General features: G+C 48.8%; 2 protein-coding genes and 8 long non-coding RNA genes across 11 annotated transcripts; 3 read left to right on the top strand and 7 right to left on the bottom strand.

Moving 5' to 3' along the window:
* The first annotated feature begins 11,366 nt into the window (after nucleotides 1-11,366).
* Nucleotides 11,367-12,201, top strand: LOC149912264 (uncharacterized). Of its 2 annotated transcripts, XR_016462248.1 has the most exons (4): nucleotides 11,367-11,560; nucleotides 11,685-11,820; nucleotides 11,907-11,974; nucleotides 12,105-12,201. It is a non-coding gene; the product is annotated as an uncharacterized LOC149912264 (long non-coding RNA). The 2 variants fall into 2 exon arrangements; XR_016462247.1 differs by having other exon boundaries at nucleotides 11,685-11,974.
* Nucleotides 12,202-12,918: 717 nt separating this feature from the next.
* Nucleotides 12,919-13,850, top strand: LOC149912263 (uncharacterized). Its single transcript, XR_016462305.1, has 4 exons — nucleotides 12,919-13,209; nucleotides 13,329-13,436; nucleotides 13,555-13,622; nucleotides 13,742-13,850. It is a non-coding gene; the product is annotated as an uncharacterized LOC149912263 (long non-coding RNA).
* Nucleotides 13,851-21,544: 7,694 nt separating this feature from the next.
* Nucleotides 21,545-22,864, bottom strand: LOC149912262 (uncharacterized). The gene is made up of 3 exons (XR_016461441.1): nucleotides 22,692-22,864; nucleotides 21,934-22,079; nucleotides 21,545-21,745 (listed from the first exon to the last, which is right to left on the bottom strand). It is a non-coding gene; the product is annotated as an uncharacterized LOC149912262 (long non-coding RNA).
* Nucleotides 22,865-35,970: 13,106 nt separating this feature from the next.
* LOC149912261 (uncharacterized) lies at nucleotides 35,971-37,810 on the top strand. Its single transcript, XR_016461830.1, has 3 exons — nucleotides 35,971-36,439; nucleotides 36,564-37,260; nucleotides 37,379-37,810. It is a non-coding gene; the product is annotated as an uncharacterized LOC149912261 (long non-coding RNA).
* Nucleotides 37,811-48,893: 11,083 nt separating this feature from the next.
* On the bottom strand, nucleotides 48,894-50,211 carry LOC149912260 (uncharacterized). The gene is made up of 3 exons (XR_016461442.1): nucleotides 50,041-50,211; nucleotides 49,283-49,428; nucleotides 48,894-49,094 (listed from the first exon to the last, which is right to left on the bottom strand). It is a non-coding gene; the product is annotated as an uncharacterized LOC149912260 (long non-coding RNA).
* A 160-nt stretch (nucleotides 50,212-50,371) lies between these two features.
* LOC149912256 (rho GTPase-activating protein 32-like) lies at nucleotides 50,372-168,253 on the bottom strand. The gene is made up of 6 exons (XM_090130731.1): nucleotides 168,179-168,253; nucleotides 167,405-167,527; nucleotides 167,146-167,223; nucleotides 53,181-53,262; nucleotides 52,607-52,701; nucleotides 50,372-50,380 (listed from the first exon to the last, which is right to left on the bottom strand). Exons 1-6 carry the CDS (start codon nucleotides 168,230-168,232, stop codon nucleotides 50,372-50,374), a joined length of 441 nt encoding a protein of 146 aa, XP_089986857.1. The 5' UTR covers nucleotides 168,233-168,253.
* On the bottom strand, nucleotides 59,953-85,635 carry LOC149912259 (rho GTPase-activating protein 32-like). The gene is made up of 5 exons (XM_090130742.1): nucleotides 85,620-85,635; nucleotides 82,840-83,044; nucleotides 82,519-82,664; nucleotides 82,020-82,336; nucleotides 59,953-59,964 (listed from the first exon to the last, which is right to left on the bottom strand). Exons 1-5 carry the CDS (start codon nucleotides 85,633-85,635, stop codon nucleotides 59,953-59,955), a joined length of 696 nt encoding a protein of 231 aa, XP_089986868.1.
* On the bottom strand, nucleotides 85,691-86,427 carry LOC149912258 (uncharacterized). The gene is made up of 3 exons (XR_016462288.1): nucleotides 86,377-86,427; nucleotides 86,121-86,198; nucleotides 85,691-85,843 (listed from the first exon to the last, which is right to left on the bottom strand). It is a non-coding gene; the product is annotated as an uncharacterized LOC149912258 (long non-coding RNA).
* Nucleotides 163,223-163,953, bottom strand: LOC149912257 (uncharacterized). Its single transcript, XR_016461512.1, has 3 exons — nucleotides 163,855-163,953; nucleotides 163,534-163,679; nucleotides 163,223-163,351 (listed from the first exon to the last, which is right to left on the bottom strand). It is a non-coding gene; the product is annotated as an uncharacterized LOC149912257 (long non-coding RNA).
* Nucleotides 168,254-196,319: 28,066 nt separating the features above from the next.
* On the bottom strand, nucleotides 196,320-197,250 carry LOC149912255 (uncharacterized). Its single transcript, XR_016462327.1, has 3 exons — nucleotides 197,025-197,250; nucleotides 196,704-196,849; nucleotides 196,320-196,521 (listed from the first exon to the last, which is right to left on the bottom strand). It is a non-coding gene; the product is annotated as an uncharacterized LOC149912255 (long non-coding RNA).
* Nucleotides 197,251-253,918: the final 56,668 nt, after the last annotated feature.

Raw genomic sequence — 253,918 nt, 5'->3', positions numbered from 1 at the left:
TGTCTCCCACCTGCAAGAGATTGCAACATCAATCCCAGCTTCAGCACGGCTGGGAGGAAAGCACAGCTCAAATGACTGCATTCTTCTGCACTGCCAAACATTGCCGAGCGTGAGAGCACTTGCACCAGCGCAGCTGTGAAGGCATTTGCCACTGTAAAATAGAGCATGGAACGCCTTGAACTGCTTACCTCAAAGGAGAGTTCATCCGCTGCCTGGGCAATGTGTCTCTTAATAGCATGGGCAGCAGCAATAGCTGGAATGTTCACAGGTGCCACCTCATGGTCCAGCAGGGGCTTCCCCTTGTTCTCAGTCTGAAACAGAGAGCACAGGCCACGGTGAGGAGCTGGGAACCAACGAGGAGGATTTCAAGGTGAGGAGCACATCTGCAGAGAAAGCTGCAGGAAATGCACTCGGTCCTTATCGTGGGCACTTCAGAAGGAACTGCAAGTCTAATAACGGCTGTTTCTCTCCCTGGTGTGCAGCAGGCACACGCCAGGCAATGCAAAGATGCATCTCTCCCCACCCAGACTAATCAGCAATGGCACTGACGCAGACAGGTGGCCTTGTCCATTTTGCCCCCTCCTTTCCTATGCTCTTTGTGCAGGAAGGCTGACTGTTTAAGATGCTAGGAGACCGTGAAGAGGGAAACCAAAGCTACGGCTGCAGTTACAAGGTGCAAACAGTGCCATTGCAAGCACCAAGCAGCTCTCTTGAGCAGTCCAACCAACAGCGAGGCCAAACAGAGCAGAGAATGATTGTTGTTTCTGCAGCCATTTCAAGGGAAAAGTCAGTAGAGGACAAACCCCACAGCCGAGATGGCTCTGGTACTTTTAAAAACTTGCCACGCTTGCACTACTGTCTTGCCACAGAGGAGCTCTCTTGGAATGCAGGAGAGCACATCTGCGGCTCACTCTGCTGGCTGCAGTCAGGGAACAAAGACCAATCAGAGCTTCATACTCTACCTCTGTCCATGCCAGGTCAGGCCCACAGCTGATCTCGCTGCACGCCACAGCCATCAGCGTAGGTGTGACAAGCTGGAACTGAAAAGAAACACACTTTTATTTTCTCTGTTCACATCTCTGCTGTGCTCCCTACAGCTGTCGGGCACACTCACACAGCCCAAGCACGCCTGCTGGTGTCCCTGGTGATGCTGTGCAGCTCTGCACAAGCTGGGGCTGGGACTCTTTGCCTAAGGGATTGCTTTCCATAAAACCAGCTGGTCACAGCACCACAGACAGCATCCTTCTGAGGGCTGAGCTGCAGAGCACGTGGAGAAAACCCACACGTGACCAGCGTCCCATCAAAGCTGGATGAGGCTGTGTTACTAAACACGGGGCGTCACGGGCTGCTAAAGCATGTGGGGGGACAAACCATGGCAGGTACCTGGCAAGAGATCAGAACGAGGGAGAGAAATCTCACGAATCCGCAGCCGTTCCTTGTCACTTTGCTCTGATCTTCCACGAGCAAAAGCTGCAGCAGGGAAGCAGGCAGAGGGTGGAGAGAGGAGAGAGAAAGAGCAGGTCAGTTGGCTTCCACGGTTTAGCAAAGACTACGAGGGAAAAAACAAAATCTGCCCTCCCTCAACTTAAAAACTTAAGTTTTCAACTTAAAACCATTTCCCCTTGTCCTGCAGTTATCTACCCTTTCAAAGAGTTGATTCCCCTCCTCTTTTTAGGCTCCCTTTAGGTACTGAAGGCTGCCATGAGGTCACCCCACAGCCTTCTTTTCTCCAGGCTGAACAAGCCCAGCTCCCTCAGCCTGTCTTTGCAGGGGAGGTGCTCCAGTCCCCTGATCATCTCTGTGGCTCGCCTCTGGACCCTCTCCAACTGCTCCCTGTCTTTCTGGACACTGTACTGCAGCTGGGGCCTCACAAGAGCAGAGCAGGGGGGGACGATCACCTCCCTGTCCCTCATGGCCACCCCTCTGCTGATGGAGATAATGTGATCCTATGAGCTCCGCCAGCCAGCAGTTCTCAGCACTCACTGTCCCCCCGTCTCTCCCACACTGTCTCAGCTTACCTACAAGGTGCTGCACAGGACGGTGTGAAGACAAAGGGACGCAGTCGGTGCACAAGTGCAACAAGCGAGCTGCTCAGTCAGAGCTCCAGCGCTCCAATGAAGGGACGCAGCACGCACTGCTCCTCCCCTCATTCTAGCCCTTATGACATCACTGAGGGCCACCAGGCTGCTCCACCACGACGGACAGGGTGGGGAGGCAAGACCAGTCACAAGGGCAGAAGATTCCAACAGCCCAGCCCAACGTTCTGGAATCAGGGGCTGCTTGGAATTCTACCCCAGCCAAATCCTGGAGAAGCTGGCACGGGGTCGTCATGACCAAAGCGCAGCACCTGGCGCTTGCTCTTGTTGAGCCTCGCACAACTGGCCTCAGTGCATCCCTCTGGAGGGCCTTCCTGCCCTCAGCCAGATGGACGCTTCCTCCCAGCAGCGTACCTTGCAGTGCTGGGCCCATGTCAAATCCACACTAGAGTGGGTTTTGTTACATTCAAGGGCATGTTGCAGCACCCATCTATTTCACCTGGAAGGAAATAAAGCAGGAGATGGGAGAAACACAGAACTGCTGCCAGACTGCTTTATCCCTTTCTTAGCCCAACTTCCCTTGCCTCATCCCCTACCCCAACTCCTGGATGATGCCCACGGGCTGATAGTTGGATCTCAAGTCCATAGGACTCCTTTCACAGGGCTCCATCAAAAAGGCTGTCACACTTGTTCCGTACACTCACACTGACCCAGCAGTGGTATCACAGTCACTTAACACACACACAACAACCAAACCCCGAGCATGCACATCCCTTCCTGCGTGACTGCAGCCCACAGCTCCCCTTCACACCTCCGTGGATCTCTGGTGTTTTACACGGATGCAGCCTCGCTGCAGCTCCGTGGCTGTCACACAAGGCCTGCAGGACCTCTTTCTCTCCAAACCCCGTCTGCAGGCATTGGTTCACGAGGTTCACCTCCTGCCCTCCTGAGCAAAAACAAGCACTAAGAACAAGAGCAAAGCACACTGGACTCGACCTGGCTGGATCCCCAACCCTCAGTCCTGTCAGTCGTACCCTGGTGTGGAGACTCATCCCCAAAGCCTGGCTGGACATCAGCACAGGCATCCTTCTTCAAACGCCCCATCCAAGCAGCAAGAGATCAAAGCGTTGGCACAGCTGAAACAGAAATGCTGTGTGAGTTTCCTGTTAGCACTGAGCAGGAACAAATCTACCGCTGAGCAGCAGGATGTGAGACAAGCAGCAGAAGACACCCAACCTGCAGAACCAGCTCGTTTGGGGTCGGTCCAGATGTTTGTCTGCTCCCTTCCCTGGCCCAGGCCAAGCTTGTGAGCTGCTCCTCCTTGGTGCAATGGGAAATGGGGCAGATGCCATGTGGTGGCTATGCACAGCATGCCTTGGACTTGCTTTTCCTATCTCCATCTGCCATTAGCAAACAGCATCTCCAGCCTCCAGAGATCACTGAGTCCAACCCCTGCACAACAGTGAAAAAAAAGATATGATAAGGGGTACTTAAAGCACAGCATCTGTAATCAGATCAGACTCCTGCACTGTGAAGACTTCCATGAGTATTCCTGCAGAGTGCATCACTTAGTCTCTCTTTAGCCTTGTGTTCATGGTTTTCCTGTAAGAGCTTGTCTAAACACTGCCTGTAATTGTGGTTATGCTAGAAGCATTTGGATTTCTTGATCCTCAGTGTGATTTCAGTAACAAATCCAGATGCTTTTTTGTTAAGGGCAGCTTTCAATTTCTCAACTGAAATTTCAATATTGCATTAGGTGTTGACAACCACGGGGCTGCAGTACAGAGAATTACAGGGAGATTAATTTCTCCATCTCCATTCTCCTAGACATTTATGATTACAGTGATGTAGTTATATACAAAGTTGCAAGATACCAAAGCTAGAATAACCTCTTGGTGCAGCAGGATGTCTGGAGCCCAAGTGCAGAGTCTCAGTGTTGCAAAGCCTTGAAGAGGTGCACCGTATGTGCTGGGGCTGATGACACAGACACTGGAGCAAGGCCAGTGTGATGTTAGAAACTTGACCAGCAGCTGATCTGTTGTCAGCCATTTCTGGACACAAACGGGATCTGGTCGACTTAGGACATGACCTTTGGGCTGGAGAGCAACTCCCCGAGGAATCACACAGCCACTGGAGACCGTTGGCAAGAACCCCATACCAAAACAGCTCATCTGCAATCAGTTTTTAATCTGTGCAGCAGTGATTGGAACAGGCGCACGCTCTCTGCAATTGCAGGAATGTTCACAGGTGGAATGTACATCACCTGTGTGCTCCAGCTCTTCTGTGTGCATGCTAGGAGCAGTGATCCCCCTGCACCCAGGGCTGCAATAAAGTCCTGTTGGGTTGCTAACCTGCCAACCAGCAGCCCAGGCTGCCCAGAGCCACATCCAGCCTGGCCTTGGATGCCTGCAGGGATGGGGCATCCACAGCCTCCCTGGGCAACCTGTTCCAGTGCCTCACCACCCTCTGGCTGAAAAACTTCCTCTTCACATCCAACCTAAACCTCAACACCCCCCGTCTCAGTTTAAAGCCATTCCCCAGTTGTCCCATCACTGTCCACCCTCCAAAACAAAACACCTCGGCTGTTCAACACTGAAAGAGCAAAATAACCCACAGCTCTTACTTCCACTGTATGCAGTTAATTCCAAACTTAAGGTCACAGGTTAATTACTCATGTGATCCTTCCTGACAGAAGAACTACTCGTAGTGATGTGTAGGAGTAAGGAACAGTTTGAAAAGGTCATGGACATATTAGAACTTGCAGCATTTATCTTAATAGATGCCTACATTGCACAGCATTTTGTAAAACACACGTTACAAGTACTGTGCATTGGATTACACTATATCAAACTCTAAGTAACAATACAGGTTGCTTTTAAATCTACACTTACATGTTTTCTTCTAAGTCCTTGATAAAATTCCTTACTACCTTCAGTTTTACAGCCAAAGCAGTGTTTGAGCTGGTAATGTACTCTTGAACAGCACTGTTGCCTTTAGCATTTGTATGTTTAGATCTGAAAAGAGAACTTGGTCATTATTTCATGATGAGAGAATCTTATATGACAAAACAGAATTACAAAAATCTGACAATACTGTAAAATGCCAGCGTAAGAATGTGGCTTTCATTTTTTTTTTTTCTTCTTTTTCTCTCTTTCTTTTTTTTTTTTTTTTTTTTTTTTGAAATGGTGAGTGTACCATTAATTCAAGACAAGAATTTTGTTTGTAAGTCGATCTTTATAACTGTTCTTGGCATCATTCTGTAGGATGAACTAGATACATGGAATTTGGCACTGGCTCCCCAGGGCAGTGGTTTGGCACTGAGCTGACAAAGGCCAAAGAGCATTTGCACAATGCTCTCAGACACAGGGCTTGACCCATAGGAGGTCCGGTGTGGAACCAGGAGGTGGAATACATGACCCTCGAGGTCCCTTCCAAATAAAGATATTCCATGATCCTCTAATACTTATATTCCCAAGTCCTGTACACAGTGTTCAGGTGCTTAATTGAAAGGTTCCATGAAACAGTGAGGTATCTGTGTCCCTTTACCACTCAGTTATTCAATTTGCCACATGGATCTTTTATCCAGTCACATTAAAAAAACACTCAAAGTATTTCCTTCAGTCTTCCATTCTGATAGAGCTTTCTGGAGCAAATAAAGAGTTGCAACTCAGAATGTCCACACCTCCCTTCCTGCACCCTGCATACTTTTTTCATTGCACTGTGATTACGTACCATTCTATTGTCACCCTCATTCTGTCATTATCTAGGCTGTTTACTGCCATTAAATTTTCCAGCAACAGATACCCACAAGTACAGCCAGCCTGGAAATATTTTGATTACTTATCTTTGTCCTGATGTCCTTGTAGGAGGTGGGACATTTCTCCATCTCAGCAGCAGAGGGCAGGAGGGGTCCAAGGTGAGGGCACACTCTCCTCTGTTTTTCTGGCACTCAAAAACAAACAGAACATGAAAACCAGATGTGTTTCCCTGCCCATGGCAAACACCAGCGTTTCCATCCTTACAGTCCTTCCTGACATCAGAACTAATTGAAACAGCATCCCACTCACCTTTGCCATGTCTGGCAGAGGTTGCAGCTCTTTCTATTGCATCCCTCTAGCTTTCAAGTCAAGAGCTCCTGTGTCACACAAAGAAAAGCAATCTCTTACCTGCTGTGCCATGCTCATGGCAGCAGCAATGCAGATGCCAGCAGCTGATGCCCACAAGGACAGCCAGCCTGCACTTATTTTCATTACATATCTTTGTCCTGATGTCCTTCTAGAAGCTGGGACATTTCACCATCTCAGCAGAAGAGGGCAGCAGGGGTGCAAGTTGCAGGCACACTCTCCTCTTTTTCTGGCACACAAAAAGAAGATGAAAACCAGATGTGTTTCCCTGCCCATGGCAAACACCAGCCTTTCCATCCTTACAGTCCTTCCTGACATCAGCAGAGATATTTTGCTTTCTTGTGCCACTTCATCCCTTTAGCATCTGGCATTCTAACAAAAAAGTACTTACAAGGAATTTTAATATTTTCATGTTAAATGTCAGAATTAGAACCTTAGATTTACCAAATATTTAAAACGTTCAACCCAGTGAGAAGTGAATTGATGTTGTATTTAGCATTCAGATAAGAACTTGTAAAGGAAGTAAAAAGTGCTGCTTTCATAAACTATAGTCTCATTGTCAAGCCTTGCACTGTCTCAGCAGATTATTACAGAATGTTCATTCAAGCAGGAATTCAGAGATGCGTCTGAATTGATAACAACAACGAGTAATTAAGAAAGCCTGACTGCAGTCTGCTTGAGGATTCCAGTCTGAAGTGTGTTCCACCTGATGACAACTGGGAATGTCTTTCTCTCACCATGAGAACCATTGCACCTCTGACTAAACACATAGCTAATCACCACTGAAAACTAACTACATGTTGATTAACATTCAGAGAGATTGTGCAGGTGTCCTTTTAGGAACTGGCCTACAGTATGCTAAGAGGGATGGATGTGGGGACATTAGGATAACGTGCCCTCTGCCTTTTAAGACAGCCCCAGCAGAGCAGGTCAGCAGGCTGAAGAGCTGCGTGGGTCACCAGGGCTCAGAGACTTCACTCGGCCATCTGAAAGTGGAGGGCCTTCAGCCCAAGCTGCCCTTTTCCATGCAGACAAGGAGGCCAAGAGAAGGTGGATCGGCACGGTTCTGGTGCAGACAGGGGCTGCAGTGTGAGCAGGCCTACACAGACAAGGCTGTGCCCACACAGAGTGACAGCAGCTTTCGCTGTGAGCAGATTCCCAGGGGGCCTGAGCCATGGCAGTTCTTGATGGCAGCATGTTCCAATCAGCCCTGGAAGTCTTCTCTGGACGTCTGTCGCATTCTGGAATCCACACTGAGGACGCAGTCGCTGTGTCAGAGCAGCTGGCAGAGTCACGGGGAACCGTGACGTAGTTGGCCCAGGGAGCAACAACAAGGCCTGCACTGCTCAGCCAGCCCAGGCCAAAGGGGAGCACGAGAGAGAGCAGAGGAGAGAGGGGGGGAAAGAGGGCCAGGAAGGAAAGGCCTGTGCCTGAATGGACGTGTAGCAGCAGCTGCTGACAGCAAACTCGGTGATGGCAGGGGCACAGCAGAGCAGTGCAATGCTGGCAGCTTCCTGTGTCTTTCACACAGGCACTGCAGACATGGCCAGCACTGGGAGATCAGCAGAACTGCTGCACACCTCTGCCAGCCCAGGCCAGAGGAGTGCAGAACAGTGAGCTGCTGCTGAGGGGAGAGAGGATGGCCTGAGAGCTGACCTGAGAGGCAGGGCTGGCTGTGTTACAGCAGCCTCTGTGTCCTCCTCCTGTGTCTGTGAGGGCCAGAGGGCCAGAAGAGAACATGCCCAGACAACGAAGCCCTGCTGTCCTCTGCTGCTCAGCTGGAGAGATGTTCCGCCTTCCTGAAGGACGCTGATCCAAAGGGAAGGAATCAAAGGAAGTCCAGGCTGGCTGTCCTTGTGGGCATCAGCTGCTGGCAGCTGCCTCTGTGCTGCCATGGGCAGGGCACAGCACACACAGTGTTTGCAGTTCCCTGTGTGACACTGGCCCTGGTGACCTGACAGCCATAGGGAGACAAGAGAAAGAGCTGCCTCCCTCTGCCAGATGAGGCAAAGGTGAGAATCCCAGAATCACAGCATGGCCCGGGTTGGAAAGGAGCTCAAGGTTCATGAATCTCCAACCCTTGGCTCTCCAAGGGTGCACAGGGGGCTTTGTTCTCCCTGTGGTGCAGCTTCAGTGCCAACTCACAGCTGAGCTGGTTGGCACACTGTGACAGCCTGCCGCTCTGAAGCTCTTGGGGCAGTGCTCAGTTCTTTCTGAAGTACTCTGCAAAATGCTGCTTCTCCTTCACCAAGTCTGTTTCCAGACAGACGTCTTTTTCTCCTCTGTACACACAAACAGTATCTTGTAACTCCCTGGCACAGTGCTCAGAAGTGATACTTCTGGAAGCACGTCAGAGAAAAGTGGCCTTGTCCCAGTGGACTTTCAGAGCAGATGAGAACAAGTCTTGGTTGACGGCTTTCTTCTGCTTCTGGAACTGCACAGGCAGGTTGTGTGTTGTCATACTTTATGCCAGAGTGCCAAACTGAAGCAGTTTCTGCAACTTCTTTTTTTCATACTTGTCACTCTTTGCTATTTCTGAGACCTTAACTTAGTCATTTTTAATGCGCTCTCATCTAAACTACTGTGTCCTCCAGTGTCAGTGTTGTATGAATCAGGACTGTGGGATTTCATCAGTGAAAGGATTCTGCTCTAATGACTGTCATTCTAAAGCTGATATTGTTTCTACCGCATCAGGCTTGCAGGAAGCATCTTTGATCAACAGAGAAATCAGAAAAATTGCTTTTCCTATTGCAGTTTCCTTTTAACTAGTGATGAAAGCTGTCAGTTTATTTTTGGCACCAGAAATCCTGGGATGCAACCAGGTTAGATAAGAAGTGAAACTGAGTCAACAGTAAAGGAACATAGATGAGATAGCATCACACAGCTGTGGAAAAGATGTTCCAGCTCTGTGTCTACCTACACCTTCAGGAGATGAAAAGTACTGGCTTACTGAGGTGTCCTGGGTTGCAGGTTCTGTTAGTCTCCATTTTTGGAAGAGCTGCTTGCAATAAATACCTTGTAAGGTGAATGAGCTTGATAGAAGTAGGGTGTGAAAGAGATGGATTTGCTGTTTCCCTGAAGGTGCAGGAGAATTGCTGTGCCTACAGTCAGTAAACAAGGCAGAAATCACTGTGTTCCTCAGAATGAAAAGCAAAAGAATAAAAATCTTTTTGGGAGTGACAGCACGCCTGAATGAAGCACAAATCTAAACATTTAAAATAAGGGTTAGTGTCAAAGGGACTTGCAGTATTTCTCATGAAGAAATATTTGATGCTTCTTTATGAAAGTCATCATAACAAAAGTGTACTGATGTCTTTGCTGAGGATTTCCTTGGTTCCAGGCTGAAGGTGTGCGCAGGCATGAGCAGGCAGTGCTGAGCTGCAGGTGAGTGCCTGTGTCCCACAGCAGGAAACCCGTGGATGTCTTCAGGGGTTTGAAATAAGCAGAGCTGAGAAACCTGTAGGCTTTCACTGAAATTGTCCTCTGCTTTATTTGTAATCTTAGTTTCACCAGTGCTTTCCAATATTATTTTCGTATGAATGCAGATACATGGGATAGGATTTAAAGTTTTTATGGTGCTGCTGTATAATTTTCTGTGGTCATCATAAGCCAATAAAAAAAATAAATGGTAATCAGGCAATCTATTAACAACCTGTGGCACGTGTCAAAACAATGAAATTCCTTGCAGGAAGACAATATTGCTATATAATAATGTGGCTATCCAAAACTGTTAATTATACTTGAGGAGCTGGAGATAATCGTGAAGTGGGGGGCTTTGATCTTAGCCAAGAATAATAAAACTTATTATCATTCCTAAATTGGCAGCTGCTATCAAAAGCCTGTGTCTTATTTCCCTTTTAGTAACACTGGCTAAATCAGAGAAAGTGATAAAAGCATTTCATGATTGCAGCTTAGGGATTAATTCCCACTTGAGAAGAAGTAATCTATGTCCAAAAATGTCTGTAAATACTTTTTCTATATTATTTTGCCAGATGAATTGATATTTGAGATGAATGGCAAAAACATTTTGCGCACATAGATAAGCAATGCAAATTTGCAGGATTGTTTTAGAGAAAAAAGCTCCGGTTATCTGATCGTTTCCATGCAGAAATAAGATTTACAGAAAAATTCTCATTATTATTATTCATGCATGATTAAGTTCAAAAAAGAGATGTGGGGGATGTTGTTTCAATTCCAGGTAATTGTAGGAAGGACTGTCAGGATGGAAAGGCTAGTGTCTGCCATGGGCAAAGAAACACTTCTGGTTTTCATGTTCCCTTTGTCTTTGAGTGCAAGAGGCCATGAGGAGAGTGTGCCCTAAACTTGCACCCTTTTTGACCATTGCAGCAGAGATGGAGAAGTGTTCAACCTTCTAGAAGGACATCAGGACAAAGTTATGTAATGAAAATAAGTCCAGGTTGGCTGTCCTTGTGGGCATCAGCTGCTGACATCTGCATAGTTGTTGCTATGGGAATGGCAGAACAGCAGGAATGTTGCATTTCCTTGTGAGACACAAGCACTGGTGAATTCAAAGCTAGACGGGTATATAAGAAAGAGAATCACCTCCCTGCCAGATTAGGCAAAGGTGAGTGGGATGTTCTTTCAAATAGTGCTGATGGCAGGAAGGACTGTAAGGATGGAAAGGCTGGTGTTTGCCATGGGCAGGGAAACACATCTGGTTTTCATTTTCTCTTTGAGTGCCAGAAAAAGAGGAGAGTGTGCCCTCACCTTGGATCCCTCCTGCCCTCTTCTGCTGAGGTGGGGAAATGTTCCAGCTTCTAGAAGGACATCAGGACAAAGATATGTAATGAAAATAAGTCCAGGCTGGCTGTCCTTGTGGGCATCAGCTGCTGGCATCTGCATTGCTGCTGGCATGAGCATGGCACAGCAGGTAACAGATTGCTTTTCCTTGTGTGACACAGGAGCTCTTGACTTGACAGCTAGAGGGATGTAATAGAAAGTGCTGCAACCTCTGCCAGACATGGCAAAGGTGAGTGGGATGTTGTTTCCATTGCTGCTGATGTCAGGAGGACTGTAAGGATGGAAAGGCTGGTGTTTGCCATGGGCAGGGAAACACATCTGGTTTTCATTTTGTCTTAATCATTCAGTGCTAGATACGAGGGGAGAGTGTGCCGTCAGCTTGGATCTCTCCTGCCCTCTGCTGCTGAGATGGAGAAGTGTTCCAGCTTGTAAAGGACATCAGGACAAAGATATGTAATGAAAATAAGTCCAGGCTGGCTGTCCTTGTGGGCATCAGCTGCTGGCATCTGCATTGCTGCTGGCATGAGCATGGCACAGCAGGTAACAGATTGCTTTTCCTTGTGTGACACAGGAGCTCTTGAGTTGAAAGCTAGAGGGATGCAATAGCAAGAGCTGCAACCTCTGCCAGACATGGCAAAGGTGAGTGGGATGTTGTTTCCATTGCTGCTGATGTCAGGAAGGACTTAAGGATGGAAAGGCTGGTGTTTGCCATGGGCAGGGAAACACATCTGGTTTTCATCTTCTCTTTCTCTTCGTGTTCCAGATATAAAAAGGGGAGAGTGTGCCCTCACCTTGGAACTTTCCTGCCCTCTGCTGCTCAAAGGGAGAAATGTCCAAGCTTCTAGAAGGACATCAGAACAAAGATATATATTGAAAATAAGTCCAGGCTGGCTGTCCATGTAAGCGTCAGCTGCTGGCATCTGCATTGCTGCTGCAATGAGCATTGCACAGCAGGTAAAAGATTGCTTTTCCTTGTGTGACACAGGACCTCTTGACTTCAAAGCAAGAGGGACGCAATAGGAAGAGCTGCAACCTCTGACAGTCATGGCAAAGGTGAATGGGATGTTGTTTCCATTGCTACTGATGTCAGGAAGGACCGTAAGGATGGAAAGTATAATGTTTGCCCTGGGCAGGGAAACACATCTGGTTTTCATCTTCTTTTTGTTTTTGTGTGCCAAAAAAGAGGAGAGTGTGCCCTAACCTTGCACCCCTCCTGCCCTCTTCTGCTGAGATGGAGAAATGTTCCAGCTTCTAGAAGGACATCAGGACAAAGATATGTAATGAAAGTAAGTCCAGGCTGGCTGTCCTTGTGGGCATAAGCTGCTGGCATCTGCATTGCTGCTGGCATGAGCGTGGCACAGCAGTTAAAAGATTGTTTTTCCTTGTGTGACACAGGAGCTCTTGAGTTGAAAGCTAGAGGAATGCAATAGAAAGAGCTGCAAACACTGCCAGACATGGCAAAGATGAGTGGGATGTTGTTTCAATTAGTGCTGATGTCAGGAAGGACTGTAAGGATGGAATGTCTGGTGTTTGCCATGGGCAGGGAAACACATCTGGTTTTCATTTTCTCTTTCTTTTTGACAGCCAGATAAACAGGGGAGAGTGTGCCCTCACCTTGGAACGCTCCTGCCCTCTGCTGCTCATAGGGAGAAATGTTCCAGCTTCTAGAAAGACATCAGGACAAAGATATGTAATGAAAATAAGTCCAGGCTGGCTGTCCTTGTGGACATCAGCTGCTGGCATCTGCATTGCTGCTGCCATGAGCATGGCAAAGCAGGTAAAAGATTGCTTTTCCTTGAGTGACACAGTTTCTGTTGACTTGAAAGCTAGAGTGTTGCAATAGAAAGAGCTGCAACCTCAGCCAGACATGGCAGGGGTGAGTGGGATTTTGTTTCAATTAGTGCTGATGTCAGGAGGACTGTAAGGATGGAAAGGCTGGTGTTTGCCATGGGCAGGGAAACACATCTGGTTTTCATTTTGTCTTAATCTTTCAGTGCTAGATAAATAGAGGAGTGTGTGCCTGCAACTTGGACCCCTCCTGCCCTCTTCTGCTGAGATGGAGAAATTTTCCAGCTTCTAGAAGGACATCAGGACAAAGATATGTAATGAAAATAAGTCCAGGCTGGCTGTCCTTGTGGGCATCAGCTGCTGGCATCTGCATTGCTGCTGCCATGAGCATGGCACAGCAGGTAAAAGATTGCTTTTCCTTGTGTGACACAGGACCTCTTGACTTGAAAGCAAGAGGGATGCAATAGAAAGAGCTGCAACCTCTGCCAGACATGGCAGAGGTGAGTGGGATGTTGTTTCAATTAGTGCTGATGTCAGGAAGGACTGTAAGGATGGAAAGTCTGGTGTTTGCCATGGGCAGGGAAACACATCTGGTTTTCATTTTCTCTTTCTCTTTCAGTGCCAGATAAACTGGGGAGAGTGTGCCCTCACCTTGGACCCATCCTGCCGTCTGCTGCTCATAGGGAGAAATGTCCAAGCTACTACATGGACATCAGTACAAACATATGTAATGAAAATAAGTCCAGGCTGGCTGTCCTTGTGGGCATCAGCTGCTGGCATCTGCATTGCTGCTGCCATGAGCATGGCACAGCAGGTAAAAGATTGCTTTTCCTTGTGTGACACAGGACCTCTTGACTTGAAAGCAAGAGGGATGCAATAGAAAGAGCTGCAACCTCTGCCAGACATGGCAGAGGTGAGTGGGATGTTGTTTCAATTAGTGCTGATGTCAGGAAGGACTGTAAGGATGGAAAGTCTGGTGTTTGCCATGGGCAGGGAAACACATCTGGTTTTCATTTTCTCTTTCTCTTTCAGTGCCAGATAAACTGGGGAGAGTGTGCCCTCACCTTGGACCCATCCTGCCGTCTGCTGCTCATAGGGAGAAATGTCCAAGCTACTACATGGACATCAGTACAAACATATGTAATGAAAATAAGTCCAGGCTGGCTGTACTTGTGGGCATCAGCTGCTGGCATCTGTATTACTGCTGGAATGAGCGAGGCACAGCAGGTAAAAGATTGCTTTTCCTTGTGTGACACAGGAGCTCCTGACTTGAAAGCAAGAGGGATGCAATAGAAAAAGCTGCAACCTCTGCCAGACATGGCAAAGGTGAGTGGGATGTTGTTTCAATTAGTGCTGATGTCAGGAAGGACTGTAAGGATGGAAAGGCTGGTGTTTGCCATGGGCTGGGAAACACATCTGGTTTTCATCTTCCCTTTGTGTGCCAGAAAAAAAGGACAGTGTGCCTGCAACTTGGACCCCTCCTGCCCTCTGCTGCTCATAGGGAGAAATGTGCCAGCTTGTAGAAGGACATCAGGACAAAGATATGTAATGAAAATAAGTCCAGGCTGGCTGTCCTTGTGGGCATCAGCTGCTGGCATCTGCATTACTGCTGCCATGAGCATGGCACAGCAGGTAAAAGGTTGCTTATCTTTGTGTGACAAGGGAGCTCTTGACTTGAAAGCTGGAGGGATGCAATAGAAAGAGCTGCAACCTCTGACAGACATGGCAAAGGTGAGTGGGATGTTGTTTCAGTTGCTGCTGATGTCAGGAAGGACTGTAAGGATGGAAAGGCTGGTGTTTGCCATGGGCAGGGAAACACATCTGGTTTTCATTTTCTCTTTCTCTTTGAGTGCCAGATAAACAGGGGAGAGTGTGCCCTCACCTTGGACCCATCCTGCCCTCTGCTGCTCAGAGGGAGTATGGCCAAGCTTGTAGAAGGACATCAGGACAAAGATATGTAATGAAAATAAGTCCAGGCTGGCTGTCCTTGTGGGCATCAGCTGCTGGCATCTGCATTGCTGCTGCCATGAGCATCGCACAGCAGGTAAAAGGTTGCTTTTCTTTGTGTGACACAGGAGCTCTTGACTTGAAAGCTGGAGGGATGCAATAGAAAGAGCTGCAACCTCTGCCAGACATGGCAAAGGTGAGTGGGATGTTCTTTCAATTAGTGCTGATGTCAGGAAGACTGTACGGATGGAAAGGCTGGTGTTTGCCCTGGGCTGGGAAACACATCTTGTTTTCATTTTCTCTTTCTCTTTGAGTGCCAGATAATCAGGGGAGAGTGTGCCCTCACCTTGGACCCATCCTGCCATCTTCTGCTGAGGTGGAGAAATGTTCCAGCTTCTAGAAGGACATCAGGACAAAGATATGTAATGAAAATAAGTCCAGGCTGGCTGTCCCTGTGGGCATCAGCTGCAGGCATCTGCACTGCTGCTGCCATGAGCATGGCACAGCAGGTAAAAGGTTGCTTTTCCTTGTGTGACACAGGAGCTCTTGACTTGAAAGCTAGAGGGATGCAATAGAAAGAGCTGCAACCTCTGCCAGACATGGCAAAGGTGAGTGGGATGTTGTTTCAATTAGTGCTGATGTCAGGAAGACTGTAAGGATGGAAAGGCTGGTGTTTCCAATGGGCTGGGAAACACATCTTGTTTTCATTTTCTCTTTCTCTTTGAGTGCCAGATAAACAGTGGAGAGTGTGCCCTCACCTTGGACCCCTCCTGCCCTCTTCTGCTGAGATGGAGAAATGTTCCAGCTTGTAGAAGGACATCAGGACAAAGATATGTAATGAAAATAAGTCCAGGCTGGCTGTCCTTGTGGGCATCAGCTGCTGGCAACTGCATTGCTGCTGCCATGAGCATGGCACAGCTGGTAAAAGATTGTTTTTCCTTGTGTGACACAGGAGCTCTTGAGTTGAAAGCTAGAGGGATGCAATAGAAAGAGCTGCAACCTCTGCCAGACATGGCAAAGGTGAGTGGGATGTTGTTTCAATTAGTGCTGATGTCAGGAAGACTTTAAGGATGGAAAGGCTGGTGTTTGCCATGGGCTGGGAAACACATCTTGTTTTCATTTTCTCTTTCTCTTTGAATGCCAGATAAACAGGGGAGAGTGTGCCCTCACCTTGGACCCCTCCTGCCCTCTGCTGCTGAGATGGAGAAGTGTTCCAGCTTGTAAAGGACATCAGGACAAAGATATGTAATGAAAATAAGTCCAGGCTGGCTGTCCTTGTGGGCATCAGCTGCTGGCAACTGCATTGCTGCTGCCATGAGCATGGCACAGCAGGTAAGAGATTGCTTTTCCTTGTGTGACACAGGAGCTCTTGACTTGAAAGCAAGAGGGATGCAATAGAAAGAGCTGCAACCTCTGCCAGACATGGCAAAGTTGAGTGGGATGTTGTTTCAATTAGTGCTGATGTCAGGAGGACTGTAAGGATGGAAAGGCTGGTGTTTGCCATGGGCAGGGAAACACATCTGGTTTTCATTTTCTCTTTGTGTTCCAGAAAAAGAGGAGAGTGTGCCTGCAACTTGGACCCCTTCTGCCCTCTTCTGCTGAGATGGTGAAATGTGCCAGCTTCTAGAAGGACATCAGGACAAAGATATGTAATGAAAATAAGTCCAGGCTGGCTTTCCTTGTGGGCATCAGCTGCTGGCATCTGCATTGCTGCTGCCATGAGCATGGCAATGCTAGTAAAAGATTGCTTTTCCTTGTGTCACAGGAGCTCTTGACTTGAAAGCTAGAGGAATGCAATAGAAAGAGCTGGAACCTCTGCCAGACATGGCAAAGGTGAGTGGGATGTTGTTTCAGTTGCTGCTGATGTCAGGAAGGACTGTAAGTATGGAAAGGCTGGTGTTTGCCATGGGCAAGGAAACACATCTGGTTTTCATGTTCTCTTTTTTTGCCAGAAAAAGAGCAGAGTGTGCCCTCACCTTGGACCCCTACTGCCCTCTTCTGCTGAGATGCTGAAATGTTCCAGTTTCTAGAAGGACATCAGGACAGAGATATGTAATGGAAATAAGTCCAGGCTGGCTGTCCTTGTGGGCATCAGCTGCTGGCATCTGCATTGCTGCTGCCATGAGCATGGCACAGCAGGTAAAAGATTGCTTTTCCTTGTGGGACAGCTGTTAAGCCATTCTGATTCACCCTTTGCATCCACAGCATACAGTTTTTTTCCCACACTGCTCTTTCTATCCAGCAGTGTGCATATGTGCAGTGGTACAGAGGTTGTGGCCCTGCCTGTGGCAGGGAGTTGGAGATTCCTGATCCTTGAGGTCCCTTCCAACCCGGGCCATTCTGTGTGTGTGTGTGTGACTGGCTAAACACCAATTGTTGCTAGCTCAGCAGGTATACTGCTAATTATTGAACGTCTGACAGCTGCTTATCAACACTTGGCCACTATTTCTGGACACCTGCTCATCCCTGAAGAGAGAGAAATTTGGAAGGAGGACAGAGGGGAGTCTCCTGATGCCTGCCTGTTGCATCCCAACCTGCCCACAGAGTGAGTCAGTTCGGCCTTGTGTGGAGGCCCTGGCTTCTTTGGAGTCTGTTTTTCTTTTGCTGAGCTTCTCCTATCCAAACAGAATGGCCTTACAACATGCTTTCTGGTCCTTAATGCTATACCCATGCAATTTGTAACTATTACAGTTCTGTAAGTGAGAATTGATCACATGATTGAACAACTGTATTTCTCAAATATGTTTGAAATAACTTTTTTTTACTAATACTAATAAAGTCGTTCTACTTTTTCAAACTGTTTCTAAGGGCAAATTACAAAACAAATTGTGCTGTACTGCTTCTGACCAGTCCCACATTTGATAGCCAGTGCAGAAACATTCCATCCTACAGCATTAGCTAGTTCAGAGGTACCAGACGTGTATCTGGATGTGGCTGTTGTGCATAACTGGGGCTGAGGGATCAGAAATGACAGCTCCACTCTTGGAGACCACAGAACTAAAATGGAAAGATAAAATAGTTGCAGGGCAATTGTTCTCTGTGCCTGAAGCAGGGACCGATTTATGGGGGAGAGATTTAACAGTTAAATGAGGATTACAGCTGCAAGTCTGTGAAACAGATATCAGGTGTCAATGAATGTGTTAACAGCTGTGATGAGAAGAAATGAATCCAAAGGTGTGGGCAGGGGAAGGAAATCGGGGTGGACTCACAATTTTCCCTTACAAAGAACTGCCCAAGGAGGGAGTGGAGCTGTGAAACAGCAACAATATCCCATAGCCTTAGAAGGGAGAGTGGGTCTAAAAGCTGTAACACAGACAGTGCTTAAGGATGGTCTTCTGGAACCTTGTCTGTGGCCTTATAACACCCCAATCCTGTCGGCACGGAAGGCAGACGGCACGTATCGGCTGGTGCAAGATGTAAGGAAATGACTGAACCCGTTCTCAAAAGACAGCCTGCGGTTCCTAACCCCTATACCCTAATGAGTCAGATCCCACACGGACAGCAGTGGTTTGGTGTGAGAGACCTCAAAGATGCTTTCCGGACAGCCTTTGGACTCAGGGAGAAATGGCTGCGTTTGTATGAGGACACATTGTAATCCTATCGTGATTCGTGATGATACTGTAGATACTGGAACTCGTGCTAATCCTTGTCTTGGCAGCATTTGAAGCAAGCAACTGGTGCTGCTGTCATGCAGAAAGCTCCCTTCCAACCACTCAGCAAGCATTTGGATGAGACAGCTTCCTGCTGGGAGCCCTCCGACATCACTGCTGCCTCCTCCAGAACCATACCTGCAGATGCTTCAGAGCTCTTCAGCATGGACTTCCTTCCTCCCATCAGCAGCTGCTCCTGCACTGACCTTCATTCACACTGGGATACCATCTGCTTCCAGCAGGAGCTGACCTGCGAGACAGAGAAAGGAAGCGTGGGATGAGCACCAATGCAGAAGCACAAGGCTGTGTCACCACCACGTCTTGCAGCCTTGGGAAGTCAGCTGCAACTGCAGCCTTGGTCAGAATTACAACGGGCACCGTAAATTAAGTGTGACCTCTGAAGTTGTTGCCATGATCAGAAATAGACGCTGAAATCGCTCACATAACTGTCGGTGGTTCCCTCCAAATTCTTTTGCTTTGGGGAACAGATGGACTCGGAATGGAAGGACACGAGAAAAATGACATCTGTTTGAGCTCAGCAGACTTGAGAGGTGGGCCTGGGTGAACCTCATGAGGTTCAGCACAGCCAAGTGCAAGGTTTGGCATTTGGGCCGGAGGAATCCCAGGCATTCTTTTGTCATCGTGGTGGTTTCCAATAGACCCCAACCATGAGACATCAGGTCGCCATGTGGGCTCCTGGGTGACACTGCCATTTCCCAGCCATTGCAGCCTAGGGGCAAATAAAGTAAAATACTTCAGAAAGATCTCACACTGATTGCATATTTTACTGTTCTTTTACACAAAACAGAAGGGCAGGGCAGCAGATGCATGCAGCTGCATCAACACCCAGGCTGCTAAAGGAATGGAAAGACAGAAACATCAAATATCAATGCCTTATTCTAATGCAAGGAGGGAAGCTTTTTTCAGTGTTACTTTTTATAATTTAAAATAAGCAGTTGGCACTCTTACAGGAAAATCCTAGGCCCCAAGTTCTGGCAGTGTGGCAATCTGGACTCAGCTGTGAATGATCCAAACAGTCTGTTCCAGATTTTAACATCCCTTCTATGCATTCACAAGTTTTCTCTCTTCTCTTCCCCTTACAGCCGTTAGATGCCAGCAAAACATCCCACAAACACTCCTTACCTCTGTGCACACAGGCACCCATCCAACCAGAGCCATCAGTCATTCCCAGCCATGCGCTCTTCCTCCAATCATGGTCAGCATCACACGGCCGTCACGCAGCTCACTTGACTCAGTTTTTCTCTTCTTTCTGGAGGTGTCCTTGCTTCTCAGCCTTACCTTCTCGTGATGTTTATCTCGCTCTGCAGCTCCTGCTCTGAATAGGCTTTCTTGGATTCCCGCATGACAGGCACAAAATGCAGCCACAGCCCCTGCCACCAAGGTCAGCTCTTCAGCACACATTACCTGAGGAGCACTTGGCAACTCCTGCAACCTGAGCAGTGCCAGGAAGACTGTTTCACTTCTGCTTCTCCTGGCTCAGAAATTCATTTTCCTACCTAGAAAATGGAAAAAGAAAAGAAAGAAAAAAAATCCTGACATAAAGCAGACACAATTGATACCATGGAATTCTGGAAGGCAAGGGATTTGCCCTCTGTGATGAGAAGTTGAGTGCAAAGAACTCAGAAGAGCCATGAGCAGGTTGTGAACTTGTGGGTAAAATCAGGAAGTGCAGCAGTGCAGGGCTTCTGGAGGTGAGGGTCTGCTACAGCCGCCTGGAAAGAGAGCCTGTTGGTGGGAGCTGCTTACTGCAGCCAGCAGAAGCATCGCACTCACTGACTCTCATCCTGATGGGGGATTCCAGTCAGTCTGGGAAATCAGCATGGCTGGCTGCAAGCAATCTGACAGACTCCTGGAGTGCAGTGAGAATCACTCTGTGGTGCAGGCATTGGGCACAGCAAGCAGAAGGGAAGCATTGCTGGACATGGTGCACACCAGGGGTTACGACAGGAGGCGGTCAGGGCTGCAGTGACCATGCCCTCCTTGAGCTTGTGATCTCAAGGAATGTGGGCCTGGCAGGAAGCAAAGGCAGGAGCCTGAACTTCAGGAGAGCCAGCTGCAGGCTGTTCCAGGAATTCTTGGACGAGATCCTCTGGACAACTGTTTGTAGGGGCAAAGGGATGGAAAAGAGCTGGTCACTTTTTCAGGAAAACTTGCTCAGGTTGCACGCTGAGATGCAGGAGAGGAAGGGGAGGTGGTGCCAGCACAGCTCTGCACGATGCTCTGCCACACTGGGCAGCTTGATCATGGCTCAGCAGTGGGATCCGACGTGGAGAAGGGGAGAAGGAAATCAAGGATGGGAGGGAACCATCAGACACAGTCGGTGAGTGTCTGTGAAGTCTTGCAGACCCAGAGATTCCCAGGTTGTTTCTGCTTTCGTAGCATTTGTGTGCTGCAGGGTGAGCAAATTCTTCTGCTGCTTGATTCTTCTGCAGGAGCCGCCTAAAAGGGAAATGGCCACTGAGCTGCAGACCAAGCAGTACTGCCTGACGTTGGCCAGGGGGAGCTTCTCCTGCCGCAGTGTGATGATGACAGGTCTGGAGATGATCTGCAGGGCCAGTTCGTAGATGGGAGCCAGGAAAGGACATGATGGGAGGAGGGAGGTGTTAAGCAACATCCAAGGCATGGAAATGCATCAGAAAGCCCTGAAAAGCATCACAAAGCCACAGCCAGGAAGCTTGGGAGTATCATGAGCAGCATCCAGGATGCGAGAGATTATTTGCTACCATGCCAAATGGTAGCAGAGCTCCCCCTGCAGACATCCCAAAGCCAGACAAAACAGGAACAAACCCGGAGCTGTGCTGCACGCACCCCACAGCCACAGCATTGCAAGCTGGGGTGCCTTGCTGTGTGCTGCATTCATCCCAGTCCGTGTGAATGAAGACTCTGGAGGCAGTCAAGGCGTTGATTGAGCACGAGTGTGCTTTTATTATTAAATAAAGGACAGGAGGGTGTGAGAGGTCCACGGTGAAGATGGGACTCATCCTGTCTTGTCATGGAGAGAGTGGCTCAGAGCTCTCAGTGCTGCTGTCCGGTGCCTGGGACTGGAGGCCTGATTGAAAGTCCCCCTGCAAGAGGCTCTGCTCCTCCTCACTGACACTGACCTGCTCCTGCATGGAGGTGCTGCTGTCGGGGCACTCACACTGTGCTTCAGATGGGCTGCACTGCAGAGACTCCTGGTTACAATCCAGGCTGGTGACTGTGGTGTCTGGCAGGCCCAGGTCAGCAACTTCAGCAGAGCCAGGTGTAATCAGAGCATGCACTTCGATGAGCTCCTTCTCTCCATTAATGTTGTTAGATGGAAGGCTGCTATTAGAACTGCAGCAATTTGTGCTTCCTATGAGCTCTCCACTGATGGAAGCACAGAGAGCATCCTCGCTACTTGCCCTGGATCTTGTGGGTTGGCAAGGGCTCGATTCACCTAGAAAGGATACACAGGGGTTAGTGTCAAACTTTCACAAGCTGAATTACGACAGTGGTTCTTGATCAGGGGTGAACTGAAGATGTTAGGAAGGGGCTGGAATGCTAGAAGGAGATAGAAGTGCAGAGCAAGCTTGAATTCTATGTTCCTGAAAAGCAGGGATTTGGAAGCTGCATTTGCACCCTTACCTGCCAGGACTACCACTGCTGTTTCTGAGGGCTGCCTGGCATTGCGCTGCAGTTGGCGTTTGCTCCCAGAGGATGGCTTTCTGAGGCTAAAGCAGCAACACCAACTGCTAGCTGGTGATTCCTCAGTCTTTCTGGGTGGATTTTGCCTGGAGAGAGAAAACAGCCAACGCTGTGAGTCGTGTGTGGTGCAGGGTGAGGGAAGAGCTGCACTGAGCTCTTGGCAGCAGTTGCTTGTTCCTGGGACTGCCTGGTTTCTGCAGAAACACAGCTTAGAAACTCGCTCTGTTTCCAACAGTTGAGGATGGCTCCGTTCTACAGCTCAGCCCTGAAGTCTTGCTGGCTAAATTCCCCTCAACTCTGTCAAGCAAGATGCAGAGCATGTGAGCAAAGGCTCCACAGCTGTACAGCACAGCATCTGAGGGATGGCTTTGATGGAGCTGGCAGGCATAACTGCTTTCTGAGGAACCGTGCAGCCATAAAGGAAGTTCAGAAGCAGAAGCATCTCAGACTCTTTCATTAGCACCTCATCGGCCTCATCTCACTGCCATGTTTAATTTCTAGTGCCAGCAAGTCTGACCAACTGCTCTGCTTAGAGGAGAACTGCAATTGGTTTCAGGTACGTGGCCCTGACATCTAAAAAACCCACCAGTAGCATAACTTAGTTTCAGCAAGTTTTGGCACTAGAAATCATGGAGAGAAAAACAGAAAAACCCACCCAAACAATGATGCTAGGTGCTGGAAAAGAAAGTCCTCTTTACCTGTCAGATGGAAAGTCGATGACGGTGTGGAATTTGCCCTGCCCAGCTGCAGGGCTTTCTTCCACCTCAATGTCCCTGCTGCTCTCTGTCACAACAGGGGGATAGCTGCTGTGGCCTCGCCTCTGTGCCTGTGCCTCCTCCAGGCTTAGCAGCTTTGTGGCAGCAGAAGAGACCCCCACAGACTTGGGCCCTGGGAGAGAATTGTGCCCTGTCAGGGAAAACCACAGGTAAGAGCGAGGATCAGAAAGCAGCAGCACAGCCACTACAGTTCTGGGGGAGGTGCTGTATTTTTCTCAGGCTTGCTTATCCGAGTTACTGGAAGAAGAGGAGCTCAAAATAACTATGTGGGCAGTGGTGTGTTTATGGCAAAGGACACGGTCATCATTAAGAGCAGCTTACTGTATCAAAATAGGCAAGGAAAAACCCAAGGAAATGGTGGCAGGAATTGAGAAAACTTCGCTGCCACACTTGCATCAAGCTTCTCCTGTGTGCAAACCATAATAATGTCAGTTTCCTCCTTGTGAAGTTTGTGCTTGGACATTCTCAGCATCCAGCAACAGGATGCCAAATTCTAATGGAAGCCCAGAGGTCTGCTGTCCTCTTGATGGTAAAAGAGTATCTCAAAGGTACTGGAGAAGGCCTGCATTTGATCAAGGTGTCAGGTCATGATCAAGCTAATGGAGGAAGACACTCACCTGCTGCATCTGCGATGTCTGCTCTGGATTTGGAGCCGAAGAGGACGTCTGTGTGGTTGATGATAAATTCCACCACATCTGACTGTGTCTGCAGCTCCATGCAGGCAGCTCTTCCGCTGGCGCAGGCAGACTCGTTCTGCTGTGATCTGTAGAAAAGGCAGATTTTAGAAGTCATTTCTCCAAGACCGTTTCCCCGAGTCTGAATTGTTGCAGCCAAAAGCTGTCAGCTGAGGCTCTGGAGACTTCCGCAGTGGGCAATCAGTGATGCCACTGCAGAAATTCCCCTGGATGATCAAGGACACGTCAGTCCCATCTCAACAAGACTGCAGTAATTGTCACCTAGACATTGTGCCCGTGGGGTTGGAGAATAGCCCAGGCTCCTGCGCTTCTGTCAGCCACAGATTTTACAGGAGAAGAGCACATTTGATGGAGAAAAAGAGAGGACTGCTTTTCTTAACTGGAGAACAGAGGAAGCGTTGAAACAGAACCAGAAGTTTACCTTAAGAGGTTTGGAGCCCACACAATGGCTAGGTTCTTGGCATGCATGTTTGTGGTGGTAGAGCTCGCAGCCAGACACGCCAAGTGTCTCATCAGGAACTCCAGTGTCCTGGAAAACAAGAGAGGCAAACGTTCAGCACCAACGAGCATGCCGTGCTGCAATTCAGAAAGCAAACCTCCATTCATGCTACTTCTTGTGATTGCTACTGTCACCGAAGATGAAGTAGATCCAACTTGACTGAGTGCCACGCTGCAGCACCAAGCCCCAGCACAGCACAGCCGCAGCCATCAGCTGCACCAAGCGTGCCCCCGTGCCCAGGAACTGACCCCATAAAGTAAGCCCATGGAGCCTTCAACCCTTCAGCATACACAGGCATCGTGTTGCCGGCGTGAGACAGAGCCTGGAACCGCATCGTTGCCCTCTGCAATGCAGCAGGGCTGAGCTCAGCAGGCTGAGGGCAGCACTGACCTGTAGTGAGGAGCGGGCAGCTGCTGGATGACGTCCTGCATTCTGAGCAGCCGCTCCTCCTCTGTAGCGGCACCAACAGCATCCTGGAGTAGTGCAGAAAGGGAGCGAGACACCAATCAGGCTAGTACACCACTGCGAGTAAACCTCGTGGGGCTGACAGCAAAAGGGCCTCAGAGCTGGGGCACTGCTGCAGCCATCTGCCAAGAGGCCCAGGAAGAGGGAAATGAAAGACGTGGCCTTGTGCTTACCGAGAACTTGCCGTACAGCTGGTGGGTGAGCAGAGGGTTCGGGAGCTCCCTGAAGTACATCTTGCAGAGGGAGCTCACGCTGTGAATGTCACGGACGGTGAGCTCAGGAATCTGCTCCGACTCAAATTCCTGCCTGGAGAGAGGGACGCAAACCCGGTTGAGCGAGAGGAAGGCAAGCCCAAAGCCACACCAGATGCACTCAGGCTGTGTCAGTCGCAGCACTCTTACCGCAGTCTCTGGATGTTGGACGCGACGCCGGACAGGCGGTATATCCCCTGCACCACGCCGTGCTGCTCAATGAACTCAGCGCAGCTCTGGAGGACCTGGGGGACTGAAGAACACGTGCCAGCCGTCAGTGGAGCTCCTGATTCAATCGTGCTGCAGGCTGTGCTTCACATCCCATCCACTAAGCCCAGCCAGGCTTGGCTGAAGCAAATACAGATGTGCTTGTCTCTTAGGAGCATCCGCCTCACTTTATCCTTCAGCCATCAACTCCCATTACACGTGTCTCCACGGCTATCAGCCTGCCCCCTGCTAGATATGAGCTCCCTTTCATCTTCTTTAGATGCCCAGCAGAGGAAGATCTCAGGAATGGGCAGCTCCTTACCATCACGACCGGAGTGGAGAAGATGCTCTCCCAGGTCACCGCCAAACACCCTTTCCTTCTCCACCTCCCGCTCGGTCGGTTTCTTTGGGCGGGCCTTCACCAAGGAACGAAGGAAGGTGAGGATCTTGCTGCGTTTCTTGGGCACTGCACAACAAAAGGAAGAAACCAGGTCATTTCAGGTCTGGCTCCGTTGGACGAGGCCGAGCACAGCACATTCTACAGAGCACGTCAGAACGGGAAGAACGTTACCAACCAGTACATACAAAAAGGGATTTTCCCCATCTCTGGAGGAGCCCAAGGCCAGGTTGGATGGGGCCCTGGGCAGCCTGGTCTAATCTGACATTAAATGTGGGGGCTGGGAGACCATCCTGAGGCGGGAGGGTTGGAGCATGATGATCCCTGAGGTCCCTTCCATTCCAAGCCATTCTATGAAGATTCTATAGTTTTGCCAAGTCCAATCATAAAATCAGGAGGATTGGGCCAAATCTCTGACCCATGGTGTGCATGAAGAATCATCAACCCAGAGGACAATGTGGGATGGATAAAGGAGGTATTAAACATGGAACCACCCCAAAAAAGACTTCACTTTGCTTTCCCACACCATCAAATGTAACATCCCTACCTGGCTTTGGCACAGAATTGATGAGTGCCTCAGGAATGATCTTATTAATGAGTTCCACACACTCCCCTGGGAAAAATCCAACCTGTAACAAGAAGAGAGGCCAACTATTGCATGCAGCACTTCTCAGGTCTGAACTGTTAAACCAAAAGCCACATAACATTTCCCTCGGAACGTGCTTGCCTGACGTTCCATAAGACTATCCAGCAGAAAATGGCCATAGTTCACAGCATAAAGGTAATAATTTTTCAACATTTGCAGCCAAAGGCAAGGTCCTCTGACACCGACACAGGGAAACTGTTTATGTCCATTAGGCATCCTGTGCAGGCAGAGCAGCTCTAAGCTGAGATTCCTGCCTCTACTGAAGTTGCACTCTCCAGTCTGAAGCTTGTGCCTACCTGGAAGCCGAGCTTGCCTCTCCACCAGGGGGTCAGCTCCTTTGGTGGCATGTCGATGACACAGATGATGTCTCCCACCTGCAAGAGATTGCAACGTCAATCCCAGCTTCAGCACGGCTGGGAGGAAAGCACAGCTCAAATGACTGCATACTTCTGCACTGCCAAACATCGCCGAGCATGAGAGCACTTGCACCAGTGCAGCTCTGAAGGCATTTGCCATTGTAAAATTGAGCAACAAGGAACGCCTTGAACTGCTTACCTCAAAGGAGAGTTCATCCGCTGCCTGGGCAACGTATCTCTTAATAGCATGGGCAGCAGCAATAGCTGGAACATTCACAGGTGCCACCTCATGGTCCAGCAGGGGCTTCCCCTTGTTCTCAGCCTGAAACAGAGAGCACAGGCCACGGTGAGGAGCTGGGAACCAACAAGGAGGACTTCAAGGTGAGGAGCACATCTGCAGAGAAAGCTGCAGGAAATGCACTCGGTCCTTATCATGGGCACTTGAGAAGGAACTGCAAGTCTAATAACGGCTGTTTCTCTCCCTGGTGTGTAGCAGGCACACGCCAGGCAATGCAAAGATGCATCTCTCCCCACCCAGACTAATCAGCAATGGCACTGACGCAGACAGGTGGCCTTGTCCATTTTGCCCCCTCCTTTCCTGCGCTCTTTGTGCAGGAAGGCTGACTGTTTCAGATGCTAGGAGACCATGAAGAGGGAAACCAAAGCTACGGCTGCAGTTACAAGGTGCAAACAGTGCCATTGCAAGCACCAAGCAGCTCTCTTGAGCAGTCCAACCAACAGCGAGGCCAAACAGAGCAGAGAATGATTGTTGTTTCTGCAGCCATTTCAAGGGAAAAGTCAGTAGAGGACAAACACAACAGCCGAGATGGCTCTGGTACTTTTATAAACTTGCCACTCTTGCACTACTGTCTTGCCACAGAGGAGCTCTCTTGGAAAGCAGGAGAGCACATCTGCGGCTCACTCTGCTGGCTGCAGTCAGGGAACAAAGACCAATCAGAGCTTCATACTCTACCTCTGTCCATGCCAGGTCAGGCCCACAGCTGATCTCGCTGCACGCCACAGCCATCAGCGTAGGTGTGACAAGCTGGAACTGAAAAGAAACACACTTTTATTTTCTCTGTTCACATCTCTGCTGTGCTCCCTACAGCTGTCGGGCACACTCACACAGCCCAAGCACGCCTGCTGGTGTCCCTGGTGATGCTGTGCAGCTCTGCACAAGCTGGGGCTGGGACTCTTTGCCTAAGGGATTGGTTTCCTGTAGACCAGCTGGTCACAGCACCACAGACAGCATCCTTCTGAGGGCTGAGCTGCAGAGCACGTGGAGAAAACCCACACGTGACCAGCGTCCCATCAAAGCTGGATGAGGCTGTGTTACTAAACACGGGGCGTCACGGGCTGCTAAAGCATGTGGGGGGACAAACCATGGCAGGTACCTGGCAAGAGATCAGAACGAGGGAGAGAAATCTCACGAATCCGCAGCCGTTCCTTGTCACTTTGCTCTGATCTTCCACGAGCAAAAGCTGCAGCAGGGTAGCAGGCAGAGGGTGGAGAGAGGAGAGAGAAAGAGCAGGTCAGTTTGCTTCCACGGTTTAGCAAAGACTACGAGGGAAAAACCAAAATCTGCCCTCCCTCAACTTAAAAACTTAAGTTTTCAAAGAGGTGATTGCCCTCCTCTTTTTAGGCTCCCTTTAGGTACTGAAGGCTGCCATGAGGTCACCCCACAGCCTTCATTTCTCCAGGCTGAACAAGCCCAGCTCCCTCAGCCTGTCTTTGCAGGGGAGGTGCTCCTGTCCCCTGATCATCCCTGTGGCTCGCCTCTGGACCCTCTCCAACAGCTCCCTGTCTTTCTGGACACTGTACTGCAGCTGGGGCCTCACAAGAGCAGAGCAGGCGGGGACGATCACCTCCCTGTCCCTGCTGACCACCCCTCTGCTGATGGAGATAATGTGATCCTATGAGCTCCGCCAGCCAGCAGTTCTCAGCACTCACTGTCCCCCCGTCTCTCCCACACTGTCTCAGCTTACCTACAAGGTGCTGCACAGGACGGTGTGAAGACAAAGGGACGCAGTCGGTGCACAAGTGCAACAAGCGAGCTGCTCAGTCAGAGCTCCAGCGCTCCAATGAAGGGACGCAGCACGCACTGCTCCTCCCCTCATTCTAGCCCTTATGACATCACTGAGGGCCACCAGGCTGCTCCACCACGACGGACAGGGTGGGGAGGCAAGACCAGTCACAAGGGCAGAAGATTCCAACAGCCCAGCCCAACGTTCTGGAATCAGGGGCTGCTTGGAATTCTACCCCAGCCAAATCCTGGAGAAGCTGGCACGGGGTCGTCATGACCAAAGCGCAGCACCTGGCGCTTGCTCTTGTTGAGCCTCGCACAACTGGCCTCAGTGCATCCCTCTGGAGGGCCTTCCTGCCCTCAGCCAGATGGACGCTTCCTCCCAGCAGCGTACCTTGCAGTGCTGGGCCCATGTCAAATCCACACTAGAGTGGGTTACATTCAAGGGCATGTTGCAGCACCCATCTATTTCACCTGGAAGGAAATAAAGCAGGAGATGGGAGAAACACAGAACTACTGCCAGACTGCTTTATCCCTTTCTCAGCCCAACTTCCCTTGCCTCATCCCCTACCCCAACTCCTGGATGATGCCCACGGGCTGACAGTTGGATCTCAAATCCATAGGAATCCTTTCACAGGACTCCATCAAAAAGGCTGTCACACTTGTTCCGTACACTCACACTGACCCAGCAGTGGTATCACAGTCACTTAACACACACACAACAACCAAACCCCGAGCATGCACATCCATTCCTGCGTGACTGCAGCCCACAGCTCCCCTTCACACCTCCGTGGATCTCTGGTGTTTTACACGGATGCAGCCTCGCTGCAGCTCCGTGGCTGTCACACAAGGCCTGCAGGACCTCTTTCTCTGCAAACCCCGTCTGCAGGCATTGGTTCACGAGGTTCACCTCCTGCCCTCCTGAGCAAAAACAAGCACTAAGAACAAGAGCAAAGCACACTGGACTCGACCTGGCTGGATCCCCAACCCTCAGTCCTGTCAGACGGACCCTGGTGTGGAGACTCATCCCCAAAGCCTGGCTGGACATCAGCACAGGCATCCTTCTTCAAACGCCCCATCCAAGCAGCAAGGGATCAAAGCGTTGGCACAGCTGAAACAGAAATGCTGTGTGAGTTTCCTGTTAGCACTGAGCAGGAACAAATCTACCGCTGAGCAGCAGGATGTGAGACAAGCAGCAGAAGACACCCAACCTGCAGAACCAGCTCGTTTGGGGTCGGTCCAGATGTTTGTCTGCTCCCTTCCCTGGCCCAGGCCAAGCTTGTGAGCTGCTCCTCCTTTGTGCAGGGGGAAATGGGGCAGATGCCATGTGGTGGCTATGCACAGCATGCCTTGGACTTGCTTTTCCTCTCTCCATCTGCCATTAGCAAACAGCATCTCCAGCCTCCAGAGATCACTGAGTCCAACCCCTGCACAACAGTGAAAAAAAAGATATGATAAGGGGTACTTAAAGCACAGCATCTGTAATCAGATCAGACTCCTGCACTGTGAATACTTCCATGAGTATTCCTGCAGAGTGCATCACTTAGTCTCTCTCTAGCCTTGTGTTCATGGTTTTCCTGTAAGAGCTTGTCTAAACACTGCCTGTAATCGTGGTTATGCTAGAAGCATTTGGATTTATTGATCCTCAGTGTGATTTCAATAACAAATGCAGATGTTTTTTGTTAGGGACAGCTTTCAATTTCTCAACTGAAATTTCAATACTGCATTGGGTGTTGAAACCACGGGGCTGCAGTACAGAGAATTACAGGAAGATGAATTTCTCCATCTCCACGCTCCTAGACATTTATGATTACAGTGATGTAGTTATATACAAAGTTGCAAGATACCAAAGCTAGAATAACCTCTTGGTGCAGCAGGATGTCTGGAGCCCAAGTGCAGAGTCTCAGTGTTGCAAAGCCTTGAAGAGGTGCACCGTATGTGCTGGGGCTGATGACACAGACACTGGAGCAAGGCCAGTGTGATGTTAGAAACTTGACCAGCAGCTGATCTGTTGTCAGCCATTTCTGGACACAAACGGGATCTGGTCGACTTAGGACATGACCTTTGGGCTGGAGAGCAACTCCCCGAGGAATCACACAGCCACTGCAGACCGTTGGCAAGAACCCCATACCAAAACAGCTCATCTGCAATCAGTTTTTGATCTGTGCAGCAGTGATTGGAACAGGCGCACGCTCTCTGCAATTGCAGGAATGTTCACAAGTGGAATGTACATCACCTGTGTGCTCCAGCTCTTCTGTGTGCATGCTAGGAGCAGTGATCCCCCTTCACCCAGGGCTGCAATAAAGTCATGCTGGCTTTCTAACCTGCCAACCAGCAGCCCAGGCTGCCCAGAGCCACATCCAGCCTGGCCTTGGCTGCCTGCAGGGATGGGGCATCCACAGCCTCCCTGGGCAACCTGTTCCAGTGCCTCACCACCCTCTGGCTGAAAAACTTCCTCCTCACATCCAACCTAAACCTCAACACCCCCCGTCTCAGTTTAAAGCCATTCCCCACTTGTCCCATCACTGTCCACCCTCCAAAACAAAACACCTCGGCTGTTCAACACTGAAAGAGCAAAATAACCCACAGCTCTTACTTCCACTGTATGCATTTAATTCCAAACTTAAGGTCACAGGTTAATTACTCAGGTGATCCTTCCTGACAGAAGAACTACTCGTAGTGATGTGTAGGAGTAAGGAACAGTTTGAAAAGGTCATGGACATATTAGAACTTGCAGCATTTATCTTAACAGATGCCTACATTGCAAAGCATTTTGTAAAACACACGTTACAAGTACTGTGCATTGGATTACACTATATCTAACTCTAAGTAACAATACAGGTTGCTTTTAAATCTACACTTACATGTTTTCTTCTAACTCCTTGATAAAATTCCTTACTACCTTCAGTTTTACAGCCAAAGCAGTGTTTGAGGTGGTAATGTACTCTTGAACAGCACTGCTGCCTTTAACATTTGTATGTTTAGATCTGAAAAGAGAATTTGGTCATTATTTCATGATGAGAGAATCTTATATGACAAAACAGAATTACAAAAATCTGACAATACTGTAAAATGCCAGCGTAAGAATGTGGCTTTGATTTTTCTTTTTCTTTTTTTTTCTTCTTTTTTTTCTTTTAGTTCTTTTTTTTTTTTTTTTTTTTTTTTAAATGGTGAGTGTACCATTAATTCAAGACAAGAATTTTGTTTGTAAGTCGATCTCTATAACTGCTCTTGGCATCATTCTGTAGGATGAACTAGATACATGGAATTTGGCACTGGCTCCCCAGGGCAGTGGTTTGGCACTGAGCTGACAAAGGCCAAAGAGCATTTGCACAATGCTCTCAGACACAGGGCTTGACCCATAGGAGGTCCGGTGTGGAACCAGGAGGTGGAATACATGATCCTCGAGGTCCCTTCCAAATAAAGATATTCCATCATCCTCCAATACTTATATTCCCAAGTCCTGTACGCAGTGCTCAGGTGCTTAATTGAAAAGTTCCATGAAACAGTGAGGTATCTATGTCCCTTTACCACTCAGTTATTCAATTTGCCACATGGATCTTTCATCCAGTCACATTAAAAAAACACTCAAAGTATTTCCTTCGGTCTTCTATTCTGACAGAGCTTTCTGGAGCAAATAGAGTTGCAACTCAGAACGTCCACACCTCCCTTCCTGCACCCTGCATACTTTTTTCATTCCACTGTGATTACGTACCATTCTATTGTCACCCTCATTCTCTCATTATCTAGGCAGTTTACTGCCATTAAATTTTCCAGCAACAGATGCCCTCAAGTACAATTCCAGTCTGAAGTGTGTTCCACCTGATGACAACTGGGAATGTCTTTCTCTCACCATTAGAACCATTGCACCTCTGACTAAACACATAGCTAATCACCACTGAAAACCTAGATGCAATTTCTGCAGTGCACAGACCAACTACATGTTGATTAACATTCAGAGAGATTGTGCAGGTGTCCTTTTAGGAACTGGCCATCAGTATGCTAAGAGGGATGGATGTGGGGACATTAGGATAACGTGCCCTCTGCCTTTTAAGACAGCCCCAGCAGAGCAGGTCAGCAGGCTAAAGAGCTGCGTGGGTCACCAGGGCTCAGAGACTTCACTCGGCCATCGGAAAGTTGAGGGACTTCAGCCCAAGCTGCCCTTTTCCATGCAGGCAAGGAGGCCAAGAGAAGGTGGATCGGCACGGTTCTGGTGCAGACAGGGGCTGCAGTGTGAGCAGGCCTACACAGACAAGGCTGTGCCCACACAGAGTGACAGCAGCTTTCGCTGTGAGCAGATTCCCAGGGGGCCTGAGCCATGGCAGTTCTTGATGGCAGCATGTTCCAATCAGCCCTGGAAGTCTTCTCTGGACGTCTGTCGCATTCTGGAATCCACACTGAGGACGCAGTCGCTGTGTCAGAGCAGCTGGCAGAGTCACGGGGAACCGTGACGTAGTTGGCCCAGGGAGCAACAACAAGGCCTGCACTGCTCAGCCAGCCCAGGCCAAAGGGGAGCACGAGAGAGAGCAGAGGAGAGAGGGGGGGAAAGAGGGCCAGGAAGGAAAGGCCTGTGCCTGAATGGACGTGTAGCAGCAGCTGCTGACAGCAAACTCGGTGATGGCAGGGGCACAGCAGAGCAGTGCAATGCTGGCAGCTTCCTGTGTCTTTCACACAGGCACTGCAGACATGGCCAGCACTGGGAGATCAGCAGAACTGCTGCACACCTCTGCCAGCCCAGGCCAGAGGAGTGCAGAACAGTGAGCTGCTGCTGAGGGGAGAGAGGATGGCCTGAGAGCTGACCTGAGAGGCAGGGCTGGCTGTGTTACAGCAGCCTCTGTGTCCTCCTCCTGTGTCTGTGAGGGCCAGAGGGCCAGAAGAGAACATGCCCAGACAACGAAGCCCTGCTGTCCTCTGCTGCTCAGCTGGAGAGTCCTGAAGGACGCTGATCCAAAGGGAAGGAATCAAAGGAAGTCCAGGCTGGCTGTCCTTGTGGGCATCAGCTGCTGGCAGCTGCCTCTGTGCTGCCATGGGCAGGGCACAGCACACACAGTGTTTGCAGTTCCCTGTGTGACACTGGCCCTGGTGACCTGACAGCCATAGGGAGACAAGAGAAAGAGCTGCCTCCCTCTGCCAGATGAGGCAAAGGTGAGAATCCCAGAATCACAGCATGGCCCGGGTTGGAAAGGAGCTCAAGGTTCATGAATCTCCAACCCTTGGCTCTCCAAGGGTGCACAGGGGGCTTTGTTCTCCCTGTGGTGCAGCTTCAGTGCCAACTCACAGCTGAGCTGGTTGGCACACTGTGACAGCCTGCCGCTCTGAAGCTCTTGGGGCAGTGCTCAGTTCTTTCTGAAGTACTCTGGAAAATGCTGCTTCTCCTTCACCAAGTCTGTTTCCAGACAGACGTCTTTTTCTCCTCTGTACACACAAACAGTATCTTGTAACTCCCTGGCACAGTGCTCAGAAGTGATACTTCTGGAAGCACGTCAGAGAAAAGTGGCCTTGTCCCAGTGGACTTTCAGAGCAGATGAGAACAAGTCTTGGTTGACGGCTTTCTTCTGCTTCTGGAACTGCACAGGCAGGTTGTGTGTTGTCATACTTTATGCCAGAGTGCCAAACTGAAGCAGTTTCTGCAACTTCTTTTTTTCATACTTGTCACTCTTTGCTATTGCTGAGACCTTAACTTAGTCATTTTTAATGCACTTTCATCTAAACTACTGTATCCTCCAGGGTCAGTGTTGTATGAATCAGGACTGTGGGATTTCATCAGTGAAAGGATTCTGCTCTAATGACTGTCATTCTAAAGCTGATATTGTTTCTACCGCATCAGGCTTGCATGAAGCATCTTTGATCAACAGAGAAATCAGAAAAATTGCTTTTCCTATTGCAGTTTCCTTTTAACTAGCGATGAAAGCTGTCAGTTTATTTTTGGCACCAGAAATCCTGGGATGCAACCAGGTTAGATAAGAAGTGACACTGAGTCAACAGTAAGGGAACACAGATGAGATAGCATCACACAGCTCTGGAAAAGATGTTCCAGCTCTGTGTCTACCTACACCTTCAGGAGATGAAAAGTACTGGCTTACTGAGGTGTCCTGGGTTGCAGGCTCTGTTAATCTCCATTTTTGGAAGAGCTGCTTGCAATAAATACCTTGTAAGGTGAATGAGCTTGATAGAAGTAGGGTGTGAAAGAGATGGATTTGCTGTTTCCCTGAAGGTGCAGGAGTATTGCTGTGCCTACAGTCAGTAAACAAGGCAGAAATCACTGTGTTCCTCAGAATGAAAAGCAAAAGAATAAAAATCTTTTTGGGAGTGACAGCACGCCTGAATGAAGCACAAATCTAAACATTTAAAATAAGGGCTAGTGTCAAAGGGACTTGCAGTATTTCTCGTGAAGAAATATTTGATGCTTCTTTATGAAAGTCGTCATAACAAAAGTGTACTGATGTCTTTGCTGAGGATTTCCTTGGTTCCAGCCTGAATGTGAGCGCAGGCATGAGCAGGCAGTGCTGAGCTGCAGGTGAGTGCCTGTGTCCCACAGCAGGAAACCCGTGGGTGTCTTCAGGGGGTTGAAATGGGCAGAGCTGTGAAACCTGCAGGCTTTCACTGAAATTGTCCTCTGCTTTATTTTGTAATCTTAGTTTCACCAATGCTTTCCAATATTATTTTCGTATGAGTGCAGATACATGGGATAGGATTTAAAGTTTTTATGGTGCTGCTGTATAATTTTCTGTGGTCATCATAAGCCAATAAAAAAAATAAATGGTAATCAGGCAATCTATTAACAACCTGTGGCACGTGTCAAAACAATGAAATTCCTTGCAGGAAGACAATATTGCTGTATAATAATGTGGCTATCCAAAACTGTTAATTATACTTGATGAGCTGGAGATAATCCTGAAATGCGGGACTTTGATCTTAGCCAAGAATAATAAAAGTTATTATCGTAGTTAAATTGGCAGCTGCTATCAAAAGCCTGTGTCTTATTTCCCTTTTAGTTACACTGGCTAAATCAGAGAAAATGATAAAAGAATTTCATGATTGCAGCTTAGGGAATCTTTCCCACATGACCAGAAGTAATCTATGTCCAAAAATGTCTGTAAATATATTTTCTATATTATTTTGCTATATGAATTGATATTTGAGATGAAAGGACAAAACATTTTGCGTACATAGATAAGCAATGCAAATTTCCTGGATTGTTTTAGAGAAAAAAGCTCCGGTTATCAGATTGTTTCCATGCAGAAATAAGATTTACAGAAAAATTCTCATTATTCTCATTCATGAATGAATAAGTTCAAAAAAGAGATGTGGGGGATGTTGTTTCAATTCCAGGTGATTGTAGGAAGGACTGTCAGGATGGAAAGGCTAGTGTCTGCCATAGGCAGGGAAACATATCTGGTTTTCATTTTCTCTTTCCCTTTGAGTGCCAGATAAACAGGGGAGAGTGTGCCCTCATCTTAGAACTCTCCTGCCCTCTGCTGCTCAGAGGGAGAAATGTTCCAGCTTGTAGAAGGACATCAGGACAAAGATACGTAATGAAAATAAGTCCAGGCTGGCTGTCCTTGTGGGCATCAGCTGCTGGCATCTGCACAGTTGTTGTTATGGGAATGGCAGAACAGGTGGAATCTTGCATATCCTTGTGTGACACAAGCACTGGTGAATTCAAAGCCAGAGGGGTATAATAGAAAGAGCATCATTTCCACGCCAGATTAGGCAAAGGTGAGTAGGATGTTGTTTCAGTTGCTGCTGATGTAAGGAGGACTTTAAGGATGGAAAGGCTGGTGTTTGCCCTGGGCAGGGAAACACATCTGGTTTTCATTTTCTCTTTCTCTTTGAGTGCCAGATAAACAGGGGAGAGTGTGCCCTCACCTTGGACCCCTCCTGCCCTCTGCTGCTCAGAGGGAGAAATGTTCCAGCTTGTAGAAGGACATCAGGACAAAGATATGTAATGAAAATAAGTCCAGGCTGGCTGTCCTTGTGGGCATCAGCTGCTGGCATCTGCATTGTTGCTGCCATGAGCATGGCAAAGCAGGTAAAAGATTGCTTTTCCTTATGTGACACAGGAGCTCTTGCCTTGACAGCTAGAGGGATGCAATAGAAAGAGCTGCAACCACTGCCAGACATGGCAAAGGTGAGAAGGATGTTGTTTCAATTAGTGCTGATGTCAGGAGGACTGTAAGTATGGAAAGGCTGGTGTTTGCCATGGGCAGGGAAACACATCTGGTTTTCATCTTCTCTTTCTCTTTGTGTGCCAGAAAAAGAGGAGAGTGTGCACTCACCTTGGACCCCTCCTGCCCTCTTCTGCTGAGATGGTGATATGTTCCAGCAAGTAGAAGGACATCAGGACAAAGATATGTAATGAATATAAGTCCAGGCTGGCTGTCCTTGTGGGCATCAGCTGCTGGCATCTGCATTGCTGCTGCCATGAGCATGGCACAGCAGGTAACAGATTGCTTTTCCTTGTGTGACACAGGAGCTCTTGACTTGAAAGCTAGAGGGATGCAATAGAAAGAGCTGCAACCTCTGCCAGACATGGCAAAGGTGAGTGGGATGTTGTTTCAATTAGTGCTGATGTCAGGAAGGACTGTAAGGATGGAAAGTCTAGTGTTTGCCCTGGACAGGGAAACACATCTGGTTTTCATCTTCTCTTTCTCTTTGTGTGCCAGAAAAAGAGGAGAGTGTGCCCTCACCTTGGACCCCTCCTGCCCTCTTCTGCTGAGATGGAGAAATGTTCCAGCTTGTAGAAGGACATCAGGACAAAGATATGTAATGAAAATAAGTCCAGGCTGGCTGTCCTTGTGGGCATCAGCTGTTGGCATCTGCATTGCTGCTGCCATGAGCATGGCAAAGCAGGTAAAAGATTGCTTTTCCTTGTGTGACACAGGAGCTCTTGCCTTGACAGCTAGAGGGATGCAATAGAAAGAGCTGCAACCACTGCCAGACATGGCAAAGGTGAGTTGGATGTTGTTTCAATTAGTGCTGATGTCAGGAGGACTGTAAGTATGGAAAGGCTGGTGTTTGCCCTGGGCAGGGAAACAAATCTGGTTTTCATTTTCTCTTTCTCTTTGAGTGCCCGATAAACAGGGGAGAGTGTGCCCTCACCTTGGACCCCTCCTGCCCTCTGCTGCTCAGAGGGAGAAATGTTCCAGCTTCTAGAAGGACATCAGGACAAAGATATGTAATGAAAATAAGTCGAGGCTGGCTGTCCTTGTGGGCATCAGCTGCTGGCATCTGCATTGCTGCTGCCATGAGCATGGCACAGCAGGTAAAAGATTGCTTTTCCTTGTGTGACACAGGAGCTCTTGACTTGAAAGCTAGAGGGATGCAATAGAACGAGCTGCAACCTCTGCCAGACATGGCAAAGGTGAGTGGGATGTTGTTTCCATTGCTGCTGATGTCAGGAAGGACTGTAAGTAAGGAAAGTCTAGTGTTTGCCCTGGGCAGGGAAACACATCTGGTTTTCATCTTCTCTTTCTCTTTGTGTGCTAGAAAAAGAGGAGAGTGTGCCCTCACCTTGGACCCCTCCTGCACTTTGCTGCTCAGAGGGAGAAATGTTCCAGCTTCTAGAAGGACATCAGGACAGAGATATGTAATGAAAAGAAGTCCAGGCTGGCTGTCCTTGTAGGCATCAGCTGCTGGCATCTGCATTGCTGCTGCCATGAGCATGGCACAGCAGGTAAAAGATTGCTTTTCCTTGTGTGACACAGGAGCTCTTGACTTGACAGCTAGAGGGATGCAATAGAAAGAGCTCCAACCTCTGCCAGACATGGCAAAGGTGAGTGGGATGTTGTTTCCATTGCTGCTGATGTCAGGAAGGACTGTAAGGATGGAAAGGCTGGTGTTTGCCATGGGCAGGGAAACACATCTGGTTTTCATCTTCTTTCTCTTTGTGTGCCAGATAAACAGGGGAGAGTGTGCCCTCACCTTGGACCCCTCCTGCCCTCTTCTGCTGAGATGGAGAAATGTTCCAGCTTGTAGAAGGACATCAGGACAAAGATATGTAATGAAAAGAAGTCCAGACTGGCTGTCCTTGTGGGCATCAGCTGCTGGCATCTGCATAGTTGTTGTTATGGGAATGGCAGAACAAGTGGAATCTTGCATATCCTTGTGTGACACAAGCACTGGTGAATTCAAAGCCAGAGGGGTATAATAGAAAGAGCATCACCTCCATGCCAGATTAGGCAAAGGTGAGTGGGATGTTGTTGCAGTTGCTGCTGATGTCAGGAAGGACTGTAAGTAAGGAAAGGCTGGTGTTTGCCCTGGGCAGGGAAACACATCTGGTTTTCATTTTCTCTTTCTCTTTGTGTGCCAGATAAACAGGGGAGAGTGTGCCCTCACCTTGGACCCCTCCTGCCCTCTTCTGCTGAGATGGGGAAATGTTCCAGCTTCTAGAAGGACATCAGGACAAAGATCTGTAATGAAAATAAGTCCAGGCTGGCTGTCCTTGTGGGCATCAGCTGCTGGCATCTGCATTGCTGCTGCCATGAGCATGGCACAGCAGGTAAAAGATTGCTTTTCCTTGTGTGACACATGAGCTCTTGACTTGACAGCTAGAGGGATGCAATAGAAAGAGCTGCAACCTCTGCCAGACATGGCAAACTTGACAGGGATGTTGTTTCAATTAGTGCTGATGTCAGGAAGACTTTAAGGATGGAAAGGCTGGTGTTTGCCATGGGCAGGGAAACACATCTGGTTTTCATTTTCTCTTTCTCTTTGAGTGCCAGATAAACAGGGGAGAGTGTGCCCTCACCTTGGACCCATCCTGCCCTCTTCTGCTGAGATGGTGATATGTTCCAGCTTGTAGAAGGACATCAGGACAAAGATATGTAATGAATATAAGTCCAGGCTGGCTGTCCTTGTGGGCATCAGCTGCTGGCATCTGCATTGCTGCTGCCATGAGCATGGCAAAGCAGGTAAAAGATTGCTTTTCCTTGTGTGACACAGGAGCTCTTGACTTGAAATCTAGAGGGATGCAATAGAAAGAGCTGCAACCTCTGCCAGACATGGCAAAGGTGAGTGGGGTGTTGTTTCAGTTGCTGCTGATGACAGGAAGGACTGTAAGGATGGAAAGTCTAGTGTTTGCCCTGGGCAGGGAAACACATCTGGTTTTCATCTTCTTTCTCTTTGTGTGCCAGATAAATAGGGGAGAGTGTGCCCTCACCTTGGACCCCTCCTGCCCTCTGCTGCTCAGAGGGAGAAATGTTCCAGCTTGTAGAAGGACATCAGGACAAAGATATGTAATGAAAATAAGTCCAGGCTGGCTGTCCTTGTGGGCATCAGCTGCTGGCATCTGCATTGTTGCTGCCATGAGCATGGCAAAGCAGGTAAAAGATTGCTTTTCCTTATGTGACACAGGAGCTCTTGCCTTGACAGCTAGAGGGATGCAATAGAAAGAGCTGCAACCACTGGCAGACATGGCAAAGGTGAGAAGGATGTTGTTTCAATTAGTGCTGATGTCAGGAGGACTGTAAGTATGGAAAGGCTGGTGTTTGCCATGGGCAGGGAAACACATCTGGTTTTCATCTTCTCTTTCTCTTTGAGTGCCCGATAAACAGGGGAGAGTGTGCCCTCACCTTGGACCCCTCCTGCCCTCTGCTGCTCAGAGGGAGAAATGTTCCAGCTTCTAGAAGGACATCAGGACAAAGATATGTAATGAAAATAAGTCGAGGCTGGCTGTCCTTGTGGGCATCAGCTGCTGGCATCTGCATTGCTGCTGCCATGAGCATGGCACAGCAGGTAAAAGATTGCTTTTCCTTGTGTGACACAGGAGCTCTTGACTTGAAAGCTAGAGGGATGCAATAGAACGAGCTGCAACCTCTGCCAGACATGGCAAAGGTGAGTTGGGTGTTGTTTCCATTGCTGCTGATGTCAGGAAGGACTGTAAGTAAGGAAAGTCTAGTGTTTGCCCTGGGCAGGGAAACACATCTGGTTTTCATCTTCTCTTTCTCTTTGTGTGCTAGAAAAAGAGGAGAGTGTGCCCTCACCTTGGACCCCTCCTGCACTTTGCTGCTCAGAGGGAGAAATGTTCCAGCTTCTAGAAGGACATCAGGACAGAGATATGTAATGAAAAGAAGTCCAGGCTGGCTGTCCTTGTAGGCATCAGCTGCTGGCATCTGCATTGCTGCTGCCATGAGCATGGCACAGCAGGTAAAAGATTGCTTTTCCTTGTGTGACACAGGAGCTCTTGACTTGACAGCTAGAGGGATGCAATAGAAAGAGCTCCAACCTCTGCCAGACATGGCAAAGGTGAGTGGGATGTTGTTTCCATTGCTGCTGATGTCAGGAAGGACTGTAAGGATGGAAAGGCTGGTGTTTGCCATGGGCAGGGAAACACATCTGGTTTTCATCTTCTTTCTCTTTGTGTGCCAGATAAACAGGGGAGAGTGTGCCCTCACCTTGGACCCCTCCTGCCCTCTTCTGCTGAGATGGAGAAATGTTCCAGCTTGTAGAAGGACATCAGGACAAAGATATGTAATGAAAAGAAGTCCAGACTGGCTGTCCTTGTGGGCATCAGCTGCTGGCATCTGCATAGTTGTTGTTATGGGAATGGCAGAACAAGTGGAATCTTGCATATCCTTGTGTGACACAAGCACTGGTGAATTCAAAGCCAGAGGGGTATAATAGAAAGAGCATCACCTCCATGCCAGATTAGGCAAAGGTGAGTGGGATGTTGTTGCAGTTGCTGCTGATGTCAGGAAGGACTGTAAGTAAGGAAAGGCTGGTGTTTGCCCTGGGCAGGGAAACACATTTGGTTTTCATTTTCTCTTTCTCTTTGTGTGCCAGATAAACAGGGGAGAGTGTGCCCTCACCTTGGACCCCTCCTGCCCTCTTCTGCTGAGATGGGGAAATGTTCCAGCTTCTAGAAGGACATCAGGACAAAGATCTGTAATGAAAATAAGTCCAGGCTGGCTGTCCTTGTGGGCATCAGCTGCTGGCATCTGCATTGCTGCTGCCATGAGCATGGCACAGCAGGTAAAAGATTGCTTTTCCTTGTGTGACACATGAGCTCTTGACTTGACAGCTAGAGGGATGCAATAGAAAGAGCTGCAACCTCTGCCAGACATGGCAAACTTGAGAGGGATGTTGTTTCAATTAGTGCTGATGTCAGGAAGACTTTAAGGATGGAAAGGCTGGTGTTTGCCATGGGCAGGGAAACACATCTGGTTTTCATTTTCTCTTTCTCTTTGAGTGCCAGATAAACAGGGGAGAGTGTGCCCTCACCTTGGACCCATCCTGCCCTCTTCTGCTGAGATGGTGATATGTTCCAGCTTGTAGAAGGACATCAGGACAAAGATATGTAATGAATATAAGTCCAGGCTGGCTGTCCTTGTGGGCATCAGCTGCTGGCATCTGCATTGCTGCTGCCATGAGCATGGCAAAGCAGGTAAAAGATTGCTTTTCCTTGTGTGACACAGGAGCTCTTGACTTGAAATCTAGAGGGATGCAATAGAAAGAGCTGCAACCTCTGCCAGACATGGCAAAGGTGAGTGGGGTGTTGTTTCAGTTGCTGCTGATGACAGGAAGGACTGTAAGGATGGAAAGTCTAGTGTTTGCCCTGGGCAGGGAAACACATCTGGTTTTCATCTTCTTTCTCTTTGTGTGCCAGATAAATAGGGGAGAGTGTGCCCTCACCTTGGACCCCTCCTGCCCTCTTCTGCTGAGATGGAGAAATGTTCCAGCTTGTAGAAGGACATCAGGACAAAGATATGTAATGAAAATAAGTCCAGGCTAGCTGTCCTTGTGGGCATCAGCTGCTGGCATCTGCATTGCTGCTGCCATGAGCATGGCAAAGCAGGTAAAAGATTGCTTTTCCTTGTGTGACACAGGAGCTCTTCACTTGAAAGCTAGAGGGATGCAATAGAAAGAGCTGCAACCTCTGCCAGACATGGCAAAGGTGAGTGGGATGTTGTTTCAATTTGTGCTGATGTCAGGAAGGACTGTAAGGATGGAAAGTCTAGTGTTTGCCATGGGCAGGGAAACACATCTGGTTTTCATTTTCTCTTTCTCTTTGAGTGCCAGATAAACAGGGTAGAGTGTGCCCTCACCTTGCAACTCTCCTACCCTCTGCTGCTGAGAGGGAGAAATGTCCCAGCTTCTGGAAGGACATCAGGACAAAGATATGTAATGAAAATAAGTCCAGGCTGGCTGTCCTTGTGGGCATCAGCTGCTGGCATCTGCATTGCTGCTGACATGAGCATGGCACAGCAGGTAACAGTTTGCTTTTCCTTGTGTGACACAGGAGCTCTTGACAGCTAGAGGGATGCAATAGAAAGAGCTGCAACCTCTGCCAGACATGGCAAAGGTGAGTGGGATGTTGTTTCAATTAGTGCTGATGTCAGGAAGGACTGTAAGGATGGAAAGGCTGGTGTTTGCCATGGACAGGGAAACACATCTGGTTTTCATTTTCTCTTTCTCTTTGAGTGCCAGATAAACAGGGGAGAGTGTGCCCTCACCTTGGACCCATCCTGCCCTGTTCTGCTGAGGTGGAGAAATGTTCCAGCTTGTAAAAGGACATCAGGACAAAGATATGTAATGAAAATATGTCCAGGCTGGCTGTCCTTGTGGGCATCAGCTGCTGGCATCTGGACTTCTGTGCCATGAGCATGGCAAAGCAGGTAAAAGATTGCGTTTCCTTGTGTGACACAGCAGCTCTTGACTTCAAAGCTAGAGGGATGCAATAGAAAGAGCTGCAACCTCTGCCAGACATGGCAAAGGTGAGTGGGATGTTGTTTCAATTAGTGCTGATGTCAGGAGGACTGTAAGGATGGAAAGTCTGGTGTTTGCCATGGGCAGGGAAACACATCTGTTTTTCATCTTCTGTTTGAGTGCCAGAGAAAGAGCAGAGTGTGCCCTAACCTTGGACCCATCCTGCCCTCTGCTACTCAGAGGGAGAAATGTCCAAGCTTCTAGAAGGACATCAGGAGAAAGATATGTAATGAAAATAATCCAGGCTGGCTGCCCTTGTGGGCATCAGCTGCTGGCATCTGCATTGCTGCTGCCATGAGCATGGCACAGCAGGTAAAAGATTGCTTTTCCTTGTGTGACACTGGAGCTCTTGACTTGACAGCTAGAGGGATGCAATAGAAAGAGCTGCAACCTCTGCCAGACATGGCAAAGGTGAGTGGGATGTTGTTTCAATTAGTGCTGATGTAAGGAAGGACTGGAAGGATGGAAAGGCTGGTGTTTGCCATGGGCAGGGAAACACAGCTGGTTTTCATTTTCTCTTTCTCTTCGAGTGCCAGATAAAGAGCAGAGTGTGCCCTCACCTTGGACCCCTCCTGCCCTCTTCTGCTGAGATGGAGAAATGTTCCAGCTTCTAGAAGGACATCAGGACAAGGATATGTAATGAAAATAAGTCCAGGCTGGCTGTCCTTGTGGGCATCAGCTGCAGGGATCTGCATTGCTGCTGCCATGAGCATGGCACAGCAGGTAAAAAATTTCTTTTCCTTGCGTGACACAGGAGCTCTTGACTTGACAGCTAGAGGGATGCAATAGAAAGAGCTGCAACCTCTGCCAGACATGGCAAAGATGAGTGGGATGTTGTTTCAATTGCTGCTGATGGCAGGAAGGACTGTAAGGATGGAAAGGCTGGTGTTTGCCATGGGCAGGGAAACAATGCTGGTTTTCATCTTCTCTTTCTCTTTGAGTGCCAGAAAAATAGAGGAGAGTGTGCGTGCTTTCTACCCCTCTTGCCCTCTTCTGCTGAGATGGAGAAATGTCCCAGGTTCTACAAGGACATCAGGACAAAGATATGTAGTGAAAATAAGTCCAGGCTGGCTGTCCTTGTGGGCATCAGCTGCTGGCTTCTGCATTGGTGTTGCCATGAGCATGTCACAGCAGGTAAGGGATTGCTTTTCCTTGTGGGACAGCTGTTAAGCCATTCTGATTCACCCTTTGCATCCACAGCATACAGTTTTATCCCACACTGCTGTTTCTATCCAGCAGTATGCATATGTGCAGTGCTACAGATGTTGGTGGTCCTGCCTGTGGCAGGGGGTTGGAGATTCCTGATCCTTGAGGTCCCTTCCAACCCGGGCCATTCTGTGTGTGTGTGACTGGCTAAACACCAATTGTTGCTAGCTCAGCAGGTATACTGCTAATTATTGAACGCCTGACAGCTGCTTATCAACACTTGGCCACTATTTCTGGACACCTGCTCATCCCTGAAGAGAGAGAAGTTTGGAAGGAGGACAGAGGGGAGTCTCTTGATGCCTGCCTGTTGCATCCCAACCTGCCCACAGAGTGAGTCAGTTCGGCCTTGTGTGGAGGCCCTGGCTTCTTTGGAGTCTGTTTTTCTTTTGCTGAGCTTCTCCTATCCAAACAGAATGGCCTTACAACATGCTTTCTGGTCCTTAATACTAAACCCATGCAATTTGTAACTATTACAGTTCTGTAAGTGAGAATTGATCACATGATTGAACAACTGTATTTCTAAAATATGTTATGAAATAACTTCTTTTTACTAATACTAATAAAGTCTTTCTACTTTTTCAAACTGTTTCTAAGGGCAAATTACAAAACACATCGTGCTGTACTGCTTCAGAGCAATCCCACATTTGATAGCCAGTGCAGAAACAACATTCCATCCTGCAGCATTAGCTAGTTCAGAGGTACCAGACGTGTATCTGGATGTGGCTGTTGTGCATAACTGGGGCTGAGGGATCAGAAATGACAGCTCCACTCTTGGAGACCACTGAACTAAAATGGAAAGATAAAATAGTTGCAGGGCAATTGTTCTGTGTGCCTGAAGCAGGGACCGATTTATGGGGGAGAGATTTAACAGTTAAATGAGGATTACAGCTGCAAGTCTGTGAAACAGGTATCAGGTGTCAATGAATGTGTTATCAGCTGTGATGAAGAAGAAATGAATCCAAAGGTGTGGGCAGGGGAAGGAAATCGGGGTGGACTCACAATTTTCCCTTACAAAGAACTGCCCAAGGAGGGAGTGGAGCTGTGAAACAGCAACAATATCCCATAGCCTTAGAAGGGAGAGTGGGTCTAAAAGCTGTAACACAGACAGTGGTTAAGGATGGTCTTCTGGAACCTTGTCTGTGGCCTTATAACACCCCAATCCTGTCGGCACGGAAGGCAGACGGCACGTATCGGCTGGTGCAAGATGTAAGGAAATGACTGAACCCGTTCTCAAAAGACAGCCTGTGGTTCCTAACCCCTATACCCTAATGAGTCAGATCCCACACGGACAGCAGTGGTTTGGTGTGAGAGACCTCACAGATGCTTTCCGGACAGCCTCTGGACTCCGCGAGAAATGACTGCGTTTGTATGAGGACACATTGTAATCCTATCGTGATTCGTGATGATACTGTAGATACTGGAACTCCTGCTAATCCTTGTCTTTGCAGCATGTGAAGCAAGCAGCTGGTGCTGCTGTCATGCAGAAAGCTCCCTTCCAACCACTCAGCAAGCATTTGGATGAGACAGCTTCCTGCTGGGAGCCCTCCGACATCACTGCTGCCTCCTCCAGAACCATACCTGCAGATGCTTCAGAGCTCTTCAGCATGGACTTCCTTCCTCCCATCAGCAGCTGCTCCTGCACTGACCTTCATTCACACTGGGATACCATCTGCTTCCAGCAGGAGCTGACCTGCGAGACAGAGAAAGGAAACGTGGGATGAGCACCAATGCAGAAGCACAAGGCTGTGTCACCACCACGTCTTGCAGCCTTGGGAAGTCAGCTGCAACTGCAGCCTTGGTCAGAATTACAACGGGCACCGTAAATTAAGTGTGACCTCTGAAGTTGTTGCCATGATCAGAAATAGACGCTGAAATCGCTCACATAACTGTCGGTGGTTCCCTCCAAATTCTTTTGCTTTGGGGAACAGATGGACTCGGAATGGAAGGACACGAGAAAAATGACATCTGTTTGAGCTCAGCAGACTTGAGAGGTGGGCCTGGGTGAACCTGATGAGGTTCAGCACAGCCAAGTGCAAGGTTTGGCATTTGGGCCGGAGGAATCCCAGGCATTCTTTTGTCATCGTGGTGGTTTCCAATAGACCCCAACAATGAGACATCAGGTCGCCGTGTGGGCTCCTGGGTGACACTGCCATTTCCCAGCCATTGCAGCCTAGGGGCAAATAAAGTAAAATACTTCAGAAAGATCTCACACTGATTGCATATTTTACTGTTCTTTTACACAAAACAGAAGGGGAGGGCAGCAGATGCATGCAGCTGCATCAACAGCCAGGCTGCTAAAGGAATGGAAAGACAGAAACATCAAATATCAATGCCTTATTCTAATGCAAGGAGGGATGCTTTTTTCAGTATTACTTTTTATCATTTAAAATAAGCAGTTGGCACTCTAAGGAAAATCCTAGGCCCCAAGTTCTGGCAGTGTGGCAATCTGGACTCAGCTGTGAATGATCCAAACAGTCTGTTCCAGATTTTAACATCCCTTATATGCATTCACAAGTTTTCTCTCTTGACTTCCCCTTACAGCCGTTAGATGCCAGCAAAACATCCCACAAACACTCCTTACCTCTGTGCACACAGGCACCCATCCAACCAGAGCCATCAGTCATTCCCAGCCATGCGCTCTTCCTCCAATCATGGTCAGCATCACACGGCCGTCACGCAGCTCACTTGACTCAGTTTTTCTCTTCTTTCTGGAGGTGTCCTTGCTTCTCAGCCTTACCTTCTCGTGATGTTTATCTCGCTCTGCAGCTCCTGCTCTGAATAGGCTTTCTTGGATTCCCGCATGACAGGCACAAAATGCAGCCACAGCCCCTGCCACCAAGGTCAGCTCTTCAGCACACATTACCTGAGGAGCACTTGGCAACTCCTGCAACCTGAGCAGTGCCAGGAAGACTGTTTCACTTCTGCTTCTCCTGGCTCAGAAATTCATTTTCCTACCTAGAAAATGGGAAAAGAAAGAAAAAAAATCCTGACATAAAGCAGACACAATTGATACTACGGAATTCTGGAAGGCAAGGGATTTGCCCTCTGTGATGAGAAGTTGAGTGCAAAGAACTAAGAAGAGCCATGACCAGGTTGTGAACTTGTGGGTAAAATCAGGAACTGCAGCAGTGCAGGGCTTCTGGAGGTGAGGGTCTGCTACAGCCGCCTGGAAAGAGAGCCTGTTGGTGGGAGCTGCTTACTGCAGCCAGCAGAAGCATCGCACTCACTGACTCTCATCCTGATGGGGGATTCCAGTCAGTCTGGGAAATCAGCATGGCTGGCTGCAAGCAATCTGACAGACTCCTGGAGTGCAGTGAGAATCACTCTGTGGTGCAGGCATTGGGCACAGCAAGCAGAAGGGAAGCATTGCTGGACATGGTGCACACCAGGGGTTACGACAGGAGGCGGTCAGGGCTGCAGTGACCATGCCCTCCTTGAGCTTGTGATCTCAAGGAATGTGGGCCTGGCAGGAAGCAAAGGCAGGAGCCTGAACTTCAGGAGAGCCAGCTGCAGGCTGTTCCAGGAATTCTTGGACGAGATCCTCTGGACAACTGTTTGTAGGGGCAAAGGGATGGAAAAGAGCTGGTCACTTTCTCAGAAAAAAACTTGCTCAGGTTGCACGCTGAGATGCAGGAGAGGAAGGGGAGGAGGTGCCAGCACAGCTCTGCACGATGCTCTGCCACACTGGGCAGCTTGATCATGGCTCAGCAGTGGGATCCGACGTGGAGAAGGGGAGAAGGAAATCAAGGATGGGAGGGAACCATCAGACACAGTCGGTGAGTGTCTGTGAAGTCTTGCAGACCCAGAGATTCCCAGGTTGTTTCTGCTTTCGTAGCATTTGTGTGCTGCAGGGTGAGCAAATTCTTCTGCTGCTTGATTCTTCTGCAGGAGCCGCCTAAAAGGGAAATGGCCACTGAGCTGCAGACCAAGCAGTACTGCCTGACGTTGGCCAGGGGGAGCTTCTCCTGCCGCAGTGTGATGATGACAGGTCTGGAGATGATCTGCAGGGCCAGTTCGTAGATGGGAGCCAGGAAAGGACATGATGGGAGGAGGGAGGTGTTAAGCAACATCCAAGGCATGGAAATGCATCAGAAAGCCCTGAAAAGCATCACAAAGCCACAGCCAGGAAGCTTGGGAGTATCATGAGCAGCATCCAGGATGCGAGAGATTATTTGCTACCATGCCAAATGGTAGCAGAGCTCCCCCTGCAGACATCCCAAAGCCAGACAAAACAGGAACAAACCCGGAGCTGTGCTGCACGCACCCCACAGCCACAGCATTGCAAGCTGGGGTGCCTTGCTGTGTGCTGCATTCATCCCAGTCCGTGTGAATGAAGACTCTGGAGGCAGTCAAGGCGTTGATTGAGCACGAGTGTGCTTTTATTATTAAATAAAGGACAGGAGGGTGTGAGAGGTCCACGGTGAAGATGGGACTCATCCTGTCTTGTCATGGAGAGAGTGGCTCAGAGCTCTCAGTGCTGCTGTCCGGTGCCTGGGACTGGAGGCCTGATTGAAAGTCCCCCTGCAAGAGGCTCTGCTCCTCCTCACTGACACTGACCTGCTCCTGCATGGAGGTGCTGCTGTCGGGGCACTCACACTGTGCTTCAGATGGGCTGCACTGCAGAGACTCCTGGTTACAATCCAGGCTGGTGACTGTGGTGTCTGGCAGGCCCAGGTCAGCAACTTCAGCAGAGCCAGGTGTAATCAGAGCATGCACTTCGATGAGCTCCTTCTCTCCATTAATGTTGTTAGATGGAAGGCTGCTATTAGAACTGCAGCAATTTGTGCTTCCTATGAGCTCTCCACTGATGGAAGCACAGAGAGCATCCTCGCTACTTGCCCTGGATCTTGTGGGTTGGCAAGGGCTCGATTCACCTAGAAAGGATACACAGGGGTTAGTGTCAAACTTTCACAAGCTGAATTACGACAGTGGTTCTTGATCAGGGGTGAACTGAAGATGTTAGGAAGGGGCTGGAATGCTAGAAGGAGATAGAAGTGCAGAGCAAGCTTGAATTGTATGTTCCTGAAAAGCAGGGATTTGGAAGCTGCATTTGCACCCTTACCTGCCAGGACTACCACTGCTGTTTCTGAGGGCTGCCTGGCATTGCGCTGCAGTTGGCGTTTGCTCCCAGAGGATGGCTTTCTGAGGCTAAAGCAGCAACACCAACTGCTAGCTGGTGATTCCTCAGTCTTTCTGGGTGGATTTTGCCTGGAGAGAGAAAACAGCCAACGCTGTGAGTCGTGTGTGGTGCAGGGTGAGGGAAGAGCTGCACTGAGCTCTTGGCAGCAGTTGCTTGTTCCTGGGACTGCCTGGTTTCTGCAGAAACACAGCTTAGAAACTCGCTCTGTTTCCAACAGTTGAGGATGGCTCCGTTCTACAGCTCAGCCCTGAAGTCTTGCTGGCTAAATTCCCCTCAACTCTGTCAAGCAAGATGCAGAGCATGTGAGCAAAGGCTCCACAGCTGTACAGCACAGCATCTGAGGGATGGCTTTGATGGAGCTGGCAGGCATAACTGCTTTCTGAGGAACCGTGCAGCCATAAAGGAAGTTCAGAAGCAGAAGCATCTCAGACTCTTTCATTAGCACCTCATCGGCCTCATCTCACTGCCATGTTTAATTTCTAGTGCCAGCAAGTCTGACCAACTGCTCTGCTTAGAGGAGAACTGCAATTGGTTTCAGGTACGTGGCCCTGACATCTAAAAAACCCACCAGTAGCATAACTTAGTTTCAGCAAGTTTTGGCACTAGAAATCATGGAGAGAAAAACAGAAAAACCCACCCAAACAATGATGCTAGGTGCTGGAAAAGAAAGTCCTCTTTACCTGTCAGATGGAAAGTCGATGACGGTGTGGAATTTGCCCTGCCCAGCTGCAGGGCTTTCTTCCACCTCAATGTCCCTGCTGCTCTCTGTCACAACAGGGGGATAGCTGCTGTGGCCTCGCCTCTGTGCCTGTGCCTCCTCCAGGCTTAGCAGCTTTGTGGCAGCAGAAGAGACCCCCACAGACTTGGGCCCTGGGAGAGAATTGTGCCCTGTCAGGGAAAACCACAGGTAAGAGCGAGGATCAGAAAGCAGCAGCACAGCCACTACAGTTCTGGGGGAGGTGCTGTATTTTTCTCAGGCTTGCTTATCCGAGTTACTGGAAGAAGAGGAGCTCAAAATAACTATGTGGGCAGTGGTGTGTTTATGGCAAAGGACACGGTCATCATTAAGAGCAGCTTACTGTATCAAAATAGGCAAGGAAAAACCCAAGGAAATGGTGGCAGGAATTGAGAAAACTTCGCTGCCACACTTGCATCAAGCTTCTCCTGTGTGCAAACCATAATAATGTCAGTTTCCTCCTTGTGAAGTTTGTGCTTGGACATTCTCAGCATCCAGCAACAGGATGCCAAATTCTAATGGAAGCCCAGAGGTCTGCTGTCCTCTTGATGGTAAAAGAGTATCTCAAAGGTACTGGAGAAGGCCTGCATTTGATCAAGGTGTCAGGTCATGATCAAGCTAATGGAGGAAGAAACTCACCTGCTGCATCTGCGATGTCTGCTCTGGATTTGGAGCCGAAGAGGACGTCTGTGTGGTTGATGATAAATTCCACCACATCTGACTGTGTCTGCAGCTCCATGCAGGCAGCTCTTCCGCTGGCGCAGGCAGACTCGTTCTGCTGTGATCTGTAGAAAAGGCAGATTTTAGAAGTCATTTCTCCAAGACCGTTTCCCCGAGTCTGAATTGTTGCAGCCAAAAGCTGTCAGCTGAGGCTCTGGAGACTTCCGCAGTGGGCAATCAGTGATGCCACTGCAGAAATTCCCCTGGATGATCAAGGACACGTCAGTCCCATCTCAACAAGACTGCAGTAATTGTCACCTAGACATTGTGCCCGTGGGGTTGGAGAATAGCCCAGGCTCCTGCGCTTCTGTCAGCCACAGATTTTACAGGAGAAGAGCACATTTGATGGAGAAAAAGAGAGGACTGCTTTTCTTAACTGGAGAACAGAGGAAGCGTTGAAACAGAACCAGAAGTTTACCTTAAGAGGTTTGGAGCCCACACAATGGCTAGGTTCTTGGCATGCATGTTTGTGGTGGTAGAGCTCGCAGCCAGACACGCCAAGTGTCTCATCAGGAACTCCAGTGTCCTGGAAAACAAGAGAGGCAAACGTTCAGCACCAACGAGCATGCCGTGCTGCAATTCAGAAAGCAAACCTCCATTCATGCTACTTCTTGTGATTGCTACTGTCACCGAAGATGAAGTAGATCCAACTTGACTGAGTGCCACGCTGCAGCACCAAGCCCCAGCACAGCACAGCCGCAGCCATCAGCTGCACCAAGCGTGCCCCCGTGCCCAGGAACTGACCCCATAAAGTAAGCCCATGGAGCCTTCAACCCTTCAGCATACACAGGCATCGTGTTGCCGGCGTGAGACAGAGCCTGGAACCGCATCGTTGCCCTCTGCAATGCAGCAGGGCTGAGCTCAGCAGGCTGAGGGCAGCACTGACCTGTAGTGAGGAGCGGGCAGCTGCTGGATGACGTCCTGCATTCTGAGCAGCCGCTCCTCCTCTGTAGCGGCACCAACAGCATCCTGGAGTAGTGCAGAAAGGGAGCGAGACACCAATCAGGCTAGTACACCACTGCGAGTAAACCTCGTGGGGCTGACAGCAAAAGGGCCTCCGAGCTGGGGCACTGCTGCAGCCATCTGCCAAGAGGCCCAGGAAGAGGGAAATGAAAGACGTGGCCTTGTGCTTACCGAGAACTTGCCGTACAGCTGGTGGGTGAGCAGAGGGTTCGGGAGCTCCCTGAAGTACATCTTGCAGAGGGAGCTCACGCTGTGAATGTCACGGACGGTGAGCTCAGGAATCTGCTCCGACTCAAATTCCTGCCTGGAGAGAGGGACGCAAACCCGGTTGAGCGAGAGGAAGGCAAGCCCAAAGCCACACCAGATGCACTCAGGCTGTGTCAGTCGCAGCACTCTTACCGCAGTCTCTGGATGTTGGACGCGACGCCGGACAGGCGGTATATCCCCTGCACCACGCCGTGCTGCTCAATGAACTCAGCGCAGCTCTGGAGGACCTGGGGGACTGAAGAACACGTGCCAGCCGTCAGTGGAGCTCCTGATTCAATCGTGCTGCAGGCTGTGCTTCACATCCCATCCACTAAGCCCAGCCAGGCTTGGCTGAAGCAAATACAGATGTGCTTGTCTCTTAGGAGCATCCGCCTCACTTTATCCTTCAGCCATCAACTCCCATTACACGTGTCTCCACGGCTATCAGCCTGCCCCCTGCTAGATATGAGCTCCCTTTCATCTTCTTCAGATGCCCAGCAGAGGAAGATCTCAGGAATGGGCTGCTCCTTACCATCACGACCGGAGTGGAGAAGATGCTCTCCCAGGTCACCGCCAAACACCCTTTCCTTCTCCACCTCCCGCTCGGTCGGTTTCTTTGGGCGGGCCTTCACCAAGGAACGAAGGAAGGTGAGGATCTTGCTGCGTTTCTTGGGCACTGCACAACAAAAGGAAGAAACCAGGTCATTTCAGGTCTGGCTCCGTTGGACGAGGCCGAGCACAGCACATTCTACAGAGCACGTCAGAACGGGAAGAACGTTACCAACCAGTACATACAAAAAGGGATTTTCCCCATCTCTGGAGGAGCCCAAGGCCAGGTTGGATGGGGCCCTGGGCAGCCTGATCTAGTCTCACATTAAATGTGGGGGCTGGCAGCACAGCCTGATGCAAGGAAGTGGAAGCTTGAGGATCCTTAAGGACCCTACCATCCCAAGCCATTCTATGAAGATTCTATAGTTTCCCCAAGTCCAATCATAAACACAGGAGGATTGGGCCAAATCTCTGCCCCATGGTGTGCATGAAGAATCATCAACCCAGAGGACAATGTGGGATGGATAAAGGAGGTACTAAACATGGAACGCACCCCCAAAAAGACTTCATTTTGCTTCCCCACACCATCAAATGTAACATCCCTACCTGGCTTTGGCACTGAGTTGATGAGTGCCTCAGGAAGGTTCTTATTAATCAGTTCCACACACTCCCCTGGGAAAAATCCAACCTGTAACAAGAAGAGAAGCCAACTATTGCATGCAGCACTTCTCAGGTCTGAACTGTTAAACCAAAAGCCACATAACATTTCCCTCGGAACGTGCTTGCCTGACGTTCCATAAGACTATCCAGCAGAAAATGGCCATAGTTCAAAGCATAAAGGTAACAATTTTTCAACATTTGCAGCCAACGGCAAGGTCCCCTGACACCGACACAGGGAAACTGTTTACGTCCATTAGGCATCCTGTGCATGCAGAGCAGCTCTAAGCTAAGATTCCTGCCTTTACTGCAGTTGCACTCTCCAGTCTGAAGCTTGTGCCTACCTGGAAGCCGAGCTTGCCTCTCCACCAGGGGGTCAGCTCCTTTGGTGGCATGTCGATGACACACACGATGTCTCCCACCTGCAAGAGATTGCAACGTCAATCCCAGCTTCAGCACGGCTGGGAGGAAAGCACAGCTCAAATGTCTGCATTCTTCTGCACTGCCAAACATCGCCGAGCCTGAGAGCACTTGCACCAGTGCAGCTCTGAAGGCATTTGCCATTGTAAAATTGAACAACAAGGAACGCCTTGAACTGCTTACCTCAAAGGAGAGTTCATCTGCTGCCTGGGCAACGTATCTCTTAATAGCATGGGCAGCAGCAATAGCTGGAACATTCACAGGTGCCACCTCATGGTCTAGCAGGGGCTTCCCCTTGTTCTCAGCCTGAAACAGAGAGCACAGGCCACGGTGAGGAGCTGGGAACCAACAAGGAGGACTTCAAGGTGAGGAGCACATCTGCAGAGAAAGCTGCAGGAAATGCACTCGGTCCTTATCATGGGCACTTCAGAAGGAACTGCAAGTCTAATAACGGCTGTTTCTCTCCCTGGTGTGCAGCAGGCACACGCCAGCAAAGATGCATCTCTCCCCATCCAGACTAATCAGCAATGGCACTGACACAGACAGGTGGCCTTGTGCATTTTGCCCCCACCTTTCCTGCGCTGTTTGTGCAGGAAGGCTGACTGTTTAAGATGCTAGGAGACCGTGAAGAGGGAAACCAAAGCTACGGCTGCAGTTACAAGGTGCAAACAGTGCCATTGCAAGCACCAAGCAGCTCTCTTGAGCAGTCCAACCAACAGCGAGGCCAAACAGAGCAGAGAATGATTGTTGTTTCTGCAGCCATTTCAAGGGAAAAGTCAGTAGAGGACAAACACAACAGCCGAGATGGCTCTGGTACTTTTATAAACTTGCCACGCTTGCACTACTGTCTTGCCACAGAGGAGCTCTCTTGGAATGCAGGAGAGCACATCTGCGGCTCACTCTGCTGGCTGCAGTCAGGGAACAAAGACCAATCAGAGCTTCATACTCTACCTCTGTCCATGCCAGGTCACGCCCACAGCTGATCTCGCTGCACGCCACAGCCATCAGCGTAGGTGTGACAAGCTGGAACTGAAAAGAAACACACTTTTATTTTCTCTGTTCACATCTCTGCTGTGCTCCCTACAGCTGTCGGGCACACTCACACAGCCCAAGCACGCCTGCTGGTGTCCCTGGTGATGCTGTGCAGCTCTGCACAAGCTGGGGCTGGGACTCTTTGCCTAAGGGATTGCTTTCCATAAAACCAGCTGGTCACAGCACCACAGACAGCATCCTTCTGAGGGCTGAGCTGCAGAGCACGTGGAGAAAACCCACACGTGACCAGCGTCCCATCAAAGCTGGATGAGGCTGTGTTACTAAACACGGGGCGTCACGGGCTGCTAAAGCATGTGGGGGGACAAACCATGGCAGGTACCTGGCAAGAGATCAGAACGAGGAAGAGAAATCTCACGAATCCGCAGCCGTTCCTTGTCACTTTGCTCTGATCTTCCACGAGCAAAAGCTGCAGCAGGGAAGCAGGCAGAGGGTGGAGAGAGGAGAGAGAAAGAGCAGGTCAGTTTGCTTGCACGGTTTAGCAAAGACTACGAGGGAAAAACCAAAATCTGCCCTCCCTCAACTTAAAAACTTAAGTTTTCAACTTAAAACCATTTCCCCTTGTCCTGCAGTTATCTACCCTTTCAAAGAGTTGATTCCCCTCCTCTTTTTAGGCTCCCTTTAGGTACTGAAGGCTGCCATGAGGTCACCCCACAGCCTTCATTTCTCCAGGCTGAACAAGCCCAGCTCCCTCAGCCTGTCTTTGCAGGGGAGGTGCTCCTGTCCCCTGACCATCTCTGTGGCTCGCCTCTGGACCCTCTCCAACAGCTCCCTGTCTTTCTGGACACTGTACTGCAGATGGGGCCTCACAAGAGCAGAGCAGGGGGGGACGATCACCTCCCTGTCCCTCATGGCCACCCCTCTGCTGATGGAGATAATGTGATCCTATGAGCTCCGCCAGCCAGCAGTTCTCAGCACTCACTGTCCCCCCGTCTCTCCCACACTGTCTCAGCTTACCTACAAGGTGCTGCACAGGACGGTGTGAAGACAAAGGTACGCAGTCGGTGCACAAGTGCAACAAGCGAGCTGCTCAGTCAGAGCTCCAGCGCTCCAATGAAGGGACGCAGCACGCACTGCTCCTCCCCTCATTCTAGCCCTTATGACATCACTGAGGGCCACCAGGCTGCTCCACCACGACGGACAGGGTGGGGAGGCAAGACCAGTCACAAGGGCAGAAGATTCCAACAGCCCAGCCCAACGTTCTGGAATCAGGGGCTGCTTGGAATTCTACCCCAGCCAAATCCTGGAGAAGCTGGCACGGGGTCGTCATGACCAAAGCGCAGGACCTGGCGCTTGCTCTTGTTGAGCCTCGCACAACTGGCCTCAGTGCATCCCTCTGGAGGGCCTTCCTGCCCTCAGCCAGATGGACGCTTCCTCCCAGCAGCGTACCTTGCAGTGCTGGGCCCATGTCAAATCCACACTAGAGTGGGTTTTGTTACATTCAAGGGCATGTTGCAGCACCCATCTATTTCACCTGGAAGGAAATAAAGCAGGAGATGGGAGAAACACAGAACTACTGCCAGACTGCTTTATCCCTTTCTCAGCCCAACTTCCCTTGCCTCATCCCCTACCCCAACTCCTGGATGATGCCCACGGGCTGACAGTTGGATCTCAAATCCATAGGAATCCTTTCACAGGACTCCATCAAAAAGGCTGTCACACTTGTTCCGTACACTCACACTGACCCAGCAGTGGTATCACAGTCACTTAACACACACACAACAACCAAACCCCGAGCATGCACATCCATTCCTGCGTGACTGCAGCCCACAGCTCCCCTTCACACCTCCGTGGATCTCTGGTGTTTTACACGGATGCAGCCTCGCTGCAGCTCCGTGGCTGTCACACAAGGCCTGCAGGACCTCTTTCTCTGCAAACCCCGTCTGCAGGCATTGGTTCACGAGGTTCACCTCCTGCCCTCCTGAGCAAAAACAAGCACTAAGAACAAGAGCAAAGCACACTGGACTCGACCTGGCTGGATCCCCAACCCTCAGTCCTGTCAGACGGACCCTGGTGTGGAGACTCATCCCCAAAGCCTGGCTGGACATCAGCACAGGCATCCTTCTTCAAACGCCCCATCCAAGCAGCAAGGGATCAAAGCGTTGGCACAGCTGAAACAGAAATGCTGTGTGAGTTTCCTGTTAGCACTGAGCAGGAACAAATCTACCGCTGAGCAGCAGGATGTGAGACAAGCAGCAGAAGACACCCAACCTGCAGAACCAGCTCGTTTGGGGTCGGTCCAGATGTTTGTCTGCTCCCTTCCCTGGCCCAGGCCAAGCTTGTGAGCTGCTCCTCCTTTGTGCAGGGGGAAATGGGGCAGATGCCATGTGGTGGCTATGCACAGCATGCCTTGGACTTGCTTTTCCTCTCTCCATCTGCCATTAGCAAACAGCATCTCCAGCCTCCAGAGATCACTGAGTCCAACCCCTGCACAACAGTGAAAAAAAAGATATGATAAGGGGTACTTAAAGCACAGCATCTGTAATCAGATCAGACTCCTGCACTGTGAATACTTCCATGAGTATTCCTGCAGAGTGCATCACTTAGTCTCTCTCTAGCCTTGTGTTCATGGTTTTCCTGTAAGAGCTTGTCTAAACACTGCCTGTAATCGTGGTTATGCTAGAAGCATTTGGATTTATTGATCCTCAGTGTGATTTCAATAACAAATGCAGATGTTTTTTGTTAGGGACAGCTTTCAATTTCTCAACTGAAATTTCAATACTGCATTGGGTGTTGAAACCACGGGGCTGCAGTACAGAGAATTACAGGAAGATTAATTTCTCCATCTCCATGCTCCTAGACATTTATGATTACAGTGATGTAGTTATATACAAAGTTGCAAGATACCAAAGCTAGAATAACCTCTTGGTGCAGCAGGATGTCTGGAGCCCAAGTGCAGAGTCTCAGTGTTGCAAAGCCTTGAAGAGGTGCACCGTATGTGCTGGGGCTGATGACACAGACACTGGAGCAAGGCCAGTGTGCTGTTAGAAACTTGACCAGCAGCTGATCTGTTGTCAGCCATTTCTGGACACAAACGGGATCTGGTCGACTTAGGACATGACCTTTGGGCTGGAGAGCAACTCCCCGAGGAATCACACAGCCACTGCAGACCGTTGGCAAGAACCCCATACCAAAACAGCTCATCTGCAATCAGTTTTTAATCTGTGCAGCAGTGATTGGAACAGGCGCACGCTCTCTGCAATTGCAGGAATGTTCACAGGTGGAATGTACATCACCTGTGTGCTCCAGCTCTTCTGTGTGCATGCTAGGAGCAGTGATCCCCCTGCACCCAGGGCTGCAATAAAGTCATGTTGGGTTTCTAACCTGCCAACCAGCAGCCCAGGCTGCCCAGAGCCACATCCAGCCTGGCCTTGGATGCCTGCAGGGATGGGGCATCCACAGCCTCCCTGGGCAACCTGTTCCAGTGCCTCACCACCCTCTGGCTGAAAAACTTCCTCCTCACATCCAACCTCAACCTCAACACCCCCCATCTCAGTTTAAAGCCATTCCCCACTTGTCCCATCACTGTCCACCCTCCAAAACAAAACACCTCGGCTGTTCAACACTGAAAGAGCAAAATAACCCACAGCTCTTACTTCCACTGTATGCATTTAATTCCAAACTTAAGGTCACAGGTTAATTACTCATGTGATCCTTCCTGACAGAAGAACTACTCGTAGTGATGTGTAGGAGTAAGGAACAGTTTGAAAAGGTCATGGACATATTAGAACTTGCAGCATTTATCTTAATAGATGCCTACATTGCACAGCATTTTGTAAAACACACGTTACAAGTACTGTGCATTGGATTACACTATATCAAACTCTAAGTAACAATACAGGTTGCTTTTAAATCTACACTTACATGTTTTCTTCTAACTCCTTGATAACATTCCTTACTACCTTCAGTTTTACAGCCAAAGCAGTGTTTGAGCTGGTAATGTACTCTTGAACAGCACTGTTGCCTTTAGCATTTGTATGTTTAGATCTGAAAAGAGAACTTGGTCATTATTTCATGATGAGAGAATCTTATATGACAAAACAGAATTACAAAAATCTGACAATACTGTAAAATGCCAGCATAAGAATGTGGCTTTGATTTTTTTTTTTTTCTTCTTTTTCTCTCTTTCTTTTTTTTTTTTTTTTTTTTTTGAAATGGTGAGTGTACCATTAATTCAAGACAAGAATTTTGTTTGTAAGTCGATCTCTATAACTGTTCTTGGCATCATTCTGTAGGATGAACTAGATACATGGAATTTGGCACTGGCTCCCCAGGGCAGTGGTTTGGCACTGAGCTGACAAAGGCCAAAGAGCATTTGCACAATGCTCTCAGACACAGGGCTTGACCCATAGGAGGTCCGGTGTGGAACCAGGAGGTGGAATACATGATCCTCGAGGTCCCTTCCAAATACAGATATTCCATGATCCTCTAATACTTATATTCCCAAGTCCTGTACACAGTGCTCAGGTGCTTAATTGAAAGGTTCCATGAAACAGTGAGGTATCTATGTCCCTTTACCACCCAGCTATTCAATTTGCCACGTGGATCTTTTATCCAGTCACATTAAAGAAACACTCAAAGTATTTCCTTCAGTCTTCCATTCTGATAGAGCCTTCTGGAGCAAATAAAGAGTTGCAACTCAGAATGTCCACACCTCCCTTCCTGCACCCTGCATACTTTTTTCATTGCACTGTGATTACGTACCATTCTATTGTCACCCTCATTCTGTCATTATCTAGGCAGTTTACTGCCATTAAATTTTCCAGCAACAGATACCCACAAGTACAGCCAGCCTGGAAATATTTTGATTACTTACCTTTGTCCTGATGTCCTTGTAGGAGGTGGGACATTTCTCCATCTCAGCAGCAGAGGGCAGGAGGGGTCCAAGGTGAGGGCACACTCTCCTCTATTTTTCTGGCACTCAAAGACAAAGGGAACAAGAAAACCAGATGTGTTTCCCTGCCCATGGCAAACACCAGCCTTTCCATCCTTACAGTCCTTCCTGCCATCAGCAGAGATATTTTGCTTTCTTGTGCCACTTCATCCCTTTAGCATCTGGCATTCTAACAAAAAAGTACTTACAAGGAATTTTAATATTTTCATATTAAATGTCAGAATTAGAACCATTATGTTTACCAAATATTTAAAACGTTCAACCCAGTGAGAAGTGAATTGATGTTGTATTTAGCATTCAGATAAGAACTTGTAAAGTAAGTAAACACAGCTGCTTTAATAAACTACAGTCTCATTGTCAAGCCTTGCACTGTCTCAGCAGATTATTACAGAATGTTCATTCAAGCAGGAATTAAGAGATGCGTCTGAATTGATAACAACAACGAGTAATTAAGAAAGCTTGACTGCAGTCTGCTTGAGGATTCCAGTCTGAAGTGTGTTCCACCTGATGACAACTGGGAATGTCTTTCTCTCACCATTAGAACCATTGCACCTCTGACTAAACACATAGCTAATCACCACTGAAAACCTAGATGCAATTTCTGCAGTGCACAGACCAACTACATGTTGATTAACATTCAGAGAGATTGTGCAGGTGTCCTTTTAGGAACTGGCCATCAGTATGCTAAGAGGGATGGATGTGGGGACATTAGGATAACGTGCCCTCTGCCTTTTAAGACAGCCCCAGCAGAGCAGGTCAGCAGGCTAAAGAGCTGCGTGGGTCACCAGGGCTCAGAGACTTCACTCGGCCATCGGAAAGTTGAGGGACTTCAGCCCAAGCTGCCCTTTTCCATGCAGGCAAGGAGGCCAAGAGAAGGTGGATCGGCACGGTTCTGGTGCAGACAGGGGCTGCAGTGTGAGCAGGCCTACACAGACAAGGCTGTGCCCACACAGAGTGACAGCAGCTTTCGCTGTGAGCAGATTCCCAGGGGGCCTGAGCCATGGCAGTTCTTGATGGCAGCATGTTCCAATCAGCCCTGGAAGTCTTCTCTGGACGTCTGTCGCATTCTGGAATCCACACTGAGGACGCAGTCGCTGTGTCAGAGCAGCTGGCAGAGTCACGGGGAACCGTGACGTAGTTGGCCCAGGGAGCAACAACAAGGCCTGCACTGCTCAGCCAGCCCAGGCCAAAGGGGAGCACGAGAGAGAGCAGAGGAGAGAGGGGGGGAAAGAGGGCCAGGAAGGAAAGGCCTGTGCCTGAATGGACGTGTAGCAGCAGCTGCTGACAGCAAACTCGGTGATGGCAGGGGCACAGCAGAGCAGTGCAATGCTGGCAGCTTCCTGTGTCTTTCACACAGGCACTGCAGACATGGCCAGCACTGGGAGATCAGCAGAACTGCTGCACACCTCTGCCAGCCCAGGCCAGAGGAGTGCAGAACAGTGAGCTGCTGCTGAGGGGAGAGAGGATGGCCTGAGAGCTGACCTGAGAGGCAGGGCTGGCTGTGTTACAGCAGCCTCTGTGTCCTCCTCCTGTGTCTGTGAGGGCCAGAGGGCCAGAAGAGAACATGCCCAGACAACGAAGCCCTGCTGTCCTCTGCTGCTCAGCTGGAGAGATGTTCCGCCTTCCTGAAGGACGCTGATCCAAAGGGAAGGAATCAAAGGAAGTCCAGGCTGGCTGTCCTTGTGGGCATCAGCTGCTGGCAGCTGCCTCTGTGCTGCCATGGGCAGGGCACAGCACACACAGTGTTTGCAGTTCCCTGTGTGACACTGGCCCTGGTGACCTGACAGCCATAGGGAGACAAGAGAAAGAGCTGCCTCCCTCTGCCAGATGAGGCAAAGGTGAGAATCCCAGAATCACAGCATGGCCCGGGTTGGAAAGGAGCTCAAGGTTCATGAATCTCCAACCCTTGGCTCTCCAAGGGTGCACAGGGGGCTTTGTTCTCCCTGTGGTGCAGCTTCAGTGCCAACTCACAGCTGAGCTGGTTGGCACACTGTGACAGCCTGCCGCTCTGAAGCTCTTGGGGCAGTGCTCAGTTCTTTCTGAAGTACTCTGCAAAATGCTGCTTCTCCTTCACCAAGTCTGTTTCCAGACAGACGTCTTTTTCTCCTCTGTACACACAAACAGTATCTTGTAACTCCCTGGCACAGTGCTCAGAAGTGATACTTCTGGAAGCACGTCAGAGAAAAGTGGCCTTGTCCCAGTGGACTTTCAGAGCAGATGAGAACAAGTCTTGGTTGACGGCTTTCTTCTGCTCCTGGAACTGCACAGGCAGGTTGTGTGTTGTCATACTTTATGCCAGAGTGCCAAACTGAAGCAGTTTCTGCAACTTCTTTTTTTCATACTTGTCACTCTTTGCTATTTCTGAGACCTTAACTTAGTCATTTTTAATGCGCTCTCATCTAAACTACTGTGTCCTCCAGTGTCAGTGTTGTATGAATCAGGACTGTGGGATTTCATCAGTGAAAGGATTCTGCTCTAATGACTGTCATTCTAAAGCTGATATTGTTTCTACCGCATCAGGCTTGCAGGAAGCATCTTTGATCAACAGAGAAATCAGAAAAATTGCTTTTCCTATTGCAGTTTCCTTTTAACTAGTGATGAAAGCTGTCAGTTTATTTTTGGCACCAGAAATCCTGGGATGCAACCAGGTTAGATAAGAAGTGACACTGAGTCAACAGTAAGGGAACACAGATGAGATAGCATCACACAGCTCTGGAAAAGATGTTCCAGCTCTGTGTCTACCTACACCTTCAGGAGATGAAAAGTACTGGCTTACTGAGGTGTCCTGGGTTGCAGGTTCTGTTAATCTCCATTTTTGGAAGAGCTGCTTGCAATAAATATCTGCAGGCTTTCACTGAAATTGTCCTCTGCTTTATTTTGTAATCTTAGTTTCACCAATGCTTTCCAATATTATTTTCGTATGAGTGCAGATACATGGGATAGGATTTAAAGTTTTTATGGTGCTGCTGTATAATTTTCTGTAGTCATCATAAGCCAATAAAAAAAATAAATGGTAATCAGGCAATCTATTAACAACCTGTGGCACGTGTCAAAACAATGAAATTTCTTGCAGGAAGACAATATTGCTATACAATAATGTGGCAATCCAAAACTGTTAATTATACTTGATGAGCTGGAGATAATCCTGAAATGGGGGACTATGATCTTAGCCAAGAATAATAAAACTTATTATCGTTCTTAAATTGGCAGCTGCTATCAAAAGCCTGTGTCTTATTTCCCTTTTGGTAACACTGGCTAAATCAGAGAAAGTGATAAAAGAATTTCATGATTGCAGCTTAGGGATTCCTTCCCACTTGACCAGAAGTAATCTGTCCAAAAATGTCTGTAAATACTTTTTCTATATTCTATGGCCAGATGCACTGATATTTGAGATGAATGGCAAAAACATTTTGCGTACATAGATAAGCAATGCAAATTTGCTGGATTGTTTTAGAGAAAAAAGCTCTGGTTATCTGATCGTTTCCATGCAGAAATAAGATTTACAGAAAAATTCTCATTATTATTATTCATGCATGAATAAGTTCAAAAAAGAGATGTGGGGGATGTTGTTTCAATTCCAAGTGATTGTAGGAAGGACTGTCAGGATGGAAAGGCTAGTGTCTGCCATGGGCAAAGAAACACATCTGGTTTTCATGTTCCCTTTGTCTATGAGTGCAAGAGGCCATGAGGAGAGTGTGCCCTAAACTTGGACCCTTTTTGAACATTGCAGCAGAGATGGAGAAGTGTTCAACCTTCTAGAAGGACTTCAGGACAAAGATATGTAATGAAAATAAGTCCAGGCTGGCTGTCCTTGTGGGCATCAGCTGCTGGCATATGCATAGTTGTTGCTATGGGAATGGCAGAACAGCTGGAATGTTGCATTTCCTTGTGTGACACAAGCACTGGTGAATTCAAAGCCAGAGGGGTATAATAGAAAGAGCATCACCTCCCTGCCAGATTAGGCAAAGGTGAGTGGGATGTTGTTTCAATTAGTGCTGATGTCAGGAAGGACTGTAAGGATGGAAAGGCTGGTGTTTGCCATGGGCAGGGAAACACATCTGGTTTTCATTTTCTCTTTCTCTTTGAGTGCCAGATAAACAGGGGAGAGTGTGCCCTCACCTTGGTACTCTCCTGCCCTCTTCTGCTGAGATGGAAAAATTTCCAAGCTTCTAGAAGGACATCAGGACAAAGATATGTAATGAAAATAAGTCCAGGCTGGCTGTCCTTGTGGGCATCAGCTGCTGGCATCTGCATTGCTGCTGCCATGAGCATGGCACAGCAGGTAAAAGATTGCTTTTCCTTGTGTGACACAGGAGCTCTGTAGTTGAAAGCTAGAGGGATGCAAAAGAAAGAGCTGCAACCTCTGCCAGACATGGCAAAGGTGAGTGGGATGTTGTTTCAATTAGTGCTGATGTCAGGAAGGACTGTAAGGATGGAAAGGCTGGTGTTTGGCATGGGCAGGGAAACATATCTGGTTTTCATCTTCTCTTTCTCTTTGTGTGCCAGAAAAATAGGAGAGTGTGCCGGCAACTTGGACCCCTCCTGCCCTCTTCTGCTGAGGTGGAGAAATGTTCCAGCTTCTAGAAGGACATCAGGACAAAGATATGTAATGAAAATAAGTCCAGGCTGGCTGTCCTTGTGGGCATCAGCTGCTGGCATCTGCATTGCTGCTGGCATGAGCATGGCACAGCAGGTAAAAGATTGCTTTTCCTTGTGTGACACAGGAGCTCTTGACTTGAAAGCAAGAGGGATGCAATAGAAAGAGCTGCAACCTCTGCCAGACATGGCAAAGGTGAGTGGGATGTTGTTTCCATTGCTGCTGATGTCAGGATGGACTGTATGGATTGAAAGTCTGGTGTTTGCCATGGGCAGGGAAACACATCTGGTTTTCATCTTCTCTTTGTGTTCCAGAAAAAGAGGAGAGTGTGCCTGCAACTTGGACCCCTCCTGCCCTCCTCGGCTGAGATGGTGAAATGTTCCAGCTTGTAGAAGGACATCAGGACAAAGATATGTAATGAAAATAAGTCCAGGCTGGCTGTCCTTGTGGGCATCAGCTGCTGGCATCTGCATTGCTGCTGGCATGAGCATGGCACAGCAGGTAAAAGATTGCTTTTCCTTGTGTGACACAGGAGCTCTGTAGTTCAAAGCTTGAGGGATGCAAAAGAAAGAGCTGCAACCTCTGCCAGACATGGTAAAGTTGAGTGGGATGTTGTTTCAATTAGTGCTGATGTCAGGAAGGACTGTAAGGATGGAAAGGCTGGTGTTTGGCATGGGCAGGGAAACACATCTGGTTTTCATTTTCTCTTTCTCTTTGAGTGCCAGATAAACAGGGGAGAGTGTGCCCTCACCTTGGTACTCTCCTGCCCTCTTCTGCTCAGAGGGAGAAATTTCCCAGCTTCTAGAAGGACATCAGGACAAAGATATGTAATGAAAATAAGTCCAGGCTGGCTGTCCTTGTGGGCATCAGCTGCTGGCATCTGCATTGCTGCTGCCATGAGCATGGCACATCAGGTAAAAGATTGCTTTTCCTTGTGTGACACAGGAGGTCTTGACTTGAAAGCTAGAGGGATGCAATAGAAAGAGCTGCAACCTCTGCCAGACATGGCAAAGGTGAGTGGGATGTTGTTTCCATTAGTGCTGATGTCAGGAAGGACTGTAAGGATGGAAAGGCTGGTGTTTGCCATGGGCAGGGAAACACAGCTGGTTTTCATTTTCTCTTTCTCTTTGAGTGCCAGATAAACAGGGGAGAGTGTGCCCTCACCTTGGTACTCTCCTGCCCTCTTCTGCTCAGAGGGAGAAATTTCCCAGCTTCTAGAAGGACATCAGGACAAAGATATGTAATGAAATTAAGTCCAGGCTGGCTGTCCTTGTGGGCATCAGCTGCTGGCATCTGCATTGCTGCTGGCATGAGCATGGCACAGCAGATAAAAGATTGCTTTTCCATGAGTGACACAGGAGCTCTTCACTTGACAGCTGGAGGGATGCAATAGAAAGAGCTGCAACCTCTGCCAGACATGGCAAAGGTGAGTGGGATGTTGTTTCAATTAGTGCTGCTGATGTCATGATGGACTGTAACAATGGAAAGGCTGGTGTTTGGCATGGGCAGGGAAACACATCTGGTTTTAATCTTCTCTTTGTGTTCCAGAAAAAGAGGAGAGTGTGCCTGCAACTTGGACCCCTCCTGCCCTCCTCGGCTGAGATGTTGAAATGTTCCAGCTTCTAGAAGGACATCAGGACAAAGATATGTAATGAAAATAAGTCCAGGCTGGCTGTCCTTGTGGGCATCAGCTGCTGGCATCTGCATTGCTGCTGCCATGAGCATGGCACATCAGGTAAAAGATTGCTTTTCCTTGTGTGAAACAGGAGCTCTGTAGTTGAAAGCTAGAGGGATGCAAAAGTAAGAGCTGCAACCTCTGCCAGACATGGCAAAGGTGAGTGGGATGTTGTTTCAATTAGTGCTGATGTCAGGAAGGACTGTAAGGATGGAAAGGCTGGTGTTTGCCATGGGCAGGGAAACACATCTGGTTTTAATCTTCTCTTTGTGTTCCAGAAAAAGAGGAGAGTGTGCCTGCTACTTGGACCCCTCCTGCCCTCTTCTGCTGAGATGGAGAAATGTTCCAGCTTCTAGAAGGACATCAGAACAAAGATGTGTAATGAAAATAAGTCCAGGCTGGCTGTCCTTGTGGGCATCAGCTGCTGGCATCTGCATTGCTGCTGCCATGAGCATGGCACAGCAGGTAAAAGATTGCTTTTCCTTGTGTGACACAGGAGCTCTTGTCTTGAAAGCTAGAGGGATGCAGTAGAAAGAGCTGCAACCTCTGCCAGACGTGGCAAAGGTGAGTGGGATGTTGTTTCAATTATTCCTGAAGTCAGGAAGACTGTAAGGATGGAAAGTCTGGTGTTTGCCATGGGCTGGGAAACACATCTTATTTTCATTTTCTATTTCTCTTTGAGTGCCAGATAAAGAGCAGTGTGCTCTCACCTTGGACCCATCCAGCTCTCTGCTGCTCAGAGGGAGAAATATCCAAGCTTCTAGAAGGACATCAGGACAAAGATATGTAATGAAAATAAGTCCAGGCTGGCTGTCCTTGTGGGCATCAGCTGCTGGCATCTGGACCTCTGCTGCCATGAGCATGGCAAAGCAGGTAAAAGATTGCGTTTCCTTGTGTGACACAGGAGCTCTTGACTTGAAAGCTAGAGGGATGCAATAGAAAGAGCTGCAACCTCTGCCAGACATGGCAAAGGTGAGTGGGATGTTGTTTCAATTAGTGCTGATGTCAGGAAGGACTGTAAAGATGGAAAGTCTGGTGTTTGCCATGGGCAGGGAAACACATCTGGTTTTCATTTTCTCTTTCTCTTTGAGGGCCATATAAAGAGCAGAGTGTGCCCTCACCTTGGACCCATCCTGCCCTCTGCAGCTCAGAGGGAGAAATGTCCAAGCTTCTAGAAGGAAATCAGGACAAAGATATGTAATGAAAATAAGTCCAGGCTGGCTGTCATTGTGGGCATCAGCTGCTGGCATCTGGACCTCTGCTGCCATGAGCATGGCACAGCAGGTAAAAGATTGCTTTTCCTTGTGTGACACAGGAGCTCTTGACTTGAAAGCTAGAGGGATGCAATAGAAAGAGCTGCAACCTCTGCCAGACATGGCAAAGGTGAGTGGGATGTTGTTTCAGTTAGTGCTGATGTCAGGAAGGACTGTAAGGATGGAAAGGCTGGTGTTTGCCATGGGCAGGGAAAGACATCTGGTTATCATCTTCTCTTTGACTTTGTGTGCCAGATAAAGAGCAAGGTGTGCCCTCACCTTGGACCCCTCCTGCCCTCTTCTGCTGAGATGGAGAAATGTTCCAGCTTCTAGAAGGACATCAGGACAAAGATGTGTAATGAAAAAAAGTCCAGGCTGGCTGTCCTTGTGGGCATCAGCTGCTGGCATCTGGACTTCTTCTGCCATGAGCATGGCACAGCAGGTAAAAGATTGCGTTTCCTTGAGTGACACAGGAGCTCTTGATTGAAAGCTAGAGGGATGCAATAGAAAGAGCTGAAACCTCTGCCAGACATGGCAAAGGTGAGTGGGATGTTGTTTCAATAAGTGCTGATGTCAGGAGGACTTTAAGGATGGAAAGGCTGGTGTTTGCCATGGGCTGGGAAACATATCTGGTTTTCATCTTCTCTTTCTCTTTGTGTGCCAGAAAAATAGGAGAGTGTGCCGGCAACTTGGACCCCTCCTGCCCTCTTCTGCTGAGGTGGAGAAATGTTCCAGCTTCTAGAAGGACATCAGGACAAAGATATGTAATGAAAATAAGTCCAGGCTGGCTGTCCTTGTGGGCATCAGCTGCTGGCATCTGCATTGCTGCTGGCATGAGCATGGCACAGCAGGTAAAAGATTGCTTTTCCTTGTGTGACACAGGAGCTCTTGACTTGACAGCTAGAGGGATGCAATAGAAAGAGCTGCAACCTCTGCCAGACATGGCAAAGGTGAGTGGGATGTTGTTTCAGTTGCTGCTGATGTCAGGATGGACTGTATGGATTGAAAGTCTGGTGTTTGCCATGGGCAGGGAAACACATCTGGTTTTCATCTTCTCTTTGTGTTCCAGAAAAAGAGGAGAGTGTGCCTGCAACTTGGACCCCTCCTGCCCTCCTCGGCTGAGATGGTGAAATGTTCCAGCTTGTAGAAGGACATCAGGACAAAGATATGTAATGAAAATAAGTCCAGGCTGGCTGTCCTTGTGGGCATCAGCTGCTGGCATCTGCATTGCTGCTGGCATGAGCATGGCACAGCAGGTAAAAGATTGCTTTTCCTTGTGTGACACAGGAGCTCTGTAGTTCAAAGCTAGAGGGATGCAAAAGAAAGAGCTGCAACCTCTGCCAGACATGGTAAAGTTGAGAGGGATGTTGTTTCAATTAGTGCTGATGTCAGGAAGGACTGTAAGGATGGAAAGGCTGGTGTTTGCCATGGGCAGGGAAACACATCTGGTTTTCATTTTCTCTTTCTCTTTGAGTGCCAGATAAACAGGGGAGAGTGTGCCCTCACCTTGGTACTCTCCTGCCCTCTTCTGCTCAGAGGGAGAAATTTCCAAGCTTCTAGAAGGACATCAGGACAAAGATATGTAATGAAAATAAGTCCAGGCTGGCTGTCCTTGTGGGCATCAGCTGCTGGCATCTGCATTGCTGCTGCCATGAGCATGGCACATCAGGTAAAAGATTGCTTTTCCTTGTGTGACACAGGAGCTCTTGACTTGAAAGCTAGAGGGATGCAATAGAAAGAGCTGCAACCTCTGCCAGACATGGCAAAGGTGAGTGGGATGTTGTTTCCATTAGTGCTGATGTCAGGAAGGACTGTAAGGATGGAAAGGCTGGTGTTTGCCATGGGCAGGGAAACACAGCTGGTTTTCATTTTCTCTTTCTCTTTGAGTGCCAGATAAACAGGGGAGAGTGTGCCCTCACCTTGGTACTCTCCTGCCCTCTTCTGCTCAGAGGGAGAAATTTCCCAGCTTCTAGAAGGACATCAGGACAAAGATATGTAATGAAAATAAGTCCAGGCTGGCTGTCCTTGTGGGCATCAGCTGCTGGCATCTGCATTGCTGCTGGCATGAGCATGGCACAGCAGGTAAAAGATTGCTTTTCCTTGTGTGACACAGGAGCTCTTGACTTGAAAGCTAGAGGGATGCAATAGAAAGAGCTGCAACCTCTGCCAGACATGGCAAAGGTGAGTGGGATGTTGTTTCAGTTGCTGCTGATGTCAGGAAGGACTGTAAGGATGGAAAGTCTCGTGTTTGCCATGGGCAGGGAAACACATCTGGTTTTCATTTTCTCTTTGTGTGCCAGAAAAAGAGCAGAGTGTGCCCTCACCTTGGACCCCTCCTGCCCTCTTCTGCTGAGGTGGAGAAACGTTCCAGCATCTAGAAGGACATCAGGACAAAAATATGTAATGAAAATAAGTCCAGGCTGGCTGTCCTTGTGGGCATCAGCTGCTGGCATCTGCATTGCTGCTGGCATGAGCATGGCACAGCAGATAAAAGATTGCTTTTCCATGAGTGACACAGGAGCTCTTCACTTGACAGCTGGAGGGATGCAATAGAAAGAGCTGCAACCTCTGCCAGACATGGCAAAGGTGAGTGGGATGTTGTTTCAATTAGTGCTGCTGATGTCATGATGGACTGTAACAATGGAAAGGCTGGTGTTTGGCATGGGCAGGGAAACACATCTGGTTTTAATCTTCTCTTTGTGTTCCAGAAAAAGAGGAGAGTGTGCCTGCAACTTGGACCCCTCCTGCCCTCCTCGGCTGAGATGTTGAAATGTTCCAGCTTCTAGAAGGACATCAGGACAAAGATATGTAATGAAAATAAGTCCAGGCTGGCTGTCCTTGTGGGCATCAGCTGCTGGCATCTGCATTGCTGCTGCCATGAGCATGGCACATCAGGTAAAAGATTGCTTTTCCTTGTGTGAAACAGGAGCTCTGTAGTTGAAAGCTAGAGGGATGCAATAGAAAGAGCTGCAACCTCTGCCAGACATGGCAAAGGTGAGTGGGATGTTGTTTCAATTAGTGCTGATGTCAGGAAGGACTGTAAGGATGGAAAGGCTGGTGTTTGGCATGGGCAGGGAAACACATCTGGTTTTAATCTTCTCTTTGTGTTCCAGAAAAAGAGGAGAGTGTGCCTGCTACTTGGACCCATCCTGCCCTCTTCTGCTGAGATGGAGAAATGTTCCAGCTTCTAGAAGGACATCAGAACAAAGATGTGTAATGAAAATAAGTCCAGGCTGGCTGTCCTTGTGGGCATCAGCTGCTGGCATCTGCATTGCTGCTGCCATAAGCATGGCACAGCAGGTAAAAAATTGCTTTTCCTTGTGTGACACAGGAGCTCTTGTCTTGAAAGCTAGAGGGATGCAGTAGAAAGAGCTGCAACCTCTGCCAGACGTGGCAAAGGTGAGTGGGATGTTGTTTCAATTATTCCTGAAGTCAGGAAGACTGTAAGGATGGAAAGTCTGGTGTTTGCCATGGGCTGGGAAACACATCTTATTTTCATTTTCTATTTCTCTTTGAGTGCCAGATAAAGAGCAGTGTGCTCTCACCTTGGACCCATCCAGCTCTCTGCTGCTCAGAGGGAGAAATATCCAAGCTTCTAGAAGGACATCAGGACAAAGATATGTAATGAAAATAAGTCCAGGCTGGCTGTCCTTGTGGGCATCAGCTGCTGGCATCTGGACCTCTGCTGCCATGAGCATGGCACAGCAGGTAAAAGATTGCGTTTCCTTGTGTGACACAGGAGCTCTTGACTTGAAAGCTAGAGGGATGCAATAGAAAGAGCTGCAACCTCTGCCAGACATGGCAAAGGTGAGTGGGATGTTGTTTCAATTAGTGCTGATGTCAGGAAGGACTGTAAGGATGGAAAGTCTGGTGTTTGCCATGGGCAGGGAAACACATCTGGTTTTCATTTTCTCTTTCTCTTTGAGGGCCATATAAAGAGCAGAGTGTGCCCTCACCTTGGACCCATCCTGCCCTCTGCTGCTCAGAGGGAGAAATGTCCAAGCTTCTAGAAGGAAATCAGGACAAAGATATGTAATGAAAATAAGTCCAGGCTGGCTGTCATTGTGGGCATCAGCTGCTGGCATCTGGACCTCTGCTGCCATGAGCATGGCACAGCAGGTAAAAGATTGCTTTTCCTTGTGTGACACAGGAGCTCTTGACTTGAAAGCTAGAGGGATGCAATAGAAAGAGCTGCAACCTCTGCCAGACATGGCAAAGGTGAGTGGTATGTTGTTTCCATTGCTGCTGATGTCAGGAAGGACTGTAAGGATGGAAGGGCTGGTGTTTGCCATGGGCTGGGAAACACATCTTGTTTTCATTTTCTCTTTCTTTTTGATTGCCAGATAAACATGGGATAGATTGCCCTCACCTTGGAACTCTCCTTCCCTCTGCTGCTGAGAGGGAGAAATGTTCCAGCTTGTAGAAGGACATCAGGACAAGGATATGTGATGAAAATAAGTCCAGGCTGGCTGTCCTTGTGGGCATCAGCTGCTGGCATCTGCATTGCTGCTGCCATGAGCATGGCACAGCAGGTAAAAGATTGCTTTTCCTTGTGTGACAGGAGCTCTTGACTTGAAAGCTAGAGGGATGCAATAGAAAGAGCTGCAACCTCTGCCAGACATGGCAAAGGTGAGTGGGATGTTGTTTCAGTTAGTGCTGATGTCAGGAAGGACTGTAAGGATGGAAAGGCTGGTGTTTGCCATGGGCTGGGAAACACATCTGGTTTTCATTTTCCCTTTGTATTCCAGAAAAAGAAGAGAGTGTGCCCTCACCTTGGACCCCTCCTGCCCTCTTCTGCTGAGATGGAAAAATGTTCCAGCTTCTAGAAGGACATCAGGACAAAGATATGTAATGTAAATAAGTCCAGGCTGGCTGTCCGTGTGGGCATCAGCTGCTGGCATCTGCATTGCTGCTGCCATGAGCATGGCAAAGCAGGTAAATGTTGCTTTTCCTTGTGTGACACAGTAGCTCTTGACTTGAAAGCTAGAGGGATGCAATAGAAAGAGCTGCAACCTCTGCCAGACATGGCAAAGGTGAGTGGTATGTTGTTTCCATTGCTGCTGATGTCAGGAAGGACTGTAAGGATGGAAAGGCTGGTGTTTGCCATGGGCTGGGAAACACATCTTGTTTTCATTTTCTCTTTCTTTTTGATTGCCAGATAAACATGGGATAGATTGCCCTCACCTTGGAACTCTCCTTCCCTCTGCTGCTGAGAGGGAGAAATGTTCCAGCTTGTAGAAGGACATCAGGACAAGGATATGTGATGAAAATAAGTCCAGGCTGGCTGTCCTTGTGGGCATCAGCTGCTGGCATCTGCATTGCTGCTGCCATGAGCATGGCACAGCAGGTAAAAGATTGCTTTTCCTTGTGTGACAGGAGCTCTTGACTTGAAAGCTAGAGGGATGCAATAGAAAGAGCTGCAACCTCTGCCAGACATGGCAAAGGTGAGTGGGATGTTGTTTCAATTAGTGCTGATGTCAGGAAGGACTGTAAGGATGGAAAGGCTGGTGTTTGCCATGGGCTGGGAAACACATCTGGTTTTCATTTTCCCTTTGTGTGCCAGAAAAAGAGCAGAGTGTGCCCTCACCTTGGACCCCTCCTGCCCTCTTCTGCTGGGAGGGAGAAATGTTCCAGCTTGTAGAAGGACATCAGGACAAGGATATGTAATGAAAATAAGTCCAGGCTGGCTGTCCTTGTGGGCATCAGCTGCTGGCATCTGCATTGCTGCTGCCATGAGCATGGCACAGCAGGTAAAAGATTGCTTTTCCTTGTGTGACACAGGAGCTCTTGTCTTGAAGGCTAGAGGGATGCAATAGAAAGAGCTGCAACCTCTGCCAGACATGGCAAAGTTGAGTGGGATGTTGTTTCAATTATTGCAGATGTCAGGAAGGACTGTAAGGATGGAAAGGCTGGTGTTTGCCATGGGCAGGGAAACACATCTGGTTTTCATTTTCTCTTTCTCTTTGAGTGCCAGATAAAGAGCAGAGTGTGCCCTCACCTTGGACCCATCCTGCCCTCTGCTGCTCAGAGGGAGAAATGTTCCAGCTTGTAGAAGGACATCAGGACAAGGATATGTAATGAAAATAAATCCAGGCTGGCTGTCCTTGTGGGCATCAGCTGCTGGCATCTGGACGACTGCAGCCATGAGTATGGCAAAGTAGGTAAAAGAATGCGTTTCCTTGTGTGACACAGGAGCTCTTGACTTGAAAGCTAGAGGGATGCAATAGAAAGAGCTGCAACCTCTGCCAGACATGGCAAAGGTGAGTGGGATGTTGTTTTAGTTAGTGCTGATGTCAGGAAGGACTGTAAGGATGGAAAGGCTGGTGTTTGTCATGGGCTGGGAAACACATCTTGTTTTCATTTTCTCTTTCTCTTTGAGTGCCAGATAAAGAGGAGAGTGTGCCCTCACCTTGGACCCCTCCTGCCCTCTTCTGCTGAGATGGAGAAATCTTCCAGCTTCTAGAAGGACATCAGTACAAAGATGTGTAATGAAAATAAGTCCAGGCTGGCTGTCCTTGTGGGCATCAGCTGCTGGCATCTGGACTTCTGATGCCATGAGCATGGCACAGCAGGTAAAAGATTGCTTTTCCTTGAGTGACACAGGAGCTCTTCATTGAAAGCTAGAGGGATGCAATAGAAAGAGCTGCAACCTCTGCCAGACATGGCAAAGGTGAGTGGGATGTTGTTTCAATTAGTGCTGATGTCAGGAGGACTTTAAGGATGGAAAGTCTGGTGTTTGCCATGGGCAGGGAAACACATCTGGTTTTCATTTTCTCTTTCTCTTTGAGGGCCATATAAAGAGCAGATTGTGCCCTCACCTTGGTCGCATCCTGCTCTCTGCTGCTCAGAGGGAGAAATGTCCAAGCTTCTAGAAGGAAATCAGAACAAAGATATGTAATGAAAATAAGTCCAGGCTGGCTGTCCTTGTGGGCATCAGCTGCTGGCATCTGCATTGCTGCTGCCATGAGCATGGCACAGCAGGTAAAAGATTGCTTTTCCTTGTGTGACACAGGAGCTCTTGACTTGACAGCTAGAGGGATGCAATAGAAAGAGCTGCAACCTCTGCCAGACATGGCAAAGGTGAGTGGGATGTTGTTTCAGTTGCTGCTGATGTCAGGAAGGACTGTAAGGATGGAAAGGCTGGTGTTTGCCATGGGCTGGGAAACACATCTTGTTTTCATCTTCTCTTTCTCTTTGAGTGCCAGATAAAGAGCAGAGTGTGCCCTCACCTTGGATCCCTCCTGCCCTCTTCTACTGAGATGGAGAAATGTTCCAGCTTGTAGAAGGACATCAGGACAAGGATATGTAATGAAAATAAGTCCAGGCTGGCTGTCCTTGTGGGCATCAGCTGCTGGCATCTGCATTGCTGCTGCCATGAGCATGGCACAGCAGGTAAAAGATTGATTTTCCTTGTGTGACACAGGAGCTCTTGACTTGACAGCTAGAGGGATGCAATAGAAAGAGCTGCAACCTCTGCCAGACATGGCAAAGGTGAGTGTGATGTTGTTTCATTTAGTGCTGATGTCAGGAAGGACTGTAAAGATGGAATGTCTGTTGTTTGCCATGGGCAGGGAAACACATCTGGTTTTCATTTTCTCTTTCTCTTTGAGTGCCAGATAAAGAGCAGAGTGTGCCCTCACCTTGGACCCCTCCTGCCCTCTTCTGCTGAGATGGAAAAATGTTCCAGCTTTTTGAAGGACATCAGGACAAGGATATGTAATGAAAATAAGTCCAGGCTGGCTGTCCTTGTGGGCATCAGCTGCTGGCATCTGCATTGCTGCTGCCATGAGCATGGCAAAGCAGGTAAAAGATTGCTTTTCCTTGTGTGACACAGGAGCTCTTGACTTGAAAGCTAGAGGGATGCAATAGAAAGAGCTGCAACCTCTGCCAGACATGGCAAAGGTGAGTGGGATGTTGTTTCAATTAGTGCAGATGTCAGGAAGGACTGTAAGGATGGAAAGGCTGGTGTTTGCCATGGGCAGGGAAACACACCTGGTTTTCATTTTCTCTTTCTCTTTGAGTGCCAGTTAAAGAGCAGAGTGTGCCCTCACCTTGGACCCATCCTGCCCTCTGCTGCTCAGAGTGAGAAATGTCCCAGCTTCTAGAAGGACATCAGGACAAAGATATGTAATGAAAATAAGTCCAGGCTGGCTGTCCTTGTGGGCATCAGCTGCTGGCATCTGCATTGCTGCTAGCATGAGCATGGCACAGCAGGTAAAAGATTGCTTTTCCTTGTGTGACACAGCAGCTCTTGATTGAAAGCTAGAGGGATGCAATAGAAAGAGCTGCAACCTCTGCCAGACATGGCAAAGGTGAGTGGGAAGTTGTTTCCATTGCTGATGATTGCAGGAAGGACTGTAAGGATGGAAAGGCTGGTGTTTGCCATGGGCTGGGAAACACATCTGGTTTTCATTTTCTCTTTCTCTTTGAGTGCCAGACAAAAAGCAGAGTGTGCCCTCGCCTTGGACCCCTCCTGCCCTCTTCTGCTGAGATGGAGAAATATTCCAGCTTGTAGAAGGACATCAGGACAAGGATATGTAATGAAAATAAGTCCAGGCTGGCTGTCCTTGTGGGCATCAGCTGCTGGCATCTGCATTGCTGCTGGCATGAGCATGGCACATCAGGTAAAAGATTGCTTTTCCTTGTGTGACACAGGAGCACTTGACTTGACAGCTAGAGGGATGCAATAGAAAGAGCTGCAACCTCTGCCAGACATGGCAAAGGTGAGTGGGATGTTGTTTCAGTTGCTGCTGATGTCAGGAAGGACTGTAAGGATGGAAAGGCTGGTGTTTGCCATGGGCAGGGAAAGACATCTGGTTTTCATTTTCCCTTTGTGTGCCAGAAAAAGAGCAGACTGTGCCCTCACCTTGGACCCCTCCTGCCCTCTTCTGCTGAGATGGAGAAATGTTCCAGCTTGTAGAAGGACATCAGGACAAGGATATGTAATGAAAATAAGTCCAGGCTGGCAGTCCTTGTGGGCATCAGCTGCTGGCATCTGCATTGCTGCTGCCATGAGCATGGCAAAGCAGGTAAAAGATTGCTTTTCCTTGTGTGACACAGGAGCTCTTGACTTGAAAGCTAGAGGGATGCAATAGAAAGAGCTGCAACCTCTGCCAGACGTGGCAAAGGTGAGTGGGATGTTGTTTCAGTTGCTGCTGATGTCAGGAAGGACTGTAAGGATGGAAAGGCTGGTGTTTGCCATGGGCAGGGAAACAGAGCTGGTTTTCATTTTCTCTTTCTCTTTGAGTGCCAGATAAAGAGCAGAGTGTGCCCTCACCTTGGACCCCTCCTGGCCTCTGCTGCTCAGAGGGAGAAATGTCCCAGCTTCTAGAAGGACATCAGGACAAAGATATGTAATGAAAATAAGTCCAGGCTGGCTGTCCTTGTGGGCATCAGCTGCTGGCATCTGCATTGCTGCTGGCATGAGCATGGCACAGCAGGTAAAAGATTGCTTTTCCTTGTGTGACACAGGAGCTCTTGACTTGAAAGCTAGAGGGATGCAATAGAAAGAGCTGCAACCTCTGCCAGACATGGCAAAGGTGAGTGGGATGTTGTTTCAATTATTGCTGAAGTCAGGAAGACTGTAAGGATGGAAAGTCTGGTGTTTGCCATAGGCAGTTAAACACATCTGGTTTTCATTTTCTCTTTGTGTGCCAGAAAAAGAGGAGAGTGTGCCTGTAACTTGGACCCCTCCTGCCCTCTTCTGCTGAGATGGAGAAATGTTCCAGCTTGTAGAAGGACATCAGGACAAGGATATGTAATGAAAATAAGTCCAAGCTGGCAGTCCTTGTGGGCATCAGCTGCTGGCATCTGCATTGCTGCTGCCATGAGCATGGCAAAGCAGGTAAAAGATTGCTTTTCCTTGTGTGACACAGGAGCTCTTGACTTGAAAGCTAGAGGGATGCAATAGAAAGAGCTGCAACCTCTGCCAGACATGGCAAAGGTGAGTGGGATGTTGTTTCAATTAGTGCTGATGTCATGAAGGACTATAAGGATGGAAAGGCTGGTGTTTGCCATGGGCATGGAAACACAGCTGATTTTCATTTTCTCTTTCTCTTTGAGTGCCAGTTAAAGAGCAGAGTGTGCCCTCACCTTGGACCCATCCTGCCCTCTGCTGCTCAGAAGGAGAAATGTCCCAGCTTCTAGAAGGACATCAGGACAAAGATATGTAGTGAAAATAAGTCCAGGCTGGCTGTCCTTGTGGGCATCAGCTGCTGTCTTCTGCATTGGTGTTGCCATGAGCATGTCACAGCAGGTAAGGGATTGCTTTTCCTTGTGGGACAGCTGTTAAGCCATTCTGATTCACCCTTTGCATCCACAGCATACAGTTTTTTCCCACACTGCTGTTTCTATCCAGCAGTATGCATATGTGCAGTGCTACAGATGTTGGTGGTCCTGCCTGTGGCAGGGGGTTGGAGATTCGTGATCCTTGAGGTCCCTTCCAACCCGGGCCATTCTGTGTGTGTGTGTGTGACTGGCTAAACACCAATTGTTGCTAGCTCAGCAGGTATACTGCTAATTATTGAACGCCTGACAGCTGCTTATCAACACTTGGCCACTATTTCTGGACACCTGCTCATCCCTGAAGAGAGAGAAGTTTGGAAGGAGGACAGAGGGGAGTCTCTTGATGCCTGCCTGTTGCATCCCAACCTGCCCACAGAGTGAGTCAGTTTGGCGTTGTGTGGAGGCCCTGGCTTCTTTGGAGTCTGTTTTTCTTTTGCTGAGCTTCTCATATCCAAACAGAATGGCCTTACAACATGCTTTCTGGTCCTTAATGCTATACCCATGCAATTTGTAACTATTACAGTTCTGTAAGTGAGAATTGATCACATGATTGAACAACTGTATTTCTAAAATATGTTATGAAATAACTTCTTTTTACTAATACTAATACTAATAAAGTCTTTCTACTTTTTCAAACTGTTTCTAAGGGCAAATTACAAAACACATCGTGCTGTACTGCTTCAGAGCAATCCCACATTTGATAGCCAGTGCAGAAACAACATTCCATCCTACAGCATTAGCTAGTTCAGAGGTACCAGACGTGTATCTGGATGTGGCTGTTGTGCATAACTGGGGCTGAGGGATCAGAAGTGACAGCTCCACTCTTGGAGACCACAGAACTAAAATGGAAAGATAAAATAGTTGCAGGGCAATTGTTCTGTGTGCCTGAAGCAGGGACCGATTTATGGGGGAGAGATTTAACAGTTAAATGAGGATTACAGCTGCAAGTCTGTGAAACAGATATCAGGGGTCAATGAATGTGTTAACAGCTGTGATGAAGAAGAAATGAATCCAAAGGTGTGGGCAGGGGAAGGAAATCGGGGTGGACTCACAATTTTCCCTTACAAAGAACTGCCCAAGGAGGGAGTGGAGCTGTGAAACAGCAACAATATCCCATAGCCTTAGAAGGGAGAGTGGGTCTAAAAGCTGTAACACAGACAGTGCTTAAGGATGGTCTTCTGGAACCTTGTCTGTGGCCTTATAACACCCCAATCCTGTCGGCACGGAAGGCAGACGGCACGTATCGGCTGGTGCAAGATGTAAGGAAATGACTGAACCCGTTCTCAAAAGACAGCCTGTGGTTCCTAACCCCTATACCCTAATGAGTCAGATCCCACACGGACAGCAGTGGTTTGGTGTGAGAGACCTCAAAGATGCTTTCCGGACAGCCTTTGGACTCAGGGAGAAATGGCTGCGTTTGTATGAGGACACATTGTAATCCTATCGTGATTCGTGATGATACTGTAGATACTGGAACTCGTGCTAATCCTTGTCTTGGCAGCATTTGAAGCAAGCAACTGGTGCTGCTGTCATGCAGAAAGCTCCCTTCCAACCACTCAGCAAGCATTTGGATGAGACAGCTTCCTGCTGGGAGCCCTCCGACATCACTGCTGCCTCCTCCAGAACCATACCTGCAGATGCTTCAGAGCTCTTCAGCATGGACTTCCTTCCTCCCATCAGCAGCTGCTCCTGCACTGACCTTCATTCACACTGGGATACCATCTGCTTCCAGCAGGAGCTGACCTGCGAGACAGAGAAAGGAAGCGTGGGATGAGCACCAATGCAGAAGCACAAGGCTGTGTCACCACCACGTCTTGCAGCCTTGGGAAGTCAGCTGCAACTGCAGCCTTGGTCAGAATTACAACGGGCACCGTAAATTAAGTGAGACCTCTGAAGTTGTTGCCATGATCAGAAATAGACGCTGAAATCGCTCACATAACTGTCGGTGGTTCCCTCCAAATTCTTTTGCTTTGGGGAACAGATGGACTCGGAATGGAAGGACACGAGAAAAATGACATCTGTTTGAGCTCAGCAGACTTGAGAGGTGGGCCTGGGTGAACCTCATGAGGTTCAGCACAGCCAAGTGCAAGGTTTGGCATTTGGGCCGGAGGAATCCCAGGCATTCTTTTGTCATCGTGGTGGTTTCCAATAGACCCCAACAATGAGACATCAGGTCGCCGTGTGGGCTCCTGGGTGACACTGCCATTTCCCAGCCATTGCAGCCTAGGGGCAAATAAAGTAAAATACTTCAGAAAGATCTCACACTGATTGCATATTTTACTGTTCTTTTACACAAAATAGAAGGAGAGGGCAGCAGATGCATACAGCTGCATCAACACCCAGGCTGCTAAAGGAATGGAAAGACAGAAACATCAAATATCAATGCCTTATTCTAATGCAAGGAGGGAAGCTTCTATCAATGTTACTTTTTATCATTTAAAATAAGCAGTTGGCACTCTTAAAGGAAAATCCTAGGCCCCAGGTTCTGACAGTGTGGCAATCTGGACTCAGCTGTGACTGATCCAAACAGTCTGTTCCAGATTTTAACATCCCTTCTATGCATTCACAAGTTTTCTCTCTTGACTTCCCCTTACAGCCGTTAGATGCCAGCAAAACATCCCACAAACACTCCTTACCTCTGTGCACACAGGCACCCATCCAACCAGAGCCATCAGTCATTCCCAGCCATGCGCTCTTCCTCCAATCATGGTCAGCATCACACGGCCGTCACGCAGCTCACTTGACTCAGTTTTTCTCTTCTTTCTGGAGGTGTCCTTGCTTCTCAGCCTTACCTTCTCGTGATGTTTATCTCGCTCTGCAGCTCCTGCTCTGAATAGGCTTTCTTGGATTCCCGCATGACAGGCACAAAATGCAGCCACAGCCCCTGCCACCAAGGTCAGCTCTTCAGCACACATTACCTGAGGAGCACTTGGCAACTCCTGCAACCTGAGCAGTGCCAGGAAGACTGTTTCACTTCTGCTTCTCCTGGCTCAGAAATTCATTTTCCTACCTAGAAAATGGAAAAAGAAAAGAAAGAAAAAAAATCCTGACATTAGCAGACACAATTGATACTACGGAATTCTGGAAGGCAAGGGATTTGCCCCCTATGATGAGAAGTTGACTGCAAAGAACTAAGAAGAGCCATGAGCAGGTTGTGAACTTGTGGGTAAAATCAGGAAGTGCAGCAGTGCAGGGCTTCTGGAGGTGAGGGTCTGCTACAGCCGCCTGGAAAGAGAGCCTGTTGGTGGGAGCTGCTTACTGCAGCCAGCAGAAGCATCGCACTCACTGACTCTCATCCTGATGGGGGATTCCAGTCAGTCTGGGAAATCAGCATGGCTGGCTGCAAGCAATCTGACAGACTCCTGGAGTGCAGTGAGAATCACTCTGTGGTGCAGGCATTGGGCACAGCAAGCAGAAGGGAAGCATTGCTGGACATGGTGCACACCAGGGGTTACGACAGGAGGCGGTCAGGGCTGCAGTGACCATGCCCTCCTTGAGTTGGTGATCTCAAGGAATGCGGGCCTGGCAGGAAGCAAAGGCAGGAGCCTGAACTTCAGGAGAGCCAGCTGCAGGCTGTTCCAGGAATCCTTGGACGAGATCCTCTGGACAACTGTTTGTAGGGGCAAAGGGATGGAAAAGAGCTGGTCACTTTCTCAGAAAAAAACTTGCTCAGGTTGCAGGCTGAGCTGCAGGAGAGGAAGGGGAGGAGGTGCCAGCACGGCTCTGCACGATGCTCTGCCACACTGGGCAGCTTGATCATGGCTCAGCAGTAGGATCAGACGAGGAGAAGGGGAGAAGGAAATCAAGGATGGGAGGGAACCATCAGACACAGTCAATAAGTGTCTGTGAAGTCTTGCAAACCAGAGATTCCCAGGTTGTTTCTGCTTTTGCAGCATTTGTGTGGTGCAGGGTGAGCAAAAGGTTCTGCTGCTTGATTCTTCTGCAGGAGCCGCCTAAAAGGGAAATGGCCACTGAGCTGCAGACCAAGCAGTACTGCCTGACGTTGGCCAGGGGGAGCTTCTCCTGCCGCAGTGTGCTGATGACAGGTCTGGAGATGATCTGCAGGGCCAGTTCGTAGATGGGAGCCAGGAAAGGACATGATGGGAGGAGAGAGGTGTTAAAGAACAGCCAAGGCATGGAAATGCATCAGAAAGCCCTGAAAAGCATCACAAAGCCACAGCCAGGAAGCTTGGGAGTATCATGAGCAGCATCCAGGATGCGAGAGATTATTTGCTACCATGCCAAATGGTAGCAGAGCTCCCCCTGCAGACATCCCAAAGCCAGACAAAACAGGAACAAACCCGGAGCTGAGCTGCATGCACCCCACAGCCACAGCATTGCAAGCTGGGGTGCCTTGCTGTGTGCTGCATTCATCCCAGTCCGTGTGAATGAAGACTCTGGAGGCAGTCAAGGCGTTGGTTGAGCACGAGTGTGCTTTTATTATTATATAAAGGACAGGAGGGTGTGAGAGGTCCACGGTGAAGATGGGACTCATCCTGTCTTGTCATGGCGAGAGTGGCTCAGAGCTCTCAGTGCTGCTGTCCGGTGCCTGGGACTGGAGGTCTGATTGAAAGTCCCCCTGCAAAAGGCTCTGCTCCTCTTCACTTATGCTGACCTGCTCCTGCATGGAGGTGCTGCTGTCGGGGCACTCACACTGTGCTTCAGATGGGCTGCACTGCAGAGACTCTGGGTTAAAATCCACACTTGTGACTGTGGTGTCTGGGAGGCTCAGGTCAGCAACTTCAGCAGAGCCAGGTGTAATGAGAGCATGGACTTCGATGAGCTCCTTCTCCCCATTAATGTTGTTAGATGGAAGGCTGCTATTAGAACTGCAGCAATTTGTGCTTCCTATGAGCTCTCCACTGATGGAAGCACACAGAGCATCCTCGCTACTTGCCCTGGATCTTATGGCTTGGCAAGGGCTCGATTCACCTAGAAAGGATACACAGGGGTTAGTGTCAAACTTTCACAAGCTGAATTACGACAGTGGTACTTGATCAGGGGTGAAGATTTAGGCACGGGATTGAACGCTAGAAAGAGATACATGTGCAGAGCAAGCTTGAATTGTATGTTCCTGAAAAGCAGGGATTTGGAAGCTGCATTTGCACCCTTACCTGCCAGGACTACCACTGCTGTTTCTGAGGGCTGCCTGGCATTGCGCTGCAGTTGGCGTTTGCTGCCAGAGGATGGCTTCCTGAGGCTGAAGCAGCAACACCAACTGCTAGCTGGTGATTCCTCAGTCTTGCTGGGTGGATTTTGTCTGGAGAGAGAAAACAGCCAATGCTGTGAGTCGTGCGTGGTGCAGGGTGAGGGAAGAGCAGCACTGAGCTCTTGGCAGCAGTTGCTTGTTCCTAGCACTGCCTGGTTTCTGCAGGAAAACACAAAAACCCACCCAAACAATGATGCTAGGTGCTGGAAAAGAAAGTCCTCTTTACCTGTCAGATGGAAAGTCAACGACGGTGTGGAATTTGCCCTGCCCAGCTGCAGGGCTTTCTTCCACTTCAATGTCCCTGCTGCTCTCTGTTACCACAGAAGAGGTGCTGTGGCCTCGCCTCTGTGCCTGTGCCTCCTCCAGGCTGAGCAGCTTTGTGGCAGCAGAAGAGACCCCCACAGACTTGGGCCCTGGGAGAGAATTGTGCCCTGTCAGGGAAAACCACAGGTAAGAGCGAGGATCAGAAAGCAGCAGCACAGCCACCACAGTTCTGGGGGAGGTGCTGTATTTTTCACAGGCTTGCTTATCCGAGCCACTGGAAGAAGAGGAGCTCAAAATAACCATGTGGGAAGAGGTGTGTTTATGGCAAAGGACACGGTCATCATTAAGAGCAGCTTACTGTATCAAAATAGGCAAGGAAAAACCCAAGGAAATGGGGGCAGGGAACTGAGAAAGCTTCGCTGCCACACTTGCATCAAGCTTTTCCTGCGTGCAAACCATAATAATGATGGTTTCCTCCTTGTGAAGTTTGGGCTTGGACATTCTCAGCATCCAGCAACAGGATGTCAGATTCTAATGGAAGTCCAGAGGTCTGCTGTCCCCTTGATGGTAAAAGAGTATCTCAAACATCCTGGAGAAGGCCTGCATTTGGTCAAGGTGTCAGGTCAAGATCAAGCTAATGGAGGAAGACACTCACCTGCTGCATCTGCAATGTCTGCTCCGGATTTGGAGCAGAAGAGGACGTCTGTGTGGTTGATGATGAATTCCACCACATCCGACTGCGTCTGCAGCTCCATGCAGGCAGCTCTTCCGCTGGCGCAGGCAGACTCGTTCTGCTGTGATCTGTAGAAAAGGCAGATTTTAGAAGTCATTTCTCCAAGACCGTTTCCCCGAGTCTGAATTGTTGCAGCCAAAAGCTGTCAGCTGAGGCTCTGGAGACTTCCGCAGTGGGCAATCAGTGATGCCACTGCAGAAATTCCCCTGGATGATCAAGGACACGTCAGTCCCATCTCAACAAGACTGCAGAAATTGTCACCTAGACATTGTGCCCGTGGGGATGGAGAACAGCTCAGGCTCCTGCTCTTCTCTCAGCCACAGATTTTACAGGAGAAGAGCACATTTGATGGAGAAAAAGGGAGCACTGTTTTTTTTTTTAATGGAGAACAGATGTAAGCGTTGTGTTGAAACAGAACCAGCAGTTTACCTTAAGAGGTTTGGAGCCCACACAATGGCTAGGTTCTTGGCATGCATGTTTGTGATGGTGGAGCTCCCAGCCAGACACGCCAAGTGTCTCATCAGGAACTCCAGTGTCCTGGAAAACAAGAGAGGCAAACGTTCAGCACCAACGAGCATGCCGTGCTGCAATTCAGAAAGACAAAGGCTGGAACCGCATCGTTGCCCTCTGCAATGCAGCAGGGCTGAGCTCAGCAGGCTGAGGGCAGCACTGACCTGTAGTGAGGAGCGGGCAGCTGCTGGATGACGTCCTGCATTCTGAGCAGCCGCTCCTCCTCTGTAGCGGCACCAACAGCATCCTGGAGTAGTGCAGAAAGGGAGCGAGACACCAATCAGGCTAGTACACCACTGCGAGTAAACCTCGTGGGGCTGACAGCAAAAGGGCCTCCGAGCTGGGGCACTGCTGCAGCCATCTGCCAAGAGGCCCAGGAAGAGGGAAATGAAAGACGTGGCCTTGTGCTTACCGAGAACTTGCCGTACAGCTGGTGGGTGAGCAGAGGGTTCGGGAGCTCCCTGAAGTACATCTTGCAGAGGGAGCTCACGCTGTGAATGTCACGGACGGTGAGCTCAGGAATCTGCTCCGACTCAAATTCCTGCCTGGAGAGAGGGACGCAAACCCGGTTGAGCGAGAGGAAGGCAAGCCCAAAGCCACACCAGATGCACTCAGGCTGTGTCAGTCGCAGCACTCTTACCGCAGTCTCTGGATGTTGGACGCGACGCCGGACAGGCGGTATATCCCCTGCACCACGCCGTGCTGCTCAATGAACTCAGCGCAGCTCTGGAGGACCTGGGGGACTGAAGAACACGTGCCAGCCGTCAGTGGAGCTCCTGATTCAATCGTGCTGCAGGCTGTGCTTCACATCCCATCCACTAAGCCCAGCCAGGCTTGGCTGAAGCAAATACAGATGTGCTTGTCTCTTAGGAGCATCCACCTCACTTTATCCTTCAGCCATCAATTCCCATTACACGTGTCTCCACGGCTATCAGCCTGCCCCCTGCTAGATATGAGCTCCCTTTCATCTTCTTTAGATGCCCAGCAGGGGAAGATCTCAGGAATGGGCAGCTCCTTACCATCACGACCGGAGTGGAGAAGATGCTCTCCCAGGTCACCGCCAAACACCCTTTCCTTCTCCACCTCCCGCTCGGTCGGTTTCTTTGGGCGGGCCTTCACCAAGGAACGAAGGAAGGTGAGGATCTTGCTGCGTTTCTTGGGCACTGCACAACAAAAGGAAGAAACCAGATCATTTCAGGTCTGGCTCCGTTGGACGAGGCCGAGCACAGCACATTCTACAGAGCACGTCAGAACGGGAAGAACATTACCAACCAGTACATACAAAAAGGGATTTTCCCCATCTCTGGAGGAGCCCAAGGCCAGGTTGGATGGGGCCCTGGGCAGCCTGGTCTAATCTGACAATAAATGTGGGGGCTGGCAGCACAGGCTGATGCAGGGAAGTGGAAGCCTAAGATCCTTGCAGACCCTTCCATCACAAGCCATTCTATGAAGATTCTATAGTTTCCACAAGTCCAGTCATAAACACAGGAAGATTGCACCAAATCCCTGCCCCATGGTGTGCATGAAGGATCATCAACCCAGAGGACAATGTGGGATGGATAAAGGAGGTACTAAACATGGAACACACCCCCAAAAAGACTTCATTTTGCTTCCCCACACCATCAACTGTAACATCCGTACCTGGCTTTGGCACAGAATTGATGAGTGCCTCAGGAATGTTCTTATTAATGAGTTCCACACACTCCCCTGGGAAAAAACCAACCTGTAACAAGAAGAAAAGAGAGGCCAACTATTGCATGCAGCACTTCTCAGAACTGAACTGTTAAACCAAAAGCCACATAACATTTCCCTCGAAATGGCCATAGTTCACAGCATAATGGTAATAATTTTTCACATTTGCAGCCAAAGGCAAGGTCCTCTGACACCGACACAGTGAAACTGTTTATGTCCACTAGGCATCCTGTGCAGGCAGAGCAGCTCTAAGCTGAGATTCCTGCCTTTACTGAAGTTGCACTCTCCAGTCTGAAGCTTTTGCCTACCTGGAAGCCGAGCTTGCCTCTCCACCAGGGGGTCAGCTCCTTTGGTGGCATGTCGATGACACACACGATGTCTCCCACCTGCAAGAGATTGCAACGTCAATCCCAGCTTCAGCACAGCTGGGAGGAAAGCACAGCTCAAATGACTGCATTCTTCTGCACTGCCAAACATCGCCGAGCGTGAGAGCACTTGCACCAGCGCAGCTGTGAAGGCATTTGCCACTGTAAAATAGAGCATGGAACGCCTTGAACTGCTTACCTCAAAGGAGAGTTCATCCGCTGCCTGGGCAACGTATCTCTTAATAGCATGGGCAGCAGCAATAGCTGGAATGTTCACAGTTGACTCCCCATGGTCCAGCAGGGGTTTCCCCTTGTTCTCAGTCTGAAACAGAGAGCACAGGCCACGGTGAGGAGCCAGGAACCAACAAGGAGGATTTCAAGGTGAGGAGCACATCTGCAGAGAAAGCTGCAGGAAATGCACTCGGTCCTTATCATGGGCACTTCAGAAGGAACTGCAAGTCTAATAACGGCTGTTTCTCTCCCTGGTGTGCAGCAGGCACACGCCAGGCAATGCAAAGATGCATCTCTCCCCACCCAGACTAATCAGCAATGGCACTGACGCAGACAGGTGGCCTTGTCCATTTTGCCCCCTCCTTTCCTGCGCTCTTTGTGCAGGAAGGCTGACTGTTTCAGATGCTAAGAGACCGTGCAGAGGGAAACCAAAGCTACGGCTGCAGTTACAAGGTGCAAACAGTGCCACTGCAAGCACCAAGCAGCTCTCTTGAGCAGTCCAACCAACAGCGAGGCCAAACAGAGCAGAGAATGATTGTTGTTTCTGCAGCCATTTCAAGGGAAAAGTCAGTAGAGGACAAACACAACAGCCGAGATGGCTCTGGTAATTTTATAAACTTGCCACGCTTGCACTACTGTCTTGCCACAGAGGAGCTCTCTTGGAAAGCAGGAGAGCACATCTGCGGCTCACTCTGCTGGCTGCAGTCAGGGAACAAAGACCAATCAGAGCTTCATACTCTACCTCTGTCCATGCCAGGTCAGGCCCACAGCTGATCTCGCTGCACGCCACAGCCATCAGCGTAGGTGTGACAAGCTGGAACTGAAAAGAAACACACTTTTATGTTCTCTGTTCACATCTCTGCTGTGCTCCCTACAGCTGTCGGGCACACTCACACAGCCCAAGCACGCCTGCTGGTGTCCCTGGTGATGCTGTGCAGCTCTGCACAAGCTGGGGCTGGGACTCTTTGCCTAAGGGATTGGTTTCCTGTAGACCAGCTGGTCACAGCACCACAGACAGCATCCTTCTGAGGGCTGAGCTGCAGAGCACGTGGAGAAAACCCACACGTGACCAGCGTCCCATCAAAGCTGGATGAGGCTGTGTTACTAAACACGGGGCGTCACGGGCTGCTAAAGCATGTGGGGGGACAAAGCATGGCAGGTACCTGGCAAGAGATCAGAACGAGGGAGAGAAATCTCACGAATCCGCAGCCGTTCCTTGTCACTATGCTCTGATCTTCCACGAGCAAAAGCTGCACCAGGGAAGCAGGCAGAGGGTGGAGAGAGGAGAGAGAAAGAGCAGGTCAGTTTGCTTCCACGGTTTAGCAAAGACTACGACGGAAAATCCAAAGTCTGCCCTCCCTCAACTTAGAAACTCAAGTTTTCAACTTAAAACCATTTCCCCTTGTCCTGCTGTTATCTACCCTTTCAAAGAGTTGATTCCCCTCCTCTTTTTAGGCTCCCTTTAGGTACTGAAGGCTGCCATGAGGTCACCCCACAGCCTTCTTTTCTCCAGGCTGAACAAGCCCAGCTCCCTCAGCCTGTCTTTGCAGGGGAGGTGCTCCTGTCCCCTGATCATCTCTGTGGCTCGCCTCTGGACCCTCTCCAACAGCTCCCTGTCTTTCTGGACACTGTAGTGCAGCTGGGGCCTCACAAGAGCAGAGCAGGGGGGGACGATCACCTCCCTGTCCCTCATGGCCACCCCTCTGCTGATGGAGATAATGTGATCCTATGAGCTCCGCCAGCCAGCAGTTCTCAGCACTCACTGTCCCCCCGTCTCTCCCACACTGTCTCAGCTTACCTACAAGGTGCTGCACAGGACGGTGTGAAGACAAAGGGACGCAGTCGGTGCACAAGTGCAACAAGCGAGCTGCTCAGTCAGAGCTCCAGCGCTCCAATGAAGGGACGCAGCACGCACTGCTCCTCCCCTCATTCTAGCCCTTATGACATCACTGAGGGCCACCAGGCTGCTCCACCACGACGGACAGGGTGGGGAGGCAAGACCAGTCACAAGGGCAGAAGATTCCAACAGCCCAGCCCAACGTTCTGGAATCAGGGGCTGCTTGGAATTCTACCCCAGCCAAATCCTGGAGAAGCTGGCACGGGGTCGTCATGACCAAAGCGCAGGACCTGGCGCTTGCTCTTGTTGAGCCTCGCACAACTGGCCTCAGTGCATCCCTCTGGAGGGCCTTCCTGCCCTCAGCCAGATGGACGCTTCCTCCCAGCAGCGTACCTTGCAGTGCTGGGCCCATGTCAAATCCACACTAGAGTGGCTTTTGTTACATTCAAGGGCATGTTGCAGCACCCATCTATTTCACCTGGAAGGAAATAAAGCAGGAGATGGGAGAAACACAGAACTGCTGCCAGACTGCTTTATCCCTTTCTCAGCCCAACTTCCCTTGCCTCATCCCCTACCCCAACTCCTGGATGATGCCCACGGGCTGATAGTTGGATCTCAAGTCCATAGGACTCCTTTCACAGGGCTCCATCAAAAAGGCTGTCACACTTGTTCCGTACACTCACACTGACCCAGCAGTGGTATCACAGTCACTTAACACACACACAACAACCAAACCCCGAGCATGCACATCCCTTCCTGCGTGACTGCAGCCCACAGCTCCCCTTCACACCTCCGTGGATCTCTGGTGTTTTACACGGATGCAGCCTCGCTGCAGCTCCGTGGCTGTCACACAAGGCCTGCAAGACCTCTTTCTCTGCAAACCCCGTCTGCAGGCATTGGTTCACGAGGTTCACCTCCTGCCCTCCTGAGCAAAAACAAGCACTAAGAACAAGAGCAAAGCACACTGGACTCGACCTGGCTGGATCCCCAACCCTCAGTCCTGTCAGTCGTACCCTGGTGTGGAGACTCATCCCCAAAGCCTGGCTGGACATCAGCACAGGCATCCTTCTTCAAACGCCCCATCCAAGCAGCAAGAGATCAAAGCGTTGGCACAGCTGAAACAGAAATGCTGTGTGAGTTTCCTGTTAGCACTGAGCAGGAACAAATCTACCGCTGAGCAGCAGGATGTGAGACAAGCAGCAGAAGACACCCAACCTGCAGAACCAGCTCGTTTGGGGTCGGTCCAGATGTTTGTCTGCTCCCTTCCCTGGCCCAGGCCAAGCTTGTGAGCTGCTCCTCCTTGGTGCAATGGGAAATGGGGCAGATGCCATGTGGTGGCTATGCACAGCATGCCTTGGACTTGCTTTTCCTATCTCCATCTGCCATTAGCAAACAGCATCTCCAGCCTCCAGAGATCACTGAGTCCAACCCCTGCACAACAGTGAAAAAAAAGATATGATAAGGGGTACTTAAAGCACAGCATCTGTAATCAGATCAGACTCCTGCACTGTGAAGACTTCCATGAGTATTCCTGCAGAGTGCATCACTTAGTCTCTCTTTAGCCTTGTGTTCATGGTTTTCCTGTAAGAGCTTGTCTAAACACTGCCTGTAATTGTGGTTATGCTAGAAGCATTTGGATTTCTTGATCCTCAGTGTGATTTCAGTAACAAATCCAGATGCTTTTTTGTTAAGGGCAGCTTTCAATTTCTCAACTGAAATTTCAATATTGCATTAGGTGTTGACAACCACGGGGCTGCAGTACAGAGAATTACAGGGAGATTAATTTCTCCATCTCCATTCTCCTAGACATTTATGATTACAGTGATGTAGTTATATACAAAGTTGCAAGATACCAAAGCTAGAATAACCTCTTGGTGCAGCAGGATGTCTGGAGCCCAAGTGCAGAGTCTCAGTGTTGCAAAGCCTTGAAGAGGTGCACCGTATGTGCTGGGGCTGATGACACAGACACTGGAGCAAGGCCAGTGTGATGTTAGAAACTTGACCAGCAGCTGATCTGTTGTCAGCCATTTCTGGACACAAACGGGATCTGGTCGACTTAGGACATGACCTTTGGGCTGGAGAGCAACTCCCCGAGGAATCACACAGCCACTGCAGACCGTTGGCAAGAACCCCATACCAAAACAGCTCATCTGCAATCAGTTTTTAATCTGTGCAGCAGTGATTGGAACAGGCGCACGCTCTCTGCAATTGCAGGAATGTTCACAGGTGGAATGTACATCACCTGTGTGCTCCAGCTCTTCTGTGTGCATGCTAGGAGCAGTGATCCCCCTGCACCCAGGGCTGCAATAAAGTCCTGTTGGGTTGCTAACCTGCCAACCAGCAGCCCAGGCTGCCCAGAGCCACATCCAGCCTGGCCTTGGATGCCTGCAGGGATGGGGCATCCACAGCCTCCCTGGGCAACCTGTTCCAGTGCCTCACCACCCTCTGGCTGAAAAACTTCCTCTTCACATCCAACCTAAACCTCAACACCCCCCGTCTCAGTTTAAAGCCATTCCCCACTTGTCCCATCACTGTCCACCCTCCAAAACAAAACACCTCGGCTGTTCAACACTGAAAGAGCAAAATAACCCACAGCTCTTACTTCCACTGTATGCATTTAATTCCAAACTTAAGGTCACAGGTTAATTACTCATGTGATCCTTCCTGACAGAAGAACTACTCGTAGTGATGTGTAGGAGTAAGGAACTGTTTGAAAAGGTCATGGACATATTAGAACTTGCAGCATTTATCTTAATAGATGCCTACATTGCAAAGCATTTTGTAAAACACACATTACAAGTACTGTGCATTGGATTACACTATATCAAACTCTAAGTAACAATACAGGTTGCTTTTAAATCTACACGTACATGTTTTATTCTAACTCCTTGATAAAATTCCTTACTGCCTTCAGTTTTACAGCCAAAGCAGTGTTTGAGCTGGTAATGTACTCTTGAACAGCACTGTTGCCTTTAGCATTTGTATGTTTAGATCTGAAAAGAGAAGTTGGTCATTATTTCAGGATGAGAGAATCTTATATAACAAAACAGAATTACAAAAATCTGACAATACTGTAAAATGCCAGCGTAAGAATGTGGCTCTGATTTTTTTTTTTTCTTCTTTTTTCTTTTTTTTTTTTTTTTCTCTATTATTTCCTTTTTTTTTTCTTTTTTTTTTTTTTGAAATGGTGAGTGTACCATTAATTCAAGACAAGAATTTTGTTTGTAAGTCGATCTCTATAACTGTTCTTGGCATCATTCTGTAGGATGAACTAGATACATGGAATTTGGCACTGGCTCCCCAGGGCAGTGGTTTGGCACTGAGCTGACAAAGGCCAAAGAGCATTTGCACCATGCTCTCAGACACAGGGCTTGACCCATAGGAGGTCCGGTGTGGAACCAGGAGGTGGAATACATGATCCTCGAGGTCCCTTCCAAATAAAGATATTCCATCATCCTCTAATACTTATATTCCCAAGTCCTGTACGCAGTGCTCAGGTGCTTAATTGAAAGGTTCCATGAAACAGTGAGGTATCTATGTCCCTTTACCACTCAGTTAGTCAATTTGCCACATGGATCTTTTATCCAGTCACATTAAAAAAACACTCAAAGTATTTCCTTCAGTCTTCCATCCTGATAGAGCTTTCTGGAGCAAATAAAGAGTTGCAACTCAGAATGTCCACACCTCCCTTCCTGCACCCTGCATACTTTTTTCATTGCACTGTGATTACGTACCATTCTATTGTCACCCTCATTCTGTCATTATCTAGGCAGTTTACTGCCATTAAATTTTCCAGCAACAGATGCCCACAAGTACAGCCAGCCTGGAAATATTTTGATTACTTACCTTTGTCCTGATGTCCTTGTAGGAGGTGGGACATTTCTCCATCTCAGCAGCAGAGGGCAGGAGGGGTCCAAGGTGAGGGCACGCTCTCCTCTATTTTTCTGGCACTCAAAGACAAAGGGAACAAGAAAACCAGACGTGTTCCCTTCCCACGGCAAACACCAGCCTTTCCATCCTTACAGTCCTTCCTGCCATCAGCAGAGATATTTTGCTTTCTTGTGCCACTTCATCCCTTTAGCATCTGGCATTCTAACAAAAAAGTACTCTAACACAGGAATTTTAATATTTTCATATTAAATGTCAGAATTAAGGAACCATTATTATTACCAAATATTTAAAACATTCAACCCAGTGAGAAGTGAACTGATGTTGCATTTAGCATTCAGATAAGAACTTGACATTTCTCCGGGAAATTCTGTAATCATCATAGTGTTTAACAGTTTTCAGTTTATGAATACTAGTTAAGTCTTCACTAATACATTATCTTCTTCCCCCTTTATGCTTTCTATATTGCTTCTGAAGCAGACTTACCTCATGATTGAATAAATGTATAGTAACGTCCAAGGTGCTTGGATTGAACAAAAATAATCCCAGTATGGGGTTCAGTCAGACTTCTATAGAATAGGTGAATCTTATGCACTGGTGCCAGAGATTTCCAATAGACGACAGGAAGTTCAACAGATGAAAAGTGCACCTAAGTAAAAAGTGCTACTTTAATAAACTATAGTCTCATTGTCAAGCCTTGCACTGTCTCAGCAGATTATTACAAAATGTTCATTCAAGCAGGAATTAAGAGATGCGTCTGAATTGATAACAACAACGAGTAATTAAGAAAGCTTGACTGCAGTCTGCTTGAGGATTCCAGTCTGAAGTGTGTTCCACCTGATGACAACTGGGAATGTCTTTCTCTCACCATTAGAACCATTGCACCTCTGACTAAACACATAGCTAATCACCACTGAAAACTAACTACATGTTGATTAACATTCAGAGAGATTGTGCAGGTGTCCTTTTAGGAACTGGCCTACAGTATGCTAAGAGGGATGGATGTGGGGACATTAGGATAACGTGCCCTCTGCCTTTTAAGACAGCCCCAGCAGAGCAGGTCAGCAGGCTGAAGAGCTGCGTGGGTCACCAGGGCTCAGAGACTTCACTCGGCCATCGGAAAGTTGAGGGACTTCAGCCCAAGCTGCCCTTTTCCATGCAGGCAAGGAGGCCAAGAGAAGGTGGATCGGCACGGTTCTGGTGCAGACAGGGGCTGCAGTGTGAGCAGGCCTACACAGACAAGGCTGTGCCCACACAGAGTGACAGCAGCTTTCGCTGTGAGCAGATTCCCAGGGGGCCTGAGCCATGGCAGTTCTTGATGGCAGCATGTTCCAATCAGCCCTGGAAGTCTTCTCTGGACGTCTGTCGCATTCTGGAATCCACACTGAGGACGCAGTCGCTGTGTCAGAGCAGCTGGCAGAGTCACGGGGAACCGTGACGTAGTTGGCCCAGGGAGCAACAACAAGGCCTGCACTGCTCAGCCAGCCCAGGCCAAAGGGGAGCACGAGAGAGAGCAGAGGAGAGAGGGGGGGAAAGAGGGCCAGGAAGGAAAGGCCTGTGCCTGAATGGACGTGTAGCAGCAGCTGCTGACAGCAAACTCGGTGATGGCAGGGGCACAGCAGAGCAGTGCAATGCTGGCAGCTTCCTGTGTCTTTCACACAGGCACTGCAGACATGGCCAGCACTGGGAGATCAGCAGAACTGCTGCACACCTCTGCCAGCCCAGGCCAGAGGAGTGCAGAACAGTGAGCTGCTGCTGAGGGGAGAGAGGATGGCCTGAGAGCTGACCTGAGAGGCAGGGCTGGCTGTGTGACAGCAGCCTCTGTGTCCTCCTCCTGTGTCTGTGAGGGCCAGAGGGCCAGAAGAGAACATGCCCAGACAACAAAGCCCTGCTGTCCTCTGCTGCTCAGCTGGAGAGATGTTCCGCCTTCCTGAAGGACGCTGATCCAAAGGGAAGGAATCAAAGGAAGTCCAGGCTGGCTGTCCTTGTGGGCATCAGCTGCTGGCAGCTGCCTCTGTGCTGCCATGGGCAGGGCACAGCACACACAGTGTTTGCAGTTCCCTGTGTGACACTGGCCCTGGTGACCTGACAGCCATAGGGAGACAAGAGAAAGAGCTGCCTCCCTCTGCCAGATGAGGCAAAGGTGAGAATCCCAGAATCACAGCATGGCCCGGGTTGGAAAGGAGCTCAAGGTTCATGAATCTCCAACCCTTGGCTCTCCAAGGGTGCACAGGGGGCTTTGTTCTCCCTGTGGTGCAGCTTCAGTGCCAACTCACAGCTGAGCTGGTTGGCACACTGTGACAGCCTGCCGCTCTGAAGCTCTTGGGGCAGTGCTCAGTTCTTTCTGAAGTACTCTGGAAAATGCTGCTTCTCCTTCACCAAGTCTGTTTCCAGACAGACGTCTTTTTCTCCTCTGTACACACAAACAGTATCTTGTAACTCCCTGGCACAGTGCTCAGAAGTGATACTTCTGGAAGCACGTCAGAGAAAAGTGGCCTTGTCCCAGTGGACTTTCAGAGCAGATGAGAACAAGTCTTGGTTGACGGCTTTCTTCTGCTTCTGGAACTGCACAGGCAGGTTGTGTGTTGTCATACTTTATGCCAGAGTGCCAAACTGAAGCAGTTTCTGCAACCTCTTTTTTTCATACTTGTCACTCTTTGCTGAGACCTTAACTTAGTCATTTTTAATGCGCTCTCATCTAAACTACTGTGTCCTCCAGTGTCAGTGTTGTATGAATCAGGACTGTGGGATTTCATCAGTGAAAGGATTCTGCTCTAATGACTGTCATTCTAAAGCTGATATTGTTTCTACCGCATCAGGCTTGCAGGAAGCATCTTTGATCAACAGAGAAATCAGAAAAATTGCTTTTCCTATTGCAGTTTCCTTTTAACTAGTGATGAAAGCTGTCAGTTTATTTTTGGCACCAGAAATCCTGGGATGCAACCAGGTTAGATAAGAAGTGACACTGAGTCAACAGTAAGGGAACACAGATGAGATAGCATCACACAGCTCTGGAAAAGATGTTCCAGCTCTGTGTCTACCTACACCTTCAGGAGATGAAAAGTACTGGCTTACTGAGGTGTCCTGGGTTGCAGGTTCTGTTAATCTCCATTTTTGGAAGAGCTGCTTGCAATAAATACCTTGTAAGGTGAATGAGCTTGATAGAAGTAGGGTGTGAAAGAGATGGATTTGCTGTTTCCCTGAAGGTGCAGGAGTATTGCTGTGCCTACAGTCAGTAAACAAGGCAGAAATCACTGTGTTCCTCAGAATGAAAAGGAATAAAAATCTTTTTGGGAGTGACAGCACGCCTGAATGAAGCACAAATCTAAACATTTAAAATAAGGGCTAGTGTCAAAGGGACTTGCAGTATTTCTCATGAAGAAATATTTGATGCTTCTTCATGAAAGTCATCATAACAAAAGTGTCCTGATGTCTTTGCTGAGGATTTCCTTGGTTCCAGCCTGAAGGTGTGCGCAGGCATGAGCAGGCAGTGCTGAGCTGCAGGTGAGTGCCTGTGTCCCACAGCAGGAAACCCGTGGATGTCTTCAGGGGTTTGAAATGGGCAGAGCTGTGAAACCTGCAGGCTTTCACTGAAATTGTCCCCTGCTTTATTTTGTAATCTTAGTTTCACCAATGCTTTCCAATATAATTTTCGTATGAATGCAGATACATGGGATAGGATTTAAAGTTTTTATGGTGCTGCTGTATAGTTTTCTGTGGTCATCATAAGCCAATAAAAAAAATAAATGGTAATCAGGCAATCTATTAACAACCTGTGGCACGTGTAAAACAATGAAATTCCTTGCAGGAAGACAATATTGCCATATAATAATGTGGCTATCCAAAACTGTTAATTATACTTGATGAGCTGGAGATAAACCTGAAATGCAGGACTTTGATCTTAGCCAAGAATAATAAAAGTTATTATCGTTCTTAAATTGGCAGCTGCTATCAAAAGCCTGTGTCTTATTTCCCTTTTAGTAACACTGGCTAAATCAGAGAAAGTGATAAAAGCATTTCATGATTGCAGCTTAGGGATTCTTTCCCACTTGAACAAAAGTAATCTATGTCCAAAAATGTCTGTAAATACTTTTTCTATCTTATTTTGCCAGATGTATTGATATTTGAGATGAATGGCAAAAACATTTTGCGTACATAGATAAGCAATGCAAATTCGCTGGATTGTTTTAGAGAAAAAAAGCTCTGGTTATCAGATCGTTTCCATGCAGAAATAAGATTTACATAAAAATTCTCATTATTATTATTCATGCATGAATAAGTTCAAAAAAGAGACGTGGGGGATGTTGTTTCAATTCCGTCTGATTGTAGGAAGGACTGTCAGGATGGAAAGGCTAGTGTCTGCCATGGGCAAAGAAAAACTTCTGGTTTTCATGTTCCCTTTGTCTATGAGTACAAGAGGCCATGAGGAGAGTGTGCCCTAAACTTGGACCCTTTTTGACCATTGCAGCAGAGATGGAGAAGTGTTCAACCTTCTAGAAGGACTTCAGGACAAAGATATGTAATGAAAATAAGTCCAGGCTGGCTGTCCTTGTGGGCATCAGCTGCTGGCATCTGCATTGCTGCTGCCATGAGAATGGCACAGCAGGTAAAAGATTGCTTTTCCTTGTGTGACACAGGAGCTCTTGACTTGAAAGCTAGAGGGATGCAATAGAAAGAGCTGCAACCTCTGCCAGACATGGCAAAGGTGAGTGGGATGTTGTTTCAATTAGTGCTGATGTCAGGAAGGACTGTAAGGATGGAAAGGCTGGTGTTTGTCATGGGCAGGGAAACACATCTGGTTTTCATTTTCTCTTTGTGTGCCAGAAAAAGAGCAGAGTGTTCCTGCTAGTTCTAACTCTCCTGCCCTCTTCTGCTGAGTGGGAGAAATGTTCCAGCTTCTAGAAGGACATCAGGACAAAGATATGTAATGAAAATAAGTCCAGGCTGCCTCTCCTTGTGGTCATCAGCTGCTGGCAACTGCATTGCTTCTGCCATGAGCATGGCAAAGCAGGTAAAAGATTGCTTTTCCTTGTGTGACACAGGAGCTCTTGACTTGAAGGGTAGAGGGATGCAATAGAAAGAGCTGCAACCTCTGTCAGACATGGCAAAGGTGAGTGGGATGTTGTTTCTGTTGCTGCTGAAGTCAGGAAGGACTCTAAGGATGGAAAGGCTGGTGTTTGCCATGGGCAGGGAAAAACATCTGGTTTTCATTTTCTCTTTCTCTTTGAGTGCCAGATAAACAGGGGAGAGTATGCCTGCAACTTGGACCCATCCTGCCCTCTGCTGCTCAGAGGGAGAAATGTTCCAGCTTCTAGAAGGACATCCGGACAAATATATGTAATGAAAATAAGTCCAGGCTGGCTGTCCTTGTGGGCATCAGCTGCTGGCATCTGCATTGCTGCTGCCATGAGCATGGCACAGCAGGTAAAAGATAGCTTTTCCCTGTGTGACACAGGAGCTCTTGACTTCAAAGAAAGAAGGATGTAATAGAAAGAGCTGCAACCTCTGCGAGACATGGCAAAGGTGAGTGGGATGTTGTTTCAGTTGCTGCTGATGTCAGGAGGACTGTAAGGATGCAAAGTCTGGTGTTTGCCATGGGCAGGGAAACACATCTGGTTTTCATTTTCTCTTTGTGTGGCAGAAAAAGAGGAGAGTGTGCCTGCAACTTCTAACTCTCCTGCCCTCTGCTGCTCAGAGGGAGAAATGTTCCAGCTTCTAGAAGGACATCAGGACAAAGATATGTAATGAAAATAAGTCCAGGCTGGCTGTCCTTGTGGGCATCAGCTGCTGGAAACTGCATTGCTTATGCCATGAGCATGGCAAAGCAGGTAAAAGATTGCTTTTCCTTGTGTGACACAGGAGCTCTTGACTTGAAAGCTAGAGGGATGCAATAGAAAGAGCTGCAACCTCTGTCAGACATGGCAAAGGTGAGTGGGATGTTGTTTCAGTTGCTGCTGATGTCAGGAAGACTGTAAGGATGGAAAGGCTGGTGTTTGCCATGGGCAGGGAAACACATCTGGTTTTCATTTCCTCTTTCTCTTTTTGTGCCAGATAAACAGGGGAGAGTGTGCCCTCACCTTGGACCCCTCCTGCCCTCTGCTGCTCGGAGGGAGAAATGTTCCAGCTTCTAGAAGGACATCAGGACAAAGATATGTAATGAAAATAAGTCCAGGCTGGCTGTCCTTGTGGGCATCAGCTGCTGGCATCTGCATTGCTGCTGCCATGAGCATGGCAAAGCAGGTAAAAGATTGCTTTTCCTTGTGTGACACAGGAGCTCTTGACTTGAAAGCTAGAGGGATGCAATAGAAAGAGCTGCAACCTCAGCCAGACATGGCAAAGGTGAGTGGGATGTTGTTTCAATTAGTGCTGATTTCAGGAAGGACTGTAAGGATGGAAAGGCTGGTGTTTGCCATGGGCAGGGAAACACATCTGGTTTTCATTTTCTCTTTGTGTGCCAGAAAAAGAGCAGAGTGTCCCCTCACCTTGGACCCATCCTGCCCTCTGCTGCTCAGAGGGAGAAATGTTCCAGCTTCTAGAAGGACATCAGGACAAATATATGTAATGAAAATAAGTCCAGGCTGGCTGTCCTTGTGGGCATCAGCTGCTGGCATCTGCATTGCTGCTGCCATGAGCATGGCACAGCAGGTAAAAGATTGCTTTTCCTTGTGTGACACAGGAGCTCTTGACTTGAAAGCTAGAGGGATGCAATAGAAAGAGCTGCAACCTCTGCCAGACATGGCAAAGGTGAGTGGGATGTTGTTTCAGTTGCTGCTGATGTCAGGAAGGACTGTAAGGATGGAAAGGCTGGTGTTTGCCATGGGCAGGGAAACACATCTGGTTTTCATTTTCGCTTTCTCTTTGAGTGCCAGATAAACAGGGGAGAGTATGCCTGCAACTTGGACCCATCCTGCCCTCTGCTGCTCAGAGGGAGAAATGTTCCAGCTTCTAGAAGGACATCCGGACAAATATATGTAATGAAAATAAGTCCAGGCTGGCTGTCCTTGTGGGCATCAGCTGCAGGCATCTGCATTGCTGCTGCCATGAGCATGGCACAGCAGGTAAAAGATAGCTTTTCCCTGTGTGACACAGGAGCTCTTGACTTCAAAGCAAGAAGGATGTAATAGAAAGAGCTGCAACCTCTGCCAGACATGGCAAAGGTGAGTGGGATGTTGTTTCAGTTATTGCTGATGTCAGGAGGACTGTAAGCATGCAAAGTCTGGTGTTTGCCATGGGCAGGGAAACACATCTGGTTTTCATTTTCTCTTTGTGTGGCAGAAAAAGAGGAGAGTGTGCCTGCAACTTCTAACTCTCCTGCCCTCTGCTGATCAGAGGGAGAAATGTTCCAGCTTCTAGAAGGACATCAGGACAAAGATATGTAATGAAAATAAGTCCAGGCTGGCTGTCCTTGTGGGCATCAGCTGCTGGCATCTGCATTGCTTATGCCATGAGCATGGCAAAGCAGGTAAAAGATTGCTTTTCCTTGTGTGACACAGGAGCTCTTGACTTGAAAGCTAGAGGGATGCAATAGAAAGAGCTGCAACCTCTGCGAGACATGGCAAAGGTGAGTGGGATGTTGTTTCAATTAGTGCTGAAGTCCGGAAGAACTGTAAGGATGGAAAGGCTGGTGTTTGCCATGGGCTGGGAAACACATCTGGTTTTCATTTTCTCTTTGTGTGCCAGAAAAAGAGCAGAGTGTGCCCTCACCTTGGAAGCATCCTGCCCTCTTCTGCTGAGATGGAGAAATGTTCCAGCTTCTAGAAGGACATCAGGACAAAGATATGTAATGAAAATAAGTCCAGGCTGGCTGTCCTTGTGGGCATCAGCTTCTGGCATCTGCATTGCTGCTGCCATGAGCATGGCACAGCAGGTAAAAGATAGCTTTTCCCTGTGTGACACAGGAGCTCTTGACTTCAAAGCTAGAGGGATGTAATAGAAAGAGCTGCAACCTCTGCCAGACATGGCAAAGGTGAGTGGGATGTTGTTTCAGTTGCTGCTTATGTCAGGAAGGACTGTAAGGATGGAAAGGCTGGTGTTTGCCATGGGCAGGGAAACACATCTGGTTTTCATTTTCTCTTTGTGTGCCAGAAAAAGAGCAGAGTGTTCCTGCTAGTTCTAACTCTCCTGCCCTCTTCTGCTGAGATGGAGAAATCTTCCAGCTTCTAGAAGGACATCAGGACAAAGATATGTAATGAAAATAAGTCCAGGCTGCCTCTCCTTGTGGTCATCAGCTGCTGGCAACTGCATTGCTTCTGCAATGAGCATGGCAAAGCAGGTAAAAGATTGCTTTTCCGTGTGTGACACAGGAGCTCTTGACTTGAAAGCTAGAGGGATGCAATAGAAAGAGCTGCAACCTGTGCCAGACATGGCAAAGGTGAGTGGGATGTTGTTTCAATTAGTGCTGAAGTCAGGAAGGACTGTAAGGATGGAAAGGCTGGTGTTTGCCATGGGCTGGGAAAAACATCTGGTTTTCATTTTCTCTTTCTCTTTGAGTGCCAGATAAACAGGGGAGAGTATGCCTGCAACTTGGACCCATCCTGCCCTCTGCTGCTCAGAGGGAGAAATGTTCCAGCTTCTAGAAGGACATCAGGACAAAGATATGTAATGAAAATAAGTCCAGCCTGGCTGTCCTTGTGGGCATCAGCTGCTGGCATCTGCATTGCTGCTGCCATGAGCATGGCACAGCAGGTAAAAGATAGCTTTTCCCTGTGTGACAAAGGAGCTCTAGACTTCAAAGCAAGAAGGATGTAATAGAAAGAGCTGCAACTTCTGCCAGACATGGCAAAGGTGAGTGGGATGTTGTTTCCATTACTGCTGATTTCAGGAAGGACTGTAAGGATGGAAAGGCTGGTGTTTGCCATGGGCAGGGAAACACATCTGGTTTTCATTTTCTCTTTGTGTGGCAGAAAAAGAGGAGAGTGTGCCTGCAACTTCTAACTCTCCTGCCCTCTGCTGATCAGAGTAAGAAATGTTCCAGCTTCTAGAAGGACATCAGGACAAAGATATGTAATGAAAATAAGTCCAGGCTGGCTGTCCTTGTGGGCATCAGCTGCTGGCATCTGCATTGCTTATGCCATGAGCATGGCAAAGCAGGTAAAAGATTGCTTTTCCTTGTGTGACACAGGAGCTCTTGACTTGAAAGCTAGAGGGATGCAATAGAAAGAGCTGCAACCTCTGCCAGACATGGCAAAGGTGAGTGGGATGTTGTTTCAATTAGTGCTGAAGTCAGGAAGACTGTAAGGATGGAAAGGCTGGTGTTTGCCATGGGCTGGGAAACACATCTGGTTTTCATTTTCTCTTTGTGTGCCAGAAAAAGAGCAGAGTGTGCCCTCACCTTGGAAGCATCCTGCCCTCTTCTGCTGAGATGGAGAAATGTTCCAGCTTCTAGAAGGACATCAGGACAAAGATATGTAATGAAAATAAGTCCAGGCTGGCTGTCCTTGTGGGCATCAGCTGCTGGCATCTGCATTGCTGCTGCCATGAGCATGGCACAGCAGGTAAAATATAGCTTTTCCCTGTGTGACACAGGAGCTCTTGACTTCAAAGCAAGAAGGATGTAATAGAAAGAGCTGCAACCTCTGCCAGACATGGCAAAGGTGAGTGGGATGTTGTTTCAGTTGCTGCTGATGTCAGGAAGGACTGTAAGGATGGAAAGGCTGGTGTTTGCCATGGGCAGGGAAACACATCTGGTTTTCATTTTCTCTTTGTGTGCCAGAAAAAGAGCAGAGTGTGCCCTCACCTTGGACCCATCCTGCCCTCTTCTGCTGAGAGGGAGAAATGTTCCAGCTTCTAGAAGGACATCAGGACAAAGATACGTAATGAAAAAAAGTCCAGGCTGGCTGTCCTTGTGGGCATCAGCTGCTGCCATCTGCATTGCTGCTGCCATGAGCATGGCACAGCAGGTAAAAGGTTGCTTTTCCTTGTGTGACACAGGATCTGTTAACTTGAAAGAAAGAAGGATGCAATAGAAAGAGCTGCAACCTCTGTCAGACATGGCAAAGGTGAGTGTGATGTTGTTTCAATTAGTGCTGATGTCAGGAGGACTGTAAGGATGGAAAGGCTGGTGTTTGCCATGGGCTGGGAAACACATCTGGTTTTCATTTTCTCTTTCTCTTTTTGTGACAGATAAACAGGGGAGAGCGTGCCCTCACCTTGGACCCCTCCTGCCCTTTGCTGCTCAGAGGGAGAAATGTTCCAGCTTCTAGAAGGACATCAGGACAAAGATATGTAATGAAAATAAGTCCAGGCTGGCTGTCCTTGTGGGCATCAGCTGCTGGCATCTGCATTGCTGCTGCCATGAGCATGGCACAGCAGGTAAAAGATTGCTTTTCCTTGTGTGACACAGGAGCTCTTGACTTGAAAGCTAGAGGGATGCAATAGAAAGAGCTGCAACCTCTGCCAGACATGGCAAAGGTGAGTGGGATGTTGTTTCAGTTGCTGCTGATGTCAGGAAGGACTCTAAGGATGGAAAGGCTGGTGTTTGCCATGGGCAGGGAAAAACATCTGGTTTTCATTTTCTCTTTCTCTTTGAGTGCCAGATAAACAGGGGAGAGTATGCCTGCAACTTGGACCCATCCTGCCCTCTGCTGCTCAGAGGGAGAAATGTTCCAGCTTCTAGAAGGACATCAGGACAAAGATATGTAATGCAAATAAGTCCAGGCTGGCTGTCCTTGTGGGCATCAGCTGCTGGCATCTGCATTTCTGCTGCCATGAGCATGGCACAGCAGGTAAAAGATAGCTTTTCCCTGTGTGACAAAGGAGCTCTAGACTTCAAAGCAAGAAGGATGTAATAGAAAGAGCTGCAACCTCTGCCAGACATGGCAAAGGTGAGTGGGATGTTGTTTCAGTTGCTGCTGATGTCAGGAGGACTGTAAGGATGCAAAGTCTGGTGTTTGCCATGGGCAGGGAAACACATCTGGTTTTCATTTTCTCTTTGTGTGGCAGAAAAAGAGGAGAGTGTGCCTGCAACTTCTAACTCTCCTGCCCTCTGCTGATCAGAGTAAGAAATGTTCCAGCTTCTAGAAGGACATCAGGACAAAGATATGTAATGAAAATAAGTCCAGGCTGGCTGTCCTTGTGGGCATCAGCTGCTGGCATCTGCATTGCTGCTGGCATGAGCATGGCACAGCAGGTAAAAGATTGCTTTTCCTTGTGTGACACAGGAGCTCTTGACTTGAAAGCTAGAGGGATGCAATAGAAAGAGCTGCAACCTCTGCCAGACATGGCAAAGGTGAGTGGGATGTTGTTTCAATTAGTGCTGAAGTCAGGAAGACTGTAAGGATGGAAAGGCTGGTGTTTGCCATGGGCTGGGAAACACATCTGGTTTTCATTTTCTCTTTGTGTGCCAGAAAAAGAGCAGAGTGTGCCCTCACCTTGGAAGCATCCTGCCCTCTTCTGCTGAGATGGAGAAATGTTCCAGCTTCTAGAAGGACATCAGGACAAAGATATGTAATGAAAATAAGTCCAGGCTGGCTGTCCTTGTGGGCATCAGCTGCTGGCATCTGCATTGCTGCTGCCATGAGCATGGCACAGCAGGTAAAATATAGCTTTTCCCTGTGTGACACAGGAGCTCTTGACTTCAAAGCAAGAAGGATGTAATAGAAAGAGCTGCAACCTCTGCCAGACATGGCAAAGGTGAGTGGGATGTTGTTTCAGTTGCTGCTGATGTCAGGAAGGACTGTAAGGATGGAAAGGCTGGTGTTTGCCATGGGCAGGGAAACACATCTGGTTTTCATTTTCTCTTTGTGTGCCAGAAAAAGAGCAGAGTGTGCCCTCACCTTGGACCCATCCTGCCCTCTTCTGCTGAGAGGGAGAAATGTTCCAGCTTCTAGAAGGACATCAGGACAAAGATACGTAATGAAAAAAAGTCCAGTCTGGCTGTCCTTGTGGGCATCAGCTGCTGCCATCTGCATTGCTGCTGCCATGAGCATGGCACAGCAGGTAAAAGGTTGCTTTTCCTTGTGTGACACAGGATCTGTTAACTTGAAAGAAAGAAGGATGCAATAGAAAGAGCTGCAACCTCTGCCAGACATGGCAAAGGTGAGTGTGATGTTGTTTCAATTAGTGCTGATGTCAGGAGGACTGTAAGGATGGAAAGGCTGGTGTTTGCCATGGGCTGGGAAACACATCTGGTTTTCATTTTCTCTTTCTCTTTTTGTGACAGATAAACAGGGGAGAGCGTGCCCTCACCTTGGACCCCTCCTGCCCTTTGCTGCTCAGAGGGAGAAATGTTCCAGCTTTTAGAAGGACATCAGGACAAAGATATGTAATGAAAATAAGTCCAGGCTGGCTGTCCTTGTGGGCATCAGCTGCTGGCATCTGCATTGCTGCTGCCATGAGCATGGCACAGCAGGTAAAAGATTGCTTTTCCTTGTGTGACACAGGAGCTCTTGACTTGAAAGCTAGAGGGATGCAATAGAAAGAGCTGCAACCTCTGCCAGACATGGCAAAGGTGAGTGGGATGTTGTTTCAGTTGCTGCTGATGTCAGGAAGGACTCTAAGGATGGAAAGGCTGGTGTTTGCCATGGGCAGGGAAAAACATCTGGTTTTCATTTTCTCTTTCTCTTTGAGTGCCAGATAAACAGGGGAGAGTATGCCTGCAACTTGGACCCATCCTGCCCTCTGCTGCTCAGAGGGAGAAATGTTCCAGCTTCTAGAAGGACATCAGGACAAAGATATGTAATGCAAATAAGTCCAGGCTGGCTGTCCTTGTGGGCATCAGCTGCTGGCATCTGCATTGCTGCTGCCATGAGCATGGCACAGCAGGTAAAAGATAGCTTTTCCCTGTGTGACAAAGGAGCTCTAGACTTCAAAGCAAGAAGGATGTAATAGAAAGAGCTGCAACCTCTGCCAGACATGGCAAAGGTGAGTGGGATGTTGTTTCAGTTGCTGCTGATGTCAGGAGGACTGTAAGGATGCAAAGTCTGGTGTTTGCCATGGGCAGGGAAACACATCTGGTTTTCATTTTCTCTTTGTGTGGCAGAAAAAGAGGAGAGTGTGCCTGCAACTTCTAACTCTCCTGCCCTCTGCTGATCAGAGTAAGAAATGTTCCAGCTTCTAGAAGGACATCAGGACAAAGATATGTAATGAAAATAAGTCCAGGCTGGCTGTCCTTGTGGGCATCAGCTGCTGGCATCTGCATTGCTTATGCCATGAGCATGGCAAAGCAGGTAAAAGATTGCTTTTCCTTGTGTGACACAGGAGCTCTTGACTTGAAAGCTAGAGGGATGCAATAGAAAGAGCTGCAACCTCTGCCAGACATGGCAAAGGTGAGTGGGATGTTGTTTCAATTAGTGCTGAAGTCAGGAAGACTGTAAGGATGGAAAGGCTGGTGTTTGCCATGGGCTGGGAAACACATCGGGTTTTCATTTTCTCTCTGTGTGGCAGAAAAAGAGAAGAGTGTGCCTGCAACTTCTAACTCTCCTGCCCTCTGCTGATCAGAGGGAGAAATGTTCCAGCTTCTAGAAGGACATCAGGACAAAGATACGTAATGAAAATAAGTCCAGGCTGGCTGTCCTTGTGGGCATCAGCTGCTGGCATCTGCATTGCTGCTGCCATGAGCATGGCACAGCAGGTAAAAGATTGCTTTTCCTTGTGTGACACAGGAGCTCTTGACTTGAAAGCTAGAGGGATGCAATAGAAAGAGCTGCAACCTCATCCAGACATGGCAAAGGTGAGTGGGATGTTGTTTCCATTGCCGCTGATTTCAAGAAGGACTGTAAGGATGGAAAGGATGGTGTTTGCCATGGGCTGGGAAACACATCGGGTTTTCATTTTCTCTTTGTGTGCCAGAAAAAGCGCAGAGTGTGCCCTCACCTTGGACCCATCCTGCCCTCTTCTGCTGAGATGGAGAAATGTCCCAGCTACTAGAAGGACATTAGGACAGAGATATGTAATGAAAATAAGTCCAGGCTGGCTGTCCTTGTGGCCATCCGCTGCTGGCATCTGCATTGCTGCTGCCATGAGCATGGCAAAGCAGGTAAAAGATTGCTTTTCCTTGTGTGACACAGGAGCTCTTGACTTGAAAGCTAGAGGGATGCAATAGAAAGAGCTGCAACCTCAGCCAGACATGGCAAAGGTGAGTGGGATGTTGTTTCCATTGCTGCTGATTTCAGGAAGGACTGTAAGGATGGAAAGGCTCGTGTTTGCCATGGGCTGGGAAACACATCTGGTTTTCATTTTCTCTTTGTGTGCCAGAAAAAGAGCAGAGTGTGCCCTCACCTTGGAAGCATCCTGCCCTCTTCTGCTGAGATGGAGAAATGTTCCAGCTTCTAGAAGGACATCAGGACAAAGATATGTAATGAAAATAAGTCCAGGCTGGCTGTCCTTGTGGGCATCAGCTGCTGCCATCTGCATTGCTGCTGCCATGAGCATGGCACAGCAGGTAAAAGATTGCTTTTCCTTGTGTGACACAGGAGCTCTTGACTTGAAAGCTAGAGGGATGCAATAGAAAGAGCTGCAACCTCAGCCAGACATGGCAAAGGTGAGTGGGATGTTGTTTCAATTAGTGCTGATTTCAGGAAGGACTGTAAGGATGTAAAGGCTGGTGTTTGCCATGGGCAGGGAAACACATCTGGTTTTCATTTTCTCTTTGTGTGCCAGAAAAAGAGCAGAGTGTGCCCTCACCTTGGACCCATCCTGCCCTCTGCTGCTCAGAGGGAGAAATGTTCCAGCTTCTAGAAGGACATCAGGACAAATATATGTAATGAAAATAAGTCCAGGCTGGCTGTCCTTGTGGGCATCAGCTGCTGGCATCTGCATTGCTGCTGCCATGAGCATGGCACAGCAGGTAAAAGATAGCTTTTCCCTGTGTGACACAGGAGCTCTTGACTTCAAAGCAAGAAGGATGTAATAGAAAGAGCTGCAACCTCTGCCAGACATGGCAAAGGTGAGTGGGATGTTGTTTCAGTTGCTGCTGATGTCAGGAAGGACTGTAAGGATGGAAAGGCTGGTTTTTGCCATGGGCAGGGAAACACATCTGGTTTTCATTTTCTCTTTGTGTGCCAGAAAAAGAGCAGAGTGTGCCCTCACCTTGGACCCATCCTGCCCTCTTCTGCTGAGATGGAGAAATGTTCCAGCTTCTAGAAGGACATCAGGACAAAGATACGTAATGAAAATAAGTCCAGGCTGGCTGTCCTTGTGGGCATCAGCTGCTGGCATCTGCATTGCTGCTGCCATGAGCATGGCAAAGCAGGTAAAAGATTGCTTTTCCTTGTGTGACACAGGAGCTCTTGACTTGAAAGCTAGAGGGATGCAATAGAAAGAGCTGCAACCTCTGCCAGACATGGCAAAGGTGAGTGGGATGTTGTTTCAATTAGTGCTGATGTCAGGAGGACTGTAAGGATGGAAAGGCTGGTGTTTGCCATGGGCTGGGAAACACATCTGGTTTTCATTTTCTCTTTCTCTTTTTGTTCCAGATAAACAGGGGAGAGCGTGCCCTCACCTTGGACCCCTCGTGCCCGTTGCTGCTCAGAGGGAGAAATGTTCCAGCTTCTAGAAGACATCAGGACAAAGATATGTAATGAAAATAAGTCCAGGCTGGCTGTTCTTGTGGGCATCCGCTGCTGGCATCTCCATTGCTGCTGCCATGAGCATGGCAAAGCAGGTAAAAGGTTGCTTTTCCTTGTGTGACACAGGAGCTCTTGACTTGAAAGCTAGAGGGATGCAATAGAAAGTGCTTCAACCTCTGCCAGACATGGCAAAGGTGAGTGGGATGTTGTTTAAGTTGCTGCTGATGTCAGGAGGACTGTAAGGATGGAAAGGCTGGTGTTTGCCATGCGCAGGGAAACACATCTGATTTTCATTTTCTCTTTGTGTGGCAGAAAAAGAGCAGAGTGTGCCCTCACCTTGGACCCATCCTGCCCTCTTCTGCTGAGATGGAGAAATGTTCCAGCTTCTAGAAGGACATCAGGACAAAGATATGTAATGAAAATAAGTCCAGGCTGGCTTTCCTTGTGGGCATCAGCTGCTGGCATCTGCATTGCTGCTGCCATGAGCATGGCAAAGCAGGTAAAAGGTTGCTTTTCCTTGTGTGACACAGGAGCTCTTGACTTGAAAGCTAGAGGGATGCAATAGAAAGAGCTGCAACCTCTGTCAGACATGGAAAAGGTGAGTGGGATGTTGTTTCAATTAGTGCTGATGGCAGGAGGACTGTAAGGATGGAAAGGCTGGTGTTTGCCATGGGCAGGGAAACACATCTGGTTTTCATTTTCTCTTTCTGTGGCAGAAAAAGAGAAGAGTGTGCCTGCAACTTCTAACTCTCCTGCCCTCTGCTGATCAGAGGGAGAAATGTTCCAGCTTCTAGAAGGACATCAGGAGAAAGATACGTAATGAAAATAATTCCAGGCTGGCTGTCCTTGTGGGCATCAGCTGCTGGCAACTGCATTGCTGCTGCCATGAGCATGGCACAGCAGGTAAAAGATTGCTTTTCCTTGTGTGACACAGGAGCTCTTGACTTGAAAGCTAGAGGGATGCAATAGAAAGAGCTGCAACCTCAGCCAGACATGGCAAAGGTGAGTGGGATGTTGTTTCAATTAGTGCTGAAGTCAGGAAGACTGTAAGGATGGAAAGGCTGGTGTTTGCCATGGGCTGGGAAACACATCTGGTTTTCATTTTCTCTTTTTGTGCCAGATAAACAGGGGAGAGTGTGCCCTCACCTTGGACCCCTCCTGCCCTTTGCTGCTCAGTGGGAGAAATGTTCCAGCTTCTAGAAGGACATCAGGACAAAGATATGTAATGAAAATAAGTCCAGGCTGGCTGTCCTTGTTTGCATCAGCTGCTGGCATCTGCATTTCTGCTGCCATGAGCATGGCAAAGCAGGTAAAAGATTGCTTTTCCTTGTGTGACACAGGAGCTCTTGACTTGACAGCTAGAGGGATGCAATAGAAAGAGCTGCAACCTCAGCCAGACATGGCAAAGGTGAGTGGGATGTTGTTTCCATTGCTGCTGATTTCAGGAAGGACTGTAAGGATGGAAAGGCTGGTGTTTGCCATGGGCAGGGAAACACATCTGGTTTTCATTACCTCTTTGTGTGGCAGAAAAAGAGAAGAGTGTGCCTGCAACATCTAACTCTCCTGCCCTCTGCTGATCAGAGGGAGAAATGTTCCAGCTTCTAGAAGGACATCAGGACAAAGATACGTAATGAAAATAAGTCCAGGCTGGCTGTCCTTGTGGGCATCAGCTGCTGGCAACTGCATTGCTGCTGCCATGAGCATGGCACAGCAGGTAAAAGATTGCTTTTCCTTGTGTGACACAGGAGCTCTTGACTTGAAAGCTAGAGGGATGCAATAGAAAGAGCTGCAACCTCTGGCAGACATGGCAAAGGTGAGTGGGATGTTGTTTCAATTATTGCTGAAGTCAGGAAGGACTGTAAGGATGGAAAGGCTGGTGTTTGCCATGGGCTGGGAAACACATCTGGTTTTCATTTTCTCTTTGTGTGGCAGAAAAAGAGCAGAGTGTGCCCTCACCTTGGACCCATCCTGCCCTCTTCTGCTGAGATGGAGAAATGTTCCAGCTTCTAGAAGGACATCAGGACAAAGATACGTAATGAAAATAAGTCCAGGCTGGCTGTCCTTGTGGGCATCAGCTGCTGGCATCTGCATTGCTGGGCCATGAGCATGGCAAAGCAGGTAAAAGGTTGCTTTTCCTTGTGTGACACAGGAGCTCTTGACTTGAAAGCTAGAGAAATGCAATAGAAAGAGCTGCAACCTCAGCCAGACATGGCAAAGGTGAGTGGGATGTTGTTTCAAGTAGTGCTGATGTCAGGAAGTACTGTAAGGATGGAAAGGCTGGCGTTTGCCATGGGCTGGGAAACACATCTGGTTTTCATTTTCCCTTTGTGTGCCACAAAAAGGAGTAGAGTGTGCCCTCACCTTGGACCCATCCTGCCCTCTCCTGATCAGAGGGAGAAATGTTCCAGCTTCTAGAAGGACATCAGGACAAAGATATGTAATGAAAATAAGTCCAGGCTGGCTGTCCTTGTGGGCATCAGCTGCTGGCATCTGCATTGCTGCTGCCATGAGCATGGCAAAGCAGGTAAAAGATTGCTTTTCCTTGTGTGACACAGGAGCTCTTGACTTGACAGCTAGAGGGATGCAATAGAAAGAGCTGCAACCTCAGCCAGACATGGCAAAGGTGAGTGGGATGTTGTTTCCATTGCTGCTGATTTCAGGAAGGACTGTAAGGATGGAAAGGCTGGTGTTTGCCATGGGCAGGGAAACACATCTGGTTTTCATTTCCTCTTTGTGTGGCAGAAAAAGAGGAGAGTGTGCCTGCAACATCTAACTCTCCTGCCCTCTGCTGATCAGAGGGAGAAATGTTCCAGCTTCTAGAAGACATCAGGACAAAGATATGTAATGAAAATAAGTCCAGGCTGAATGTCCTTGTGGGCATCCGCTGCTGGCATCTCCATTGCTGCTGCCATGAGCATGGCAAAGCAGGTAAAAGATTGCTTTTCCTTGTGTGACACAGGAGCTCTTGACTTGAAAGCTAGAGGGATGCAATAGAAAGTGCTTCAACCTCTGCCAGACATGGCAAAGGTGAGTGGGATGTTGTTTCAGTTGCTGCTGATGTCAGGAGGACTGTAAGGATGGAAAGGCTGGCGTTTGCCATGGGCTGGGAAACACATCTGGTTTTCATTTTCTCTTTGTGTGCCAGAAAAAGAGGAGAGTGTGCCCTCACCTTGGACCCATCCTGCCCTCTGCTGCTCAGAGGGAGAAATGTTCCAGCTTCTAGAAGGACATCAGGACAAAGATATGTAATGAAAATAAGTCCAGGCTGGCAGTCCTTGTGGGCATCAGCTGCAGGCATCTGCATTGCTGCTGCCATGAGCATGGCAAAGCAGGTAAAAGATTGCTTTTCCTTGTGTGACACAGGAGGTCTTGACTTGAAAGCTAGAGGGATGCAATAGACAGAGCTGCAACCTCTGCCAGACATGGCAAAGGTGAGTGGGATGTTGTTTCAATTAGTGCTGATGTCAGGAGGACTGTAAGGATGGAAAGGCTGGTGTTTGCCATGGGCAGGGAAACACATCTGGTTTTCATTTTCTCTTTGTGTGGCAGAAAAAGAGGAGAGTGTGCCTGCAACTTCTAACTCTCCTGCCCTCTGCTGATCAGAGGGAGAAATGTTCCAGCTTCTAGAAGGACATCAGGACAAAGATATGTAATGAAAATAAGTCCAGGCTGTCTTTCCTTGTGGGCATCAGCTGCTGGAAACTGCATTGCTTATGCCATGAGCATGGCAAAGCAGGTAAAAGATTGCTTTTCCTTGTGTGACACAAGAGCTCTTGACTTGAAAGCTAGAGGGATGCAATAGACAGAGCTGCAACCTCTGCCAGACATGGCAAAGGTGAGTGGGATGTTGTTTCAATTAGTGCTGAAGTCAGGAAGACTGTAAGGATGGAAAGGCTGGTGTTTGCCATGGGCTGGGAAACACATCTGGTTTTCATTTTCTCTTTCTCTTTGAGTTCCAGATAAACAGGGGAGAGTGTGCCCTCACCTTGGTCCCCTCCTGCCCTCTGCTGATCAGAGGGAGAAATGTTCCAGCTTGTAGAAGGACATCAGGACAAAGATAAGTCCAGGCTGGCTGTCCTTGTGGGCATCAGCTGCTGGCATCTGCATTGGTGTTGCCATGAGCATGGCACAGGAGGTAAGGGATTGCTTTTCCTTGTGGGACAGCTGTTAAGCCATTCTGATTCACCCTTTGCATCCACAGCATACAGTTTTTTCCCACACTGCTGTTTCTATCCAGCAATGTGCATATGTGCAGTGCTACAGAGGTTGGTGGCCCTGCCTGTGGCAGGGGGTTGGAGATTCGTGATCCTTGAGGTCCCTTCCAACCCGGGCCATTCTGTGTGTGTGTGTGTGACTGGCTAAACACCAATTGTTGCTAGCTCAGCAGGTATACTGCTAATTATTGAACGCCTGACAGCTGCTTATCAACACTTGGCCACTATTTCTGGACACCTGCTCATCCCTGAAGAGAGAGAAGTTTGGAAGGAGGACAGAGGGGAGTCTCTTGATGCCTGCCTGTTGCATCCCAACCTGCCCACAGAGTGAGTCAATTCGGCCTTGTGTGGAGGCCCTGGCTTCTTTGGAGTCTGTTTTTCTTTTGCTGAGCTTCTCCTATCCAAACAGAATGGCCTTACAACATGCTTTCTGGTCCTTAATGCTATACCCATGCAGTTTGTAACTATTACAGTTCTGTAAGTGAGAATTGATCACATGATTGAACAACTGTATTTCTAAAATATGTTATGAAATAACTTCTTTTTACTAATACTAATAAAGTCTTTCTACTTTTTCAAACTGTTTCTAAGGGCAAATTACAAAACACATCGTGCTGTACTGCTTCAGAGCAATCCCACATTTGATAGCCAGTGCAGAAACAACATTCCATCCTACAGCATTAGCTAGTTCAGAGGTACCAGACGTGTATCTGGATGTGGCTGTTGTGCATAACTGGGGCTGAGGGATCAGAAATGACAGCTCCACTCTTGGAGACCACAGAACTAAAATGGAAAGATAAAATAGTTGCAGGGCAATTGTTCTCTGTGCCTGAAGCAGGGACTGATTTATGGGGGAGAGATTTTACAGTTAAATGAGGATTACAGCTGCAAGTCTGTGAAACAGATGTCAGGTGTCAATGAATGTGTTAACAGCTGTGATGAAGAAGAAATGAATCCAAAGGTGTGGGCAGGGGAAGGAAATCGGGGTGGACTCACAATTTTCCCTTACAAATAACTGCCCAAGGAGGGAGTGGAGCTGTGAAACAGCAACAATATCCCATAGCCTTAGAAGGGAGAGTGGGTCTAAAAGCTGTAACACAGACAGTGCTTAAGGATGGTCTTCTGGAACCTTGTCTGTGGCCTTATAACACCCCAATCCTGTCGGCACGGAAGGCAGACGGCACGTATCGGCTGGTGCAAGATGTAAGGAAATGACTGAACCCGTTCTCAAAAGACAGCCTGTGGCTCCTAACCCCTATACCCTAATGAGTCAGATCCCACACGGACAGCAGTGGTTTGGTGTGAGAGACCTCACAGATGCTTTCCGGACAGCCTTTGGACTCAGAGAGAAATGGCTGCGTTTGTATGAGGACACATTGTAATCCTATCGTGATTCGTGATGATACTGTAGATACTGGAACTCCTGCTAATCCTTGTCTTGGCAGCATTTGAAGCAAGCAACTGGTGCTGCTGTCATGCAGAAAGCTCCCTTCCAACCACTCAGCAAGAATTTGGATGAGACAGCTTCCTGCTGGGAGCCCTCCGACATCACTGCTGCCTCCTCCAGAACCATACCTGCAGATGCTTCAGAGCTCTTCAGCATGGACTTCCTTCCTCCCATCAGCAGCTGCTCCTGCACTGACCTTCATTCACACTGGGATACCATCTGCTTCCAGCAGGAGCTGACCTGCGAGACAGAGAAAGGAAACGTGGGATGAGCACCAATGCAGAAGCACAAGGCTGTGTCACCACCACGTCTTGCAGCCTTGGGAAGTCAGCTGCAACTGCAGCCTTGGTCAGAATTACAACGGGCACCGTAAATTAAGTGTGACCTCTGAAGTTGTTGCCATGATCAGAAATAGACGCTGAAATCGCTCACATAACTGTCGGTGGTTCCCTCCAAATTCTTTTGCTTTGGGGAACAGATGGACTCGGAATGGAAGGACACGAGAAAAATGACATCTGTTTGAGCTCAGCAGACTTGAGAGGTGGGCCTGGATGAACCTCATGAGGTTCAGCACAGCCAAGTGCAAGGTTTGGCATTTGGGCCGGAGGAATCCCAGGCATTCTTTTGTCATCGTGGTGGTTTCCAATAGACCCCAACAATGAGACATCAGGTCGCCGTGTGGGCTCCTGGGTGACACTGCCATTTCCCAGCCATTGCAGCCTAGGGGCAAATAAAGTAAAATACTTCAGAAAGATCTCACACTGATTGCATATTTTACTGTTCTTTTACACAAAACAGAAGGAGAGGGCAGCAGATGCATACAGCTGCATCAACACCCAGGCTGCTAAAGGAATGGAAAGACAGAAACATCAAATATCAATGCCTTATTCTAATGCAAGGAGGGAAGCTTCTATCAATGTTACTTTTTATCATTTAAAATGAGCAGTTGGCACTCTTAAAGGAAAATCCTAGGCCCCAGGTTCTGGCAGTGTGGCAATCTGGACTCAGCTGTGACTGATCCAAACAGTCTGTTCCAGATTTTAACATCCCTTCTATGCATTCACAAGTTTTCTCTCTTGACTTCCCCTTACAGCCGTTAGATGCCAGCAAAACATCCCACAAACACTCCTTAACTCTGTGCACACAGGCACCCATCCAACCAGAGCCATCAGTCATTCCCAGCCATGCGCTCTTCCTCCAATCATGGTCAGCATCACACGGCCGTCACGCAGCTCACTTGACTCAGTTTTTCTCTTCTTTCTGGAGGTGTCCTTGCTTCTCAGCCTTACCTTCTCGTGATGTTTATCTCGCTCTGCAGCTCCTGCTCTGAATAGGCTTTCTTGGATTCCCGCATGACAGGCACAAAATGCAGCCACAGCCCCTGCCACCAAGGTCAGCTCTTCAGCACACATTACCCGAGGAGCACTTGGCAACTCCAGCAACCTGAGCAGTGCCAGGAAGACTGTTTCACTTCTGCTTCTCCTGGCTCAGAAATTCATTTTCCTACCTAGAAAATGGAAAAAGAAAAGAAAGAAAAAAAATCCTGACATTAGCAGACACAATTGATACCATGGAATTCTGGAAGGCAAGGGGTTTGCCCTCTATGATGAGAAGTTGAGTGCAAAGAACTAAGAAGAGCCATGAGCAGGTTGTGAACTTGTGGGTAAAATTAGGAAGTGCAGCAGTGCAGGGCTTCTGGAGGTGAGGGTCTGCTACAGCCGCCTGGAAAGAGAGCCTGTTGGTGGGAGCTGCTTACTGCAGCCAGCAGAAGCATCGCACTCACTGACTCTCATCCTGATGGGGGATTCCAGTCAGTCTGGGAAATCAGCATGGCTGGCTGCAAGCAATCTGACAGACTCCTGGAGTGCAGTGAGAATCACTCTGTGGTGCAGGCATTGGGCACAGCAAGCAGAAGGGAAGCATTGCTGGACATGGTGCACACCAGGGGTTACGACAGGAGGCGGTCAGGGCTGCAGTGACCATGCCCTCCTTGAGTTGGTGATCTCAAGGAATGCGGGCCTGGCAGGAAGCAAAGGCAGGAGCCTGAACTTCAGGAGAGCCAGCTGCAGGCTGTTCCAGGAATTCTTGGACGAGATCCTCTGGACAACTGTTTGTAGGGGCAAAGGGATGGAAAAGAGCTGGTCACTTTCTCAGGAAAAAACTTGCTCAGGTTGCACGCTGAGCTGCAGGAGAGGAAGGGGAGGAGGTGCCAGCACGGCTCTGCACGATGCTCTGCCACACTGGGCAGCTTGATCATGGCTCAGCAGTGGGATCAGACGTGGAGAAGGGGAGAAGGAAATCAAGGATGGGAGGGAACCATCAGACACAGTCAGTGAGTGTCTGTGAAGTCTTGCAGACCAGAGATTCCCAGGTTGTTTCTGCTTTTGCAGCATTTGTGTGGTGCAGGGTGAGCAAAAGGTTCTGCTGCTTGATTCTTCTGCAGGAGCCGCCTAAAAGGGAAATGGCCACTGAGCTGCAGACCAAGCAGTACTGCCTGACGTTGGCCAGGGGGAGCTTCTCCTGCTGCAGTGTGCTGATGACAGGTCTGGAGATGATCTGCAGGGCCAGCTCGTAGATGGGAGCCAGGAAAGGACATGATGGGAGGAGAGAGGTGTTAAGCAACAGCCAAGGCATGGAAATGCATCAGAAAGCCCTGAAAAGCGTCACAAAGCCACAGCCAGGAAGCTTGGGAGTATCATGAGCAGCATCCAGGATGCAAGAGATTATTTGCTACCATGCCAAATGGTAGCAGAGCTCCCCCTGCAGACATCCCAAAGCCAGACAAAACAGGAACAACCCTAGAGCTGTGCTGCACGCACCCCACGGCCACAGCATGGCTAGCTGAGGTGCCTTCCTGTGGGCTGCATTCATTCCAATCTGTTTGAATGAAGGCACTGGAGGCAGTCACGGCGTTGATTGAGCACAAGTGTGCTTTTATTATTATATAAAGGACAGGAGGGTGTGAGAGGTCCACGGTGAAGATGGGACTCATCCTGTCTTGTCATGGAGAGTGTGGCTCAGAGCTCTCAGTGCTGCTGTCCGGTGCCTGGGACTGGAGGCCTGATTGAAAGTCCTCCTGCAAGAGGCTCTGCTCCTCTTCACTGACACTGACCTGCTCCTGCATGGAGGTGCTGCTGTCGGGGCACTCACAGTGCTCTTGGGATGGGCTGCACTGCAGAGACACTGGGTGACAGACCACACTTGTGACTGTGGTGTCTGGGAGGCTCAGGTCACCAACTTCAGCAGAGCCAGGTGTAATGAGAGCATGGACTTCGATGAGCTCCTTCTCTCCATTAATGTTGTCAGATGGAAGGCTGCTGTTGGAAGTGCAGCAATTTGTGCTTGCTAAGAGCTCTCCACTGATCGAAGCACAGAGAGCATCCTCGCTACTTGCCCTGGATCTTGTGGGTTGGCAAGGGCTCGATTCACCTAGAAAGGATACACAGGGGTTAGTGTCAAACTTTCACAAGCTGAATTACGACAGTGGTTCTTGATCAGGGGTGAAGATGTTAGGCAGGGGCTGGAATGCCAGAAGGAGATAGAAGTGCACTGCAAGCTTGAATTCGATGTTCCTGAAAAGCAGGGATTTGGAAGCTGCATTTGCACCCTTACCTGCCAGGACTACCACTGCTGTTTCTGAGGGCTGCCTGGCATTGTGCTGCAGTTGGCGTTTGCTCCCAGAGGATGGCTTTCTGAGGCTGAAGCAGCAACACCAACTGCTAGCTGGTGATTCCTCAGTCTTGCTGGGTGGATTTCGCCTGGAGAGAAAAAACAGCCAATGCTGTGAGTCGTGCGTGGTGCAGGGTGAGGGAAGAGCAGCACTGAGCTCTTGGTAGTAGTTGCTTGTTCCTAGCACTGCCTGGTTTCTGCCGAAAAACAGAAAAACCCACCCAAACAATGATGCTAGGTGGTGGAAAAGAAAGTCCTCTTTACCTTTCAGATGGAAAGTCGATGACGGTGTGGAATTTGCCCTGCCCAGCTGCAGGGCTTTCTTCCACTTCAATGTCCTGGCTGCTCTCTGTCACAACAGGAGAGCTGCTGTGGCCTCGCCTCTGTGCCTGTGCCTCCTCCAGGCTGAGCAGCTTTGTGGCAGCAGAAGAGACCCCCACAGACTTGGGCCCTGGGAGAGAATTGTGCCCTGTCAGGGAAAACCACAGGTAAGAGCGAGGATCAGAAAGCAGCAGCACAGCCACCACAGTTCTGGGGGAGGTGCTGTATTTTTCTCAGGCTTGCTTATCCCAGCCACTGGAAGAAGAGGAGCCCAAAATAACCATGTGGGCAGAGGTCTATTCATGGCAAAGGACACGGTCATCATTAAGAGCAGCTTACTGTATCAAAATAGGCAAGGAAAAACCCAAGGAAATGGGGGCAGGGAACTGAGAAAGCTTCACTGCCACACTTGCATCAAGCTTTTCCTGCATGCAAACATAATAATGACGGTTTCCTCCTTGTGAAATTTGGGCTTGGACATTCTCAGCATCCAGCAACAGGATGCCAGATTCTAATGGAAGCCCAGAGGTCTGCTGTCCCCTCAAAAGCAAAAACATTTTTCAGAGGTCCCGGAGAAGGCCTGCATTTGATCAAGGTGTCAGGTCAAGATCAAGCTAATGGAGGAAGACACTCACCTGCTGCATCTGCAATGTCTGCTCTGGATTTGGAGCAGAAGAGGACGTCTGTGTGGTTGATGAGAAATTCCACCACATCCGACTGCGTCTGCAGCTCCATGCAGGCAGCTCGTCCGCTGGCGCAGGCAGACTCGTTCTGCTGTGATCTGTAGAAAAGGCAGATTTTAGAAGTCATTTCTCCAAGACCGTTTCCCCGAGTCTGAATTGTTGCAGCCAAAAGCTGTCAGCTGAGGCTCTGGAGACTTCCGCAGTGGGCAATCAGTGATGCCACTGCAGAAATTCCCCTGGATGATCAAGGACACGTCAGTCCCATCTCAACAAGACTGCAGAAATTGTCACCTAGACATTGTGCCCGTGGGGATGGAGAACAGCTCAGGCTCCTGCTCTTCTGTCAGCCACAGATTTTACAGGAGAAGAGCACATTTGATGGAGAAAAAGAGAGGACTGCTTTTCTTAACTGGAGAACAGAGGAAGCGTTGAAACAGAACCAGAAGTTTACCTTAAGAGGTTTGGAGCCCACACAATGGCTAGGTTCTTGGCATGCATGTTTGTGATGGTGGAGCTCCCAGCCAGACACGCCAAGTGTCTCATCAGGAACTCCAGTGTCCTGGAAAACAAGAGAGGCAAACATTCAGCACCAACGAGCATGCCGTGCTGCAATTCAGAAAGACAAAGGCTGGAACCGCATCGTTGCCCTCTGCAAAGCAGCAGGGCTGAGCTCAGCAGGCTGAGGGCAGCACTGACCTGTAGTGAGGAGCGGGCAGCTGCTGGATGACGTCCTGCATTCTGAGCAGCCGCTCCTCCTCTGTAGCGGCACCAACAGCATCCTGGAGTAGTGCAGAAAGGGAGCGAGACACCAATCAGGCTAGTACACCACTGCGAGTAAACCTCGTGGGGCTGACAGCAAAAGGGCCTCAGAGCTGGGGCACTGCTGCAGCCATCTGCCAAGAGGCCCAGGAAGAGGGAAATGAAAGACGTGGCCTTGTGCTTACCGAGAACTTGCCGTACAGCTGGTGGGTGAGCAGAGGGTTCGGGAGCTCCCTGAAGTACATCTTGCAGAGGGAGCTCACGCTGTGAATGTCACGGACGGTGAGCTCAGGAATCTGCTCCGACTCAAATTCCTGCCTGGAGAGAGGGACGCAAACCCGGTTGAGCGAGAGGAAGGCAAGCCCAAAGCCACACCAGATGCACTCAGGCTGTGTCAGTCGCAGCACTCTTACCGCAGTCTCTGGATGTTGGACGCGACGCCGGACAGGCGGTATATCCCCTGCACCACGCCGTGCTGCTCAATGAACTCAGCGCAGCTCTGGAGGACCTGGGGGACTGAAGAACACGTGCCAGACATCAGTGGAGCTCCTGATTCAATCGTGCTGCAGGCTGTGCTTCACATCCTATCCACTAAGCCCAGCCAGGCTTGGCTGAAGCAAATACAGATGTGCTTGTCTCTTAGGAGCATCCGCCTCACTTTATCCTTCAGCCATCAACTCCCATTAGACGTGTCTCCACGGCTATCAGCCTGCCCCCTGCTAGATATGAGCTCCCTTTCATCTTCTTTAGATGCCCAGCAGAGGAAGATCTCAGGAATGGGCTGCTCCTTACCATCACGACCGGAGTGGAGAAGATGCTCTCCCAGGTCACCGCCAAACACCCTTTCCTTCTCCACCTCCCGCTCGGTCGGTTTCTTTGGGCGGGCCTTCACCAAGGAACGAAGGAAGGTGAGGATCTTGCTGCGTTTCTTGGGCACTGCACAACAAAAGGAAGAAACCAGGTCATTTCAGGTCTGGCTCCGTTGGACGAGGCCGAGCACAGCACATTCTACAGGGCACGTCAGAACGGGAAGAACATTACCAACCAGTACATACAAAAAGGGATTTTCCCCATCTCTGGAGGAGCCCAAGGCCAGGTGGGATGGGGCCCTGGGCAGCCTGATCTAGTCTCACATTAAATGTGGGGGCTGGGAGACCAGCCTGATGCAGGGAAGTGGAAGCTTGAGGATCCTTGAGGACCCTTCCATCCCAAGCCATTCTATGAAGATTCTATAGTTTCCCCAAGTCCAGTCATAAACACAGGAGGATTGGGCCAAATCTCTGTTCCATGGTGTGCATGAAGACTCATCAACCCAGAGGACAATGTGGGATGGATAAAGAAGGTACTAAACATGGAACAGACCCCAAAAAAGACTTCATTTTGCTTCCCCACACCATCAAATGTAACATCCGTACCTGGCTTTGGCACAGAATTGATGAGTGCCTCAGGAATGTTCTTATTAATGAGTTCCACACACTCCCCTGGGAAAAATCCAACCTGTAACAAGAAGAAAAGAGAGGCCAACTATTGCATGCAGCACTTCTCAGATCTGAACTGTTAAACCAAAAGCCACGTAACATTTCCCTCGGAACGTGCTTGCCTGACGTTCCATAAGACTATCCAGCAGAAAATGGCCATAGTTCACAGCATAACGGTAATAATTTTTCAACATTTGCAGCCAAAGGCAAGGTCCCCTGACACCGACACAGGGAAACTGTTTATGTCCATTAGGCATCCTGAGCAGGCAGAGCAGCTCTAAGCTGAGATTCCTGCCTTTACTGAAGTTGCACTCTCCAGTCTGAAGCTTGTGCCTACCTGGAAGCCGAGCTTGCCTCTCCACCAGGGGGTCAGCTCCTTTGGTGGCATGTCGATGACACAGATGATGTCTCCCACCTGCAAGAGATTGCAGTGTCAGTCCCAGCTTCAGCACAGCTGGGAGGAAAGCACAGCTCAAATGACTGCATTCTTCTGCACTGCCAAACATCGCCGAGCATGAGAGCACTTGCACCAGTGCAGCTCTGAAGGCATTTGCCATTGTAAAATTGAGCAACAAGGAACGCCTTGAACTGCTTACCTCAAAGGAGAGTTCATCCGCTGCCTGGGCAACGTATCTCTTAATAGCATGGGCAGCAGCAATAGCTGGAATGTTCACAGGTGCCACCTCATGGTCCAGCAGGGGCTTCCCCTTGTTCTCAGTCTGAAACAGAGAGCACAGGCCACGGTGAGGAGCTGGGAACCAACAAGGAGGACTTCAAGGTGAGGAGCACATCTGCAGAGAAAGCTGCAGGAAATGCACTCGGTCCTTATCATGGGCACTTCAGAAGGAACTGCAAGTCTAATAACGGCTGTTTCTCTCCCTGGTGTGCAGCAGGCACACGCCAGGCAATGCAAAGATGCATCTCTCCCCACCCAGACTAATCAGCAATGGCACTGACGCAAACAGGTGGCCTTGTCCATTTTGCCCCCTCCTTTCCTGCGCTCTTTGTGCAGGAAGGCTGACTGTTTAAGATGCTAGGAGTCCGTGAAGAGGGAAACCAAAGCTACAGCTGCAGGTGCAAACAGTGCCATTCCAAGCACCAAGCAGCTCTCTTGAGCAGTCCAACCTACAGCGAGGCCAGACAGAGCAGAGAATGATTGTTGTTTCTGCAGCCATTTCAAGGGAAAAGTCAGTAGAGGACAAACACAACAGCCAAGATGGCTCTGGTACTTTTATAAACTTGCCACGCTTGCACTGCTGTCTTGCCACAGAGGAGCTCTCTTGGAAAGCAGGAGAGCACATCTGCGGCTCACTCTGCTGGCTGCAGTCAGGGAACAAAGACCAATCAGAGCTTCATACTCTACCTCTGTCCATGCCAGGTCAGGCCCACAGCTGATCTCGCTGCACGCCACGGCCATCAGCGTAGGTGTGACAAGCTGGAACTGAAAAGAAACACACTTTTATTTTCTCTGTTCACATCTCTGCTGTGCTCCCTACAGCTGTCGGGCACACTCACACAGCCCAAGCACGCCTGCTGGTGTCCCTGGTGATGCTGTGCAGCTCTGCACAAGCTGGGGCTGGGACTCTTTGCCTAAGGGATTGGTTTCCTGTAGACCAGCTGGTCACAGCACCACAGACAGCATCCTTCTGAGGGCTGAGCTGCAGAGCACGTGGAGAAAACCCACATGTGACCAGCGTCCCTTCAAAGCTGGATGAGGCTGTGTTACTAAACACAGGGCGTCACGGGCTACTAAAGCATGTGGGGGGACAAACCATGGCAGGTACCTGGCAAGAGATCAGAACGAGGGAGAGAAATCTCACGAATCCGCAGCCTTTCCTTGTCACTTTGCTCTGATCTTCCACGAGCAAAAGCTGCAGCAGGGAAGCAGGCAGAGGGTGGAGAGAGGAGAGAGAAAGAGCAGGTCAGTTTGCTTCCATGGTTTAGCAAAGACTACGAGGCAAATCCAAAATCTGCCCTCCCTCAACTTAAAAACTTAAGTTTTCAACTTAAAACCATTTCCCCTTGTCCTGCAGTTATCTACCCTTTCAAAGAGTTGATTCCCCTCCTCTTTTTAGGCTCCCTTTAGGTACTGAAGGCTGCCATGAGGTCACCCCACTGCCTTCTTTTCTCCAGGCTGAACAAGCCCAGCTCCCTCAGCCTGTCTTTGCAGGGGAGGTGCTCCAGTCCCCTGATCATCTCTGTGGCTCGCCTCTGGACCCTCTCCAACAGCTCCCTGTCTTTCTGGACACTGTACTGCAGCTGGGGCCTCACAAGAGCAGAGCAGGGGGGGACGATCACCTCCCTGTCCCTCATGGCCACCCCTCTGCTGATGGAGATAATGTGATCCTATGAGCTCCGCCAGCCAGCAGTTCTCAGCACTCACTGTCCCCCCGTCTCTCCCACACTGTCTCAGCTTACCTACAAGGTGCTGCACAGGACGGTGTGAAGACAAAGGGACGCAGTCGGTGCACAAGTGCAACAAGCGAGCTGCTCAGTCAGAGCTCCAGCGCTCCAATGAAGGGACGCAGCACGCACTGCTCCTCCCCTCATTCTAGCCCTTATGACATCACTGAGGGCCACCAGGCTGCTCCACCACGACGGACAGGGTGGGGAGGCAAGACCAGGCACAAGGGCAGAAGATTCCAACAGCCCAGCCCAACGTTCTGGAATCAGGGGCTGCTTGGAATTCTACCCCAGCCAAATCCTGGAGAAGCTGGCACGGGGTCGTCATGACCAAAGCGCAGGACCTGGCGCTTGCTCTTGTTGAGCCTCGCACAACTGGCCTCAGTGCATCCCTCTGGAGGGCCTTCCTGCCCTCAGCCAGATGGACGCTTCCTCCCAGCAGCGTACCTTGCAGTGCTGGGCCCATGTCAAATCCACACTAGAGTGGGTTTTGTTACATTCAAGGGCATGTTGCAGCACCCATCTATTTCACCTGTAAGGAAATAAAGGAGGAGATGGGAGAAACACAGAACTACTGCCAGACTGCTTTATCCCTTTCTCAGCCCAACTTCCCTTGCCTCATCCCCTACCCCAACTCCTGGATGATGCCCACGGGCTGATAGTTGGATCTCAAATCCATAGGACTCCTTTCACAGGACTACATCAAAAAGGCTGTCACACTTGCTCCGTACACTCACACTGACCCAGCAGTGGTATCACAGTCACTTAACACACACACAACAACCAAACCCCGAGCATGCACATCCCTTCCTGCGTGACTGCAGCCCACAGCTCCCCTTCACACCTCCGTGGATCTCTGGTGTTTTACACGGATGCAGCCTCGCTGCAGCTCCGTGGCTGTCACACAAGGCCTGCAGGACCTCTTTCTCTGCAAACCCCGTCTGCAGGCATTGGTTCACGAGGTTCACCTCCTGCCCTCCTGAGCAAAAACAAGCACTAAGAACAAGAGCAAAGCACACTGGACTCGACCTGGCTGGATCCCCAACCCTCAGTCCTGTCAGACGGACCCTGGTGTGGAGACTCATCCCCAAAGCCTGGCTGGACATCAGCACAGGCATCCTTCTTCAAACGCCCCATCCAAGCAGCAAGGGATCAAAGCGTTGGCACAGCTGAAACAGAAATGCTGTGTGAGTTTCCTGTTAGCACTGAGCAGGAACAAATCTACCGCTGAGCAGCAGGATGTGAGACAAGCAGCAGAAGACACCCAACCTGCAGAACCAGCTCGTTTGGGGTCGGTCCAGATGTTTGTCTGCTCCCTTCCCTGGCCCAGGCCAAGCTTGTGAGCTGCTCCTCCTTTGTGCAGGGGGAAATGGTGCAGATGCCATGTGGTGGCTATGCACAGCATGCCTTGGACTTGCTTTTCCTCTCTCCATCTGCCATTAGCAAACAGCATCTCCAGCCTCCAGAGATCACTGAGTCCAACCCCTGCACAACAGTGAAAAAAAAGATATGATAAGGGGTACTTAAAGCACAGCATCTGTAATCAGATCAGACTCCTGCACTGTGAAGACTTCCATGAGTATTCCTGCAGAGTGCATCACTTAGTCTCTCTTTAGCCTTGTGTTCATGGTTTTCCTGTAAGAGCTTGTCTAAACACTGCCTGTAATCGTGGTTATGCTAGAAGCATTTGGATTTATTGATCCTCAGTGTGATTTCAGTAACAAATGCAGATGTTTTTTTGTTAGGGACAGCTTTCAATTTCTCAACTGAAATTTCAATATTGCATTAGGTGTTGACAACCACGGGGCTGCAGTACAGAGAATTACAGGGAGATTAATTTCTCCATCTCCATTCTCCTAGACATTTATGATTACAGTGATGTAGTTATATACAAAGTTGCAAGATACCAAAGCTAGAATAACCTCTTGGTGCAGCAGGATGTCTGGAGCCCAAGTGCAGAGTCTCAGTGTTGCAAAGCCTTGAAGAGGTGCACGGTATGTGCTGGGGCTGATGACACAGACCCTGGAGCAAGGCCAGTGTGATGTTAGAAACTTGACCAGCAGCTGATCTGTTGTCAGCCATTTCTGGACACAAACGGGATCTGGTCGACTTAGGACATGACCTTTGGGCTGGAGAGCAACTCCCCGAGGAATCACACAGCCACTGCAGACCGTTGGCAAGAACCCCATACCAAAACAGCTCATCTGCAATCAGTTTTTAATCTGTGCAGCAGTGATTGGAACAGGCGCACGCTCTCTGCAATTGCAGGAATGTTCACAGGTGGAATGTACATCACCTGTGTGCTCCAGCTCTTCTGTGTGCATGCTAGGAGCAGTGATCCCCCTGCACCCAGGGCTGCAATAAAGTCATGTTGGGTTTCTAACCTGCCAACCAGCAGCCCAGGCTGCCCAGAGCCACATCCAGCCTGGCCTTGGATGCCTGCAGGGATGGGGCATCCACAGCCTCCCTGGGCAACCTGTTCCAGTGCCTCACCACCCTCTGGCTGAAAAACTTCCTCCTCACATCCAACCTCAACCTCAACACCCCCCATCTCAGTTTAAAGCCATTCCCCACTTGTCCCATCACTGTCCACCCTCCAAAACAAAACACCTCGGCTGTTCAACACTGAAAGAGCAAAATAACCCACAGCTCTTACTTCCACTGTATGCATTTAATTCCAAACTTAAGGTCACAGGTTAATTACTCATGTGATCCTTCCTGACAGAAGAACTACTCGTAGTGATGTGTAGGAGTAAGGAACAGTTTGAAAAGGTCATGGACATATTAGAACTTGCAGCATTTATCTTAATAGATGCCTACATTGCAAAGCATTTTGTAAAACACACGTTACAAGTACTGTGCATTGGATTACACTATATCAAACTCTAAGTAACAATACAGGTTGCTTTTAAATCTACACTTACATGTTTTCTTCTAACTCCTTGATAACATTCCTTACTACCTTCAGTTTTACAGCCAAAGCAGTGTTTGAGCTGGTAATGTACTCTTGAACAGCACTGTTGCCTTTAGCATTTGTATGTTTAGATCTGAAAAGAGAACTTGGTCATTATTTCATGATGAGAGAATCTTATATGACAAAACAGAATTACAAAAATCTGACAATACTGTAAAATGCCAGCATAAGAATGTGGCTTTGATTTTTTTTTTTTCTTCTTTTTCTCTCTTTCTTTTTTTTTTTTTTTTTTGAAATGGTGAGTGTACCATTAATTCAAGACAAGAATTTTGTTTGTAAGTCGATCTCTATAACTGTTCTTGGCATCATTCTGTAGGATGAACTAGATACATGGAATTTGGCACTGGCTCCCCAGGGCAGTGGTTTGGCACTGAGCTGACAAAGGCCAAAGAGCATTTGCACAATGCTCTCAGACACAGGGCTTGACCCATAGGAGGTCCGGTGTGGAACCAGGAGGTGGAATACATGATCCTCGAGGTCCCTTCCAAATACAGATATTCCATGATCCTCTAATACTTATATTCCCAAGTCCTGTACACAGTGCTCAGGTGCTTAATTGAAAGGTTCCATGAAACAGTGAGGTATCTATGTCCCTTTACCACCCAGCTATTCAATTTGCCACGTGGATCTTTTATCCAGTCACATTAAAGAAACACTCAAAGTATTTCCTTCAGTCTTCCATTCTGATAGAGCCTTCTGGAGCAAATAAAGAGTTGCAACTCAGAATGTCCACACCTCCCTTCCTGCACCCTGCATACTTTTTTCATTGCACTGTGATTACGTACCATTCTATTGTCACCCTCATTCTGTCATTATCTAGGCAGTTTACTGCCATTAAATTTTCCAGCAACAGATACCCACAAGTACAGCCAGCCTGGAAATATTTTGATTACTTACCTTTGTCCTGATGTCCTTGTAGGAGGTGGGACATTTCTCCATCTCAGCAGCAGAGGGCAGGAGGGGTCCAAGGTGAGGGCACACTCTCCTCTATTTTTCTGGCACTCAAAGACAAAGGGAACAAGAAAACCAGATGTGTTTCCCTGCCCATGGCAAACACCAGCCTTTCCATCCTTACAGTCCTTCCTGCCATCAGCAGAGATATTTTGCTTTCTTGTGCCACTTCATCCCTTTAGCATCTGGCATTCTAACAAAAAAGTACTTACAAGGAATTTTAATATTTTCATATTAAATGTCAGAATTAGAACCATTATGTTTACCAAATATTTAAAACGTTCAACCCAGTGAGAAGTGAATTGATGTTGTATTTAGCATTCAGATAAGAACTTGTAAAGGAAGTAAAAAGTGCTGCTTTCATAAACTATAGTCTCATTGTCAAGCCTTGCACTGTCTCAGCAGATTATTACAGAATGTTCATTCAAGCAGGAATTCAGAGATGCGTCTGAATTGATAACAACAACGAGTAATTAAGAAAGCTTGACTGCAGTCTGCTTGAGGATTCCAGTCTGAAGTGTGTTCCACCTGATGACAACTGGGAATGTCTTTCTCTCACCATTAGAACCATTGCACCTCTGACTAAACACATAGCTAATCACCACTGAAAACCTAGATGCAATTTCTGCAGTGCACAGACCAACTACGCGTTGATTAACATTCAGAGAGATTGTGCAGGTGTCCTTTTAGGAACTGGCCTACAGTATGCTAAGAGGGATGGATGTGGGGACATTAGGATCACGTGCCCTCTGCCTTTTAAGACAGCCCCAGCAGAGCAGGTCAGCAGGCTGAAGAGCTGCGTGGGTCACCAGGGCTCAGAGACTTCACTCGGCCATCTGAAAGTTGAGGGACTTCAGCCCAAGCTGCCCTTTTCCATGCAGGCAAGGAGGCCAAGAGAAGGTGGATCGGCACGGTTCTGGTGCAGACAGGGGCTGCAGTGTGAGCAGGCTACACAGACAAGGCTGTGCCCACACAGAGTGACAGCAGCTTTCGCTGTGAGCAGATTCCCAGGGGGCCTGAGCCATGGCAGTTCTTGATGGCAGCATGTTCCAATCAGCCCTGGAAGTCTTCTCTGGACGTCTGTCGCATTCTGGAATCCACACTGAGGACGCAGTCGCTGTGTCAGAGCAGCTGGCAGAGTCACGGGGAACCGTGACGTAGTTGGCCCAGGGAGCAACAACAAGGCCTGCACTGCTCAGCCAGCCCAGGCCAAAGGGGAGCACGAGAGAGAGCAGAGGAGAGAGGGGGGGAAAGAGGGCCAGGAAGGAAAGGCCTGTGCCTGAATGGACGTGTAGCAGCAGCTGCTGACAGCAAACTCGGTGATGGCAGGGGCACAGCAGAGCAGTGCAATGCTGGCAGCTTCCTGTGTCTTTCACACAGGCACTGCAGACATGGCCAGCACTGGGAGATCAGCAGAACTGCTGCACACCTCTGCCAGCCCAGGCCAGAGGAGTGCAGAACAGTGAGCTGCTGCTGAGGGGAGAGAGGATGGCCTGAGAGCTGACCTGAGAGGCAGGGCTGGCTGTGTGACAGCAGCCTCTGTGTCCTCCTCCTGTGTCTGTGAGGGCCAGAGGGCCAGAAGAGAACATGCCCAGACAACGAAGCCCTGCTGTCCTCTGCTGCTCAGCTGGAGAGATGTTCCGCCTTCCTGAAGGACGCTGATCCAAAGGGAAGGAATCAAAGGAAGTCCAGGCTGGCTGTCCTTGTGGGCATCAGCTGCTGGCAGCTGCCTCTGTGCTGCCATGGGCAGGGCACAGCACACACAGTGTTTGCAGTTCCCTGTGTGACACTGGCCCTGGTGACCTGACAGCCATAGGGAGACAAGAGAAAGAGCTGCCTCCCTCTGCCAGATGAGGCAAAGGTGAGAATCCCAGAATCACAGCATGGCCCGGCTTGGAAAGGAGCTCAAGGTTCATGAATCTCCAACCCTTGGCTCTCCAAGGGTGCACAGGGGGCTTTGTTCTCCCTGTGGTGCAGCTTCAGTGCCAACTCACAGCTGAGCTGGTTGGCACACTGTGACAGCCTGCCGCTCTGAAGCTCTTGGGGCAGTGCTCAGTTCTTTCTGAAGTACTCTGCAAAATGCTGCTTCTCCTTCACCAAGTCTGTTTCCAGACAGACGTCTTTTTCTCCTCTGTACACACAAACAGTATCTTGTAACTCCCTGGCACAGTGCTCAGAAGTGATACTTCTGGAAGCACGTCAGAGAAAAGTGGCCTTGTCCCAGTGGACTTTCAGAGCAGATGAGAACAAGTCTTGGTTGACGGCTTTCTTCTGCTCCTGGAACTGCACAGGCAGGTTGTGTGTTGTCATACTTTATGCCAGAGTGCCAAACTGAAGCAGTTTCTGCAACTTCTTTTTTTCATACTTGTCACTCTTTGCTGAGACCTTAACTTAGTCATTTTTAATGCGCTCTCATCTAAACTACTGTGTCCTCCAGTGTCAGTGTTGTATGAATCAGGACTGTGGGATTTCATCAGTGAAAGGATTCTGCTCTAATGACTGTCATTCTAAAGCTGATATTGTTTCTACCGCATCAGGCTTGCATGAAGCATCTTTGATCAACAGAGAAATCAGAAAAATTGCTTTTCCTATTGCAGTTTCCTTTTAACTAGTGATGAAAGCTGTCAGTTTATTTTTGGCACCAGAAATCCTGGGATGCAACCAGGTTAGATAAGAAGTGACACTGAGTCAACAGTAAGGGAACACAGATGAGATAGCATCACACAGCTCTGGAAAAGATGTTCCAGCTCTGTGTCTACCTACACCTTCAGGAGATGAAAAGTACTGGCTTACTGAGGTGTCCTGGGTTGCAGGTTCTGTTAATCTCCATTTTTGGAAGAGCTGCTTGCAATAAATATCTGCAGGCTTTCACTGAAATTGTCCTCTGCTTTATTTTGTAATCTTAGTTTCACCAATGCTTTCCAATATTATTTTCGTATGAGTGCAGATACATGGGATAGGATTTAAAGTTTTTATGGTGCTGCTGTATAATTTTCTGTAGTCATCATAAGCCAATAAAAAAAATAAATGGTAATCAGGCAATCTATTAACAACCTGTGGCACGTGTCAAAACAATGAAATTTCTTGCAGGAAGACAATATTGCTATACAATAATGTGGCAATCCAAAACTGTTAATTATACTTGATGAGCTGGAGATAATCCTGAAATGCGGGACTTTGATCTTAGCCAAGAATAATAAAACTTATTATCGTTCTTAAATTGGCAGCTGCTATCAAAAGCCTGTGTCTTATTTCCCTTTTGGTAACACTGGCTAAATCAGAGAAAGTGATAAAAGAATTTCATGATTGCAGCTTAGGGATTCCTTCCCACTTGACCAGAAGTAATCTGTCCAAAAATGTCTGTAAATACTTTTTCTATATTCTTTGGCCAGATGCACTGATATTTGAGATGAATGGCAAAAACATTTTGCGTACATAGATAAGCAATGCAAATTTGCTGGATTGTTTTAGAGAAAAAAGCTCTGGTTATCTGATCGTTTCCATGCAGAAATAAGATTTACAGAAAAATTCTCATTATTATTATTCATGCATGAATAAGTTCAAAAAAGAGATGTGGGGGATGTTGTTTCAATTCCAGGTGATTGTAGGAAGGACTGTCAGGATGGAAAGGCTAGTGTCTGCCATGGGCAAAGAAACACTTCTGGTTTTCATGTTCCCTTTGTCTATGAGTGCAAGAGGCCATGAGGAGAGTGTGCCCTAAACTTGGACCCTTTTTGAACATTGCAGCAGAGATGGAGAAGTGTTCAACCTTCTAGAAGGACTTCAGGACAAAGATATGTAATGAAAATAAGTCCAGGCTGGCTGTCCTTGTGGGCATCAGCTGCTGGCATCTGGACCTCTGCTGCCATGAGCATGGCAAAGCAGGTAAAAGATTGCGTTTCCTTGTGTGACACAGGAGCTCTTGACTTGAAAGCTAGAGGGATGCAATAGAAAGAGCTGCAACCTCTGCCAGACATGGCAAAGGTGAGTGGGATGTTGTTTCAATTAGTGCTGATGTCAGGAAGGACTGTAAGGATGGAAAGTCTGGTGTTTGCCATGGGCAGGGAAACACATCTGGTTTTCATTTTCTCTTTCTCTTTGAGGGCCATATAAAGAGCAGAGTGTGCCCTCACCTTGGACCCATCCTGCCCTCTGCTGCTCAGAGGGAGAAATGTCCAAGCTTCTAGAAGGAAATCAGGACAAAGATATGTAATGAAAATAAGTCCAGGCTGGCTGTCATTGTGGGCATCAGCTGCTGGCATCTGGACCTCTGCTGCCATGAGCATGGCACAGCAGGTAAAAGATTGCTTTTCCTTGTGTGACACAGGAGCTCTTGACTTGAAAGCTAGAGGGATGCAATAGAAAGAGCTGCAACCTCTGCCAGACATGGCAAAGGTGAGTGGGATGTTGTTTCAGTTAGTGCTGATGTCAGGAAGGACTGTAAGGATGGAAAGGCTGGTGTTTGCCATGGGCAGGGAAAGACATCTGGTTATCATCTTCTCTTTGACTTTGTGTGCCAGATAAAGAGCAAGGTGTGCCCTCACCTTGGACCCCTCCTGCCCTCTTCTGCTGAGATGGAGAAATGTTCCAGCTTCTAGAAGGACATCAGGACAAAGATATGTAGTGAAAATAAGTCCAGGCTGGCTGTCCTTGTGGGCATCAGCTGCTGGCATCTGGACTTCTTCTGCCATGAGCATGGCACAGCAGGTAAAAGATTGCGTTTCCTTGAGTGACACAGGAGCTCTTGATTGAAAGCTAGAGGGATGCAATAGAAAGAGCTGAAACCTCTGCCAGAAATGGCAAAGGTGAGTGGGATGTTGTTTCAATAACTGCTGATGTCAGGAGGACTTTAAGGATGGAAAGGCTGGTGTTTGCCATGGGCTGGGAAACACATCTGGTTTTCATTTTCTCTTTGTATTCCAGAAAAAGAAGAGAGTGTGCCCTCACCTTGGACCCCTCCTGCCCTCTTCTGCTGAGATGGAAAAATGTTCCAGCTTCTAGAAGGACATCAGGACAAAGATATGTAATGTAAATAAGTCCAGGCTGGCTGTCCGTGTGGGCATCAGCTGCTGGCATCTGCATTGCTGCTGCCATGAGCATGGCAAAGCAGGTAAATGTTGCTTTTCCTTGTGTGACACAGTAGCTCTTGACTTGAAAGCTAGAGGGATGCAATAGAAAGAGCTGCAACCTCTGCCAGACATGGCAAAGGTGAGTGGGATGTTGTTTCCATTGCTGCTGATGTCAGGAAGACTGTAAGGATGGAAAGGCTGGTGTTTCCCATGAGCTGGGAAACACATCTTGTTTTCATTTTCTCTTTCTCTTTGAGTGCCAGTAAAACAGGGGAGTGTGTGCCCTCACCTTGGAACTCTCCTGCCCCCTGCTGCTCAGAGGGAGAATGTTCCAGCTTGTATAAGGACATCAGGACAAAGATATGTAATGAAAATAAGTCCAGGCTGGCTGTCCTTGTGGGCATCAGCTGCTGGCATCTGCATTGCTGCTGCCAAGAGCATGGCACTGCAGGTAAAAGATTGCTTTTCCTTGTGTGACACAGGAGCTCTTGACTTGAAAGCTAGAGGGATGCAATAGAAAGAGCTGCAACCTCTGCCAGACATGCAAAGGTGAGTGGGATGTTGTTTCAATTAGTGCTGAAGTCAGGAAGACTGTAAGGATGGAAAGGCTGGTGTTTGCCATGGGCTGGGAAACACATCTGGTTTTCATTTTCTCTTTCTCTTTGAGTGCCAGATAAACAGGGGAGAGTGTGCCCTCACCTTGGACCCATCCTGCCCTCTTCTGCTGAGATGGAGAAATGTTCCAGCTTGTAGAAGGACATCAGGACAAAGATATGTAATGAAAATAAGTCCAGGCTGGCTGTCCTTGTGGGCATCAGCTGCTGGCATCTGCATTGCTGCTGCCAAGAGCATGGCACAGCAGGTAAAAGATTGCTTTTCCTTGTGTGACACAGGAGCTCTTGACTTGAAAGCTAGAGGGATGCAATAGAAAGAGCTGCAACCTCTGCCTGACATGGCAAAGGTGAGTGGGATGTTGTTTCAGTTGCTGCTAATGTCAGGAAGGACTGTAAGGATGGAAAGGCTGGTGTTTGCCATGGGCAGGGAAAAACATCTGGTTTTCATTTTCTCTTTCTCTTTGAGTGCCAGATAAACAGGGGAGAGTGTGCCCTCACCTTGGACCCATCCTGCCCTCTTCTGCTGAGATGGAGAAATGTTCCAGCTTGTAGAAGGACATCAGGACAAAGATATGTAATGAAAATAAGTCCAGGCTGGCTGTCCTTGTGGGCATCAGCTGCTGGCATCTGCACTGCTGCTGCCAAGAGCATGGCAAAGCAGGTAAAAGATTGCTTTTCCTTGTGTGACACAGGAGCTCTTGACTTGAAAGCTAGAGGGATGCAATAGAAAGAGCTGCAACCTCTGCCTGACATGGCAAAGGTGAGTGGGATGTTGTTTCAATTAGTGCTGAAGTCAGGAAGACTGTAAGGATGGAAAGGCTGGTGTTTGCCATGGGCTGGGAAACACATCTGGTTTTCATTTTCTCTTTGTTTTTGTGTGCCAGGAAAAGAGGAGAGTGTGCGTGCTTTCTACCCCTCTTGCCCTCTTCTGCTGAGATGGAGAAATTTCCCAGGTTCTACAAGGCCATCAGGACAAAGATATTTAGTGAAAATAAGTCCAGGCTGGCTGTCCTTGTGGGCATCAGCTGCTGTCTTCTGCATTGGTGTTGCCATGAGCATGTCACAGCAGGTAAGGGATTGCTTTTCCTTGTGGGACAGCTGTTAAGCCATTCTGATTCACCCTTTGCATCCACAGCATACAGTTTTTTTCCCACACTGCTGTTTCTATCCAGCAGTATGCATATATGCAGTGCTACAGATGTTGGTGGTCCTGCCTGTGGCAGGGGGTTGGAGATTCCTGATCCTTGAGGTCCCTTCCAACCCGGGCCATTCTGTGTGTGTGTGTGTGTGTGACTGGCTAAACACCAATTGTTGCTAGCTCAGCAGGTATACTGCTAATTATTGAACGTCTGACAGCTGCTTATCAACACTTGGCCACTATTTCTGGACACCTGCTCATCCCTGAAGAGAGAGAAGTTTGGAAGGAGGACAGAGGGGAGTCTCTTGATGCCTGCCTGTTGCATCCCAACCTGCCCACAGAGTGAGTCAGTTCGGCCTTGTGTGGAGGCCCTGGCTTCTTTGGAGTCTGTTTTTCTTTTGCTGAGCTTCTCCTATCCAAACAGAATGGCCTTACAACATGCTTTCTGGTCCTTAATACTAAACCCATGCAATTTGTAACTATTACAGTTCTGTAAGTGAGAATTGATCACATGATTGAACAACTGTATTTCTAAAATATGTTATGAAATAACTTCTTTTTACTAATACTAATACTAATAAAGTCTTTCTACTTTTTCAAACTGTTTCTAAGGGCAAATTACAAAACACATCGTGCTGTACTGCTTCAGAGCAATCCCACATTTGATAGCCAGTGCAGAAACAACATTCCATCCTACAGCATTAGCTAGTTCAGAGGTACCAGACGTGTATCTGGATGTGGCTGTTGTGCATAACTGGGGCTGAGGGATCAGAAGTGACAGCTCCACTCTTGGAGACCACAGAACTAAAATGGAAAGATAAAATAGTTGCAGGGCAATTGTTCTCTGTGCCTGAAGCAGGGACCGATTTATGGGGGAGAGATTTAACAGTTAAATGAGGATTACAGCTGCAAGTCTGTGAAACAGATATCAGGTGTCAATGAATGTGTTATCAGCTGTGATGAAGAAGAAATGAATCCAAAGGTGTGGGCAGGGGAAGGAAATCGGGGTGGACTCACAATTTTCCCTTACAAAGAACTGCCCAAGGAGGGAGTGGAGCTGTGAAACAGCAACAATATCCCATAGCCTTAGAAGGGAGAGTGGGTCTAAAAGCTGTAACACAGACACTGGTTAAGGATGGTCTTCTGGAACCTTGTCTGTGGCCTTATAACACCCCAATCCTGTCGGCACGGAAGGCAGACGGCACGTATCGGCTGGTGCAAGATGTAAGGAAATGACTGAACCCGTTCTCAAAAGACAGCCTGTGGTTCCTAACCCCTATACCCTAATGAGTCAGATCCCACACGGACAGCAGTGGTTTGGTGTGAGAGACCTCACAGATGCTTTCCGGACAGCCTTTGGACTCAGAGAGAAATGGCTGCGTTTGTATGAGGACACATTGTAATCCTATCGTGATTCGTGATGATACTGTAGATACTGGAACTCCTGCTAATCCTTGTCTTTGCAGCATTTGAAGCAAGCAACTGGTGCTGCTGTCATGCAGAAAGCTCCCTTCCAACCACTCAGCAAGCATTTGGATGAGACAGCTTCCTGCTGGGAGCCCTCCGACATCACTGCTGCCTCCTCCAGAACCATACCTGCAGATGCTTCAGAGCTCTTCAGCATGGACTTCCTTCCTCCCGTCAGCAGCTGCTCCTGCACTGACCTTCATTCACACTGGGATACCATCTGCTTCCAGCAGGAGCTGACCTGCGAGACAGAGAAAGGAAACGTGGGATGAGCACCAATGCAGAAGCACAAGGCTGTGTCACCACCACGTCTTGCAGCCTTGGGAAGTCAGCTGCAACTGCAGCCTTGGTCAGAATTCTTTTGCTTTGGGGAACAGATGGACTCGGAATGGAAGGACACGAGAAAAATGACATCTGTTTGAGCTCAGCAGACTTGAGAGGTGGGCCTGGGTGAACCTCATGAGGTTCAGCACAGCCAAGTGCAAGGTTTGGCATTTGGGCCGGAGGAATCCCAGGCATTCTTTTGTCATCGTGGTGGTTTCCAATAGACCCCAACAATGAGACATCAGGTCGCCGTGTGGGCTCCTGGGTGAAACTGCCATTTCCCAGCCATTGCAGCCTAGGGGCAAATAAAGTAAAATACTTCAGAAAGATCTCACACTGATTGCATATTTTACTGTTCTTTTACACAAAACAGAAGGGGAGGACAGCAGATGCATGCAGCTGCATCAACACCCAGGCTGCTAAAGGAATGGAAAGACAGAAACATCAAATATCAATGCCTTATTCTAATGCAAGGAGGGAAGCTTTTTTCAATGTTACTTTTTATCATTTAAAGTAAGCAGTTGGCACTCTTAAAGGAAAATCCTAGGCCCCAGGTTCTGACAGTGTGGCAATCTGGACTCAGCTGTGAATGATCCAAACAGTCTGTTCCAGATTTTAACATCCCTTCTATGCATTCACAAGTTTTCTCTCTTGACTTCCCCTTACAGCCGTTAGATGCCAGCAAAACATCCCACAAACACTCCTTAACTCTGTGCACACAGGCACCCATCCAACCAGAGCCATCAGTCATTCCCAGCCATGCGCTCTTCCTCCAATCATGGTCAGCATCACACGGCCGTCACGCAGCTCACTTGACTCAGTTTTTCTCTTCTTTCTGGAGGTGTCCTTGCTTCTCAGCCTTACCTTCTCGTGATGTTTATCTCGCTCTGCAGCTCCTGCTCTGAATAGGCTTTCTTGGATTCCCGCATGACAGGCACAAAATGCAGCCACAGCCCCTGCCACCAAGGTCAGCTCTTCAGCACACATTACCCGAGGAGCACTTGGCAACTCCAGCAACCTGAGCAGTGCCAGGAAGACTGTTTCACTTCTGCTTCTCCTGGCTCAGAAATTCATTTTCCTACCTAGAAAATGGAAAAAGAAAAGAAAGAAAAAAAATCCTGACATTAGCAGACACAATTGATACCATGGAATTCTGGAAGGCAAGGGGTTTGCCCTCTATGATGAGAAGTTGAGTGCAAAGAACTAAGAAGAGCCATGAGCAGGTTGTGAACTTGTGGGTAAAATTAGGAAGTGCAGCAGTGCAGGGCTTCTGGAGGTGAGGGTCTGCTACAGCCGCCTGGAAAGAGAGCCTGTTGGTGGGAGCTGCTTACTGCAGCCAGCAGAAGCATCGCACTCACTGACTCTCATCCTGATGGGGGATTCCAGTCAGTCTGGGAAATCAGCATGGCTGGCTGCAAGCAATCTGACAGACTCCTGGAGTGCAGTGAGAATCACTCTGTGGTGCAGGCATTGGGCACAGCAAGCAGAAGGGAAGCATTGCTGGACATGGTGCACACCAGGGGTTACGACAGGAGGCGGTCAGGGCTGCAGTGACCATGCCCTCCTTGAGTTGGTGATCTCAAGGAATGCGGGCCTGGCAGGAAGCAAAGGCAGGAGCCTGAACTTCAGGAGAGCCAGCTGCAGGCTGTTCCAGGAATTCTTGGACGAGATCCTCTGGACAACTGTTTGTAGGGGCAAAGGGATGGAAAAGAGCTGGTCACTTTCTCAGGAAAAAACTTGCTCAGGTTGCACGCTGAGCTGCAGGAGAGGAAGGGGAGGAGGTGCCAGCACGGCTCTGCACGATGCTCTGCCACACTGGGCAGCTTGATCATGGCTCAGCAGTGGGATCAGACGTGGAGAAGGGGAGAAGGAAATCAAGGATGGGAGGGAACCATCAGACACAGTCAGTGAGTGTCTGTGAAGTCTTGCAGACCAGAGATTCCCAGGTTGTTTCTGCTTTTGCAGCATTTGTGTGGTGCAGGGTGAGCAAAAGGTTCTGCTGCTTGATTCTTCTGCAGGAGCCGCCTAAAAGGGAAATGGCCACTGAGCTGCAGACCAAGCAGTACTGCCTGACGTTGGCCAGGGGGAGCTTCTCCTGCTGCAGTGTGCTGATGACAGGTCTGGAGATGATCTGCAGGGCCAGCTCGTAGATGGGAGCCAGGAAAGGACATGATGGGAGGAGAGAGGTGTTAAGCAACAGCCAAGGCATGGAAATGCATCAGAAAGCCCTGAAAAGCGTCACAAAGCCACAGCCAGGAAGCTTGGGAGTATCATGAGCAGCATCCAGGATGCAAGAGATTATTTGCTACCATGCCAAATGGTAGCAGAGCTCCCCCTGCAGACATCCCAAAGCCAGACAAAACAGGAACAACCCTAGAGCTGTGCTGCACGCACCCCACGGCCACAGCATGGCTAGCTGAGGTGCCTTCCTGTGGGCTGCATTCATTCCAATCTGTTTGAATGAAGGCACTGGAGGCAGTCACGGCGTTGATTGAGCACAAGTGTGCTTTTATTATTATATAAAGGACAGGAGGGTGTGAGAGGTCCACGGTGAAGATGGGACTCATCCTGTCTTGTCATGGAGAGTGTGGCTCAGAGCTCTCAGTGCTGCTGTCCGGTGCCTGGGACTGGAGGCCTGATTGAAAGTCCTCCTGCAAGAGGCTCTGCTCCTCTTCACTGACACTGACCTGCTCCTGCATGGAGGTGCTGCTGTCGGGGCACTCACAGTGCTCTTGGGATGGGCTGCACTGCAGAGACACTGGGTGACAGACCACACTTGTGACTGTGGTGTCTGGGAGGCTCAGGTCACCAACTTCAGCAGAGCCAGGTGTAATGAGAGCATGGACTTCGATGAGCTCCTTCTCTCCATTAATGTTGTCAGATGGAAGGCTGCTGTTGGAAGTGCAGCAATTTGTGCTTGCTAAGAGCTCTCCACTGATCGAAGCACAGAGAGCATCCTCGCTACTTGCCCTGGATCTTGTGGGTTGGCAAGGGCTCGATTCACCTAGAAAGGATACACAGGGGTTAGTGTCAAACTTTCACAAGCTGAATTACGACAGTGGTTCTTGATCAGGGGTGAAGATGTTAGGCAGGGGCTGGAATGCCAGAAGGAGATAGAAGTGCACTGCAAGCTTGAATTCGATGTTCCTGAAAAGCAGGGATTTGGAAGCTGCATTTGCACCCTTACCTGCCAGGACTACCACTGCTGTTTCTGAGGGCTGCCTGGCATTGTGCTGCAGTTGGCGTTTGCTCCCAGAGGATGGCTTTCTGAGGCTGAAGCAGCAACACCAACTGCTAGCTGGTGATTCCTCAGTCTTGCTGGGTGGATTTCGCCTGGAGAGAAAAAACAGCCAATGCTGTGAGTCGTGCGTGGTGCAGGGTGAGGGAAGAGCAGCACTGAGCTCTTGGTAGTAGTTGCTTGTTCCTAGCACTGCCTGGTTTCTGCCGAAAAACAGAAAAACCCACCCAAACAATGATGCTAGGTGGTGGAAAAGAAAGTCCTCTTTACCTTTCAGATGGAAAGTCGATGACGGTGTGGAATTTGCCCTGCCCAGCTGCAGGGCTTTCTTCCACTTCAATGTCCTGGCTGCTCTCTGTCACAACAGGAGAGCTGCTGTGGCCTCGCCTCTGTGCCTGTGCCTCCTCCAGGCTGAGCAGCTTTGTGGCAGCAGAAGAGACCCCCACAGACTTGGGCCCTGGGAGAGAATTGTGCCCTGTCAGGGAAAACCACAGGTAAGAGCGAGGATCAGAAAGCAGCAGCACAGCCACCACAGTTCTGGGGGAGGTGCTGTATTTTTCTCAGGCTTGCTTATCCCAGCCACTGGAAGAAGAGGAGCCCAAAATAACCATGTGGGCAGAGGTCTATTCATGGCAAAGGACACGGTCATCATTAAGAGCAGCTTACTGTATCAAAATAGGCAAGGAAAAACCCAAGGAAATGGGGGCAGGGAACTGAGAAAGCTTCACTGCCACACTTGCATCAAGCTTTTCCTGCATGCAAACATAATAATGACGGTTTCCTCCTTGTGAAATTTGGGCTTGGACATTCTCAGCATCCAGCAACAGGATGCCAGATTCTAATGGAAGCCCAGAGGTCTGCTGTCCCCTCAAAAGCAAAAACATTTTTCAGAGGTCCCGGAGAAGGCCTGCATTTGATCAAGGTGTCAGGTCAAGATCAAGCTAATGGAGGAAGACACTCACCTGCTGCATCTGCAATGTCTGCTCTGGATTTGGAGCAGAAGAGGACGTCTGTGTGGTTGATGAGAAATTCCACCACATCCGACTGCGTCTGCAGCTCCATGCAGGCAGCTCGTCCGCTGGCGCAGGCAGACTCGTTCTGCTGTGATCTGTAGAAAAGGCAGATTTTAGAAGTCATTTCTCCAAGACCGTTTCCCCGAGTCTGAATTGTTGCAGCCAAAAGCTGTCAGCTGAGGCTCTGGAGACTTCCGCAGTGGGCAATCAGTGATGCCACTGCAGAAATTCCCCTGGATGATCAAGGACACGTCAGTCCCATCTCAACAAGACTGCAGAAATTGTCACCTAGACATTGTGCCCGTGGGGATGGAGAACAGCTCAGGCTCCTGCTCTTCTGTCAGCCACAGATTTTACAGGAGAAGAGCACATTTGATGGAGAAAAAGAGAGGACTGCTTTTCTTAACTGGAGAACAGAGGAAGCGTTGAAACAGAACCAGAAGTTTACCTTAAGAGGTTTGGAGCCCACACAATGGCTAGGTTCTTGGCATGCATGTTTGTGATGGTGGAGCTCCCAGCCAGACACGCCAAGTGTCTCATCAGGAACTCCAGTGTCCTGGAAAACAAGAGAGGCAAACATTCAGCACCAACGAGCATGCCGTGCTGCAATTCAGAAAGACAAAGGCTGGAACCGCATCGTTGCCCTCTGCAAAGCAGCAGGGCTGAGCTCAGCAGGCTGAGGGCAGCACTGACCTGTAGTGAGGAGCGGGCAGCTGCTGGATGACGTCCTGCATTCTGAGCAGCCGCTCCTCCTCTGTAGCGGCACCAACAGCATCCTGGAGTAGTGCAGAAAGGGAGCGAGACACCAATCAGGCTAGTACACCACTGCGAGTAAACCTCGTGGGGCTGACAGCAAAAGGGCCTCCGAGCTGGGGCACTGCTGCAGCCATCTGCCAAGAGGCCCAGGAAGAGGGAAATGAAAGACGTGGCCTTGTGCTTACCGAGAACTTGCCGTACAGCTGGTGGGTGAGCAGAGGGTTCGGGAGCTCCCTGAAGTACATCTTGCAGAGGGAGCTCACGCTGTGAATGTCACGGACGGTGAGCTCAGGAATCTGCTCCGACTCAAATTCCTGCCTGGAGAGAGGGACGCAAACCCGGTTGAGCGAGAGGAAGGCAAGCCCAAAGCCACACCAGATGCACTCAGGCTGTGTCAGTCGCAGCACTCTTACCGCAGTCTCTGGATGTTGGACGCGACGCCGGACAGGCGGTATATCCCCTGCACCACGCCGTGCTGCTCAATGAACTCAGCGCAGCTCTGGAGGACCTGGGGGACTGAAGAACACGTGCCAGACATCAGTGGAGCTCCTGATTCAATCGTGCTGCAGGCTGTGCTTCACATCCTATCCACTAAGCCCAGCCAGGCTTGGCTGAAGCAAATACAGATGTGCTTGTCTCTTAGGAGCATCCGCCTCACTTTATCCTTCAGCCATCAACTCCCATTAGACGTGTCTCCACGGCTATCAGCCTGCCCCCTGCTAGATATGAGCTCCCTTTCATCTTCTTTAGATGCCCAGCAGAGGAAGATCTCAGGAATGGGCTGCTCCTTACCATCACGACCGGAGTGGAGAAGATGCTCTCCCAGGTCACCGCCAAACACCCTTTCCTTCTCCACCTCCCGCTCGGTCGGTTTCTTTGGGCGGGCCTTCACCAAGGAACGAAGGAAGGTGAGGATCTTGCTGCGTTTCTTGGGCACTGCACAACAAAAGGAAGAAACCAGGTCATTTCAGGTCTGGCTCCGTTGGACGAGGCCGAGCACAGCACATTCTACAGGGCACGTCAGAACGGGAAGAACATTACCAACCAGTACATACAAAAAGGGATTTTCCCCATCTCTGGAGGAGCCCAAGGCCAGGTGGGATGGGGCCCTGGGCAGCCTGATCTAGTCTCACATTAAATGTGGGGGCTGGGAGACCAGCCTGATGCAGGGAAGTGGAAGCTTGAGGATCCTTGAGGACCCTTCCATCCCAAGCCATTCTATGAAGATTCTATAGTTTCCCCAAGTCCAGTCATAAACACAGGAGGATTGGGCCAAATCTCTGTTCCATGGTGTGCATGAAGACTCATCAACCCAGAGGACAATGTGGGATGGATAAAGAAGGTACTAAACATGGAACAGACCCCAAAAAAGACTTCATTTTGCTTCCCCACACCATCAAATGTAACATCCGTACCTGGCTTTGGCACAGAATTGATGAGTGCCTCAGGAATGTTCTTATTAATGAGTTCCACACACTCCCCTGGGAAAAATCCAACCTGTAACAAGAAGAAAAGAGAGGCCAACTATTGCATGCAGCACTTCTCAGATCTGAACTGTTAAACCAAAAGCCACGTAACATTTCCCTCGGAACGTGCTTGCCTGACGTTCCATAAGACTATCCAGCAGAAAATGGCCATAGTTCACAGCATAACGGTAATAATTTTTCAACATTTGCAGCCAAAGGCAAGGTCCCCTGACACCGACACAGGGAAACTGTTTATGTCCATTAGGCATCCTGAGCAGGCAGAGCAGCTCTAAGCTGAGATTCCTGCCTTTACTGAAGTTGCACTCTCCAGTCTGAAGCTTGTGCCTACCTGGAAGCCGAGCTTGCCTCTCCACCAGGGGGTCAGCTCCTTTGGTGGCATGTCGATGACACAGATGATGTCTCCCACCTGCAAGAGATTGCAGTGTCAGTCCCAGCTTCAGCACAGCTGGGAGGAAAGCACAGCTCAAATGACTGCATTCTTCTGCACTGCCAAACATCGCCGAGCATGAGAGCACTTGCACCAGTGCAGCTCTGAAGGCATTTGCCATTGTAAAATTGAGCAACAAGGAACGCCTTGAACTGCTTACCTCAAAGGAGAGTTCATCCGCTGCCTGGGCAACGTATCTCTTAATAGCATGGGCAGCAGCAATAGCTGGAATGTTCACAGGTGCCACCTCATGGTCCAGCAGGGGCTTCCCCTTGTTCTCAGTCTGAAACAGAGAGCACAGGCCACGGTGAGGAGCTGGGAACCAACAAGGAGGACTTCAAGGTGAGGAGCACATCTGCAGAGAAAGCTGCAGGAAATGCACTCGGTCCTTATCATGGGCACTTCAGAAGGAACTGCAAGTCTAATAACGGCTGTTTCTCTCCCTGGTGTGCAGCAGGCACACGCCAGGCAATGCAAAGATGCATCTCTCCCCACCCAGACTAATCAGCAATGGCACTGACGCAAACAGGTGGCCTTGTCCATTTTGCCCCCTCCTTTCCTGCGCTCTTTGTGCAGGAAGGCTGACTGTTTAAGATGCTAGGAGTCCGTGAAGAGGGAAACCAAAGCTACAGCTGCAGGTGCAAACAGTGCCATTCCAAGCACCAAGCAGCTCTCTTGAGCAGTCCAACCTACAGCGAGGCCAGACAGAGCAGAGAATGATTGTTGTTTCTGCAGCCATTTCAAGGGAAAAGTCAGTAGAGGACAAACACAACAGCCAAGATGGCTCTGGTACTTTTATAAACTTGCCACGCTTGCACTGCTGTCTTGCCACAGAGGAGCTCTCTTGGAAAGCAGGAGAGCACATCTGCGGCTCACTCTGCTGGCTGCAGTCAGGGAACAAAGACCAATCAGAGCTTCATACTCTACCTCTGTCCATGCCAGGTCAGGCCCACAGCTGATCTCGCTGCACGCCACGGCCATCAGCGTAGGTGTGACAAGCTGGAACTGAAAAGAAACACACTTTTATTTTCTCTGTTCACATCTCTGCTGTGCTCCCTACAGCTGTCGGGCACACTCACACAGCCCAAGCACGCCTGCTGGTGTCCCTGGTGATGCTGTGCAGCTCTGCACAAGCTGGGGCTGGGACTCTTTGCCTAAGGGATTGGTTTCCTGTAGACCAGCTGGTCACAGCACCACAGACAGCATCCTTCTGAGGGCTGAGCTGCAGAGCACGTGGAGAAAACCCACATGTGACCAGCGTCCCTTCAAAGCTGGATGAGGCTGTGTTACTAAACACAGGGCGTCACGGGCTACTAAAGCATGTGGGGGGACAAACCATGGCAGGTACCTGGCAAGAGATCAGAACGAGGGAGAGAAATCTCACGAATCCGCAGCCTTTCCTTGTCACTTTGCTCTGATCTTCCACGAGCAAAAGCTGCAGCAGGGAAGCAGGCAGAGGGTGGAGAGAGGAGAGAGAAAGAGCAGGTCAGTTTGCTTCCATGGTTTAGCAAAGACTACGAGGGAAATCCAAAATCTGCCCTCCCTCAACTTAAAAACTTAAGTTTTCAACTTAAAACCATTTCCCCTTGTCCTGCAGTTATCTACCCTTTCAAAGAGTTAGTTCCCCTCCTCTTTTTAGGCTCCCTTTAGGTACTGAAGGCTGCCATGAGGTCACCCCACAGCCTTCTTTTCTCCAGGCTGAACAAGCCCAGCTCCCTCAGCCTGTCTTTGCAGGGGAGGTGCTCCAGTCCCCTGATCATCTCTGTGGCTCGCCTCTGGACCCTCTCCAACAGCTCCCTGTCTTTCTGGACACTGTAGTGCAGCTGGGGCCTCACAAGAGCAGAGCAGGGGGGGACGATCACCTCCCTGTCCCTCATGGCCACCCCTCTGCTGATGGAGATAATGTGATCCTATGAGCTCCGCCAGCCAGCAGTTCTCAGCACTCACTGTCCCCCCGTCTCTCCCACACTGTCTCAGCTTACCTACAAGGTGCTGCACAGGACGGTGTGAAGACAAAGGGACGCAGTCGGTGCACAAGTGCAACAAGCGAGCTGCTCAGTCAGAGCTCCAGCGCTCCAATGAAGGGACGCAGCACGCACTGCTCCTCCCCTCATTCTAGCCCTTATGACATCACTGAGGGCCACCAGGCTGCTCCACCACGACGGACAGGGTGGGGAGGCAAGACCAGGCACAAGGGCAGAAGATTCCAACAGCCCAGCCCAACGTTCTGGAATCAGGGGCTGCTTGGAATTCTACCCCAGCCAAATCCTGGAGAAGCTGGCACGGGGTCGTCATGACCAAAGCGCAGGACCTGGCGCTTGCTCTTGTTGAGCCTCGCACAACTGGCCTCAGTGCATCCCTCTGGAGGGCCTTCCTGCCCTCAGCCAGATGGACGCTTCCTCCCAGCAGCGTACCTTGCAGTGCTGGGCCCATGTCAAATCCACACTAGAGTGGGTTTTGTTACATTCAAGGGCATGTTGCAGCACCCATCTATTTCACCTGTAAGGAAATAAAGGAGGAGATGGGAGAAACACAGAACTACTGCCAGACTGCTTTATCCCTTTCTCAGCCCAACTTCCCTTGCCTCATCCCCTACCCCAACTCCTGGATGATGCCCACGGGCTGATAGTTGGATCTCAAATCCATAGGACTCCTTTCACAGGACTACATCAAAAAGGCTGTCACACTTGCTCCGTACACTCACACTGACCCAGCAGTGGTATCACAGTCACTTAACACACACACAACAACCAAACCCCGAGCATGCACATCCCTTCCTGCGTGACTGCAGCCCACAGCTCCCCTTCACACCTCCGTGGATCTCTGGTGTTTTACACGGATGCAGCCTCGCTGCAGCTCCGTGGCTGTCACACAAGGCCTGCAGGACCTCTTTCTCTGCAAACCCCGTCTGCAGGCATTGGTTCACGAGGTTCACCTCCTGCCCTCCTGAGCAAAAACAAGCACTAAGAACAAGAGCAAAGCACACTGGACTCGACCTGGCTGGATCCCCAACCCTCAGTCCTGTCAGACGGACCCTGGTGTGGAGACTCATCCCCAAAGCCTGGCTGGACATCAGCACAGGCATCCTTCTTCAAACGCCCCATCCAAGCAGCAAGGGATCAAAGCGTTGGCACAGCTGAAACAGAAATGCTGTGTGAGTTTCCTGTTAGCACTGAGCAGGAACAAATCTACCGCTGAGCAGCAGGATGTGAGACAAGCAGCAGAAGACACCCAACCTGCAGAACCAGCTCGTTTGGGGTCGGTCCAGATGTTTGTCTGCTCCCTTCCCTGGCCCAGGCCAAGCTTGTGAGCTGCTCCTCCTTTGTGCAGGGGGAAATGGTGCAGATGCCATGTGGTGGCTATGCACAGCATGCCTTGGACTTGCTTTTCCTCTCTCCATCTGCCATTAGCAAACAGCATCTCCAGCCTCCAGAGATCACTGAGTCCAACCCCTGCACAACAGTGAAAAAAAAGATATGATAAGGGGTACTTAAAGCACAGCATCTGTAATCAGATCAGACTCCTGCACTGTGAAGACTTCCATGAGTATTCCTGCAGAGTGCATCACTTAGTCTCTCTTTAGCCTTGTGTTCATGGTTTTCCTGTAAGAGCTTGTCTAAACACTGCCTGTAATCGTGGTTATGCTAGAAGCATTTGGATTTATTGATCCTCAGTGTGATTTCAGTAACAAATGCAGATGTTTTTTTGTTAGGGACAGCTTTCAATTTCTCAACTGAAATTTCAATATTGCATTAGGTGTTGACAACCACGGGGCTGCAGTACAGAGAATTACAGGGAGATTAATTTCTCCATCTCCATTCTCCTAGACATTTATGATTACAGTGATGTAGTTATATACAAAGTTGCAAGATACCAAAGCTAGAATAACCTCTTGGTGCAGCAGGATGTCTGGAGCCCAAGTGCAGAGTCTCAGTGTTGCAAAGCCTTGAAGAGGTGCACGGTATGTGCTGGGGCTGATGACACAGACCCTGGAGCAAGGCCAGTGTGATGTTAGAAACTTGACCAGCAGCTGATCTGTTGTCAGCCATTTCTGGACACAAACGGGATCTGGTCGACTTAGGACATGACCTTTGGGCTGGAGAGCAACTCCCCGAGGAATCACACAGCCACTGCAGACCGTTGGCAAGAACCCCATACCAAAACAGCTCATCTGCAATCAGTTTTTAATCTGTGCAGCAGTGATTGGAACAGGCGCACGCTCTCTGCAATTGCAGGAATGTTCACAGGTGGAATGTACATCACCTGTGTGCTCCAGCTCTTCTGTGTGCATGCTAGGAGCAGTGATCCCCCTGCACCCAGGGCTGCAATAAAGTCATGTTGGGTTTCTAACCTGCCAACCAGCAGCCCAGGCTGCCCAGAGCCACATCCAGCCTGGCCTTGGATGCCTGCAGGGATGGGGCATCCACAGCCTCCCTGGGCAACCTGTTCCAGTGCCTCACCACCCTCTGGCTGAAAAACTTCCTCCTCACATCCAACCTCAACCTCAACACCCCCCATCTCAGTTTAAAGCCATTCCCCACTTGTCCCATCACTGTCCACCCTCCAAAACAAAACACCTCGGCTGTTCAACACTGAAAGAGCAAAATAACCCACAGCTCTTACTTCCACTGTATGCATTTAATTCCAAACTTAAGGTCACAGGTTAATTACTCATGTGATCCTTCCTGACAGAAGAACTACTCGTAGTGATGTGTAGGAGTAAGGAACAGTTTGAAAAGGTCATGGACATATTAGAACTTGCAGCATTTATCTTAATAGATGCCTACATTGCACAGCATTTTGTAAAACACACGTTACAAGTACTGTGCATTGGATTACACTATATCAAACTCTAAGTAACAATACAGGTTGCTTTTAAATCTACACTTACATGTTTTCTTCTAACTCCTTGATAACATTCCTTACTACCTTCAGTTTTACAGCCAAAGCAGTGTTTGAGCTGGTAATGTACTCTTGAACAGCACTGTTGCCTTTAGCATTTGTATGTTTAGATCTGAAAAGAGAACTTGGTCATTATTTCATGATGAGAGAATCTTATATGACAAAACAGAATTACAAAAATCTGACAATACTGTAAAATGCCAGCATAAGAATGTGGCTTTGATTTTTTTTTTTTCTTCTTTTTCTCTCTTTCTTTTTTTTTTTTTTTTTTGAAATGGTGAGTGTACCATTAATTCAAGACAAGAATTTTGTTTGTAAGTCGATCTCTATAACTGTTCTTGGCATCATTCTGTAGGATGAACTAGATACATGGAATTTGGCACTGGCTCCCCAGGGCAGTGGTTTGGCACTGAGCTGACAAAGGCCAAAGAGCATTTGCACAATGCTCTCAGACACAGGGCTTGACCCATAGGAGGTCCGGTGTGGAACCAGGAGGTGGAATACATGATCCTCGAGGTCCCTTCCAAATACAGATATTCCATGATCCTCTAATACTTATATTCCCAAGTCCTGTACACAGTGCTCAGGTGCTTAATTGAAAGGTTCCATGAAACAGTGAGGTATCTATGTCCCTTTACCACCCAGCTATTCAATTTGCCACGTGGATCTTTTATCCAGTCACATTAAAGAAACACTCAAAGTATTTCCTTCAGTCTTCCATTCTGATAGAGCCTTCTGGAGCAAATAAAGAGTTGCAACTCAGAATGTCCACACCTCCCTTCCTGCACCCTGCATACTTTTTTCATTGCACTGTGATTACGTACCATTCTATTGTCACCCTCATTCTGTCATTATCTAGGCAGTTTACTGCCATTAAATTTTCCAGCAACAGATACCCACAAGTACAGCCAGCCTGGAAATATTTTGATTACTTACCTTTGTCCTGATGTCCTTGTAGGAGGTGGGACATTTCTCCATCTCAGCAGCAGAGGGCAGGAGGGGTCCAAGGTGAGGGCACACTCTCCTCTATTTTTCTGGCACTCAAAGACAAAGGGAACAAGAAAACCAGATGTGTTTCCCTGCCCATGGCAAACACCAGCCTTTCCATCCTTACAGTCCTTCCTGCCATCAGCAGAGATATTTTGCTTTCTTGTGCCACTTCATCCCTTTAGCATCTGGCATTCTAACAAAAAAGTACTTACAAGGAATTTTAATATTTTCATATTAAATGTCAGAATTAGAACCATTATGTTTACCAAATATTTAAAACGTTCAACCCAGTGAGAAGTGAATTGATGTTGTATTTAGCATTCAGATAAGAACTTGTAAAGGAAGTAAAAAGTGCTGCTTTCATAAACTATAGTCTCATTGTCAAGCCTTGCACTGTCTCAGCAGATTATTACAGAATGTTCATTCAAGCAGGAATTCAGAGATGCGTCTGAATTGATAACAACAACGAGTAATTAAGAAAGCTTGACTGCAGTCTGCTTGAGGATTCCAGTCTGAAGTGTGTTCCACCTGATGACAACTGGGAATGTCTTTCTCTCACCATTAGAACCATTGCACCTCTGACTAAACACATAGCTAATCACCACTGAAAACCTAGATGCAATTTCTGCAGTGCACAGACCAACTACGCGTTGATTAACATTCAGAGAGATTGTGCAGGTGTCCTTTTAGGAACTGGCCTACAGTATGCTAAGAGGGATGGATGTGGGGACATTAGGATCACGTGCCCTCTGCCTTTTAAGACAGCCCCAGCAGAGCAGGTCAGCAGGCTGAAGAGCTGCGTGGGTCACCAGGGCTCAGAGACTTCACTCGGCCATCTGAAAGTTGAGGGACTTCAGCCCAAGCTGCCCTTTTCCATGCAGGCAAGGAGGCCAAGAGAAGGTGGATCGGCACGGTTCTGGTGCAGACAGGGGCTGCAGTGTGAGCAGGCCTACACAGACAAGGCTGTGCCCACACAGAGTGACAGCAGCTTTCGCTGTGAGCAGATTCCCAGGGGGCCTGAGCCATGGCAGTTCTTGATGGCAGCATGTTCCAATCAGCCCTGGAAGTCTTCTCTGGACGTCTGTCGCATTCTGGAATCCACACTGAGGACGCAGTCGCTGTGTCAGAGCAGCTGGCAGAGTCACGGGGAACCGTGACGTAGTTGGCCCAGGGAGCAACAACAAGGCCTGCACTGCTCAGCCAGCCCAGGCCAAAGGGGAGCACGAGAGAGAGCAGAGGAGAGAGGGGGGGAAAGAGGGCCAGGAAGGAAAGGCCTGTGCCTGAATGGACGTGTAGCAGCAGCTGCTGACAGCAAACTCGGTGATGGCAGGGGCACAGCAGAGCAGTGCAATGCTGGCAGCTTCCTGTGTCTTTCACACAGGCACTGCAGACATGGCCAGCACTGGGAGATCAGCAGAACTGCTGCACACCTCTGCCAGCCCAGGCCAGAGGAGTGCAGAACAGTGAGCTGCTGCTGAGGGGAGAGAGGATGGCCTGAGAGCTGACCTGAGAGGCAGGGCTGGCTGTGTGACAGCAGCCTCTGTGTCCTCCTCCTGTGTCTGTGAGGGCCAGAGGGCCAGAAGAGAACATGCCCAGACAACGAAGCCCTGCTGTCCTCTGCTGCTCAGCTGGAGAGATGTTCCGCCTTCCTGAAGGACGCTGATCCAAAGGGAAGGAATCAAAGGAAGTCCAGGCTGGCTGTCCTTGTGGGCATCAGCTGCTGGCAGCTGCCTCTGTGCTGCCATGGGCAGGGCACAGCACACACAGTGTTTGCAGTTCCCTGTGTGACACTGGCCCTGGTGACCTGACAGCCATAGGGAGACAAGAGAAAGAGCTGCCTCCCTCTGCCAGATGAGGCAAAGGTGAGAATCCCAGAATCACAGCATGGCCCGGGTTGGAAAGGAGCTCAAGGTTCATGAATCTCCAACCCTTGGCTCTCCAAGGGTGCACAGGGGGCTTTGTTCTCCCTGTGGTGCAGCTTCAGTGCCAACTCACAGCTGAGCTGGTTGGCACACTGTGACAGCCTGCCGCTCTGAAGCTCTTGGGGCAGTGCTCAGTTCTTTCTGAAGTACTCTGCAAAATGCTGCTTCTCCTTCACCAAGTCTGTTTCCAGACAGACGTCTTTTTCTCCTCTGTACACACAAACAGTATCTTGTAACTCCCTGGCACAGTGCTCAGAAGTGATACTTCTGGAAGCACGTCAGAGAAAAGTGGCCTTGTCCCAGTGGACTTTCAGAGCAGATGAGAACAAGTCTTGGTTGACGGCTTTCTTCTGCTCCTGGAACTGCACAGGCAGGTTGTGTGTTGTCATACTTTATGCCAGAGTGCCAAACTGAAGCAGTTTCTGCAACTTCTTTTTTTCATACTTGTCACTCTTTGCTGAGACCTTAACTTAGTCATTTTTAATGCGCTCTCATCTAAACTACTGTGTCCTCCAGTGTCAGTGTTGTATGAATCAGGACTGTGGGATTTCATCAGTGAAAGGATTCTGCTCTAATGACTGTCATTCTAAAGCTGATATTGTTTCTACCGCATCAGGCTTGCATGAAGCATCTTTGATCAACAGAGAAATCAGAAAAATTGCTTTTCCTATTGCAGTTTCCTTTTAACTAGTGATGAAAGCTGTCAGTTTATTTTTGGCACCAGAAATCCTGGGATGCAACCAGGTTAGATAAGAAGTGACACTGAGTCAACAGTAAGGGAACACAGATGAGATAGCATCACACAGCTCTGGAAAAGATGTTCCAGCTCTGTGTCTACCTACACCTTCAGGAGATGAAAAGTACTGGCTTACTGAGGTGTCCTGGGTTGCAGGTTCTGTTAATCTCCATTTTTGGAAGAGCTGCTTGCAATAAATATCTGCAGGCTTTCACTGAAATTGTCCTCTGCTTTATTTTGTAATCTTAGTTTCACCAATGCTTTCCAATATTATTTTCGTATGAGTGCAGATACATGGGATAGGATTTAAAGTTTTTATGGTGCTGCTGTATAATTTTCTGTAGTCATCATAAGCCAATAAAAAAAATAAATGGTAATCAGGCAATCTATTAACAACCTGTGGCACGTGTCAAAACAATGAAATTTCTTGCAGGAAGACAATATTGCTATACAATAATGTGGCAATCCAAAACTGTTAATTATACTTGATGAGCTGGAGATAATCCTGAAATGCGGGACTTTGATCTTAGCCAAGAATAATAAAACTTATTATCGTTCTTAAATTGGCAGCTGCTATCAAAAGCCTGTGTCTTATTTCCCTTTTGGTAACACTGGCTAAATCAGAGAAAGTGATAAAAGAATTTCATGATTGCAGCTTAGGGATTCCTTCCCACTTGACCAGAAGTAATCTGTCCAAAAATGTCTGTAAATACTTTTTCTATATTCTTTGGCCAGATGCACTGATATTTGAGATGAATGGCAAAAACATTTTGCGTACATAGATAAGCAATGCAAATTTGCTGGATTGTTTTAGAGAAAAAAGCTCTGGTTATCTGATCGTTTCCATGCAGAAATAAGATTTACAGAAAAATTCTCATTATTATTATTCATGCATGAATAAGTTCAAAAAAGAGATGTGGGGGATGTTGTTTCAATTCCAGGTGATTGTAGGAAGGACTGTCAGGATGGAAAGGCTAGTGTCTGCCATGGGCAAAGAAACACTTCTGGTTTTCATGTTCCCTTTGTCTATGAGTGCAAGAGGCCATGAGGAGAGTGTGCCCTAAACTTGGACCCTTTTTGAACATTGCAGCAGAGATGGAGAAGTGTTCAACCTTCTAGAAGGACTTCAGGACAAAGATATGTAATGAAAATAAGTCCAGGCTGGCTGTCCTTGTGGGCATCAGCTGCTGGCATCTGGACCTCTGCTGCCATGAGCATGGCAAAGCAGGTAAAAGATTGCGTTTCCTTGTGTGACACAGGAGCTCTTGACTTGAAAGCTAGAGGGATGCAATAGAAAGAGCTGCAACCTCTGCCAGACATGGCAAAGGTGAGTGGGATGTTGTTTCAATTAGTGCTGATGTCAGGAAGGACTGTAAGGATGGAAAGTCTGGTGTTTGCCATGGGCAGGGAAACACATCTGGTTTTCATTTTCTCTTTCTCTTTGAGGGCCATATAAAGAGCAGAGTGTGCCCTCACCTTGGACCCATCCTGCCCTCTGCTGCTCAGAGGGAGAAATGTCCAAGCTTCTAGAAGGAAATCAGGACAAAGATATGTAATGAAAATAAGTCCAGGCTGGCTGTCATTGTGGGCATCAGCTGCTGGCATCTGGACCTCTGCTGCCATGAGCATGGCACAGCAGGTAAAAGATTGCTTTTCCTTGTGTGACACAGGAGCTCTTGACTTGAAAGCTAGAGGGATGCAATAGAAAGAGCTGCAACCTCTGCCAGACATGGCAAAGGTGAGTGGGATGTTGTTTCAGTTAGTGCTGATGTCAGGAAGGACTGTAAGGATGGAAAGGCTGGTGTTTGCCATGGGCAGGGAAAGACATCTGGTTATCATCTTCTCTTTGACTTTGTGTGCCAGATAAAGAGCAAGGTGTGCCCTCACCTTGGACCCCTCCTGCCCTCTTCTGCTGAGATGGAGAAATGTTCCAGCTTCTAGAAGGACATCAGGACAAAGATATGTAGTGAAAATAAGTCCAGGCTGGCTGTCCTTGTGGGCATCAGCTGCTGGCATCTGGACTTCTTCTGCCATGAGCATGGCACAGCAGGTAAAAGATTGCGTTTCCTTGAGTGACACAGGAGCTCTTGATTGAAAGCTAGAGGGATGCAATAGAAAGAGCTGAAACCTCTGCCAGAAATGGCAAAGGTGAGTGGGATGTTGTTTCAATAACTGCTGATGTCAGGAGGACTTTAAGGATGGAAAGGCTGGTGTTTGCCATGGGCTGGGAAACACATCTGGTTTTCATTTTCTCTTTGTATTCCAGAAAAAGAAGAGAGTGTGCCCTCACCTTGGACCCCTCCTGCCCTCTTCTGCTGAGATGGAAAAATGTTCCAGCTTCTAGAAGGACATCAGGACAAAGATATGTAATGTAAATAAGTCCAGGCTGGCTGTCCGTGTGGGCATCAGCTGCTGGCATCTGCATTGCTGCTGCCATGAGCATGGCAAAGCAGGTAAATGTTGCTTTTCCTTGTGTGACACAGTAGCTCTTGACTTGAAAGCTAGAGGGATGCAATAGAAAGAGCTGCAACCTCTGCCAGACATGGCAAAGGTGAGTGGTATGTTGTTTCCATTGCTGCTGATGTCAGGAAGGACTGTAAGGATGGAAAGGCTGGTGTTTGCCATGGGCTGGGAAACACATCTTGTTTTCATTTTCTCTTTCTTTTTGATTGCCAGATAAACATGGGATAGATTGCCCTCACCTTGGAACTCTCCTTCCCTCTGCTGCTGAGAGGGAGAAATGTTCCAGCTTGTAGAAGGACATCAGGACAAGGATATGTGATGAAAATAAGTCCAGGCTGGCTGTCCTTGTGGGCATCAGCTGCTGGCATCTGCATTGCTGCTGCCATGAGCATGGCACAGCAGGTAAAAGATTGCTTTTCCTTGTGTGACAGGAGCTCTTGACTTGAAAGCTAGAGGGATGCAATAGAAAGAGCTGCAACCTCTGCCAGACATGGCAAAGGTGAGTGGGATGTTGTTTCAGTTAGTGCTGATGTCAGGAAGGACTGTAAGGATGGAAAGGCTGGTGTTTGCCATGGGCTGGGAAACACATCTGGTTTTCATTTTCCCTTTGTGTGCCAGAAAAAGAGCAGAGTGTGCCCTCACCTTGGACCCCTCCTGCCCTCTTCTGCTGAGAGGGAGAAATGTTCCAGCTTGTAGAAGGACATCAGGACAAGGATATGTAATGAAAATAAGTCCAGGCTGGCTGTCCTTGTGGGCATCAGCTGCTGGCATCTGCATTGCTGCTGCCATGAGCATGGCACAGCAGGTAAAAGATTGCTTTTCCTTGTGTGACACAGGAGCTCTTGTCTTGAAGGCTAGAGGGATGCAAAAGAAAGAGCTGCAACCTCTGCCAGACATGGCAAAGTTGAGTGGGATGTTGTTTCAATTAGTGCAGATGTCAGGAAGGACTGTAAGGATGGAAAGGCTGGTGTTTGCCATGGGCAGGGAAACACATCTGGTTTTCATTTTCTCTTTCTCTTTGAGTGCCAGATAAAGAGCAGAGTGTGCCCTCACCTTGGACCCATCCTGCCCTCTGCTGCTCAGAGGGAGAAATGTTCCAGCTTGTAGAAGGACATCAGGACAAGGATATGTAATGAAAATAAATCCAGGCTGGCTGTCCTTGTGGGCATCAGCTGCTGGCATCTGGACGACTGCAGCCATGAGTATGGCAAAGTAGGTAAAAGAATGCGTTTCCTTGTGTGACACAGGAGCTCTTGACTTGACAGCTAGAGGGATGCAATAGAAAGAGCTGCAACCTCTGCCAGACATGGCAAAGGTGAGTGGGATGTTGTTTCAGTTGCTGCTGATGTCAGGAAGGACTGTAAGGATGGAAAGGCTGGTGTTTGCCATGGGCTGGGAAACACATCTTGTTTTCATCTTCTCTTTCTCTTTGAGTGCCAGATAAAGAGCAGAGTGTGCCCTCACCTTGGATCCCTCCTGCCCTCTTCTACTGAGATGGAGAAATGTTCCAGCTTGTAGAAGGACATCAGGACAAGGATATGTAATGAAAATAAGTCCAGGCTGGCTGTCCTTGTGGGCATCAGCTGCTGGCATCTGCATTGCTGCTGCCATGAGCATGGCACAGCAGGTAAAAGATTGATTTTCCTTGTGTGACACAGGAGCTCTTGACTTGACAGCTAGAGGGATGCAATAGAAAGAGCTGCAACCTCTGCCAGACATGGCAAAGGTGAGTGTGATGTTGTTTCATTTAGTGCTGATGTCAGGAAGGACTGTAAAGATGGAATGTCTGTTGTTTGCCATGGGCAGGGAAACACATCTGGTTTTCATTTTCTCTTTCTCTTTGAGTGCCAGATAAAGAGCAGAGTGTGCCCTCACCTTGGACCCCTCCTGCCCTCTTCTGCTGAGATGGAAAAATGTTCCAGCTTTTTGAAGGACATCAGGACAAGGATATGTAATGAAAATAAGTCCAGGCTGGCTGTCCTTGTGGGCATCAGCTGCTGGCATCTGCATTGCTGCTGCCATGAGCATGGCAAAGCAGGTAAAAGATTGCTTTTCCTTGTGTGACACAGGAGCTCTTGACTTGAAAGCTAGAGGGATGCAATAGAAAGAGCTGCAACCTCTGCCAGACATGGCAAAGGTGAGTGGGATGTTGTTTCAATTAGTGCTGATGTCAGGAAGGACTGTAAGGATGGAAAGGCTGGTGTTTGCCATGGGCAGGGAAACACACCTGGTTTTCATTTTCTCTTTCTCTTTGAGTGCCAGTTAAAGAGCAGAGTGTGCCCTCACCTTGGACCCATCCTGCCCTCTGCTGCTCAGAGTGAGAAATGTCCCAGCTTCTAGAAGGACATCAGGACAAAGATATGTAATGAAAATAAGTCCAGGCTGGCTGTCCTTGTGGGCATCAGCTGCTGGCATCTGCATTGCTGCTAGCATGAGCATGGCACAGCAGGTAAAAGATTGCTTTTCCTTGTGTGACACAGCAGCTCTTGATTGAAAGCTAGAGGGATGCAATAGAAAGAGCTGCAACCTCTGCCAGACATGGCAAAGGTGAGTGGGAAGTTGTTTCCATTGCTGATGATTGCAAGAAGGACTGTAAGGATGGAAAGGCTGGTGTTTGCCATGGGCTGGGAAACACATCTGGTTTTCATTTTCTCTTTCTCTTTGAGTGCCAGACAAAAAGCAGAGTGTGCCCTCGCCTTGGACCCCTCCTGCCCTCTTCTGCTGAGATGGAGAAATATTCCAGCTTGTAGAAGGACATCAGGACAAGGATATGTGATGAAAATAAGTCCAGGCTGGCTGTCCTTGTGGGCATCAGCTGCTGGCATCTGCATTGCTGCTGGCATGAGCATGGCACAGCAGGTAAAAGATTGCTTTTCCTTGTGTGACACAGGAGCACTTGACTTGACAGCTAGAGGGATGCAATAGAAAGAGCTGCAACCTCTGCCAGACATGGCAAAGGTGAGTGGGATGTTGTTTCAGTTGCTGCTGATGTCAGGAAGGACTGTAAGGATGGAAAGGCTGGTGTTTGCCATGGGCAGGGAAAGACATCTGGTTTTCATTTTCCCTTTGTGTGCCAGAAAAAGAGCAGACTGTGCCCTCACCTTGGACCCCTCCTGCCCTCTTCTGCTGAGATGGAGAAATGTTCCAGCTTGTAGAAGGACATCAGGACAAGGATATGTAATGAAAATAAGTCCAGGCTGGCTGTCCTTGTGGGCATCAGCTGCTGGCATCTGCATTGCTGCTGCCATGAGCATGGCATAGCAGGTAAAAGATTGCTTTTCCTTGTGTGACACAGGAGCTCTTGACTTGACAGCTAGAGGGATGCAATAGAAAGAGCTGCAACCTCTGCCAGACATGGCAAAGGTGAGTGGGATGTTGTTTCAATTATTGCAGATGTCAGGAAGGACTTTAAGGATGGAACGTCTGGTGTTTCCCATGGGCAGGGAAACTCATCTTGTTTTTATTTTCTCTTTGTGTGCCAGAAAAAGAGCAGAGTGTGCCCTCACCTTGGACCCCTCCTGCCCTCCTCTGCTGCTGCTGAGAAATGTTAGAGCTTCTAGAAGGACATCAGGACAAAGATATGTAATGAAAATAAGTCCAGGCTGGATGTCCTTGTGGGCATCAGCTGCTGGCATCTGGACCTCTGCTGCCATGAGCATGGCAAAGCAGGTAAAAGATGGCGTTCCCTTGTGTGACACAGGAGCTCTTGACTTGACAGCTAGAGGGATGCAATAGAAAGAGCTGCAACCTCTGCCAGACATGGCAAAGGTGAGTCGGATGTTGCTTCCATTGCTGATGATTGCAGGAAGGACTGTAAGGATGGAAAGTCTGATGTTTGCCATGGGCAAGGAAACACAGCTGGTTTTCATTTTCTCTTTCTCTTTGAGTGCCAGATAAAGAGCAGAGTGTGCCCTCACCTTGGACCCATCCTGTCCTCTGCTGCTCAGAGGGAGAAATGTTCCAGCTTCTAGAAGGACATCAGGACAAAGATATGTAATGAAAATAAGTCCAGGCTGGCTGTCCTTGTGGGCATCAGCTGCTGGCATCTGCATTGCTGCTGCCATGAGCATGGCAAAGAAGGTAAAAGATTGCTTTTCCTTGTGTGACACAGGAGCTCTTGACTTGAAAGCTAGAGGGATGCAATAGAAAGAGCTGCAACCTCTGCCAGACATTGCAAAGGTGAGTGGGATGTTGTTTCAATTAGTGCTGATGTCAGGAGGACTTTAAGGATGGAAAGTCTCGTGTTTGCCATGGGCAGGGAAACACATCTGGTTTTCATTTTCTCTTTGTGTGCCAGAAAAAGAGCAGAGTGTGCCCTCACCTTGGACCCCTCCTGCCCTCTGCTGCTGAGATGGAAAAATGTTCCAGCTTCTAGAAGGACATCAGGACAAGGATATGTAATGAAAATAAGTCCAGGCTGGCAGTCCTTGTGGGCATCAGCTGCTGGCATCTGCATTGCTGCTGCCATGAGCATGGCAAAGCAGGTAAAAGATTGCTTTTCCTTGTGTGACACAGGAGCTCTTGACTTGAAAGCTAGAGGGATGCAATAGAAAGAGCTGCAACCTCTGCCAGACGTGGCAAAGGTGAGTGGGATGTTGTTTCAGTTGCTGCTGATGTCAGGAAGGACTGTAAGGATGGAAAGGCTGGTGTTTGCCATGGGCAGGGAAACAGAGCTGGTTTTCATTTTCTCTTTCTCTTTGAGTGCCAGATAAAGAGCAGAGTGTGCCCTCACCTTGGACCCCTCCTGGCCTCTGCTGCTCAGAGGGAGAAATGTCCCAGCTTCTAGAAGGACATCAGGACAAAGATATGTAATGAAAATAAGTCCAGGCTGGCTGTCCTTGTGGGCATCAGCTGCTGGCATCTGCATTGCTGCTGCCATGAGCATGGCAAAGCAGGTAAAAGATTGCTTTTCCTTGTGTGACACAGGAGCTCTTGACTTGAAAGCTAGAGGGATGCAATAGAAAGAGCTGCAACCTCTGCCAGACATGGCAAAGGTGAGTGGGATGTTGTTTCAATTAGTGCTGATGTCATGAAGGACTATAAGGATGGAAAGGCTGGTGTTTGCCATGGGCATGGAAACACAGCTGATTTTCATTTTCTCTTTCTCTTTGAGTGCCAGTTAAAGAGCAGAGTGTGCCCTCACCTTGGACCCATCCTGCCCTCTGCTGCTCAGAAGGAGAAATGTCCCAGCTTCTAGAAGGACATCAGGACAAAGATATGTAGTGAAAATAAGTCCAGGCTGGCTGTCCTTGTGGGCATCAGCTGCTGTCTTCTGCATTGGTGTTGCCATGAGCATGTCACAGCAGGTAAGGGATTGCTTTTCCTTGTGGGACAGCTGTTAAGCCATTCTGATTCACCCTTTGCATCCACAGCATACAGTTTTTTCCCACACTGCTGTTTCTATCCAGCAGTATGCATATGTGCAGTGCTACAGATGTTGGTGGTCCTGCCTGTGGCAGGGGGTTGGAGATTCGTGATCCTTGAGGTCCCTTCCAACCCGGGCCATTCTGTGTGTGTGTGTGTGACTGGCTAAACACCAATTGTTGCTAGCTCAGCAGGTATACTGCTAATTATTGAACGCCTGACAGCTGCTTATCAACACTTGGCCACTATTTCTGGACACCTGCTCATCCCTGAAGAGAGAGAAGTTTGGAAGGAGGACAGAGGGGAGTCTCTTGATGCCTGCCTGTTGCATCCCAACCTGCCCACAGAGTGAGTCAGTTTGGCGTTGTGTGGAGGCCCTGGCTTCTTTGGAGTCTGTTTTTCTTTTGCTGAGCTTCTCATATCCAAACAGAATGGCCTTACAACATGCTTTCTGGTCCTTAATGCTATACCCATGCAATTTGTAACTATTACAGTTCTGTAAGTGAGAATTGATCACATGATTGAACAACTGTATTTCTAAAATATGTTATGAAATAACTTCTTTTTACTAATACTAATACTAATAAAGTCTTTCTACTTTTTCAAACTGTTTCTAAGGGCAAATTACAAAACACATCGTGCTGTACTGCTTCAGAGCAATCCCACATTTGATAGCCAGTGCAGAAACAACATTCCATCCTACAGCATTAGCTAGTTCAGAGGTACCAGACGTGTATCTGGATGTGGCTGTTGTGCATAACTGGGGCTGAGGGATCAGAAGTGACAGCTCCACTCTTGGAGACCACAGAACTAAAATGGAAAGATAAAATAGTTGCAGGGCAATTGTTCTGTGTGCCTGAAGCAGGGACCGATTTATGGGGGAGAGATTTAACAGTTAAATGAGGATTACAGCTGCAAGTCTGTGAAACAGATATCAGGGGTCAATGAATGTGTTAACAGCTGTGATGAAGAAGAAATGAATCCAAAGGTGTGGGCAGGGGAAGGAAATCGGGGTGGACTCACAATTTTCCCTTACAAAGAACTGCCCAAGGAGGGAGTGGAGCTGTGAAACAGCAACAATATCCCATAGCCTTAGAAGGGAGAGTGGGTCTAAAAGCTGTAACACAGACAGTGCTTAAGGATGGTCTTCTGGAACCTTGTCTGTGGCCTTATAACACCCCAATCCTGTCGGCACGGAAGGCAGACGGCACGTATCGGCTGGTGCAAGATGTAAGGAAATGACTGAACCCGTTCTCAAAAGACAGCCTGTGGTTCCTAACCCCTATACCCTAATGAGTCAGATCCCACACGGACAGCAGTGGTTTGGTGTGAGAGACCTCAAAGATGCTTTCCGGACAGCCTTTGGACTCAGGGAGAAATGGCTGCGTTTGTATGAGGACACATTGTAATCCTATCGTGATTCGTGATGATACTGTAGATACTGGAACTCGTGCTAATCCTTGTCTTGGCAGCATTTGAAGCAAGCAACTGGTGCTGCTGTCATGCAGAAAGCTCCCTTCCAACCACTCAGCAAGCATTTGGATGAGACAGCTTCCTGCTGGGAGCCCTCCGACATCACTGCTGCCTCCTCCAGAACCATACCTGCAGATGCTTCAGAGCTCTTCAGCATGGACTTCCTTCCTCCCATCAGCAGCTGCTCCTGCACTGACCTTCATTCACACTGGGATACCATCTGCTTCCAGCAGGAGCTGACCTGCGAGACAGAGAAAGGAAGCGTGGGATGAGCACAAATGCAGAAGCACAAGGCTGTGTCACCACCACGTCTTGCAGCCTTGGGAAGTCAGCTGCAACTGCAGCCTTGGTCAGAATTACAACAGGCACCGTAAATTAAGTGAGACCTCTGAAGTTGTTGCCATGATCAGAAATAGACGCTGAAATCGCTCACATAACTGTCGGTGGTTCCCTCCAAATTCTTTTGCTTTGGGGAACAGATGGACTCGGAATGGAAGGACACGAGAAAAATGACATCTGTTTGAGCTCAGCAGACTTGAGAGGTGGGCCTGGGTGAACCTCATGAGGTTCAGCACAGCCAAGTGCAAGGTTTGGCATTTGGGCCGGAGGAATCCCAGGCATTCTTTTGTCATCGTGGTGGTTTCCAATAGACCCCAACAATGAGACATCAGGTCGCCGTGTGGGCTCCTGGGTGACACTGCCATTTCCCAGCCATTGCAGCCTAGGGGCAAATAAAGTAAAATACTTCAGAAAGATCTCACACTGATTGCATATTTTACTGTTCTTTTACACAAAACAGAAGGAGAGGGCAGCAGATGCATACAGCTGCATCAACACCCAGGCTGCTAAAGGAATGGAAAGACAGAAACATCAAATATCAATGCCTTATTCTAATGCAAGGAGGGAAGCTTCTATCAATGTTACTTTTTATCATTTAAAATGAGCAGTTGGCACTCTTAAAGGAAAATCCTAGGCCCCAGGTTCTGGCAGTGTGGCAATCTGGACTCAGCTGTGACTGATCCAAACAGTCTGTTCCAGATTTTAACATCCCTTCTATGCATTCACAAGTTTTCTCTCTTGACTTCCCCTTACAGCCGTTAGATGCCAGCAAAACATCCCACAAACACTCCTTACCTCTGTGCACACAGGCACCCATCCAACCAGAGCCATCAGTCATTCCCAGCCATGCGCTCTTCCTCCAATCATGGTCAGCATCACACGGCCGTCACGCAGCTCACTTGAATCAGTTTTTCTCTTCTTTCTGGAGGTGTCCTTGCTTCTCAGCCTTACCTTCTCGTGATGTTTATCTCGCTCTGCAGCTCCTGCTCTGAATAGGCTTTCTTGGATTCCCGCATGACAGGCACAAAATGCAGCCACAGCCCCTGCCACCAAGGTCAGCTCTTCAGCACACATTACCTGAGGAGCACTTGGCAACTCCTGCAACCTGAGCAGTGCCAGGAAGACTGTTTCACTTCTGCTTCTCCTGGCTCAGAAATTCATTTTCCTACCTAGAAAATGGAAAAAGAAAAGAAAGAAAAAAAATCCTGACATTAGCAGACACAATTGATACTATGGAATTCTGGAAGGCAAGGGATTTGCCCTCTATGATGAGAAGTTGAGTGCAAAGAACTAAGAAGAGCCATGAGCAGGTTGTGAACTTGTGGGTAAAATCAGGAAGTGCAGCAGTGCAGGGCTTCTGGAGGTGAGGGTCTGCTACAGCCGCCTGGAAAGAGAGCCTGTTGGTGGGAGCTGCTTACTGCAGCCAGCAGAAGCATCGCACTCACTGACTCTCATCCTGATGGGGGATTCCAGTCAGTCTGGGAAATCAGCATGGCTGGCTGCAAGCAATCTGACAGACTCCTGGAGTGCAGTGAGAATCACTCTGTGGTGCAGGCATTGGGCACAGCAAGCAGAAGGGAAGCATTGCTGGACATGGTGCACACCAGGGGTTACGACAGGAGGCGGTCAGGGCTGCAGTGACCATGCCCTCCTTGAGTTGGTGATCTCAAGGAATGCGGGCCTGGCAGGAAGCAAAGGCAGGAGCCTGAACTTCAGGAGAGCCAGCTGCAGGCTGTTCCAGGAATCCTTGGACGAGATCCTCTGGACAACTGTTTGTAGGGGCAAAGGGATGGAAAAGAGCTGGTCACTTTCTCAGAAAAAAACTTGCTCAGGTTGCAGGCTGAGCTGCAGGAGAGGAAGGGGAGGAGGTGCCAGCACGGCTCTGCACGATGCTCTGCCACACTGGGCAGCTTGATCATGGCTCAGCAGTAGGATCAGACGAGGAGAAGGGGAGAAGGAAATCAAGGATGGGAGGGAACCATCAGACACAGTCAATAAGTGTCTGTGAAGTCTTGCAAACCAGAGATTCCCAGGTTGTTTCTGCTTTTGCAGCATTTGTGTGGTGCAGGGTGAGCAAAAGGTTCTGCTGCTTGATTCTTCTGCAGGAGCCGCCTAAAAGGGAAATGGCCACTGAGCTGCAGACCAAGCAGTACTGCCTGACGTTGGCCAGGGGGAGCTTCTCCTGCCGCAGTGTGCTGATGACAGGTCTGGAGATGATCTGCAGGGCCAGTTCGTAGATGGGAGCCAGGAAAGGACATGATGGGAGGAGGGAGGTGTTAAGCAACATCCAAGGCATCAAAATGCATCAGAAGGCCCTGAAAAGCGTCACAAAGCCACAGCCAGGAAGCTTGGGAGTATCATGAGCAGCATCCAGTATGTGAGAGATTATTTGCTACCATGCCAAATGGTAGCAGAGCTCCCCCTGCAGACATCCCAAAGCCAGACAAAACAGGAACAAACCCGGAGCTGAGCTGCATGCACCCCACAGAAACAGCATTGCAAGCTGGGGTGCCTTGCTGTGTGCTGCATTCATCCCAGTCCGTGTGAATGAAGACTCTGGAGGCAGTCAAGGCGTTGGTTGAGCACGAGTGTGCTTTTATTATTATATAAAGGACAGGAGGGTGTGAGAGGTCCACGGTGAAGATGGGACTCATCCTGTCTTGTCATGGAGAGAGTGGCTCAGAGCTCTCAGTGCTGCTGTCCGGTGCCTGGGACTGGAGGTCTGATTGAAAGTCCCCCTGCAAAAGGCTCTGCTCCTCTTCACTTATGCTGACCTGCTCCTGCATGGAGGTGCTGCTGTCGGGGCACTCACACTGTGCTTCAGATGGGCTGCACTGCAGAGACTCTGGGTTAAAATCCACACTTGTGACTGTGGTGTCTTGCAGGCTCAGGTCAGCAACTTCAGCAGAGCCAGGTGTAATGAGAGCATGGACTTCGATGAGCTCCTTCTCCCCATTAATGTTGTTAGATGGAAGGCTGCTATTAGAACTGCAGCAATTTGTGCTTCCTATGAGCTCTCCACTGATGGAAGCACACAGAGCATCCTCGCTACTTGCCCTGGATCTTATGGCTTGGCAAGGGCTCGATTCACCTAGAAAGGATACACAGGGGTTAGTGTCAAACTTTCACAAGCTGAATTACGACAGTGGTACTTGATCAGGGGTGAAGATTTAGGCACGGGATTGAACGCTAGAAAGAGATACATGTGCAGAGCAAGCTTGAATTCTATGTTCCTGAAAAGCAGGGATTTGGAAGCTGCATTTGCACCCTTACCTGCCAGGACTACCACTGCTGTTTCTGAGGGCTGCCTGGCATTGCGCTGCAGTTGGCGTTTGCTGCCAGAGGATGGCTTCCTGAGGCTGAAGCAGCAACACCAACTGCTAGCTGGTGATTCCTCAGTCTTGCTGGGTGGATTTTGTCTGGAGAGAGAAAACAGCCAATGCTGTGAGTCGTGCGTGGTGCAGGGTGAGGGAAGAGCAGCACTGAGCTCTTGGCAGCAGTTGCTTGTTCCTAGCACTGCCTGGTTTCTGCAGGAAAACACAAAAACCCACCCAAACAATGATGCTAGGTGCTGGAAAAGAAAGTCCTCTTTACCTGTCAGATGGAAAGTCAACGACGGTGTGGAATTTGCCCTGCCCAGCTGCAGGGCTTTCTTCCACTTCAATGTCCCTGCTGCTCTCTGTTACCACAGAAGAGGTGCTGTGGCCTCGCCTCTGTGCCTGTGCCTCCTCCAGGCTGAGCAGCTTTGTGGCAGCAGAAGAGACCCCCACAGACTTGGGCCCTGGGAGAGAATTGTGCCCTGTCAGGGAAAACCACAGGTAAGAGCGAGGATCAGAAAGCAGCAGCACAGCCACCACAGTTCTGGGGGAGGTGCTGTATTTTTCACAGGCTTGCTTATCCGAGCCACTGGAAGAAGAGGAGCTCAAAATAACCATGTGGGAAGAGGTGTGTTTATGGCAAAGGACACGGTCATCATTAAGAGCAGCTTACTGTATCAAAATAGGCAAGGAAAAACCCAAGGAAATGGGGGCAGGGAACTGAGAAAGCTTCGCTGCCACACTTGCATCAAGCTTTTCCTGCGTGCAAACCATAATAATGATGGTTTCCTCCTTGTGAAGTTTGGGCTTGGACATTCTCAGCATCCAGCAACAGGATGTCAGATTCTAATGGAAGTCCAGAGGTCTGCTGTCCCCTTGATGGTAAAAGAGTATCTCAAACATCCTGGAGAAGGCCTGCATTTGGTCAAGGTGTCAGGTCAAGATCAAGCTAATGGAGGAAGACACTCACCTGCTGCATCTGCAATGTCTGCTCCGGATTTGGAGCAGAAGAGGACGTCTGTGTGGTTGATGATGAATTCCACCACATCCGACTGCGTCTGCAGCTCCATGCAGGCAGCTCTTCCGCTGGCGCAGGCAGACTCGTTCTGCTGTGATCTGTAGAAAAGGCAGATTTTAGAAGTCATTTCTCCAAGACCGTTTCCCCGAGTCTGAATTGTTGCAGCCAAAAGCTGTCAGCTGAGGCTCTGGAGACTTCCGCAGTGGGCAATCAGTGATGCCACTGCAGAAATTCCCCTGGATGATCAAGGACACGTCAGTCCCATCTCAACAAGACTGCAGAAATTGTCACCTAGACATTGTGCCCGTGGGGATGGAGAACAGCTCAGGCTCCTGCTCTTCTCTCAGCCACAGATTTTACAGGAGAAGAGCACATTTGATGGAGAAAAAGGGAGCACTGTTTTTTTTTTTTAATGGAGAACAGATGTAAGCGTTGTGTTGAAACAGAACCAGCAGTTTACCTTAAGAGGTTTGGAGCCCACACAATGGCTAGGTTCTTGGCATGCATGTTTGTGATGGTGGAGCTCCCAGCCAGACACGCCAAGTGTCTCATCAGGAACTCCAGTGTCCTGGAAAACAAGAGAGGCAAACGTTCAGCACCAACGAGCATGCCGTGCTGCAATTCAGAAAGACAAAGGCTGGAACCGCATCGTTGCCCTCTGCAATGCAGCAGGGCTGAGCTCAGCAGGCTGAGGGCAGCACTGACCTGTAGTGAGGAGCGGGCAGCTGCTGGATGACGTCCTGCATTCTGAGCAGCCGCTCCTCCTCTGTAGCGGCACCAACAGCATCCTGGAGTAGTGCAGAAAGGGAGCGAGACACCAATCAGGCTAGTACACCACTGCGAGTAAACCTCGTGGGGCTGACAGCAAAAGGGCCTCCGAGCTGGGGCACTGCTGCAGCCATCTGCCAAGAGGCCCAGGAAGAGGGAAATGAAAGACGTGGCCTTGTGCTTACCGAGAACTTGCCGTACAGCTGGTGGGTGAGCAGAGGGTTCGGGAGCTCCCTGAAGTACATCTTGCAGAGGGAGCTCACGCTGTGAATGTCACGGACGGTGAGCTCAGGAATCTGCTCCGACTCAAATTCCTGCCTGGAGAGAGGGACGCAAACCCGGTTGAGCGAGAGGAAGGCAAGCCCAAAGCCACACCAGATGCACTCAGGCTGTGTCAGTCGCAGCACTCTTACCGCAGTCTCTGGATGTTGGACGCGACGCCGGACAGGCGGTATATCCCCTGCACCACGCCGTGCTGCTCAATGAACTCAGCGCAGCTCTGGAGGACCTGGGGGACTGAAGAACACGTGCCAGCCGTCAGTGGAGCTCCTGATTCAAGTCCTGCTGCAGCTTGTGCTTCCGGGAGTCACATCCCATCCACTAAGCCCAGCCAGGCTTGGCTGAAGCAAATACAGATGTGCTTGTCTCTTAGGAGCATCCGCCTCACTTTATCCTTCAGCCATCAATTCCCATTACACGTGTCTCCACGGCTATCAGCCTGCCCCCTGCTAGATATGAGCTCCCTTTCATCTTCTTTAGATGCCCAGCAGAGGAAGATCTCAGGAATGGGCTGCTCCTTACCATCACGACCGGAGTGGAGAAGATGCTCTCCCAGGTCACCGCCAAACACCCTTTCCTTCTCCACCTCCCGCTCGGTCGGTTTCTTTGGGCGGGCCTTCACCAAGGAACGAAGGAAGGTGAGGATCTTGCTGCGTTTCTTGGGCACTGCACAACAAAAGGAAGAAACCAGGTCATTTCAGGTCTGGCTCCGTTGGACGAGGCCGAGCACAGCACATTCTACAGAGCACGTCAGAACGGGAAGAACATTACCAACCAGTACATACAAAAAGGGATTTTCCCCATCTCTGGAGGAGCCCAAGGCCAGGTTGGATGGGGCCCTGGGCAGCCTGGTCTAATCTGACAATAAATGTGGGGGCTGGCAGCACAGGCTGATGCAGGGAAGTGGAAGCCTAAGATCCTTGCAGACCCTTCCATCACAAGCCATTCTATGAAGATTCTATAGTTTCCACAAGTCCAGTCATAAACACAGGAAGATTGCACCAAATCCCTGCCCCATGGTGTGCATGAAGGATCATCAACCCAGAGGACAATGTGGGATGGATAAAGGAGGTACTAAACATGGAACACACCCCCAAAAAGACTTCATTTTGCTTCCCCACACCATCAACTGTAACATCCGTACCTGGCTTTGGCACAGAATTGATGAGTGCCTCAGGAATGTTCTTATTAATGAGTTCCACACACTCCCCTGGGAAAAAACCAACCTGTAACAAGAAGAAAAGAGAGGCCAACTATTGCATGCAGCACTTCTCAGAACTGAACTGTTAAACCAAAAGCCACATAACATTTCCCTCGAAATGGCCATAGTTCACAGCATAATGGTAATAATTTTTCACATTTGCAGCCAAAGGCAAGGTCCTCTGACACCGACACAGTGAAACTGTTTATGTCCACTAGGCATCCTGTGCAGGCAGAGCAGCTCTAAGCTGAGATTCCTGCCTTTACTGAAGTTGCACTCTCCAGTCTGAAGCTTTTGCCTACCTGGAAGCCAAGCTTGCCTCTCCACCAGGGGGTCAGCTCCTTTGGTGGCATGTCGATGACACACACGATGTCTCCCACCTGCAAGAGATTGCAACGTCAATCCCAGCTTCAGCACAGCTGGGAGGAAAGCACAGCTCAAATGACTGCATTCTTCTGCACTGCCAAACATCGCCGAGCGTGAGAGCACTTGCACCAGTGCAGCTCTGAAGGCATTTGCCATTGTAAAATTGAACAACAAGGAATGCCTTGAACTGCTTACCTCAAAGGAGAGTTCATCCGCTGCCTGGGCAACGTATCTCTTAATAGCATGGGCAGCAGCAATAGCTGGAATGTTCACAGCTGACTCCCCATGGTCCAGCAGGGGTTTCCCCTTGTTCTCAGTCTGAAACAGAGAGCACAGGCCACGGTGAGGAGCCAGGAACCAACAAGGAGGATTTCAAGGTGAGGAGCACATCTGCAGAGAAAGCTGCAGGAAATGCACTCGGTCCTTATCATGGGCACTTCAGAAGGAACTGCAAGTCTAATAACGGCTGTTTCTCTCCCTGGTGTGCAGCAGGCACACGCCAGGCAATGCAAAGATGCATCTCTCCCCACCCAGACTAATCAGCAATGGCACTGACGCAGACAGGTGGCCTTGTCCATTTTGCCCCCTCCTTTCCTGCGCTCTTTGTGCAGGAAGGCTGACTGTTTCAGATGCTAAGAGACCGTGCAGAGGGAAACCAAAGCTACGGCTGCAGTTACAAGGTGCAAACAGTGCCACTGCAAGCACCAAGCAGCTCTCTTGAGCAGTCCAACCAACAGCGAGGCCAAACAGAGCAGAGAATGATTGTTGTTTCTGCAGCCATTTCAAGGGAAAAGTCAGTAGAGGACAAACACAACAGCCGAGATGGCTCTGGTAATTTTATAAACTTGCCACGCTTGCACTACTGTCTTGCCACAGAGGAGCTCTCTTGGAAAGCAGGAGAGCACATCTGCGGCTCACTCTGCTGGCTGCAGTCAGGGAACAAAGACCAATCAGAGCTTCATACTCTACCTCTGTCCATGCCAGGTCAGGCCCACAGCTGATCTCGCTGCACGCCACAGCCATCAGCGTAGGTGTGACAAGCTGGAACTGAAAAGAAACACACTTTTATGTTCACTGTTCACATCTCTGCTGTGCTCCCTACAGCTGTCGGGCACACTCACACAGCCCAAGCACGCCTGCTGGTGTCCCTGGTGATGCTGTGCAGCTCTGCACAAGCTGGGGCTGGGACTCTTTGCCTAAGGGATTGGTTTCCTGTAGACCAGCTGGTCACAGCACCACAGACAGCATCCTTCTGAGGGCTGAGCTGCAGAGCACGTGGAGAAAACCCACACGTGACCAGCGTCCCATCAAAGCTGGATGAGGCTGTGTTACTAAACACGGGGCGTCACGGGCTGCTAAAGCATGTGGGGGGACAAAGCATGGCAGGTACCTGGCAAGAGATCAGAACGAGGGAGAGAAATCTCACGAATCCGCAGCCGTTCCTTGTCACTATGCTCTGATCTTCCACGAGCAAAAGCTGCACCAGGGAAGCAGGCAGAGGGTGGAGAGAGGAGAGAGAAAGAGCAGGTCAGTTTGCTTCCACGGTTTAGCAAAGACTACGACGGAAAATCCAAAGTCTGCCCTCCCTCAACTTAAAAACTTAAGTTTTCAACTTAAAACCGTTTCCCCTTGTCCTGCTGTTATCTACCCTTTCAAAGAGTTGATTCCCCTCCTCTTTTTAGGCTCCCTTTAGGTACTGAAGGCTGCCATGAGGTCACCCCACAGCCTTCTTTTCTCCAGGCTGAACAAGCCCAGCTCCCTCAGCCTGTCTTTGCAGGGGAGGTGCTCCTGTCCCCTGATCATCTCTGTGGCTCGCCTCTGGACCCTCTCCAACAGCTCCCTGTCTTTCTGGACACTGTAGTGCAGCTGGGGCCTCACAAGAGCAGAGCAGGGGGGGACGATCACCTCCCTGTCCCTCATGGCCACCCCTCTGCTGATGGAGATAATGTGATCCTATGAGCTCCGCCAGCCAGCAGTTCTCAGCACTCACTGTCCCCCCGTCTCTCCCACACTGTCTCAGCTTACCTACAAGGTGCTGCACAGGACGGTGTGAAGACAAAGGGACGCAGTCGGTGCACAAGTGCAACAAGCGAGCTGCTCAGTCAGAGCTCCAGCGCTCCAATGAAGGGACGCAGCACGCACTGCTCCTCCCCTCATTCTAGCCCTTATGACATCACTGAGGGCCACCAGGCTGCTCCACCACGACGGACAGGGTGGGGAGGCAAGACCAGGCACAAGGGCAGAAGATTCCAACAGCCCAGCCCAACGTTCTGGAATCAGGGGCTGCTTGGAATTCTACCCCAGCCAAATCCTGGAGAAGCTGGCACGGGGTCGTCATGACCAAAGCGCAGGACCTGGCGCTTGCTCTTGTTGAGCCTCGCACAACTGGCCTCAGTGCATCCCTCTGGAGGGCCTTCCTGCCCTCAGCCAGATGGACGCTTCCTCCCAGCAGCGTACCTTGCAGTGCTGGGCCCATGTCAAATCCACACTAGAGTGGGTTTTGTTACATTCAAGGGCATGTTGCAGCACCCATCTATTTCACCTGGAAGGAAATAAAGCAGGAGATGGGAGAAACACAGAACTGCTGCCAGACTGCTTTATCCCTTTCTCAGCCCAACTTCCCTTGCCTCATCCCCTACCCCAACTCCTGGATGATGCCCACGGGCTGATAGTTGGATCTCAAGTCCATAGGACTCCTTTCACAGGGCTCCATCAAAAAGGCTGTCACACTTGTTCCGTACACTCACACTGACCCAGCAGTGGTATCACAGTCACTTAACACACACACAACAACCAAACCCCGAGCATGCACATCCCTTCCTGCGTGACTGCAGCCCACAGCTCCCCTTCACACCTCCGTGGATCTCTGGTGTTTTACACGGATGCAGCCTCGCTGCAGCTCCGTGGCTGTCACACAAGGCCTGCAAGACCTCTTTCTCTGCAAACCCCGTCTGCAGGCATTGGTTCACGAGGTTCACCTCCTGCCCTCCTGAGCAAAAACAAGCACTAAGAACAAGAGCAAAGCACACTGGACTCGACCTGGCTGGATCCCCAACCCTCAGTCCTGTCAGTCGTACCCTGGTGTGGAGACTCATCCCCAAAGCCTGGCTGGACATCAGCACAGGCATCCTTCTTCAAACGCCCCATCCAAGCAGCAAGAGATCAAAGCGTTGGCACAGCTGAAACAGAAATGCTGTGTGAGTTTCCTGTTAGCACTGAGCAGGAACAAATCTACCGCTGAGCAGCAGGATGTGAGACAAGCAGCAGAAGACACCCAACCTGCAGAACCAGCTCGTTTGGGGTCGGTCCAGATGTTTGTCTGCTCCCTTCCCTGGCCCAGGCCAAGCTTGTGAGCTGCTCCTCCTTGGTGCAATGGGAAATGGGGCAGATGCCATGTGGTGGCTATGCACAGCATGCCTTGGACTTGCTTTTCCTATCTCCATCTTCCATTAGCAAACAGCATCTCCAGCCTCCAGAGATCACTGAGTCCAACCCCTGCACAACAGTGAAAAAAAAGATATGATAAGGGGTACTTAAAGCACAGCATCTGTAATCAGATCAGACTCCTGCACTGTGAAGACTTCCATGAGTATTCCTGCAGAGTGCATCACTTAGTCTCTCTTTAGCCTTGTGTTCATGGTTTTCCTGTAAGAGCTTGTCTAAACACTGCCTGTAATTGTGGTTATGCTAGAAGCATTTGGATTTCTTGATCCTCAGTGTGATTTCAGTAACAAATCCAGATGCTTTTTTGTTAAGGGCAGCTTTCAATTTCTCAACTGAAATTTCAATATTGCATTAGGTGTTGACAACCACGGGGCTGCAGTACAGAGAATTACAGGGAGATTAATTTCTCCATCTCCATTCTCCTAGACATTTATGATTACAGTGATGTAGTTATATACAAAGTTGCAAGATACCAAAGCTAGAATAACCTCTTGGTGCAGCAGGATGTCTGGAGCCCAAGTGCAGAGTCTCAGTGTTGCAAAGCCTTGAAGAGGTGCACCGTATGTGCTGGGGCTGATGACACAGACACTGGAGCAAGGCCAGTGTGATGTTAGAAACTTGACCAGCAGCTGATCTGTTGTCAGCCATTTCTGGACACAAACGGGATCTGGTCGACTTAGGACATGACCTTTGGGCTGGAGAGCAACTCCCCGAGGAATCACACAGCCACTGCAGACCGTTGGCAAGAACCCCATACCAAAACAGCTCATCTGCAATCAGTTTTTAATCTGTGCAGCAGTGATTGGAACAGGCGCACGCTCTCTGCAATTGCAGGAATGTTCACAGGTGGAATGTACATCACCTGTGTGCTCCAGCTCTTCTGTGTGCATGCTAGGAGCAGTGATCCCCCTGCACCCAGGGCTGCAATAAAGTCCTGTGGGCTTTCTGACCTGCCAACCAGCAGCCCAGGCTGCCCAGAGCCACATCCAGCCTGGCCTTGGATGCCTGCAGGGATGGGGCATCCACAGCCTCCCTGGGCAACCTGTTCCAGTGCCTCACCACCCTCTGGCTGAAAAACTTCCTCCTCACATCCAACCTCAACCTCAACACCCCCCATCTCAGTTTAAAGCCATTCCCCACTTGTCCCATCACTGTCCACCCTCCAAAACAAAACACCTCGGCTGTTCAACACTGAAAGAGCAAAATAACCCACAGCTCTTACTTCCACTGTATGCATTTAATTCCAAACTTAAGGTCACAGGTTAATTACTCATGTGATCCTTCCTGACAGAAGAACTACTCGTAGTGATGTGTAGGAGTAAGGAACTGTTTGAAAAGGTCATGGACATATTAGAACTTGCAGCATTTATCTTAATAGATGCCTACATTGCAAAGCATTTTGTAAAACACACATTACAAGTACTGTGCATTGGATTACACTATATCAAACTCTAAGTAACAATACAGGTTGCTTTTAAATCTACACGTACATGTTTTATTCTAACTCCTTGATAAAATTCCTTACTGCCTTCAGTTTTACAGCCAAAGCAGTGTTTGAGCTGGTAATGTACTCTTGAACAGCACTGTTGCCTTTAGCATTTGTATGTTTAGATCTGAAAAGAGAAGTTGGTCATTATTTCAGGATGAGAGAATCTTATATAACAAAACAGAATTACAAAAATCTGACAATACTGTAAAATGCCAGCGTAAGAATGTGGCTCTGATTTTTTTTTTTCTTCTTTTTTCTTTTTTTTTTTTTTTTCTCTATTATTTCCTTTTTTTTTTCTTTTTTTTTTTTTTGAAATGGTGAGTGTACCATTAATTCAAGACAAGAATTTTGTTTGTAAGTCGATCTCTATAACTGTTCTTGGCATCATTCTGTAGGATGAACTAGATACATGGAATTTGGCACTGGCTCCCCAGGGCAGTGGTTTGGCACTGAGCTGACAAAGGCCAAAGAGCATTTGCACCATGCTCTCAGACACAGGGCTTGACCCATAGGAGGTCCGGTGTGGAACCAGGAGGTGGAATACATGATCCTCGAGGTCCCTTCCAAATAAAGATATTCCATCATCCTCTAATACTTATATTCCCAAGTCCTGTACGCAGTGCTCAGGTGCTTAATTGAAAGGTTCCATGAAACAGTGAGGTATCTATGTCCCTTTACCACTCAGTTAGTCAATTTGCCACATGGATCTTTTATCCAGTCACATTAAAAAAACACTCAAAGTATTTCCTTCAGTCTTCCATCCTGATAGAGCTTTCTGGAGCAAATAAAGAGTTGCAACTCAGAATGTCCACACCTCCCTTCCTGCACCCTGCATACTTTTTTCATTGCACTGTGATTACGTACCATTCTATTGTCACCCTCATTCTGTCATTATCTAGGCAGTTTACTGCCATTAAATTTTCCAGCAACAGATGCCCACAAGTACAGCCAGCCTGGAAATATTTTGATTACTTACCTTTGTCCTGATGTCCTTGTAGGAGGTGGGACATTTCTCCATCTCAGCAGCAGAGGGCAGGAGGGGTCCAAGGTGAGGGCACGCTCTCCTCTATTTTTCTGGCACTCAAAGACAAAGGGAACAAGAAAACCAGACGTGTTCCCTTCCCACGGCAAACACCAGCCTTTCCATCCTTACAGTCCTTCCTGCCATCAGCAGAGATATTTTGCTTTCTTGTGCCACTTCATCCCTTTAGCATCTGGCATTCTAACAAAAAAGTACTCTAACACAGGAATTTTAATATTTTCATATTAAATGTCAGAATTAAGGAACCATTATTATTACCAAATATTTAAAACATTCAACCCAGTGAGAAGTGAACTGATGTTGCATTTAGCATTCAGATAAGAACTTGACATTTCTCCGGGAAATTCTGTAATCATCATAGTGTTTCACAGTTTTCAGTTTATGAATACTAGTTAAGTCTTCACTAATACATTATCTTCTTCCCCCTTTATGCTTTCTATATTGCTTCTGAAGCAGACTTACCTCATGATTGAATAAATGTATAGTAACGTCCAAGGTGCTTGGATTGAACAAAAATAATCCCAGTATGGGGTTCAGTCAGACTTCTATAGAATAGGTGAATCTTATGCACTGGTGCCAGAGATTTCCAATAGACGACAGGAAGTTCAACAGATGAAAAGTGCACCTAAGTAAAAAGTGCTACTTTAATAAACTATAGTCTCATTGTCAAGCCTTGCACTGTCTCAGCAGATTATTACAAAATGTTCATTCAAGCAGGAATTAAGAGATGCGTCTGAATTGATAACAACAACGAGTAATTAAGAAAGCTTGACTGCAGTCTGCTTGAGGATTCCAGTCTGAAGTGTGTTCCACCTGATGACAACTGGGAATGTCTTTCTCTCACCATTAGAACCATTGCACCTCTGACTAAACACATAGCTAATCACCACTGAAAACTAACTACATGTTGATTAACATTCAGAGAGATTGTGCAGGTGTCCTTTTAGGAACTGGCCTACAGTATGCTAAGAGGGATGGATGTGGGGACATTAGGATCACGTGCCCTCTGCCTGTTAAGACAGCCCCAGCAGAGCAGGTCAGCAGGCTGAAGAGCTGCGTGGGTCACCAGGGCTCAGAGACTTCACTCGGCCATCTGCAAGTTGAGGGACTTCAGCCCAAGCTGCCCTTTTCCATGCAGGCAAGGAGGCCAAGAGAAGGTGGATCGGCACGGTTCTGGTGCAGACAGGGGCTGCAGTGTGAGCAGGCCTACACAGACAAGGCTGTGCCCACACAGAGTGACAGCAGCTTTCGCTGTGAGCAGATTCCCAGGGGGCCTGAGCCATGGCAGTTCTTGATGGCAGCATGTTCCAATCAGCCCTGGAAGTCTTCTCTGGACGTCTGTCGCATTCTGGAATCCACACTGAGGACGCAGTCGCTGTGTCAGAGCAGCTGGCAGAGTCACGGGGAACCGTGACGTAGTTGGCCCAGGGAGCAACAACAAGGCCTGCACTGCTCAGCCAGCCCAGGCCAAAGGGGAGCACGAGAGAGAGCAGAGGAGAGAGGGGGGGAAAGAGGGCCAGGAAGGAAAGGCCTGTGCCTGAATGGACGTGTAGCAGCAGCTGCTGACAGCAAACTCGGTGATGGCAGGGGCACAGCAGAGCAGTGCAATGCTGGCAGCTTCCTGTGTCTTTCACACAGGCACTGCAGACATGGCCAGCACTGGGAGATCAGCAGAACTGCTGCACACCTCTGCCAGCCCAGGCCAGAGGAGTGCAGAACAGTGAGCTGCTGCTGAGGGGAGAGAGGATGGCCTGAGAGCTGACCTGAGAGGCAGGGCTGGCTGTGTGACAGCAGCCTCTGTGTCCTCCTCCTGTGTCTGTGAGGGCCAGAGGGCCAGAAGAGAACATGCCCAGACAACGAAGCCCTGCTGTCCTCTGCTGCTCAGCTGGAGAGATGTTCCGCCTTCCTGAAGGACGCTGATCCAAAGGGAAGGAATCAAAGGAAGTCCAGGCTGGCTGTCCTTGTGGGCATCAGCTGCTGGCAGCTGCCTCTGTGCTGCCATGGGCAGGGCACAGCACACACAGTGTTTGCAGTTCCCTGTGTGACACTGGCCCTGGTGACCTGACAGCCATAGGGAGACAAGAGAAAGAGCTGCCTCCCTCTGCCAGATGAGGCAAAGGTGAGAATCCCAGAATCACAGCATGGCCCGGGTTGGAAAGGAGCTCAAGGTTCATGAATCTCCAACCCTTGGCTCTCCAAGGGTGCACAGGGGGCTTTGTTCTCCCTGTGGTGCAGCTTCAGTGCCAACTCACAGCTGAGCTGGTTGGCACACTGTGACAGCCTGCCGCTCTGAAGCTCTTGGGGCAGTGCTCAGTTCTTTCTGAAGTACTCTGGAAAATGCTGCTTCTCCTTCACCAAGTCTGTTTCCAGACAGACGTCTTTTTCTCCTCTGTACACACAAACAGTATCTTGTAACTCCCTGGCACAGTGCTCAGAAGTGATACTTCTGGAAGCACGTCAGAGAAAAGTGGCCTTGTCCCAGTGGACTTTCAGAGCAGATGAGAACAAGTCTTGGTTGACGGCTTTCTTCTGCTTCTGGAACTGCACAGGCAGGTTGTGTGTTGTCATACTTTATGCCAGAGTGCCAAACTGAAGCAGTTTCTGCAACCTCTTTTTTTCATACTTGTCACTCTTTGCTGAGACCTTAACTTAGTCATTTTTAATGCGCTCTCATCTAAACTACTGTGTCCTCCAGTGTCAGTGTTGTATGAATCAGGACTGTGGGATTTCATCAGTGAAAGGATTCTGCTCTAATGACTGTCATTCTAAAGCTGATATTGTTTCTACCGCATCAGGCTTGCAGGAAGCATCTTTGATCAACAGAGAAATCAGAAAAATTGCTTTTCCTATTGCAGTTTCCTTTTAACTAGTGATGAAAGCTGTCAGTTTATTTTTGGCACCAGAAATCCTGGGATGCAACCAGGTTAGATAAGAAGTGAAACTGAGTGCACAGTAAAGGAACATAGATGAGATAGCATCAGACAGCTCTGGAAAAGATGTTCCAGCTCTGTGTCTACCTACACCTTCAGGAGATGAAAAGTACTGGCTTACTGAGGTGTCCTGGGTTGCAGGTTCTGTTAATCTCCATTTCTGGAAGAGCTGCTTGCAATAAATACCTTGTAAGGTGAATGAGCTTGATAGAAGTAGGGTGTGAAAGAGATGGATTTGCTGTTTCCCTGAAGGTGCAGGAGTATTGCTGTGCCTACAGTCAGTAAACAAGGCAGAAATCACTGTGTTCCTCAGAATGAAAAGGAATAAAAATCTTTTTGGGAGTGACAGCACGCCTGAATGAAGCATAAATCTAAACATTTAAAATAAGGGCTAGTGTCAAAGGGACTTGCAGTATTTCTCGTGAAGAAATATTTGATGCTTCTTCATGAAAGTCATCATAACAAAAGTGTCCTGATGTCTTTGCTGAGGATTTCCTTGGTTCCAGCCTGAAGGTGTGCGCAGGCATGAGCAGGCAGTGCTGAGCTGCAGGTGAGTGCCTGTGTCCCACAGCAGGAAACCCGTGGATGTCTTCAGGGGTTTGAAATGGGCAGAGCTGTGAAACCTGCAGGCTTTCACTGAAATTGTCCCCTGCTTTATTTTGTAATCTTAGTTTCACCAATGCTTTCCAATATAACTTTCGTATGAGTGCAGATACATGGGATAGGATTTAAAGTTTTTATGGTGCTGCTGTATAGTTTTCTGTGGTCATCATAAGCCAATAAAAAAAATAAATGGTAATCAGGCAATCTATTAACAACCTGTGGCACGTGTAAAACAATGAAATTCCTTGCAGGAAGACAATATTGCCATATAATAATGTGGCTATCCAAAACTGTTAATTATACTTGATGAGCTGGAGATAAACCTGAAATGCAGGACTTTGATCTTAGCCAAGAATAATAAAAGTTATTATCGTTCTTAAATTGGCAGCTGCTATCAAAAGCCTGTGTCTTATTTCCCTTTTAGTAACACTGGCTAAATCAGAGAAAGTGATAAAAGAATTTCATGATTGCAGCTTAGGGATTCTTTCCCACTTGAACAGAAGTAATCTATGTCCAAAAATGTCTGTAAATACTTTTTCTATCTTATTTTGCCAGATGTATTGATATTTGAGATGAATGGCAAAAACATTTTGCGTACATAGATAAGCAATGCAAATTCGCTGGATTGTTTTAGAGAAAAAAGCTCTGGTTATCAGATCGTTTCCATGCAGAAATAAGATTTACATAAAAATTCTCATTATTATTATTCATGCATGAATAAGTTCAAAAAAGAGACGTGGGGGATGTTGTTTCAATTCCGTCTGATTGTAGGAAGGACTGTCAGGATGGAAAGGCTAGTGTCTGCCATGGGCAAAGAAAAACTTCTGGTTTTCATGTTCCCTTTGTCTATGAGTACAAGAGGCCATGAGGAGAATGTGCCCTAAACTTGGACCCTTTTTGACCATTGCAGCAGAGATGGAGAAGTGTTCAACCTTCTAGAAGGACTTCAGGACAAAGATATGTAATGAAAATAAGTCCAGGCTGGCTGTCCTTGTGGGCATCAGCTGCTGGCATCTGCATTGCTGCTGCCATGAGAATGGCACAGCAGGTAAAAGATTGCTTTTCCTTGTGTGACACAGGAGCTCTTGACTTGAAAGCTAGAGGGATGCAATAGAAAGAGCTGCAACCTCTGCCAGACATGGCAAAGGTGAGTGGGATGTTGTTTCAATTAGTGCTGATGTCAGGAAGGACTGTAAGGATGGAAAGGCTGGTGTTTGTCATGGGCAGGGAAACACATCTGGTTTTCATTTTCTCTTTGTGTGCCAGAAAAAGAGCAGAGTGTTCCTGCTAGTTCTAACTCTCCTGCCCTCTTCTGCTGAGTGGGAGAAATGTTCCAGCTTCTAGAAGGACATCAGGACAAAGATATGTAATGAAAATAAGTCCAGGCTGCCTCTCCTTGTGGTCATCAGCTGCTGGCAACTGCATTGCTTCTGCCATGAGCATGGCAAAGCAGGTAAAAGATTGCTTTTCCTTGTGTGACACAGGAGCTCTTGACTTGAAGGCTAGAGGGATGCAATAGAAAGAGCTGCAACCTCTGCCAGACATGGCAAAGGTGAGTGGGATGTTGTTTCTGTTGCTGCTGAAGTCAGGAAGGACTCTAAGGATGCAAAGGCTGGTGTTTGCCATGGGCAGGGAAAAACATCTGGTTTTCATTTTCTCTTTCTCTTTGAGTGCCAGATAAACAGGGGAGAGTATGCCTGCAACTTGGACCCATCCTGCCCTCTGCTGCTCAGAGGGAGAAATGTTCCAGCTTCTAGAAGGACATCCGGACAAATATATGTAATGAAAATAAGTCCAGGCTGGCTGTCCTTGTGGGCATCAGCTGCTGGCATCTGCATTGCTGCTGCCATGAGCATGGCACAGCAGGTAAAAGATAGCTTTTCCCTGTGTGACACAGGAGCTCTTGACTTCAAAGAAAGAAGGATGTAATAGAAAGAGCTGCAACCTCTGCGAGACATGGCAAAGGTGAGTGGGATGTTGTTTCAGTTGCTGCTGATGTCAGGAGGACTGTAAGGATGCAAAGTCTGGTGTTTGCCATGGGCAGGGAAACACATCTGGTTTTCATTTTCTCTTTGTGTGGCAGAAAAAGAGGAGAGTGTGCCTGCAACTTCTAACTCTCCTGCCCTCTGCTGCTCAGAGGGAGAAATGTTCCAGCTTCTAGAAGGACATCAGGACAAAGATATGTAATGAAAATAAGTCCAGGCTGGCTGTCCTTGTGGGCATCAGCTGCTGGAAACTGCATTGCTTATGCCATGAGCATGGCAAAGCAGGTAAAAGATTGCTTTTCCTTGTGTGACACAGGAGCTCTTGACTTGAAAGCTAGAGGGATGCAATAGAAAGAGCTGCAACCTCAGCCAGACATGGCAAAGGTGAGTGGGATGTTGTTTCAATTAGTGCTGATTTCAGGAAGGACTGTAAGGATGGAAAGGCTGGTGTTTGCCATGGGCTGGGAAACACATCTGGTTTTCATTTTCTCTTTGTGTGCCAGAAAAAGAGCAGAGTGTGCCCTCACCTTGGACCCATCCTGCCCTCTGCTGCTCAGAGGGAGAAATGTTCCAGCTTCTAGAAGGACATCAGGACAAATATATGTAATGAAAATAAGTCCAGGCTGGCTGTCCTTGTGGGCATCAGCTGCTGGCATCTGCATTGCTGCTGCCATGAGCATGGCACAGCAGGTAAAAGATTGCTTTTCCTTGTGTGACACAGGAGCTCTTGACTTGAAAGCTAGAGGGATGCAATAGAAAGAGCTGCAACCTCTGCCAGACATGGCAAAGGTGAGTGGGATGTTGTTTCAGTTGCTGCTGATGTCAGGAAGGACTGTAAGGATGGAAAGGCTGGTGTTTGCCATGGGCAGGGAAACACATCTGGTTTTCATTTTCGCTTTCTCTTTGAGTGCCAGATAAACAGGGGAGAGTATGCCTGCAACTTGGACCCATCCTGCCCTCTGCTGCTCAGAGGGAGAAATGTTCCAGCTTCTAGAAGGACATCCGAACAAATATATGTAATGAAAATAAGTCCAGGCTGGCTGTCCTTGTGGGCATCAGCTGCTGGCATCTGCATTGCTGCTGCCATGAGCATGGCACAGCAGGTAAAAGATAGCTTTTCCCTGTGTGACACAGGAGCTCTTGACTTCAAAGCAAGAAGGATGTAATAGAAAGAGCTGCAACCTCTGCCAGACATGGCAAAGGTGAGTGGGATGTTGTTTCAGTTATTGCTGATGTCAGGAGGACTGTAAGCATGCAAAGTCTGGTGTTTGCCATGGGCAGGGAAACACATCTGGTTTTCATTTTCTCTTTGTGTGGCAGAAAAAGAGGAGAGTGTGCCTGCAACTTCTAACTCTCCTGCCCTCTGCTGATCAGAGGGAGAAATGTTCCAGCTTCTAGAAGGACATCAGGACAAAGATATGTAATGAAAATAAGTCCAGGCTGGCTGTCCTTGTGGGCATCAGCTGCTGGCATCTGCATTGCTTATGCCATGAGCATGGCAAAGCAGGTAAAAGATTGCTTTTCCTTGTGTGACACAGGAGCTCTTGACTTGAAAGCTAGAGGGATGCAATAGAAAGAGCTGCAACCTCTGCGAGACATGGCAAAGGTGAGTGGGATGTTGTTTCAATTAGTGCTGAAGTCAGGAAGAACTGTAAGGATGCAAAGTCTGGTGTTTGCCATGGGCTGGGAAACACATCTGGTTTTCATTTTCTCTTTGTGTGCCAGAAAAAGAGCAGAGTGTGCCCTCACCTTGGAAGCATCCTGCCCTCTTCTGCTGAGATGGAGAAATGTTCCAGCTTCTAGAAGGACATCAGGACAAAGATATGTAATGAAAATAAGTCCAGGCTGGCTGTCCTTGTGGGCATCAGCTGCTGGCATCTGCATTGCTGCTGCCATGAGCATGGCACAGCAGGTAAAAGATAGCTTTTCCCTGTGTGACACAGGAGCTCTTGACTTCAAAGCAAGAAGGATGTAATAGAAAGAGCTGCAACCTCTGCCAGACATGGCAAAGGTGAGTGGGATGTTGTTTCAGTTGCTGCTTATGTCAGGAAGGACTGTAAGGATGGAAAGGCTGGTGTTTGCCATGGGCAGGGAAACACATCTGGTTTTCATTTTCTCTTTGTGTGCCAGAAAAAGAGCAGAGTGTTCCTGCTAGTTCTAACTCTCCTGCCCTCTTCTGCTGAGAGGGAGAAATGTTCCAGCTTCTAGAAGGACATCAGGACAAAGATATGTAATGAAAATAAGTCCAGGCTGCCTCTCCTTGTGGTCATCAGCTGCTGGCAACTGCATTGCTTCTGCAATGAGCATGGCAAAGCAGGTAAAAGATTGCTTTTCCGTGTGTGACACAGGAGCTCTTGACTTGAAAGCTAGAGGGATGCAATAGAAAGAGCTGCAACCTGTGCCAGACATGGCAAAGGTGAGTGGGATGTTGTTTCAATTAGTGCTGAAGTCAGGAAGGACTGTAAGGATGGAAAGGCTGGTGTTTGCCATGGGCTGGGAAAAACATCTGGTTTTCATTTTCTCTTTCTCTTTGAGTGCCAGATAAACAGGGGAGAGTATGCCTGCAACTTGGACCCATCCTGCCCTCTGCTGCTCAGAGGGAGAAATGTTCCAGCTTCTAGAAGGACATCAGGACAAAGATATGTAATGAAAATAAGTCCAGGCTGGCTGTCCTTGTGGGCATCAGCTGCTGGCATCTGCATTGCTGCTGCCATGAGCATGGCACAGCAGGTAAAAGATAGCTTTTCCCTGTGTGACAAAGGAGCTCTAGACTTCAAAGCAAGAAGGATGTAATAGAAAGAGCTGCAACTTCTGCCAGACATGGCAAAGGTGAGTGGGATGTTGTTTCCATTGCTGCTGATTTCAGGAAGGACTGTAAGGATGGAAAGGCTGGTGTTTGCCATGGGCAGGGAAACACATCTGGTTTTCATTTTCTCTTTGTGTGGCAGAAAAAGAGGAGAGTGTGCCTGCAACTTCTAACTCTCCTGCCCTCTGCTGATCAGAGTAAGAAATGTTCCAGCTTCTAGAAGGACATCAGGACAAAGATATGTAATGAAAATAAGTCCAGGCTGGCTGTCCTTGTGGGCATCAGCTGCTGGCATCTGCATTGCTTATGCCATGAGCATGGCAAAGCAGGTAAAAGATTGCTTTTCCTTGTGTGACACAGGAGCTCTTGACTTGAAAGCTAGAGGGATGCAATAGAAAGAGCTGCAACCTCTGCCAGACATGGCAAAGGTGAGTGGGATGTTGTTTCAATTAGTGCTGAAGTCAGGAAGACTGTAAGGATGGAAAGGCTGGTGTTTGCCATGGGCTGGGAAACACATCTGGTTTTCATTTTCTCTTTGTGTGCCAGAAAAAGAGCAGAGTGTGCCCTCACCTTGGAAGCATCCTGCCCTCTTCTGCTGAGATGGAGAAATGTTCCAGCTTCTAGAAGGACATCAGGACAAAGATATGTAATGAAAATAAGTCCAGGCTGGCTGTCCTTGTGGGCATCAGCTGCTGGCATCTGCATTGCTGCTGCCATGAGCATGGCACAGCAGGTAAAAGATAGCTTTTCCCTGTGTGACACAGGAGCTCTTGACTTCAAAGCAAGAAGGATGTAATAGAAAGAGCTGCAACCTCTGCCAGACATGGCAAAGGTGAGTGGGATGTTGTTTCTGTTGCTGCTGATGTCAGGAAGGACTGTAAGGATGGAAAGGCTGGTGTTTGCCATGGGCAGGGAAACACATCTGGTTTTCATTTTCTCTTTGAGTGCCAGAAAAAGAGCAGAGTGTGCCCTCACCTTGGACCCATCCTGCCCTCTTCTGCTGAGAGGGAGAAATGTTCCAGCTTATAGAAGGACATCAGGACAAAGATACGTAATGAAAAAAAGTCCAGGCTGGCTGTCCTTGTGGGCATCAGCTGCTGCCATCTGCATTGCTGCTGCCATGAGCATGGCACAGCAGGTAAAAGGTTGCTTTTCCTTGTGTGACACAGGATCTGTTAACTTGAAAGAAAGAAGGATGCAATAGAAAGAGCTGCAACCTCTGCCAGACATGGCAAAGGTGAGTGTGATGTTGTTTCAATTAGTGCTGATGTCAGGAGGACTGTAAGGATGGAAAGGCTGGTGTTTGCCATGGGCAGGGAAACACATCTGGTTTTCATTTTCTCTTTCTCTTTTTCTGACAGATAAACAGGGGAGAGCGTGCCCTCACCTTGGACCCCTCCTGCCCTTTGCTGCTCAGAGGGAGAAATGTTCCAGCTTCTAGAAGGACATCAGGACAAAGATATGTAATGAAAATAAGTCCAGGCTGGCTGTCCTTGTGGGCATCAGCTGCTGGCATCTGCATTGCTGCTGCCATGAGCATGGCACAGCAGGTAAAAGATTGCTTTTCCTTGTGTGACACAGGAGCTCTTGACTTGAAAGCTAGAGGGATGCAATAGAAAGAGCTGCAACCTCTGCCAGACATGGCAAAGGTGAGTGGGATGTTGTTTCAGTTGCTGCTGATGTCAGGAAGGACTCTAAGGATGGAAAGGCTGGTGTTTGCCATGGGCAGGGAAAAACATCTGGTTTTCATTTTCTCTTTCTCTTTGAGTGCCAGATAAACAGGGGAGAGTATGCCTGCAACTTGGACCCATCCTGCCCTCTGCTGCTCAGAGGGAGAAATGTTCCAGCTTCTAGAAGGACATCAGGACAAAGATATGTAATGCAAATAAGTCCAGGCTGGCTGTCCTTGTGGGCATCAGCTGCTGGCATCTGCATTGCTGCTGCCATGAGCATGGCACAGCAGGTAAAAGATAGCTTTTCCCTGTGTGACAAAGGAGCTCTAGACTTCAAAGCAAGAAGGATGTAATAGAAAGAGCTGCAACCTCTGCCAGACATGGCAAAGGTGAGTGGGATGTTGTTTCAGTTGCTGCTGATGTCAGGAGGACTGTAAGGATGCAAAGTCTGGTGTTTGCCATGGGCAGGGAAACACATCTGGTTTTCATTTTCTCTTTGTGTGGCAGAAAAAGAGGAGAGTGTGCCTGCAACTTCTAACTCTCCTGCCCTCTGCTGATCAGAGTAAGAAATGTTCCAGCTTCTAGAAGGACATCAGGACAAAGATATGTAATGAAAATAAGTCCAGGCTGGCTGTCCTTGTGGGCATCAGCTGCTGGCATCTGCATTGCTTATGCCATGAGCATGGCAAAGCAGGTAAAAGATTGCTTTTCCTTGTGTGACACAGGAGCTCTTGACTTGAAAGCTAGAGGGATGCAATAGAAAGAGCTGCAACCTCTGCCAGACATGGCAAAGGTGAGTGGGATGTTGTTTCAATTAGTGCTGAAGTCAGGAAGACTGTAAGGATGGAAAGGCTGGTGTTTGCCATGGGCTGGGAAACACATCTGGTTTTCATTTTCTCTTTGTGTGCCAGAAAAAGAGCAGAGTGTGCCCTCACCTTGGAAGCATCCTGCCCTCTTCTGCTGAGATGGAGAAATGTTCCAGCTTCTAGAAGGACATCAGGACAAAGATATGTAATGAAAATAAGTCCAGGCTGGCTGTCCTTGTGGGCATCAGCTGCTGGCATCTGCATTGCTGCTGCCATGAGCATGGCACAGCAGGTAAAATATAGCTTTTCCCTGTGTGACACAGGAGCTCTTGACTTCAAAGCAAGAAGGATGTAATAGAAAGAGCTGCAACCTCTGCCAGACATGGCAAAGGTGAGTGGGATGTTGTTTCTGTTGCTGCTGATGTCAGGAAGGACTGTAAGGATGGAAAGGCTGGTGTTTGCCATGGGCAGGGAAACACATCTGGTTTTCATTTTCTCTTTGAGTGCCAGAAAAAGAGCAGAGTGTGCCCTCACCTTGGACCCATCCTGCCCTCTTCTGCTGAGAGGGAGAAATGTTCCAGCTTCTAGAAGGACATCAGGACAAAGATACGTAATGAAAAAAAGTCCAGGCTGGCTGTCCTTGTGGGCATCAGCTGCTGCCATCTGCATTGCTGCTGCCATGAGCATGGCACAGCAGGTAAAAGGTTGCTTTTCCTTGTGTGACACAGGATCTGTTAACTTGAAAGAAAGAAGGATGCAATAGAAAGAGCTGCAACCTCTGCCAGACATGGCAAAGGTGAGTGTGATGTTGTTTCAATTAGTGCTGATGTCAGGAGGACTGTAAGGATGGAAAGGCTGGTGTTTGCCATGGGCAGGGAAACACATCTGGTTTTCATTTTCTCTTTCTCTTTTTGTGACAGATAAACAGGGGAGAGCGTGCCCTCACCTTGGACCCCTCCTGCCCTTTGCTGCTCAGAGGGAGAAATGTTCCAGCTTCTAGAAGGACATCAGGACAAAGATATGTAATGAAAATAAGTCCAGGCTGGCTGTCCTTGTGGGCATCAGCTGCTGGCATCTGCATTGCTGCTGCCATGAGCATGGCACAGCAGGTAAAAGATTGCTTTTCCTTGTGTGACACAGGAGCTCTTGACTTGAAAGCTAGAGGGATGCAATAGAAAGAGCTGCAACCTCTGCCAGACATGGCAAAGGTGAGTGGGATGTTGTTTCCATTGCTTCTGATTTCAGGAAGGACTGTAAGGATGGAAAGGCTGGTGTTTGCCATGGGCAGGGAAACACATCTGGTTTTCATTTTCTCTTTGTGTGGCAGAAAAAGAGGAGAGTGTGCCTGCAACTTCTAACTCTCCTGCCCTCTGCTGATCAGAGTAAGAAATGTTCCAGCTTCTAGAAGGACATCAGGACAAAGATATGTAATGAAAATAAGTCCAGGCTGGCTGTCCTTGTGGGCATCAGCTGCTGGCATCTGCATTGCTTATGCCATGAGCATGGCAAAGCAGGTAAAAGATTGCTTTTCCTTGTGTGACACAGGAGCTCTTGACTTGAAAGCTAGAGGGATGCAATAGAAAGAGCTGCAACCTCTGCCAGACATGGCAAAGGTGAGTGGGATGTTGTTTCAATTAGTGCTGAAGTCAGGAAGACTGTAAGGATGGAAAGGCTGGTGTTTGCCATGGGCTGGGAAACACATCGGGTTTTCATTTTCTCTCTGTGTGGCAGAAAAAGAGAAGAGTGTGCCTGCAACTTCTAACTCTCCTGCCCTCTGCTGATCAGAGGGAGAAATGTTCCAGCTTCTAGAAGGACATCAGGACAAAGATACGTAATGAAAATAAGTCCAGGCTGGCTGTCCTTGTGGGCATCAGCTGCTGGCATCTGCATTGCTGCTGCCATGAGCATGGCACAGCAGGTAAAAGATTGCTTTTCCTTGTGTGACACAGGAGCTCTTGACTTGAAAGCTAGAGGGATGCAATAGAAAGAGCTGCAACCTCATCCAGACATGGCAAAGGTGAGTGGGATGTTGTTTCCATTGCTGCTGATTTCAAGAAGGACTGTAAGGATGGAAAGGCTGGTGTTTGCCATGGGCTGGGAAACACATCTGGTTTTCATTTTCTCTTTGTGTGCCAGAAAAAGCGCAGAGTGTGCCCTCACCTTGGACCCATCCTGCCCTCTTCTGCTGAGATGGAGAAATGTCCCAGCTACTAGAAGGACATTAGGACAGAGATATGTAATGAAAATAAGTCCAGGCTGGCTGTCCTTGTGGCCATCCGCTGCTGGCATCTGCATTGCTGCTGCCATGAGCATGGCACAGCAGGTAAAAGATTGCTTTTCCTTGTGTGACACAGGAGCTCTTGACTTGAAAGCTAGAGGGATGCAATAGAAAGAGCTGCAACCTCAGCCAGACATGGCAAAGGTGAGTGGGATGTTGTTTCCATTGCTGCTGATTTCAGGAAGGACTGTAAGGATGGAAAGGCTCGTGTTTGCCATGGGCTGGGAAACACATCTGGTTTTCATTTTCTCTTTGTGTGCCAGAAAAAGAGCAGAGTGTGCCCTCACCTTGGACCCATCCTGCCCTCTGCTGCTCAGAGGGAGAAATGTTCCAGCTTCTAGAAGGACATCAGGACAAAGATATGTAATGAAAATAAGTCCAGGCTGGCTGTCCTTGTGGGCATCAGCTGCTGCCATCTGCATTGCTGCTGCCATGAGCATGGCACAGCAGGTAAAAGATTGCTTTTCCTTGTGTGACACAGGAGCTCTTGACTTGAAAGCTAGAGGGATGCAATAGAAAGAGCTGCAACCTCAGCCAGACATGGCAAAGGTGAGTGGGATGTTGTTTCAATTAGTGCTGATTTCAGGAAGGACTGTAAGGATGTAAAGGCTGGTGTTTGCCATGGGCAGGGAAACACATCTGGTTTTCATTTCCTCTTTGTGTGGCAGAAAAAGAGCAGAGTGTGCCCTCACCTTGGACCCATCCTGCCCTCTTCTGCTGAGATGGAGAAATGTTCCAGCTTCTAGAAGGACATCAGGACAAAGATATGTAATGAAAATAAGTCCAGGCTGGCTTTCCTTGTGGGCATCAGCTGCTGGCATCTGCATTGCTGCTGCCATGAGCATGGCAAAGCAGGTAAAAGGTTGCTTTTCTTGTGTGACACAGGAGCTCTTGACTTGAAAGCTAGAGGGATGCAATAGAAAGAGCTGCAACCTCTGTCAGACATGGAAAAGGTGAGTGGGATGTTGTTTCAATTAGTGCTGATGGCAGGAGGACTGTAAGGATGGAAAGGCTGGTGTTTGCCATGGGCAGGGAAACACATCTGGTTTTCATTTTCTCTTTGTGTGGCAGGAAAAGAGAAGAGTGTGCCTGCAACTTCTAACTCTCCTGCCCTCTGCTGATCAGAGGGAGAAATGTTCCAGCTTCTAGAAGGACATCAGGACAAAGATACGTAATGAAAATAATTCCAGGCTGGCTGTCCTTGTGGGCATCAGCTGCTGGCAACTGCATTGCTGCTGCCATGAGCATGGCACAGCAGGTAAAAGATTGCTTTTCCTTGTGTGACACAGGAGCTCTTGACTTGAAAGCTAGAGGGATGCAATAGAAAGAGCTGCAACCTCAGCCAGACATGGCAAAGGTGAGTGGGATGTTGTTTCAATTAGTGCTGAAGTCAGGAAGACTGTAAGGATGGAAAGGCTGGTGTTTGCCATGGGCTGGGAAACACATCTGGTTTTCATTTTCTCTTTTTGTGCCAGATAAACAGGGGAGAGTGTGCCCTCACCTTGGACCCCTCCTGCCCTTTGCTGCTCAGTGGGAGAAATGTTCCAGCTTCTAGAAGGACATCAGGACAAAGATATGTAATGAAAATAAGTCCAGGCTGGCTGTCCTTGTTTGCATCAGCTGCTGGCATCTGCATTTCTGCTGCCATGAGCATGGCAAAGCAGGTAAAAGATTGCTTTTCCTTGTGTGACACAGGAGCTCTTGACTTGACAGCTAGAGGGATGCAATAGAAAGAGCTGCAACCTCAGCCAGACATGGCAAAGGTGAGTGGGATGTTGTTTCCATTGCTGCTGATTTCAGGAAGGACTGTAAGGATGGAAAGGCTGGTGTTTGCCATGGGCAGGGAAACACATCTGGTTTTCATTTCCTCTTTGTGTGGCAGAAAAAGAGAAGAGTGTGCCTGCAACATCTAACTCTCCTGCCCTCTGCTGATCAGAGGGAGAAATGTTCCAGCTTCTAGAAGGACATCAGGACAAAGATACGTAATGAAAATAAGTCCAGGCTGGCTGTCCTTGTGGGCATCAGCTGCTGGCAACTGCATTGCTGCTGCCATGAGCATGGCACAGCAGGTAAAAGATTGCTTTTCCTTGTGTGACACAGGAGCTCTTGACTTGAAAGCTAGAGGGATGCAATAGAAAGAGCTGCAACCTCTGGCAGACATGGCAAAGGTGAGTGGGATGTTGTTTCAATTATTGCTGAAGTCAGGAAGGACTGTAAGGATGGAAAGGCTGGTGTTTGCCATGGGCAGGGAAACACATCTGGTTTTCATTTTCTCTTTGTGTGGCAGAAAAAGAGCAGAGTGTGCCCTCACCTTGGACCCATCCTGCCCTCTGCTGCTCAGAGGGAGAAATGTTCCAGCTTCTAGAAGGACATCAGGACAAAGATACGTAATGAAAATAAGTCCAGGCTGGCTGTCCTTGTGGGCATCAGCTGCTGGCATCTGCATTGCTGGGCCATGAGCATGGCAAAGCAGGTAAAAGGTTGCTTTTCCTTGTGTGACACAGGAGCTCTTGACTTGAAAGCTAGAGAAATGCAATAGAAAGAGCTGCAACCTCAGCCAGACATGGCAAAGGTGAGTGGGATGTTGTTTCAAGTAGTGCTGATGTCAGGAAGTACTGTAAGGATGGAAAGGCTGGCGTTTGCCATGGGCTGGGAAACACATCTGGTTTTCATTTTCCCTTTGTGTGCCACAAAAAGGAGTAGAGTGTGCCCTCACCTTGGACCCATCCTGCCCTCTGCTGATCAGAGGGAGAAATGTTCCAGCTTCTAGAAGGACATCAGGACAAAGATATGTAATGAAAATAAGTCCAGGCTGGCTGTCCTTGTGGGCATCAGCTGCTGGCATCTGCATTGCTGCTGCCATGAGCATGGCAAAGCAGGTAAAAGATTGCTTTTCCTTGTGTGACACAGGAGCTCTTGACTTGACAGCTAGAGGGATGCAATAGAAAGAGCTGCAACCTCAGCCAGACATGGCAAAGGTGAGTGGGATGTTGTTTCCATTGCTGCTGATTTCAGGAAGGACTGTAAGGATGGAAAGGCTGGTGTTTGCCATGGGCAGGGAAACACATCTGGTTTTCATTTCCTCTTTGTGTGGCAGAAAAAGAGGAGAGTGTGCCTGCAACATCTAACTCTCCTGCCCTCTGCTGATCAGAGGGAGAAATGTTCCAGCTTCTAGAAGACATCAGGACAAAGATATGTAATGAAAATAAGTCCAGGCTGAATGTCCTTGTGGGCATCCGCTGCTGGCATCTCCATTGCTGCTGCCATGAGCATGGCAAAGCAGGTAAAAGATTGCTTTTCCTTGTGTGACACAGGAGCTCTTGACTTGAAAGCTAGAGGGATGCAATAGAAAGTGCTTCAACCTCTGCCGGACATGGCAAAGGTGAGTGGGATGTTGTTTCAGTTGCTGCTGATGTCAGGAGGACTGTAAGGATGGAAAGGCTGGCGTTTGCCATGGGCTGGGAAACACATCTGGTTTTCATTTTCTCTTTGTGTGCCAGAAAAAGAGGAGAGTGTGCCCTCACCTTGGACCCATCCTGCCCTCTGCTGCTCAGAGGGAGAAATGTTCCAGCTTCTAGAAGGACATCAGGACAAAGATATGTAATGAAAATAAGTCCAGGCTGGCTGTCCTTGTGGGCATCAGCTGCAGGCATCTGCATTGCTGCTGCCATGAGCATGGCAAAGCAGGTAAAAGATTGCTTTTCCTTGTGTGACACAGGAGGTCTTGACTTGAAAGCTAGAGGGATGCAATAGAAAGAGCTGCAACCTCTGCCAGACATGGCAAAGGTGAGTGGGATGTTGTTTCAATTAGTGCTGATGTCAGGAGGACTGTAAGGATGGAAAGGCTGGTGTTTGCCATGGGCAGGGAAACACATCTGGTTTTCATTTTCTCTTTGTGTGGCAGAAAAAGAGGAGAGTGTGCCTGCAACTTCTAACTCTCCTGCCCTCTGCTGATCAGAGGGAGAAATGTTCCAGCTTCTAGAAGGACATCAGGACAAAGATACGTAATGAAAATAAGTCCAGGCTGTCTGTCCTTGTGGGCATCAGCTGCTGGAAACTGCATTGCTTATGCCATGAGCATGGCAAAGCAGGTAAAAGATTGCTTTTCCTTGTGTGACACAGGAGCTCTTGACTTGAAAGCTAGAGGGATGCAATAGAAAGAGCTGCAACCTCTGCCAGACATGGCAAAGGTGAGTGGGATGTTGTTTCAATTAGTGCTGAAGTCAGGAAGACTGTAAGGATGGAAAGGCTGGTGTTTGCCATGGGCTGGGAAACACATCGGGTTTTCATTTTCTCTTTGTGTGGCAGAAAAAGAGAAGAGTGTGCCTGCAACTTCTAACTCTCCTGCCCTCTGCTGATCAGAGGGAGAAATGTTCCAGCTTCTAGAAGGACATCAGGACAAAGATACGTAATGAAAATAAGTCCAGGCTGGCTGTCCTTGTGGGCATCAGCTGCTGGCATCTGCATTGCTGCTGCCATGAGCATGGCAAAGCAGGTAAAAGATTGTTTTTCCTTGTGTGACAGAGGAGCTCTTGACTTGAAAGCTAGAGGGATGCAATAGAAAGAGCTGCAACCTCTGGCAGACATGGCAAAGGTGAGTGGGATGTTGTTTCAGTTATTGCTGAAGTCAGGAAGGACTGTAAGGATGCAAAGTCTGGTGTTTGCCATGGGCAGGGAAACACATCTGGTTTTCATTTTCTCTTTGTGTGGCAGAAAAAGAGGAGAGTGTGCCTGCAACTTCTAACTCTCCTGCCCTCTGCTGATCAGAGGGAGAAATGTTCCAGCTTCTAGAAGGACATCAGGACAAAGATATGTAATGAAAATAAGTCCAGGCTGTCTGTCCTTGTGGGCATCAGCTGCTGGAAACTGCATTGCTTATGCCATGAGCATGGCAAAGCAGGTAAAAGATTGCTTTTCCTTGTGTGACACAAGAGCTCTTGACTTGAAAGCTAGAGGGATGCAATAGAAAGAGCTGCAACCTCTGCCAGACATGGCAAAGGTGAGTGGGATGTTGTTTCAATTAGTGCTGAAGTCAGGAAGACTGTAAGGATGGAAAGGCTGGTGTTTGCCATGGGCTGGGAAACACATCTGGTTTTCATTTTCTCTTTCTCTTTGAGTTCCAGATAAACAGGGGAGAGTGTGCCCTCACCTTGGTCCCCTCCTGCCCTCTGCTGATCAGAGGGAGAAATGTTCCAGCTTGTAGAAGGACATCAGGACAAAGATAAGTCCAGGCTGGCTGTCCTTGTGGGCATCAGCTGCTGGCATCTGCATTGGTGTTGCCATGAGCATGGCACAGGAGGTAAGGGATTGCTTTTCCTTGTGGGACAGCTGTTAAGCCATTCTGATTCACCCTTTGCATCCACAGCATACAGTTTTTTCCCACACTGCTGTTTCTATCCAGCAATGTGCATATGTGCAGTGCTACAGAGGTTGGTGGCCCTGCCTGTGGCAGGGGGTTGGAGATTCCTGATCCTTGAGGTCCCTTCCAACCCGGGCCATTCTGTGTGTGTGTGTGTGACTGGCTAAACACCAATTGTTGCTAGCTCAGCAGGTATACTGCTAATTATTGAACGTCTGACAGCTGCTTATCAACACTTGGCCACTATTTCTGGACACCTGCTCATCCCTGAAGAGAGAGAAGTTTGGAAGGAGGACAGAGGGGAGTCTCTTGATGCCTGCCTGTTGCATCCCAACCTGCCCACAGAGTGAGTCAATTCGGCCTTGTGTGGAGGCCCTGGCTTCTTTGGAGTCTGTTTTTCTTTTGCTGAGCTTCTCCTATCCAAACAGAATGGCCTTACAACATGCTTTCTGGTCCTTAATGCTATACCCATGCAGTTTGTAACTATTACAGTTCTGTAAGTGAGAATTGATCACATGATTGAACAACTGTATTTCTAAAATATGTTATGAAATAACTTCTTTTTACTAATACTAATAAAGTCTTTCTACTTTTTCAAACTGTTTCTAAGGGCAAATTACAAAACACATCGTGCTGTACTGCTTCAGAGCAATCCCACATTTGATAGCCAGTGCAGAAACAACATTCCATCCTACAGCATTAGCTAGTTCAGAGGTACCAGACGTGTATCTGGATGTGGCTGTTGTGCATAACTGGGGCTGAGGGATCAGAAATGACAGCTCCACTCTTGGAGACCACAGAACTAAAATGGAAAGATAAAATAGCTGCAGGGCAATTGTTCTCTGTGCCTGAAGCAGGGACTGATTTATGGGGGAGAGATTTTACAGTTAAATGAGGATTACAGCTGCAAGTCTGTGAAACAGATGTCAGGTGTCAATGAATGTGTTAACAGCTGTGATGAAGAAGAAATGAATCCAAAGGTGTGGGCAGGGGAAGGAAATCGGGGTGGACTCACAATTTTCCCTTACAAATAACTGCCCAAGGAGGGAGTGGAGCTGTGAAACAGCAACAATATCCCATAGCCTTAGAAGGGAGAGTGGGTCTAAAAGCTGTAACACAGACAGTGCTTAAGGATGGTCTTCTGGAACCTTGTCTGTGGCCTTATAACACCCCAATCCTGTCGGCACGGAAGGCAGACGGCACGTATCGGCTGGTGCAAGATGTAAGGAAATGACTGAACCCGTTCTCAAAAGACAGCCTGTGGCTCCTAACCCCTATACCCTAATGAGTCAGATCCCACACGGACAGCAGTGGTTTGGTGTGAGAGACCTCACAGATGCTTTCCGGACAGCCTTTGGACTCAGAGAGAAATGGCTGCGTTTGTATGAGGACACATTGTAATCCTATCATGATTCGTGATGATACTGTAGATACTGGAACTCCTGCTAATCCTTGTCTTGGCAGCATTTGAAGCAAGCAACTGGTGCTGCTGTCATGCAGAAAGCTCCCTTCCAACCACTCAGCAAGAATTTGGATGAGACAGCTTCCTGCTGGGAGCCCTCCGACATCACTGCTGCCTCCTCCAGAACCATACCTGCAGATGCTTCAGAGCTCTTCAGCATGGACTTCCTTCCTCCCATCAGCAGCTGCTCCTGCACTGACCTTCATTCACACTGGGATACCATCTGCTTCCAGCAGGAGCTGACCTGCGAGACAGAGAAAGGAAACGTGGGATGAGCACCAATGCAGAAGCACAAGGCTGTGTCACCACCACGTCTTGCAGCCTTGGGAAGTCAGCTGCAACTGCAGCCTTGGTCAGAATTACAACGGGCACCGTAAATTAAGTGTGACCTCTGAAGTTGTTGCCATGATCAGAAATAGACGCTGAAATCGCTCACATAACTGTCGGTGGTTCCCTCCAAATTCTTTTGCTTTGGGGAACAGATGGACTCGGAATGGAAGGACACGAGAAAAATGACATCTGTTTGAGCTCAGCAGACTTGAGAGGTGGGCCTGGATGAACCTCATGAGGTTCAGCACAGCCAAGTGCAAGGTTTGGCATTTGGGCCGGAGGAATCCCAGGCATTCTTTTGTCATCGTGGTGGTTTCCAATAGACCCCAACAATGAGACATCAGGTCGCCGTGTGGGCTCCTGGGTGACACTGCCATTTCCCAGCCATTGCAGCCTAGGGGCAAATAAAGTAAAATACTTCAGAAAGATCTCACACTGATTGCATATTTTACTGTTCTTTTACACAAAACAGAAGGAGAGGGCAGCAGATGCATACAGCTGCATCAACACCCAGGCTGCTAAAGGAATGGAAAGACAGAAACATCAAATATCAATGCCTTATTCTAATGCAAGGAGGGAAGCTTCTATCAATGTTACTTTTTATCATTTAAAATGAGCAGTTGGCACTCTTAAAGGAAAATCCTAGGCCCCAGGTTCTGGCAGTGTGGCAATCTGGACTCAGCTGTGACTGATCCAAACAGTCTGTTCCAGATTTTAACATCCCTTCTATGCATTCACAAGTTTTCTCTCTTGACTTCCCCTTACAGCCGTTAGATGCCAGCAAAACATCCCACAAACACTCCTTAACTCTGTGCACACAGGCACCCATCCAACCAGAGCCATCAGTCATTCCCAGCCATGCGCTCTTCCTCCAATCATGGTCAGCATCACACGGCCGTCACGCAGCTCACTTGACTCAGTTTTTCTCTTCTTTCTGGAGGTGTCCTTGCTTCTCAGCCTTACCTTCTCGTGATGTTTATCTCGCTCTGCAGCTCCTGCTCTGAATAGGCTTTCTTGGATTCCCGCATGACAGGCACAAAATGCAGCCACAGCCCCTGCCACCAAGGTCAGCTCTTCAGCACACATTACCTGAGGAGCACTTGGCAACTCATGCAACCTGAGCAGTGCCAGGAAGACTGTTTCACTTCTGCTTCTCCTGGCTCAGAAATTCATTTTCCTACCTAGAAAATGGGAAAAGAAAAGAAAGAAAAAAAATCCTGACATAAAGCAGACACAATTGATACTATGGAATTCTGGAAGGCAAGGGATTTGCCCTCTATGATGAGAAGTTGACTGCAAAGAACTAAGAAGAGCCATGAGCAGGTTGTGAACTTGTGGGTAAAATTAGGAAGTGCAGCAGTGCAGGGCTTCTGGAGGTGAGGGTCTGCTACAGCCGCCTGGAAAGAGAGCCTGTTGGTGGGAGCTGCTTACTGCAGCCAGCAGAAGCATCGCACTCACTGACTCTCATCCTGATGGGGGATTCCAGTCAGTCTGGGAAATCAGCATGGCTGGCTGCAAGCAATCTGACAGACTCCTGGAGTGCAGTGAGAATCACTCTGTGGTGCAGGCATTGGGCACAGCAAGCAGAAGGGAAGCATTGCTGGACATGGTGCACACCAGGGGTTACGACAGGAGGCGGTCAGGGCTGCCGTGACCATGCCCTCCTTGAGTTGGTGATCTCAAGGAATGCGGGCCTGGCAGGAAGCAAAGGCAGGAGCCTGAACTTCAGGAGAGCCAGCTGCAGGCTGTTCCAGGAATTCTTGGACGAGATCCTCTGGACAACTGTTTGTAGGGGCAAAGGGATGGAAAAGAGCTGGTCACTTTCTCAGAAAAAAACTTGCTCAGGTTGCACGCTGAGCTGCAGGAGAGGAAGGGGAGGAGGTGCCAGCACGGCTCTGCACGATGCTCTGCCACACTGGGCAGCTTGATCATGGCTCAGCAGTGGGATCCGACGTGGAGAAGGGGAGAAGGAAATCAAGGATGGGAGGGAACCATCAGACACAGTCGGTGAGTGTCTGTGAAGTCTTGCAGACCCAGAGATTCCCAGGTTGTTTCTGCTTTTGCAGCATTTGTGTGCTGCAGGGTGAGCAAAAGGTTCTGCTGCTTGATTCTTCTGCAGGAGCCGCCTAAAAGGGAAATGGCCACTGAGCTGCAGACCAAGCAGTACTGCCTGACGTTGGCCAGGGGGAGCTTCTCCTGCCGCAGTGTGATGATGACAGGTCTGGAGATGATCTGCAGGGCCAGTTCGTAGATGGGAGCCAGGAAAGGACATGATGGGAGGAGAGAGGTGTTAAAGAACAGCCAACGCATGGAAATGCATCAGAAAGCCCTGAAAAGCATCACAAAGCCACAGCCAGGAAGCTTGGGAGTATCATGAGCAGCATCCAGGATGCGAGAGATTATTTGCTACCATGCCAAATGGTAGCAGAGCTCCCCCTGCAGACATCCCAAAGCCAGACAAAACAGGAACAAACCCGGAGCTGTGCTGCACGCACCCCACGGCCACAGCATTGCAAGCTGAGGTGCCTTGCTGTGTGCTGCATTCATCCCAATCTGTTTGAATGAAGGCACTGGAGGCAGTCAAGGCGTTGATTGAGCACGAGTGTGCTTTTATTATTATATAAAGGACAGGAGGGTGTGAGAGGTCCACGGTGAAGATGGGACTCATCCTGTCTTGTCATGGAGAGAGTGGCTCAGAGCTCTCAGTGCTGCTGTCCGGTGCCTGGGACTGGAGGCCTGATTGAAAGTCCCCCTGCAAGAGGCTCTGCTCCTCTTCACTGATGCTGACCTGCTCCTGCATGGAGGTGCTGCTGTCGGGGCACTCACACTGTGCTTCAGATGGGCGGCACTGCAGAGACTCTGGGTTAAAATCCACACTTGTGACTGTGGTGGCTTGCAGGCTCAGGTCAGCAACTTCAGCAGAGCCAGGTGTAATGAGAGCATGGACTTCGATGAGCTCCTTCTCTCCATTAATGTTGTTAGATGGAAGGCTGCTATTAGAACTGCAGCAATTTGTGCTTCCTAAGAGCTCTCCACTGATGGAAGCACACAGAGCATCCTCGCTACTTGCCCTGGATCTTATGGCTTGGCAAGGGCTCGATTCACCTAGAAAGGATACACAGGGGTTAGTGTCAAACTTTCACAAGCTGAATTACGACAGTGGTACTTGATCAGGGGTGAAGATTTAGGCACGGGATTGAACGCTAGAAAGAGATACATGTGCAGAGCAAGCTTGAATTGTATGTTCCTGAAAAGCAGGGATTTGGAAGCTGCATTTGCACCCTTACCTGCCAGGACTACCACTGCTGTTTCTGAGGGCTGCCTGGCATTGCGCTGCAGTTGGCGTTTGCTGCCAGAGGATGGCTTCCTGAGGCTGAAGCAGCAACACCAACTGCTAGCTGGTGATTCCTCAGTCTTGCTGGGTGGATTTTGTCTGGAGAGAGAAAACAGCCAATGCTGTGAGTCGTGCGTGGTGCAGGGTGAGGGAAGAGCAGCACTGAGCTCTTGGCAGCAGTTGCTTGTTCCTAGCACTGCCTGGTTTCTGCAGGAAAACACAAAAACCCACCCAAACAATGATGCTAGGTGCTGGAAAAGAAAGTCCTCTTTACCTGTCAGATGGAAAGTCAACGACGGTGTGGAATTTGCCCTGCCCAGCTGCAGGGCTTTCTTCCACTTCAATGTCCCTGCTGCTCTCTGTTACCACAGAAGAGGTGCTGTGGCCTCGCCTCTGTGCCTGTGCCTCCTCCAGGCTGAGCAGCTTTGTGGCAGCAGAAGAGACCCCCACAGACTTGGGCCCTGGGAGAGAATTGTGCCCTGTCAGGGAAAACCACAGGTAAGAGCGAGGATCAGAAAGCAGCAGCACAGCCACCACAGTTCTGGGGGAGGTGCTGTATTTTTCTCAGGCTTGCTTATCCGAGCCACTGGAAGAAGAGGAGCCCAAAATAACCATGTGGGAAGAGGTGTGTTTATGGCAAAGGACATGGTCATCATTAAGAGCAGCTTACTGTATCAAAATAGGCAAGGAAAAACCCAAGGAAATGGGGGCAGGGAACTGAGAAAGCTTCGCTGCCACACTTGCATCAAGCTTTTCCTGCGTGCAAACCATAATAATGACGGTTTCCTCCTTGTGAAGTTTGGGCTTGGACATTCTCAGCATCCAGCAACAGGATGCCATACCCTAATGGAAGTCCAGAGGTCTGCTGTCCCCTTGATGGTAAAAGAGTATCTCAAACATCCTGGAGAAGGCCTGCATTTGGTCAAGGTGTCAGGTCAAGATCAAGCTAATGGAGGAAGACACTCACCTGCTGCATCTGCAATGTCTGCTCCGGATTTGGAGCCGAAGAGGACGTCGGTGTGGTTGATGATGAATTCCACCACATCTGACTGTGTCTGCAGCTCCATGCAGGCAGCTCTTCCGCTGGCGCAGGCAGACTCGTTCTGCTGTGATCTGTAGAAAAGGCAGATTTTAGAAGTCATTTCTCCAAGACCGTTTCCCCGAGTCTGAATTGTTGCAGCCAAAAGCTGTCAGCTGAGGCTCTGGAGACTTCCGCAGTGGGCAATCAGTGATGCCACTGCAGAAATTCCCCTGGATGATCAAGGACACGTCAGTCCCATCTCAACAAGACTGCAGAAATTGTCACCTAGACATTGTGCCCGTGGGGATGGAGAACAGCTCAGGCTCCTGCTCTTCTGTCAGCCACAGATTTTACAGAAGAGCACATTTGATGGAGAAAAAGGGAGCACTGTTTTTTTTTTTAATGGAGAACAGATGTAAGTGTTGTGTTGAAACAGAACCAGAAGTTTACCTTAAGAGGTTTGGAGCCCACACAATGGCTAGGTTCTTGGCATGCATGTTTGTTATACTGGAGCTCCCAGCCAGACACGCCAAGTGTCTCATCAGATACTCCAGAGTCCTGGAAAACAAGAGAGGCAAACGTTCAGCACCAACGAGCATGCCGTGCTGGAATTCAGAAAGACAGAGCCTGGAACCGCATCGTTGCCCTCTGCAATGCAGCAGGGCTGAGCTCAGCAGGCTGAGGGCAGCACTGACCTGTAGTGAGGAGCGGGCAGCTGCTGGATGACGTCCTGCATTCTGAGCAGCCGCTCCTCCTCTGTAGCGGCACCAACAGCATCCTGGAGTAGTGCAGAAAGGGAGCGAGACACCCATCAGGCTAGTACACCACTGCGAGTAAACCTCGTGGGGCTGACAGCAAAAGGGCCTCCGAGCTGGGGCACTGCTGCAGCCATCTGCCAAGAGGCCCAGGAAGAGGGAAATGAAAGACGTGGCCTTGTGCTTACCGAGAACTTGCTGTACAGCTGGTGGGTGAGCAGAGGGTTCGGGAGCTCCCTGAAGTACATCTTGCAGAGGGAGCTCACGCTGTGAATGTCCCGGACGGTGAGCTCAGGAATCTGCTCAGACTCAAATTCCTGCCTGGAGAGAGGGACGCAAACCCGGTTGAGCGAGAGGAAGGCAAGCCCAAAGCCACACCAGATGCACTCAGGCTGTGTCAGTCGCAGCACTCTTACCGCAGTCTCTGGATGTTGGACGCGACGCCGGACAGGCGGTATATCCCCTGCACCACGCCGTGCTGCTCAATGAACTCAGCGCAGCTCTGGAGGACCTGGGGGACTGAAGAACACGTGCCAGCCGTCAGTGGAGCTCCTGATTCAATCGTGCTGCAGGCTGTGCTTCACATCCCATCCACTAAGCCCAGCCAGGCTTGGCTGAAGCAAATACAGATGTGCTTGTCTCTTAGGAGCATCCGCCTCACTTTATCCTTCAGCCATCAACTCCCATTACACGTGTCTCCACGGCTATCAGCCTGCCCCCTGCTAGATATGAGCTCCCTTTCATCTTCTTTAGATGCCCAGCAGAGGAAGATCTCAGGAATGGGCTGCTCCTTACCATCACGACCGGAGTGGAGAAGATGCTCTCCCAGGTCACAGCCAAACACCCTTTCCTTCTCCACCTCCCGCTCGGTCGGTTTCTTTGGGCGGGCCTTCACCAAGGAACGAAGGAAGGTGAGGATCTTGCTGCGTTTCTTGGGCACTGCACAACAAAAGGAAGAAACCAGGTCATTTCAGGTCTGGCTCCGTTGGACGAGGCCGAGCACAGCACATTCTACAGGGCACGTCAGAACGGGAAGAACATTACCAACCAGTACATACAAAAAGGGATTTTCCCCATCTCTGGAGGAGCCCAAGGCCAGGCTGGATGGGGCCCTGGGCAGCCTGATCTAGTCTCACATTAAATGTGGGGGCTGGGAGACCATCCTGAGGCAGGAGGGTTGGAGCATGATGATCCCTGAGGTTCCTTTCCATCCCAAGCCATTCCATGAGTATTCTATAGTTTCCCCAAGTCCAGTCATAAACCCAGGAGGATTGGGCCAAATCTCTGCCCCATGGTGTGCATGAAGAATCATCAACCCAGAGGACAATGTGGGATGGATAAAGGAGGTACTAAACATGGAACATACCCCCAAAAAGACTTCATTTTGCTTTCCCACACCATCAAATGTAACATCCATACCTGGCTTTGGCACAGAATTGATGAGTGCCTCAGGAATGTTCTTATTAATGAGTTCCACACACTCCCCTGGGAAAAATCCAACCTGTAACAAGAAGAGAGGCCAACTATTGCATGCAGCACTTCTCAGGTCTGAACTGTTAAACCAAAAGCCACGTAACATTTCCCTCGGAACGTGCTTGCCTGACGTTCCATAAGACTATCCAGCAGAAAATGGCCATAGTTCACAGCATAAAGGTAATAATTTTTCAACATTAGCAGCCAAAGGCAAGGTCCCTTGACACCGACACAGGGAAACTGTTTATGTCCACTAGGCATCCTGTGCAGGCAGAGCAGCTCTAAGCTGAGATTCCTGCCTTTACTGAAGTTGCACTCTCCAGTCTGAAGCTTGTGCCTACCTGGAAGCCGAGCTTGCCTCTCCACCAGGGGGTCAGCTCCTTTGGTGGCATGTCGATGACACAGATGATGTCTCCCACCTGCAAGAGATTGCAACATCAATCCCAGCTTCAGCACGGCTGGGAGGAAAGCACAGCTCAAATGACTGCATTCTTCTGCACTGCCAAACATTGCCGAGTGTGAGAGCACTTGCACCAGCGCAGCTGTGAAGGCATTTGCCACTGTAAAATAGAGCATGGAACGCCTTGAACTGCTTACCTCAAAGGAGAGTTCATCCGCTGCCTGGGCAATGTGTCTCTTAATAGCATGGGCAGCAGCAATAGCTGGAATGTTCACAGGTGCCACCTCATGGTCCAGCAGGGGCTTCCCCTTGTTCTCAGTCTGAAACAGAGAGCACAGGCCACGGTGAGGAGCTGGGAACCAACGAGGAGGATTTCAAGGTGAGGAGCACATCTGCAGAGAAAGCTGCAGGAAATGCACTCGGTCCTTATCGTGGGCACTTCAGAAGGAACTGCAAGTCTAATAACGGCTGTTTCTCTCCCTGGTGTGCAGCAGGCACACGCCAGGCAATGCAAAGATGCATCTCTCCCCACCCAGACTAATCAGCAATGGCACTGACGCAGACAGGTGGCCTTGTCCATTTTGCCCCCTCCTTTCCTGCGCTCTTTGTGCAGGAAGGCTGACTGTTTAAGATGCTAGGAGACCGTGAAGAGGGAAACCAAAGCTACGGCTGCAGTTACAAGGTGCAAACAGTGCCATTGCAAGCACCAAGCAGCTCTCTTGAGCAGTCCAACCAACAGCGAGGCCAAACAGAGCAGAGAATGATTGTTGTTTCTGCAGCCATTTCAAGGGAAAAGTCAGTAGAGGACAAACCCCACAGCCGAGATGGCTCTGGTACTTTTAAAAACTTGCCACGCTTGCACTACTGTCTTGCCACAGAGGAGCTCTCTTGGAAAGCAGGAGAGCACATCTGCGGCTCACTCTGCTGGCTGCAGTCAGGGAACAAAGACCAATCAGAGCTTCATACTCTACCTCTGTCCATGCCAGGTCAGGCCCACAGCTGATCTCGCTGCACGCCACAGCCATCAGCGTAGGTGTGACAAGCTGGAACTGAAAAGAAACACACTTTTATTTTCTCTGTTCACATCTCTGCTGTGCTCCCTACAGCTGTCGGGCACACTCACACAGCCCAAGCACGCCTGCTGGTGTCCCTGGTGATGCTGTGCAGCTCTGCACAAGCTGGGGCTGGGACTCTTTGCCTAAGGGATTGCTTTCCATAAAACCAGCTGGTCACAGCACCACAGACAGCATCCTTCTGAGGGCTGAGCTGCAGAGCACGTGGAGAAAACCCACACGTGACCAGCGTCCCATCAAAGCTGGATGAGGCTGTGTTACTAAACACGGGGCGTCACGGGCTGCTAAAGCATGTGGGGGGACAAACCATGGCAGGTACCTGGCAAGAGATCAGAACGAGGGAGAGAAATCTCACGAATCCGCAGCCTTTCCTTGTCACTTTGCTCTGATCTTCCACGAGCAAAAGCTGCAGCAGGGAAGCAGGCAGAGGGTGGAGAGAGGAGAGAGAAAGAGCAGGTCAGTTTGCTTCCACGGTTTAGCAAAGACTACGAGGGAAAAACCAAAATCTGCCCTCCCTCAACTTAAAAACTTAAGTTTTCAACTTAAAACCATTTCCCCTTGTCCTGCAGTTATCTACCCTTTCAAAGAGTTGATTCCCCTCCTCTTTTTAGGCTCCCTTTAGGTACTGAAGGCTGCCATGAGGTCACCCCACAGCCTTCTTTTCTCCAGGCTGAACAAGCCCAGCTCCCTCAGCCTGTCTTTGCAGGGGAGGTGCTCCAGTCCCCTGATCATCTCTGTGGCTCGCCTCTGGACCCTCTCCAACAGCTCCCTGTCTTTCTGGACACTGTACTGCAGCTGGGGCCTCACAAGAGCAGAGCAGGGGGGGACGATCACCTCCCTGTCCCTCATGGCCACCCCTCTGCTGATGGAGATAATGTGATCCTATGAGCTCCGCCAGCCAGCAGTTCTCAGCACTCACTGTCCCCCCGTCTCTCCCACACTGTCTCAGCTTACCTACAAGGTGCTGCACAGGACGGTGTGAAGACAAAGGGACGCAGTCGGTGCACAAGTGCAACAAGCGAGCTGCTCAGTCAGAGCTCCAGCGCTCCAATGAAGGGACGCAGCACGCACTGCTCCTCCCCTCATTCTAGCCCTTATGACATCACTGAGGGCCACCAGGCTGCTCCACCACGACGGACAGGGTGGGGAGGCAAGACCAGTCACAAGGGCAGAAGATTCCAACAGCCCAGCCCAACGTTCTGGAATCAGGGGCTGCTTGGAATTCTACCCCAGCCAAATCCTGGAGAAGCTGGCACGGGGTCGTCATGACCAAAGCGCAGGACCTGGCGCTTGCTCTTGTTGAGCCTCGCACAACTGGCCTCAGTGCATCCCTCTGGAGGGCCTTCCTGCCCTCAGCCAGATGGACGCTTCCTCCCAGCAGCGTACCTTGCAGTGCTGGGCCCATGTCAAATCCACACTAGAGTGGGTTTTGTTACATTCAAGGGCATGTTGCAGCACCCATCTATTTCACCTGGAAGGAAATAAAGCAGGAGATGGGAGAAACACAGAACTGCTGCCAGACTGCTTTATCCCTTTCTTAGCCCAACTTCCCTTGCCTCATCCCCTACCCCAACTCCTGGATGATGCCCACGGGCTGATAGTTGGATCTCAAGTCCATAGGACTCCTTTCACAGGGCTCCATCAAAAAGGCTGTCACACTTGTTCCGTACACTCACACTGACCCAGCAGTGGTATCACAGTCACTTAACACACACACAACAACCAAACCCCGAGCATGCACATCCCTTCCTGCGTGACTGCAGCCCACAGCTCCCCTTCACACCTCCGTGGATCTCTGGTGTTTTACACGGATGCAGCCTCGCTGCAGCTCCGTGGCTGTCACACAAGGCCTGCAGGACCTCTTTCTCTCCAAACCCCGTCTGCAGGCATTGGTTCACGAGGTTCACCTCCTGCCCTCCTGAGCAAAAACAAGCACTAAGAACAAGAGCAAAGCACACTGGACTCGACCTGGCTGGATCCCCAACCCTCAGTCCTGTCAGACGGACCCTGGTGTGGAGACTCATCCCCAAAGCCTGGCTGGACATCAGCACAGGCATCCTTCTTCAAACGCCCCATCCAAGCAGCAAGGGATCAAAGCGTTGGCACAGCTGAAACAGAAATGCTGTGTGAGTTTCCTGTTAGCACTGAGCAGGAACAAATCTACCGCTGAGCAGCAGGATGTGAGACAAGCAGCAGAAGACACCCAACCTGCAGAACCAGCTCGTTTGGGGTCGGTCCAGATGTTTGTCTGCTCCCTTCCCTGGCCCAGGCCAAGCTTGTGAGCTGCTCCTCCTTGGTGCAGGGGGAAATGGTGCAGATGCCATGTGGTGGCTATGCACAGCATGCCTTGGACTTGCTTTTCCTATCTCCATCTGCCATTAGCAAACAGCATCTCCAGCCTCCAGAGATCACTGAGTCCAACCCCTGCACAACAGTGAAAAAAAAGATATGATAAGGGGTACTTAAAGCACAGCATCTGTAATCAGATCAGACTCCTGCACTGTGAAGACTTCCATGAGTATTCCTGCAGAGTGCATCACTTAGTCTCTCTTTAGCCTTGTGTTCATGGTTTTCCTGTAAGAGCTTGTCTAAACACTGCCTATAATCGTGGTTATGCTAGTAGCATTTGGATTTATTGATCCTCAGTGTGATTTCAGTAACAAATCCAGATGCTTTTTTGTTAAGGGCAGCTTTCAATTTCTCAACTGAAATTTCAATATTGCATTAGGTGTTGACAACCACGGGGCTGCAGTACAGAGAATTACAGGGAGATTAATTTCTCCATCTCCATTCTCCTAGACATTTATGATTACAGTGATGTAGTTATATACAAAGTTGCAAGATACCAAAGCTAGAATAACCTCTTGGTGCAGCAGGATGTCTGGAGCCCAAGTGCAGAGTCTCAGTGTTGCAAAGCCTTGAAGAGGTGCAGCGTATGTGCTGGGGCTGATGACACAGACCCTGGAGCAAGGCCAGTGTGATGTTAGAAACTTGACCAGCAGCTGATCTGTTGTCAGCCATTTCTGGACACAAACGGGATCTGGTCGACTTAGGACATGACCTTTGGGCTGGAGAGCAACTCCCCGAGGAATCACACAGCCACTGCAGACCGTTGGCAAGAACCCCATACCAAAACAGCTCATCTGCAATCAGTTTTTAATCTGTGCAGCAGTGATTGGAACAGGCGCACGCTCTCTGCAATTGCAGGAATGTTCACAAGTGGAATGTACATCACCTGTGTGCTCCAGCTCTTCTGTGTGCATGCTAGGAGAAGTGATCCCCCTGCACCCAGGGCTGCAATAAAGTCCTGTGGGCTTTCTAACCTGCCCACCAGCAGCCCAGGCTGCCCAGAGCCACATCCAGCCTGGCCGTGGATGCCTGCAGGGATGGGGCATCCACAGCCTCCCTGGGCAACCTGTTCCAGTGCCTCACCACCCTCTGGCTGAAAAACTTCCTCCTCACATCCAACCTAAACCTCAACACCCCTCGTCTCAGTTTAAAGCCATTCCCCACGTGTCCCATCACTGTCCACCCTCCAAAACAAAACACCTCGGCTGTTCAACACTGAAAGAGCAAAATAACCCACAGCTCTTACTTCCACTGTATGCATTTAATTCCAAACTTAAGGTCACAGGTTAATTACTCATGTGATCCTTCCTGACAGAAGAACTACTCGTAGTGATGTGTAGGAGTAAGGAACTGTTTGAAAAGGTCATGGACATATTAGAACTTGCAGCATTTTTCTTAATAGATGCCTACATTGCACAGCATTTTGTAAAACACACGTTACAAGTACTGTGCATTGGATTACACTATATCAAACTCTAAGTAACAATACAGGTTGCTTTTAAATCTACACTTACATGCTAACTCCTTGATAAAATTCCTGACTGCCTTCAGTTTTATAGCCAAAGCAGTGTTTGAGCTGGTAATGTACTCTTGAACAGCACTGCTGCCTTCAGCATTTGTATGTTTAGATCTGAAAAGAGAACTTGGTCATTATTTCACGATGAGAGAATCTTATATGACAAAACAGAATTACAAAAATCTGACAATACTGTAAAATGCCAGCGTAAGAATGTGGCTTTGATTTTTTTTTTTCTTTTTTTTTTTTTAAATGGTGAGTGTACCATTAATTCAAGACAAGAATTTTGTTTGTAAGTATATCTCTATAACTGCTCTTGGCATCATTCTGTAGGATGAACTAGATACATGGAATTTGGCACTGGCTCCCCAGGGCAGTGGTTTGGCACTGAGCTGACAAAGGCCAAAGAGCATTTGCACAATGCTCTCAGACACAGGGCTTGACCCATAGGAGGTCCGGTGTGGAACCAGGAGGTGGAATACATGATCCTCGAGGTCCCTTCCAAATACAGATATTCCATGATCCTCTAATACTTATATTCCCAAGTCCTGTACACAGTGCTCAGATGCTTAATTGAAAGGTTCCATGAAACAGTGAGGTATCTATGTCCCTTTACCACTCAGTTATTCAATTTGCCACATGGATCTTTTATCCAGTCACATTAAAAAACCCCTCAAAGTATTTCCTTCAGTCTTCCATTCTGATAGAGCTTTCTGGAGCAAATAAAGAGTTGCAACTCAGAATGTCCACACCTCCCTTCCTGCACCCTGCATACTTTTTTCATTGCACTGTGATTACGTACCATTCTATTGTCACCCTCATTCTGTCATTATCTAGGCAGTTTACTGCCATTAAATTTTCCAGCAACAGATGCCCACAAGTACAGCCAGCCTGGAAATATTTTGATTACTTACCTTTGTCCTGATGTCCTTGTAGGAGGTGGGACATTTCTCCATCTCAGCAGCAGAGGGCAGGAGGGGTCCAAGGTGAGGGCACGCTCTCCTCTATTTTTCTGGCACTCAAAGACAAAGGGAACAAGAAAACCAGACGTGTTCCCTTCCCACGGCAAACACCAGCCTTTCCATCCTTACAGTCCTTCCTGCCATCAGCAGAGATATTTTGCTTTCTTGTGCCACTTCATCCCTTTAGCATCTGGCATTCTAACAAAAAAGTACTCTAACACAGGAATTTTAATATTTTCATATTAAATGTCAGAATTAAGGAACCATTATTATTACCAAATATTTAAAACATTCAACCCAGTGAGAAGTGAACTGATGTTGCATTTAGCATTCAGATAAGAACTTGACATTTCTCCGGGAAATTCTGTAATCATCATAGTGTTTAACAGTTTTCAGTTTATGAATACTAGTTAAGTCTTCACTAATACATTATCTTCTTCCCCCTTTATGCTTTCTATATTGCTTCTGAAGCAGACTTACCTCATGATTGAATAAATGTATAGTAACGTCCAAGGTGCTTGGATTGAACAAAAATAATCCCAGTATGGGGTTCAGTCAGACTTCTATAGAATAGGTGAATCTTATGCACTGGTGCCAGAGATTTCCAATAGACGACAGGAAGTTCAACAGATGAAAAGTGCACCTAAGTAAAAAGTGCTACTTTAATAAACTATAGTCTCATTGTCAAGCCTTGCACTGTCTCAGCAGATTATTACAAAATGTTCATTCAAGCAGGAATTAAGAGATGCGTCTGAATTGATAACAACAACGAGTAATTAAGAAAGCTTGACTGCAGTCTGCTTGAGGATTCCAGTCTGAAGTGTGTTCCACCTGATGACAACTGGGAATGTCTTTCTCTCACCATTAGAACCATTGCACCTCTGACTAAACACATAGCTAATCACCACTGAAAACTAACTACATGTTGATTAACATTCAGAGAGATTGTGCAGGTGTCCTTTTAGGAACTGGCCTACAGTATGCTAAGAGGGATGGATGTGGGGACATTAGGATAACGTGCCCTCTGCCTGTTAAGACAGCCCCAGCAGAGCAGGTCAGCAGGCTGAAGAGCTGAGTGGGTCACCAGGGCTCAGAGACTTCACTCGGCCATCTGCAAGTTGAGGGACTTCAGCCCAAGCTGCCCTTTTCCATGCAGGCAAGGAGGCCAAGAGAAGGTGGATCGGCACGGTTCTGGTGCAGACAGGGGCTGCAGTGTGAGCAGGCCTACACAGACAAGGCTGTGCCCACACAGAGTGACAGCAGCTTTCGCTGTGAGCAGATTCCCAGGGGGCCTGAGCCATGGCAGTTCTTGATGGCAGCATGTTCCAATCAGCCCTGGAAGTCTTCTCTGGACGTCTGTCGCATTCTGGAATCCACACTGAGGACGCAGTCGCTGTGTCAGAGCAGCTGGCAGAGTCACGGGGAACCGTGACGTAGTTGGCCCAGGGAGCAACAACAAGGCCTGCACTGCTCAGCCAGCCCAGGCCAAAGGGGAGCACGAGAGAGAGCAGAGGAGAGAGGGGGGGAAAGAGGGCCAGGAAGGAAAGGCCTGTGCCTGAATGGACGTGTAGCAGCAGCTGCTGACAGCAAACTCGGTGATGGCAGGGGCACAGCAGAGCAGTGCAATGCTGGCAGCTTCCTGTGTCTTTCACACAGGCACTGCAGACATGGCCAGCACTGGGAGATCAGCAGAACTGCTGCACACCTCTGCCAGCCCAGGCCAGAGGAGTGCAGAACAGTGAGCTGCTGCTGAGGGGAGAGAGGATGGCCTGAGAGCTGACCTGAGAGGCAGGGCTGGCTGTGTGACAGCAGCCTCTGTGTCCTCCTCCTGTGTCTGTGAGGGCCAGAGGGCCAGAAGAGAACATGCCCAGACAACAAAGCCCTGCTGTCCTCTGCTGCTCAGCTGGAGAGATGTTCCGCCTTCCTGAAGGACGCTGATCCAAAGGGAAGGAATCAAAGGAAGTCCAGGCTGGCTGTCCTTGTGGGCATCAGCTGCTGGCAGCTGCCTCTGTGCTGCCATGGGCAGGGCACAGCACACACAGTGTTTGCAGTTCCCTGTGTGACACTGGCCCTGGTGACCTGACAGCCATAGGGAGACAAGAGAAAGAGCTGCCTCCCTCTGCCAGATGAGGCAAAGGTGAGAATCCCAGAATCACAGCATGGCCCGGGTTGGAAAGGAGCTCAAGGTTCATGAATCTCCAACCCTTGGCTCTCCAAGGGTGCACAGGGGGCTTTGTTCTCCCTGTGGTGCAGCTTCAGTGCCAACTCACAGCTGAGCTGGTTGGCACACTGTGACAGCCTGCCGCTCTGAAGCTCTTGGGGCAGTGCTCAGTTCTTTCTGAAGTACTCTGGAAAATGCTGCTTCTCCTTCACCAAGTCTGTTTCCAGACAGACGTCTTTTTCTCCTCTGTACACACAAACAGTATCTTGTAACTCCCTGGCACAGTGCTCAGAAGTGATACTTCTGGAAGCACGTCAGAGAAAAGTGGCCTTGTCCCAGTGGACTTTCAGAGCAGATGAGAACAAGTCTTGGTTGACGGCTTTCTTCTGCTTCTGGAACTGCACAGGCAGGTTGTGTGTTGTCATACTTTATGCCAGAGTGCCAAACTGAAGCAGTTTCTGCAACCTCTTTTTTTCATACTTGTCACTCTTTGCTGAGACCTTAACTTAGTCATTTTTAATGCGCTCTCATCTAAACTACTGTGTCCTCCAGTGTCAGTGTTGTATGAATCAGGACTGTGGGATTTCATCAGTGAAAGGATTCTGCTCTAATGACTGTCATTCTAAAGCTGATATTGTTTCTACCGCATCAGGCTTGCAGGAAGCATCTTTGATCAACAGAGAAATCAGAAAAATTGCTTTTCCTATTGCAGTTTCCTTTTAACTAGTGATGAAAGCTGTCAGTTTATTTTTGGCACCAGAAATCCTGGGATGCAACCAGGTTAGATAAGAAGTGACACTGAGTCAACAGTAAGGGAACACAGGTGAGATAGCATCACACAGCTCTGGAAAAGATGTTCCAGCTCTGTGTCTACCTACACCTTCAGGAGATGAAAAGTACTGGCTTACTGAGGTGTCCTGGGTTGCAGGTTCTGTTAATCTCCATTTTTGGAAGAGCTGCTTGCAATAAATACCTTGTAAGGTGAATGAGCTTGATAGAAGTAGGGTGTGAAAGAGATGGATTTGCTGTTTCCCTGAAGGTGCAGGAGTATTGCTGTGCCTACAGTCAGTAAACAAGGCAGAAATCACTGTGTTCCTCAGAATGAAAAGGAATAAAAATCTTTTTGGGAGTGACAGCACGCCTGAATGAAGCACAAATCTAAACATTTAAAATAAGGGCTAGTGTCAAAGGGACTTGCAGTATTTCTCGTGAAGAAATATTTGATGCTTCTTCATGAAAGTCATCATAACAAAAGTGTCCTGATGTCTTTGCTGAGGATTTCCTTGGTTCCAGCCTGAAGGTGTGCGCAGGCATGAGCAGGCAGTGCTGAGCTGCAGGTGAGTGCCTGTGTCCCACAGCAGGAAACCCGTGGATGTCTTCAGGGGTTTGAAATGGGCAGAGCTGTGAAACCTGCAGGCTTTCACTGAAATTGTCCCCTGCTTTAATTTGTAATCTTAGTTTCACCAATGCTTTCCAATATAATTTTCGTATGAGTGCAGATACATGGGATAGGATTTAAAGTTTTTATGGTGCTGCTGTATAGTTTTCTGTGGTCATCATAAGCCAATAAAAAAAATAAATGGTAATCAGGCAATCTATTAACAACCTGTGGCACGTGTAAAACAATGAAATTCCTTGCAGGAAGACAATATTGCCATATAATAATGTGGCTATCCAAAACTGTTAATTATACTTGATGAGCTGGAGATAAACCTGAAATGCAGGACTTTGATCTTAGCCAAGAATAATAAAAGTTATTATCGTTCTTAAATTGGCAGCTGCTATCAAAAGCCTGTGTCTTATTTCCCTTTTAGTAACACTGGCTAAATCAGAGAAAGTGATAAAAGAATTTCATGATTGCAGCTTAGGGATTCTTTCCCACTTGAACAAAAGTAATCTATGTCCAAAAATGTCTGTAAATACTTTTTCTATCTTATTTTGCCAGATGTATTGATATTTGAGATGAATGGCAAAAACATTTTGCGTACATAGATAAGCAATGCAAATTCGCTGGATTGTTTTAGAGAAAAAAGCTCTGGTTATCAGATCGTTTCCATGCAGAAATAAGATTTACATAAAAATTCTCATTATTATTATTCATGCATGAATAAGTTCAAAAAAGAGACGTGGGGGATGTTGTTTCAATTCCGTCTGATTGTAGGAAGGACTGTCAGGATGGAAAGGCTAGTGTCTGCCATGGGCAAAGAAAAACTTCTGGTTTTCATGTTCCCTTTGTCTATGAGTACAAGAGGCCATGAGGAGAGTGTGCCCTAAACTTGGACCCTTTTTGACCATTGCAGCAGAGATGGAGAAGTGTTCAACCTTCTAGAAGGACTTCAGGACAAAGATATGTAATGAAAATAAGTCCAGGCTGGCTGTCCTTGTGGGCATCAGCTGCTGGCATCTGCATTGCTGCTGCCATGAGAATGGCACAGCAGGTAAAAGATTGCTTTTCCTTGTGTGACACAGGAGCTCTTGACTTGAAAGCTAGAGGGATGCAATAGAAAGAGCTGCAACCTCTGCCAGACATGGCAAAGGTGAGTGGGATGTTGTTTCAATTAGTGCTGATGTCAGGAAGGACTGTAAGGATGGAAAGGCTGGTGTTTGTCATGGGCAGGGAAACACATCTGGTTTTCATTTTCTCTTTGTGTGCCAGAAAAAGAGCAGAGTGTTCCTGCTAGTTCTAACTCTCCTGCCCTCTTCTGCTGAGTGGGAGAAATGTTCCAGCTTCTAGAAGGACATCAGGACAAAGATATGTAATGAAAATAAGTCCACGCTGCCTCTCCTTGTGGTCATCAGCTGCTGGCAACTGCATTGCTTCTGCCATGAGCATGGCAAAGCAGGTAAAAGATTGCTTTTCCTTGTGTGACACAGGAGCTCTTGACTTGAAGGCTAGAGGGATGCAATAGAAAGAGCTGCAACCTCTGCCAGACATGGCAAAGGTGAGTGGGATGTTGTTTCTGTTGCTGCTGAAGTCAGGAAGGACTCTAAAGATGGAAAGGCTGGTGTTTGCCATGGGCAGGGAAAAACATCTGGTTTTCATTTTCTCTTTCTCTTTGAGTGCCAGATAAACAGGGGAGAGTATGCCTGCAACTTGGACCCATCCTGCCCTCTGCTGCTCAGAGGGAGAAATGTTCCAGCTTCTAGAAGGACATCCGGACAAATATATGTAATGAAAATAAGTCCAGGCTGGCTGTCCTTGTGGGCATCAGCTGCTGGCATCTGCATTGCTGCTGCCATGAGCATGGCACAGCAGGTAAAAGATAGCTTTTCCCTGTGTGACACAGGAGCTCTTGACTTCAAAGAAAGAAGGATGTAATAGAAAGAGCTGCAACCTCTGCGAGACATGGCAAAGGTGAGTGGGATGTTGTTTCAGTTGCTGCTGATGTCAGGAGGACTGTAAGGATGCAAAGTCTGGTGTTTGCCATGGGCAGGGAAACACATCTGGTTTTCATTTTCTCTTTGTGTGGCAGAAAAAGAGGAGAGTGTGCCTGCAACTTCTAACTCTCCTGCCCTCTGCTGATCAGAGGGAGAAATGTTCCAGCTTCTAGAAGGACATCAGGACAAAGATATGTAATGAAAATAAGTCCAGGCTGGCTGTCCTTGTGGGCATCAGCTGCTGGAAACTGCATTGCTTATGCCATGAGCATGGCAAAGCAGGTAAAAGATTGCTTTTCCTTGTGTGACACAGGAGCTCTTGACTTGAAAGCTAGAGGGATGCAATAGAAAGAGCTGCAACCTCAGCCAGACATGGCAAAGGTGAGTGGGATGTTGTTTCAGTTGCTGCTGATGTCAGGAAGACTGTAAGGATGGAAAGGCTGGTGTTTGCCATGGGCTGGGAAACACATCTGGTTTTCATTTTCTCTTTGTGTGCCAGAAAAAGAGCAGAGTGTGCCCTCACCTTGGAAGCATCCTGCCCTCTTCTGCTGAGATGGAGAAATGTTCCAGCTTCTAGAAGGACATCAGGACAAAGATATGTAATGAAAATAAGTCCAGGCTGGCTGTCCTTGTGGGCATCAGCTGCTGGCATCTGCATTGCTGCTGCCATGAGCATGGCACAGCAGGTAAAAGATAGCTTTTCCCTGTGTGACACAGGAGCTCTTGACTTCAAAGCAAGAAGGATGTAATAGAAAGAGCTGCAACCTCTGCCAGACATGGCAAAGGTGAGTGGGATGTTGTTTCAGTTGCTGCTTATGTCAGGAAGGACTGTAAGGATGGAAAGGCTGGTGTTTGCCATGGGCAGGGAAACACATCTGGTTTTCATTTTCTCTTTGTGTGCCAGAAAAAGAGCAGAGTGTTCCTGCTAGTTCTAACTCTCCTGCCCTCTTCTGCTGAGAGGGAGAAATGTTCCAGCTTCTAGAAGGACATCAGGACAAAGATATGTAATGAAAATAAGTCCAGGCTGCCTCTCCTTGTGGTCATCAGCTGCTGGCAACTGCATTGCTTCTGCAATGAGCATGGCAAAGCAGGTAAAAGATTGCTTTTCCGTGTGTGACACAGGAGCTCTTGACTTGAAAGCTAGAGGGATGCAATAGAAAGAGCTGCAACCTGTGCCAGACATGGCAAAGGTGAGTGGGATGTTGTTTCAATTAGTGCTGAAGTCAGGAAGGACTGTAAGGATGGAAAGGCTGGTGTTTGCCATGGGCTGGGAAAAACATCTGGTTTTCATTTTCTCTTTCTCTTTGAGTGCCAGATAAACAGGGGAGAGTATGCCTGCAACTTGGACCCATCCTGCCCTCTGCTGCTCAGAGGGAGAAATGTTCCAGCTTCTAGAAGGACATCAGGACAAAGATATGTAATGAAAATAAGTCCAGGCTGGCAGTCCTTGTGGGCATCAGCTGCTGGCATCTGCATTGCTGCTGCCATGAGCATGGCACAGCAGGTAAAAGATAGCTTTTCCCTGTGTGACAAAGGAGCTCTAGACTTCAAAGCAAGAAGGATGTAATAGAAAGAGCTGCAACTTCTGCCAGACATGGCAAAGGTGAGTGGGATGTTGTTTCCATTGCTGCTGATTTCAGGAAGGACTGTAAGGATGGAAAGGCTGGTGTTTGCCATGGGCAGGGAAACACATCTGGTTTTCATTTTCTCTTTGTGTGGCAGAAAAAGAGGAGAGTGTGCCTGCAACTTCTAACTCTCCTGCCCTCTGCTGATCAGAGGGAGAAATGTTCCAGCTTCTAGAAGGACATCAGGACAAAGATATGTAATGAAAATAAGTCCAGGCTGGCTGTCCTTGTGGGCATCAGCTGCTGGCATCTGCATTGCTTATGCCATGAGCATGGCAAAGCAGGTAAAAGATTGCTTTTCCTTGTGTGACACAGGAGCTCTTGACTTGAAAGCTAGAGGGATGCAATAGAAAGAGCTGCAACCTCTGCCAGACATGGCAAAGGTGAGTGGGATGTTGTTTCAATTAGTGCTGAAGTCAGGAAGACTGTAAGGATGGAAAGGCTGGTGTTTGCCATGGGCTGGGAAACACATCTGGTTTTCATTTTCTCTTTGTGTGCCAGAAAAAGAGCAGAGTGTGCCCTCACCTTGGAAGCATCCTGCCCTCTTCTGCTGAGATGGAGAAATGTTCCAGCTTCTAGAAGGACATCAGGACAAAGATATGTAATGAAAATAAGTCCAGGCTGGCTGTCCTTGTGGGCATCAGCTGCTGGCATCTGCATTGCTGCTGCCATGAGCATGGCACAGCAGGTAAAATATAGCTTTTCCCTGTGTGACACAGGAGCTCTTGACTTCAAAGCAAGAAGGATGTAATAGAAAGAGCTGCAACCTCTGCCAGACATGGCAAAGGTGAGTGGGATGTTGTTTCTGTTGCTGCTGATGTCAGGAAGGACTGTAAGGATGGAAAGGCTGGTGTTTGCCATGGGCAGGGAAACACATCTGGTTTTCATTTTCTCTTTGAGTGCCAGAAAAAGAGCAGAGTGTGCCCTCACCTTGGACCCATCCTGCCCTCTTCTGCTGAGAGGGAGAAATGTTCCAGCTTCTAGAAGGACATCAGGACAAAGATACGTAATGAAAAAAAGTCCAGGCTGGCTGTCCTTGTGGGCATCAGCTGCTGCCATCTGCATTACTGCTGCCATGAGCATGGCACAGCAGGTAAAAGGTTGTTTTTCCTTGTGTGACACAGGATCTGTTAACTTGAAAGAAAGAAGGATGCAATAGAAAGAGCTGCAACCTCTGCCAGACATGGCAAAGGTGAGTGTGATGTTGTTTCAATTAGTGCTGATGTCAGGAGGACTGTAAGGATGGAAAGGCTGGTGTTTGCCATGGGCTGGGAAACACATCTGGTTTTCATTTTCTCTTTCTCTTTTTGTGACAGATAAACAGGGGAGAGCGTGCCCTCACCTTGGACCCCTCCTGCCCTTTGCTGCTCAGAGGGAGAAATGTTCCAGCTTCTAGAAGGACATCAGGACAAAGATATGTAATGAAAATAAGTCCAGGCTGGCTGTCCTTGTGGGCATCAGCTGCTGGCATCTGCATTGCTGCTGCCATGAGCATGGCACAGCAGGTAAAAGATTGCTTTTCCTTGTGTGACACAGGAGCTCTTGACTTGAAAGCTAGAGGGATGCAATAGAAAGAGCTGCAACCTCTGCCAGACATGGCAAAGGTGAGTGGGATGTTGTTTCAGTTGCTGCTGATGTCAGGAAGGACTCTAAGGATGGAAAGGCTGGTGTTTGCCATGGGCAGGGAAAAACATCTGGTTTTCATTTTCTCTTTCTCTTTGAGTGCCAGATAAACAGGGGAGAGTATGCCTGCAACTTGGACCCATCCTGCCCTCTGCTGCTCAGAGGGAGAAATGTTCCAGCTTCTAGAAGGACATCAGGACAAAGATATGTAATGCAAATAAGTCCAGGCTGGCTGTCCTTGTGGGCATCAGCTGCTGGCATCTGCATTGCTGCTGCCATGAGCATGGCACAGCAGGTAAAAGATTGCTTTTCCTTGTGTGACACAGGAGCTCTTGACTTGAAAGCTAGAGGGATGCAATAGAAAGAGCTGCAACCTCAGCCAGACATGGCAAAGGTGAGTGGGATGTTGTTTCAGTTGCTGCTGATGTCAGGAGGACTGTAAGGATGCAAAGTCTGGTGTTTGCCATGGGCAGGGAAACACATCTGGTTTTCATTTTCTCTTTGTGTGGCAGAAAAAGAGGAGAGTGTGCCTGCAACTTCTAACTCTCCTGCCCTCTGCTGATCAGAGTAAGAAATGTTCCAGCTTCTAGAAGGACATCAGGACAAAGATATGTAATGAAAATAAGTCCAGGCTGGCTGTCCTTGTGGGCATCAGCTGCTGGCATCTGCATTGCTTATGCCATGAGCATGGCAAAGCAGGTAAAAGATTGCTTTTCCTTGTGTGACACAGGAGCTCTTGACTTGAAAGCTAGAGGGATGCAATAGAAAGAGCTGCAACCTCTGCCAGACATGGCAAAGGTGAGTGGGATGTTGTTTCAATTAGTGCTGAAGTCAGGAAGACTGTAAGGATGGAAAGGCTGGTGTTTGCCATGGGCTGGGAAACACATCGGGTTTTCATTTTCTCTCTGTGTGGCAGAAAAAGAGAAGAGTGTGCCTGCAACTTCTAACTCTCCTGCCCTCTGCTGATCAGAGGGAGAAATGTTCCAGCTTCTAGAAGGACATCAGGACAAAGATACGTAATGAAAATAATTCCAGGCTGGCTGTCCTTGTGGGCATCAGCTGCTGGCATCTGCATTGCTGCTGCCATGAGCATGGCACAGCAGGTAAAAGATTGCTTTTCCTTGTGTGACACAGGAGCTCTTGACTTGAAAGCTAGAGGGATGCAATAGAAAGAGCTGCAACCTCATCCAGACATGGCAAAGGTGAGTGGGATGTTGTTTCCATTGCTGCTGATTTCAAGAAGGACTGTAAGGATGGAAAGGCTGGTGTTTGCCATGGGCTGGGAAACACATCTGGTTTTCATTTTCTCTTTGTGTGCCAGAAAAAGCGCAGAGTGTGCCCTCACCTTGGACCCATCCTGCCCTCTTCTGCTGAGATGGAGAAATGTCCCAGCTACTAGAAGGACATTAGGACAGAGATATGTAATGAAAATAAGTCCAGGCTGGCTGTCCTTGTGGCCATCCGCTGCTGGCATCTGCATTGCTGCTGCCATGAGCATGGCAAAGCAGGTAAAAGATTGCTTTTCCTTGTGTGACACAGGAGCTCTTGACTTGAAAGCTAGAGGGATGCAATAGAAAGAGCTGCAACCTCAGCCAGACATGGCAAAGGTGAGTGGGATGTTGTTTCCATTGCTGCTGATTTCAGGAAGGACTGTAAGGATGGAAAGGCTCGTGTTTGCCATGGGCTGGGAAACACATCTGGTTTTCATTTTCTCTTTGTGTGCCAGAAAAAGAGCAGAGTGTGCCCTCACCTTGGACCCATCCTGCCCTCTGCTGCTCAGAGGGAGAAATGTTCCAGCTTCTAGAAGGACATCAGGACAAAGATATGTAATGAAAATAAGTCCAGGCTGGCTGTCCTTGTGGGCATCAGCTGCTGGCATCTGCATTGCTGCTGCCATGAGCATGGCACAGCAGGTAAAAGATTGCTTTTCCTTGTGTGACACAGGAGCTCTTGACTTGAAAGCTAGAGGGATGCAATAGAAAGAGCTGCAACCTCAGCCAGACATGGCAAAGGTGAGTGGGATGTTGTTTCAATTAGTGCTGATTTCAGGAAGGACTGTAAGGATGTAAAGGCTGGTGTTTGCCATGGGCAGGGAAACACATCTGGTTTTCATTTTCTCTTTGTGTGCCAGAAAAAGAGCAGAGTGTGCCCTCACCTTGGACCCATCCTGCCCTCTGCTGCTCAGAGGGAGAAATGTTCCAGCTTCTAGAAGGACATCAGGACAAATATATGTAATGAAAATAAGTCCAGGCTGGCTGTCCTTGTGGGCATCAGCTGCTGGCATCTGCATTGCTGCTGCCATGAGCATGGCACAGCAGGTAAAAGATAGCTTTTCCCTGTGTGACACAGGAGCTCTTGACTTCAAAGCAAGAAGGATGTAATAGAAAGAGCTGCAACCTCTGCCAGACATGGCAAAGGTGAGTGGGATGTTGTTTCAGTTGCTGCTGATGTCAGGAAGGACTGTAAGGATGGAAAGGCTGGTGTTTGCCATGGGCTGGGAAACACATCTGGTTTTCATTTTCTCTTTCTCTTTTTGTTCCAGATAAACAGGGGAGAGCGTGCCCTCACCTTGGACCCCTCGTGCCCGTTGCTGCTCAGAGGGAGAAATGTTCCAGCTTCTAGAAGACATCAGGACAAAGATATGTAATGAAAATAAGTCCAGGCTGGCTGTTCTTGTGGGCATCCGCTGCTGGCATCTCCATTGCTGCTGCCATGAGCATGGCAAAGCAGGTAAAAGGTTGCTTTTCCTTGTGTGACACAGGAGCTCTTGACTTGAAAGCTAGAGGGATGCAATAGAAAGTGCTTCAACCTCTGCCAGACATGGCAAAGGTGAGTGGGATGTTGTTTAAGTTGCTGCTGATGTCAGGAGGACTGTAAGGATGGAAAGGCTGGTGTTTGCCATGCGCAGGGAAACACATCTGATTTTCATTTCCTCTTTGTGTGGCAGAAAAAGAGCAGAGTGTGCCCTCACCTTGGACCCATCCTGCCCTCTTCTGCTGAGATGGAGAAATGTTCCAGCTTCTAGAAGGACATCAGGACAAAGATATGTAATGAAAATAAGTCCAGGCTGGCTTTCCTTGTGGGCATCAGCTGCTGGCATCTGCATTGCTGCTGCCATGAGCATGGCAAAGCAGGTAAAAGGTTGCTTTTCTTGTGTGACACAGGAGCTCTTGACTTGAAAGCTAGAGGGATGCAATAGAAAGAGCTGCAACCTCTGTCAGACATGGAAAAGGTGAGTGGGATGTTGTTTCAATTAGTGCTGATGGCAGGAGGACTGTAAGGATGGAAAGGCTGGTGTTTGCCATGGGCAGGGAAACACATCTGGTTTTCATTTTCTCTTTCTGTGGCAGAAAAAGAGAAGAGTGTGCCTGCAACTTCTAACTCTCCTGCCCTCTGCTGATCAGAGGGAGAAATGTTCCAGCTTCTAGAAGGACATCAGGACAAAGATACGTAATGAAAATAATTCCAGGCTGGCTGTCCTTGTGGGCATCAGCTGCTGGCAACTGCATTGCTGCTGCCATGAGCATGGCACAGCAGGTAAAAGATTGCTTTTCCTTGTGTGACACAGGAGCTCTTGACTTGAAAGCTAGAGGGATGCAATAGAAAGAGCTGCAACCTCAGCCAGACATGGCAAAGGTGAGTGGGATGTTGTTTCAATTAGTGCTGAAGTCAGGAAGACTGTAAGGATGGAAAGGCTGGTGTTTGCCATGGGCTGGGAAACACATCTGGTTTTCATTTTCTCTTTTTGTGCCAGATAAACAGGGGAGAGTGTGCCCTCACCTTGGACCCCTCCTGCCCTTTGCTGCTCAGTGGGAGAAATGTTCCAGCTTCTAGAAGGACATCAGGACAAAGATATGTAATGAAAATAAGTCCAGGCTGGCTGTCCTTGTTTGCATCAGCTGCTGGCATCTGCATTTCTGCTGCCATGAGCATGGCAAAGCAGGTAAAAGATTGCTTTTCCTTGTGTGACACAGGAGCTCTTGACTTGACAGCTAGAGGGATGCAATAGAAAGAGCTGCAACCTCAGCCAGACATGGCAAAGGTGAGTGGGATGTTGTTTCCATTGCTGCTGATTTCAGGAAGGACTGTAAGGATGGAAAGGCTGGTGTTTGCCATGGGCAGGGAAACACATCTGGTTTTCATTTCCTCTTTGTGTGGCAGAAAAAGAGAAGAGTGTGCCTGCAACATCTAACTCTCCTGCCCTCTGCTGATCAGAGGGAGAAATGTTCCAGCTTCTAGAAGGACATCAGGACAAAGATACGTAATGAAAATAAGTCCAGGCTGGCTGTCCTTGTGGGCATCAGCTGCTGGCAACTGCATTGCTGCTGCCATGAGCATGGCACAGCAGGTAAAAGATTGCTTTTCCTTGTGTGACACAGGAGCTCTTGACTTGAAAGCTAGAGGGATGCAATAGAAAGAGCTGCAACCTCTGGCAGACATGGCAAAGGTGAGTGGGATTTTGTTTCAATTATTGCTGAAGTCAGGAAGGACTGTAAGGATGGAAAGGCTGGTGTTTGCCATGGGCAGGGAAACACATCTGGTTTTCATTTTCTCTTTGTGTGGCAGAAAAAGAGCAGAGTGTGCCCTCACCTTGGACCCATCCTGCCCTCTTCTGCTGAGATGGAGAAATGTTCCAGCTTCTAGAAGGACATCAGGACAAAGATACGTAATGAAAATAAGTCCAGGCTGGCTGTCCTTGTGGGCATCAGCTGCTGGCATCTGCATTGCTGGGCCATGAGCATGGCAAAGCAGGTAAAAGGTTGCTTTTCCTTGTGTGACACAGGAGCTCTTGACTTGAAAGCTAGAGAAATGCAATAGAAAGAGCTGCAACCTCAGCCAGACATGGCAAAGGTGAGTGGGATGTTGTTTCAAGTAGTGCTGATGTCAGGAAGTACTGTAAGGATGGAAAGGCTGGCGTTTGCCATGGGCTGGGAAACACATCTGGTTTTCATTTTCCCTTTGTGTGCCACAAAAAGGAGTAGAGTGTGCCCTCACCTTGGACCCATCCTGCCCTCTGCTGATCAGAGGGAGAAATGTTCCAGCTTCTAGAAGGACATCAGGACAAAGATATGTAATGAAAATAAGTCCAGGCTGGCTGTCCTTGTGGGCATCAGCTGCTGGCATCTGCATTGCTGCTGCCATGAGCATGGCAAAGCAGGTAAAAGATTGCTTTTCCTTGTGTGACACAGGAGCTCTTGACTTGACAGCTAGAGGGATGCAATAGAAAGAGCTGCAACCTCAGCCAGACATGGCAAAGGTGAGTGGGATGTTGTTTCCATTGCTGCTGATTTCAGGAAGGACTGTAAGGATGGAAAGGCTGGTGTTTGCCATGGGCAGGGAAACACATCTGGTTTTTATTTCCTCTTTGTGTGGCAGAAAAAGAGGAGAGTGTGCCTGCAACATCTAACTCTCCTGCCCTCTGCTGATCAGAGGGAGAAATGTTCCAGCTTCTAGAAGACATCAGGACAAAGATATGTAATGAAAATAAGTCCAGGCTGAATGTCCTTGTGGGCATCCGCTGCTGGCATCTCCATTGCTGCTGCCATGAGCATGGCAAAGCAGGTAAAAGATTGCTTTTCCTTGTGTGACACAGGAGCTCTTGACTTGAAAGCTAGAGGGATGCAATAGAAAGTGCTTCAACCTCTGCCAGACATGGCAAAGGTGAGTGGGATGTTGTTTCAGTTGCTGCTGATGTCAGGAGGACTGTAAGGATGGAAAGGCTGGCGTTTGCCATGGGCTGGGAAACACATCTGGTTTTCATTTTCTCTTTGTGTGCCAGAAAAAGAGGAGAGTGTGCCCTCACCTTGGACCCATCCTGCCCTCTGCTGCTCAGAGGGAGAAATGTTCCAGCTTCTAGAAGGACATCAGGACAAAGATATGTAATGAAAATAAGTCCAGGCTGGCTGTCCTTGTGGGCATCAGCTGCAGGCATCTGCATTGCTGCTGCCATGAGCATGGCAAAGCAGGTAAAAGATTGCTTTTCCTTGTGTGACACAGGAGGTCTTGACTTGAAAGCTAGAGGGATGCAATAGAAAGAGCTGCAACCTCTGCCAGACATGGCAAAGGTGAGTGGGATGTTGTTTCAATTAGTGCTGATGTCAGGAGGACTGTAAGGATGGAAAGGCTGGTGTTTGCCATGGGCAGGGAAACACATCTGGTTTTCATTTTCTCTTTGTGTGGCAGAAAAAGAGGAGAGTGTGCCTGCAACTTCTAACTCTCCTGCCCTCTGCTGATCAGAGGGAGAAATGTTCCAGCTTCTAGAAGGACATCAGGACAAAGATACGTAATGAAAATAAGTCCAGGCTAGCTGTCCTTGTGGGCATCAGCTGCTGGAAACTGCATTGCTTATGCCATGAGCATGGCAAAGCAGGTAAAAGATTGCTTTTCCTTGTGTGACACAGGAGCTCTTGACTTGAAAGCTAGAGGGATGCAATAGAAAGAGCTGCAACCTCTGCCAGACATGGCAAAGGTGAGTGGGATGTTGTTTCAATTAGTGCTGAAGTCAGGAAGACTGTAAGGATGGAAAGGCTGGTGTTTGCCATGGGCTGGGAAACACATCGGGTTTTCATTTTCTCTTTGTGTGGCAGAAAAAGAGAAGAGTGTGCCTGCAACTTCTAACTCTCCTGCCCTCTGCTGATCAGAGGGAGAAATGTTCCAGCTTCTAGAAGGACATCAGGACAAAGATACGTAATGAAAATAAGTCCAGGCTGGCTGTCCTTGTGGGCATCAGCTGCTGGCATCTGCATTGCTGCTGCCATGAGCATGGCAAAGCAGGTAAAAGATTGTTTTTCCTTGTGTGACAGAGGAGCTCTTGACTTGAAAGCTAGAGGGATGCAATAGAAAGAGCTGCAACCTCTGGCAGACATGGCAAAGGTGAGTGGGATGTTGTTTCAGTTATTGCTGAAGTCAGGAAGGACTGTAAGGATGCAAAGTCTGGTGTTTGCCATGGGCAGGGAAACACATCTGGTTTTCATTTTCTCTTTGTGTGGCAGAAAAAGAGGAGAGTGTGCCTGCAACTTCTAACTCTCCTGCCCTCTGCTGATCAGAGGGAGAAATGTTCCAGCTTCTAGAAGGACATCAGGACAAAGATATGTAATGAAAATAAGTCCAGGCTGTCTGTCCTTGTGGGCATCAGCTGCTGGAAACTGCATTGCTTATGCCATGAGCATGGCAAAGCAGGTAAAAGATTGCTTTTCCTTGTGTGACACAAGAGCTCTTGACTTGAAAGCTAGAGGGATGCAATAGAAAGAGCTGCAACCTCTGCCAGACATGGCAAAGGTGAGTGGGATGTTGTTTCAATTAGTGCTGAAGTCAGGAAGACTGTAAGGATGGAAAGGCTGGTGTTTGCCATGGGCTGGGAAACACATCTGGTTTTCATTTTCTCTTTCTCTTTGAGTTCCAGATAAACAGGGGAGAGTGTGCCCTCACCTTGGTCCCCTCCTGCCCTCTGCTGATCAGAGGGAGAAATGTTCCAGCTTGTAGAAGGACATCAGGACAAAGATAAGTCCAGGCTGGCTGTCCTTGTGGGCATCAGCTGCTGGCATCTGCATTGGTGTTGCCATGAGCATGGCACAGGAGGTAAGGGATTGCTTTTCCTTGTGGGACAGCTGTTAAGCCATTCTGATTTACCCTTTGCATCCACAGCATACAGTTTTTTCCCACACTGCTGTTTCTATCCAGCAATGTGCATATGTGCAGTGCTACAGAGGTTGGTGGCCCTGCCTGTGGCAGGGGGTTGGAGATTCCTGATCCTTGAGGTCCCTTCCAACCCGGGCCATTCTGTGTGTGTGTGTGTGACTGGCTAAACACCAATTGTTGCTAGCTCAGCAGGTATACTGCTAATTATTGAACGTCTGACAGCTGCTTATCAACACTTGGCCACTATTTCTGGACACCTGCTCATCCCTGAAGAGAGAGAAGTTTGGAAGGAGGACAGAGGGGAGTCTCTTGATGCCTGCCTGTTGCATCCCAACCTGCCCACAGAGTGAGTCAATTCGGCCTTGTGTGGAGGCCCTGGCTTCTTTGGAGTCTGTTTTTCTTTTGCTGAGCTTCTCCTATCCAAACAGAATGGCCTTACAACATGCTTTCTGGTCCTTAATGCTATACCCATGCAGTTTGTAACTATTACAGTTCTGTAAGTGAGAATTGATCACATGATTGAACAACTGTATTTCTAAAATATGTTATGAAATAACTTCTTTTTACTAATACTAATAAAGTCTTTCTACTTTTTCAAACTGTTTCTAAGGGCAAATTACAAAACACATCGTGCTGTACTGCTTCAGAGCAATCCCACATTTGATAGCCAGTGCAGAAACAACATTCCATCCTACAGCATTAGCTAGTTCAGAGGTACCAGACGTGTATCTGGATGTGGCTGTTGTGCATAACTGGGGCTGAGGGATCAGAAATGACAGCTCCACTCTTGGAGACCACAGAACTAAAATGGAAAGATAAAATAGCTGCAGGGCAATTGTTCTCTGTGCCTGAAGCAGGGACTGATTTATGGGGGAGAGATTTTACAGTTAAATGAGGATTACAGCTGCAAGTCTGTGAAACAGATGTCAGGTGTCAATGAATGTGTTAACAGCTGTGATGAAGAAGAAATGAATCCAAAGGTGTGGGCAGGGGAAGGAAATCGGGGTGGACTCACAATTTTCCCTTACAAATAACTGCCCAAGGAGGGAGTGGAGCTGTGAAACAGCAACAATATCCCATAGCCTTAGAAGGGAGAGTGGGTCTAAAAGCTGTAACACAGACAGTGCTTAAGGATGGTCTTCTGGAACCTTGTCTGTGGCCTTATAACACCCCAATCCTGTCGGCACGGAAGGCAGACGGCACGTATCGGCTGGTGCAAGATGTAAGGAAATGACTGAACCCGTTCTCAAAAGACAGCCTGTGGCTCCTAACCCCTATACCCTAATGAGTCAGATCCCACACGGACAGCAGTGGTTTGGTGTGAGAGACCTCACAGATGCTTTCCGGACAGCCTTTGGACTCAGAGAGAAATGGCTGCGTTTGTATGAGGACACATTGTAATCCTATCATGATTCGTGATGATACTGTAGATACTGGAACTCCTGCTAATCCTTGTCTTGGCAGCATTTGAAGCAAGCAACTGGTGCTGCTGTCATGCAGAAAGCTCCCTTCCAACCACTCAGCAAGAATTTGGATGAGACAGCTTCCTGCTGGGAGCCCTCCGACATCACTGCTGCCTCCTCCAGAACCATACCTGCAGATGCTTCAGAGCTCTTCAGCATGGACTTCCTTCCTCCCATCAGCAGCTGCTCCTGCACTGACCTTCATTCACACTGGGATACCATCTGCTTCCAGCAGGAGCTGACCTGCGAGACAGAGAAAGGAAACGTGGGATGAGCACCAATGCAGAAGCACAAGGCTGTGTCACCACCACGTCTTGCAGCCTTGGGAAGTCAGCTGCAACTGCAGCCTTGGTCAGAATTACAACGGGCACCGTAAATTAAGTGTGACCTCTGAAGTTGTTGCCATGATCAGAAATAGACGCTGAAATCGCTCACATAACTGTCGGTGGTTCCCTCCAAATTCTTTTGCTTTGGGGAACAGATGGACTCGGAATGGAAGGACACGAGAAAAATGACATCTGTTTGAGCTCAGCAGACTTGAGAGGTGGGCCTGGATGAACCTCATGAGGTTCAGCACAGCCAAGTGCAAGGTTTGGCATTTGGGCCGGAGGAATCCCAGGCATTCTTTTGTCATCGTGGTGGTTTCCAATAGACCCCAACAATGAGACATCAGGTCGCCGTGTGGGCTCCTGGGTGACACTGCCATTTCCCAGCCATTGCAGCCTAGGGGCAAATAAAGTAAAATACTTCAGAAAGATCTCACACTGATTGCATATTTTACTGTTCTTTTACACAAAACAGAAGGAGAGGGCAGCAGATGCATACAGCTGCATCAACACCCAGGCTGCTAAAGGAATGGAAAGACAGAAACATCAAATATCAATGCCTTATTCTAATGCAAGGAGGGAAGCTTCTATCAATGTTACTTTTTATCATTTAAAATGAGCAGTTGGCACTCTTAAAGGAAAATCCTAGGCCCCAGGTTCTGGCAGTGTGGCAATCTGGACTCAGCTGTGACTGATCCAAACAGTCTGTTCCAGATTTTAACATCCCTTCTATGCATTCACAAGTTTTCTCTCTTGACTTCCCCTTACAGCCGTTAGATGCCAGCAAAACATCCCACAAACACTCCTTAACTCTGTGCACACAGGCACCCATCCAACCAGAGCCATCAGTCATTCCCAGCCATGCGCTCTTCCTCCAATCATGGTCAGCATCACACGGCCGTCACGCAGCTCACTTGACTCAGTTTTTCTCTTCTTTCTGGAGGTGTCCTTGCTTCTCAGCCTTACCTTCTCGTGATGTTTATCTCGCTCTGCAGCTCCTGCTCTGAATAGGCTTTCTTGGATTCCCGCATGACAGGCACAAAATGCAGCCACAGCCCCTGCCACCAAGGTCAGCTCTTCAGCACACATTACCTGAGGAGCACTTGGCAACTCCTGCAACCTGAGCAGTGCCAGGAAGACTGTTTCACTTCTGCTTCTCCTGGCTCAGAAATTCATTTTCCTACCTAGAAAATGGGAAAAGAAAAGAAAGAAAAAAAATCCTGACATAAAGCAGACACAATTGATACTATGGAATTCTGGAAGGCAAGGGATTTGCCCTCTATGATGAGAAGTTGACTGCAAAGAACTAAGAAGAGCCATGAGCAGGTTGTGAACTTGTGGGTAAAATTAGGAAGTGCAGCAGTGCAGGGCTTCTGGAGGTGAGGGTCTGCTACAGCCGCCTGGAAAGAGAGCCTGTTGGTGGGAGCTGCTTACTGCAGCCAGCAGAAGCATCGCACTCACTGACTCTCATCCTGATGGGGGATTCCAGTCAGTCTGGGAAATCAGCATGGCTGGCTGCAAGCAATCTGACAGACTCCTGGAGTGCAGTGAGAATCACTCTGTGGTGCAGGCATTGGGCACAGCAAGCAGAAGGGAAGCATTGCTGGACATGGTGCACACCAGGGGTTACGACAGGAGGCGGTCAGGGCTGCCGTGACCATGCCCTCCTTGAGTTGGTGATCTCAAGGAATGCGGGCCTGGCAGGAAGCAAAGGCAGGAGCCTGAACTTCAGGAGAGCCAGCTGCAGGCTGTTCCAGGAATTCTTGGACGAGATCCTCTGGACAACTGTTTGTAGGGGCAAAGGGATGGAAAAGAGCTGGTCACTTTCTCAGAAAAAAACTTGCTCAGGTTGCACGCTGAGCTGCAGGAGAGGAAGGGGAGGAGGTGCCAGCACGGCTCTGCACGATGCTCTGCCACACTGGGCAGCTTGATCATGGCTCAGCAGTGGGATCCGACGTGGAGAAGGGGAGAAGGAAATCAAGGATGGGAGGGAACCATCAGACACAGTCGGTGAGTGTCTGTGAAGTCTTGCAGACCCAGAGATTCCCAGGTTGTTTCTGCTTTTGCAGCATTTGTGTGCTGCAGGGTGAGCAAAAGGTTCTGCTGCTTGATTCTTCTGCAGGAGCCGCCTAAAAGGGAAATGGCCACTGAGCTGCAGACCAAGCAGTACTGCCTGACGTTGGCCAGGGGGAGCTTCTCCTGCCGCAGTGTGATGATGACAGGTCTGGAGATGATCTGCAGGGCCAGTTCGTAGATGGGAGCCAGGAAAGGACATGATGGGAGGAGAGAGGTGTTAAAGAACAGCCAACGCATGGAAATGCATCAGAAAGCCCTGAAAAGCATCACAAAGCCACAGCCAGGAAGCTTGGGAGTATCATGAGCAGCATCCAGGATGCGAGAGATTATTTGCTACCATGCCAAATGGTAGCAGAGCTCCCCCTGCAGACATCCCAAAGCCAGACAAAACAGGAACAAACCCGGAGCTGTGCTGCACGCACCCCACGGCCACAGCATTGCAAGCTGAGGTGCCTTGCTGTGTGCTGCATTCATCCCAATCTGTTTGAATGAAGGCACTGGAGGCAGTCAAGGCGTTGATTGAGCACGAGTGTGCTTTTATTATTATATAAAGGACAGGAGGGTGTGAGAGGTCCACGGTGAAGATGGGACTCATCCTGTCTTGTCATGGAGAGAGTGGCTCAGAGCTCTCAGTGCTGCTGTCCGGTGCCTGGGACTGGAGGCCTGATTGAAAGTCCCCCTGCAAGAGGCTCTGCTCCTCTTCACTGATGCTGACCTGCTCCTGCATGGAGGTGCTGCTGTCGGGGCACTCACACTGTGCTTCAGATGGGCGGCACTGCAGAGACTCTGGGTTAAAATCCACACTTGTGACTGTGGTGGCTTGCAGGCTCAGGTCAGCAACTTCAGCAGAGCCAGGTGTAATGAGAGCATGGACTTCGATGAGCTCCTTCTCTCCATTAATGTTGTTAGATGGAAGGCTGCTATTAGAACTGCAGCAATTTGTGCTTCCTAAGAGCTCTCCACTAATGGAAGCACACAGAGCATCCTCGCCACTGGCCCTGGATCTTATGGCTTGGCAAGGGCTCGATTCACCTAGAAAGGATACACAGGGGTTAGTGTCAAACTTTCACAAGCTGAATTACGACAGTGGTACTTGATCAGGGGTGAAGATTTAGGCACGGGATTGAACGCTAGAAAGAGATACATGTGCAGAGCAAGCTTGAATTGTATGTTCCTGAAAAGCAGGGATTTGGAAGCTGCATTTGCACCCTTACCTGCCAGGACTACCACTGCTGTTTCTGAGGGCTGCCTGGCATTGCGCTGCAGTTGGCGTTTGCTGCCAGAGGATGGCTTCCTGAGGCTGAAGCAGCAACACCAACTGCTAGCTGGTGATTCCTCAGTCTTGCTGGGTGGATTTTGTCTGGAGAGAGAAAACAGCCAATGCTGTGAGTCGTGCGTGGTGCAGGGTGAGGGAAGAGCAGCACTGAGCTCTTGGCAGCAGTTGCTTGTTCCTAGCACTGCCTGGTTTCTGCAGGAAAACACAAAAACCCACCCAAACAATGATGCTAGGTGCTGGAAAAGAAAGTCCTCTTTACCTGTCAGATGGAAAGTCAACGACGGTGTGGAATTTGCCCTGCCCAGCTGCAGGGCTTTCTTCCACTTCAATGTCCCTGCTGCTCTCTGTTACCACAGAAGAGGTGCTGTGGCCTCGCCTCTGTGCCTGTGCCTCCTCCAGGCTGAGCAGCTTTGTGGCAGCAGAAGAGACCCCCACAGACTTGGGCCCTGGGAGAGAATTGTGCCCTGTCAGGGAAAACCACAGGTAAGAGCGAGGATCAGAAAGCAGCAGCACAGCCACCACAGTTCTGGGGGAGGTGCTGTATTTTTCTCAGGCTTGCTTATCCGAGCCACTGGAAGAAGAGGAGCCCAAAATAACCATGTGGGAAGAGGTGTGTTTATGGCAAAGGACATGGTCATCATTAAGAGCAGCTTACTGTATCAAAATAGGCAAGGAAAAACCCAAGGAAATGGGGGCAGGGAACTGAGAAAGCTTCGCTGCCACACTTGCATCAAGCTTTTCCTGCGTGCAAACCATAATAATGACGGTTTCCTCCTTGTGAAGTTTGGGCTTGGACATTCTCAGCATCCAGCAACAGGATGCCATACCCTAATGGAAGTCCAGAGGTCTGCTGTCCCCTTGATGGTAAAAGAGTATCTCAAACATCCTGGAGAAGGCCTGCATTTGGTCAAGGTGTCAGGTCAAGATCAAGCTAATGGAGGAAGACACTCACCTGCTGCATCTGCAATGTCTGCTCCGGATTTGGAGCCGAAGAGGACGTCGGTGTGGTTGATGATGAATTCCACCACATCTGACTGTGTCTGCAGCTCCATGCAGGCAGCTCTTCCGCTGGCGCAGGCAGACTCGTTCTGCTGTGATCTGTAGAAAAGGCAGATTTTAGAAGTCATTTCTCCAAGACCGTTTCCCCGAGTCTGAATTGTTGCAGCCAAAAGCTGTCAGCTGAGGCTCTGGAGACTTCCGCAGTGGGCAATCAGTGATGCCACTGCAGAAATTCCCCTGGATGATCAAGGACACGTCAGTCCCATCTCAACAAGACTGCAGAAATTGTCACCTAGACATTGTGCCCGTGGGGATGGAGAACAGCTCAGGCTCCTGCTCTTCTGTCAGCCACAGATTTTACAGAAGAGCACATTTGATGGAGAAAAAGGGAGCACTGTTTTTTTTTTTAATGGAGAACAGATGTAAGTGTTGTGTTGAAACAGAACCAGAAGTTTACCTTAAGAGGTTTGGAGCCCACACAATGGCTAGGTTCTTGGCATGCATGTTTGTTATACTGGAGCTCCCAGCCAGACACGCCAAGTGTCTCATCAGATACTCCAGAGTCCTGGAAAACAAGAGAGGCAAACGTTCAGCACCAACGAGCATGCCGTGCTGGAATTCAGAAAGACAGAGCCTGGAACCGCATCGTTGCCCTCTGCAATGCAGCAGGGCTGAGCTCAGCAGGCTGAGGGCAGCACTGACCTGTAGTGAGGAGCGGGCAGCTGCTGGATGACGTCCTGCATTCTGAGCAGCCGCTCCTCCTCTGTAGCGGCACCAACAGCATCCTGGAGTAGTGCAGAAAGGGAGCGAGACACCCATCAGGCTAGTACACCACTGCGAGTAAACCTCGTGGGGCTGACAGCAAAAGGGCCTCCGAGCTGGGGCACTGCTGCAGCCATCTGCCAAGAGGCCCAGGAAGAGGGAAATGAAAGACGTGGCCTTGTGCTTACCGAGAACTTGCTGTACAGCTGGTGGGTGAGCAGAGGGTTCGGGAGCTCCCTGAAGTACATCTTGCAGAGGGAGCTCACGCTGTGAATGTCCCGGACGGTGAGCTCAGGAATCTGCTCAGACTCAAATTCCTGCCTGGAGAGAGGGACGCAAACCCGGTTGAGCGAGAGGAAGGCAAGCCCAAAGCCACACCAGATGCACTCAGGCTGTGTCAGTCGCAGCACTCTTACCGCAGTCTCTGGATGTTGGACGCGACGCCGGACAGGCGGTATATCCCCTGCACCACGCCGTGCTGCTCAATGAACTCAGCGCAGCTCTGGAGGACCTGGGGGACTGAAGAACACGTGCCAGCCGTCAGTGGAGCTCCTGATTCAATCGTGCTGCAGGCTGTGCTTCACATCCCATCCACTAAGCCCAGCCAGGCTTGGCTGAAGCAAATACAGATGTGCTTGTCTCTTAGGAGCATCCGCCTCACTTTATCCTTCAGCCATCAACTCCCATTACACGTGTCTCCACGGCTATCAGCCTGCCCCCTGCTAGATATGAGCTCCCTTTCATCTTCTTTAGATGCCCAGCAGAGGAAGATCTCAGGAATGGGCTGCTCCTTACCATCACGACCGGAGTGGAGAAGATGCTCTCCCAGGTCACAGCCAAACACCCTTTCCTTCTCCACCTCCCGCTCGGTCGGTTTCTTTGGGCGGGCCTTCACCAAGGAACGAAGGAAGGTGAGGATCTTGCTGCGTTTCTTGGGCACTGCACAACAAAAGGAAGAAACCAGGTCATTTCAGGTCTGGCTCCGTTGGACGAGGCCGAGCACAGCACATTCTACAGGGCACGTCAGAACGGGAAGAACATTACCAACCAGTACATACAAAAAGGGATTTTCCCCATCTCTGGAGGAGCCCAAGGCCAGGCTGGATGGGGCCCTGGGCAGCCTGATCTAGTCTCACATTAAATGTGGGGGCTGGGAGACCATCCTGAGGCAGGAGGGTTGGAGCATGATGATCCCTGAGGTTCCTTTCCATCCCAAGCCATTCCATGAGTATTCTATAGTTTCCCCAAGTCCAGTCATAAACCCAGGAGGATTGGGCCAAATCTCTGCCCCATGGTGTGCATGAAGAATCATCAACCCAGAGGACAATGTGGGATGGATAAAGGAGGTACTAAACATGGAACATACCCCCAAAAAGACTTCATTTTGCTTTCCCACACCATCAAATGTAACATCCATACCTGGCTTTGGCACAGAATTGATGAGTGCCTCAGGAATGTTCTTATTAATGAGTTCCACACACTCCCCTGGGAAAAATCCAACCTGTAACAAGAAGAGAGGCCAACTATTGCATGCAGCACTTCTCAGGTCTGAACTGTTAAACCAAAAGCCACGTAACATTTCCCTCGGAACGTGCTTGCCTGACGTTCCATAAGACTATCCAGCAGAAAATGGCCATAGTTCACAGCATAAAGGTAATAATTTTTCAACATTAGCAGCCAAAGGCAAGGTCCCTTGACACCGACACAGGGAAACTGTTTATGTCCACTAGGCATCCTGTGCAGGCAGAGCAGCTCTAAGCTGAGATTCCTGCCTTTACTGAAGTTGCACTCTCCAGTCTGAAGCTTGTGCCTACCTGGAAGCCGAGCTTGCCTCTCCACCAGGGGGTCAGCTCCTTTGGTGGCATGTCGATGACACAGATGATGTCTCCCACCTGCAAGAGATTGCAACATCAATCCCAGCTTCAGCACGGCTGGGAGGAAAGCACAGCTCAAATGACTGCATTCTTCTGCACTGCCAAACATTGCCGAGTGTGAGAGCACTTGCACCAGCGCAGCTGTGAAGGCATTTGCCACTGTAAAATAGAGCATGGAACGCCTTGAACTGCTTACCTCAAAGGAGAGTTCATCCGCTGCCTGGGCAATGTGTCTCTTAATAGCATGGGCAGCAGCAATAGCTGGAATGTTCACAGGTGCCACCTCATGGTCCAGCAGGGGCTTCCCCTTGTTCTCAGTCTGAAACAGAGAGCACAGGCCACGGTGAGGAGCTGGGAACCAACGAGGAGGATTTCAAGGTGAGGAGCACATCTGCAGAGAAAGCTGCAGGAAATGCACTCGGTCCTTATCGTGGGCACTTCAGAAGGAACTGCAAGTCTAATAACGGCTGTTTCTCTCCCTGGTGTGCAGCAGGCACACGCCAGGCAATGCAAAGATGCATCTCTCCCCACCCAGACTAATCAGCAATGGCACTGACGCAGACAGGTGGCCTTGTCCATTTTGCCCCCTCCTTTCCTGCGCTCTTTGTGCAGGAAGGCTGACTGTTTAAGATGCTAGGAGACCGTGAAGAGGGAAACCAAAGCTACGGCTGCAGTTACAAGGTGCAAACAGTGCCATTGCAAGCACCAAGCAGCTCTCTTGAGCAGTCCAACCAACAGCGAGGCCAAACAGAGCAGAGAATGATTGTTGTTTCTGCAGCCATTTCAAGGGAAAAGTCAGTAGAGGACAAACCCCACAGCCGAGATGGCTCTGGTACTTTTAAAAACTTGCCACGCTTGCACTACTGTCTTGCCACAGAGGAGCTCTCTTGGAAAGCAGGAGAGCACATCTGCGGCTCACTCTGCTGGCTGCAGTCAGGGAACAAAGACCAATCAGAGCTTCATACTCTACCTCTGTCCATGCCAGGTCAGGCCCACAGCTGATCTCGCTGCACGCCACAGCCATCAGCGTAGGTGTGACAAGCTGGAACTGAAAAGAAACACACTTTTATTTTCTCTGTTCACATCTCTGCTGTGCTCCCTACAGCTGTCGGGCACACTCACACAGCCCAAGCACGCCTGCTGGTGTCCCTGGTGATGCTGTGCAGCTCTGCACAAGCTGGGGCTGGGACTCTTTGCCTAAGGGATTGCTTTCCATAAAACCAGCTGGTCACAGCACCACAGACAGCATCCTTCTGAGGGCTGAGCTGCAGAGCACGTGGAGAAAACCCACACGTGACCAGCGTCCCATCAAAGCTGGATGAGGCTGTGTTACTAAACACGGGGCGTCACGGGCTGCTAAAGCATGTGGGGGGACAAACCATGGCAGGTACCTGGCAAGAGATCAGAACGAGGGAGAGAAATCTCACGAATCCGCAGCCTTTCCTTGTCACTTTGCTCTGATCTTCCACGAGCAAAAGCTGCAGCAGGGAAGCAGGCAGAGGGTGGAGAGAGGAGAGAGAAAGAGCAGGTCAGTTTGCTTCCACGGTTTAGCAAAGACTACGAGGGAAAAACCAAAATCTGCCCTCCCTCAACTTAAAAACTTAAGTTTTCAACTTAAAACCATTTCCCCTTGTCCTGCAGTTATCTACCCTTTCAAAGAGTTGATTCCCCTCCTCTTTTTAGGCTCCCTTTAGGTACTGAAGGCTGCCATGAGGTCACCCCACAGCCTTCTTTTCTCCAGGCTGAACAAGCCCAGCTCCCTCAGCCTGTCTTTGCAGGGGAGGTGCTCCAGTCCCCTGATCATCTCTGTGGCTCGCCTCTGGACCCTCTCCAACAGCTCCCTGTCTTTCTGGACACTGTACTGCAGCTGGGGCCTCACAAGAGCAGAGCAGGGGGGGACGATCACCTCCCTGTCCCTCATGGCCACCCCTCTGCTGATGGAGATAATGTGATCCTATGAGCTCCGCCAGCCAGCAGTTCTCAGCACTCACTGTCCCCCCGTCTCTCCCACACTGTCTCAGCTTACCTACAAGGTGCTGCACAGGACGGTGTGAAGACAAAGGGACGCAGTCGGTGCACAAGTGCAACAAGCGAGCTGCTCAGTCAGAGCTCCAGCGCTCCAATGAAGGGACGCAGCACGCACTGCTCCTCCCCTCATTCTAGCCCTTATGACATCACTGAGGGCCACCAGGCTGCTCCACCACGACGGACAGGGTGGGGAGGCAAGACCAGTCACAAGGGCAGAAGATTCCAACAGCCCAGCCCAACGTTCTGGAATCAGGGGCTGCTTGGAATTCTACCCCAGCCAAATCCTGGAGAAGCTGGCACGGGGTCGTCATGACCAAAGCGCAGGACCTGGCGCTTGCTCTTGTTGAGCCTCGCACAACTGGCCTCAGTGCATCCCTCTGGAGGGCCTTCCTGCCCTCAGCCAGATGGACGCTTCCTCCCAGCAGCGTACCTTGCAGTGCTGGGCCCATGTCAAATCCACACTAGAGTGGGTTTTGTTACATTCAAGGGCATGTTGCAGCACCCATCTATTTCACCTGGAAGGAAATAAAGCAGGAGATGGGAGAAACACAGAACTGCTGCCAGACTGCTTTATCCCTTTCTTAGCCCAAATTCCCTTGCCTCATCCCCTACCCCAACTCCTGGATGATGCCCACGGGCTGATAGTTGGATCTCAAGTCCATAGGACTCCTTTCACAGGGCTCCATCAAAAAGGCTGTCACACTTGTTCCGTACACTCACACTGACCCAGCAGTGGTATCACAGTCACTTAACACACACACAACAACCAAACCCCGAGCATGCACATCCCTTCCTGCGTGACTGCAGCCCACAGCTCCCCTTCACACCTCCGTGGATCTCTGGTGTTTTACACGGATGCAGCCTCGCTGCAGCTCCGTGGCTGTCACACAAGGCCTGCAGGACCTCTTTCTCTCCAAACCCCGTCTGCAGGCATTGGTTCACGAGGTTCACCTCCTGCCCTCCTGAGCAAAAACAAGCACTAAGAACAAGAGCAAAGCACACTGGACTCGACCTGGCTGGATCCCCAACCCTCAGTCCTTTCAGTCGTACCCTGGTGTGGAGACTCATCCCCAAAGCCTGGCTGGACATCAGCACAGGCATCATTCTTCAAACGCCCCATCCAAGCAGCAAGGGATCAAAGCGTTGGCACAGCTGAAACAGAAATGCTGTGTGAGTTTCCTGTTAGCACTGAGCAGGAACAAATCTACCGCTGAGCAGCAGGATGTGAGACAAGCAGCAGAAGACACCCAACCTGCAGAACCAGCTCGTTTGGGGTCGGTCCAGATGTTTGTCTGCTCCCTTCCCTGGCCCAGGCCAAGCTTGTGAGCTGCTCCTCCTTGGTGCAGGGGGAAATGGTGCAGATGCCATGTGGTGGCTATGCACAGCATGCCTTGGACTTGCTTTTCCTATCTCCATCTGCCATTAGCAAACAGCATCTCCAGCCTCCAGAGATCACTGAGTCCAACCCCTGCACAACAGTGAAAAAAAAGATATGATAAGGGGTACTTAAAGCACAGCATCTGTAATCAGATCAGACTCCTGCACTGTGAAGACTTCCATGAGTATTCCTGCAGAGTGCATCACTTAGTCTCTCTTTAGCCTTGTGTTCATGGTTTTCCTGTAAGAGCTTGTCTAAACACTGCCTATAATCGTGGTTATGCTAGAAGCATTTGGATTTATTGATCCTCAGTGTGATTTCAGTAACAAATCCAGATGCTTTTTTGTTAAGGGCAGCTTTCAATTTCTCAACTGAAATTTCAATATTGCATTAGGTGTTGACAACCACGGGGCTGCAGTACAGAGAATTACAGGGAGATTAATTTCTCCATCTCCATTCTCCTAGACATTTATGATTACAGTGATGTAGTTATATACAAAGTTGCAAGATACCAAAGCTAGAATAACCTCTTGGTGCAGCAGGATGTCTGGAGCCCAAGTGCAGAGTCTCAGTGTTGCAAAGCCTTGAAGAGGTGCAGCGTATGTGCTGGGGCTGATGACACAGACCCTGGAGCAAGGCCAGTGTGATGTTAGAAACTTGACCAGCAGCTGATCTGTTGTCAGCCATTTCTGGACACAAACGGGATCTGGTCGACTTAGGACATGACCTTTGGGCTGGAGAGCAACTCCCCGAGGAATCACACAGCCACTGCAGACCGTTGGCAAGAACCCCATACCAAAACAGCTCATCTGCAATCAGTTTTTAATCTGTGCAGCAGTGATTGGAACAGGCGCACGCTCTCTGCAATTGCAGGAATGTTCACAAGTGGAATGTACATCACCTGTGTGCTCCAGCTCTTCTGTGTGCATGCTAGGAGAAGTGATCCCCCTGCACCCAGGGCTGCAATAAAGTCCTGTGGGCTTTCTAACCTGCCCACCAGCAGCCCAGGCTGCCCAGAGCCACATCCAGCCTGGCCGTGGATGCCTGCAGGGATGGGGCATCCACAGCCTCCCTGGGCAACCTGTTCCAGTGCCTCACCACCCTCTGGCTGAAAAACTTCCTCCTCACATCCAACCTAAACCTCAACACCCCTCGTCTCAGTTTAAAGCCATTCCCCACGTGTCCCATCACTGTCCACCCTCCAAAACAAAACACCTCGGCTGTTCAACACTGAAAGAGCAAAATAACCCACAGCTCTTACTTCCACTGTATGCATTTAATTCCAAACTTAAGGTCACAGGTTAATTACTCATGTGATCCTTCCTGACAGAAGAACTACTCGTAGTGATGTGTAGGAGTAAGGAACTGTTTGAAAAGGTCATGGACATATTAGAACTTGCAGCATTTTTCTTAATAGATGCCTACATTGCACAGCATTTTGTAAAACACACGTTACAAGTACTGTGCATTGGATTACACTATATCAAACTCTAAGTAACAATACAGGTTGCTTTTAAATCTACACTTACATGCTAACTCCTTGATAAAATTCCTGACTGCCTTCAGTTTTATAGCCAAAGCAGTGTTTGAGCTGGTAATGTACTCTTGAACAGCACTGCTGCCTTCAGCATTTGTATGTTTAGATCTGAAAAGAGAACTTGGTCATTATTTCACGATGAGAGAATCTTATATGACAAAACAGAATTACAAAAATCTGACAATACTGTAAAATGCCAGCGTAAGAATGTGGCTTTGATTTTTTTTTTTCTTTTTTTTTTTTTAAATGGTGAGTGTACCATTAATTCAAGACAAGAATTTTGTTTGTAAGTATATCTCTATAACTGCTCTTGGCATCATTCTGTAGGATGAACTAGATACATGGAATTTGGCACTGGCTCCCCAGGGCAGTGGTTTGGCACTGAGCTGACAAAGGCCAAAGAGCATTTGCACAATGCTCTCAGACACAGGGCTTGACCCATAGGAGGTCCGGTGTGGAACCAGGAGGTGGAATACATGATCCTCGAGGTCCCTTCCAAATACAGATATTCCATGATCCTCTAATACTTATATTCCCAAGTCCTGTACACAGTGCTCAGATGCTTAATTGAAAGGTTCCATGAAACAGTGAGGTATCTATGTCCCTTTACCACTCAGTTATTCAATTTGCCACATGGATCTTTTATCCAGTCACATTAAAAAACCCCTCAAAGTATTTCCTTCAGTCTTCCATTCTGATAGAGCTTTCTGGAGCAAATAAAGAGTTGCAACTCAGAATGTCCACACCTCCCTTCCTGCACCCTGCATACTTTTTTCATTGCACTGTGATTACGTACCATTCTATTGTCACCCTCATTCTGTCATTATCTAGGCAGTTTACTGCCATTAAATTTTCCAGCAACAGATGCCCACAAGTACAGCCAGCCTGGAAATATTTTGATTACTTACCTTTGTCCTGATGTCCTTGTAGGAGGTGGGACATTTCTCCATCTCAGCAGCAGAGGGCAGGAGGGGTCCAAGGTGAGGGCACGCTCTCCTCTATTTTTCTGGCACTCAAAGACAAAGGGAACAAGAAAACCAGACGTGTTCCCTTCCCACGGCAAACACCAGCCTTTCCATCCTTACAGTCCTTCCTGCCATCAGCAGAGATATTTTGCTTTCTTGTGCCACTTCATCCCTTTAGCATCTGGCATTCTAACAAAAAAGTACTCTAACACAGGAATTTTAATATTTTCATATTAAATGTCAGAATTAAGGAACCATTATTATTACCAAATATTTAAAACATTCAACCCAGTGAGAAGTGAACTGATGTTGCATTTAGCATTCAGATAAGAACTTGACATTTCTCCGGGAAATTCTGTAATCATCATAGTGTTTAACAGTTTTCAGTTTATGAATACTAGTTAAGTCTTCACTAATACATTATCTTCTTCCCCCTTTATGCTTTCTATATTGCTTCTGAAGCAGACTTACCTCATGATTGAATAAATGTATAGTAACGTCCAAGGTGCTTGGATTGAACAAAAATAATCCCAGTATGGGGTTCAGTCAGACTTCTATAGAATAGGTGAATCTTATGCACTGGTGCCAGAGATTTCCAATAGACGACAGGAAGTTCAACAGATGAAAAGTGCACCTAAGTAAAAAGTGCTACTTTAATAAACTATAGTCTCATTGTCAAGCCTTGCACTGTCTCAGCAGATTATTACAAAATGTTCATTCAAGCAGGAATTAAGAGATGCGTCTGAATTGATAACAACAACGAGTAATTAAGAAAGCTTGACTGCAGTCTGCTTGAGGATTCCAGTCTGAAGTGTGTTCCACCTGATGACAACTGGGAATGTCTTTCTCTCACCATTAGAACCATTGCACCTCTGACTAAACACATAGCTAATCACCACTGAAAACTAACTACATGTTGATTAACATTCAGAGAGATTGTGCAGGTGTCCTTTTAGGAACTGGCCTACAGTATGCTAAGAGGGATGGATGTGGGGACATTAGGATCACGTGCCCTCTGCCTGTTAAGACAGCCCCAGCAGAGCAGGTCAGCAGGCTGAAGAGCTGCGTGGGTCACCAGGGCTCAGAGACTTCACTCGGCCATCTGCAAGTTGAGGGACTTCAGCCCAAGCTGCCCTTTTCCATGCAGGCAAGGAGGCCAAGAGAAGGTGGATCGGCACGGTTCTGGTGCAGACAGGGGCTGCAGTGTGAGCAGGCCTACACAGACAAGGCTGTGCCCACACAGAGTGACAGCAGCTTTCGCTGTGAGCAGATTCCCAGGGGGCCTGAGCCATGGCAGTTCTTGATGGCAGCATGTTCCAATCAGCCCTGGAAGTCTTCTCTGGACGTCTGTCGCATTCTGGAATCCACACTGAGGACGCAGTCGCTGTGTCAGAGCAGCTGGCAGAGTCACGGGGAACCGTGACGTAGTTGGCCCAGGGAGCAACAACAAGGCCTGCACTGCTCAGCCAGCCCAGGCCAAAGGGGAGCACGAGAGAGAGCAGAGGAGAGAGGGGGGGAAAGAGGGCCAGGAAGGAAAGGCCTGTGCCTGAATGGACGTGTAGCAGCAGCTGCTGACAGCAAACTCGGTGATGGCAGGGGCACAGCAGAGCAGTGCAATGCTGGCAGCTTCCTGTGTCTTTCACACAGGCACTGCAGACATGGCCAGCACTGGGAGATCAGCAGAACTGCTGCACACCTCTGCCAGCCCAGGCCAGAGGAGTGCAGAACAGTGAGCTGCTGCTGAGGGGAGAGAGGATGGCCTGAGAGCTGACCTGAGAGGCAGGGCTGGCTGTGTGACAGCAGCCTCTGTGTCCTCCTCCTGTGTCTGTGAGGGCCAGAGGGCCAGAAGAGAACATGCCCAGACAACGAAGCCCTGCTGTCCTCTGCTGCTCAGCTGGAGAGATGTTCCGCCTTCCTGAAGGACGCTGATCCAAAGGGAAGGAATCAAAGGAAGTCCAGGCTGGCTGTCCTTGTGGGCATCAGCTGCTGGCAGCTGCCTCTGTGCTGCCATGGGCAGGGCACAGCACACACAGTGTTTGCAGTTCCCTGTGTGACACTGGCCCTGGTGACCTGACAGCCATAGGGAGACAAGAGAAAGAGCTGCCTCCCTCTGCCAGATGAGGCAAAGGTGAGAATCCCAGAATCACAGCATGGCCCGGGTTGGAAAGGAGCTCAAGGTTCATGAATCTCCAACCCTTGGCTCTCCAAGGGTGCACAGGGGGCTTTGTTCTCCCTGTGGTGCAGCTTCAGTGCCAACTCACAGCTGAGCTGGTTGGCACACTGTGACAGCCTGCCGCTCTGAAGCTCTTGGGGCAGTGCTCAGTTCTTTCTGAAGTACTCTGGAAAATGCTGCTTCTCCTTCACCAAGTCTGTTTCCAGACAGACGTCTTTTTCTCCTCTGTACACACAAACAGTATCTTGTAACTCCCTGGCACAGTGCTCAGAAGTGATACTTCTGGAAGCACGTCAGAGAAAAGTGGCCTTGTCCCAGTGGACTTTCAGAGCAGATGAGAACAAGTCTTGGTTGACGGCTTTCTTCTGCTTCTGGAACTGCACAGGCAGGTTGTGTGTTGTCATACTTTATGCCAGAGTGCCAAACTGAAGCAGTTTCTGCAACCTCTTTTTTTCATACTTGTCACTCTTTGCTGAGACCTTAACTTAGTCATTTTTAATGCGCTCTCATCTAAACTACTGTGTCCTCCAGTGTCAGTGTTGTATGAATCAGGACTGTGGGATTTCATCAGTGAAAGGATTCTGCTCTAATGACTGTCATTCTAAAGCTGATATTGTTTCTACCGCATCAGGCTTGCAGGAAGCATCTTTGATCAACAGAGAAATCAGAAAAATTGCTTTTCCTATTGCAGTTTCCTTTTAACTAGTGATGAAAGCTGTCAGTTTATTTTTGGCACCAGAAATCCTGGGATGCAACCAGGTTAGATAAGAAGTGACACTGAGTCAACAGTAAGGGAACACAGGTGAGATAGCATCACACAGCTCTGGAAAAGATGTTCCAGCTCTGTGTCTACCTACACCTTCAGGAGATGAAAAGTACTGGCTTACTGAGGTGTCCTGGGTTGCAGGTTCTGTTAATCTCCATTTTTGGAAGAGCTGCTTGCAATAAATACCTTGTAAGGTGAATGAGCTTGATAGAAGTAGGGTGTGAAAGAGATGGATTTGCTGTTTCCCTGAAGGTGCAGGAGTATTGCTGTGCCTACAGTCAGTAAACAAGGCAGAAATCACTGTGTTCCTCAGAATGAAAAGGAATAAAAATCTTTTTGGGAGTGACAGCACGCCTGAATGAAGCACAAATCTAAACATTTAAAATAAGGGCTAGTGTCAAAGGGACTTGCAGTATTTCTCGTGAAGAAATATTTGATGCTTCTTCATGAAAGTCATCATAACAAAAGTGTCCTGATGTCTTTGCTGAGGATTTCCTTGGTTCCAGCCTGAAGGTGTGCGCAGGCATGAGCAGGCAGTGCTGAGCTGCAGGTGAGTGCCTGTGTCCCACAGCAGGAAACCCGTGGATGTCTTCAGGGGTTTGAAATGGGCAGAGCTGTGAAACCTGCAGGCTTTCACTGAAATTGTCCCCTGCTTTAATTTGTAATCTTAGTTTCACCAATGCTTTCCAATATAATTTTCGTATGAGTGCAGATACATGGGATAGGATTTAAAGTTTTTATGGTGCTGCTGTATAGTTTTCTGTGGTCATCATAAGCCAATAAAAAAAATAAATGGTAATCAGGCAATCTATTAACAACCTGTGGCACGTGTAAAACAATGAAATTCCTTGCAGGAAGACAATATTGCCATATAATAATGTGGCTATCCAAAACTGTTAATTATACTTGATGAGCTGGAGATAAACCTGAAATGCAGGACTTTGATCTTAGCCAAGAATAATAAAAGTTATTATCGTTCTTAAATTGGCAGCTGCTATCAAAAGCCTGTGTCTTATTTCCCTTTTAGTAACACTGGCTAAATCAGAGAAAGTGATAAAAGAATTTCATGATTGCAGCTTAGGGATTCTTTCCCACTTGAACAAAAGTAATCTATGTCCAAAAATGTCTGTAAATACTTTTTCTATCTTATTTTGCCAGATGTATTGATATTTGAGATGAATGGCAAAAACATTTTGCGTACATAGATAAGCAATGCAAATTCGCTGGATTGTTTTAGAGAAAAAAGCTCTGGTTATCAGATCGTTTCCATGCAGAAATAAGATTTACATAAAAATTCTCATTATTATTATTCATGCATGAATAAGTTCAAAAAAGAGACGTGGGGGATGTTGTTTCAATTCCGTCTGATTGTAGGAAGGACTGTCAGGATGGAAAGGCTAGTGTCTGCCATGGGCAAAGAAAAACTTCTGGTTTTCATGTTCCCTTTGTCTATGAGTACAAGAGGCCATGAGGAGAGTGTGCCCTAAACTTGGACCCTTTTTGACCATTGCAGCAGAGATGGAGAAGTGTTCAACCTTCTAAAAGGACTTCAGGACAAAGATATGTAATGAAAATAAGTCCAGGCTGGCTGTCCTTGTGGGCATCAGCTGCTGGCATCTGCATTGCTGCTGCCATGAGCATGGCAAAGCAGGTAAATATTGATTTTCCTTATGTGACACAGGAGCTCTTGACTTGAAAGCTAGAGGGATGCAATAGAAAGAGCTGCAACCTCTGCCAGACATGGCTAACTTGAGTGGGATGTTGTTTCAATTAGTGCTGATGTCAGGAAGGACTGTATGGATGGAAAGGCTGGTGTTTGCCATGGGCAGGGAAACACATCTGGTTTTCATTTTCTCTTTGTGTGCCAGAAAAAGAGCAGAGTGTTCCTGCTAGTTCTAACTCTCCTGCCCTCTTCTGCTGAGGTGGGAGAAATGTTCCAGCTTCTAGAAGGACATCAGGACAAATATATGTAATGAAAATAAGTCCAGGCTGCCTCTCCTTGTGGTCATCAGCTGCTGGCAACTGCATTGCTTCTGCCATGAGCATGGCAAAGCAGGTAAAAGATTGCTTTTCCTTGTGTGACACAGGAGCTCTTGACTTGAAAGCTAGAGGGATGCAATAGAAAGAGCTGCAACCTCTGCCAGACATGGCAAAGGTGAGTGGGATGTTGTTTCAGTTGCTGCTGAAGTCAGGAAGGACTCTAAGGATGGAAAGGCTGGTGTTTGCCATGGGCAGGGAAAAACATCTGGTTTTCATTTTCTCTTTCTCTTTGAGTGCCAGATAAACAGGGGAGAGTATGCCTGCAACTTGGACCCATCCTGCCCTCTGCTGCTCAGAGGGAGAAATGTTCCAGCTTCTAGAAGGACATCAGGACAAAGATATGTAATGCAAATAAGTCCAGGCTGGCTGTCCTTGTGGGCATCAGCTGCTGGCATCTGCATTGCTGCTGCCATGAGCATGGCACAGCAGGTAAAAGATTGCTTTTCCCTGTGTGACACATGAGCTCTTGACTTCAAAGCAAGAAGGATGTAATAGAAAGAGCTGCAACCTCTGCCAGACATGGCAAAGGTGAGTGGGATGTTGTTTCAGTTGCTGCTGATGTCAGGAGGACTGTAAGGATGCAAAGTCTGGTGTTTGCCATGGGCAGGGAAACACATCTGGTTTTCATTTTCTCTTTGTGTGGCAGAAAAAGAGGAGAGTGTGCCTGCAACTTCTATCTCTCCTGTCCTCTGCTGCTCAGAGGGAGAAATGTTCCAGCTTCTAGAAGGACATCAGGACAAAGATATGTAATGAAAATAAGTCCAGGCTGGCTGTCCTTGTGGGCATCAGCTGCTGGAAACTGCATTGCTTATGCCATGAGCATGGCAAAGCAGGTAAAAGATTGCTTTTCCTTGTGTGACACAGGAGCTCTTGACTTGAAAGCTAGAGGGATGCAATAGAAAGAGCTGCAACCTCTGCCAGACATGGCAAAGGTGAGTGGGATGTTGTTTCAATTAGTGCTGAAGTCAGGAGGACTGTAAGGATGGAAAGGCTGGTGTTTGCCATGGGCTGGGAAACACATCGGGTTTTCATTTTCTCTCTGTGTGGCAGAAAAAGAGAAGAGTGTGCCTGCAACATCTAACTCCCCTGCCCTCTGCTGATCAGAGGGAGAAATGTTCCAGCTTCTAGAAGGACATCAGGACAAAGATACGTAATGAAAATAAGTCCAGGCTGGCTGTCCTTGTGGGCATCAGCTGCTGGCATCTGCATTGCTGCTGCCATGAGCATGGCACAGCAGGTAAAAGATTGCTTTTCCTTGTGTGACACAGGAGCTCTTGACTTGAAAGCTAGAGGGATGCAATAGAAAGAGCTGCAACCTCATCCAGACATGGCAAAGGTGAGTGGGATGTTGTTTCCATTGCTGCTGATTTCAAGAAGGACTGTAAGGATGGAAAGGCTGGTGTTTGCCATGGGCTGGGAAACACATCTGGTTTTCATTTTCTCTTTGTGTGCCAGAAAAAGCGCAGACTGTGCCCTCACCTTGGACCCATCCTGCCCTCTTCTGCTGAGATGGAGAAATGTCCCAGCTACTAGAAGGACATTAGGACAGAGATATGTAATGAAAATAAGTCCAGGCTGGCTGTCCTTGTGGCCATCCGCTGCTGGCATCTGCATTGCTGCTGCCATGAGCATGGCAAAGCAGGTAAAAGATTGCTTTTCCTTGTGTGACACAGGAGCTCTTGACTTGAAAGCTAGAGGGATGCAATAGAAAGAGCTGCAACCTCAGCCAGACATGGCAAAGGTGAGTGGGATGTTGTTTCCATTGCTGCTGATTTCAGGAAGGACTGTAAGGATGGAAAGGCTCGTGTTTGCCATGGGCTGGGAAACACATCTGGTTTTCATTTTCTCTTTGTGTGCCAGAAAAAGAGCAGAGTGTGCCCTCACCTTGGACCCATCCTGCCCTCTGCTGCTCAGAGGGAGAAATGTTCCAGCTTCTAGAAGGACAGCAGGACAAAGATATGTAATGAAAATAAGTCCAGGCTGGCTGTCCTTGTGGGCATCAGCTGCTGCCATCTGCATTGCTGCTGCCATGAGCATGGCACAGCAGGTAAAAGATTGCTTTTCCTTGTGTGACACAGGAGCTCTTGACTTGAAAGCTAGAGGGATGCAATAGAAAGAGCTGCAACCTCAGCCAGACATGGCAAAGGTGAGTGGGATGTTGTTTCAATTAGTGCTGATTTCAGGAAGGACTGTAAGGATGTAAAGGCTGGTGTTTGCCATGGGCAGGGAAACACATCTGGTTTTCATTTTCTCTTTGTGTGCCAGAAAAAGAGCAGAGTGTGCCCTCACCTTGGACCCATCCTGCCCTCTGCTGCTCAGAGGGAGAAATGTTCCAGCTTCTAGAAGGACATCAGGACAAATATATGTAATGAAAATAAGTCCAGGCTGGCTGTCCTTGTGGGCATCAGCTGCTGGCATCTGCATTGCTGCTGCCATGAGCATGGCACAGCAGGTAAAAGATAGCTTTTCCCTGTGTGACACAGGAGCTCTTGACTTGAAAGCTAGAGGGATGCAATAGTAAGAGCTGCAACCTCTGCCATACATGGCAAAGGTGAGTGGGATGTTGTTTCAGTTGCTGCTGATGTCAGGAAGGACTGTAAGGATGGAAAGGCTGGTTTTTGCCATGGGCAGGGAAACACATCTGGTTTTCATTTTCTCTTTGTGTGGCAGAAAAAGAGGAGAGTGTTCCTGCTAGTTCTAACTCTCCTGCCCTCTTCTGCTGAGAGGGAGAAATGTTCCAGCTTCTAGAAGGACATCAGAACAAAGATTTGTAATGAAAATAAGTCCAGGCTGCCTCTCCTTGTGGTCATCAGCTGCTGGCAACTGCATTGCTTCTGCAATGAGCATGGCAAAGCAGGTAAAAGATTGCTTTTCCTTGTGTGACACAGGAGCTCTTGACTTGAAAGCTAGAGGGATGCAATAGAAAGAGCTGCAACCTCTGCCAGACATGGCAAAGGTGAGTGGGATGTTGTTTCAATTAGTGCTGAAGTCAGGAAGGACTGTAAGGATGGAAAGGCTGGTGTTTGCCATGGGCTGGGAAAAACATCTGGTTTTCATTTTCTCTTTCTCTTTGAGTGCCAGATAAACAGGGGAGAGTATGCCTGCAACTTGGACCCATCCTGCCCTCTGCTGCTCAGAGGGAGAAATGTTCCAGCTTCTAGAAGGACATCAGGACAAAGATATGTAATGAAAATAAGTCCAGGCTGCCTCTCCTTGTGGTCATCAGCTGCTGGCAACTGCATTGCTTCTGCAATGAGCATGGCAAAGCAGGTAAAAGATTGCTTTTCCTTGTGTGACACAGGAGCTCTTGACTTGAAAGCTAGAGGGATGCAATAGAAAGAGCTGCAACCTCTGCCAGACATGGCAAAGGTGAGTGGGATGTTGTTTCAATTAGTGCAGATGTCAGGAAGGACTGTAAGGATGGAACGGCTGGTGATTGCCATGGCCATGGAAGCACATCTGGTTTTCATTTTCTCTTTGTGTGGCAGAAAAAGAGGAAAGTGTGCCTGCAACTTCTAACTCTCCTGCCCTCTGCTGATCAGAGTAAGAAATGTTCCAGCTTCTAGAAGGACATCAGGACAAAGATATGTAATGAAAATAAGTCCAGGCTGGCTGTCCTTGTGGGCATCAGCTGCTGGCATCTGCATTGCTGCTGCCATGAGCATGGCACAGCAGGTAAAAGATTGCTTTTCCCTGTGTGACACAGGAGCTCTTGACTTCAAAGCAAGAAGGATGTAATAGAAAGAGCTGCAACCTCTGCCAGACATGGCAAAGGTGAGTGGGATGTTGTTTCAGTTGCTGCTGATGTCAGGAGGACTGTAAGGATGGAAAGGCTGGTGTTTGCCATGGGCTGGGAAACACATCTGGTTTTCATTTTCTCTTTCTCTTTTTGTTCCAGATAAACAGGGGAGAGCGTGCCCTCACCTTGGACCCCTCGTGCCCTTTGCTGCTCAGAGGGAGAAATGTTCCAGCTTCTAGAAGACATCAGGACAAAGATATGTAATGAAAATAAGTCCAGGCTGGCTGTTCTTGTGGGCATCCGCTGCTGGCATCTCCATTGCTGCTGCCATGAGCATGGCAAAGCAGGTAAAAGGTTGCTTTTCCTTGTGTGACACAGGAGCTCTTGACTTGAAAGCTAGAGGGATGCAATAGAAAGTGCTTCAACCTCTGCCAGACATGGCAAAGGTGAGTGGGATGTTGTTTCAGTTGCTGCTGATGTCAGGAGGACTGTAAGGATGGAAAGGCTGGTGTTTGCCATGGGCAGGGAAACACATCTGATTTTCATTTTCTCTTTGTGTGGCAGAAAAAGAGCAGAGTGTGCCCTCACCTTGGACCCATCCTGCCCTCTTCTGCTGAGATGGAGAAATGTTCCAGCTTCTAGAAGGACATCAGGACAAAGATATGTAATGAAAATAAGTCCAGGCTGGCTTTCCTTGTGGGCATCAGCTGCTGGCATCTGCATTGCTGCTGCCATGAGCATGGCAAAGCAGGTAAAAGGTTGCTTTTCTTGTGTGACACAGGAGCTCTTGACTTGAAAGCTAGAGGGATGCAATAGAAAGAGCTGCAACCTCTGTCAGACATGGCAAAGGTGAGTGGGATGTTGTTTCAATTAGTGCTGATGGCAGGAGGACTGTAAGGATGGAAAGGCTGGTGTTTGCCATGGGCAGGGAAACACATCTGGTTTTCATTTTCTCTTTCTGTGGCAGAAAAAGAGAAGAGTGTGCCTGCAACTTCTAACTCTCCTGCCCTCTGCTGATCAGAGGGAGAAATGTTCCAGCTTCTAGAAGGACATCAGGACAAAGATACGTAATGAAAATAAGTCCAGGCTGGCTGTCCTTGTGGGCATCAGCTGCTGGCAACTGCATTGCTGCTGCCATGAGCATGGCAAAGCAGGTAAAAGATTGCTTTTCCTTGTGTGACACAGGAGCTCTTGACTTGAAAGCTAGAGGGATGCAATAGAAAGAGCTGCAACCTCAGCCAGACATGGCAAAGGTGAGTGGGATGTTGTTTCAATTAGTGCTGAAGTCAGGAAGACTGTAAGGATGGAAAGGCTGGTGTTTGCCATGGGCTGGGAAACACATCTGGTTTTCATTTTCTCTTTCTCTTTTTGTGCCAGATAAACAGGGGAGAGTGTGCCCTCACCTTGGACCCCTCCTGCCCTTTGCTGCTCAGTGGGAGAAATGTTCCAGCTTCTAGAAGGACATCAGGACAAAGATATATAATGAAAATAAGTCCAGGCTGGCTGTCCTTGTGGGCATCAGCTGCTGGCATCTGCATTTCTGCTGCCATGAGCATGGCAAAGCAGGTAAAAGATTGCTTTTCCTTGTGTGACACAGGAGCTCTTGACTTGACAGCTAGAGGGATGCAATAGAAAGAGCTGCAACCTCAGCCAGACATGGCAAAGGTGAGTGGGATGTTGTTTCCATTGCTGCTGATTTCAGGAAGGACTGTAAGGATGGAAAGGCTGGTGTTTGCCATGGGCAGGGAAACACATCTGGTTTTCATTTCCTCTTTGTGTGGCAGAAAAAGAGAAGAGTGTGCCTGCAACATCTAACTCTCCTGCCCTCTGCTGATCAGAGGGAGAAATGTTCCAGCTTCTAGAAGGACATCAGGACAAAGATACGTAATGAAAATAAGTCCAGGCTGGCTGTCCTTGTGGGCTTCAGCTGCTGGCAACTGCATTGCTGCTGCCATGAGCATGGCACAGCAGGTAAAAGATTGCTTTTCCTTGTGTGACACAGGAGCTCTTGACTTGAAAGCTAGAGGGATGCAATAGAAAGAGCTGCAACCTCTGCCAGACATGGCAAAGGTGAGTGGGATGTTGTTTCAATTATTGCTGAAGTCAGGAAGGACTGTAAGGATGGAAAGGCTGGTGTTTGCTATGGGCAGGGAAACACATCTGGTTTTCATTTTCTCTTTCTCTTTGAGTGCCAGATAAACAGGGGAGAGTGTGCCCTCACCTTGGACCCATCCTGCCCTCTTCTGCTGAGATGGAGAAATGTTCCAGCTTCTAGAAGGACATCAGGACAAAGATACGTAATGAAAATAAGTCCAGGCTGGCTGTCCTTGTGGGCATCAGCTGCTGGCATCTGCATTGCTGGGCCATGAGCATGGCAAAGCAGGTAAAAGGTTGCTTTTCCTTGTGTGACACAGGAGCTCTTGACTTGAAAGCTAGAGAAATGCAATAGAAAGAGCTGCAACCTCAGCCAGACATGGCAAAGGTGAGTGGGATGTTGTTTCAAGTAGTGCTGATGTCAGGAAGTACTGTAAGGATGGAAAGGCTGGCGTTTGCCATGGGCTGGGAAACACATCTGGTTTTCATTTTCCCTTTGTGTGCCACAAAAAGGAGTAGAGTGTGCCCTCACCTTGGACCCATCCTGCCCTCTGCTGATCAGAGGGAGAAATGTTCCAGCTTCTAGAAGGACATCAGGACAAAGATATGTAATGAAAATAAGTCCAGGCTGGCTGTCCTTGTGGGCATCAGCTGCAGGCATCTGCATTGCTGCTGCCATGAGCATGGCAAAGCAGGTAAAAGATTGCTTTTCCTTGTGTGACAGAGGAGCTCTTGACTTGAAAGCTAGAGGGATGCAATAGAAAGAGCTGCAACCTCTGCCAGACATGGCAAAGGTGAGTGGGATGTTGTTTCAATTAGTGCTGAAGTCAGGAAGACTGTAAGGATGGAAAGGCTGGTGTTTGCCATGGGCTGGGAAACACATCGGGTTTTCATTTTCTCTTTGTGTGGCAGAAAAAGAGAAGAGTGTGCCTGCAACTTCTAACTCTCCTGCCCTCTGCTGATCAGAGGGAGAAATGTTCCAGCTTCTAGAAGGACATCAGGACAAAGATACGTAATGAAAATAAGTCCAGGCTGGCTGTCCTTGTGGGCATCAGCTGCTGGCATCTGCATTGCTGCTGCCATGAGCATGGCAAAGCAGGTAAAAGATTGTTTTTCCTTGTGTGACAGAGGAGCTCTTGACTTGAAAGCTAGAGGGATGCAATAGAAAGAGCTGCAACCTCTGGCAGACATGGCAAAGGTGAGTGGGATGTTGTTTCAGTTATTGCTGAAGTCAGGAAGGACTGTAAGGATGCAAAGTCTGGTGTTTGCCATGGGCAGGGAAACACATCTGTTTTTCATTTTCTCTTTGTGTGGCAGAAAAAGAGGAGAGTGTGCCTGCAACTTCTAACTCTCCTGCCCTCTGCTGATCAGAGGGAGAAATGTTCCAGCTTCTAGAAGGACATCAGGACAAAGATATGTAATGAAAATAAGTCCAGGCTGTCTGTCCTTGTGGGCATCAGGTGCTGGAAACTGCATTGCTTATGCCATGAGCATGGCAAAGCAGGTAAAAGATTGCTTTTCCTTGTGTGACACAGGAGCTCTTGACTTGAAAGCTAGAGGGATGCAATAGACAGAGCTGCAACCTCTGCCAGACATGGCAAAGGTGAGTGGGATGTTGTTTCAATTAGTGCTGAAGTCAGGAAGACTGTAAGGATGGAAAGGCTGGTGTTTGCCATGGGCTGGGAAACACATCTGGTTTTCATTTTCTCTTTCTCTTTGAGTTCCAGATAAACAGGGGAGAGTGTGCCCTCACCTTGGTCCCCTCCTGCCCTCTGCTGATCAGAGGGAGAAATGTTCCAGCTTGTAGAAGGACATCAGGACAAAGATAAGTCCAGGCTGGCTGTCCTTGTGGGCATCAGCTGCTGGCATCTGCATTGGTGTTGCCATGAGCATGGCACAGGAGGTAAGGGATTGCTTTTCCTTGTGGGACAGCTGTTAAGCCATTCTGATTCACCCTTTGCATCCACAGCATACAGTTTTTTCCCACACTGCTGTTTCTATCCAGCAATGTGCATATGTGCAGTGCTACAGAGGTTGGTGGCCCTGCCTGTGGCAGGGGGTTGGAGATTCCTGATCCTTGAGGTCCCTTCCAACCCGGGCCATTCTGTGTGTGTGTGTGTGACTGGCTAAACACCAATTGTTGCTAGCTCAGCAGGTATACTGCTAATTATTGAACGTCTGACAGCTGCTTATCAACACTTGGCCACTATTTCTGGACACCTGCTCATCCCTGAAGAGAGAGAAGTTTGGAAGGAGGACAGAGGGGAGTCTCTTGATGCCTGCCTGTTGCATCCCAACCTGCCCACAGAGTGAGTCAATTCGGCCTTGTGTGGAGGCCCTGGCTTCTTTGGAGTCTGTTTTTCTTTTGCTGAGCTTCTCCTATCCAAACAGAATGGCCTTACAACATGCTTTCTGGTCCTTAATGCTATACCCATGCAGTTTGTAACTATTACAGTTCTGTAAGTGAGAATTGATCACATGATTGAACAACTGTATTTCTAAAATATGTTATGAAATAACTTCTTTTTACTAATACTAATAAAGTCTTTCTACTTTTTCAAACTGTTTCTAAGGGCAAATTACAAAACACATCGTGCTGTACTGCTTCAGAGCAATCCCACATTTGATAGCCAGTGCAGAAACAACATTCCATCCTACAGCATTAGCTAGTTCAGAGGTACCAGACGTGTATCTGGATGTGGCTGTTGTGCATAACTGGGGCTGAGGGATCAGAAATGACAGCTCCACTCTTGGAGACCACAGAACTAAAATGGAAAGATAAAATAGCTGCAGGGCAATTGTTCTCTGTGCCTGAAGCAGGGACTGATTTATGGGGGAGAGATTTTACAGTTAAATGAGGATTACAGCTGCAAGTCTGTGAAACAGATGTCAGGTGTCAATGAATGTGTTAACAGCTGTGATGAAGAAGAAATGAATCCAAAGGTGTGGGCAGGGGAAGGAAATCGGGGTGGACTCACAATTTTCCCTTACAAATAACTGCCCAAGGAGGGAGTGGAGCTGTGAAACAGCAACAATATCCCATAGCCTTAGAAGGGAGAGTGGGTCTAAAAGCTGTAACACAGACAGTGCTTAAGGATGGTCTTCTGGAACCTTGTCTGTGGCCTTATAACACCCCAATCCTGTCGGCACGGAAGGCAGACGGCACGTATCGGCTGGTGCAAGATGTAAGGAAATGACTGAACCCGTTCTCAAAAGACAGCCTGTGGCTCCTAACCCCTATACCCTAATGAGTCAGATCCCACACGGACAGCAGTGGTTTGGTGTGAGAGACCTCACAGATGCTTTCCGGACAGCCTTTGGACTCAGAGAGAAATGGCTGCGTTTGTATGAGGACACATTGTAATCCTATCGTGATTCGTGATGATACTGTAGATACTGGAACTCCTGCTAATCCTTGCCTTGGCAGCATTTGAAGCAAGCAGCTGGTGCTGCTGTCATGCAGAAAGCTCCCTTCCAACCACTCAGCAAGCATTTGGATGAGACAGCTTCCTGCTGGGAGCCCTCCGACATCACTGCTGCCACCTCCAGAACCATACCTGCAGATGCTTCAGAGCTCTTCAGCATGGACTTCCTTCCTCCCATCAGCAGCTGCTCCTGCACTGACCTTCATTCACACTGGGATACCATCTGCTTCCAGCAGGAGCTGACCTGCGAGACAGAGAAAGGAAACGTGGGATGAGCACCAATGCAGAAGCACAAGGCTGTGTCACCACCACGTCTTGCAGCCTTGGGAAGTCAGCTGCAACTGCAGCCTTGGTCAGAATTACAACGGGCACCGTAAATTAAGTGTGACCTCTGAAGTTGTTGCCATGATCAGAAATAGACGCTGAAATCGCTCACATAACTGTCGGTGGTTCCCTCCAAATTCTTTTGCTTTGGGGAACAGATGGACTCGGAATGGAAGGACACGAGAAAAATGACATCTGTTTGAGCTCAGCAGACTTGAGAGGTGGGCCTGGATGAACCTCATGAGGTTCAGCACAGCCAAGTGCAAGGTTTGGCATTTGGGCCGGAGGAATCCCAGGCATTCTTTTGTCATCGTGGTGGTTTCCAATAGACCCCAACAATGAGACATCAGGTCGCCGTGTGGGCTCCTGGGTGACACTGCCATTTCCCAGCCATTGCAGCCTAGGGGCAAATAAAGTAAAATACTTCAGAAAGATCTCACACTGATTGCATATTTTACTGTTCTTTTACACAAAACAGAAGGAGAGGGCAGCAGATGCATACAGCTGCATCAACACCCAGGCTGCTAAAGGAATGGAAAGACAGAAACATCAAATATCAATGCCTTATTCTAATGCAAGGAGGGAAGCTTCTATCAATGTTACTTTTTATCATTTAAAATGAGCAGTTGGCACTCTTAAAGGAAAATCCTAGGCCCCAGGTTCTGGCAGTGTGGCAATCTGGACTCAGCTGTGACTGATCCAAACAGTCTGTTCCAGATTTTAACATCCCTTCTATGCATTCACAAGTTTTCTCTCTTGACTTCCCCTTACAGCCGTTAGATGCCAGCAAAACATCCCACAAACACTCCTTAACTCTGTGCACACAGGCACCCATCCAACCAGAGCCATCAGTCATTCCCAGCCATGCGCTCTTCCTCCAATCATGGTCAGCATCACACGGCCGTCACGCAGCTCACTTGACTCAGTTTTTCTCTTCTTTCTGGAGGTGTCCTTGCTTCTCAGCCTTACCTTCTCGTGATGTTTATCTCGCTCTGCAGCTCCTGCTCTGAATAGGCTTTCTTGGATTCCCGCATGACAGGCACAAAATGCAGCCACAGCCCCTGCCACCAAGGTCAGCTCTTCAGCACACATTACCTGAGGAGCACTTGGCAACTCATGCAACCTGAGCAGTGCCAGGAAGACTGTTTCACTTCTGCTTCTCCTGGCTCAGAAATTCATTTTCCTACCTAGAAAATGGAAAAAGAAAAGAAAGAAAAAAAATCCTGACATAAAGCAGACACAATTGATACTATGGAATTCTGGAAGGCAAGGGATTTGCCCTCTATGATGAGAAGTTGACTGCAAAGAACTAAGAAGAGCCATGAGCAGGTTGTGAACTTGTGGGTAAAATTAGGAAGTGCAGCAGTGCAGGGCTTCTGGAGGTGAGGGTCTGCTACAGCCGCCTGGAAAGAGAGCCTGTTGGTGGGAGCTGCTTACTGCAGCCAGCAGAAGCATCGCACTCACTGACTCTCATCCTGATGGGGGATTCCAGTCAGTCTGGGAAATCAGCATGGCTGGCTGCAAGCAATCTGACAGACTCCTGGAGTGCAGTGAGAATCACTCTGTGGTGCAGGCATTGGGCACAGCAAGCAGAAGGGAAGCATTGCTGGACATGGTGCACACCAGGGGTTACGACAGGAGGCGGTCAGGGCTGCAGTGACCATGCCCTCCTTGAGTTGGTGATCTCAAGGAATGCGGGCCTGGCAGGAAGCAAAGGCAGGAGCCTGAACTTCAGGAGAGCCAGCTGCAGGCTGTTCCAGGAATCCTTGGACGAGATCCTCTGGACAACTGTTTGTAGGGGCAAAGGGATGGAAAAGAGCTGGTCACTTTCTCAGAAAAAAACTTGCTCAGGTTGCAGGCTGAGCTGCAGGAGAGGAAGGGGAGGAGGTGCCAGCACGGCTCTGCACGATGCTCTGCCACACTGGGCAGCTTGATCATGGCTCAGCAGT

This window comes from Phasianus colchicus, chromosome Z (assembly GCF_987193195.1).
Source record: "Phasianus colchicus chromosome Z, bPhaCol1.hap1.1, whole genome shotgun sequence".
NCBI lineage: Eukaryota > Metazoa > Chordata > Aves > Galliformes > Phasianidae > Phasianus > Phasianus colchicus.
The sequence above is the reverse complement of the archived record's forward strand: the minus strand, read 5'-3'. Positions and strand labels throughout refer to the sequence as shown.

Coding starts and splice junctions, on each gene's coding strand:
- LOC149912259 (XM_090130742.1), bottom strand. Junction 82,665..82,839: donor GTTGACTTTCCATCTGACAG/GTAAAGAGGACT, acceptor TTCTCTCTCCAG/ACAAAATCCACCCAGCAAGA. Junction 82,337..82,518: donor AGCAGTGGTAGTCCTGGCAG/GTAAGGGTGCAA, acceptor TATCCTTTCTAG/GTGAATCGAGCCCTTGCCAA.
- LOC149912256 (XM_090130731.1), bottom strand. CDS start 168,232: ATGGCTGTGGCGTGCAGCGAGATCAGCTGTGGGCCTGACCTGGCATGG. Junction 53,263..167,145: donor GAGGCAAGCTTGGCTTCCAG/GTAGGCAAAAGC, acceptor TTCTTGTTACAG/GTTGGATTTTTCCCAGGGGA. Junction 52,702..53,180: donor CAACTCAGTGCCAAAGCCAG/GTAGGGATGTTA, acceptor TTTGTTGTGCAG/TGCCCAAGAAACGCAGCAAG.